Below are 273912 nucleotides of genomic sequence, written 5' to 3'. Positions count from 1 at the left end.
GGGCGATTTGGACACAGGGACACACACGGAGAACAGCACGTGAAGATGCAGGCAGAGATCAGTGTGAAGCTTCTACAAGCGAAGGAAGGCCAAAGTTGGCCCGAAATCCACCAGAAGCCAGGAGACAGCCTGGGGCGGTCTCCCTGGGAGCCCCCGAAGGAAGCGACCTTCCCGACACCCTGACCTTGGACGTCTGCCTACTAGAACTATGAGGCCATATATTCTGTGGTGTGGCCACCTACCTTATAATACTCTGTTGTGGCCGACCTGGGAAACTAACACAGCGGGTAGTTACTGTCAGACCAAAGGTTCCAACTTATGAACAGAATGAAACATTTCGTAAGTTGAGTTTAAAGAAAATGGATTATTTAAGATGCACATGGGCCCCCCGCCTCACATTAAAAAAACAAAAAACAAATACAAGGCAGAGGTTGCAGTGAGCCGAAATCGCGCCACTGCGCTCCAGCCTGGGCGACAAGAGCGAGACTCCGTCTCAAAAACAAAAACAAGAAAACAAGCCCGAATGGTATTCTGTACCACTTAATTCTGAAAGTATGTAGATTCGTGTTTTTGTCACTCAAAGAATGAAAATTAGAGTTTGTCTAAGAAGAGCTCTAAGGCGGGGTGAGAAGTGGAGGGAGAGGTCCAGAGGAGGAAAGAAAACTGCTCGCCCGCGCCCGCCCTGCAGCTGCACGTGGGTCGCCCTAAGCCCGCGTTCGGAGCTGACTGCGCAGGTCTCGGGTACCCTCTAGCGGCCGAAGTCAGTCACGGCGCCCCCGCCCGGGCGCGCCCCATCCACTCCGCCCAGTCGGGAGGCGTGGCTTGAAGTCCCGGGAATGCCACGGCTGCACCCACAAGGGTCGGTCAACTCGGCTTCCTTCAGGAGACCTTGACTGACCACCTGCTGTGTGCCAAGCACTGTTTAGGTGCTGGTAAAATAGAGCCCACTGCCCCTGGAGTTCGCTCTAGCGGTGGGAGGCCGACGGTTAGCAGCGGCAGTAAGCGACGGAGGGGGGTCGGACCGGGAACTGCAGGGATCCTGGGTGCGGGTTGCGATTGCAAATGGGGGCATCGGGGAAACCTCGCTGAGTAAGTGACATTTAAGCAGCGACCACGACGAGGAGGAGGAGCTTTGACATTGTCTGCAGGAAGAGTGGTCCAGGAAGAGGAACGGAAGCGCAAAAGCCCCAGCACAGGAGCAAGGGCCAGGGAGGAGGCGGAGGGGCTGCCGCGGAGGGAGCCGGGCGGGGGTGCAGGAGGGCAAGAGGGCAAAGGCGCAGGTCCGGTGGTGTCTTTCAACGGGATGTTACCCTGGGCGTAGGGTTGTCAGATACAGCACAGGTATTCTTTTAGTATAAGTATGTCCCAAATATGGCGTGGGACATACTTACACTAAAAAAAAGCTTCATTGTCCTTTTGCAATTCAATTTTAACCCGGCATCTTGATCTATATTTGCTAAATTTGGCAGGCCTGTTAGGGCTGCGACAAAAGGAGAGAGTGTGAACAGAGAAATGACTTGATCTGACTGTTTTAAACCCATGTGACTCTTACCTATTGCTATGCCAGAGAGCGTGTAGGTTCTGGGCATTCATTCAGCTGTAAGCAAAATGGACAGGATGCTTGCACGCCCACCAGTGCTCTGTGAGAGGGCTTTAGCCCTTTGGCCTGCTCATCCATCCTTGTCCTTTGGACACAGTAAAGTGTTCCAGACTTCAGGACGCTTGCCCAACCTCCCAGCACACCACCTAATCTTCTCCGTTCCCTGTAATATCCGCCTTCCTTGCTATGCGGTGAGCTCCATCAGGATAGGGATTAGGTTTCTTTGACTCACAGCTGATTGGGGGCCAGGGCACTGCCGGGCTGAATGAGTATGTCTTCACTGAGAGTCCGTTTTTCTAAACCTGGTCCTTTAGCCTTGCTCGTGGAGGGTGACCTACCTAACATCCTTTACATAAAATCTGTTCGAATCAGCTAGACTGGGTTTCTGCTGCTTGTGACATAGAACCCCGACGATACATCAGTCCAAGCAGTTTAGTGGAGTAATCAGAGCAGAATGTATAGTGTTAAAAAGCTGGCCGGACGCGGTGGCTCACGCCTGTAATCCTAGCACTCTGGGAGGCCAAGGCAGGCGGATCACTTGAGGTCAGGAGTTCGAGACCAGCCTGGCCAACATGGTGAAACCCCATCTCTACTAAAAATTCACACACACACACACACACACACACACACACACACACACACACACAGTAACCGGACATGGCACGAGCCTGTAGTCCCAGCTACTTGGGAGGCGGAGGCAGGAGAATCGCTTGAACCCAGGAGGCAGAGATTGCAGTGAGCTGAGATTGCACCACTGGACTCCAGCCTAGGCGACAGAGCAAGACTCTGTCACAAAAAAAAAAAAAAAAAAAAAACAAAAAAAAAGCTGGTGCTCCTGGAGTGGGAGGGCCACGCAGCACACCATAGTCAGGCCCTGTAGAAGAACAGCAGGCCTCTGGGACATGCAGGCTGGGTGGTGGACACGGTGGTGGTTTGTCTTCCCAGCCTTTTCTTTCTCTCTCTCTTTTTTTGCATACAGATCCTATGCTTTTAGGGGTGGGTACCATCGTTGCCCACCCAGTGGCTGTTTCAACCCTTCTACCTGTACCATGTGATTTATTTATGTGCTCAGTTAACGAGAGAGAGTAAAATGAAAACATTTTTTCCGACACTAAAAAAAAAAAGACAGGGAGAAAGCCACTCAATGAAACACTGAGGAATCATTTAAAATGACATTTGCAATTGTTTAGGGATATGCTTATTCTAGAATATTAAAAGCAAAAAGAAAGATAAAAAACAGACTGCTTCATTGAGCCGAAATCGCGCCACTGCACTCCAGCCTGGGCGACAGAGGGAGGTTCCGTTTCAAAAAAAAGAAAAAATGACTGCTTCATACAAGGCTTTGGATTCCGTATGTGTGTGTGTGTGTGTGTGTGTGTGTGTAAATACACGTGTACTGTAGGAAAAAAACCGGCAGGAAGGAAGCCAAGACCCCAGCGGCCCTTGTTTATTGGGCGACAGGGAATTCGGTGGTTCTTTTGTCCGGTTTTCTGTATTTTCCAAGCTTGATTTAACCATGCTAAAGGCCTCTGTTACACGAAGTTTCCACTCTGCAGGATTCTCGGAGATAAAAACAACATTGAGTTGGCATGTTTGAAAACCTTCTCACTGCGGAGCTAAGCCTCACATGTGCAATTTGCATTTTCCCTGTGAAAAAAAAGCCGCCTTCGCTGTAGGGAGCCGCCTCCCTTCTCCTTGAAGTCCTCTAGGTCTTAGTTTCTGCATCGGGCCAGTGGGGATGACTGTGAAGAGGTCGAAAGTCGCGGCCGTGGCGAAGCCGAATGCAGCCAGCGGCGCGGGCTCGGCAGGGAGTCGCTAGGGGGCGGGCGCGGGCTTGGAGCCCTCTTAGGCACTCCCGTGGGGGGCGAGCGTCAGGAGGCCGGTTAGCTCAGTTGGTTAGAGCGTGGTGCTAATAACGCCAAGGTCGCGGGTTCGATCCCCGTACGGGCCAGCCTGGTTTTTTTTCTTTTCTGTTTCCCCCCATGAACTCCTTTTGCAACTGTTTTTAAAAATGTTCCTTTCTGATACTGTAACCGGCGTGCAGGCAGGAGAGAATTGCGGAATCTTTTGGACTGGGCCCAGAGGTTGTCCAAGGCTACCTGCTGGGGAGAGCGGGAGGAACTCAGCGCGCGCTGGGGCGGTGGCTCCTCACCCCGAGTCCCCGCGCCACCACCTGAAGGGTCTGTTTTAGAATGCCATTGGTTAGGCCTTTTACCTTTGTCGTTTTAAAGGACACTCTGGACATCCAAACCGATGCACATCCCCCGCCTCCACCCCCCACGTTTCCTGAGGCTGCGTCTGGCCTGGAGGAACCGTCCAGTGAAGACAGGTGCTCCCAGATATCACCGCCTAGTGTTCCCTGGGCCCCCTTGCGGGGAAGTCTTGCAGTTGAAAATCCAGGTCTGGAATGAATGCATTCCACAGATGCATATGGAGAGCTACTACATGCCCAGCACGGTTCTAGGCTGGGAGCAAAACGGTGAGACACAAAGCCCAACCTGCTGGAGACAGTGACCAGCCACTAGATGACTGCCATGTTTTTAGTGAGGCGTTCAGGTTGTGGAAGCCTCTGGAAACCTTCTCTTGCTTTTTTTCCTCCCTCTTTTCTTTTCAGAGACATCTCAGGCTTCACATTTCTTCCTCTTGGTTCTACATTTTGCAGCCAGAGCAAGTGGATGAATTTCTCACTCGGTTCAAGTTTCTAGGGTGGTCAGTGTGCTCAGTTGAACAAAAGCCGGTTGTATAGGGTTGATGCCATTTTATGTCAGGATCTGGCAAGGGTTCCACCTGTTTTTGAAAATTCTACAGTGGAAACAGCTACTAGCTCTGACCTAAATAAGAAGCAGCTCAAAATCTACAGACCGTGGTATGTGCCCAGGGTGTAGTAAAAGTTTTCAATAAATGACAGCCGATGGCGCTGCTGCTATTATAAGCAAAGTTAGGAGAGCCTGGGGCAGCTGACACTGAAAATAGACACCTGTACACATGATGGATGTCACATCTTTTAATAGTCGTGCCAGGCACGTTGTTAGATGCAGGGACACAGCATGGAGGAATCGGTGGAGGTTGCTGCCCTTAAGTTTCCTGAGCTTGAAGGGGTTTAGAATATGCCACGGTGGCATGAAAATTATTTTGAGCAGCAGGCATGTGAATTCCTGAAATCTGGTCGGGTGTGGTGGCTCACACCTGTAATCCCAGCACTTGGGGAGGCTGAGGCGGGCGGGTCACCTGAGGTCAGGATTTCAAGACCAGCCTGACGAACATGATGAAACCCCGTCTCTACTAAAAACACAAAACTTAGCCAGGCATGGTGGCGGACGCCTGTAATCCCAGCTACTCCAGAGGCTGAGGCAGGAGAACCTCATGAACCCAGGCGGTGGAGGTTGCAGTGAGCCAAGATCGTGCCACTGCACTCCAGCCTGGGTGACAGAGTGAGATCTTGTCTCAAAAAAAAAAAAAAAAAAATTGTGGTAAGATACCCATAATAGGCCGGGCGCGGTAGCTCACGCTTGTAATCCCAGCACTTTGGGAGGCCGAGGGGGGCAGATCACGAGGTCAGGAAATCGAGACCATCCTGGCTAACACGGTGAAACCCTGTCTCTACTAAAAATACAAAAAATTATCCGGGCGTAGTGGCGGCCGCCTGTAGTCCCAGCTACTCGGGAGGCTGAGGCAGGAGAATGGCGTGAACCCGGGAGGCGGAGCTTGCAGTGAGCAGAGATCGCGCCACTACACTCCAGCATGGGCGACAGAGCGAGACTCCGTCTCAAAAAAAAAAAAAAAAAGGCCGGGCGCAGTGGCTTATGCCTGTAATCCCAAGCACTTTGGGCGGCCGAGGCGGGCGGATCACGAGGTCAGGAGATCGACACCATCCTGGCTAACACGGTGAAACCCCGTCTCTACTAAAAATACAAAAAATTAGCCGGGCGAGGTGGCGGGCGCCTGTAGTCCCAGCTACTCGGGAGGCTGAGGCAGGAGAATGGCGTGAACCCCGGGGGGCGGAGCCTGCAGTGAGCCGAGATCGCGCCATTGCACTGCAGCCTGGGCGACAGCGAGACTCTGTCTCAAAAAAAAACAAAACAAAACAAAACAAAAAAAAGATACCCATAATATAAAATTCACCATTAAAAAATAACACGGAAGGGATCATCGTGAATGCAATGTGAGTATTGATGAAGATGATGGTGATCTTCAGGACCTTCTCTGACACCACCCACGCCGCCAGCTTTACTTTACCGGCTTCAGCGCTCATCATACTGTGCTGCAAATGCCAGTTTCCTCCTTCTCGGCACCTAGACTGTATACCCCCGGGGCGGAAACAGGGATTCACCCACCAGGTGCTTAATAAGGGTTTGTTGACCAGTGGACCTCCTGCTCTCCCTGGGGAAAGGAGCTGAGACGTGTGTACACACCTTCAGCTACAAGATTCGGAGGGCGCACAGAGCCTCAACCGTAAGAAGGAGAGGCGATCAGGCTGAGGAAGATGGGGCAGTGGAGCTGATGGATAGAGAGAGGGTGGGTTCATTCATTCGTTCACTCATTCGTTTATTCATATTCATCCATCCATCATTCATGCCCTGAGCGTGCGTTGTGTTCTGGGCAGGGCCTGTGCTGGGCACCGATTGTGTAATATATCGTCTCTCCCTTCAAGGTGCACCCAATCTCGGTGGGTGGGTAGAGAGAAGCTAGGGTGACAAGGCAAAAATTTGTGGGTTGGGAAACACTCTCGTTAACAATTCAAACTGTGGTCCCCTCTCAGATGTATAAATCCAAACGTTTAGGGGTGGGCGCAGGACTCTGCATCTCCAGACAGCACCCTCCGCTGATTCGGATGCATGATGACGTCAGAACACTTGGATAGTGTGGTAACTTTTGGGCCAGGGGCTCTGGAACCCTGAAGACCTCCCCCTGGGAGATCCGGGACAGCTCCCGGAGAAGGTGAGTCTTAAACACATCCGTGACAGGCAATAAGGAAAACAACGGGGGTCCGCTCTGCTGATCAGCCCTAGGAGCCGCGGCGGCGGTCGGCTGGGGCGGGGCACTCCACGACTTTCCCGGCCAGACGCGGTCGCCTTTCGAGGTGTCTTGGCCTGCGAGGCACTCGTAGCCCGCCCCTCTCCTAGGTGACGCACATTGGAGACGCCGTCGCTCAGCAACCCGGGTTCGAGTCCCCGCCTCGGCCGCCATGGCGGATGCGGAGCCGGAGGCTGGGGGCGGCAGCGAGGATGGTGGCGACGGCGGCGGCCCGGCTCCTCCGGGCCAGAGCGGCAGCGTCGCACGTGTGGCCCCGCTGGGCCCCGAGCAGCTGCGGCGGGTCCTGGAGCAGGTGACGAAGGCGCAGCCGCCGCCGCCCCCCTTCGTGCTGCAGGACGCGGCGCGGCGGCTGCGGGACGCGGCCCAACAGGCCGCCCTGCAGCGGGGCCGGGGCACCGAGCCCCCGCGCCCGCCGCGCCTGCTCCCGCCCCAGGTGAGGCGTCGGGAGGGACGTGGGGAAACTGAGGCCCGAAGGGGGCCGACGCCCCGCGGCAGGGCTAGCTGCTCGTCCGGGGAGGCCAGTATCCGCCTGGGTTAAGACTCAGGGCGTCCCCAAGCTGAGCTTCTTAGGGACGGCGTTCGGCCCCCACCTGTCACCACCCTGGCATTTTCACCCCAGGAGCCTCACTCTAGGAGCGGTTGCTCACGCTAGGCCCTGTGCCTGGAACGCCCTCGTGCCTTCTCTGCCTTCACAGCCCTGCTGTTGGCTTTTGCGTTCTCCCTAGCTCTTCTTACAGGCCTTTGACCGCTCGTTCAGCCTTTGTGGAGCACTTAGAGACCGTGTTCCCAGCACTCCCCGCTATGTGCAGGAGGTGAAGCCTTGAACACACTTGAAGAACAAACATAAGGCAGGTTCTGGGATTGATGGGGGCCGCTTTAGAGTGGGTGGTCCCGTAGGCCAGACACTGGAGCTGAAACATGAATGAATTAAAAGGAACCAACTTAGCTTTTCAGGTGTAAGGTGCCAAGGCCCAGGCTTGGAACAAAGTTAAGCACAATACACTAGTTCGCTGCAGGACTTAACATCCTGGGTGATAGTGACTGATTTGTAACCGCAGGACCCAGCACAGTGCCTGATACACAATGTTTGGAATATGTGAAAGCACTCTGTATACTACAAAACATCCTTTCCCAGTGGGTTTATTTCCTGGGCCACACACCTTTTGGTTGCTGGGGGAGTGATAACTAGAAGACGGTCGCCCGACTCCGGAGGGTGTAGCATAGCGCCTGAAGCCAGAGGGCCTACACGGCAGCTGTAAAATTCCATCCCATTTCAGCGCTGGGGTTGTAAACAAAATTAGTCTCACCCCAAAACTGCCAAAAGAAGACAGCTTTTTCCACTAGAAGAAATGAGTTAGGGAATAGAATCAGGAACCTTCACTCGTGAGTTTTTTTGACTGATGTTAGCGGCTTAGGGTTGTATCCAGTTAATCATCAAGACTGGAGAGTTGTCTTGCTGAGGTTTAGGAAGACGAGTGTGATTCTGTCCACATGCCACACTATCACTATCTAGAGGTGTGACCTTGGGTAACTCAACCTTTTTGGACTTTGATCTGGGTCAGAAGGCTGCAAGATGCCATCCGGGGGCAGCCACCTGCAAAGCCTCTGCTCTGGGCCGGGCACTGTGCTGGGCCGCTTAGTTTTCAGCAGTGTTTTTGTACCGGCATTTGCAGGTGGGAAACAAGCTCAGGGAGGTTGCGTGGCTTTGCCCAAGGTCCCTCAGGTATGGCTGCTCTCCCGAGCCCCTGTACTCCTCACCATACCCTGCTGAATATGGCCACAGCTTTTTGGGTTTGGAATCCAAAAATGACATATTTTTCGTAAAGCAAAAGCAAACTTAATCGAGCTTAGGCAGCATGATGGGATTGTATTTCGTAGCTAATCTAATGGAGACGATATAAATTCTACCTGCAATAATGTAGCTTTGCAGCACATTCTGCTGATTCTCTTTCAGCCCCAGCTGTGTCATGGAGGCCACAAAGGCAAACCGGGTGCGTACTTTGCCCCTCAGTAGTTTATGAACTAACAGGAGATAAAACAAGACCCAGATAACTTCCAATCAAGGCCAGAAAGCTAAAGATAGTGGAAAAAGAACTGAATGTATTTAGAGAAAGGGGGATTGTTCCTGGCTGAGGAGATCAGAAGCAGCTTTGTTGAAGAGGTGGTATCTGAACTAGATTTGAAAGGGTGCATCTGAATTGGAAGTGCAGAAGAGGAGAGGCAGGTTCTGGGGCGGTTGGGGGTGCATTTCAACAACCACAGCAGAAGGCCCAGTGTTCACCGTGGGGGATGGTGTGGATCAGAAGCACAGACCAATGGACACACTTGGGTCAGATCTAGGCTGCTGTCTCTCCCCATCCTCCCTCTTCTCCACCCCACAGAAATTTCCAGTTCCATCCAACATGCTGTGCCCCTTTTCATGCATCCGTGCATTTACACATGTATGTGTGCCCCTTTTTACCGGGCAAAAATTCCCAGCCTTCAAAATGCCCCTCAGAGATCACTGCTTCTGGGCAGTCCACCACCTCTGGGCTGCTCCCGCCTGTTGATTGCACCTGTTGTACCATGATGACATTTTTCCTGTCTGCCTCACCTGTCTGCATTCCTTGGGGAAGCTTGTCTGCCTTCAGAATCATCAGTGGAGCTTTTGAAAGGGCAGATCTTGGGACCTCACCCCAGGAGATCCGATTCAGCAGGTCTGCGGGGACTGAGGCATGGCAGGGGAAACCGCCCCCATCTCAAGGGTGAGGCTAGGACTTGGCTCGTGTGTATGTATTCCACCCAGACATACTTAGTTAATGTTAGCTGAATTAACTAAACATAACAGTATCAAGCATGATACCCACAGGGTAAGCCAGTCAGGATAGAGGATAAATACATTATTAGTTTGGCTTTGCTGCTGTGGTTATCCTCAAACAGTAGGGTTTAGTGTATGTATGTATATGTATTCTGTTTTTGTTTTGGGGTTTTGTTGAGACAGGGTCTTTCTTTCTCACCCAGGCTGGACTGATCTCGGCTCACTACAGCCTCGAACTCCCAGGCTCAAATGATCCTCCCACCTCAGCCTCCTGAGTAGCTGGGGCTACATGCGTGCATCATCATGTCTGGCTAATTTTAAAATGTTTTGTAGAGACAGGGTCCCACTATGTTGCCCAGGCTGGCCCTGAACTCCTGGCCTCAAGCAATCCTCCTGCCTCAGCATCCCAAAGCACTGGGATTACAGGTGTGACTGGCAGTAAAATGAAAGAGATGGGGTTCTTGAAGGATATGCAAAGTCAATCTCGTCATTTGGTTAACAAGTAGCCCAGGAGTTGGGGACTCCCAGGGCTGTGGTGCCAGCTCTCTACAATTCTTCATACAAAGTGTTGGCTGACCTCTGCTATGGTACTAGTATAGCAAGAAACAGATGAGAGACACACTTCAGCTTGATCTCAGTGAGGATCTTTATTCTGTCCTGTGTGACATTTTTGTTGATGCTCCACTGTTTGAGGATCACACCAGAAGGTTGAGTCCAAAGCGGGCCAGCTGGTGGTCCCAAATAAGTGATTCTCAACCGAGGGCAGTTTTGCCCCCATAAGGGGCACTTGGCAATGTCTTCATTATCAGGACTCGGGATCACTACTGGCATCTAGTGGGTAGAGGGAGAGATGCTGCTGGGCATCCTCCAGCCACCCATGTCAAAGGATCATGTTCTGAAATGTTGGCTGGGAAATTGTGCTCCGGGTGATGAGGTTTGCCTCTTTTTCTCCCTGGAGGAAAATGCTCATTATTTCTGCTCTGTGAGGGCGGGAGCCTTGTTTCTTTTGCTTCCCCGTCCTTCTCCCCTAAGCTGTATGACAGCTGTTTCCCTGACACCTGTAACAGTGTTTCTGGCACGCGGTCAGTGCTCAATAAATATTTGTGGGATGTTATTGAAGGTAGTTCTCCCTTTTGGTAGGTGTTTTGCTATTATAGACAGTGCTGCTTTGAACTTCGTAGAACAGAACATCTTTGTGGCCACCTGCGTGTTTTTTTTTATAGAATCCAGGAAATGGAATTACTGGGTCAAAAAGCACATGTATTTGAAATTTCGTTAGATATATTTATAAAAAGTTGTTGAAGATACTTAGCCCTATGCCTAGGTACGTGCCCCCGGAGAAACTCACACGTACACACGTACATGGTGAAGATTCAGAGCAGAACTTAGGAACAGAAGGTTGGAGGTGTACTCATACTGCAGAGAAAACGAACCCCCAAGACCTACCCACGTTAATGTGGATAAAATTCCCGAAGCAAAATGAAGTAAAGAAACCCGAAAAAAGCCCTTTCAAGTTGCAGGAGATGATATCATTTATATAAAGTTTAAAAACATTTCAGAACTGAACTATATATTTTTAGAAATATCTGCATATGCCATATAAATTTTTAAAAAGCATGAGAATGCTAAACAGCACGTTCAGGACAGAGTGAAGAAACAGGCATGCAGGTTGGGCAGTAGGAAGCTGGGTAACATTGTTCTTTATGGTTTTTTGTGGCTTCCAGAATTTCATTAAAAACTTTTTAAAAAACATGGGCCCACATTATGAATTACGTCTGCTTTTAGAGTACTAAAAACTCCAAGCAAAAACACATGTGTAATGCCGGGCACGGTGGCTCATGCCTGTAATCTCCGCACTTTGGGAGGCTGAGGCAGGCGGATCATGAGGTCAGGAGTTTGAGACCACCCTGACCAACATGGTGAAACCCCTTCTGTACTAAAAATACAAAAATTAGCTGGGCGTGGTGGCAGGTGCTTGTAATCTCAGCTACTCAGGAGGCTGAGGCAGGAGAATCGCTTGAACCTGGGAGGCAGAGGTTGCACTGAGCCGAGGTAGTGCCACTGCATTCCAGCCTGGACGACAGAGTGAGACTCCATCTTAAAAAAAAAAAATTACCTGGTCGTGGTGGCAAACACCTGTGATCCCAGCAATTCAGTAGGCTGAGGCAGGAGAATCATTTGAACCTGGGAGGTGGAGGTTGCAGTGGCACTCAAGCCTGGGCAACAGAATGAGACTCCATCTCAAAAACAGACAAACAAAAAAACTGGCCAGGTGTGGTGGCTCACGCCTGTAATCCCAGCACTTTGGGAGGCTGAGGTGGGTGGATCGCCAGAGGTCAGGAGTTCGAGACCAGCCTGAACGGTGAAACCCCATCTCTACTAAAAATACAAAAATTAGCCGGGGCGTGGTGGTACGTGCATGTAATCCCAGATACTTGAGAGGCTGAGGCAGGAGAATCGCTTGAACTCAGGAGGCAGAGGTTGCAGTGAGCCGAGATTGTGCCGCTCCACTCCAGCCTGGGCGACAGAGCAAGAGTCCGTCTCAAAAGAAAAAAAAAACCTCACATGGGTAAAACTGTTAAGAAGGCTCTTATCTCTTAACTGGTCATGAAACCAACTTAGTAGATTATGACTAGTATTTTTTAAAAAGTGATGTAGAATAGAACTGGGCGTGGTGTCTCACGCCAGAAATCCCAGCACTTTGGGAGGCCAAGGCAGATGGATCAATCACTTGACATCAGGAGTTTGAGACCAGCCTGGCCAACATGGTGAAACCTGTCTCTACCAAAAAATACAAAAATTAGCTGGGTGTGGTGGCAGCTACTCACGAGGCTGAGATGGGAGAATCGCTCAAACCCGGAGGCAGAGGTTACAGTGAGCCAAGATCGCGCCACTGCACTCTAGCCTGGGTGACAGAGTGAGACCCTAATCTCGGGGAAAAAAAAAAAAAAGTGATGTAGAATAGATACAATTAGCGGACATTTATATAGGAATGGTAAGTAGTTCCATCAACTTTTTATTTTATTTATGTATGCAGATATTTATATACACGTGTACTAGGTCATAATGTAAAACGTATCACTGTGGTCTCTGTTTTTGTTTTTGTTTTTGTTTTTTTGAGATGGAGTCCCACTCTGTTGCCCAGGCTAGAGTGCAGTGGTGCAATCTCAGCTCACTGCAACCTCCTCCCAGCTTCAAGCGATTCTCATGCCTCAGCCTCCCGAGTAGCTGGGACTACAGGAGTGCATCACCACGCCCAGCTCATTTTTGTATTTTTAGTAGAGATGGGGTTTCCCCGTGTTGGCCAGGTTGGTCTCAAACTCCTAACCTCAAATAATCGGCCTGCCTCGGCCTCCCAAAGTGCTGGGATTACAGGTGTGAGCCACCAAGCCCAGCTTATATCACTGTGGTCTCTGGTCAGAAAGGTCTGGAAAACACCACCTTAGGACAAACACATTACATCAGTTTTTATATGTAAGATGTAATTTAGAAAAAGTGTCAATAATGGGTTTATGACAAGAGTGAAATTGCAGACATGTTGATAAGCACAGTGCTTTTCTTTCTCGTCTTTCTGTACGTAAGCAACTAGAAGCCATTTGTGTCAAGGTAACGTCTGGAGAAACGAACGGTCAGGAAAGGCCAAAGCCCCTACCGGCCACAATCCAGCCCCAAACTGCAAGAAAGAGCCAGCCGCCCCGGGGGAACTCCTGCCTGGTGGGGCTCCACATCACCAGCCCTCAGCTGCTCAGGGTACAGCCGCTTGTGAGAACCGAGCCACAGTCATGCTTCCTAAGTGACTTACGCCAACCTCCTGCTCAGAGGTTTGTACAGAGACCACTGCCAGCCCTCCAGGTGGTCCCTGCAAAGACAGTCCCAGCCCCCAAGGCTCCAAATGAACAGGGCTCCATGTTGACCCCTTTGTCTACCTCCGAACCGCTGGCAGTAACATCTCTTTCATCCAGTTCAGCACATCCGTTTATTTCCAACTTGCATACAAAACATACTGAGAAACTAAAAAAATCGTTAAAAGTACAGACACGTTCTGGACGGGTATCTCGACCTCCCAAGTATAAAGCTAAAGATTATAAGTTCATAAAAACAGAGGATTTGGCAGATGGTCATCCGTCAGATTCTGATGATTATTCAGAACTCTGTGTGGAAGAAGATGAAGATCAGAGGGAGAGGCATGCACTCTTTGACTTATCAAGCTGCCCCCTGAGGCCCAAAAGCTTTAAGTGTCAGACTTGTGAAAAGTCATATATAGGGAAGGGGGGACTGGCCCGACATTTTAAACTTAACCCAGGCCATGGCCAGCTGGACCCCGAGATGGTGCTGTCTGAGAAAGCCAGTGGAAGCACCCTCCGAGGGTGCATAGAGGAAAGGACACTCAGCCTGACCTCCCCGGGGCTGTCCACGCCAGCGGCTCCATGTGAGGGAGGGGCCCGCTCCTGCTTGGTGACAGAGTCAGCACGCGGTAGCCTGCAGGTAATGTTTCTGTCTGGGTATGTGTCTTTTTATTTGGCTGTTCTCTGATTGCTATAAAGAAATACCTGAAACCAGGTATTTTATAAAGAAAAGAGGTTTAGCTGGCTCATGGTTCCGCAGGCTGTGTAGGAAGCCTGGTGCTGGCATCTGCTCAGCTTCCGGGGAGGCCTCGGGAAACAGAGTCACGGTGAAGGCAGACGGGGAGCAGGCACCTCGTATGGCCACAGCAGGAACAAGGCGCAGGGGGTGGTGTCACACACTCATTTATTTTTTTGAGATGGATCCTTGCTCTGTCATCGAGTCTGGAGCACAGTGGCCTGATCTTGGCTCACTGCAACCCCCGCCTCCTGGGTTCAAGTGATTCTCCTGCCTCAGCCTCCCAAGTAGCTGGGATTACAGGCGCCCGCCACCACGCCTGGCTAACTTTTGTATTTTTGGTAGAGACGGGGTTTCACCATGTTGGCCAGGCTGGTCTTGAACTCCTGACCTCAGGTGATCCGCCTGCCTCAGCCTCCCAAAATGCTGAGAGTACAGGTGTGAGCCACCACACCCGGCCACCACACACTTTTAAACAACCAGATATCATGAGAACTCACTCACTGTCGTGCTAAACCAGCCATGAGGGTTCTGCCCCCATGATCCAGCAGTCACCTCCCACCAGGTCCCACCTCTAACTTTGGAGATTACACTTCAACATGAGATTTGGTGGGGACACAGATTCAAACCAAATCAGTCCCAATTCCTGCCCCTGCCTGCTCATCATCCTTACATTGACCTTTATGGTGTCTGGTGGGGATTCAGGCGAAGGCTCAAGCGGGAGCAGAATCATTCTAGTGGAGGATCTGAGACCCCCACGTTGTCTGCACTGCTTCCAAACAGGCCAGGAGATGTGTGTCTTCTGTGTGCTGGCATGATTTAGTGAGCACATCTGATGGGAATGCATCTGTCAGCTCTTTAGGTTTGGTCAGTAAAACCAATGGCAGTGCGCTCTTCGCTGATGCTGCCATTACAGAGGGTGTTGTTGAGAAAAGGAGTCGCTGGGGGTGCTCTGGAGTGTCAACAGCCCCTGGCTGCTTAGCGTGTCCTCTCCCCCTTCTGCTGCTTCTGAAACTTCCGATAAAGTAGGTGTGAGTCGCTATGAATTTGCATTATCACATCAAAAAATTTTTTTCTAAAATATTTTATTGAACCGGGTGCAGTGGCTCACACCTGTAATCCCAGCACTTTGGGAGGCCGAGGCAGGCGGATCACCTGAGGTGACGAGTTCGAGACCAGCCTGGCCAACATGGTAAAACCCAGTCTCTATTAAAAATACAAAATAAGCTGGGTATGGTAGCACATGCCTGTAATCCCAACTACTTGAGAGGCTGAGGCAGGAGATTCGCTTGAACTTGTGAGGCAGAGGTTGCCATGAGCCAAGATCATGCCATTGCACTCCAGCCTGGGCAACAAGAGTGGAACTCCATCTCAAAAAAATATATATATATATACACACACACATAGTAGTAAAATGCACATAGCATGACATTTACCATCTTAACCGTATTTAAGTGTGTGGTTCAGGGGTATTAAATACATTCACAGTGTTGTGCAACCATCACTCCCACACATCTCCAGAACTCTTGTTTCATCTTCTAAAACTAAAACTCTGAGCTTCAGGTTGGGCTAAGTGAAAAAGAAACAAAAAACTAAAACTCTGTCCCTGTAAACACCAACTCTCCATTCCCCTTTCCCCCAACCCTGGCAGCCACTATTCTACTTTCTGTCTTCTATGATTTTGACTTCCTCTAATTTCCTTATAGAAGTGGAGTCACAGGATATTTGTCTTTCTGTGGCTGGCTTATTTCACTTTGCACCATATCCGAGGTTCATGTTGTAGCAAGTGTCAGAATGTCCTCCCTCTGTAAGACTGAGTAATATCTCCCCGTGTGTACATACCACATGTTGCTTACTCATCTGTCGATGGACACTTGGGTTGCTTTCACCTTCTGGCTATTGTGAATGAAGCTGCTATGAACACGGATGTTCAATTACATCTTTGAGACCCTGCTTTCTATTGTTTTTTTTTTTTTTTTTTGAGATGGAGTCTCGCTCTGTCGTCAGGCTGGAGTGCAATGGCACGATCTCAGTTCACTGCAATCTCTGCCTCCTGGGTTCAAGTCGTTCTCCTGCCTCAGCCTCCCGAGTAGCTGGGACTACAGGCGTGAGCCACCATGCCAAGTTTTTGTATTTTTAGTAGAGACGGGCTTTCACCATATTAGCCAGGATGGTCTCGATCTCTTGACCTTGTGATCCACCCGCCTTGGCCGCCCAAAGTGCTGGGATTACAGGCGTGAGCCACCACGCCCGGCCCAATTTCTTTGGGTATATATCCAGAAGTGGAATTGCTAGATTTTAAGTGGAATTATTTTCTTTATTTCCTTTTCAAATTGTTCATTGTTAGTATTTAGAAATGCAGCTGATTTTGTGTATTTACCTTTTATTTTTTTAAGTTTGACTCTGTTGCCCAGGCTGGAGTGCAGTGGTGTGATCTCAGCTCACTGCAACCTCTGCCCCCTTGTTTCAAGCAATTCTCCTGCCTCAGCCTTTTTAGTAGCCGGAATTACAGGCGTGTGCTACCATGCTTGGCTAATTTTTGTACTTTTAGTAGAGACGGGGTTTCGCCATGTTGGCCAGGCTGGTGACCAATTTCTGGCCTCAAGTGATCTGCCCACCTCAGCCTCCCAAAATGCTGGGATTATAGGCATGAGCCACTGCACCCGGCCTCATTTATTCTAATATTGTGTGTGTGTGTGTGTGTGTGTAATCTTTAGGCATTTCTACATATAAGATCATATCTGCAAATAGAGATAATTTTACTTCTTTACATTTTTTTTTTTTGAGACGAAGTTTTGCTGTCACCCAGGCTGGAGTGCAGTGGCACAATATATCAGTTCACTGCAACCTCCACCTCCTGGGTTCAAGTGATTCTCCTGCCTCAGCCTCCTGAGTAGCTGGGATTACAGGTGCCCACCACCATGTCCAGCTAATTTTTTGTATTTTTAGTAGAGATGGCGTTTTACCATGTTGGCCAGGCTGGTCTTGAACTCCTGACCTCAGGTGATCCGCCTGCCTCGGCCTCCCAAAGTGCTGGGATTACAGGCGTGAGCCACCGCGCCCGGCACTTTCCAATTTTGATGCCTTTTATTTCTTTTTTTTGCATAAGTGTGCTGGCTAGAACTTCCAGCACTGTGTTGAACAGAAGTAATGAATGCAGGCATCCTTACCTTGTTCCTGATTTAGAGAAAAAGCTTTCAGTTTTTCACCACTGAGCGTGATGTGGGTTTTTCATATATGGCTTTTATTATGTTGAGGTAGTTTCTTCTATTCTTGGTTTATTGAGTGTTTTTATCAGGAAAGGGTGTTGAATTTTGTCAGTGCTTTTTCTGCATCAACTGAGATGATCATATTTTTTTTCCTTCATTTTGTTAATATGGTATATTACACTGATCAGTTTTCATATATTGAACCATCTTTGCTTTCTAGGGGTAAATCCCACTTGGTCACAGCATACAATCCTGTTAATAAGCTGCTGATTTTGGTTTGCTAGTATTTGTTTTTTTGCATCAGTGCTCATGAGGGATATTGGCCTATAGTTTCCTTTCTTATGGCTTCGTCTGGCTTTGGTTTCAGAGAAATGCTGGCCTCATAGAATGAGTGAGGGAGTGTTCTCTCCTCTTTAATTTTTTGGAAATGTTTAAAAAGGATTGGTGTTCATTCTTTAAATGTTTGATAGAATTCGCCAGTGAAGCCATCAGGTCCAGGAATTTTCTTTGTTGGGAGATTTTTGATTCAATCTCATGACTACTTTTATGTCTATTCAGATTTTCTTTTTTTCTTTTTTTTTTTTTTTTTTTTTGAGATGGAGTCTCGCTCTGTCACCCAGGCTGGAGTGCGGTGGCACGATCTCAGCTCACTGCAGCCTCCACCTCCTGGGTTCAAGCGATTCTCCTGCCTCAGCCTCCTGAGTAGCAGGGATTACAGGCACGCACCACCATGCCCAGCTAATTTTTTTTTTTCTTGGTAGAGACGAGGTTTCACCATGATGGCCAAGCTGGTTTTGAACTCCTGACCTCAAGTCATCTGCCCACCTCGGCCTCCCAAAGTGCTAGGATTATAGGTGTGAGCCACCGCGCCCGGCCTCAGATTTTCTACTTCTTTGTGATTTAGTTTTGGCAGGTTTTGTGTATGTAGGGATTTGTCCATTTCATTTAGGTTATTCATGTTGTTCAGTAGTTTGTAGTACTTAGTATTCTATTATAATTCTCTGTCTTTTTTTTATTTTTATTTTTATTTTTTTGAGACAGAGGTTTGCTCTTGTTGCCCAGCCTGGAGTGCAATGGCATGATCTTGGCTCACTGCAACTTCTGCCTCCTGGGTTCAAGGGATTCTCCTGCCTCAGCCTCCCTAGTAGCTGAGATTACAGGCACCTGCCACCATGCCCAACTAATTTTTTGTATTTTTAGTAGAGACGGGGTTTTACTATGTTGGCCAGGCTAGTCTCGAGCTCCTGACCTTAGGCAATCCACCTGCCTCAGTCCCCGAAAGTGCTGACATTACAGGCATGAGCCACTGCTCCCCGCTCTTTTTTTTTTTTTTTTTTTTTTTGGAGATAGGGTCTCCCTCTGTTGCCCTGGCTGGAGTGCAGTGGTGCGATTTCAGCTCACTGCAACCTCCAACTCCTCAGTTCCAGCGATTCTTCTGCCTCAGCCTTCAGGCATGCACCACCACACCTGGCCAATTTTTGTAATTTTAGTAGAGACAGTGTTTCACCATGTTGTCCAGGCTAGTCTCAAACTCCTGACCTCAGGTGATCCACCCGTCTCGGCCTCCCAAAGTGCTGGGATTACAGGCATGAGCCACTGGGCACACCTGGCCTTTATTTTATTTTTCTACGTTATTATTCCTATTTTCAGAGGAGGGAATTGTCAGGGAATGAGGAAATAGGACATAAGGACAAGGCGAGATCTAGGGTTCTCTTCAAAAGCCATGCAGATGCATGGAGACAGAAAGTAGACTGGTGGCTACCAGGGCCTGTCGGGAGGGAGGAAGGAGGAGTGACTGCTAATGGGTACAGTTTCTTTCTGAGCCGATGAAACTGTGCGGGAATTAGATAGCGGTGATGGTTACACAATTTTGCGAATATATTATATCCACTGAATTATATACTTTCAAAGGATGAATTTTATGGTATTTTAAATCTATCCAGTAAAATAATTTAAAAGTTTAAAAAGTCATGGGTAAGTAATGAATAAGGAACAAAATTCAGGTCAGGTTTTAAGATGACAGTCACATCAGAGAAGTCTTTTTTTTCTTTTTTTTTTTTTTTTTTGAGACAGAGTTTCCCTCTTGTTGCCCAGGCTGGAGTGCAGTGGCGTGATCTCAGCTCACTGCAGTCTCCACCTCCTGGGTTCAAGTGATTCTCCTGCCTTAGCCTCCCAAGTAGCTGGAATTACAGGCTCTCGCCACCACGCCCAGCTATTTTTTTTGTATTTTTTACTAGATTTGGGGTTTCACCATGTTGTCCAGGCTGGTCTTGAACTCCTGACCGCAGGTGATCCACCTGTCTCGGCCTCCCAAAGTGCTGGGATTACAGGCATGGGCCACCGCGTCCAGCTCCAGAGAAGTCTTTTGTTTCATTTTGGTCAACATCCCAGGGTTACAGTTTGCTACCCCAGACTTACAGGCTAACTAATATATATATAGATATTTGAGACAGGGTCTTACTCTGTCACAGTGGTGCAACCATGGTTCACTGCTGCTTCAATCTCCAGGGCTCAATGATCCTCCCAGCCTCTCAAGCACCACCATGCCTGGCTAATTTGTGTGTGTGTGTGTGGGGGGGGGGGGTCACTTGCTCTGTTGCCCAGGCTGGAGTGCAGTGGTACAATCATGGCTCACTGCAGCGTCAACCTCCTGGGCTCAAGGAGTCCTCCCACTTCAGCCTCCCAAGTAGCTGGGATTACAGAACACACCACTAGGCCTGGCTAGTTTTTGTATGTTTGTAGAGATAGGGTTTTACCATGTTGTAGAGGCTGGTCTCAAACTTCTGGGCTCAAGCAGTCCTCTTGCCTCCACCTCCCAAAGTGCTGGGATTACAGGGAGTGAGCCACTGCTCCCAGCCTGCCTAGCTAATATTGATCATGTGTCCAAAAGGGATATTTTGTTGGGAACATTTAAGATGCATTGATTGTAGTTAATATGTCTTGATTATGTGAAGAAGAAATAATTTAGCAAGTTCATTGCTTTTGACTTGACATTTTTCTACTTTAAGGCTTTCATGGCAGGAAAGGAGGGAGGGCAGCAAGAGTTGAAAAACTGCCTATTGGGTACTGTGTTCACTACTTGTACCTCAGCATGATACAGTATATCCATGTAACAAATCTGCACATGTACCTCCAAATCCAAGATTTAAACAAACAGGTTTTTTTTTTCTGTTTTTTTTTTTTTTTTTTTTTTTTTTTTTGAGACAGAGTTTCACTGTATCACCCAGGCTGGAGTGCAGTGGCGCCATCTTGGCTTGCTGCAACCTCTGCCTCCCAGGTTCAAGTGATTCTCCTGCTTCAGCCTCCCGAGTAGCCAGGACTACAGGTGCATGCCACCACGCCTGGCTAATTTTTTTGTATTTTTAGTAGAGATGGGGTTTCACCATGCTGGCCAGGTTGGTCTCAAACTCCTAACCTCAAATGATCCACCTGCCTTGGGCTCTCAAAGTGCTGGGATTTCAGGCATGAGCCACGGCACCCGACCACTAAAAGGTTTTTATGGGGTATATAAAGCATGCTTGTTTTATTTTACTTTTGGGTGTGCAACACTGTCTAGAATGGTCAGTCTGTAGACGTTGAAGGGACATTGCCATCTGAACCAGAAAATGGAGCTCTTTTGGGATCAGAGAGATACCATGGACCTAGAAGACGCGCATGCTCAGAGACCCCTGCAGAGTCCCGCGCAGCTGTCCTCCAGCAGAGAAGAGCCGCTCAGCTACCTGGTGGCCCTGCTGCGGCAGGGGAGCAGAGGGCGTCGCCAAGCAAAGCCAGGCTCAAGGAGGTATCTCACTCTTAAACCCTGTGCTTGAAACCCGTGTCTTTAGCATGGATATAGCAATTCACTAACAGTTTCTGAATCACCTAAACAGTTCACCTGAAATGTTGCATTAAGTGTATGATGATGCCAAGGGCAGTAATATCTGAACTAATTCATACTCTTACCTGTTTAAAGTGACTATACGGCCTTTGGTGTAGCTCCCAAAGTTGCTTGACTTGGTAAGTTTAGGAATAATTATAACCTGTGTTTATATGGAAGCAGTTTAGAGAACAACGGAAGTGGTTTTCAGAACCATTCTTTTTTTTAGACGGAGTCTCACACTGTCACCCAGGCTGGAGTGCAGTGGTGCCATCCCGGCTCACTGTGCTCCTCCACCTCCCGGGTTCAAGCGATTCTCCTTCCTTAGCCTCCTGGGTAGCTTGGATTACAGGCGCCTGCCAACCACACCCAGCTAATTTTTGTATTTTTAGTAGAAATAGGGTTTCACCTTGTTGGTCAGGCTGGTCTCAAACTCCTGACCTCGTGATCTGCCCGCTTCAGCCTCCCAAAGTGCTGGGATTACAGGCATGAGCCACCATGCCCGGCCTTCAGAACCATTCTTGACTTACAGATGATAATTTCTCCAGAAATGGATATTAATTTATACATTTACTGGGTGTCCATCAAGTATCAGTCCCTGTTCTAGGGATGGAGGGGACAGTGTGCACAAGATAGACAGGGCTCTGCTCTTAGGGGGGAAACAGGAGAGTCAAACCAGTCACCTGACAAAACTGTCAGTTGAGGCCGGGCGTGGTGGCTCACGCCTGTAATCCCAGCACTTTGGGAGGCTGAGGCGGGTGGATCACCTGAAGTCAGGAGTTTGAGACCAGCCTGACCAACATAGTGAAACCCCGTCTCTACTAAAAATACAAAATTAGCTGGCGTGGTGGCAGGTGCCTGTAATCCCAGCCACTCGGGAGGCTGAGGGAGGAGAATCGCTTGAACCCGGGAGGCGGAGGTTGCAGTGAGCCAAGATCGTGCCATTGCACTCCAGCCTGGGGGACAAGAACGAGACTTCGTCTCAAAAAAAAAACAAAAACAAAACTGTCAGTTGAACCTGAGTGTTAAGCAGAAAATTGTGGAGTTTCCCTGTCTGCTATTACTAAGCTCATTCAGAATTTAGGTCAGGCCATGGCAAGGTAATATCCCATATTCCCACCTTCTCCTGCTTCCTGTGGAGTTGAAAGTCAGCTGGTCACTTCTGTCAAAGGGTTTTTGAAAGTCTTAATTAAACATTTTTGTCTTACAATGAAAAGATTTTTCTGTAGCTTTTCTGCTTGTTTTGCGAGCATCTGTGGCCCTCCTCTGAAGCCCTTCCAGCCCCTTGCAGCTCCTACTCAATCTCTTGCTCTCTCCCTAAATATCAATCTTTTTTTTTTTTTTTTGAGAGAGGGTCTCATTCTGTCACCCAGGAGTGCAGTGGCTCAATCATGGCTCACTGCAGCCTCCACCTCCCAGGCTCAATTGATCTTCCTGCATCAGCCTCCTGAGTAGCTGGGCCCACAGGCGCACACCACCACACCCAGCTAATTTTTAATTTTTTTTAGAGACAGGGTCTCATAATGTTGTCCAAGCTGGTCTCGAACTCCTAGCCTGAAGCAATCCTCCTGGCTTGGCCTCCCAAATTGCAGGGATTACAGGCATGAGCCACTGTGTCTGGCCTTCTGAGCCCTGATCTTGTGATCTCCCTGGACCTCAGAAGACTTCCTGTTTCTAGGACTTCCTCAGCTTCCCCCTCACTTTATCGCTTCCCTGGGGATCCCACCATCGACCTGGTTTCCCAGGCCTTCTTCCCTCCACAGATTCCACGCTGCCTGTTCAGACCTCTCTCTGGTGCCTCAGATCTCTTCATTGAAACATCTCTACCTGGCTGTCCTGTGAACCCCTCGGCCTTTCATGTCTGAGCAGAGCCCACAACCTGGCTTTCTGTCCACCCCTGCATTGTCAGGGGCCGCTTCGCCTACCCCAGGCTCAAGCTGGGAACCCACAGCCTTTCTTGACTTTCTCCTTCACTCACCCCTCCCCATGTCCTGTGGTCGCTAAGCCTGGAGGGCTGTGCCCTCCCCTCATCTCCCTCCCCTGCCACCCACATGCCTCTCCTTACCTGAGTCCTCATCTTTTCCTGCCTGTACTTTGGGGGTAGTCTTGACTGCCTGCCAGGCTTCCAGCCCTGCCCCGTCCTCTGCACCACCACCCGAGGCACCTTCCTAAAACCTCCCTCCACAGCTGCCTGGAGAAGGGAATCCAAACCCTTTGGCCCCTCTCAGCCTGGGCCTGGGTTGCCTTTCAGCCCTTCTGGCCTGCCCGTCTCCAGGCGCCGCCTCCAGCTGTGCCACCCCCTCACCTGAGCATGCGGCACAGCCTGAGTGAGTCCTAGAGGGCAGGAAACACATCTCCTTATCACCGTGTCCTTATTCCAGGGCCTGTGCCCGGAACAGTGCCCAGAGCTTGTCATGGGGGACCCAGAATGGATCATAGTACTTCATTAAGGACAAACAAGTGAAATAGTTAATAAAGCAGAATGTTTAGAGTTACTTGGTCACTGAAATTTTTGGAGAACTTTCTGTCTTTTATGTTGTATATTGCACCAACTTGTTGGCTATTGGGAAATTCTTGCGGGACATTCAAAGGCATGAAACGCTTTCTCTTGGTAGTTCCTCCAGCAGTGCGACCGGGAGGATCTGGTGGAATTGGCTCTACCTCAGCTGGCTCAGGTTGTGACCGTGTATGAGTTTCTTCTGATGAAGGTGAGTACTCTTAGTGTTTCTAAATGATAGCGGGATGATTAGAAGTTATTTAGAAATAATATTATTATTTATTAATTATTTTTCGATAGCCTGCATAGTTGTTAATTTTATTTTTGAGACACGGTCTTGCTCTGTCGCCCAGCTAGAGTGCAGTGGCGCCATCATAGCTCACTGCAGCCTCAAACTGCTGGGCTCAAGCAATCCTTCCACCTCAGCCTTCCAAGTAGCTGGGACTACAGGCATGCACCATCATACCCGGCTAATTTTTAATTTATTTAAAAAAATGTTTTTTGTAGAGATGGGATCTAGCTTTGTGGCCCAGGCTGGTCTCAAACTCCTGGCCTCAAGTAATCCTCCTGCCTCAGCCTCCCAAGGTGATGGGATTATAGGTGTGAGCCACCCTGCCCAGCTCATAGTTATTTTGGAAAGAGCCAGGCCACTTAGAATTGTTTTCCTTTTCCAGGACAGCTGAAGTGAGCCTGCTGGTCACACACCGTGCCTGGTGTGGGGTCCACTGCCTGGGTAGCTGGGTGTCTCGGGCAGGTGCCCGTCCACTCCCTTGACTTTTAACTTGGTACGGGAGGAATGGAAGTGGCAGCCACAAATAATGGCCATCCTGGGCTCTTCTGGAGCCCACTCGCCCCAGCTGGCCTCTTCTGCCCGGGGCTCTGCTCCCTCTGAGCCCACTCTGAGGCTGCAGCCCAGGCTGCCTGTGCCCCACATTCCCTCTGGAGCTGACAGCCCAGCTGGGGCTCAGGGCCTTTCTGCCTTCCCTGCCTGCCCTGTCCGGGAGCTCACCCGTGCCCTACATGGCCCCCACCCAAGGCTTGTTTGTTTCTTGACCTGCTCCTCCCATGCCCATCCTGGCTTCCCTGCGCCATGCAGGGCACACAGTAGGTGCTCACTGGGGACTGGAGGAAACGCACACCACTAAGTGGCTTTTGAGGGGTTAAGGAACCGAAACTTTGTTTAGATTTTCTTCTGTATTTTCCATATCAGTGCCTCAAGTTTAAACTTTTTTTTGGTCTTTATCTTCACGAAGGTTGAAAAAGATCATCTAGCAAAGCCTTTTTTCCCAGCTATATATAAGGAATTTGAAGAGTTGCATAAAATGGTTAAGAAAATGTGCCAAGATTACCTCAGTAGTTCTGGTCTGTGTTCCCAGGAGACCCTGGAAATAAACAATGATAAGGTAACAATCTCCCATGGCAGAAAGAGTTTGCTCGTAGAGTTAGCCAAAAGAAAGAAGGGCCAGGTGCAGTGGCTTATGCTTGTAGTCCCAGCACTTTGGGAGACTGAGGCAGGTAGATCACTTGAGGTCAGGAGTTTGAGACCAGCCTGGCCAACATGACAAAACTGTCTCTGCTAAAAATACAAAAATTAGCTGGGCGTGGTGGCACATGCCTCTAATTCCAGTTATTCGGGAAGCTGAGGCACAAGAATGATTTGAGCCTAGGAGGCGCAGGTTGCAGTGAGCTGAGATTGCATCATTGCACTCTAGCCTGGGTGACAGAGACTCTGTCTCAAAAAACAAACAAACAAACAAAAAAAACCTCCATGTATGAAGGAGAATGTTTTTAGTAATGACATTTTCCTATTCGACCTCATTTTAGCTTTTTCCCATCACGTGAAATTTTTTTTTTCTTTTTGTTTTGGGAGATAGAGTCTTGCTCTGTCGCCCAGGCTAGAGTGCAGTGGTGCGATCTCAGCTCACTGTAACCTCCGCCTCCCAGGTACAAGCAATTCTCCTGCCTCTGCCTCCCGAGTAGCTGGGATTAGAGGCGCACGCCGCCACGCCAGCTGATTTTTTGTATTTTAGTAGAGACAGGGTTTCACCGTGTTGCCCAGGCTGGTCTCGAACTCCTGAGCTCAGGCAGTCTGCCTGCCTCAGCCTCCCAAAGTGCTAGGATTACAGGTGTGAGCCACCACACCCGGTCCCCAGTTTTTTTTTCTTAAAGCAATAAATGCTCTTCCAGAAAACTCAAAAATGAAGATAAGCTAAAATAAAATGGAAAACACCATAATCTTCCCACTCACTGATGATCAGAGTTAAAACCTCAGGTATCATTTTGTTTTTTTTTTTGTTTTGAAACAGGGTTTCCCCCTGTCTCCCAGACTGGAGTGCAGTGGCACAATCACAGCTCACCGAAGCCTCAACCTCCCAGTCCCAAACAATCCTCCCACATAAGCCTCCTGAGTAGCTGGGACTACAGCTGTGTGTCACCATGCCCAGCTGATTTTCAAATTTTTCGTAGAGAAGGGGTCTCGCTATGTTGTCCACTCTGGTCTTGAACTCCAGGGCTCAAGTGATCCTCCCTTCTTGGCCTCCCAAAGTGCTGGGATTATAGGCATGAACCACCACACCCGGCCCTGTTTTCTTCCTTATGTGGGTTTTTGGGGATGGATTATATAGGGGCCATTCATTTTTGTTTGTGGTGGTTCTGACACAATTCTCATTTCAGTGTCATTGTTATTATCAAATTGCCTTTAGCTACATTGGATTTTTTTGGGTGTTTTTTGTTTTTTTGAGACAGAGTCTTGCTGTCACCCAGGCTTGAGTACAATGGTGCCATCTTGGCTCACTGCAACCTCCACCTCCTGGGTTCAAGCAATTCTCCCACCTCAGCCTCCCAAGTAGCTGGGACTACAGGTGTGCACCACCATGCCCAGCTAATTTTTGTATTTTTAGTAGAGACAAGGTTTCACCGTATTGGCCAGGCTGGTCTCGAACTCCTGACCTCAAGTGATCCACCCACCTCAGCCTTCCAAAGTGCTGGGATTACAGGCATAAGCCATCATGCCCCGCCTTATTTTCTTAAATTATATATCAGAAAATGTAACAGGTTTTTGCTAAGCCTCATGTAGATGCCCTGCAACAGCAGTCACCTGTGTGTTTTTTAAACTCTTGAGTTTAGCAAGTGTGGGTATCAGCCTGCTGTGAAGCAGAACTCGGCACACACACACACTGTGCATGCCCTGCAGAATCTGGCTTTTTAAGCAGCTCAGACTCTGCCATTGCCCCTTGGGAGCATGACAGTGGCTCAGTTTATGAGGGGACACTGTCCAGGTTGGTCTGCGCAGAATCCACGTGGCCTGTTTTCTCCTTTAACCTTGTTCTGCCACCCTTCCTGCTGTGCCCACCCCCATCTCATGCTCTGTGGGGTTCTCTTTATAATGTCCACGTATAAATGATAACAGCTGTCTCTTAACACTTTCACATCTGGTGTTTTACATAGGCATTGCATATGGAGTCAAATCTCATCTTCACAAAAGCCTTTCCAGGTAGCTGTAATCTCTTGTCTGGATAAGTCAGGGAGATGGACAAGAGAGACTCAGGAGATGGTGGCTCACCAAGATCACCCAGGCCATGGGCAGAGAAGCTGGGATCCAGCTCAGGCCCCCAAACCCAGGCCTTTTTACCAGCTGGAAAGGGAGATCTGGGTGTGGGATAGGCAGGATCGTTTTTCTGAAGAGACCAGTGAGAAGTCAGTAAAGGAGGGATAGTGGGAAAGAAAGTTACCATGGTATCAGCTAACATTATTAAGCTTGTGATAGCATTAAAGAGAGTGTTTTAAATGTTTTGTAAAGACTGTTCTGGGCTGAGCACGGTAGCTCATGCCTGTAATCCCAACACTTTGGGAGGCTGAGGCAGGTGGATCACTTGAGGCCAGGAGTTCAAGACCAGCCTGGCTAACATGGTGAAACCCCGTCTCTACTAAAAATACAAAAATTAGCCAGGCGTGGTGGTGCATGCCTGTGATCCCAGCTACTCAGGAGGCTGAAGCAGGAGAATCACTTGAATCCGGGAGGCGGAGGTTGCGGTGAGCCAAGATCATGCCACTGCACTCCAGCCTGAGCGACAGAGCAAGACTCTGTCTCAGAAAAAAAAAAAGATTGGTCTCCTCTAAATTGTGCTCACATAGAACCTTCTAGTTTTGAGAATCCATTTTTATCATCAGCTAGTCCATCTAACATTATGTTGATCTTCATCTTTCTCATTGTTGAGATGGCACCTCACAGTAGGTGAGGAACTTTGTAGATTTAATTCTATGAAGTCTAATTCTTGCATGTGAATGTGCTTCTGAAGGTGTGTGCTGTTTGGGTGAAGTTTATTCTCTTGGCCCGTTTCTTTTCAGGTTGCCGAGTCATTAGGAATCACAGAATTCCTAAGGAAGAAAGAAATACGCCCAGACAACCTTGGACTCGAGCACCCCAGCCAAGACATGGATGGGGAGCAGCCAGAGGGAGCTGGCAGCGAGAAGAGGGAACATGAGGTGGGCATGGCTGAAGTGGGTGCCCGGTGACTCTGTGCACGGTGAATTAGCGTGGTTTGGCTTCTTCCGTTCACACCAGGAAGAGGAGGTACAGGTTTGCCTGTTTCTTCCTATTCTAGCTGATTGGGTCTTCTCTTCATAGGCTGCGGAGGAAGGACTGGCCTCGGTGAAAAGGCCCAGAAGAGAAGCCCTGTCCAACGATACCACTGAATCTCTTGCTGCCAACAGCAGAGGCTGGGAGAAGCCCAGGCCCTTGCATGCTTTGGCCGCTGGTGAGGGTAAAATGCTGTTTGTGGGGTGTATCCATGGCCTGGCAGCCCTGCTGGCATGCACAGATGTGCCCAGGAATGCCACTTTTCAGGTTGGGTGACCTGTGCTGGATTTAAGGGGACCCTATGGTTTCTCAAGTTTCATTCCAGCCTCCCAGTGTTCTATCATTCCAGATTCGTTGCCTGTGAGTCTTGAGGTCTTCAGGGTTTTCTAGAGTGCCTTGTTAAAATGGAGAGCCACAGGCCAGGTGCAGTGGCTCACGCCTATAATCCCAGCACTTTGGGAGGCCGAGGCAGGTGGATCACCTGACGCCGGGAGTTCGAGACCAGCCTGGCCAACATGGCAAAACCCTGTCTCTACTAACAATACAAAAAAACTAGCTGGGCGTGGTGGCGTGTGCCTGTAATCCCAGCTACTCTGGAGGCTGAGGCATGAGAATCGCTTGAACCTGGGAGGCAGGAGCTTGCAGTGAGCTGAGATTGCACCACTGCACTCCAGCCTGGGTAACAGAGTGAGACTCCATCTCAAAAAAAAAAAAAAAAAAAAAATGGAGAGCCACCAAGTGGTGGTAAGCAGGCTATACCAGGAGGGTCCTGAGAGGTTAGGCCGAGATGGCTCCCAAGGACACATCCACCTGTGGCTTGGCTTTCATGAGACTTCGCTGGACATGCCAGCTGAGATTTAACATTTAAAAACAAGACAGGTTCTGGCTTTTATTCTGGCTCTAGCCGGAACCTAACAACTAGGCACTTAAAAAATTATATATATAAATTTTTTTTTCCGAGATGGGCGTCTCACTTTGTCGCCCAGGCTGGAGTGCAGTGGCACAATCTCGGCTCACTGCAACCTCTGCCTCCTGGGTTCAAGCAATTCTTCCGACTCAGCCTCCCCAGTAGCTGGGATTACAGGCACCCGCCATCACGCCCGGCTAATTTTTTTTTGTATTTTTGTAGAGATGGGGTTTTACCGTCTTGGTCAGGCTGGTCCAAAACTCCTGACTGCAGGTGATCTGCCCACCTTGGCCTCCCAAAGTGCTGGGATTACAGGCGTGAGCCACTATGCCAGCCTTTTTTTTTTTTTTTTTTTTTTTTTGTGACGGAGTCTCGCTCTGTCACCCAGGCGGGAGTGCAATGGCGCGATCTCTGCTCACTGCAACCTCCGCCTCCCAGGCTCAAGCAATTCTCCTGCCTCAGCCTCCTGAGTAGCTGGGATTACAGGCGCCCACCACCACATCTGGCTAATTTTTGTATTCTTAGTAGAGACAGGGTTTCCCCATGTTGGCCAGGCTGGTCTTGAACTCCTGACCTCAAATGATCTGCCCACCTCAGCCTCCCAAAGTGCGAGGATTACAGGCGTGAGCAGCCACTGTGCCCAGCCTGATGGTGATTCTTAATTGGGGCATGTGTTGGAATCACCTGGGGAGGTTATTGTGAACTATAGGGGCCTGGACCTCTGGGAGTTCCAGGTCTGTGGGTGGGGTTGTTGGGAGAGTGTGGATGTGAGTATTTGGAAAGGCCTCTTTGGGCAATTTTCCAGCCCACTCTGATGAAGAACCACCAATCATTCATTCAATGTTGGCATAAAATCACTGTTGCTGGGTGTGGTGGCTCATGCCTGTAATCCCAGCACTTTGGGAGGCTGAGTCAGGTGGATCACAAGGTGAGGAGTTTGAGGCTAGCCTGACCTACATGGTGAAACCCCGTCTCTGCTAAAAATACAAAAATTAGCTGGCATGGGTGGCATCCCAGCTATCAGGAGGCTGAGGCAGGAGAATTGCTTGAACCCAGGAGGCGGAGGCTGCAGTGAGCTGAAATCGTGCCACTGCACTCCAGCCTGGGTGACAGAGTGAGACTCCATCTCAAAAAAAACCAAAAAACAAAAAACAAACAGCACACTGTCGAATGGCTCTTAGAGCATATTTTTAATACAAAATCTGTCTTTGTGAATAGAGAATAGGGATGTATTTTTTAAAATTGCTACCAATCCCAAGGAGCAAGGAGCATCGATGCTTTGAATTTTCTGCAGGGCAGGTGACTTGGCCTAGCTGGTTTTGGGTGGTGAGTGCAGTGAGTGGGCCATGACACAGTACACGCCATGTTCACCTGTTTCCCAAAATGTTTAGGTTTTGCCGCTCCAGTAAATGTGACTGTCTGTCCCCGTTCTGAAGAAAGCCATTCGACGACGGTTTCTGGTGGCGATGGGAGCGTGTTCCAGGCGGGCTCGCAGCTTCAGGCGCTGGCTAACTTAGAAGCCAGGAGTGGGTCTACAGGTGCTGCTTTCTCATCCCGGGATGTCAGTGGGCTGCCTCTTTATGCTCAGTCAGGAGAGCCTAGGAGGCTGACCCAGGCACAGGTGGCAGCATTTCCTGGAGAGAATGCTTTGGAACACTCTTCAGACCAGGACACCCTGAGGAGCCCGGGTTTCTGCAGCACTTTGTCATCTGGTGGTGGAGCAGAGTCCCTGTCGCCTGGGGGGCCTGGACATGCAGAGGCAGGACACCTCGGCAAGGTTTGTGACTTTCACCTGAACCGCCAGCAGCCCAGCCCCAGCAGCGTCCTGCCTATGGAGGTTGCAGCCCCTCCGCTTGAGAAAATTTTGTCTGTGGATAGCGTGGCAGTAGACTGTGCCTACAGGACTGTGCCCAAGCCAGGGCCTCCGCCTGGCCCACATGGATCACTATTGACTGAAGGGCGTCTCAGAAGCCTTTCGGGGGACTTGAACCGGTTCCCCTGTGGGATGGAGGTGCACTCTGGCCAGAGAGAACTGGAGAGCGTGGTTGCTGTCGGCGAAGCCATGGCTTTTGAAATTTCCAACGGGAGCCATGAGTTATCGTCTCAGGGACAGAAGCAGATTTTTATTCAGACTTCCGATGGGCTTATCTTGTCCCCTCCAGGTACAATAGTGTCTCAGGAGGAGGACATTTTCATAGTGACTGATGCAGAGGGGCGTGCCCTGCGGATGGGCCCACCAGAAGGAGTTCCTCTAGAAGCTGTGGAGTTGTTTGTCACCGTGGAGCCAGAGCCCTCACAGTGGAGTGGAGTCAGATCCTAGATTTGTCTGATTTTATCCAGCGAAAGTCTATGGCAAGCAATGTATATTTTTCTAATGTGAGTATTGCACAGATGAACCTATTTATAAAGAATAATGTCTTTCTACCCTGCTGTCTACATTTTTGTATGGAGCTTGTCATCATAATAGCAGATGTTACCTGATCAGGAATCTCTGTGGCGCATCTGACGCTCATGAGTTTTTCATGATGTGATGAGTAGCACTGCACTGTCACCTGATGATTGGCCCTGCTCCGTTTCCCTTCTCTCCTGGGAGATACGCTGCTTTTCCACCAGACTTGCTCCATACTAGAAGCTTCTTTTGGGTTCAATTAAAAAGAAAATAAGCTAGTCATTCTGGGCAGCATTTTATTGATAGAAGGGTAAAAAAGTCATTTCTACTTGCATGATTTTTAAAATTAAATTAAATTTAATTAATTTAATTATTTTCGAGACCAAGTCTCACTCTGTAGCTCAAGCTCGAGTACAGTGGCACGATCTCGGCTCAGCAACTTCTGCTGCCTGGGCTCAAGCGATTCTCGTGCCTCAGCCTCCTGAGTAGCTGGGACTACAGGAGCACGCCACCATGCCCAGCTAATTTTTTTTTTTGTATTTTAGTAGATATGGGGTTTCACCATGTTGCCCAGGGTGGTCTCGAACTCTTGAGCTCAGGCAATCCGCCCACCTCAGCCTCCCAGAGTGCTGGGATTACAGTACAGGCAAGAGCCACTGCACCTGGCCAATGATTTTTTTTTTTGAGATGGAGTTTCGGTCTCGTTGCCCAGGCTGGAGTGCAATGGCTCGATCTTGGCTCACCGCAACCTCCACCACTGGGTTCAAGCGATTCTCCTGCCTCAGCCTCCCAAGTAGCTGGGATTACAGGCATGTGCCATCACACCTGGATCATTTTGTATTTTTAGTAGAGACGGGGTTTCTCCATGTTGGTCAGGCTGGTCTCGAACTCCTGACCTCAGGTGATCCACCCGCCTCAGCAGCCCAAAGTGCTGGGATTATAGGTGTGACCCACTGCACTGGGCCTGATTTTTTTTTTTGAGATGGAGTCTTGCCAGGCTGAAGTGCAGTGGTGCAGTCTCGGCTCACTGCAACCTCCGCCTCCTGGGTTCAAGTGATTCTCCTGCCTCAGCCTCGCAAGTAGCTGGGACTACAGGTGCCCGCCACCACGCCTGGCTAATTTTTGTATTTTTAGTAGAGACGGGGTTTCACCATGTTGGCCAGGATGTTCTCGATCTCTTGACCTCGTGATCCACCTGCCTCGGCCTCCCAAAGTGCTGGGATTACAGGCGTGAGCCACTGCACCCGGCCCCGGCTGATTTTTTTTTTAGAAATGAGTTTTCACTCTGTTGCCCAGGCTGGAGTGCAGTGGTGCAATCATAGCTCATTGCAGCCTTTAAGTCCCAGGCTTAAGCGATCCTCCTGCCTCAGCCTCCTGAGTAGCTGGGACTACAGGCGTGCGCCACGGTGCCTGGCTCTCCTCACATTTTACAGATGAGGAAGGTGAGGCATAAATGATGGGGTGACTTATTTGAGGTCCACAGCAAGATGCTGCTCAGGGTAGAAGCCCAGTTCTTTGATGTCCCACTTGGAAAGTCACTTAGTGGCATGTCTCTTCAATATTTCCGTGGACTGTGTTACGGGGAAGGAAGGGAAGGGCCATTTGTCCACACGTGGAAGAAAGCATTCAAAGGGAGCAGCAGGTCTCTCCCTGCGCCTTGCAGAGACGGTCAGGAGAGACCCCAAGCAGAGAGCACGCTGCTCAGGGACAGAGCTGGGCTTGCGACCACGTGTCGCCCGGCGCTGTGCTCCTTCCAGGTCCTGCCCTGGAGGGCAGCTGTATTCTCAGAGAGCCAACCTTTCCTACAGCCCTTTTAGTGATCAGGGGCATTTCCTACCCTCACTTGATCTCAAAGCTGGGGTCGATAGGAACAGAAAGGCAGGTTTTTTAGCAGGCTGGAAATGGCCAGCAGGGGAGCAAGCCGCGGCTGCCTGGGAGCATCGGGTGGTCAGGTCAGGCTGTAGCTGTGTGCCGTAGACTCAAGCCCACTTCTCAGGAGTCCAGAGTCCCATGAAACCACCATGAGTACCCTCCTGGGATCCTGGAGATGTAGACAGCCCTCTTGAGGATCATTCATAACCACTGTCAGGTAACTGACACAACATGCTGACTCGAGTATGACCATGGTCTGGATGAGGCCCTAGTAAATATACATTTATTTTCTATCTATAGGACACTCATGAATATCCCAACACATCTTAATTTCACCACTGTGTATGTGCTACTATGAATGGATGGTCAATGTAACTGATGTAAAAAAAAAACACAACAAATAAACCTTTGTTCCACTGGACAGAACTGAAGACACAGGAGGCTCTGAGAGCGGTCTCCTCATGAATCGGCCACGTGCCTGTTGAGTGCTGCTGTGTGCCAGGCACAGGACCGACGGCAGTGAGGGGGACTCATGGGCCCAACTCTTTGGGAGCCCTGTGCCTTATCCTCTTCCAGCTTGGCCTTTGCAGAGTTCCCCAATACAGCATAGAGACAGATGTGTGCACAGCTTGCACATTGCAACCCCCTTCTAATAGATGTAATCTAGGAGGCTGAGGCAGGAGGATCACTTGAGCCCAGGTGTTCAAGACCAGCCTGGGCAACTCAGTGGGACCCCATCTCTACTAAAAATTAAAAAAAAAAAAAATTAGCCCAGTGTGGTAGTGCACACCTGTAGAGAAAAAGAAAGAAAAAAAGAAATAGACATAACCTTATTTATGAAAGAATGATACATGGAAATTTCCTTTTCTCATAAAGAACTTTGTTTTGTATACATGGTACTTTTAATTTCAAATACTCAGAATAAGAGCAGGCGTGAAGAAACATTAGAGTACAGATCAGGGGACAAGGACACCCAAATGACTCCCAGGGGTGGCTGGCTGGGGCTTCAATGAGGACACGTGGTTTCAGCATTTGTCGTGATCCCTGGCACCTGGTCCATGTTCAGTTATTATTACTTATTACTAAAGGCAAAGAAAATTCCCTTGTGTTCCCTGGAAACCATGATGGGCCCTGTGGCTGCAACCCTGGTTGGGTACCCCTGGTCAGGCACCCATGGCACTGCAGCCCTGGCATCTCCCAAATGGTCATAGGAGTGGGGAGAGCTGAACCAGCAGGAGAGAAAGGAGCCAGGGCAGAGTGGATCTTTAATGCCCTCTGAGGCATTTTTTTTTTTTTTGCAACAGGGTTTTGCTGTGTCGCCCAGGCTGCAGTGAAGTGGTGCAGTCGTGGCTCACTGCAGCCTCAATGTCCCAGGCTCAGGTGATGCTTCCACCTCAGCCTCCTGAGTAGTTGGGACCACAGGCATGCACCATGACACCTGGTTAGTTTTTTGTATTTTTTGTAGATGCTGCCCAGGCTGGTCTCAACCTCCAGGTAGGCTCAAGCAGTCTGCTTGCCTCGGCCACCAAAGTGCTGGAATTAGAGGTGTGAGCCCGTAATGACTCATGCCTAGCCAGGTCATATTATTATCATTATTATTATTTTTTTTTTTTTGAGACAGAGTCTCGCTGTCACCAGGCTGGAGTGCAGTGGCACGATCCTGGCTCACTGCAACCTCTGCCTTCTGGGTTCAAGGGATTCTCCTGCCTCAGGCTCCTGAGTAGTGGGATTACAGGTGTGCACCACCACGCCCGGCTAATTTTTGTATTTTTAGTAGAGATGGGGTTTCACCATGTTGGCCAGGCTGGTCTTGAACTCCTGACCTCAGGTGATCCACCCACCTCAGCCTCCCAAAGTGCTGGGATTACAGGCATGAGCCAGTGCACCCAGTCTAATTTTTATAATTTTAGTAGAGATGAGATTTCACCATGTTGGCCAGGCTGGTCTCGAACTCTTGACCTCAGGTGATCCACCCACCTCAGCCTCCCAAAGTGGTGGGATTACAGGTGTGAGTCACCACACCCAGCCAAGGTCATATTATTATTGATTACATGCAAATGCTATTCACATCTATGTGTGATACAGTGATTACTTTTTAGCTTTTGTATCTCCTGAAGTTATAATTTTTTTTTTTTTTTTGAGACAGCATCTTGCCCTGTTGCCCAGGCTGGAGTGCAGTTGTGCGATCTTGGTGCACTGCAACCTCTACCTCCCAGGTTCATGTGATTCTCCCACCTTGGCCTCCCTAGTAGCTGGGACTACAGGCATGCGCCACCACACCCAAATAATTTTTGTATTTTTAGTAGAGCAGGGTTTCTTTCGCCAGGTTGGCCAGGCTGGTCTTGAATTCCTGACCTCAGGTGATCCACCTGCTTTTACCACCCAAAGTGTGGAATTACAGGCGTGAGCCACCACGCCTGGCCTGAAGTCATAAATTTTAAAGGTTTTTTAGGCCATATGGGGTGGCTCACACCTGTAATTCCAGCACTTTGGGAAGCCGAGTGCTGGTGAAACCCCATCTCTACAAAAATACAAAAATTAGCCGGGCGTGGTGGCGGGTGCCTATAATCCCAGATACTCAGGAGGCTGAGGTGGAAGAATTGCTTGAATCCGGGAGGCGGAGGTTGCAGTGAGCCGAGATTGTGCCATTGTACTCCAGCCTGGGCGACAGAGCCAGACTCTGTCAAAAAAAATTGTTAAAGGTTTTTAAAAAATGTACTTGTCATGAATTCCTCCCCCAATCCTGTTCTCTTTGATTTTGTGGCTTTTTGGCTTTTCATATTCAAATTGGCAGGATTTCTGGAGGTGGAGGGCATAACTGTATATGATTCATCCAGTAGGTTCAGCTAGATGTCTCAAATCAATCTACTTCATTGTTCCTTTCAGCTAGAAGTTGCTTGGCAGATTCATTGTTTTTGTTCATCACTTAGGTCTTTTACTTCTGATTGTCCTTAGTAGTCCTGATCCTTTCCATTAGTCTTCCTGAGCAACTTGCTGCAGGGTGTCCGGGAAGTGCACCATCAGGGACGTGTGAGCTGTCCTAGAAATCCTGTGCAGGTACAAAATGCTTCAACATCTCCTCTGAAGAGCGTTTATTCTTTAAGTAGCCCCCAACATAAAAGTGACTGCCCGTGGACTTGATGCCAAGGCCTCTCCCAGGCAGGTCTGGGTGAGTGACGCCTCTGGGGTCCTGCCTCTCCCAGCCCATCTGCCTCTGCAGCTCACTGCAGTAGCCGCTTCCTCAGCATGCAGGGGAGGCCGTAGTGGACAACACCATTCCTGTCAAAGGCTGACCATGTGGTCTCCAGACTGCAAGATGCCCGAGTGCCTACTTTGATGATAGTCAGTTCTTTTTTTTTTTTTTTTTTTTTTTTTTTGAGAAGGAGTCTCGCTCTTTCACCCAGGCTGGAGTGCAGTGGCGCGATCTGGCTCACTGCAGGCTCCGCCCCCGGGGTTCACGCCATTCTCCTGCCTCAGCCTCCCATGTAGCTGGGACTACAGGTGCCCGCCACCTCACCCGGCTAATTTTGTGTATTTTTACTAGAGACGGGGTTTCACTGTGTTAGCCAGGATGGTCTCGATCTCCTGACCTCGTGATCCGCCCAAGTTCTTTTTTTTTTTTTGAGACGGAGTCTCGCTCTGTTACCAGGCTGGAGTGCAGTGGCGCAATCTTGGCTCACTACAACCTCTGCCTCCTGGGTTCAAGCGATTCTCCTGCCTCAGCCTTCCGAGTAGCTGCGACTACAAGCTCCCACCACCACGCCCGGCTAATTTTTGTATTTTTAGTAGAGACGGGGTTTCACCATGTTGGCCAGGATGGTCTCAATCTCTTGACCTCGAGATCCGCCAGCCTCGGCCTCCCAAAGTGCTGGGATTACAGGTGTGAGCCACCGCATCCAGCCGCCAGTCAGATCTTAATAAATATAGCAAAGGCAGAGGAAAGAGAAATCCTAAGAAATGTTGCCTTTAAATGCTTTTGGCCAGGCACGGTGGCTCACACCTGTAATCCCAGCACTTGGGGAAGCCAAGGCGGGCAGGTCACCTGAGGTCAGTAGTTCAAGACCAGCCTGACCAACGTGGTGAAACCCCATCTCACTGAAAATACAGAGCTGAGTGTGGTGGCGCATGCCTGTAAAAATCAGCCAGGCATGGTGGCAGGTGCCTGTAATCCCAGCTACTTGGGAGTAGGGAGTGGGGAGAATCGCTTGAACCCAGGAGGCGGAGGCTGCGGTAAGCCGAGATCGCACCACTGCACTCCAGCCTGGGCAACAAGAGCGAGACTCTGTCTCAAAAAATAAATAAAGTGACAATAGTCTTAATAAACTTAGATAAATAGTATTTATAGTTAAATACTAAAATGACACAATTAAATACTATACTTGGCCAGGTGCAGTGGCTCACACCTATAATCCCAGCACTTTGGGAAGCCGAGGCAGGAGGATCACTTGACGCCAGGAGTTCAAGGCAAGCCAGGGCAACATAGCAAGACCCCCATCTCTAAAAAGTAAACATAAAAAATTTAGCCAGACGTGGTTATGCATGCCTACAGTCCCAGCTACTCTGGAGGCTGAGGCAGGAGGATCACCTGAGCACAGGAGTTTGAGGTTGAGATTATAGTGAGCTACAATCACGCCACTGCATTCTAGCCTGGACAACAGAGCAAGACCCTGTATCTAAAAACAACAACAACAACATTATTGCTGGGCTGGGCAGGGCATGACTGTAGTCTCTGAGGAGACCGAGAAGGGAGGATCCCTTGACCTCAGGAGTTTGACACTACTTGGGCCACATGGTAAGAGCCTATCTCTTATAAAAAAAACCAAAAAACTAAAACTGCTATTTATTAAGTATCACTATATACACAGTCCCACAGAATATAAACAGTTTGGGATCAGAGAACTCACAAAAAGGCAAACACAGATATAGAAACCATGTAACAAGTAATGCCACAAAAAAAGAAGAGTTTAAAGTAGGTTTTTGCAGGCCGGGCGCAGTGGCTCACGCCTGTAATCCCAGCACTTTGGGAGGGCGAGGCGGGTGGATCACGAGGTCAGGAGATGGAGACCATCTTGGCCAACGTGGTGAAACTCCGTCTCTACTAAAAATACAAAAATTAGCTGGGTGTGGCAGCGCGTGCCTGTAATCCCAACTACTCTGGAGGCTGAGGCATGAGAATCGCTTGAACCCAGGAGGCGGAGGTTGCAGTGAGCTGAGATCGTGCCACTGCACACCAGCCTGGTGACAGAGCGAGACTCCATTAAAAAAAAACAACAAAGTAGGCTTTTGCATACCTTCACATTCTCCCCACACCCTAGCTTTTGACCAGTCTCTTCAGTCTGTTTCAAAACTGTCACCTTTCCCTCATTCTAACCTAGTATGTTAACTCTGGAAATGGCTGCAAACATTGTGAAACTCGAGGATTTGTGTCAGAAGAATGCCAGGGAAGACAGTTTACACCGCTTGTCACGTCCCCAGTATGCAAACAGCAGCAACTTTTTTGTAGGTTATTTTCATTTTCATGATGTCAAACTTCATTTTAACTCCATGGGATCTTATTATTTAAGACGAAGTCCCAGTCTGTCGCCCAGGCTGGAGTGCAGTGGCTCACAGCAGCCTCTGCCTCCCGGTTCAAGCGATTCTCCTGCCTCAGCCTCTCGATTAGCTGGGATTGCAGGCACGTACCACCACACCAGTTGATTTTTGTATTTTTAGTAGAGACAGGGTTTCATCACGTTGGCCAGGCTGGACTTGAACTCTGAACCTCAAGTGATCCGCCCACCTAGGCCTCCCAAAGTGCTGGGATTACAGGCGTGAGCCACCGCACCTGGCCCAAAAACTAATACAGTCTCATAAAAACTTCAACAATCAGGCATAAAGTGAAAATATTAAACCAGGGATTTTCTACACAAACGTAATGTGTAAAGCATGCATAATTTATAGAAACTAGATCACTCACTCATTCTGCTCAGAAACTCATTGATTTTACTCTGAAGCACCCATGAGTGACGGATTCCCAGGAGGGGCAGAGAAGGCTGAGTGGCACCACGTGGGGCTGGCCGCGGGTTGTGGGCATGAGCATGCCTGGAGAGGCCACGGTGCTGGCGACAAGCTCTGGCCAGAAGACCCCAAGAAGGTCTGATCCTGGGGTCTGATCCAGGCCTGCGGCACTGGGTCCTAGGCAGACTGTCTGCCTGGTGAGACGTGGAAGGAGCCAGTGTCCGCAGCCGTCTCGGGACGTCACAGAGCTCGGTGGCCTGTCTCCAGCAGCATGCTCTCCAGATGCAGCCTGCTGTCGCTCTCCACGTAGGGCTGGTGCAGCCACATGGACAAGTAGCTCAGGGTGAGGTCGGGATCCCCGGCGTGTGCAAGCTCCTTGGCCACTGTGCACTTCAGGAGCAGCTCCTTCCTGTACATCTCCAAGAGCTTATGCGAAACCTCATCTGAAAGAAACGTGAGTCTCCCTTAATGGCAGTGATTCAAGAACATAGTCTCGACTCGGGAAGAACCACATTTTTAACAGCTCTTGATTAAAAACCAGAATCAGCAACAGCACTGAGGGGAAGAAGGGCCCGATGGAGGTTACCACTCTAGCTGGTGCAGATTAGTACAATTTGGTAACATGGTCAGCAGAGTGAAATAAAAAGTGTATATAGGCCAGGTGTGGTGGCCCACACCTGTAATCCCAGCACTTTGGGAGGCCCAAGTGGGTGGATCACCTGAGTTCAGGAGTTTGAGACCAGCCTGGCCAACATGGTGAAACCCTGTCTCTACTAAAACATACAAAAACTAGCCAGGTGTGGTGGCACGTGCCTGTAATCTCAGCTACTTGGGAGGCTGAGGCACGAGAATTGCTTGTGCCTGGGAGGCGGAGGCTGTAGTGAGCCAAGATTGCACCACTACACTCCAGCATGCGTGACAGAGCGAGACTCTGTCTCAAAAAAAGTATATATAACCTTTTCTACTTGACTCTTAGGTGACCTACAGTGATTATCAGTAGGAGATTCTCCTTAAAACTGACAATATTTCACTAAACACATTCCACTAGGTGATTTTACCCTTTCCTGCCTTATTTAAAAAGTCTCAGATCAACATCAAATAGCTTACCCTTGTCTTGAACTAATAAAGCTAAAAGAAACCCTTTAAGAAGTGCCTTGTAGAGTTTACTGAAGCCATGGGTTTCATTTTTCCCAGTCATGTTCCATGAGGTTGGCTGCAGTGACCTCAATTTGTTTTTTAATTAAAACAAAAAACAAAAGAAAAACCTCAACAAACCAAAAAAACTCCTTTCTTCCCTTTCCCCCCTCAAAATGAGAGATTTCTGCTGCCACAGAGGAGGTGGAATTCACTCTGCCCATTGGTTTTAGGGGCCTAATAACAGCAGCTTGCTTCACGGGTCTCTATGTTTAATATACTCTGCTGATAACCAGGTAACTAAAGCCAAGAAGAAATGTTTAAGATGCCTCTGTCTCCGTTCCTCCCGATACTTATGCACTGAATTTGAAAGCCTTGGCAGCTTCTTAAAGTACCAGATGTAAATGATACTAAATGCCCTTAATAACCTTTACCCTCCTGAAAATCAACTGAGAAGGAACTACTTACAGAAATGGGTTGTAGGCCACGTGTGGAACAGAGGGGGTCGTTTACTCTCCTCCCCATAATGGTAGTTTTCTAGTTCACAAATTCCCTTGGTAGTTGAAGACAGCTTTTCCATTTTCACCTGTATTTTGGTCTGAAAGATATTCATTTGGAATATGTAATATTATTTGAAATCTCCAGTCTCAGATTCAGTAACTATAAGATTTCAAAGCTAAGAAGTGTAAGTCTATTATGATAAAAATTCCAATAACTAAACACTGCTAACTTTACATACAGCAAATTCCCAGGGGGACAAAGGTGGACAGTTGCTATGATTTCATTAATTTGAATTACTTTGGTAATAAACCCCAGATTTCCAGTCCTAGAGCAAGAAAGGTTTCCGAGTGCCATTTCACTAGGATTTCCAAACAGCACTAATGTCTTAGACCCAAAGACCTGGAGGAATCCCAAGGCAGGCTCTTGCTGCCTTTTTCTTTTTTGCGACAGGGTCTCATTCTTTGTGGCATGATCATGCCTTATGCAGCCTCAACCGCCGGTACCTCAGCCTCCCAAGTAGCTGGGATCACAGGTGTGCACCACCACGCCCAGCTAATTTTTTTTAATTTGTAGAGACAGGGTCTCGTTATGTTGCCCAGGCTGGTCTCTAACTCCTGGGCTCCAGCAATCCTCCCGCCTCAGCCTCCCAAAGTGTTGGGATTATACAGGCATGTGCCACCATGCCTGGCTGGCTCTTGCTGCTTTTAAGAAGTGAGAGATAGGCCAGGCGCGGTGGCTCACGCCTGTAATCCCAGCACTTTGGGAGGCCGAGGTGGGCGGATCACGAGGTCAGGAGATCGAGACCATCCTGGCTAACATGGTGAAACCCCGTCTCTACTAAAAATACAAAAAATTAGCCAGGCGTAGTGGCGGGCGCCTGTAGTCCCAGCTACTCGGGAGGCTGAGGCAGGAGAATGGTGTGAACCGGGGAGGCGGAGCTTGCAGTGAGCTGAGATTGCGCCACTGCACTCCAGCCTGGGCGACAGAGCGAGACTCTGTCTCAAAAAAAAAAAGAAGAAAAAAAAAAAAGAAGTGAGAGAGAAAGGAGGCATCAAATGAGCTCATTTCTGATGATCTCTCTCTCTTTTATCAAATGAGCTCGTTTCTGATGCTCTTTTTTTTTTTTTTTTTTTTTTTGAGATGGAGTCTTGCTCTGTTGCCAAGCTGGGATGCAGTGCCAGGCTGGAGTGCAGTGACAAGATCTTGGTTCACTGCAACCTCTGACTCCCTGGTTCAAGCGATTCTCCTGCCTCGGCCTCCCAAGTAGCTGGGATTACAGGCATGTGCCACCACGCCCAGCTAATTTGTGTGTTTTTAGTAGAGATGGGGTTTCACCATGTTGGCCAGGCTGGTCTCGATCTCCTGAACTCATGATCCGCCTGCCTCGGCCGCCCAAAGTGCTGGGATTCTAGGCATGAGACACCGCACCAGGCCTGACTCTCTCTTATTAACTGCTTTTATTTATGGAAACCTCCTTGACTTCCTTGTTTATAAAATGGCAACTCGGAAAGGGAGCCCTACACACTTCACGCAGGAAGGAAGGAAATGTGGCAAGCTGCCATTGACGGTCCCTCAGCGTGAGCCAAGCTCTGTCCTAAGCCGTGCATGATGTGCACAGCCACTTGTGGGAGACACTAAACCATCCCCGGTGCACACACCAGGCAGCACAGAATAGGGGCAATGGCGGGCTTACTTTCACAGCATGGTGAAGAGGATTAAGTGAGTTAGTATTTGTGAAGCACCTACTTGGAGATATATAAGGGTTTGATAAAGAAAATTAATGGGTGAAGTAACTAGAATTTCAGATTTAAGTAGCGTAGGTCTATAAAGACCAAATTTTGAACTCATAAGTGTAGTTGACTTTACATACATGGGGGAAATAAGAAAAGATATATAAATTGTCAAAAACCTTAATTCCTTTACTTGGTCCTTCCAACCACCCTCCAATTACATTGGAAGTGGCAAGCACTAAATTCAGCTAACGTTAATTTTTAAAGGACTTAAGTAGTTTTCCAAATCTTTTAAGGTTTGATATTTTATTTGGCCCAACCCCAAGAGGCAGGACTCGTCATTTCCATTTCACAGCTGGGAAACTGCTCAAGGTTGAGCTGAGGAGGGATGAGGCCAGAACTCGATACCATGCCTTCTGACACCAAGTTTTTTGTTTTTTTTTTTTTTGAGACGGAATCTCGCTTTGTTGCCCAGGCTGGAGTGCAGTGGCGCGATCTCCGCTCACTGCAAGCTCTGCCTCCCGGGTTCACGCCATTCTCCTGCCTCAGCCTCTCCGAGTAGCTGGGAGTACAGGCGCCCGCCACCGCGCCCGGCTAATTTTTTGGTATTTTTAGCAGAGATGGGGTTTCACTGTGTTAGCCAGGATGGTCTCGATCTCCTGACCTCGTGATCCGCCCACCTCAGCCTCCCAAAGTGCTGGGATTACACGCGTGAGCCACCGCGCCCGGCCGACACCAAGTTTTAACACCCAATCCTCTGCTCTTTCCTGAGTCCTGCAGCAGCTCCCTGGTGCCACCTGATTCTAAGAAAAGCTGATTACAGGAGACTAAGGAAAATTCTGGAGGCTTGACCCCAGGCGAGAAGTCGTGCTCAATCCTGTAGCTCAGCCATCAATAAAGAATTCAAGTAACATAGGCACGTGCAGCCCTGAATGAACAGTGCATAAACAGCAGACCCTTACATTTCAACATCGGTGGCTTCTTCCCACAGCAAACACAGACCACAGTGAAATGTTAGCCCAGCTCAGGGAGAACGGTGCATGAAACCCCCAGAAGGTCAAAGTTATGAAAGACACAGACCAGGTCTGGAAACCAATCTCTTTAACGGATAGAGGAAAATAGGAAAAATAATAATACCCTATAAAATCAACTTTTGGGCTGGGCGTGGTGGCTCACGCGTGTAATCCCAGCACTTTGGGAGGCCGAGGCGGGCGGATCACGAGGTCAGGAGATCGAGACCACAGTGAAACCCCGTCTCTACTAAAAATACAAAAAATTAGTCGGGTGTGGTGGTGGGCGCCTGTAGTCCCAGCTACTCGGAGAGGCTGAGGCAGGAGAATGGCGTGAACCCGGGAGGCGGAGCTTGCAGTGAGCCGAGATTGCGCCACTGCACTCCAGCCTGGGCAACAGAGTGAGACTCTGTCTCGGAAAAAAAAAAAAAAATCAACTTTTGGCTTTGAACATAGAATGAGAACTTATTCCCAAACCACTTTTCTTTTTCTTTTGTTTTTTTTGGACAGAGTCTCACTCTGTCGCCCAGGCTGGAGTGCAGTGGCGCGATCTCAGCTCACTACAACCTCTGCCTCCTGGGTTCAAGCAATTCTCTGCCTCAGCCTCCAGAGTAGCTGAAATTGCAGGCACCCGCCATCATGCCCAACTAATTTTTGTATTTTTAGTAGAGATAGGCTTTCACCATCTTGGCCAGGCTGGTCTTGGACTCCTGACCTTGTGATCCACCCGCCTGAGCCTCCCAAAGTGCTGGGATTACAGGCATGAGCCACCGCGCCCGGACTTTTTTTTTTTTTTTTTTTGAGACAGAATCTCGCTCTGTCGCCCAGACTGGAGTGCAGTGGCTTGATCTCGGCTAACTGCAACCTCCGAAAGTGATTCTTCTGCCTCAGCCTCCCAAGTAGCTGGGATTGCAGGTGCCCGCCACCACCCCAGCTAATTTTTTGTATTTTTAGTAGAGATGGGGTTTCACTATGTTGGTTGGCCATGCTGGTCTCAAACTCCTGACCTCAGGTGATCCACCTGCCTTGGCCTCCTAGAGTGCTGGGATTACAGGCATGAGCCACTGCGCCTGGCCAAAACAAAAATTTTAAAAAAACAAATAAAAATACAACAATTAGCTGGGTGAGGTGGCAGGCACCTGTAATCCCAGCTACTTGGGAAGCCGAGACAGGAGAATCACTTGAACCCAGGAGGCAGAGGTTGTGGTGGGCCGAGATCGCCCCACTGCACTCCAGCTTGGGTGACAAGAGTGAAACTCCGTCTCAAAAAAAAAAAAAAAAAAATTAACAAATGGGAGGGAGGGAACAAATCTCCCATGCAGAATAATTGCAAATAATTTATGTAGATACTGCACCCTCAAGGAGGTGGTGAATACATCCCTACCCCCTAGGTGTGGGCTACTCATAGTGACTTCCTGCCAAAGAGCACAGCATGGGAGGAGGAGAAAGAGCAACGTCACAGCAGAGGAACCTGGAAACACTGCGCAGCCAGGTGATCAACGTCAACTTCAACAGTGGAAAGTCCAGGCTGCGCACAGTGGCTCACGCCTGGAATCCCAGCACTTTGGGAGGCTGAGGTGGGAGCATTGCTTGAGCCCAGGAGTTTGAGACCAGCCCAGGCAATAGGTGACCCAAAGAAAAGTCCTGATGACAGTATGTCCAGTACGTGCCCTCGATATGACGTGATGGAAATGGCACTTTACTTCTGTGGTCCTCCTCTGAAAAAAACCCGTAACCTCAGTCTAATTAGGAGAAAAACATCAGAGAAACCTCAACTGAGGGACATTCTACAAAATATCTGACCAGCATCCCTCAACATTGTCAAAGTCATCAAAAACTGGGAAGTCCGAGAAACTGTCATGGCCAAAAGGAGCCTAAGGAAACACGGGGACTCAATGTCATACGGGATCCTGAAGCCGAAAGAAGACATGATGGAAAAGCTAAGGCAGGATGCCAGGGCTCACGCCTGTGATCCCAGCCCTTTGGGAGGCCAAGGTGGGAAGATCACTTCATGTCAGGAGTTTGAGACCAGCCTGGCCAACATGAGAACCCCGTCTCTACAAACAAATTTTAAAAATTAGCCGGGCATGATGGTTCATGCTTGTAGTCCCAGCTACTCGGGAGGCTGAGGCAAGAAGATCACTTAAGCCCAGGAAGTAAAGGCTGCAGTGAGCTGTGATCATGCTACTGCATTTCACAGCGAGACCTTGTCTCCAAACAAACAAACAAAAAGATGAAAATATAAAGATCTTAAATGTTTATGGGTAAGCTTCAGTTATCCAAGTTCAAATATGTGTAAAACCTAATTTCCTGTGCCTAGCAAAGAAATAAGGTGGTGTTATCTTCACATCTGGTGGCCAGTATGGTAGGTATTGAAATTTAGTTATTAGTTCATTAAACAAACACTTTAGTCTCTTACGTGCTGTATCAGGGATGGGCAAACCATCCCTGGAACACAGGTCAATTCTGGCCCATAGCCTGTTTCTGCATGGCCCACAAGCTAAGATGGTTTTTACATTTTTAAATGGTTGAAAATAACCAAAAGGACAATAGTGATTGTGACTCATAAAAATTATACAAAATTCTAATTTCAGTGTCCAAAGATAAAGTTTTCCTGGACGAACATAATGGCTCATGCCTGTAATCCCAGCACTCCGGGAGGCTGAGGTGGGCGGATCACTTGAGGTCAGGAGTTCAAGACCAGCCTAGCCAACGTGGCGAAGACCCGTCTCTATTAAAAATACAAAAATTAGACGGGCATGGTGACATGCACCTGTAATCCCAGTTACTCAGGACGCTGAGATGGGAGAATTGCTTGAAACTGGGAGATGGAGATTGCAGTGAGCCAGGATCACGTTACTGTACTCTAGCCTGGGCGACAGAGCAAGACTCTGTCTCAAAAAAAAAAAAAAAAAAAAAAAAAAAAGAAAGTTTTCCTGTATGGGTGCAGTGGCTCATGCCTGTAATCCCAACACTTTGGGAGGCTGAGGTGGGTGGATCACTTGAGGCCAGGACTTCGAGACCAGCCTGGCCAATATGGTGAAACCCTATCTCTACTAAAAATACAACAATTAGCTGGGCATGGTGGCGCACACCTGCGATCCCAGCTATGCGGAAGGTTGAGGCACAAGAATTGCTTGAACCCGGGAGGCGGAGGTTGCAGTGAGCCAAGATCTCGCCACTGCACTCTAGCCTCAGTGGCAGAGTGAGACCCTGTCTCAAAAACAAAAACAAAAACAAAAAAGGCCAGGTGCAGTGGCTCATGCTTGTAATCCCAGCAGTTTGGGAGGCTGAGGCAGGCGGATCACTTGAGGTCAGGAGTTCGAGACCAGCCTGGTCAACATGGTGAAATGCTATCTCTACTAAAAATACAAAAATTAGCTCGTGGTGGCACAAGCCTGTAATCCCAGCTACCTGGGAGGCTAAAGCAGGAGAATCACTTGTACCTGGGAGGCGGAGTTTGCAGTGAGCCGAGATTGTGCTACTGCACTCCACCCTGGGTGACAGAGTGAGACTCCATCTCAAAAAAAAAAAAAAAAAAAAAAATCCAAAAAACAAAGATAAAAGTTTTCATGGAACATAGCCACATCCATTTATGCATATATTGTCTATGGCTGTTTAGTCCTATGTGGCAGAGATGAGTAGCTGAGACAGAGACTGGTTGGCCCTAGAAGCCTAAAATATTTACTCTGTGGCTGGGCGTGGTGGCTCATGCCTATAATCCCAGCCCTTTGGGAGGCCAGCAGGTGGATCACCTGAGGTCAGGAGTTTGAGACCAGCCTGACCAATATGGTGAAACCCTGTCTCAACTAAAAATACAAAAACTAGCCAGGCGTGGTGGCGGATGCCTGTAGTCCCAGCTACTCTGGAGGCTGAGACAGGAGAATCGCTTGAGCCCACGGGGCGGAGGTTGTGGTGAGCCAAGATCACGCCACTGCTCTCCAGCCTGGGCGACAAAGCAAAACTCCATCTCACAGAAAAAAAAAAAAAAAAAAAAAAAATTTACTATGTGATGAGCCCTAAAAGTGGGTGAAATGTCCCCGGATGATGCACAGGAGGAGGGTCTAAGACAGCATCTTGGGGAACATTGAGATTTACGCGGCAGGCAGAGGAAGAGAACATCAGAGGGACTGAGAAGGAGGAAGGGATGGCCAATGGTCAAGCGAACCCCAAATAGGTCCATTGGATTCAGCGACAGTGACCACAAGTGGCCTGCATCTTTATGTCTTACCAACCCATCCACGGTGGCCTGCAGTTCCTCACACAGCTTCTCCAGTTCCTCGTTATATTCCAGACACACCTTTTCTTCATTTTCCTTCGAGGCTGGGCTGCTGCTGTCTAGTTCTATCTTGTTTTTATTCCTAAACAAAATAGAAAATAATGTGTACAAAATATACTCTTTAAGCTTGCCTTATTTCCTTATAATAAATTCTACAAACCTCTATATCCACATCGTTATGTGGGACATTTTGCATAAGCATTGTTCTTTCATATCATTATGATACAAATTTAGTTATTATTTATATGTGCAATGAATATGTCCATTGGTCACTCAATTTTGCACCAAAATAAGTCAGTTAAATTCAGTCACGTGACAGCTGGTTTTGGTGGCTCATGCCTGTAATCCCAACACTTTGGGGGGTGGACACGGGAGGACTGCTTGAGTCCAGGAGTTTGAGTCTAGCCTGGGCAACATAGTGAGACCTCATCTCCACAAAAATTAAAAGTAAAAATTAGCTGGGCACGGTGGGACACACATGTGGTCCCAGCTACTTAGGAGGCTGAGGTGGGAGGATCACTTAAGCCCAGGAAGTCAAGGCTGCAGCGAGCCGTTATAGCACCACTGCACTTAGCCTGTGCGAAAGAGCAAGACTGTCTCAAAAAAAAAAAAAAAAATTCAGCTGTGTGGTATCCTTGGCATAGGGCATGGTGCTGGATGTACAAAGATGAATAAGACATGGATCATTTCCTCAAAGAGTTCACAATCCAGGAATACAGGCACGCCTCATTTTATTGTGCTTCACCTTACTGAGTTTCACAGATAATGCATTTTTTACAAATTGAAGGTTTGTGGCAACCCTCTGTATGTACAGTAAGTCAATCAGCGCCATTTTGCCAATAGCATGTGCTTACTTCATGTCTCTGTATCATATTTTGGTAATTCTTAACAATATTTCAAACTTTTTCATTATATCTATGATCTGTGATTGGTAATCGTTGATATTACTAGTTTGTTTTGAGGTGTCATGAACCATGTTCATATATAACAGCGAGCTTAATGAATGAATGTTGTGTGTTCTGACTGCTCCATTGACCGGCTGCTCCCATTTCTCCCCATCTCCTTGGGCCTCCCTTTCCCTGAAATAGGAGGATATTGAAATCAAGCCAATTAATAGCCCTACATTGGCCTCTAAGTGTACAAGTGAAAGGAAGAGTTGCATATCTCTCATTTTAAATCAAAAGCTATACTTTGGCCAATTAAAGAAACAAAAAAATTAAAAGCTAGAAATGATTAAGCTTAGTGAGGAAGGCATGTCAAAAGCTGAGATAAGGGGCCAGGTGCGGTGGCTCACGCCTGTAATCCTAGCACTTGGGGAGGCCAAGGCGGGCAGATTGCCTGAGCTCAGGGATTCAAGACCAGCCTGGGCAACCCGTGAAACTCTGTCTCTACTAAAATACAAAAGAAATTAGCTGGGTGTGGCGGTGTGTGCCTGTAGTCCCAGCCCATTGGGAGGCAGAGGCAGGAGAATTGCTTGAACCCGAGAGGCAGAGGTTGCAGTGAGCCAAGATGGCACCATTGCACTCCAGCCTGAGCAACAGAGTGAGACTCCGTCTCTACAAAAAAAAAAAAAAAAAAAAAAGCTAAGATAAGCTGAAAACCAGGCCTCTTGTGCCAAACAGTTGGCCAAGTTGTGAAGGCAAAGGAAGAGTTATTGAAGAAAATTAAAGGTGCTACTCCAGTGAACATGTGAAAGATGAGTGAAACACCTTAGTGCGGATATGGAGAAAGTTTGAGTGGTCTGGATGGAAGATCAAACCAGACACAGCATTCCCTTAAGTCAAAGCCTAATACACAGCAGGACCCTAACTCTCTTCAATTCTGTGAAGGCTGAGAGACATGAGGAAGTTACAGAAGAACAGTTTGAGACTAGCAGGATTTGGTTCATGAGGTTTAAGGACAAAAGCCATCCCCATAACATAAAAGTGCAAGGTGAAGCTGCAAGTGCTCATGTAGAAGCTGGAGCAAGTTATCCAGAAGAAGGTGGCTACACGATACAACAGATTTCCGTGTAGGTTAAACAGCCTTCTATTAGAAGAACATGCCATCCAAGACATTCATAACTACAGAGAAGTCAATGACAGGCTTCAAAGCTTCCAGAGACAGGCTGACCCTCTTATTAGGGGATATTGCAATTAGTGACTTTAAGTTGAATCCAATGCTCATTTACCATTCTTAAATTCCTAGGGTCCTTAAGAATGATGTTAAATCTACTCTGCCAGTGGAAAAAGCAAGAGAACCAGAACTGGAAGTGGGGTCTGAAGATGGAACTGAATTGCTGCAATCTCATGAGAAAACTTGAACAGATGAGGAATTGTTTCTTATGGATGCGCAAAGAAGGTGGTTTCTTGAGATGGAATCTATTCCTGGGAAAGATGCTGTGCACACTGTTGAAATGACAACAAAAGATTGAGAATATTATATAACTTAGTTGATAAGCCAGTGTGAGAGGTCTAATGTAGATAAACACTATTAAACAGCAATGAGAAAGAATAGAACCAGAATAGTGGCTCTACATTACACGGATGGCTTCCATGTTGAAAGACAGTGAGACATGTCTGGGTGTGGTGGCTCACACCTGTAATCCCAGCATTTAGGGAGGCCGAGGTGGGCGGATCACTTGAGGTCAGGAGTTCAAGACCGGCCTGGCCAACATGGCGAAACTCCATCTCTACTAAAAATACAAAAATTAGCCGGGCATGGTGGCAGGCACCTGTAATTCCAGCTACTCAGGAGGCTGAGGCAGGAGAATTACTTGAACCTGGCAGGCAGAGGTTAGAGTGAGCCAAGAGCACGCCATTGCACTCCAGCCTGGGGGATAGAGTGAGACTCGTCTCCAAAAATAAAAAATAAAAAACAGAAAAAGAAAGTGAGATATAAAGGAAACAATAATATATGTTTTTTGTTTATGTAAAATCCAAAAATGGACGAAAAGAATTTGTGGTAGTTTTTTCCATATCAGCTAGGTAATGTGCCAAAATCATAGCAAAGTTTGAGGAAGGCACAGGTCATACATGAGCATGAAAACCCAATCATTATGCCTATGAACTACAAAAGAATCGAAGAATCTGTGGTTTTAAAAATCAGAATAGCCAGGCACGGTGGCTCACACTTGTAATCCCAGCACTTTGGGAGGCTGAGGCGGGTGGATCATGTGAGGTCAGGAGTTCGAGACCAGACTAACATGGTGAAACCCTGTCTCTACTAAAAATACAAAAATTACCCAGGTGCGGTGACAGGCGCCTGTAATACCAGCTACTCCAGAGGCTGAGGCAGGAGAATCGCTTGAACCCGGGCAGTGGAGGTTGCAGTGAGCTGAGATTGCGCCATTGCACTCCAGCCTGGGCAACAGAGTGAGATTTTGTCTCCAAAAAAAAAAAAATATCTATCTATCTATCTATATATATATATGGAATATAATTTTGTATTTAAAATGTACAATACAATTTATACTTACATGTGTCATCTTACCCCTTGCTTTTTTTGCTTAATATTTTATTTTAAAATTTATTCATGTTGATATTTCCCCAGTTATTAAGGGTGAAAAACTTAGAGCATGAAAAACCAGTATGTACTTACAATAAACTGATTTTCAAGTTGGCAATATTATTTGCAGTGGTAAAACCTGCATCATTGAGGGTTTCCCACTTCAGGATTAAATTGTGCCAATCAGCCGCATTGTCCTTAATTTTTCTTGCACTGACAGATAAGACAGGTTTTCTGGGTGTTACAATTCCAAGAGTCTTTGCTGATAGGGTATAAAAGAAACAAAATTATTATCATGGAATATACAATCATAGTTGGAGGGCAAATGTCCTCATAATTTTCAACAGTAAAACTATCTGAAATGCTGTATCAACTGGACAAATAAATGTGGAAACTACAAAGTCTGAATGAATGTGAAAGTTCCTGGAAGAAGACAACATAGAATACTTTTAACATTTTAAGATTCACCAGATATAGCTGAATCCTTTTCCAGCTTAATGGCTCCACAAAGTTTTTACCTTAAGCCCTTTGTTTTCCAAAGATTGGAAATAAGGTAAAGTTGTGACTTTCTGCTAAAACTCTTCAATGGCTCACGTTACCTTCCCTACAGGATAATCGAGCCCTGACTCCTAAGTACTTCCACTATCTAGTCTCAGGCACTCTGATACTCTAAATTTGTTCAGAGTGGCATATGGCTCATGAGTGTTAATCATTTCAAGACACTGAGACAACAGAGATGCAGAGTTAATCACGATGCTGCCACAGCCCCGCTTGGAAATCAGGAGGAAGTCCAAAATCCTTCCAGACCTAGCTACCCGTCCACATCAACACGTACATCAACCCACACCTTATCAATCTCCAGCGAAAATGAACTACTGGCAGCTCTTGAAAAGCTGAGGTGCCTTTGGGCCAGGCGCGGTGGCTCACGCTTGTAATCCCAGCACTTAGGGAGGCCGAGGCGGTTGGATCACGAGGTCAGGAGATCGAGACCACGGTGAAACCCCGTCTCTACTAAAAATACAAAAAAATTAGCCGGGCGTGGTGGCGGGCGCCTGTAGTCCCAGCTACTCGGAGAGGCTGAGGCAGGAGAATGGCGTGAACCCGGGAGGCGGAGCTTGCAGTGAGCCGAGATTGCGCCACTGCACTCCAGCCTGGGCGACAGAGAGAGACTCCGTCTCAAAAAAAAAAAAAAAAAAAAAAAGAAAAGCTGAGGTGCCTGCAGGCCTTTGCACATGTTCTCTCTGCAGGAAAGCTCCTTCCTTCCTCAGGCTCACGACGCCCATCCTCCAAGATGCACCCGGATCCCACTGCCTGTAGGAAGCAACCCCCTGACCACCAAGAGCCAACTCAGGTTGCTTGTTCTCCCCCAACCCTCCTGTACCCTCTGGCCCTCTCTACTTGGAACCCTGCAAAGGCTTCTCACGGCCCACAGAATAAAGTCCCCTTGAGGAATCCAGGACACACAACAGCTGGATGGTTTGATGCCTCAAGTCAGAAGACCACACTGCTTGCGTCTGAACCCCAGCTCTGCCACCTGTGAGATCTTGGGCAAGTTAATATATATACCTTTCAGAGAGCCTCAACATTTTCATCTGCAAAATGGGAATAAAAATGGTATCTACTTCATAGGATTGCTGAGATTAGATAATATATGTGAAGCTGTGAGGCCTGGCACATGGCAAAAACCTAGTATCTCACCTGTTAGCTCAGGGGCCTCTACTATCCAAGCTCTGCCCGCCACTTCAGCTTCACCCTTTCCCACTTGCCCTCTGTGCCTCAGAGCTGGCTCTGTACAAGTTCTGACTTTGACATGGAATGTTTTTCCTATCCGTGTGTGTCCCCACTCCCCTGCCTCATACTTAGTATCCTCACTTTTAAATATCATCTTGATTTATCATTCGTTCTTTACTTAAACAACAAATATTTGCTTACTGCCTACAATATGCCAGGCATGGGGGAATGAAATGATTGAATGAGACAGATCAGGACCGTTTTCATGGAACTTACTTTCCAAAGGGGAGGCAGATAATAAACAATTAAATGACCACGATCAGTTCAGATCACGATAAGTGTGTGTGGAAAATAAAATAGGGTCTTGTGTTAGTGTGACCCCCTGAGAAGGTGTCATGTAGGCTGAGATTTGAACGATGAAAAGCCAGAAATAGGGTAGGTCAGTAGTATGTGCCCTAATTATAAGAATGAGGTTGGTGAGTTCAAAAAACAGAAAACAAAACAAAACAAAATAAAACAAACAAGCAAACAAAAAAACCAGTGTGCTGGAATGAAATGGACAGAAAAGGACTAGTGGGTGAGGAGGTGATCACATAACTAGAACCTAATAGGCCAAGATAAGAAGTTTGGGCCCAGTGCAGTGGCTCATGCCTGTAATCCCAGCACTTTGGGAGGCCAAGGGGGGCGGATCACGAGGTCAGGAGATAGAGACCATCCTGGCTAACACAGTGAAACTGCATCTCTACTATAAAAATACAAAAAATCAGCTGGGCGTGGTGGCGGGCGCCTGTAGTCCCAGCTACTCGGGAGGCTGAGGCAGGAGACTGGCGTGAACCCGGGAGGCGGAGCTTGCAGTGAGCCCAGATCGCGCCACTGCACTCCAGCCTGGGCGACAGAGCGAGACTCCGTCTCAAAAACAAAACAAAAAAAACAAAACAACAACCAAAAAAAAGCAAAAAAAAAAAAAAAAAAAAAAGAAGTTTAGACTTCTTCTAAGTATTAGCTTCGTGCAAAAGTAACAGGTTTTGCCATTACTTTTAATGGCCAAAACTGCCATTACTTTTGCAGCAACCTAATACAATGGGGAGTGAGCAATGAGCTCTGCGTAGGGCAGTGAAATTATCTGATTTAGGTTTTTAGAAAGTCATTTCCACAAAGTATTCCTGGATCCCCCAGGTTGGGTTACGACTCACCACTAGATATGTGGTACATCCTATAATTCTGCTATCATGATATTCACCAGTGGAGTGTATTTTCTTGTTTAATGTCTATATTCCCTGCTAAACTGGAAATTCGACTAGGGTAGGACCTATGTCTTGTTCTCTTTCAAATCTTCCACACATAGGAGGCTTTGCATAAAATGAGGTAAATGGAGGAATAGCTCTTACCACCTGTTCTATAATTGTCTAAGGGTTTTCCCCCCAACAGGAGATTCTGAGGGCAGGATCACATCTGATTCATGGTCAGCCTGACTCATACGGGGCACATATTTAGGAACCAAAAACATAACTGACTTCAAGAAACTCAAGAGCTAGTAAAGACAGACCAGTCATCAGCGTCACAGGACAGGGTAGGGTGAGGGCACAGTGGCTACGTTACTTATCCCCTCTGAGCCTCGACTCCCCATCTGCAAAATGGGGTTGACATTACTTCATGGGACCACTGTGAGGTTCAAATGAGATGATCCACTTAAAGTTCTTGGAACAGTACTCAGCAGACTGAGCACTAGGCGAAAGCCAGCTTTCATCACAAGCAGAATGTTCTGACTGAGGGCAGTTCAAAGAGGAGTTTCTGGAGGAGAGGAGCATGCAAGACTTGGCACCCAGTGAACTCTGTTAGTGCTAATTTATAGTGACAATAATTACAATTTGGGTGTCTGATCTGCTGACACTCATTTGCGTATATCGTCCCGTTCATCTGTTACTCCACATGTGAAAAAACGGAGGCTCGGCAAAACTGTGTCCCGAGCAGCCTGCAGAGGCTGCGCGGGGCCTGCGGGCTAGGCTGGGGCAAGACAGCGGACCTCCATTTAACCTCATTTAATCCGGGGAGCTCCTGAGCTTCGGGTCCAACCTGCGGCCCAAGCAGCAACATTCACAGCCACCCCACCCCGGGAAAGGAACCGATCTCACGCACCTTCCATACGGTCCGCAGATATCCCTAGATGGAGACGCGAAGCCCCGCCCACCCCCGCCGGAAACGCATTTGCGTCACGTCCGCCCCGCCCGCTGCCACTTGTGGCTCTGCCGCTCTAGCCCTTGGCGGAGCCAGCTGCCGCTCTTCGGTGCTGGCCCCGGTTCCGGCCCCGTTGCCCAGGGAACAGGCTCCCGGCAGCCCCCGCGGCCCGGAGTCCATCCCCGCCTCCTCCGGCCCGGCGGGGCCGACGAGTCCGGAGGGGCTGCCGCGGGAGGTGAGTCCGGCGACGCCGCAGGCGGCCCCGACGCCCCCGACGCCTGGCCCCGCGCCCCTCTTTGGCCTCCCCCGGGCCACTCTTCCCTTGCCTCAGCCCCGCAGGGTCCCCATGCCCGTCCACCCCGTCTCCCTCGCCCGCGGTCTCGCCCGCGCGGAGTGGCGGACACTAAATGCCACAACACACGGAGCGTCTAGCTCGCCGCCCGCAGAAGCCGGCGGTCCGCAGCGGGGAGCAGGGGCCACCCGCCCCTCCTCAGGCCTCCGCTGCACGCCCCGCGCCCTCGGCCCCAGGCCCCACCCTGCATCCCGGCTGCCGGTCTGGCCGCTGTCTCTGCTCCTTCGCCTTAAGATTGACGTCGCGTTCTGTCCCCCACTCGCAGCCCGCGTCCCTTACATCCGCCCACCGGCGCCTGGCCCCAGGCCTTGACACCCATCCAGTTGGTGTTCAGTGTTCGATGAATGGATAAGCGAATGACTCCTTTCCCAATCCTATTTGAAGGCCTGGGAGGCAGAATAGGTAGTGTTAAAGGATGAGGTGTCCTGGAGTCAGAGCTGGGCAGGTCACAGCGGCCCCTTTCTAGCTCTGTGCTGGGGCAAATGCCCTACCTCACTCCGCTCCAGTTTCATCACTAGTGGAATGGAGATGAGAATAGTTTCTACCTCTGGCTTGGTAAGAGGATTAAATGGGTCAGTGCATGTAAAGTTAAGCACGGTGCCTGCCGCTGTACATTTCAGTAAAGGTGAGCCCCTGCTGTCATCTGTGCTAGCCTGCCTTCTCGCCCTCTAGTCCCTTCTGATATGTCTCTGACTTCTCATGACTTTAGTTTCTCCTTCTCTACTTCTATTTCTCTTCCCTGCACTTTTTTCTCCCTCTCTTTCTTATTGGGATTCAGGAATTTTATTCTGTTCTGTGACTTATGTTCTATTTGTTGGCAGAATGTGGGATACCAGCCTGGGTGCATCATTTTCTCATCTACTGGAGTGATCAGTTGCACTTGTTGACTGCCTCCTTGCAGCCAAGGTCTCGTAAACAGAGTTCTGGGAAATCTCCAAACCCAAATGCCAGGCATAGGTAGAATCAGGGAATGAAGCCACTGTAGCTTCTTGTGATCACCAGTGATTCCTGGTCTTTTAAACTGCAGGACTTTGTGTTGTCTCACACCCAGCTATAATGTACCTTGATAAACCTCTGACCTTGTTTTTGTTGTTCTTGTTGTTAACCTGACTTACGTCCCGTGTTGGTGGTTATTTGGCCATCGTGTGCCAGCACTGTGCCAGGCTGGCTCTAGGGATGCTATGGTGAATCAGACAGACCCGGTCACTGCCTCAGGGAGATCATGGTCTGGCCCTTGAACTTTAAAAGGGAGAACTAAGTGCAGATGTAGGGGACACACAAATTGAATTTTCAGGACTGCCTTGGAAAACCAGTGGTGGGGAAGATGGAATGAGGATAACCCTCTTCTGAAGGAGTGACTAGGAAGTAGCTTTTGTTAGGCATCAGCCGTATTACACCCACATGTCTTTTTCAATAGAAGACTGGCATCTACTGGATTTTTTTTTCCATTTTTTTCTTAAAGAAGTTACACTTAAGTTTGGGGAGAATCTCATTTCGTATTAGCCTCTGTATGAGTTGAAAAAAATGGCTACTGGAACTTAGTGGGAAGAAAAGGAAGGAAAAAGGCATCAGGCAGAGGCAGTTGATTGAACTTGGGAAGATGAGGAATAGATCAGGAAAGGGTTATAATGAAAAGCTTTGGTGTCAAGCATGAAGAGATTTCTAGATTCAGTAATGCACAGAGCTCAGTAAAATTAGAAGGGAGTAGTTGATGGCTTTGTGAATTGCTAAGGTAGAAGGGAGCTGTTAATCAAGATGTGTGTTCAATTTAAAATGAATGTATTCTTTGGACCTGGACATAAGAGTTCCACTGAATTTTTGCCACTATTTTATATTTAGGGCTATCATACTTGGGTGAATCTAGCGCAGTGCTTTGAGAGAGATTCATTCAACAAACATGTATTGAGCATTGATTGTACCATACTCTTTATTGGTCTTTTGAAGCACCGCAAAGTATATAGACTAGAAGAACATAGGTAAAGATGAGAAAGAGTCCATTGAAGGGGAGAGAAAACAGATGATGGTGCTGTGTGATAACTGCCATCATGGAGTTCTATGAAAGCAGAGAAAGACCAACCAAGTATCTGAGGGAATTTATGAAGGCTTCCTGGTGGAGGAGGACTAGTTCTTACAGGGTACATATGGGGGAATAGGGAAGAGTGGAAAGGGACTTTGTTCTGCAGAGACATACAGGTTATGGTGTGTGCAGGGACTGTGATGGAAAGCTGATGGGTGGACAAACAAAATGTGGCCTGTCTACACAATGGAAGCCTGTTCAGCAATAAAAAGGAACGAAGTACTGATTTGTGCTACAACATGGAGGAACCTTGAGAACATTATGCTAAGTGAAAGCAACCAAACACAAAACACCACATATTATATGATTCCATTTAATGAAATGTCCAGAATAGGCGAGCTGTAGACAGAGAGGAGATCAGTGGTTGCCCAGGGCTGGGAGAAGAAGCGGGTAGAGGGGTGATTGCTAAAGGGTAGGGAGTGCACAGTGTGTGGATGGAAGAGTGGCCTGAGATGAAGTTAGATATAGACTGTTTTGTCATAATGTCTACTTTCCATGCTTGTGTTAGGCTTTAGGTTGTGACCATTGGGTAGCCAATGGGGATGGGAGCAAGGAAGTGACAAAATTTTGTCTGGAAGATAAATGACAGCCTCAGTCTCATTACGTTCCTCATTAAGAATTTAATACTTAAATAATTAATAGATGTCGTAGCCAGATTTCGAACATAGATTCTACAATAGGGATACGAATTGTTGCTTCCTAGGGATTTTGGAGAGAATCCTTAAACCGTTAGTGTAGTCAGAGCACTCTGATAACATGGTTATTGTACAGCTAAGTGGATGACTTAGTTTCTATATTAGTCCTAACTCCAGTTTTGAGAAATCGTCCATCCGGGTGGCAGCTGGGTGTTAGCAGTCAGCAGTGAAGGCTAGCTGCCACCTTCCAGGGTTATGAGATTGACGGGGCTAGTGGGGAAAGGAAGCATCGTAACTTGAAGGATGCCATAGAGTGGTGTTTTGTATTTTTTTAACTGAAATATTCATGACTAAGGAAGCATTATTCATTATGTTTTTATTTATTTATTTATTTTTGAGATGGAATATCATTCTGTCACCCAGGCTGGAGTGCAGTGGCACGATCTTGGTTCACTGCAGCCTCCACCTCCAAGGTTCAAGTGATTCTCCTGCCTCAGCCTCCCAAGTAGCTAGGATTACAGGTGTGTGCCACCATACCCGGCTAATTTTTGTATTTTTTAGTAGAGATGGGTTTTGCCATGTTGGCCAGACTGGTCTCGAATTCCTGGCCTCAAGCGATCCTCCCACCTCGGCTTCCCAAAGTGCTGGGATTACAGGCATGAGCCACCGTGCCCAGCCCAATTTTAAAGATTGGATTGAGGCTATTGTTTTGCAGTAAGACCTGAAGTTAACAAATCTTTACTGAGCATCTACTCTGTGCCAAAGATACTATTAGATACTAGGATTTGCCTTGGTAAGCAAGAGAAAATTCACGTTGCTTACACTCTCATAGGAGAGATGATTTTTAAATGGTTTAGCAAATAAAGCAATTAGAGGTTGTAATGAGGATTATGAAGCACATATGATAGAGGAAAGAAGGGACAGTTGGGTACTCTTAAGTGATCTGGTCAGAGAAGGCCTTTCTGTGGTGGTGATATTTAAGCTGAGACCCCACGGTTGAGAAGAAGCCAGATAAATGGAGTGAGAAGATCATTCATTCTGCATAGAGGAAATAATTATGAAACCTGAGCGGGACAGAGTGGGTCAGTGGAGCTAGAACTTGGAGGACACGTGGAGACAGGTAGAGAGGTGACAGGGGAGCTGCAAAGGGCTCAGACCACACGGGGCATTTGGTGTTTATTGTTAGAGCACTGGGGAACCAGTGAGGAATTTTGAGTAGAATGGGTAGTATGGTCTGATTTCTCTTTGAAGGAACTGATTTTTTCCCTTGTTTTTTGGGGGGTAACAGCTTTATTGAGATATAATTTACATGCCACACAGTTCACCCATTTATATACAATTCAATGGTTTTACTGTATTCACAGCTATGCAACCATCACTACGTCAATTTTAGAACTTTCTCATCACCCTAAAAGGAAACTCCGTACCCTTCAGCAATACACCCTAACCCCTTCTCCCAGCCCTGGGCAACCACTGACCTACTCTGCCTATAGCTCTCTATTCTAGACATTTCGTATACATGGAATCATACAATATGTGGTGTTTTGTGCCTGGTTGCTTTCACTTCGCATAGTGTTCTCAGGATTCCTCCATGTTGTAGCATGAATCAGTACTTCACTCCTTTTTATTGCTGAACAGGCTGCCATTGTGTGGATAGACCACATTTTGTTTGTCCATTCATCAGTTGATGGACAGTTAGGTTGTTTTGACATTTTGGCTATTATGAGTGGTGATATTATGAACATTTATCTACAAATTCTTTGTGGATATGTTATCATTTCCATCATTTCTATTGGGCATAAACCTAGGAATAGAATTTCTGGGTCATATGGTAACTCTGTAACCTTTTGAAGAACTGCCGACTGGTGGCTGCACCATTTTATTTTTCACCAGCAATGTATACAGTTTTCTCCACATCCTTGCTAACACTTGTTCATACCCTAGTGGGTATGAAGTGGTATCTCCTGGTGGTTTCGATTTGCATTTCCCTGATGATTAATGATGTTGAGCATCTTTTTCTGTGCTTATTGGCCTTTTTTTTTTTTTTTTTTGAAATAAAGTCTCACTCTGTTGCCCAGGCTGGAGTGCAGTGGCGCGATCTTGGCTCACTACAGCCTCCACCTCTTGGGTTCAAGTGATTCTTGTTCCTTCGGCCTCCTGAGTAGCTGGGATTACAGATGTGCGCCACTATGCCCGCGTAATTTTTGTATTTTTAGTAGAGACAGGGTTTCACCATGTTGGCCAGGCTGGTCTCAAACTCCCAGCCTCAGGTGATCCACCTGCCTCGGCCTCCCAAAGTGCTGGGATTATAGATGTGAGCCACTGTGCCCAGCCTTACTGGGCATTTGTGTGTCTTCTTTGGAGAAATGTTTCTTAGACTTTGCCCATTGTAAAATTGTCTTTTGTTGTTGTTTTGAGATGAAGTCTTGCTGTGTTGATCAGGCTGGTCTCAAATTCCTGGGTTCAAGTGATCTTCCCACCCCAGCCTCCCAAGTAGCCGAGACTATAGCCATGTGCCACTGCACCCAGCTTTTAAAATTGTCTTTTTATTATTGAGTTATAAGAGCTCTTTATATATTCTGGGTAAAATCTCTTTATCAGATATATAACCACCAGATATTTTCTTCCATTTTGTGGGTTGTCATTTTTTTTTAATTTTTGTTGGTGGTGTGGATTAGATGTATTTTTACTTTCTTGATGGTGCCCTTTGGAGCACAAGTGTATTTCATTTCAGTGAAGTCAGAGAGCTAATTTTGACGGCTGAATGAGCCTGGCTTCTGGGGGCAGGCGTGGAAGACCATGGCAGCAATGTAGGCGAGGGATATGATAGCTTCTACTGTGGCATGGCCACAGAGTTGGTGAGGAGGCCAGGCTTGAGGGAGGCTTGGAGATAGGGCTGATGGACTGAGTTGAGAGGTTGTTGTACGGGTGAGGGAAACAGAGGAATTGAGGGTGAATACTAGGATTTCAGCTTGAACAACACTTTTGATTCAAAATGTGATTATGCTGTTACCTGCTGGACAATTGTGACAGTTTCTAATACCTGCTGGAGCCTAGCAAGGGCAGCCCTGCGCTCCCTCCCTGGGTTCTGAAGTTGCTTTTGGTAGGATTATCACTGAGTGTGCCGAGGAGATGGTCAGGGATTCTGACCTTTTGTAATACCCACTAAGACTTTCTAAGCCACCACAAATAAACATATTATCTGAGTAGAATAGTGCACTTGCTCTGCAAATGCACTTTTGAGGCAAATCCCTTGACTCCCTTCTAGCTAGACTGCAGTCTCAAAGCCCTTCCTGTGTAGAGCCTGCAAGCTGTCAGTGGATAGCATCAAATCAAGAGGATGGATTCTTGAAAGCTAAATGTCATCATTTGACAGGGCTGCTATAAGGAAAAATATTTTTATTTTTAAAAAATGTTTATTGATCGATTGATTTGAGATGGGGTCTTGCTCTGTTGCCTAGGCTGGAGTGCAGTGGCTCGATCATGGCTCATTGCAGCCTCGAACTCCCAGGCTCAGTGGATCCTCCAGATTCAGTCGATCCTCTGGGCTCAATCGATTCTCATGCCTCAGCCTCCTGAGTAGATGGGACTACAGGCACGCACCACCACACCTGGCTAATTTTTTGTATTTTTGTAGAGACAGAGTTTCGTCATGTTGCCCAGGCTGATGTCAAACCCCTGGGCTCAACCGAGCGCGGTGGCTCACGCCTGTAATCCCAGCACTTTGGGAGGCCGAGGCGGGTGGATCACAAGGTCAGGAGATCGAGACCGTCCTAGCTAACACAGTGAAACCCCGTCTCTACTAAAAAAAAAAAAAAAAAAAATTAGCCGGGCGTGGTGGCGGGCGCCTGTAGTCCCAGATACTCGGGAGGCTGAGGCAGGAGAATGGCATGAACCCGGGAGGTGGAGCTTGCAGTGAGCCGAGATCATACCACCGCACTCCAGCCTGGGTGACAGAGCAAGACTCCATCTCAAAAATAAATAAATAAACAAACAAATCCGTGGGCTCAAGTGATCTGCCCACCTCAGCCTCCCAAAGTACTGGGATTACAGATGTGAGCCACCGTGCCTGGCTGAGGAATAACTTTTTTTTCGAGACGGAGTTTCACTCTTGTTGCCCAGGTTGGAGTGCAATGGTGCTATCTCAGTTCACTGGAACCTCTGCCTCCTGGGTTCAAGCGATTCTCCTGCCTCAGCCTCCTGAGTAGCTGGGATTACGGGCACCTCCCACCATGCCCAGCTAATTTTTGTGTTTTAGTGGAGATGGGGTTTCACCAAGTTGGTCATGCTGGTCTCAAACTCCTGACCTCAGGTGATCCACCCACCTCGGTCTCCCAAAGTGCTGGGATTACACACGTGAACCACCACGCTAGGCTTGTAATAAGATTTTTAAAGGAGGAAATAACGTTAGGCAATACTTATTGGTGAAGAGCTCAGTACTTCCGCTTGTTTGCTAGGAGATCTCATCAGCTAAAGCAGATACGAAAGTGCCTTCCAGAGATAGGTAGTAGAAGGTGTGAAGGCCAGGAGGTGAGAGGCCAGGCCTGTTGTAACTGGAAGCAATTCAGTGTGGCTGGAGGACAAGTGAAAGATCCTGGGGTGGCAGAGGCCAGATCACCAAGGTTCTTGTAAGCCAGCAACACTTGGGCTTTAGCAGGAGGAGGATGGGGACCACTGCAGAATGTTAACCAAGGGAGTGATGACATCAGCTTTGCACATCAGGAAAATCCCTCTGTTTGCCACGTGGATGACGGAGAGGGAGAGGCGGGCAGATGAGCTGGGCACCAGAGAGAGCTGCAGGTGAGAGGTAGTGGTGGCCTGAGCTAGGGGTGACACACTGGGGTGTGTGGGAGATGTACTGAATGGAGAATCAGTGACATGGAGAGGAGAGGAGGAGGGATCAGGGATGATGCTCCTTTTCTGGCTTGGTCAGCATGGCCCAAGCAGCTGGTAGAAGATACAAGATAGGTAAGTGTTTTTGACATTGTTCATTTACACTGTGTTTATAGCTAGGATGTAAGTTTTACTAATCCCATTTCAGATGGTAAATGGAGATCTAGAGGGGTTCAGCAATTTTTCCAGGGTGCCTCAGGTAGTTTTAGGAGCATTGGGATTTGAACTCAGGTCTTTTTCACTTCAGTATCATTAGCCACTCATTGTACAGTTCTTCCTCGGTGGAAAGAGAGTCAGTTCTGTGGCTGTGGGTCTGAGACCTGGGAGCTGGGTGAGGTGGAACATGGAGTTGGGTGAAAATTGGGTAAAGAGGAGGAGCAGAAAGTCTTAGCAGAAATGTTTGTTGAGTCTGCATTGTTTTTCCCAAACCTAGTGCAGGACAGTGAGACAGTGGCTCTATGCCTCCTCCTCAGCCCGTCCTAGACACTCTTTCTGCCAGGAGGACAGTTTTGCTGGGAGTTGGCCTCAACCTGCTCCTCCTGTCTGAATGGTGGGTGAAGGACAGGCAAGCCTGATGCTAAGCTCATCCAGAGTGCCCCAGATGGGGAAATAGCATGGATTTTCTTGTGCCCGCTGGGGACTTCCTGGGCACCTGGCCGCCAGGCATGGCTGTCCTGACTCATCTGGGTGCTGTGGCTTACGGGCCTCTAGATGTCCTTTGGAAAAACATGCGTGAGGCATAAATTGATATGAACATTCTTCAGGGCAGTTTGGCAATACATTTTTTTTTAATTCAACATCTTCACCTCTTGAAGTGTACTCCAAGAATATGCTTGGATATATTTCTGTTGTTTATGATGGCGAAATTAAAATCTTTTGGTTGAGAAAATTTTGGTTTATCCATACAGTGTGTTCTCTGCAGTTTTTCTGTATAGTCACTAAAAATCACATTCTAGGGGAATATTTAATGACATGGAAAATACTCATGATTTATTAAGTGAAAAAGTCTGTGTGTGTGCATATATGTTTATATACATATATCTGTAGCTATCTGTGTATATGGCATATCTCAGTATGATGAGACTGTGACTTTTCTTTACTTCTTTGTCCTTTTATTTTGAGACAGGGTCTCACTCTGTCACCCAGGCTGGAGTACAGTGGTATAATCAGCTCACTGCAACCTTGATCTCCTGGGCTCAAGCGATTCTCTGTGCACCACCACACCTGCCTAATTTTTGTATTTTTTGTAGAGTCAGGATCTTGCTATGTTTCCTAGGCTGGTCTCAAATTTCTGGCCTCAAGTGATCTACCCGCCTTGGCCTCCCAAAGTGCTAGGATTACAGGTGTGAGCTACCACACCCAGCCGCCTTTGTACTTTTCTTTTCTTTTTTTTTTTTTTTTTTTACATTGAGTTTCACTCTCGTTGCCCAGGCTGGACTGCAATGGCACGATCTTGGCTCACCACAACCTCCGCCTTCTGGGTTCAAGCAATTCTCCTGCCTCAGCCTCCTAAGTGGCTGGGATTACAGGCATGCACCACCACACCCGGCTAATTTTGTATTTTTAGTAGAGACGGGGTTTCTCCATGTTGGTCAGGCTGGTCTTGAACTCCCAACCTCAGGTGATCCGCCCCCCCCAGTCTCCCAAAGTGCTGAGGTTTACAGGTGTGAGCCACCGCGCCCGGCCTTCTTTGTATTTTTCTATATTAACAAATTTTTGAAGCCGGGCATGGTGGTTCACACCTGTAATCCCAGCAAGTCTGGGCGTGGTTGCTCAAGCCTGTAATCCCAGCAGTTTGGGAGGCCAAGGTGGGTGGATCACCTGAGGTCAGGAGTTCAAGACCAGCGTGATCAACATGGTGAAACCCCATCTCTACTAAAAATACAAAAATTAGCCAGGCCTGGTGGCAGGCACCTGTAATCCCAGCTACTCGGGAGGCTGAGGCACAAGAATCACTTGAACCCGGGAGGCGGAGGTTGCAGTGAGCCAAGATCGTGCTACTGCACTCCAGCCTGGGCGACAGAGCAAGTCTCAAAAAAAAAGCAAATTTTTGATAGTGAGCATTTGTAACTGTTATAAAAAGAAACCTTTATTTTTAAAAAGTTAAATAAATTATGGCACATCAATGTATGTATGAGTATGTATGTATGCACTCTTTAAGGAAACAAAGCCTTTCACTATTTCTGTGCCTTGGAAAGAAGAATGAGAAGTTTCTGCATCCATGAAGTGGAGGTAACATTCATGTCTAATGTTTAGGGATTGCAAGAAAAAAAAAACTGGAAGTAACTATGATGCCTACTTCATGTTTTTTTTTTTCTTCCCTCTTTTTGGTGGGGATTTAATGGGTTCGTGTGCTAAGAACAGTTTGTATTAAGTACAGACGGTTTTCAACTTACAAGGTTTCAACTTACGATTTTTTGACTTTAAGATTGAGCGAAAAGGATACCATTCAGTAGAAACTGTATTTCCAGTAACCATACAACCATTCTGTTTTTCACTTTCAATATGGCATTAAATAAATTACATGAGATATTCAACACTTTGTGATAAAATAGGCTTTGGTTAGATGATTTTGCCCAGTTGTAGGCTAACGTTAAGTATTCTAAGCACATTTAAGTTAGGCTAGGCTAAGCTAAGATGTTCGGCAGGTTAGGTGTATTAAATGTGTTGTGACTTATATTTTCAGCTTATGATGGTTTTATTGGGACGTAACCCCATTGTAAGTTGAGGAGCATCTGTAAAAACATTAGCTATGCCCATTATTATTACTGCAAAAGAGGGTGGATTGGGTTCTTAAGTATCACAGAGGAATGCAATTATTATTATTATTATTATTTACTTACCTTTAAGAAAGTTCTCATACATTGATATATTCTGCCTGTGTTGGCTATTGTGACTATCAGATGAAATGGGAATCTAAGGCTGGGCGCGATGGCTCACACCTGTAATCCCAGCACTTTGGGAGGCTCAGGTGGGCAGATCATGAGGTCAGGAGTTCGAGACTAGCCTGGCCAATATGGTGAAACCCCCGTCTCTACTAAAAAATATAAAAATTATCCGGGTTTGGTGGCACACGCCTGTAGTCCCAGCTACTCGGGAGGCTGAGGCAGAAGAACCCAGGAGGCGAGTGTTGCAGTGAGCTGAGATCACACTACTGCACTCCAGCTTGAGGAACAGAGCGAGATTCCATCTCAAAAAAAAAAAAAAATAGAATCTAAAAATGCTTGGAAAACTGGATATGCTATACAGATTTAGAGAATTATTATTCCAGCGTTGAATTGGGGTCATATTGAAGAAAAAATGATATTTTGCTGCTCTTGCATTCAATTTTTTAGAATTTTATATTTAATATTTTTTCTTTTGCTCTATACAATCAGAGAAACTTCTCTAGTAATGAACTATAGAAATGATCCCAGAAAGCACAGCCTTTGTTCTTCCGTTCTTGTCACTCATTCCTTCCTTGCATATTTTCCTTTTATTTATTTATTCATTTAAGAGACAGTGTCTCACTCTGTCACTTAGGCTAGAGTGCAGTGACACAGTCATAGCTCACTGCAGCCTCAAATTCCTAGGCTCAAGTGATCTTCCTGGCGGGGCGCAGTGGCTCATACCTGTAATCCCAGCACTCGGGGAAGCCGAGGAGGAAGGATCACTTGAGCCCAGGAGTTGGAGACCAGCCTAGGCAACATAGTGAAACAGTCTCTATTTTATAAAATGAAATATTTGTTTTAAAAATGTGATCTTCCCACCTCAGCCTCATGAATAGCTAGGACTACAGGCATGCAACACCATGCCTGACTAATTTTTAAAAATATTTTTTGTTGAGGCGAGAGTCTTGCTATGTTGCCCAGGCTGGTTGTGAACTCCTGGTCGCAAGCAGTTCTCCCACCTTGGCCTCCCAAAGCACTAGGATTACAGGCATAAGCCACTGTTCCTGGGCCAAATTTTCTATTTCATCATTCATTCATTTATGCAACAAACACTTGCTGAATGCCTCTGATGTGCCTAGCCCTTTTCTCCCTGTGGGGAGAAGAGGGGTGAGTGAGGCAGATATGGGCTCTGCTGTTATGGGCCTTACAGACTAGTGTGTGTGTGTCGGGGTGGCAGACAGGCAGATAGCCAGTCAGAGAAAAGAAAGGAGATGTGTGGATAGGCCGGGCATGGTGGCTCACACCTGTAATCCAAGCACTTTGGGAGGCTGAGATGGGAGGATCTCTTGAGCCCAGGAGCTTGAGGCTGTAGTAGGCCATGATTGAGACCAGCCTGGGCAACATAGCGAGACCTCATCTCTACAAAATAATTTAAAAATTAGCCAGGCATGGTGGCATATTCCTGTAGTCCCAGCTACATGGGAGGTGGAGGCAGGAGGTTCACTTGAGCCCAGGAGTTTGAGGCTTCAGTGAGCCATGATCTTGCTACTGCTCTCCAGCCTGGGTCACAGAGTGAGACTGTATCTCAGAAAGAAGAAGAAGAAGAAGGAGGAGGAGGAGGAAGAGGAGGAGGAGGAGGAGGTGGAGGAGGAGGAGGTGGAGGAGGAGGAGGGGGAGGAGGGGGGGGAGGGGGAGGCTATGTAGAGGAAGTAAAACGGGGAGGTGACAGAGAGAACTCAGTAGGGGGAGGAGAAGTCAAGTACAGCCTCATGAAAGAGGGCACAATTGAGAAGGAGGAAGAGCTCAGTAGAGAAAGAACATTCCAAGTGGACGGAACAGCCAATGCAAGGGCCCCGGGGTGAGAATGAGCTGGATTAATTTGATCAGAAGAGGGATTGGAAGTTGGTCAGTCCACTATGTAGAAATAGAAAACCTACAGTTCAAAGAGACCATAAATCCATGATGCAAGAAGTTTCTATGAGAGGAGCTTGGAAGTCTCCATAGAACCTGAAGAGCTAGAATATCCCTCCAGGTATAATCAGGTACAGAGCATCTACCTGGACTGTTACAACCTGCCTGTCAGAGCTGTGACTGTGGTGTTGGCAAGAGCCTAGGACTTGGAGGGAAAAGACCTAGAGTCAAGTCTCGGCTGTTTGATCTTGAGTGAGTCTCATGACCCTCTGGCCCTCAGTCCCTTCTAAAAGTTAGGGATGATGCTACCTGCCTTATAAGGTAGGGTCAGGATTAAATGAGTGAGTGAGCACTTTGTGAAAGATGGCGTGCATGGAAGGGTTGCATATCTTTAGTAAGGGAAGCTTTGAAGCCAAAGTGTCAAGTGGGTGGGTCTCCATGTGGAACAGAGTGAGGTGCTGTGTGGCTGGACTCTGAGCTCTGCGGAGGCTGTGGGCATCCAACCAGGCCAGGGCGCCTGTTCTTCACCATCTCATTAACACAGCCAGCATATCTGCGTCTGAGATTGGCCCACTATTCTCCTACTAGAGTGTCTTTCCTCTCTCTTTTCCATATCCTGTCCAACCTGGTGGACTTAATAGTTCAGGATGTGTTCAGTGAAGCCATGTCTACACTCCCTCTAATCCCCACTGATCTCTCTCTCTTCTCATGAAAACCCACAAATTATCACCTCATTACTTGTGGATTTGTGTCTTTTCACTGTTTCATCTGCCTGCCTGTCTAGATCATAAGCCACTTGGGAGTAAGAACTGTTTTGTTTTTTGTATTCTTTCCACTCCTCCATGGCATTCACTGCAACATAAATCATAGAGGTCAGAACATACTGAAGTGCATTTTGAGTTAAAATGCTCAAAAGTGATCTTAGTGACACATGTTTACTTTCTCTGTTTATTTAAGCTCCAGCTATAATGTTTACCTGCCTAAAAGTTCCATGTTGCCATTATTAAAGATACTTCTTTTTGCCATGACTAGGCATTGAAAGGATTGTAATGCTTTGTTCTGTAGCCCCCAGGTTTCCCTAGATGACAAATAAACATTCCTTTTCCTGCGTGAAGATCGTCTGTGGAAACCTTGGCCATGGCATCGGTATCAGAGCCTGTTACATTCAGAGAGTTCTGCCCGTTGTACTATCTCCTCAATGCCATTCCGACAAAGATCCAGAAGGGTTTCCGCTCTATCGTGGTCTATCTCACGGCCCTCGACACCAACGGGGACTACATCGCGGTGGGCAGCAGCATCGGCATGCTCTATCTGTACTGCCGGCACCTCAACCAGATGAGGAAGTACAACTTTGAGGTGAGCCTTGCTTTGCTTTTCACCTGAGGGGGCACGAGCCATAGCTGACGCTTAACATGCTTGTGTTCTAGGATGAGATCATTTACTTCTGATTTGCCAGAATATGGCCTTAATACCTCACCCAAACAATACTTTAAAACCATCTTCAGCTGAAGTGGAATATAACTAAAAACATTGGTGTTTTTAACTTTTTCCTGCCTCCAAAAATCTAACATCACTTTATTTATTTATTTGAGACAGAGTCTCGCTCTGTCGTCCAGCCTAGAGTGCAGTGGGACAATCGTAGCTCATTGTAGCCTCAAACTCCTGGGCTCAAGTGATCCTTTTGCTTCAACTTCCTGAGTAGCTAGGACCACCGGGATGACTGCCACAGCCAGCTAATTTTTGTTTTGTTTTGTCTGTAGAGACATGGTTTCACTATGTTGCCCAGGCTGGTCTTGAACTCCTCGGCTCAAGCAGTCCTCCTGCCTTGGCCTCCCAAAGTGCTTGGATTACAGTCATGAGCCACCACACCTGGCCTAACATCACTTTAAAAGAGAACATCACCTGAGGTCAGGAGTTCTAGACCAGCCTTGACTAATACGGTGAAACTCTGTCTCTACTAAAAATACAAAAATTAGCTGGGTGTGGTGGCATGCACCTGTACTCCCAGCTACTCAGGAGGCTGAGACAGGAGAATTGCTTGAATCTGGGAGATGGAGGTTGCAGTGAGCCAAGATCACACCACTGCACTCCAGCCTGGGTGACAGAGTGAGACTCCATCTTAAAAAAAAGGAAGAAAGAAAAAAAGAGAATATTTTAGTATTTAAAACTTACTACAACACTTTGAAAGCAGACATTTTTTTTCCTAAGTGTTTACAGGAGCAGGCACATGCCTGTTTTTCAAAGTTTTGAATAATCTCTAGTTCTTCTCTTGAAATTATGATGAAAAAAGGATTTATATGAATATTGGCTCATTGCCAGAATATGCACCTCTTAGCGGAGCTGAGGTCTCTTCTATAGCATTGGGATCCTGACCAATCTGTTTCTGCAGTGCTGTGGACTCAGGCATTTCTGTGTATTGTAGATATCGGTGGAGATGTTATTTGACCGTGTTGTGGCTGGCACCAACTATTGGTGAACTGTAATGTAATTCACCCACTTAGTCAATATCTGTAGTTTATTGAGTACATCACTTTTGTGAGAGACTCAAAGTTGACTGAGTTGTGGCTTCCACCACATGGGACTCTATTCTGTCCGTGATTAGGGGGCTTTTATGGACCAAGATACAGGTTTTGTATCTAAGAGAAATGTTTACAAATACTTGTGTTTTAATCAATATTCAATATATTAAAGTTTTAATTTAAAACATGACTAACTTAAGCCTCTGTGCTCATTTTAAAATAATAAAAATGGTTAGTACACATACAGCCCTTTCTATGTGCCAGACATTATTCTTTAAAAATATATATTTTAAATTTTTTAAAACATTATTTTTTCCTTCTCACTATGCTTCTTGGACAGACATATGTTAACTCATTTTATCCTCACAAAAACTCTTTGAGGCAGATGTTATTATGATCTTCCTCATTTACTAAGGAGACAGCTGGTGAAGAGAGGGTAGGTGACTTGCCTGAGGTTGGCTGGTAGTAAATGGCAGCACCGTCATGTGAACTTGGGCAGACTGTCTCTAGGGTCTGTATTAATTTTTTTTTTTTTTTTGAGACGGGGTTTCACTCTATTGCCCAGGCTGGAGTGCAATGACATGATCTCGGCTCACTGCAACCTCCACCTCCCAGGTTCAAGCAATTTTCCTGCCTCAGCCTCCAGAGCAGCTGGGATTACAGGCACCCGCTATCACACCCAGCTAATTTTTGTATTTTTAGTAGAGACGGTATTTCACCATGTTGGCCAGGCTGGTCTCGAACTCCTGACGTCAGGTGATCCATCTGCCTCAGCCTCCCAAAGTGCTGTGATTACAGGCGTGAGCCACCACATCTGCCCGTGTATTAATATTTTTTGTATAGAAAATAGAACTACTGCTATTTCCCTTTGAGTAATAGCTCATGGATTTGACTGATCAAATTCCCCAAACATTTACAACCATTACATAATCTTTCAAACTGTAGTTAGGAGTTTAATAGTCTGAAATCTCTCAAATGCTTCAAACACTTATAAGGAAGACTCGTGAATCCAACGATGAACCCCAACAAGATCAAAGAAATCCATGCACAGAGGCATCCTAGTCACACTGCTAAAGATCACAATCTTAAAAATAGCCAGAGAACAATGACATATTACCTGTAGAGGAACAATGATTGAAATGACTGTGGATTTCTCATCAGAAACTGTATTAGCCCGTTCTCACGCTGCTATGAAGAAATACCCAAGCCTGTCTAATTTATAAAGGGAAGAGGTTTTATTGACTCACAGTTCCGCATGGCTGGGGAGGCCTCAGGAAACTTGCAGTCATGATGGAAGGCACCTCTTCACAGGGCTCACTGTCACGAGAACAGGAGGGGGAAACCATGCCCATGACTCAATTATCTCTACCTGGTCCCTCCTACGACATATGGGGATTATGGGAACTACAATTCAAGATGAAATTTGGGTGAGGACACAGCCAAACCATATCAGAAACAATGGAAGCTGGAAGACAGTAGCATTTTTTTGGTTTTTTGTTTTTGTTTTGTTTTGAGACGGAGTCTCGCTCTGTCTCCCAGGCTAGAGTGCAGTGGTGCAATCTTGGCTCACTGCAACCTCCGCCTCCTGGGTTCAAGCGATTCTCATGCCTCAGCCTCCAGAGTAGCTGGGACTACAGGTGCCCGCTACCACGCCCGGCTAATTTTTTTGTATTTTTAGTAGAGACGGGGTTTCACCATGTTCGCTAGGATGATTTCGATCTCCTGACCTCGTGATCCGCCCGCCTCGGCCTCCTAAAGTGCTGGGATTACAGGCTTGAACCACCACACCCAGCTTGTTTTTTTTTGTTTTTTCCGGCAGAGTTTCGCTCTTGTTGCCCAGGCTGGAGCACAGTGATGCGATCTCGGCTCACTGCAACCTCTGCCTCCCGGGTTCAACAATTCTCCTGCCTCAGCCTCCCTTGTAGCTGGGATTACAGGCACACGCCACCACGCTCAGCTAATTTTTCTATTTTTAGTAGAGACGGGGTTTCACCGTGTTGTCCAGGCTGGTCTCAAACTCCTGATGTCAGGTGATCCACTTGCCTTGGCCTCCCAAAATGCTGGGATTACAGCTGTGAGCCACTGCGCCTGGCCGATAGTAGCACATTTTTAAAGTGGCTGAGATCCCAGGCATGGTGGCTCACACCTGTAATTCCAGAACTTTGGGAGGCTGAGGCAGGTGGATCACTTGAGGTCGGGAGTTCAAGACCAGCCTGGCCAACATGGCGAGAGCCCCATCTCTACTAAAATTATAAAAATTAGCCGGGAGTGGTGGCTCATACCTGTAATCCCAGCTACTCAGAAGGCTGAGGCATGAGAATCGCTTGAATCCGGGAGGCAGAGGCTGCAGTGAGCTAAGATCGTGCCAGTGCACTCCAGCCTGGGCGACAGAGTGAGACTCCATCTGAAAAATAAAATAAAGTTCTGAAATAATTGTCAGCCCAGAATTCTTTACTCAGTGAAAATACCTATCAAGAAAGAAGGTGAAATGAAAGTATTATCAGATGAAGTAAAACTTAAGAGGGTTTGTTGCCAGCCGACCTGCTCTAAAGTCATTGTTAAATGAAGTTCTTTAGACAGAAGGGAACTTTGTACATCAAGAATGAAGAATAGTAAATACCTGGGTAATAAATACAATAGATGATTTTTCCCCTATTGAGTTCTTTAAAATATATTTGACAGTTGGAAACAAAAATTATAACTGATCAAGTTTTAACGGATGTAGATGTAGTAATATCTAAGACAAGTACAACAAAAGTAAGGGAGAGTAAGGTATCCTATACATTTGTACATTCTTGAAGAGGTACAATATTGATTCTAAGTAGATTTTGAAAAATTATGTTTAGGCCGGGCACGGTGGCTCATGCCTATAATCCCAGCACTTTGGGAGGCTGAAGCGGGTGGATCACAAGGTCAGGAGATCGAGACCATCCTGGCTAACATGGTGAAACCCTGTTTCTATTAAAAATACAAAAAATTAGCTGGGCGTGGTGGTGGGCGCCTGTAGTCCCAGCTACTCGGGAGGCTGAGGCAGGAGAATGGTGTGAACCTGGGAGGTGGAGATTGCAGTGAGCCAAGACTGCGCCACTGCACTCCAGCCTGGGCGACAGAGCGAGATTCTGTCTCAAAAAAAAAAAAAAAAGAAAAAAGAAAAATTACGTATATATGTATTGTAATCCCTAGAGCAACGATGAGGTAGATGTATCAAAATGAAATTTCAAAAAATGTTGAAACAACTCACAGGAGAGCAGGAAAGAGGAAACAGGAAGGTAAAACAGAAAGAACAGACAGAAAACAAATAAAATGATAGACCTAAATCCAAATATACCAATAGTTACGTTAAATGCAAATGATCTAAATAGGTCTGTTAAAAGACAGAAATTGTCAGGATGGGTATAAAATGATGAATCAACTGTATGTTGTCTGTAAGAAATTCAATTCAAATATAATGATATAGGTAGGCTGAAAGTAAAAAGATGGAAGAAGATACCTCATGTAAACACTAATCAATGGAAAGTTGGAGTGGCAGCCTGGTATGGTGGCTCATGCCTGTAATACCAGCACTTTGGGAGGCTGAGGCGGGTGGATCATATGACGTCAAGAGTTCGAGACCAGCCTGGCCAACATGGTGAAATGCCATCTCTACTAAAAATAAAAAAATTAGCCAGGCATGGTGGTGGGCTCCTGTAATCCCAGCTACTTAGGAGACTGAGGCAGGAGAATTGCTTGAACCCGAGAGGCAGAGGTTGCAGTGAGCCAAGATTGCGCCATTGCACTCCAGCCTGGGCAATAAGAGTGAAACTCTGTTTAAAAAAAAAAAAGAAAGTTGGAGTGACTGTATTAATATCAAGGTTTTCTTCTGTGTGAGGAAATAACCAGGGATAAAAAAGGCCTTACATAATAACAGATTAGTTCACAAAGAAGACACAGCCATCCTACATGTATATGTCCCTTAACAACAGAGCTTCACACAATACATGAAGCAGAAATGGACAAATCTGCAATTACATGTGGAGACTTCAATATTCCTCTCTCAATAATAGAAGTAGTAGACAGAAAACCCAGGATATAGAAGAACTGAACAACACCATCAGCCAACTTGGTCTAATTCACATTTATAGAACACTCTGCCCAACAGCAGCTGAACAAGTGCACATGGAACATTCATCAATATAGACCATGTCCTGAGTTAGAAAACATACCTCAACACATTTAGACTAGACTAGGCTTTCCAGGCTCTTGTGTTTTACTTTGTTTTTTCACTTTTCTTTAAAATATAATTTACACAAAGTTTGCAAATCTTTTTTTTTTTTTTTTGAGACGGAGTTTTGCTCTTGTTGCCCAGGCTGGAGTGCAATGGCACGATCTCGGCTCACTGCAACATCTGTCCCCTGGGTTCAAGTGATTCTTGCCTCAGCCTCCCAAGTAGCTGGGATTACAGGCGCCTGCCACCACTCCCAGCTAATTTTTTGTATTTTTAGTAGAGATGGGGTTTCACCATGTTGGCCAGGCTGGTCTCGAACACCAGAACTCAGGTGATCCACCCACCTCAGCCTCCCAAAGTGCTGGGATGACAGGCGTGAGCCACTGTGCCCGGCCTGCAAATCTTAATTGTACAATGTGATGAATTTATATGTGTATGCCTGTTTAATCACCCAGTTCAAGATACAGAACATTTCCAGCACCCCAGAAGATTCTCTTGTGCTATCTCCTAATCATTACCCCTCCCCAAGGTAACTATTCTGACTTGTAACACAGAGTAGTTTTGACTTCTACAGAGTAGTTTTGCTAGCTCCTTGGGTTTTAATTCACTATTAAGTAACCTCTGGCAGTAAGGTTTATATGCTTTAGTGGAATTTGGACTCCTTACTCAGGTTGCAGTTACAACCCAGTTTTCTTTTATAAAGCACATGTGTCTCATTGATCACCATTGTATTGTCTTTTTTTTTTTTTTTTTTTTTTTTTTTTTTTTTTTTTTTTTTTTTTGAGGCAGAGTCTCACTCTGTCACCCAGGCTGGAGTGCAGTGGAGCGATTCCGGCTCACTGCAATCTCCACCTCCTGGGTTCAAGTGATCCTCCTGCTTGTGCCTCCTGAGTAGCTGGAATTACAGGCACCCACCACCATGCCTGGCTAATTTTTGTATTTTTAGTAGAGACAGGGTTTTACCATGTTGGCCAGGCTGGATTCAAACTCCTGATCTCGAGTGATCCACTCGCCTCGGTGTCCTAAAGTACTGGGATTACAAGCGTGAGCCACTGTGCCTGGCCCCGTATTGTCTTTTAGAAAAACTATATAACTATTTAAATATTTTCAGTCACCAAACTAAAAAACAAATACTAAAGTTGAAGTTTATTGCTCCCCAGAATGAAACTACAAATTACATCTGATGGCCATTTTTACAGTTTAACCAATAATTAGTTCTCTGTTTATCATATTATCTTTGTTTTGTTTTCCTTTAACAGAATACCTAAGACTGGTAGTTGTTCTTTTCTTTTTTTTTGAGATGGAGTTTCGCTCTTGTTGCCTAGCCTGGAGTGCAATGGCGCAACCTCAGCTCACTGCGACCTCTGCCTCCCGGATTCAAGTGATTCTTCTGCCTCAGTCTCCCGAGTAGCTGGGATTACAGGCATGTGCCACCACGCCCGGCTAATTTTTGTATTTTTAGTAGAGACAGGGTTTCTCCATGTTGGCCAGGCTGGTCTAGAACTCCCGACCCCAGATGATCCACCTGCCCCAGCCTCCCAAAGTGCTGGGATTACAGGTGTGAGCCACTGCATCCGGCTGGAAGTTGTTTTTATTTTTTTATTATTTTTTATTTTTTTAAAGAGGTTTATTTGGCCCACAGTTCTGTAGCTGGAAAGTCCAAGATTGGGCGGCTGCATCTGGTGGGGACCTCATGCTGCTTCCACTCATGGTGGGAACTGGAAGGGGACCAGGTGTGTATCAAGAGATCACACGGTAGGCCGGGCATGGTGGCTCAGGCCTGTAATCCCAGCACTTTGGGAGGCCGAGGCAGGCAGATCACGAGGTCAGGAGTTTGAAATCAGCCTGGACAACATGGTGAAACCCCATCTCTACTAAAAATAGAAAAATTAGCCAGGCATGGTGGCCCACGCCTGTAATCCCAGCTACTCAGGAGGCTGAGGCAGGAGAATCGCTTGAACCCAGGAGGCGGAGATTGCAGTGAGCCAAGATTGCACCACTGCACTCCAGCCTGGGTGATGGAGCAAGACTCTGCCTCAAAAAAAAAAAAAAAAAAAAAAAAAAATATATATATATATATATTTATATATATCTCACATGGCAAGAGAGGGAAGCAAGACAGGAACCAAGGATGCCAGACTCGTTTTCTTTTCCTTTCCTTTTTTTTTTTTTTTTTTTGAGACAGAGTTTCACTCTTGTTGCCCTGGCTGGAGTGCAATGGTGCAGTCTCGGCTCACTGCAACCTCTGCCTCCTAGGTTCCAGCAATTCTCCTGCCTCAGCCTTCCAAGTAGCCAGGACTACAGGTGTGTGCCACCACATCTGGCTAATTTTTGTATTTTTAGTAGAGACAGGGTTTCACCATGTTGGCCAGGCTGGTCTCAAACTCCTGACCTCACGTGATGCGCCTGCCTCAGCCTCCCAAAGTGCTGGGATTACAGGCATGAGCCACAGCACCCAGCTCTTTTTCTTTTAGTATGGAGTGCTTCACAAATTTGTGTGCCGTCCTTGTGCAAGGAAGCCAGACTCTTTAACAACCTGCTGTCTTGGAAACTAATCCAGTCCTTGGAGAGAGAGCACTCATTCACCCACGAGGAGGGCATTAATCTATTCATGAGGGATCTACCCCCATGGCCCAAACACCTCCCACTAGGCCCCACCTCCCAGCACTGCCACTTTGGGGATCAAACTTCAACATAAATTTTGGCAAAGACAAACCACATCTAAACCATAGCAGATGCGATAAGTCGCGTGAGCTTTGAAGGAAGGTGACATGGTAGAACATCATCCACAGGCTCTATCAGAGTTTGATGGAACAGCATCCACAGGCTCTACCAGAGATTGATGGAAGCTGGTACAAATTAAGATTGATGGAAGCTGGTACAAATTACTGGATCCAGCAACATAGAAGGGGACTCTGGGAGAATCCCATGTAAAGATTTTAGCTAGTCTGGGCATGGTGGCACACACCTGTAATCCCAGCACTTTGGGAGGCCGAGGCGGACAGATAGCTTGAGCTCAGGAGTTCGAGACTAGCCTTGGCAATACAGCAAGACCCCCATCTCTACAAAAGAATACAAAAATTATTCAGGTGTGATGGCGTGTACCTGTGGTCCCGGGCTACTCAGGAGGCTCAGGTGGGAGGATCATTTGAGCCCAGGAGGTCGAGGTTGTAGTGAGCCGAGATCGAGCCACTGCACCCTAACCTGGGCAACAAAGTGAGACCCTGCCTCAAAAAAAAAAAAAAATTTAGCTAGTTATCCTTTAAATGTATTTCACCCATACATGCATATGCCTACTGTGTACCTACAAAAACTTTTTAAATCTAAAATATTAACATTTGGAAAAAAATGTATTTTGCTGGGGCCAAAATCCATACTTGGTAGCCCTGAGTATCAACGGCATTTTTTGAGCGCCCATTGTATATAGGATATCAAACTTATAATTGTGGAGAATCACAAGGGAGGTATAAAATAAAATTTCTTGTCCAGGCACGGTGGCTCATGCCTATAATCCCAGCACTTTGGTAGGCCAAGGCAGGCAGATCATTTTGAGCTCAGGAGTTTGAGACCAGCCTGAGCAACATGGCAAAACCCCATCTCTAGTAAAAATATAAAAATTGCCTGGGCGTGGTGGCGGGCACCTGTAATCCCAGCGACTCAGGAGGCTGAGGCTGGAAAGTCGCTTGAACCCAGGAGGCGGAGGTTGCAGTGAGTAGAGATTGCGCCACTGCACTCCAGCCTGCGCGACAGAGCAAGACTCTGTCTCAAAAATAAAATAAAAAAATTTTTTTGGCAAGAATGTAGAATTTAGAGTTAGAAGATTTAGAGCTTGGAAACAAAGCTGTATACCTATATGTAAACACATAGGAAAAGGTCTGAAGGAATTTTCACAATGATTACTTAACTCTAGGTAGGGATTAAGAATGGGATGGGCTGAGGGAGGAAGAGTGAAAGGGAATTATGTATTTTTTTAACTTTACTGAGGAATTACTGGAAATTTTTGGTACATATTACACACATAAACACAACAACACAAAGATTTGTTTTGAGCTTTGGCTGCCAGTTATTAGTGGTTTAACCCCAGAGATGAATTAAATATTTATGTTGTTGTTGTTGCTGTCATTTTCATCATGAGAGCTGGCTGGGTCTTAGAATCATTTGGTACAATCCCCACTTTTTATAGATAAAGAAATTCTAAGATTCCTGCTTCAAGGCACATATCTCTGATTGCCTAACCATTGTGCTTACTTCCTGTGAGTGGAGGCAGGCCCTCCGTGCAGTCTGTGGATTTCAAGGATATGGAATACAGATGCATGGTCTCTTTGGAACGTCCAAGTCGAAAGTTAAAGATGCATTAAATAGTTTAGGGAAAATCTAAGATTTTATGGAAGATAAATTAAAAGTTTATGCTCGAATAAATCCATGTATGGCATGATTGAAAGATTATGTTTTTAAATGAAGTTATGTTTCCTAAAGAGGAAAGCAGACCTTTTCTGTGGTAAATATAGCCTGGCATGTGTTTTCCAGAATAGTGCTTTGGAAACCATTTTTTTCTACAGAAGTTAGTGGGAGAGGGCAGATGGAAACACAGATTCTTCCTACCTAGTGCCAAAAGCACTGAGAAAATGTTGCAAGGAGCTAATAACAAAAATGTTAGAAATGTGTTCAATATATAGGTCTGACATGTGTAAGCATAGACCAAAAAGACTACTTGACCTGAGTTTCTAATGTTCTGTTTTGAAGTTAAACATATGATCCCTTTTCCTTAGCATTCAACAAGCTAATGAGATTTCATGGATTTGCCTTCAGAGCTGTCTTTTTTTTTTTTTTGAGACGGAGTCTCGCTCTGTCGCCCAGGCTGGAGTGCAGCGGTGCTATCTCGGCTCACTGCAAGCTCCGCCTCCCGGGTTCACGCCATTCTCCTGCCTCAGACTCCCGAGTAGCTGGGACCACAGGCGCCCGCCACCACGCCTGGCTAATTTTTTGTATTTTTAGTAGAGACAGGGTTTCACCGTGTTAGCCAGGATGGTCTCGATCTCCTGACCTCGTGATCCGCTCGCCTCAGCCTCCCAAAGTGCTGGGATTACAGGCGTGAGCCACCACACCCAGCTGGGTGGTTGCAGTTTTAAATAGCATTCCAGGGAAGGTCTGACTGAGAAGGTGACAGTTGAACAGAGGCGTAAAGAGCATGACCAACACACCATGCTGACATGTCTGTATTCCAAGAAGACGGAAGGGAAAGGCCCTGAGCCTGAAACATGTCTTGGATATTTCGCATTCAGAAAAGTCATCCTTCAGAATGTTACAAGTGTTTCATTGGCTTATACTGTATAGACATATTTTAAAGAGGTGCAGAAAGGAGAGTTTTTGTCTCACCATAGCAGCCAAGGTGCATTTGCCCAGTGCCTTCCATTGTCTTTCCCTATGGGAGTAACTTTTAGGTCCAGTGATGAGGAGCCTGTGATGTCTGTGTTCTGGTTTGTTGATAACATTACCATACAGGGCTTCACTGGTGTCCTTCTTAGCATGGATTGCTTCTATTCATCGGTTGCTGGAAAATTTGCATTCAAATGTTTTTAACAGTGACTCTTAGGGAAAAAAAATACATTTTATTAGATGTCCATTCTCCCTAAATTTACCTAAGTTCAACTGAATTCCAATAGGTTTTTTTTAATGTTAATTTAAAAAAACAAGCTGGCCAGGTGTGATGGCTCACGCCTGTAATCCCAGCACTTTGGGAGGCCAAGGTGGGCGGATCACAAAGTCTGGAGATCAAGGCCATGGGGCTAACATGGTGAAACCCCATCTGTACTAAAAATACAAAAAATTAGCCGGATGAGATGGCAGGCGCTTGTAGTCCCAGCTACTCGGGAGGCTGAGGCAGGAGAATGGCGTGAATCCAGGAGGCGGAGCTTGCAGTGAGCCAAGATTGTGCCACTGCACTCCAGCCTGGGCAACAGAGCAAGACTCCATCTCAAAAAAAAAAAAAAAAAAAATTAGCCAGGCGTGGTGGCATGTGCCTGTAGTCCCAGCTACTCAGGAGGCTGAGGCAGGAGAATTGCTTGAACCTGGGAGGTGGAGGTTGCAGTGAGCCAAGATTGTGCCACTGCACTCCAGCCTGGGCAACAAGAGTGAAATTCCATCTCAAAAATAAATAAATAAATAATAAAAATACAAAAATTAGCCAGGTGTGGTGGCACACACCTGTAATCCCAGCTACTTGGGAGGCTGAGGCAGGAGAATCATTTGAACCTGGGAGGCAGAGGTTGCAGTGAGCCGAGATTATGGCACTACACTCCAGCCTGGGTGACAGAGCAAGTCTCCGTCTTAATAAATAAATAAATAAAAATGATAAGCTGATTAAAAAATGCATATGAAATTGTAGGGGTGGAATAGTCATACTAGTGGAAAAGAGGAAGCAAATGGGAGAAGTTGCTATTAGGTAACAAGACTTATAAAGCTTTAGTAATTAAGGGAGTGTGGTATTAGCACAAGAAAATATACATAGATCACTGGAATAGATTAGAGAAGTCAGAAGAGCAACATGTATATGGATACTTGAGTAATTGCAAAGGTGATACGACAAAGTCTATTTCAGTAAATGGTTCAGGACAGTTGGATATGAATGGGAAGAAAAATGAAACTGGATCCCTACCTCACTTCATATGGTGGTTATTTTGAGCACTTTAAAGTGTTAATGCCACTGCCTCTTGACTGCTGAGACTCTGCTGGCAGTGTAATTGTTTCCTTTACCAGGAATTTGCCTTGTCTCTTTCTCCTTAAGATCTTCTCTAATGATAGAGTCCCTGGCTTTAGGCTTCTTCCTTCAACTTCAGTGGATATTCCCTACTTGTTTTGTCCTATGGAGTTAAGAAAATTATTCCAGAAAAGCAGATACCTTTGTTTAACTTCCGGATCATTAAAAAGTTGTATTAGTATTCAAACATTAAACAATTGTTCTTTGTTAGTAAAAGGAGGAAAATGGTGAAACCATTCTTAATAATTGCATGAATTCGTTTTTGGTCTTAAATATTTCAAAATATTTCAGATCAATTGTTTGGTATGCTAGTGGTTTCTACTGAAGGTTAAGCTTTGACCTACTAAAAGCAGCTCATAAAGAAAGCTTTGTCAGACATCAGTTCCCATGAACCTGCTCACAAAGAACACTTTTTCCCAATGTAGTTTTGTCTTCTGTATGAAAGGAAAACTGCCTGCCAAGGAGGCTAAGAAGGTTAGCTGAATGCTGTTGTAATGGTGAGATGTTTGTCCAGAAAACCGTTCCTGACACCTTTCAAATCAAAAGCCTTTTTTTTTTTCCTTAAACTTTTTGATTGCTGGATTTCTGTTTGAGGAAGTTATGTTGCTACAATGAGGGTAGCAATAAATGCCTCCTGGGAAGTTGGAAATGAAGGAAAAGGAGAGTTAAACACAATAGATGAGATCAGAAATGGGCAAAGTTGTCTTAAAGAGACAGAATGGCTCCCTAGAATAAGACTGAATTGTCCCCAGATCAAAACAAGAAGAGAATGTGTGTGGCAGAAGGAAGAAAGTGGACTCTACGCTGTGTTAGTTAGGAAAACCAGAAATTGGGCCAAATTGCCTGTTTAGTGGGAGAGATAGCTTTTGAGAGCTGTGATCCCGCTGGTGTGGCTGGCTCTGGGCAGATATTTGTATCTGAAATGACTCATGCTGTGGGACCCTTCCTGAGATCTAACACTTACAGTGGTTTGATCAGAAATTGCACCATGCTTGCCAAGCAACTTTTGGACTAAAAGTTGCTGCCCACGTATATCAGGGGAAGAATATATATATATAGTACCTATCTTAGCATCTGATTTGTATGACCATTACTTCAATGTAAAATAGTAAATTGGCTTTCCAGCTTAAACTTCAATTTCTTATATATTATATGATCATGAGACAACCTCCCTGGGCTGATCAACAGCAGGATGCTAAAAAGATTGAGTATCTGAGTCAGGAAGGTAGAGGGCCAGACCCTACATGTAGCTAATTCACCATGGTGAATCTGCATGCTAGGTAAAACTATAGGTTTGTTTTTTGTTTTTTGAGATAGATTCTCGCCCTGTTGCCCAGGCTGGAGTGCAGTGGCATGATCTCAGCTCACTGCAACCTTTGCCTCAGGGTTCAAGAGATTCTCCTGCCTCAGCCTCCCAAATAGCTGGGATTACAGGTGTGCACCACCACGCCCAGCCAAATTTTTGTATTTTTAATAGAGACGGGAGTTTCACCATGTTGGCTAGGCTGGTCTCGAACTCCTGACCTCAAGTGATCCGCCCACCTCGGCCTCCCAAAGTGCTGGGATTACAGGCATGAGCCACTGCACCCAGAATTTTCTATTTCTTCTTTTTTTTCATTTCCTACTGAAACCCCTTTTTTTGTTTGTTTTTTGTTTTGTTTTGTTTTAGACAGAGTTTTGCTCTTGTTGCCCAGGCTGGAGTGCAATGGTGTGATCTTGGCTCACTGCAACCTCCGCCTCCCGTGTTCAAGTGATTCTCCTGCCTCAGCCTCCCAAGTAGCAGGGATTACAGGTGCTTGCCACCACACCCAGCTAATTTTTTTGTATTTTTAGTAGAGACGGGGTTTCACTATGTTGGCCAGGCTGGTCACGAACTCCTGACCTCAGGTGATTCACCCACCTCAGCCTCCCAAAGTGCTGGGATTACAGGCATGAACCACCGCGCCCAGCTGAGAACCCAATTATGTGTAGCTTGGACCTTTATGTTCTCTCTTCTATGTCTCTAAACTTCTCTTTCATGTTTTTAATCTTTTCATCTCTTTGTTGCATGGTAGGTAATTTCCTTAGATCTGTCATCTAGTTCAATACTGTTTTTTCCAGCTGTGACTAATTTGCTATTTATTCCACCCAGTGACATTTTAAATTCTCTTGGATTTTTTCATTTCTGTTTCCAATAGTAGTTGTTCTTGGCTTACATTTCAGTTTCCTGTTTTATTTTTAAAACATTTTAATCATTTTTCTTTTATGTTCTGTGTTCTTCAATCTAAATGAAATACTTGGGGTTGTTCAGTGCTGTTATGGCTTGTTGTACTTGACTCATTCATGGGCCTACTTCCCTATGGTAATTTCTAGTTATGAGCAATGTGGCTGATCCTAATGTATGAGAACCCTGGGGGACCTGGATCGGGACTGCTCCACAGATGGGGTTTATGTTTACCAATGCCAGGCACCTTGGAGTGCCACCAACATAGAAGCACTTCAGATTAACCGTCTGCGTAGAGCTTTGCTTGGAAAGAGAGAATAAATTCAAACTCCGATGCTGAATGGGGCATGCTTATGATGACGGATTCTTAGGAAAGATTCTTTTGTATTCATTCCAATCGATGCTTGAGATAAGACAGATCTCCTTGCCAGCTGCATTTGCCAGCAAATGGATTTTTCCCTAGCTTACTCCTTCACTGAGGGTTAGGTCCTTGGGATTCTGGCTTGGCAGAGAATATCAGCTCCAGCTCCCTACTATCTACTCAGCTCTGAAAACCAAGGCTCCAGAGGTGTGCCAGATGGTTACAGGGTAGCCTGTAGCTTCAGGGCTGGCTTCTGTTTTAGTTTGGGAGCATTCTTTTTGGTGTTTGGGTCCTGTGGATTTTCCATACTTTCTTGAAAATTCAGCTATGCATTTGAAAGGCTGCGTTACATATTTCACTCAGCGTTGCCAGGTGTTCAGAGAGGGGTGTTTTGGGACAGCTAGGCTATTGTATTGTGCAAAATTGAAGCCTCGTATTCTTTTTTTTTTTTTTTTTTTTTTTTTTTTTTTTTTTTTTTTTGAGACGGAGTCTCGCTCTGTCCCCCGGGCTGGAGTGCAGTGGCGCAATCTCAGCTCACTGCAAGCTCCGCCTCCCGGGTTCACGCCATTCTCCTGCCTCAGCCTCTCCGAGTAGCTGGGACTACAGGCGCTCGCCACCATGCCCAGCTAATTTTTTGTATTTTTTAGTAGAGACGGAGTTTCACCGTGGTCTAGATCTCCTGACCTCGTGATCCGCCTGCCTCGGCCTCCCAAAGTGCTGGGATTACAAGCGTGAGCCACCACGCCTGGCCTCTATTTCTATATGAACTGTAGTGAAGTGTTAATAATCTGACGTCTGGGATGTTTTGCTTCTTACATCAACAACTATGACATTTATTAATTATCAACAATTATCATCAATATTAACATTAACTCAAGCTCATTGGTTACATTACAAAGAACATTGATACATTACAAAGCACACATACAAGCACTGCACACCAATATTGAGGCTTCCAGCCCCCTCTACATGATCATTTATTTATTTTTGAGACAGAGTCTCAGTCTGTTGCCTAAACTGGAGTGCAGTGGCATGATCTTGGCTCACTGCAACCTCCGCCTCCCAGGCTCAAGCGATTCTCCTGCCTCAGCCTCCCAAGTAGCTGAGATTACAGGTGTGCACCACTACCACCTGGCTAATTTTTGTATTTTTAGTAGAGATGGGGCTTCACCATGTTGGCCAGGCTGGTCTCGAACTCCTGACTTCAAATGATCCACCTGCCTTGGCCTCCCAAAGTGCTGGGATTATAGGCGTGAGCCACCACACCTGGCCATGATCATCTTTATTTTGGAACTATTCATTCAGAAAAATTTCACAGCTATTTTGAACTTGTGCTGTGACATGGCAAAATCTCTAGTAAATCATTTTAATTCCTGATATGTTCATTTTACAATAATAAATTTCTAAGGAAAATGTTTTCAACTTCTTGCCACCATGTCAAGACTCTGCATTTTAAAACATATTACATCGCATTTTCCCTTCAAAACAATGTCAGTGAATTCTGTTAAAGGTATCATCCATCTCATGTTATCCAGCTCCAGATCATAAAGTTTCCCTCATTCTCCTTCCTTTCCACAAACCTACCAAATCCTCTCTCACCAAGTCCTTTGGGTTAATTCACGGAGAAAGTATTGAGCACAGAGGCAGAGCAGGGACTCTGGAGAGTGTCACATTTGTGTGTGAATCCTGACTCTTGATTTTCGCTATCTTTGTAACCTTAGACAAATTACTACCAGGCACGGTGGCTCACACCTGTAATCTCAGCACTTTAGGAGGCTAAGGCAAGATCACCAGAGTCCAGGAGTTTGAGACAAGCCTGGGCAACACAGCAAGACCCTGTCTCTACAAAAAATAAAAAATTAGCTGGGTGTGGTGGCACACACTTGTATTCCCAGCTGCTCGTGGGGGCTGAGGTAGGAGGATCACTTGAGCCTGAGAGGTCAAGGCTGCAGTGAGCCATGATTGGGCCACTGCACTCAGCCTGGGTGACAGAGCAAGACCCTGTCCCAAAACAAACAAACCAAAAAACAAATTACTTAACCTGTCTGGAGCTCAGTCCCGTATTTGTAAAATGTGGATAACTACAGCACCTTCCCTTATAGAAAGTTGTTTGAGGACCCAGTTATACATTTAAAGTGCTTAACACATTACCTGCCACAGGAAAACAAAGACAAGCTGCTGTCCTGTTTTCTTTGTTGCTGTCATCCTTCTCACAAGGTCTCGATGGAGTCTGTCTTCATCAAGGTTTCACTGCTCTCATGCCTGTTCTGTTTACCCCTTTTCTAGACTGGGCCCTTACTTGCCTTAGCCTGAGCTATTGTGAAACACTCCCAGCGGCTTCCTGACTTGCCCCACTCCCTCCTTCCTCCGTCCTGCTCCTAATCGTGTTTGTCAGAAATGCCTCTGACTGATACACTGGCAAAATCAGAAATCTTCAAGGGATCCCCCTTTTTCTTACTGTAGCTTAAGATCTAAATCTCTTAACCCAGATCACGATCTGACACTAGATATATTTATAGTCCATGAAAATACCCTGAAAGCTTTAAAGTACCAGATGAAAGTGAGCTCCTTCATTACCACCTCCACTCACTGTAGGCGGCTTTTCATGTGCCTGTCTCGGTGCAACAGCTAAGCTTTAAGAGGGCTGGGACTGTGACCTACTTTATTTTGTATTGTTATAGCATTTCACTTGGTACTCAGAGCAAGGAGGTATATTTGTTTCTTGCATATTTGGCAGATTGATTACTATATAAATTAGTATATTGAAGATTAAAATGGTTTACTGAAGATCTCGCCATATATCTTAGTAAGATCAAAACAGTTGTGTAATTTTTCTGAATGAATACTTTCAAAATAAAAAAGACCACTCGGATAGACTAGAAGCCTGGACATCTGTGAGCAATGCTTATACATGCGCTTTTTAATAAACCAACATGTTGGGCTGGGCACGGTGGCTCACGCCTGTAATTCCAACACTTTGGAAGGTTGAGGCGGGCGGATCACAAGGTCAGGAGTTTGAGACCAGCCTGACCAACATGGTGAAACCCCGTCTCTACTAAAAATACAAAAATTAGCTAGGCATGATGGCGTTTGCCTGTAATCCCAGCTACTCAGGAGGCTGAGGCAGGAGAATTGCTTGAACCCGGGAGGCAGAGGTTGCAGTGAGCTGAGATTGTGCCATTGCACTCCGGCCTGGGCGACAGAGTGAGACTCTGTCTCAAAAAAGTAAAATAAAATAAACCAACATATTAAACTTTAATAGGATTATTGATCTGAAAACCAAAACATGGTAGGAATTCGTTTATAAGTCATATTTAGATGCATCATCTTATAATCCTCTCAGCAAAACCTGTGGGGCAGGCAGATTATGGATAACAAGTGTTCACTTCGTGAATTGTCCCTGTTAGGTAAAGTAGAACTTGGATCTGGGGCAGCTCTTGTGACTCCAGATTACTGGTATTTGAGCAGGTGTTGGGGGAAATACCTCTCTTGTTGAAGTTCTTTAGTACTCTTTTTTCTTTTTCTTTCTTTTTTTTTTTGAGATGGAGTCTTGCTCTGTTGCGCAGGCTGGAGTGCAGTGGCGCAATCTCAGCTCATTGCAACCTCTGCCTCCTGGGTTCAAGCTACTCTCCTGCCTCAGCCTCCTGAACAGCTGGGATTACAGGCACACGCCACCATGCCAGGCTAATTTTTGTATTTTGAGTTTCGCCATGTTGGCCAGGCTGGTCTTGAACTCCTGACCTCAGGTGATCTGCCCACCTTGGCCTCCCAAAATGCTGGGATTACAGGCATGAGCCACTGCACCCAGCCCATGTTGTAATAAGAGCTCAGTATATTCATCCTTGATTGATCAGCATTTTCTTCATTAGAAATGAGGTGGGGGTTTTTTGTTCTTGTTTTTGTGTTTTCATTTCAAAGATTAAAAACCTAGAAAGGAAGGAGAGTATTTGGGGAAAATGGTGGAAGAGGAAGCACCAGTAATCTGTCTCCACACCTAGACATCAATTGTACTGGCAGGATCTGTCTGATGTAACTATTTTGGAACTCTGAAGTCTATTGAGGCTTACAAATTCTTGCTTGGATGGCAAATTGTGGTTAATTTTGGTCAGTTTCAACTCCTAGCTCAGTAGCAGCTATGCACTCCCCAACCCCAATTCTGTGGAAAGCAGCTATGCGGATGTTCCTAGAGCTTGCACACAGCTTGTGGGAGCCAGAATAGACAAAAAGCATCTTGTCCTCTAAATATTTGGGGTCTGTGCTCTGACTGCTGATTGCTACTTCTAATCATAGAGGTACAGACAAAGAGATGGGTGGCAATTGTCATTACACCTCTCTCATTATTGCAAGTTCTTCCCCCTCCAATTAACAAGACTTCCAGGGGATTTAAAGAGCTAATGGTCCTGCTCCCTTGCTTCACTTTTATTTTTTCCCATTTGGGAGCCAGATATTAGAGAATATGACATTGAAAAGCAACTGCATATAAGGGGAGAATTAAGAAGTGACTGTGCATCCCTAGGAAAAGGTATAGGCACAGAAAAGACCTGAGAAGACCCTAAGTTTATACCCGAGACTGATCTTTGGCACAGACGGCCTACAGTAATCAAAAAGAATCACACACACATCCATACACAGAATAACAAAACCCAGTAAACTTGGAAACAGGAGGATCTGATTTTCTGAATTACCACAGTATTAGATTCAAATGTTCAGTTTTCAACAAAACAAATCACGAGGCACACAAAGAAACAGGAAAGTATGCTCCTCCAAGGAGAAAAAGAAACCAACTGAAACTGTGAGACCACATGGTAGACCTACTAGAAAAAGATTTTAAAACCACTCTCTTAAAGATACTCAAACAACTAAAGAAGATGTGGGGCTGGGCACGGTAGCTCATGCCTGTAAACCCAGCACTTTGGGAGGCCAAGGCAGGTGGGTCACTTGAGGTCAGGAGTTTGAGACCAGCCTGGCGAAGATGGTGAAACCCTGTCTCTACTAAAAATACAAAACTAGCTGGATGTGGTGTTGTGCACTGGTAATCTCAGCTACTTGAGAGGCTGAGGCAGGAGAATCACTTGAACCTGGGAGGCAGAGGTTGCAGTGAGCCGAGATTGTGCCATTGCACTCCAGCCTGGGCAACAGAGTGAGGCTCCTTCTCTAAATAAATAAATAAATAATAAGATGTGGAGAAAGGTAAAACAGTGTATGAAGGCTGGGTGTGGTGGCGTACACCTGTAATCCCAGCATTTTGGGAGGCAGATCAGTTGAGGCCAGGAGTTCAAGACCAGCCTGGCCAACATGTTGAAACCCGGGTCATCTCTAGTAAAAAAGACAAAAATTAGCTGGGTGTGGTGGCACAAGCCTGTAGTCCCAGCTACTCAGGAGGCTGAGGCAGGAGAATCACTTGTACCCGGGAGATGGAGGTTGCACTGAGCTAAGATCATGCCGCTGCACTCCAGCCTGGGCAACAGAGAGAGATTCTGTCTCAGAAAAAAAAAAAAGAAAAGAAAAGAAAGAGGAAAACAGTGTACGAATAAAACGTAAATATAAATAAAGAGATAGAAACCCTAAAAAGAAACTGAAAATAATTCTGGAACTGAAAAATACAATAACTGAAATGAAAAATTCACTGGAGGGATTCAAAGGCAGATTTAAGCAGGCAGATGAAAGAATCAGTGAATTTGAAGATAAGATATTAAATTTATCAAGTCTGAGAAACAGTAAAACGTTTGAAGAAACATGAACAGAGCCTAAGGGACCTGTGCGTCATCATCAAACAGACTAACATGTTTTCTGGGAGTTATAGAAAGAAATGAAAGTGAGAGAGAGATTATTTGAAGAAATAGTATCTGGAGGCTTCCCAGATTTGACGAGAGACGTGGATATAAACATCTAGGAAGTTAAATGAACTCCAAGTAAGATGAACTCAAGGACATCCACACCAAGACACATTACAATCAAACTCCCAAAAGCGAAAATCAAAGAACCTTTGGGCTGGGTTCAGTGGCTCACACCTGTAATCCCAGCACTTTGGGAGGACAAGGCAGGAGGATCACTTGAGTTAGAGCTCAGCCTGGGCAATATAGTAAGACCTCATCTACTAAAAATCAAAAAAATTAGCTGGGCGAGGTGGCATTTGCCTGTAGTCTCAGGTCATCGGGAGGCTAAGGTGGGAAAATTGCTTGAGCCTGGAAGATCGAGTCTGCAGTGAGCTACGATTGAGGCACCGCACTGCAGCCTGGCCTATAGAATGAGACCCTGTCTCAAAAAAGGATTCAGCCTGAGGAAGCTGACTAAAACAAACTTCAGAGAAGAGAGAAATGCCTCATCATATACAAGAGACCCCCCAATAAGATTATAAGCAGATTTCTTATCAAAAACTTTGGAGGGGCCAGGTGCAGTGGCTCACATCCATAATCCCAGCACTTTGGGAGGCCGAGGCAGGTAGATCTCCTGAGGCCAGGAGTTTGAGACCAGCCTGGCCAATGTGGCAAAACTCCGTCTCTAAAAATACAAAAATTAGCCAGGCATGGTGGCGTACGTGCCTGTAATCCCAGCCATCTGGATGCCTGAGGCACAAGAATCGCTTGAACCTGGGAGGCAGAGGTTGCAGTGAGCTGAGATCAGGCCACTGCACTCCAGCCTGGGTGACAGAGCGAGAATCTGTCTCAAAAAACAAAACAAAACAAAACAAAAGTATGGAGGCAAGAAGTTTGGAGGCAAGAATACAGTGGGCTGATATATTCAGTGTTAAAAAAAAAAACAAACCCTGTCAACTAAGCATCTAATATCCAGCAAAACTGTCCTTCAGAAGTGAGAAAGAAATTAAGATATTCCCAGGTGAACAAAAATGGAGGGAGTTCATTAGCCACAAGACCTGCCCTGCAAGAAATACTCAAGTGAGTCCTGCAAGGGGAAATTAAAGGATATTAAACAGTTACTCAAAGCCATATAAAGAAATGAAGATCTTGGCTGGGCACGGTGGCTCATGCCTGTAATCCCATCACTTTGGGAGGCCGAGGCGGGTGGATCATGAGGTAAAGAGATCAAGACCATCTTAGCCAACATGGTGAAACCCCATCTCTACTAAAAATACAAAAATTACCTAAGTGTGATGGCTTGTGCCTGTAGTCCCAGCTACTCAAGGAGGCTGAGGCAGGAGAATCACTTGAACCCAGGAGGTGGAGGTTGCAGTGAACTGAGATCCGGCCACTGCGCTCCAGCCTGGCGACAGAGCAAGACTCCGTCTCAAAAAAAAAAAAAACAAACAAAGAAAAAGAAATGAAGATCTCAAAAGTGAAGGATATGTGCAATTATAAAAGCTAATATTACTGTAATAATGGTTTATAATTGCATTTTTGTTTTCTACATGATTTAAGAGACTTTTTTAAAAAAATTAGTCTAAAAGCTAGTATTATTGTAATCTTGGTTTGTAAATCCACATTTTCTTTTTTTTTTTTATTTTTTGAGATGGAGTCTTGATCTGTCACCCAGGCTGGAGTACAATGGTGCGATATGGGCTCACTGCAACGTCTGCCTCGCAGGTTCAAGTGATTCTTGTGCCTCAGCCTCTCAAGTAGCTGGGATTACAGGTGTGTGCCACGACACCCAGCTAATTTTTGTATTTTTAGTAGAGACGGGATTTCTCCATGTTGGCTGGGCTGGTGTTGAACTCCCGACCTCAGTTGATCCGCCCACCTTGGCCTCCCAAAGTGCTGGGATTATAGGCGTGAGCTACTGTGCCCAGCCCACATTTTGTTTTCTATATAATTTAAAATAAATTTTTTGGTAAAAGAATTTCTAAAGCGTTTAAAATAATTATTTACTTTATGGTTTGGGGCACACAATTTGTAAAGGTATAATTTTGTGGTATCAGTAAGCAAAAAGGTTGACCAAGCTGTAATGGAGCGGAGTTTTTCTGTGTTATTGAAATTAAGCTGATAGAAATTTAAATTAGTGTTATAACTTTAGGATGTTAAATGTAATCCCCATGGTAATGACAGAGAAAATCACTGTAGAATATATACAAAAGGACATGAGAAAGGAATTTAAATATTTTAATGTACCCCCAAAAATCAACTAAACACAGGAGTAGACGGTATTGCAGGAAACTAGGGACAAAAACCTTCAGGCATATACAAAACAACAAAATGACAGGCCAGGCGCGGTGGCTCACCCCTATAAAACCCCAGCACTTTGGGAGGCCGAGGCGGATGGATCATGAGGTCCGGAGTTCAAGACCAGCTTGGCCAAGATGGTGTAACCCCATCTCTACTAAAAAACAGAAAAATTAGCCAGGCGTGGTAGCAGGCACCTGTAATCCCAGCCACCCAGGAGGCTGAAGCAGAGAATTGGTTGAACCCAGGAGACAGAGGTTGCAGTGAGCCAAGGTCACACCATTGCACTCCAGCCTGGGTGACAGAGTGAGACTCGTCTCAAAAAAAAAAGGAACAGAATGATAGAAATAAGTCCCTCTTTATTGGTTAATTACCTTAAATGTAAATGGATTAAACTCTCCAATCAAAAGACAAAGATTGTCAAAATGGATTTTAAAACCAATCCGGGCTGGGCGCGGTGGCTCACACCTGTAATCCCAGCACTTTGGGAGGCCAAGGCAGGTGGATCACCTGAGGTCAGGAGTTCGAGACCAGCCTGGGTAACATGGTGAAACCCCGACTCTACTAAAAATACAAACATTAGCTGGGTGTGATGCTGCATGCCTGTAATCCCAGCTACCCAGGAGGCTGAGGCAGGAGAATTGCTTGAACCTGGGAGACAGAGGTTGTAGTGAGCTGAGATTGCACTATTGCACTCCAGCCTGGGCTACAAGAGCAAAATTCCATTTCAAAAAAAACAAAACAAAAAACAATCCTACTATATGCTATATATAAGAGACTCACGGCCAGGTGCAGTGGCTCACGCCTGTAATCCCAGCAGTTTAGGAGGCCGAGGCCAGCGGATCACAAGGTCAGGAGATCGAGACCATCATGGTTAACACGGTGGAACCCTGTCTCTATTAAAAAATACCAAAAAATTAGCCACACTTGGTGGCGGGTGCCTGTAGTCCCAGCTACTCAGGAGGCTGAGGCAGGAGAATGGTGTGAACCCAGGAGGCGGAGCTTGCAGTGAGCTGAGATCGCACCACTGTACTCCAGCCTGGGCAACAGAGCGAGACTCTGTCTCAAAAAAAAAAAAAAAAAAGAGAGACTCACTTTAGATCCAAATGTTGCTGGTGAAAGGATAGAAAAAGATATTCCATGCAAATAGTAATGAAAAGAGATCGGGGTGGCTATTCTACTATCAGACAAAAAGAGTCACAGAATTGCAGGAAGAAATAAACAGTTCTACAATAAAAGTTGGAAACTTTTAATATCCCACTATCAATAATGGATAGAAAAATAAACTTTACATGATAAACCAACTAGATTTAACAGACATTTATAGAACATTCTACCCAATAACAATAGCATACATTTTCTCAAAGGTACATGGGATGTTTTCCAGGATAGACCGTATGTTAAGCCACAAATTAGTGTCAATAGATTTTAAAAGATATACAAAGTATCTTCTTATTGCAACCACAACAGGATAGAGTTAGAAATCAGTAACAGAAGGAAAATTGGAGAATCCACAAATTTGTGCAAATAAACTGTATACTCTTAGTTAACCAGTGGGTAAATAAAGAAATTACAAGAGAAATTTAAAAATACTTAAAGATGAATGACAATGAAAACAGACATACCAAAATTTATGGGACAGTGAAAACAGTGCTGAAGGGGAAATTTATAGCTTTAAATATATACGTTAAAAAATAAGAAAAATCTCAAATCAACAACCTAAACTTTACCATTTAAGGAACTAGAAAAAGAAGAAAAACTAAACTCAAAACTAGCAGAAGGAAGGAAATAATAAGATTAGAACAGAAGCAAAGGAAATAGAGACTAGAAAACAATAGAGAAAATCAGTGAAACCAAAAGTTGAATTTTTGTAAAAATCAACAAAATTGACAAACCTTTAGCCAGATGGATCAAGAAGAAATGAGAGAAGACACAAATGATTAAAACCAGAAACAAAGTAGACCCTTACTATTGATTCAACAGAAACAAAAAGGATTACGACAGGATGGTGATCTGTTGAATACCAACAAATTGGATAACCTAGATGAAATGGACAAACCCCTAGAAACACAAAACCTACTGAGACTAAACCATGAAAAAATAGAATACCTGAGTAGATCTATAACTAGTAAGAGGATAGAATCAATAATCAAATATCTCCTTGTAAAGAAAAGCGCTAGACACGAAGCCTTCACCAGTGAATTTAACCAACCATTTAAAGAAGAACTAACACTATTTCTTCTCAAATTTTTCCAAACAGTTGAAGAGGAGGGAATACTTCTGAATTCACTCTGTGAGGCTAGAATTATGCTGATACCAAAACTAGAAAAGATACCACAAGAAAAGTACACATCAGTATCCCTCATGAACACTGATGCAAAAATCTTCAAGAAAATACTAGCAAATCAGATTCGCAGCATATTAAAACGATTATACACCATGACCAAAGTGGGATATATTTCTGGAATGCAAGGATGGTTCAACATATGAAAGTCAGTTACCTAATATGCTGTTTTAACAAAATGAGGGACAAAACCACATGGTCAACTCCACTGGTGCATAAAAAGCATTTGACAAAATTCAACACACTTTTACGGTAAAAACACTCAACAAACTGGGAATAGAAACTACCCCAACATAATAAAAGCCATATATGAAAAACAGTGAACAATTATACTTAATGGTAAAAAACGGAAAGCTTTTCCTCTAAAGCTTTTGTCACTTCAGTTCAACACAGTGCTGGAAATTTTAGCCAGAGTCATTACCCAAGAAAAAGAAATTAAGAGGCATCAAAATTGGGAAGGAAGAAGTAAAAGTATCTCTGTTTGCAGATGACACGATCTTGTATGTAGAAACCCTAAAGATTCCACAAAAAATTGTTTGAACTAATACATGAAACTGGCATAGTAGCAGCATACAAAGTCAATGCACAAAAATCAGTTGCATTTCTAAACACCAACAATGAATAATATGAAAAAGAAATTAAGAGGAAAATTCCACTTAAAATGGCATTAAAAAGAATAAGGAGGTGAAAGACTCATACAATGAAACATGAAATATTGCTGAAAGAAATTAAAGACATAGGTAAACAGAAACACATTATATGTTGAGAGATTGGAAGACTTAATATTGTGTGTTTGTTTTTTTGGAGACAGGGTCTTGCTCTGTCACCTAGGCTGGAGTGCAGTGGCACAATCACAGCTCACTGCAGCCTCAATCTCCTAGGCTCAAGTGATCCTCCCACCTCAGACTCCCAAGTAGCTAGGACTACAGGCATGCACAACTATGGCTGGCTTTTTTTTTTTTTTTTTTAATTTTTTGTAGAGATGGGGTCTCACTATGTTGCTCAGGCTGGTGTTGAACTCCTGGGCTCAAGTGATCCTCCTGCCTTGGCCTCCCAAAATTGTGGGATTACAAGCATGAGCCACCCCGTCTAGCCTGACTTAATATTGTTAAGCTGTTCATACCACCCAAAGTAATTTATAAGTTAATTCAATACAATTTCTTTTTTTTTTTTTTTTTGAGATGGAGTCTCGCTCTGTAGCCCGGGCTGGAGTGCAGTGGCGCGATCTCGGCTCACTGCAAGCTCCGCCTCCCAGGTTCACGCCACTCTCCTGCCTCAGCCTCTCCGAGTAGCTGGGACTACAGGCACCCGCCACCATGCCCGGCTAATTTTTTTGTATTTTTAGTAGAGACGGGGTTTCACCGTGGTCTCAATCTCCTGACCTCGTGATCCACCCGCCTCGGCCTCCCAAAGTGCTGGGATTACAAGCGTGAGCCACCGCGCCCGGCCAGTTCAATACAATTTCTGTCAAACTCCCAAGGCTGTTTTTTGGCTTGGGAGTTTCAGAATATAAAAATTTATTCTAAAATTCATACAGGATCTCAGGAGACCCTGAAAAGCCCCAACAAACCTGAAAAAGAACAAAGCCAGAGATCTCATACTTCCTGAACTTAAAACTTAACTGCAAAAATGCAGTCATTAAAACAGTGTATTGGACTTGGCTGTGGTATGAAGAAATAAGAAGAAAAAGAAGAAGAAAACAGCGTGATACATAAAAATAGACATAGAGACCAATGAAATCAATAGCCCAGAAATAAACCCTCTTATATAGTCAAGTGAATTTTTTTTTTTTTTTTTGAGATGGACTCTCACTCTCTTGCCGAGGCTGCAGTGCAATGGCGCAATCTCTGCTCACTGCAACCTCCACCTCCTAGGTTCAAGTAATTCTCCTGCCTCAGCCTCCCGAGTAGCTGGGACTACAGGCATGTGGCACCACACCTGGCTAATTTGTGTATTTTTAGTAGAGACAGAATTTCGTGTTAGCCAGGCTGGTCTTGAACTCCTGACCTCAAGTGATTCGCCTGCATCAGCCTCCCAAAGTGCTGGGATTACAGGTGTGAGCCACCGTACCTGGCCCAGTCAAGTGATTTTTGATAAGGACATGAAGATTGTTCCACAGGGAAAGGACAGTCTTTTCAACAAATGGTATAGGGGAAACTGGATAGTCACATGCAAAAGAATGAAGTTGGACCCTTATCTAATATTACATTCAAAAATTAACTCAAAATGGCCAGGGCCTGGTGGCTCACACCTGTAATCCCAGCACTTGGGAGGAGTTTGAGACCAGCCTGGCCAACATGGGGAAACTCTGTCTCTACTAAAAATATAAAAAATTAGCCAGGTGTGGTGATGCACGCCTGTAGTACCAGCTACTCCGGAGGCTGAGGCATGAGAATCACTTGAACCCGGGAAGTGGAGGTTGCAGTGAGCCAACATTGTGTCACTGTACTCCAGCCTGGGCAAGAGGGGGGACCCCGTCTTAAAAAAAAGAAAAAAAAACTCAAAATGGATTAAAGACCTAAATGTAAGAACTAAAACTATGAAACTTTTAGAAGAAAACATAGGACAAAAGCTTCACAACATTGGATTTGACAATGATTTGTTGGATATAACATCAAACGCATAAGCAACATGGAAAAATAGACAAATTGTACTTCGTGAAAATTTAAACATTTTTGTACATCAAAAACACTATCAACAAAGTAAAAAGGCAGCCCACTGAATAGGAGAAAATATCTGGAAATCATATATCTGTTAAGGGATTAATATTCAGGGTATATAGAGAACTCTTAAAACTCAACAATGAGGCCAGGCATGGTGGCTCACGCCTGTAATCCCAGCACTTTGGGAGGCCAAGTTGGGCAGATCGCTTGAGGTCAGGAGTTCAAGACCAGCCTGGGCAACATGGTGAAACCCCGTCTCTACTAAAAATACAAAAATTAGCCAGGCATGGTGGTGCGTGCCTGTAATCCCAGCTACTTGGGAGGCTGAGGCACGAGAATCGCTTGAACCTGGGAGGTGGAGGTTGCAGTGAGCCAAGGTTGTGCCATTGCACTCCAGCCTGGGTAACAGAGCGAGGCTCCGTCTCAAAAACAAACAAACGGACAAAAAACTCAACAATGAAAAACCCAATTAAAAAATGGGCAAAGGACTTGAGTAGATGTTTCCCCAGAGAGGGTAAACAAATGGCCAATAAGTACATGAAAAATGACCATCACTAATTATTAGGGCATGCATGTCAAAACTATACCCCACACCCATTAGGATGGCTACTGTCAAAAAATAAAAGGAAATAACAAGGGTTGCTAAGGATGTGAGGAATCGGAACCCTGGTGCATTGTTCGTAGGAATATAAAATGATGCAGCCACTACTAGAAAACAGTATGTGCTGGGCGCAGTGGCTCACGTCTGTAATCCCAGCACTTTGGGAGGCCGAGGCGGGTGGATCATGAGGTCAGGAGATCGAGACCATCCTGGCTGACACGGTGAAACCCCGTCTCTACTAAAAATACAAAAAATTAGCCGGGCATGGTGGCGGGCGCCTGTAGTCCCAGCTACTCGGGAGGCTGAGGCAGGAGAATGGCGTGAACCTGGGAGGAAGAGCTTGCAATGAGCTGAGATTGTGTGTGCCACTGCACTCTCAGCCTGGGCAACAGAGCGAGACTCCCTCTCAAAAAAAAAAAAAAAAAAAGAAAACAGTATGGTGGTTGCTCAAAAAATTAAAAATAGAATTACCATATGATACCAAAATTCAGTCCTGAGTAGGGTATGTACCCAAGATAATTGAAAGCAGTATCTCAACGAGATGTGTGTACACTCATATTCATAGGCACCTTATTCACAGTAGTTAAAATGGGGAAGCAACCCATGTGTGTCCATCAATGGATGAATGGATAAACAAAATGTATTATGTACATACAAGAGAATATGACTACGTCTTAAAAAGGAAGGAGTTCTGATATGTGCTATAACACGGATGAACCTTGAAGATACTGTGTTAAAGAGATAAGCCAGCAGAAAAAAGACAAATACTGTATGGTTCCATTTGTATGAGGTATTTACAGTATTCAGAATCACGGTAAAAAGAATTTGAGGAGATTAAAAAAAAAAAGAGTAGTCAAAATCATAAAGACAGAAAGTAGAATGGTAGTTGCCAGGGGCTGGGGGGAGGGATGAATGGGGAATTATTCTTTAATAGGGTCGGTTTCAGTTTTACAAGATTAAATAGTCCTGGAGATGGATAATGGTGATGATTGCAGAGCATTATGAATGTATTGAATACCACTGAAATGTATACTTTAAAAAGGGATACTGGTAATTTTATGTTATGCGTATTTTAACATTAAGAAATTGGGAGATGAGGGCTGGGCATGGTGGCCCACACCTGTAATCCCAGCATAAGGGATTTGGGAGACCAAGGTGGGCAGATCACGAGGTCAGGAGATCGAGACCATCCTGGCTAACACGGTGAAACCCCATCTCTACTAAAAATACAAAAAAAGCGGGGCATGGTGGCGGGTGCCTGTGGTCCCAGCTACTCGGTAGGCTGAGGCAGGAGAATCGCTTGAACCCAGGAGGGGGAGGTTGCAGTGACCCAAGATCGCGCCACTGCACTCCAGCCTGGTGACAGAGTGAGATTACGTCTCAAAAAAAAATTAAAATTGGGGGATGAGGGCAGGGTGCAGTGGCTCATGTCTATAATCCCAGCACTTTGGGAGGCCAAGGCTGGAAGATCCCTTGTGCCCAGGAGATCGAGACCAGCCTGGGCAATATAGTGAGACCTTGTCTCTACAAAAAAATTTTTAAATTAGCTGGATGTGGGGCACATGTCTGTAGTCCCAGCTACTTGGGAGGCTGAGGTGGGAGGATTGCTTGAGCCTGGGAGGTTGAGGCTGCAGTGAACTGTGATTGCACCACTGCCCTCCTGCCTAGGTATATTTGTTTTTTGTTTTTTGTTGTTGTTGTTGTTTCTTGTTTTTTGAGACAGAGTCTTGCTCTGTCGCCCAGGCTGAATGTAATGGCACGATCTCGGCTCACTGCAACCTCCGCCTCCTGAGTTCAGGTGATTCTCCCTGCCTCAGCCTCCCGAATAGCTGGGATTATAGGTACCTGCCACCACGCCCAGCTAATTTTTGTGTTTTTAGTAGAGACGGGGTTTCGCCATGTTGGCCAGGCTGGTCTCGAACTCCTGACCTCAGGTGATCTGCCCGCCTTGGCCTCCCAAAGTGCTGGGATTACAGGCGTGATCCACCATGCCCAGCCCTGTTTTGGTTTTTGTTTTTTCAACAGATGTAATTTCTGACTTGTATACCTTTTCAATGAAGAATATGTATGGACTGCAGCCTGATGAAGTTTTTCACTCCTTTGGTAATGTCCTCCTTGTTTTACATTTTCAAAGCCTGCATAGTTACAGATTCATTTGTTTTCAACGTTTCCCCAGGGGAAGACGGAATCTATCACTGTGGTGAAGCTGCTGAGCTGCTTTGATGACCTGGTGGCAGCAGGCACAGCCTCTGGAAGGGTTGCAGTTTTTCAACTTGTATCTTCATTGCCAGGGAGAAATAAACAGGTGAGTACTCATGATCTTAACACGTGTTAACTTCTTGGCAAATTCCTCATGGATTTTTAAAATGAGAAATCCTCATCTGCTTAGAAAGTTTGTGCTCAGAGAAAGCCGGGCACGACTTTCTCTGCCCGGGCTTATGCCTGTAAACCCAGTACCTTGGAAGGCCAAGGCAGGCTGATCATGAGGTCAAGATATCAAGACCATCCTGGCCAACATGGGGAAACCCCATCTCTACTAAAAATACAAAATTTGGCCGGGTGCGGTGGCTCACACCTGTAATCCCAGCACTTTGGGAGGCTGAGGCAGGTGGATCACGAGGTCAGGAGATCGAGACCATCCTGGCTAACATGGTGAAACTCCGTCTTTACTAAAAAATACAAAAAATTAACCGGGTGTGGTGGCAGGTACCTGTAGTCCCAGCTACTCGGGAGGCTGAGGCAGGAGAATGGCATGAACCCGGGAGACAGAGCTTACAGTGAGCAGAGATCACTCCACTGCACTCCAGCCTGGGCAACAGAGTGAGACTCCATCTCAAAAAAAAAAAAAAAAAGAAAAAAAAATACAAAAATTAGCTGGGCGTGGTGGCAGGTGCCTGTAGTCCCAGCTACTCGGGAGGCTGAGGCAGGAGAATCACTTGAACCCAGGAGGCAGAGGTCACAGTGAGCCGAGATTGCGCTATGCTACTGCACTCCAGCCTGATGGACCGAGACTCTGTCTCAAAAAAATAAAAATAATGCTCAGAGAAGCTTAACACTGTGCTGTTTATAATTGGAGAACATTTTTGTGCTGGGTTGGACACTTGGCATAAAGTACATGTGGGTCATTTCATTTTTGCTTAATATTCTCAAGGTATGCTCTCTGTGGGTTTTGAAGGTGACTAGGCAGATGGAACCTTGTGCAGGGTTCTGCTTGGAAAACGAGATTGGGAAAACCAGCTCTTCCCTAACTAGGCGCGATTGTATACCTTTTCCATGTAGCCCCAGCTCACAGCATTTATCCTTTTCTTTTTTTTGTGTATATTTTTATCCCTTGTTCATAGCTTCGGAGATTTGATGTCACTGGTATTCACAAAAATAGCATTACAGCTCTGGCTTGGAGCCCCAATGGAATGAAATTGTTCTCTGGAGATGACAAAGGCAAAATTGTTTATTCTTCTCTGGATCTAGACCAGGTAAAATTATTTTCAGAAATACTGTTGGCTCTTGCCTTCTTACATTTGGAAAAACTATATTTATAATTGTATTTTTAGTCAGCTTGTATTCTTGATCATCATCCCTTTATAATCTCAATTGTTATTTGTAACATTTACTTTTGTAGACTTATGTTTTATAAGCTTCCACTTCTATGACTAAGGAGTTGGCCTACTGGAACATTCACTTTTTTCATTCCACTGTTGTGTATTACTTCTACTTGGAAAAGAAGCTATTATTATTCCTACTTCCTTGAAAGGTTAGTAGGAGTGATGCCAAGCACTTCTGAATCCTAACTGTGGACAAGTCAGTGATTTCAATGGATGGAGGACTCTCTGCCAGCCACCTGGCCTGTGTGAGATGACCTCAAGTGATACGAAGTGGCAGAGGAGAAGGTTAGGTGGCAGTACGGTGAAGATGAAGAAACTGGAGCTCCAAGAGATCCAGGAACTGCTCCAGGGGTGCAGGCTTGCCACCTCACAGAGCTTGCTTTCAAACCGTGCTTCTGCTTCAACGCCCGTGCCTTTTCCACTGCACGTGTGGCTTGATGATCTGCTGGGTTTTATTTGTTTTGTCATGTGTCTGCAACCAAACTGAACTCCTTGGTGGCACAGTCCTTTCTTTTTCTCATTTGTAGCCTTCATTCCTAGAGCACTGTAGGAATTCAGCAATTTTTTTTTTTTTTTGAGACAGAGTCTCGCTCTTGTCGCCCAGGCTGGAGTGCAGTGGCGCGATCTCAGCTGGTTACAACCTGCACCTCCCAGGTTCAAGCGATTCTGCTGCCTCAGCCTCCCAAGTAGCTGGGATTACAGGGACCTGCCATCATGCCTGACTAATTTTTGTATTTTTATAGAGACGGGGTTTCACCATGTTGGTCAGGCTGGTCTTGAACTCCTGACCTCAGGTGATCTGCCCACCTTGGCCTCCCAAAGTGCTGGGATTACAGGTGTGAACCACCACGCCCGGCCAAGAATTCAGCAATTATTAGCTGCATGACTTTCAGTCCGTCTGATCCAAGACTGACCTATTACAAATATTCTCTAGTAGCAGTTCTCAGGATTTGTAGTCACAGAATCCCTTTACACTCTTAGAAAGAGGACCCCAAAGCATTTTTGTTTATATGGGTTATCTCTACCGAGTACACCGTGTTAGAAGTTAAAACTGAGAAATTTAAAAATATATATATATTTTTGAGATGGAGTCTCGCTCTGTTGCCCAGGCTGGAGTACAGTGGCGCGATCTTGGCTCACTGCAACCTCTGCCTCCCGGGTTCAAGGGATTATCATGCCTCAGCCTCCTGAGTAGCTGGGACTACAGGCACCCGCCACCATGCCCGACTACTTGTTTGTATTTTTTGTAGAGATGGTGTTATACTGTGTTAGCCAGGATGGTCTCGATCTCCTGACCTCGTGATCCTCCCACCTCAGCCTCCCAAAGTGCTGGGATTACAGGCTTGAGCCACTGTGCCTGGCCGAAATTTAAAAATATTTTACTTTGAAATAATAAATCCATAATATCTGAACATAAGTGACATATTTTGTGAAAATATCTCTATATCTCTATTTTCAAAACAGGTGAGAAGAGTGAGTGGCATTGGTTTATATTTTTACAAATCTCTTTATTATCTGGCTTAATAGAAGATGACTGGATTCTGCATTCAATCTGTTGCCACACATTGTTTTGATTGAAGTATATAAAGAAAAACTGGCCTTACACAGACATGTAGTTGGAAATGGGAGGAGTATTTTGTTAGCCTTTTCAGATAATTGTGGACATTCTTTAATAATATCCTCATATTGACAAACGGTAGTTGCTTTAAAGGTTACAGTGACAAATGACAAATGGTAGTTTCTTTAAAGGTTAGTAAAAATGTGGAATCTGAAACCACATGGATGAATTTTTCCTACTCTGTTACATTAAGATCTACTTTGCCCATGTTGGATTTTGTAACATTATGTATTGGTCACTTATAAAATACTATTCACAGAGTGATGCAGATCTTCCAAATGTTGACACTTTTTTTTTTTTTTGAGACGGAGTCTTGCTCTGTCGCCCAGGCTGGAGTGCAGTGGCGCGATACTGGCTCACTGCAAGCTCTGCCTCCTGGGTTCACGCCATTCTCCTGCCTCAGCCTCCCAAGTAGCTGGGACTACAGGCACCCGCCACCACACCTGGCTAACTTTTTGTATTTTCAGTAGAGATGGGGTTTCACCGTGTTAGCCAGGATGGTCTCGATTGCCTGACCTCGTGATCCGCCTGCCTCGGCCTCCCGAAGTGCTGGGATTACAGGCGTGAAGCACCGCGCCCGGCCAACACTTTTTTTTTTTTTGAGACATGGTCTTACTCCTCTCACCCAGGCTGGTGTACAGTAGTGCAATCATGGCTCACTGCAGCTTTGAGTTCCCAGGTTCAGGTGATTCGTCCACCTCGGCCTCCCAAATAGCTGGGACTACAGGTACACGCCACCATGCCCAGCTGATTTTTTGTATTTTTCTAGAGACAGGGCTTCGCCATGTTGCACAGGCTGGTCTTGAACATCTGGGCTCAAGCAATCTGCTCACCACAGTCTTCCAAAGTTCTGGGATTACAGGTGTGAGCCACTGTGCCAGCTGATAAATTTGCTAATACGATATCAAAAAAATACTTTCGTTAACATCAACATCATTGTAATCGGGAAAGTCTAGCTATAAGGAATCATGTCAAGTTCACAGGGACAGATAACAAGTTTTCAGATTGCTAATCTTTGTGTGAGAGCAACAAATACCATTACTTGTTTTCCTTGAAGTGAGAGGCTTTTGGGTTTTTTTTTGTTTGTTTGTTTGTTTGTTTTTAAGAAAATGTCTGCTAAATACCCACATTTGAATAATTACGGCATTTCAAATAAAAATGGTGTTTTGTGAAAAAAGCAGCTGGCTCAGCTCATAGCTGCAACAGTTGCACAAGTGCTTTTCCTTGAGAGAACCACTGAGTGTATTTCAGTGTGCAGCAGAAGGGAGAATACAAAAGTACCTGTTCTCTGGCCAGGTGTGGTGGCTCACACCTGTAATCCCAGCACTTTGGGAGGCCAAGGCAGGATGATCACTTGAGCCCAGGAGTTTGAGACCAGTCTGGACAACATGGCAAAACCCCGTTTCTACCAAAAAACATATAAAAATTAGCCAGGTATGGTGGTGCACACCTGTAATCCCAGCTACTCTGGAGGCTGAGGTTGGAGGATCACTTGAGCCTTGGAGGTGGAGATTGCAGTGAGCTGAGATTGCACCACTGCACTCCAGCCTAGGCCAAGAGCCAGAACCTGTCTAAAAAAAAAGTTTGCAACATTTTCATGTAATGGAAATTTCTTTATCTTGATTTTGGTGTTGGTTACATGACTATAAATTTGTCAAAATTCATAGCATTGTATACCTAAAAAAGGACAAAATTTACTTTTAAGTTTTACCAACAAATCTGATCACTGCCCGCTGCTTCCCTCACAAAATGCCAGTGATGTTACAGCAATATTTCTGAAATAATTGATGAAACTTTTCGTATATATATTGGATTTCATATATATGAAATATATGTATATTTCATATATTTTATATATATAATATATATATATTTTTTTTCAGACAGAGTCTCGCTCTGTTGCCCAGGCTGGAGTGCAGTAGCGTGACCTTGGCTCACTGCAACCCTTGCCCCTGGGTTCAAGTGATTCTCCTGCCTCAGCCTCCCAAGTAGCTGGAATTATAGGCATGCGCCACCTCACCCAGCTAAATTTTGTATTTTTAGTAGAGATGAGGTTTCACCATGTTGGCCAGGCCGGTCTTGATCTCCTGACCTCAAATGATCCACCCACCTCGGCCTCCCAAAATATAGGGATTACAAGTGTGAGCCACTGCACTTGGCCTGATGACACTTTTCCATAAGAGTAACTTATAGAATCGGATTTTTTATACAATGAAATATGCTTTGTGTTAGCAGTCATATGCCTTCTAGAATTTTATTTTGTGTTTATATATAAAATATATATATATATATTTTTTAAAGACAGAGTCTCACTCTGTTACCTGGGCTAGAGTGCAGTGATGTGATCACAACTCACTATAACCTGAACTCCTGGGCTCAAATGATCCTTCTGTCTCAGCCTCCCAAGTAGCAGGGACCACAGGCACATGCCAACATGCCTGGCTAATAAAAAAAAAAAATTTTTATAGAGACAGGCTCTCACAATGTTGCCCAGGCTGGTCTTGTAAAATATCATTTTATGTTAATAGCATTTTATATACTAAATATCATTTAATTTCTTCTAACCTCCTGTTTTCTATTACCCTTTCAGTTGGCAAGGGTATAATGTCCTCAAAGCTGCCTTGAACCCTTTGTGAGGGAAACTATAATATGAACTTACAGAGCTGATTATTGTCGCAATAATTGTATAGAAGGTTCCATTCCATTGTTTTATAATAGAATAAGCAGTACACACAGTGCAACAGATTTCCGTTTAGATCTTTATGGATTCTTCTTTGAATTCTCTGCATGTTTACTGCATCATCCCTGAGCCTGCTATGGTGCACAGTAAAGAATGTATCTACTGAGGACATGTTTTTAAAAATTATGCAGATTTTAAAATGTTTCCTGTCAAACTGGATGCAGCGTGAGGGAGATGTTAGTATGGACTCTTTTCCCATCCGTCAGATAATCTCGCTGTGGTGGGTTGAGAGTGAATCTGCAGAGAGTGAAAGCATGCGTTAGGTAAGGTGCAAGCTGACCTAAGCACAGCTAGCAGGAAGAACACTGACTTGTCCTAAGGGAGGTCCATTCTTTAGCCTGGCGCTGATGTGAGGTGTAACCGGACTTTCTCTGCCAGGGGCTTTGTAACTCCCAGCTGGTGTTGGAGGAGCCGTCTTCCATTGTACAGCTGGATTATAGCCAGAAAGTGCTGCTGGTCTCTACTCTGCAAAGAAGTCTACTCTTTTATACTGAAGAAAAGTCTGTAAGGCAAATTGGAACACAACCAAGGAAAAGGTGAGTTTCACAAGTTTGCCAGTTTGGCCTAAATGCTGGGCCTTGTTGTAGAAGGTGCTTTAGGGTTTCCTAGGTCTCCTGTTTGCTGGACGCAAACCCACAGCGGCCCTAAGCCTGGGGTTCCTGGTGGGACCCTGTGCCTGCCTAGGATTTCTCCTCCCACAGGCAGACAAAAAGAGTGGGTTCTTCTTGTCTCAGAGCTGTAGGAACCTGCACGCACAGCCACTCTGCCTCTCAGGGTGTCATGGTCAGCCCGGAGAAGCCTCAGGGGTGGCCTGGTCTATCCATTCCTTGTGTAGGCACCTCCTCCACACAGCCCTGGTGAGGGGTCAGGGTTGTGGGGCTCACTCGTTATTCAGCACGTGTTTACCATGCACCCCTGTGCACTGTGGCAGGCTCAGCAGTGACATGGTAAACATGGCAAATCTGAGCCCTTCGTTGTGGAAATGGAAACACAGAACACTTGTTGACCATTGTGTCAGCTGCTATGGACCAAAATACACAGGATGCTGTGTGAGTTTAGACACACTTTTGTCCAGCTGAAGGGTCAGGGAAGACATCCTGAAGGCGTGGGTTCCAGGTTGAGAGATCGTTCCTCCTTTGACCAGTGATGTGGAGGAAGGGCAGTGAGAAGTTCACCAGCCATACCAGCCGTGTGGGAAAAGGCAACTGGAATACCTGGGGAACCTATAATTCATCATCCCACCCTAGCCTGTAAAACACTCTTGTAGGACTCTGCAGCGAGTTTGTGTGGGGATGGGGTGAGGAGGGGTAGGTAGAGTGGTGGAGCTGACCCCTCCTATGCCAAGGAGGAGGCAGACTGGGGCCGATGTGGGGGTGGGGAGCAGAGGGCGGCATTAGCACAGATCATGGGTTGATGAGTCTACAGTCACGGATTGTCAATTGGCCGATGGGAGCTGGAAGAGTTCCCATCTTGTGTCTCCCAGGAAGGGGCACTGTTTGCCTGCATAGAATCAGGAGCAGGGCAGCTGATGGTCACGGCCTGTGGGGAGGGCTTGAGGCTGGCCCTGTGGAGAGTGACAGCAGGGACTGGGAAACATGGTGAGATTGGCAGGTGTTGATGAGGCCCTGAGGCTGGTGGTGCCATTGGTGACAGGCCGTCCTGGAGAGTCGGATGAGGCAGATAGGTGGAGCCAGCCTCTGTGGTCGTAGTCACTGTCCGTTATTCTGTGTTCTGGGCTTTGCAGCAACACACAAGTTTATTCTCTTTTCTGCATGGCAGCCCTCCAGCTGTTAAAAGACACTCTCAGACCTCCCCTTTGACTTCTATTTTCCATGCTGAACACCTTTGTTTTTCTTTTTCTTTTTTGTTTGAGACAGAGTTTTTCTCTTCTTGCCCAGGCTGGAGTGCAATGGCGTGATCTCAGCTCACTGCAACATCTGCCTCCTGGGTTCAAGCGATTCTCCTGCCTCAGCCTCCTGAGTAGCTGGGATTACAGGCATGCACCACCATGCCCGGCTAATTTTGTATTTTTGGTAGAGACAGGGTTTCACCATGTTGGTCAGGCTGGTCTCAAACTCCCGACCTCAGGTGATCCGCCTGCCTCGGCCTCCCAAAGTGCTGGGATTACAGATGTGAGCCACCACACCCGACCTGCTGAACACCTTCTTAATCCCATCGACAATCTGGCCTTTTTATACCTGCAGTCTCCCTTTCGGTCCCTGGAGAACTCAGTGAAATTTATGGTCCCGCGGATCTTAGTTCTGCTGCTCTCTCTGCCGGTACCCTACTCATCGGGCATTTTATCGTGGTTCGTCTGTCAATGTCTTACTGCACTATGTCTTGGAAGGAAGGCGGGGGGTAAAGAGAGGCATTGAAAACCAATTACCTTACATGTGGGTCCTATTCCCAACAATCTCTCTTCAAACCTGGCCCTTGGCAGGACGCGGTGGCTCACGCCTGTAATCCCAACACTTTGGGAGGCCAAGGTGGGCGGGTCACTTGAAGTCAGGAGTTCAAGAACAGCCTGGCCAACCTGGTGAAACCTCCTCTCTACTAAAAACACAAATGTTAGCCTGGCAGGGTAGCAGGTGCCTGTAATCCCAGCTACTCAGGAGGCTGAGGCAGGAGAATCTCTTGAACCGGGGAGACGAAGGTTGCAGTGAGCCGAGACCGCACCACCACACTCCATCCTGGGTGACAGAGTGAGTCTCCATCTCAAAAAAATCAAAAACAAAAAAACAAAAAACAAACCTGGCCTTTTATCCTCTTGTGTGGAGACCCAAGCAGTTTCTGTAAACCTCTCCTAGCGCGTCTGTGCAGTCAAGTCTTTAGGGAACATTGATTGAAAGCGTGCTCTGCACCAGGAACTGTTTTAGGATGCAGAAACAAAGAAATGTGTCCCCTTCTCAGAAGGAGAGAGATTTTATTGAGGCTTGGGGAAATGAGGGCTAACAGAATAAAAGGAAATGTTTTTAACATCTGTGTCTTAAAGACTTGCTTTCTGCTGTAGACTATTGTGTGTGTCTATCCCTGGAAGCAGTGCTTCCCTCACAACTGTTTAGTGAGCGGAGCTAGGCGTGTACACGTGGAGGTGTGGCAGCAAGTAAGGAGGCATCCAAGGAGGCAAGGCCTCTGCCCTCAAACACAATGGGAGAGACTGTCGGTCAGCAGGAGGAGAGTAGAGGCTGTCAATGCTGTAAAGGAGTGAGCTGGGTGAAGCATTAGGGAGTGCTAGGCATGGGGCAGGATGTTGCATTTGGATAGGATGGTCAGGAAAGGCCTCTACAAGGGCAGTGATCTTTGAGCTGAAGCCTGGGAAGAGCTGCTGGAAAAGCATTCCAGGCTCAGGGAACAGCATATGCCAAGACCTCAATTGGGCAAGACCTTAGATGTTCAAGAAGCCAGAAGTGACTAGGGCACTGGCTATGGCAGGAGTCCAGGGGAGCCATGGGGAGGCTGATACGCGAGTCCAGGGAGCTGCGGGGAGGCTGACACAGGAGTCCAGGAGAGCTGCAGGGAAGCTAGCACAGGAGTCCAGGGGAGCCGCAGGGAGGCTGACACAGGAGTCCAGGGGAGCCGCGGGGAAGCTAGCACGGGAGTCCAGGGGAGCCGCGGGGAGGCTGGCTTGGGAGTTCAGGGGAGCCACGGGGAGGCTGGCACGGGAGTCCAGGGGAGCCTGGCATGGGAGTCCAGGGGAGCCACGGGGAGGCTGGCACAGGAGTCCAGGGGAGCCGCGGGGAGGCTGCCATGGGAGTCCAGGGGAGCCGTGGGGAGGCTGGCACGGGAGCCCAGGGGAGCCACGGGGAGGCTGCTGCAGGAGTCCAGGGGAGCTGCGGGGAGGCTGCCATGGGAGTCCAGGGAAACCATTGACTGAGATGGAGACTGGAGACTGGGGAAGGCTGGGCTGGAGGTCAGGACATCAGGACCTCTGCTGTGGACATAGGGGGATTGACGGGCCTGTCAGGTGGCCACGTGGAAGTCGCAGAAGAGAGTTCTGTGGACCGGTCTGGAGCCCAGGGAAGAAGTCTTGGCCAGAGGGGAAAATGAGGTCAGCAGATACGGGTGACATTGACACCCTGACATTGGATGAATCCATGCAGGGAATGTCTGTTCATTCAGCGCTGGAGCTTTGCACCAAGCCTCTGCCCTGCTCCAGGTAGTCCTCTTCAGGGGATATCCGTGAACAAGGCAGAACAGACCTCTAATCTCAGGGAGCTTTGTGCAGAGTAGTGAACAGATAAACATGTCAGAGGGTGCAGAGCCAGAGAGGGAGGAGCAGGGGACACAGATCTCTCTTTAATAGGATGACAGGGAAGGCTCCTCTGAGGAGGTACCCTGGGCTGATTCCTGAAGCAAGGAGGCAACTAGTGCGAGAAGACCTTGGAGAGAGGCTCTGGAGGCAGAGGGCCCTGCGCACCGAGGATCTGAGCAGCCAGGCCGGCTGTGTGGAGCAGGGTGTGGGGAGCCCCCTCCCGTCAGCTTTGTGGGCCCTGCCCATGGGGCTCTTTCAGTCCAGTGCTGTGGCCAGTCACAGAGGGCTGTGGCCAAGCCAGGGAGGTCACTCTGGCTGCTGCTTGGAATATACTGGAGGGGGCAGGTATGGCAGCTCAGCGGGGCCAGCGAGGGTTCTGGGTGTTCCAGGTGGGAGAAGACAGGATGGGGCGGGGTAGGTGGTGGGACTGCTTCTAAGGCAGAGCTTGCAGATTTGCTGCCACGTTGGTTCTGAGGTGTGAGAGGGATGAGTTGGAGATGATTCCTAGGTCTGTGGTCTATGCAGCTGGGTGAGTGGACATGCCGTGGATTGACGCAGAGAATCCTGGAGGCATGGGGAGAAGGAGGAGATGAAAGAGCCTGCTGTGGCCCCGCCATGTCCTCTCCCTGCAGTGGAGAGCTGGCGTGGGAGGCAGGTGGCGGGTGTGCCTCTCAGGGAGCTGTGCGCCGGCAGCCACTGGCATGCAGACAGGAGCTCGCCTAGGGAAATTTGGGAAGGCCTTGTGTTATGAAGAGGAAGCGGCATCAGGAGAGAACAGGAGCTGGGGGGTCAGAGGATTCGGAGGCCATATGGAGGGACATAGCAGCTGCTGCGAGACCAGGGGCTGAGGCAGCTTCAATGGGCCTGAGTCTGTAGCACGGAGGCTGTGCACAGCCCTCCTCATCAGCAGGGCCAAGGGATTGGAAGGGCTGAAAGAGGAGTTGACAGCAAGTATGGAGAGCTTTGGGGAGGAGTGTTTTTATAGAAGAGAACAAAGAAAGAGAAATAGGTGGTACCCAGGGGGACCATGTGGCCCCTGGTGGAGTTTTGGGAGAGGGGCCATGTGGTAGCACATTGGTGTGTGACGCAGGTGCCTGTGTAGGGAACACAGTGCTGGTGGGGACAGAGTGCAGGCGGTGGCCTCAGTTGGACCCTCTCATGGGCAGCAGTGTAGGGTTGACCAGAAACCGGGCCAGAGATGCTCTTCCAGAGGAAGGGCAGGGCACTGGGCACACGGCAGGTTCAGGCAGGTCAGGGGGCTCAGAGGTAGAAGACAAGGGGTCCTCTTCCCATCGAGTCTGTGAACCTCTTCAGACCGGACGACGTGTGTTACATCCAGAAAACCTCAGAGACCCTAGCCATCCGCAACCATGGGTTTGCTGTCCTGTGTATTTATGTTGCATTGTTTCATGTGTCAGAGCCCTCTGCTGATCTCTTTTACTGTGTCCCCTGTGAGTCTAGTGCTCAGGGAAGCCCTCCCTGACAGTAGCACTTTGCCCTGGGGAGGGAGAAGGAGATGCAGCAATATGTAGGTGTGGCGCCCACATGTGGGTAAGAGCCAGCAGCCGGTTCTGGAACCCTGCCACCAGCACATCTGTTTGGATGGCCGGTGGGTGTTAGCTGTTGAGATCTCTAGCAGGGCTTCTGTGGATCCTTCTTCTCGCCCAGCTTAGACTTTCAGGCTCCCATTTTGGGTGCTGTCAGCTTTCAGCATATCAGGTCTGTGGCACCATACATTATGCACAAAATCAAAAAACACTATTTTATAGCTAGAATTTGTTAGCCAGAAAACATTCCTTACATATCAACGTGGTCTATAAAGGGAATTAAAATGTTTTTAGGTAATCAATTAGTTTTTTGGAAATCATCTCTACCGAAATTAAGAAATTATGTTAATTTGTTTATGATTTTAGAATTCTGCAATACTTAGACCTTAAAAGTTGGAGTTTTAGTGTCAAATTCAGAAAGCACCATCAAGTGCTGCAGAATCGCAAGTGGATGGTGGCTGAGTCGGGGGCTTAGGACAATTTGTACCTGGCTCTAGCTGGTTCTTCACAACTTCACTGCCTTTGACCAACCCACTCATCAGACATTTCTGTTCTTTTTATTTTTTAGAGACATGGTCTTGCTCTGTCACCAAGGCTGGGGTGCAGTGGTGTGATCACAGTTCACTGCAGCCTTGAACAGCTGGGTTCAGGCGATCCTCCTCCCTCAGCCTCCCAAGTAACTAGGACTAGAGGCACGCACCACCATGCCTGGCTAAATTTTTTAATTTGTAGAGATGGAGTCTCTCTAGGTTACCCAGGCTGTTGTCAAACTTCTGGGCTCAAGCAGTCCTCCCTCCTTGGCCTCCAAAAGTGCTGGGATTATAGGCGTGAGCCACCATGCCCAGCTATTGAGCAGTTTTAGAGGCAGCCACTCCTAGGACCTCGCTCAGCAGGGCTCCTTTCCCTTCCTCCAGGGGAAGAGTCCACCCGGTGTTCAGGACCTCGCCTTCTCATGCCCACTCAGATGCACCACCTTGATCTGAGCTCTTTGAGCCTCAGATGTGGCGCTTGCAGATGCTGATGTGATTGTTCACACAGGTCAGCACGGTGTTATGAGACAGGCTGAGGACCTCATCTTATTTATTTTTTATTTTACCCAGAGCATCAAACACCATGTCTTACAGAATGTAGAAATCACTAAATGTTTGTTAACATGAGTGCTTTAGTTACATAAGATGAACCAGTCAAAATGGAAATGACGAGATTTTTCAGGGGTCCTACAAATAGAAGGAAAACATTTAAAAATTGGATTGCCAAAAGAAATTGATTGACAGGGAAGGCAGGAGGAAGAGGTTATGGGCTCCCTTGCTGGAATTCCTCTGGGTCTCTCTATTTAGAAGACCTCTCCAGAACAAACCCACCAAAGGCAGTAATCAGATACGATGCTGTTTATAGAATTGTTCATAAAAGATCCACGATGTCAAAACACCCTTGGTTCGTCCTAACAATCATTGTTTCAAAGCTGAATTTGATATATAATATCCTCCTTGGACCCTATCCAAAGGGATTTAGTTACTTAGGTGCCAGAGGGACCTAGTGAGATTCTAGTGTGCAAAGAAACCCCGCAAATAACTATCTGTTTGCCTATGTGGGTGGGCCCTGGGGGCGGCCTCTGGAGTTGGGTGTGCTGCTGTGTGCAGGGAGCGTGGGGACGGGCACAGCACAAGTTGGCCGAGGTCTGGTGGGGAAGCAGTGGCACGGAGGCGGCTCTCAACTGTGAGCTGCCTGTAGCCTCGTTCAGGACAGTTGAGCACTTATGGGGACTTAGTGTCACAAGCATTGCTTTTGTGCTGCACGTAGGTTATCTCATTAATTCCTCACTTCAGCCTTTGAGATGGGAGTTACTCTGCCTGGTTTACAGAATGGGAAACGGGTCCAGAAAAGTTCAATAATTGCACATACCACGTACCCACTAAGTGTCAGGGCTGGTCATCGAGCCCAGGGCTAGCTCTAAAACCAGTGCTGTTTCTGCTTTTCACAATCTGAGAAGTATTTGAGAGAAGGAATCAGCCAGGCATAGGGCTGAACTGAAATGTTTACATGTGAACTCTGGTAGCATCCTGAAAAATAACAAGAACTCAGATGGCCAGTGGGAGTGTAGATTTGTATAATCACGTTTGAAAAGCTTGAAGTTGTCTTCTAAACTTGAATATGCTCTCAGCAACCCAGAGATTACCCCACAGCCCACCCACTGCATCCTGAGTGTCTGTGACAGACTCTGACACCTGTGGGCTAAGGGGTATGCACAGAAATGCTCATAGCACAATTGCTCAAAATAGCTTTAAAAAATAATAATTGAAATATCCATCAACAAGAAAGTGAATAAATAAATTGTGGAATAGATTAAGTCCTCGTTTAATGTCATTGGTAGTTTCTTGGAAACTGCGACTTTAGCAAAACAACATATAACAAAACCAGTGTTTTTCCCTCACCAGTGTTGTTGAAGGAAATGATGTTACCTGAGGACCTGCTCTATGTCATTTCGCTTGCAGTCGTAGTTTCCAAGAACCTGTGGACGCTGAGTAGGACGTACTGTACCATTCAGCAGTAGAAACAAATTAGTGCGACAGCTTCTTCTTATCAACAAGGAAAAATCTGAGAAACATAGTGTTAAGTGAAAAAAAGCAAAAGAGTACAATTAGCATCATACATTTTAATAAAAATGAAAGATAAACAATACTAAATTATATTGTCTTTAGAGATACATAGATATGTGATTAAACCAACAAAAAAGTGAGGAAATGATACAGGCAAAATGCAGTCCAGTGGTTCTTTCTGGGGCACAAGGGGGCAGGAAGTGTTAGGAGCACAAGAGAACATTGGTTGGGTGACTGACGATTTCTTTCCTAAGTTTGGGGATGGGTTCCCAGGTGTACCTTTCCTTGCTAGGCTTCATAACTGCATGGATATATGTACATATACACAGGTGTGCACTGCATAACAACATTTCAGTCTTTGACGGACTGCATGTATGACAGTGGTCACAGAAGATTATAATAGAGCTGAAAAATACCTATCAGCTGGTGTCTTAGCGCCACACATTATATTTTCTGTGTTTAGATAGACAAACAGTCATCATTATGTTACAGGTGCCTACGGTGTAAAGTACAGTCATATGGAGTACAGGTTTGCAGTCCAGGGGCAATAGGCTAGACTAAGCTTGTCCAACCCACAGCCCAACACAAATTTGTAAACTTTCTTAAAATGAGATTTTTTGGCCAGGCGCGGTGGCTCATGCCTGTAATCCCAGCACTTTGGGAAGCCAAGGCAGGTGGATCACTTAAGGTCAGGAGTTCGAGACCAGCCTGGCCAACATGGCAAAACCCCATCTCTACTAAAAATACACAGTTAGCTGGGCATGGTGGTGCACACCTATAATCCCAGCTACTTGGGAGGCTGAGGCAGGAGAATCACTTGAACCCGAGAGGCAGAGGTTCCATTGCATTGAGCCCAGATTGCGCCATTGCACTCCAGCCTGGACAACAAGAGCAAAACTCTGTCTCAAAAAAAAAAAGAGGTTTTTTTGTGATTATTATTATTATTATTATTATTTTAGCTCATCAGCTATCGTTAGTGTATTTTATGTGTGGCCCAAGACAATTCTTCTTCTTCCAATGTGGCCCAGGGAAGCCAAAAGATTGCACACCCCTGGGCTAGACTATGTGGGTGTGTCATCTAGGTTTGTGTAAGTACACTCTATGATGTTCACACGACGAAGACACCGCCTAATGACATGTTTCTCAAACATCCCCGTCACTAAGTGACCTGTGACTCTATATATAGCATATTCTTTTGTTTGTGTCAGATATTTCATAATTTCAGAAAGAAAAAATATCAAGCTTGGGGGCAGGAAGGGACATTGGTGCCACTGATGGGTTTAGAGAAATTCTGAAAAGGCAACGATATAGATGGGTTGCTGTGAAGCTCATTCATTCAGGGTATGGAGTAAGCACAGCAATCAGACATCAGAAGCAACAGAATCAGGGCAGGGAAAGGATGAGCAGACCTGGATTCTTCACCTTCTGCCTCAGTTTCCTCTCCTCCAAAACGGGAGTTGTAATACAGTCACGTGTCACCTAACAACAGGGATATATTCTGAGAAATGCATTGTTAGGTGACATCTTTGTTGTATGAACAGCATTGGGTGTACTGACAAGCGTAGGTGGTAGGTACAGCGTACTTCACACCTGGGCTAAATGGTACAGCATATTGCTCCTGGGCTACAGACCTGCACCACATGTGACTGTACTGAATACTTTAGGCAGCTGTAGCACAACGGTAAGTATTTGTATGTCTAAACATAGAAAAGGTACCATAAAAATATGGTATTATAATCTTGTGGGACCACTGTTGTATTTGCGGTCCATCGTTGACTAAAATGGTTTGTTGTTGTTGTTTTTGAAGCAGAGTCTTGCTCTGTCACCCAGGTTGGAGTACAGTAGTGGCACTATCTCAGCTCACTGCAAACTCTGCCTCCCAGGTTCAAGCGATTCTCCTGCCTTAGCCTCCCGAGTAGCTGGGACTACAGGCATGCGCCACCATGCCTGGCTAATTTTTGTATTTTTAGTAGAGGCATGGTGTCACCATGTTGGCCAGGCCGGTCTCAAACTCCTGACCTCAGATGATCCGCCGCCTTGGCCTCCCAAAGTGCTGAGATTGCAGGCATGAGCCATTGCACCCAGCCTGAATAAAGTGTTATGTGGTGCGTGACTGTATCTGCCACACATGGTTGTTGTAAGGATTAGACACGAGAGTGGGATCAAGTGCCAGGCACAGTGCAAGCTGTGTGAGTACTCAGTGAATGGTTCCCTGTGTGCTAATGGGGCACACACCTGTGAGGGTGTGGTAGGGCCTCTGTCAGTACAGGGATGACAGTGTGGTTTAACTGACAAAAAACAAACAGTAGAAAGGGTGAAAAATCAATTATCATCTTAGCCAAAAAATTCTTGTTGTACTTAATATTAAGGGTTGACAACTGCATTACTTTAAATCGGTCCATGTCTGTTTTTTGTTCTTTCTTTCTTTCTTCTAATTGTAGTACTGGGAAATTTGGTGCTTGTTTTATACCAGGACTCTGTAAGCAAAGTGATCTAACCTTGTATGCATCACGGCCCGGGCTCCGGCTGTGGAAGGCTGATGTCCACGGGACCGTTCAAGCCACGTTTATCTTAAAAGATGCTTTTGCCGGGGGAGTCAAGCCTTTTGAACTGCACCCGCGTCTGGAATCCTCCAACAGTGGAAGTTGCAGCTTACCTGAGAGGCACCTGGGGCTTGTTTCGTGTTTCTTTCAAGAAGGCTGGGTGCTGAGTTGGAATGAATATAGTATCTATCTCCTAGACACAGTCAACCAGGTAAGTGAAGGGACGCTGCCATATCTTCTGTGTCTATAGGCAAGAGAATGTATCTCTACAAACTGTTCTGCTCAGGGCCCTCAGAATGCTACCAGGAGCAGTATTGATTTACACTTTACTTTTTCCTTTGGACCAGTCAAGGAAATCAAATGAAGGTTTGGTAATTTTTATAGATTTGAAAAAAAAAATTTGGTTTTGACATTTAGGTCCAATTCTCTGCTGAGAAATTATGTATGTTTTTTGTATGTAAACACAAAATTATACTTGTTCTTTTTTGTTGTTGTTGTTATTGTTGTTGAGAAAGACTCTCGCTCTGTCACCCAGGCTAGAGTGCAGTGGCATGATCTCGGCTCACTGCAACCTCCATCTCCCAGGTTCAAGCGATTCTCCTGCCTCAGCCTCCTGAGTAGCTGGGATTACAGACGCATGCCACCACGCCCGGCTAATTTTTGTATTTTTAGTAGAGACAGGGTTTCACAATGTTGGTCAAGCTGGTCTTGAACTCCTGACCTCGTGATCTGCCCACCTTGGCCTCCCAAAGTGCTGGGATTACAGGCGTGAGCCACCATGCCTGGCCTTTTTTTTTTTTTTTTTTTTGAGACAGAGTCCTAATATGTCACCCAGGCTGGAGTGCAGTGTGCAGTGGTGCGATCTGGGCTCACTGCAACCTCCACCTCCCAGGTTCAAGCGATTCTCCTGCCTCAGCCTCCCAAGTAGCTGGGATTACAGGTGCGCACCACCACGCCTGGCTAATTTTTTTGTGTTTTTAGTAGAGACAGGGTTTCACCATGTTGGCCAGGCTGGTCTCGAACTCCTGACTCAGGTGATCCGCCTGCCTTGGCCTGCCAAAGTGCTGGGATTACAGGCGTGAATCGCCGCGCCCAGCGTTGTTCTTTATAATCTCTTTGGGTCATGTTTTTTCTGACTACCAAATTACTATGAGCACATACAGTGACAACTCAAATACAACAGAAACAGTAGCAGAGGCTAGGCGTGGTGGCTCACGCCTGTAATCCCAACACTTTTGGGAGGCCAAAGTGGGCAGATCACCTGAGGTCAGGAGTTCGAGACCAGCCTGGACAACGTGGTGAAACCCCGCCTCTACTAAAAATAAAAAAATTAGCCAGGCGTGGTGGTGCACGCCTGTAATCCCAGCTACTTGGGAGGCTGAGGCAGAAGAATTGCTTGAATTCGGGAGGCAGAGGTTCTAGTGAGCCCAGATTTCACCACTGCACTCCAGCCTGAGCTACAGAGCGAAACTCCATCAAAAAAAAAAAAAGAAACAGTAGCAGAGAACTTTAGTTCCTGAGGAGGGGCCCTTCCCTCAGCGTGCTTTCTCTCCTGTTATTTTGCCCTTGTCTTCTTACTCAAATGGAGCCACATCATTTTGCCACTTGGTTTTTTGTTTTGTTTTGTTTTTGATTTTGATTTTGATTTTGTTTTTGAGACCGAGTCTGGCTCCGTCACCCAAGCTGGAGTGCAGTGGCGCGATCTCGGCTAACTGCAAACTCCACCTTCCAGGTTCACACCATTCTTCTGCCTCAGCCTCCCGAGTAGCTGGGACTACAGGCACCCGCCACCACACCTGGCTAATTTTTTGTATTTTTAGTAGAGACAGTGTTTCGCTGTGTTAGCCAGGATGGTCTCAATCTCCTGACCTCGTGATCCGCCGGCCTCGGCCTCCCAAAGTGCTGGAATTACAGGCATGAGCCACCGCGCCTGGCCGCCACTTGGTTTTTTTGTTTTTTGTTTTTTATTTTCAGTTTTCTTTACTTAGCAACATATATCGGGCAAATTTCCAACATCATTAAAATCATGGTAGGAAACAATCTCTGCTTAAACCAAGATGATAACAGATTATCATTAGAGACAGATTTAGAAACTTTAAGCAAAGCTGTTTAGTTTCAGTTTCTCCTTGTCTTAAGAGCAGAGCTTTTGCTCTTTTTAAAATAATCTCCCTGCCTCACCCTCCCAACTCCTCACCCCCAGACTCTAGACCAGGCCCTGTCCTGTTCACGTTCTTCCATTCTAAGCTCAGCAGGCCTCTGACAGGCACCCCTTTCTCTTATAAGCAGAGCCTCACTATAGAAAATAAACGGTTTTCGGCCAGGTGCAGTGGCTCACGCCTGTAATCCCAGCACTTTGGGAGGCTGAGGTAGGTGGATCACCTGAGGTCAGGAGTTCAAGACCAGCCTGGCCAATATGGTGAAACTCCGTCTCTACTAAAAATACAAAAATTAGCCGAGCATGGTGGTGAGCGTCTGTAGTCCTGGCTACTCGGGAGGCTGAGGCAGGAGAATTGCTTGAACCTGGGAGGCGGAAGTTGCAGTGAGCCAAGATCACACCACTGCACTCCAGCCTGGGTGACAGAGCAAGACTTCATTTGAAAAAAAAAAAAAAAGAAAGGGTTTTCTTCTTTGGTGTGTGTCAGCAGAACATGAATTCATCTTCTCCTCATTGAAGTCTTCTGAATTATTATCAGCCGTGCCTGGTAACACTGGTTTGGCAGAAAGAAAACTGGCCCGGGGTGGGTGGCAGAACTAGACTCGACTCTTCTAGCCTGGTTCTGCCTTTAACAAGAGTCTCTTATCGGCCTGAGCCTGGTTTCTTTTCCTGTAAAATGGGGTGGGGGTGGAAAAAGCATCAACTTAAGGGAATCACCAAGGTGCCTTGAGTTCGTTCATTTTATAAGGGATATTCTGAAAGGTATTTTTGCACCCTTTCCTCAGTTACGAGAACTTCTTTCCCTGGATACCTTTTGAACTTATGTGCGCTTATTAATTAGTAGCATCAAGATGCTTTGTAACTGCACATTGGTTCTTTCCTCTGAGCACTTACCCGATGCTTTACCCAGTAGGTATAATTAACTTCATTTTATAGGCAGAGAAATGGAGACAGGGGACCATCTGGGACAGATGTCACAGTCACCCTCAGAGACTGGACCACCGAGTGGCAGCATGACTGGCAGCTTTCGGAAACAAATGTTATGTTTGCAGCTGTCCATTGGTTATTTAAAATTAGCCAAAAACATAGACTCTCCTTCTGCAACAGACTAGTCTCTTATTTGCACTGTCGACAGCAAAGCAAGGACTTGCTTTAAGTCAGTGTGGGCTCGGGATGTCCTGTGTTTTGTTGCCACCCGCTTTCAGATAATGCTGAAGGAACCTCCCCTCCCTTCATGTATTCATTCAAAACGCATGAGTTGCAGTGCACACTGGCCTCTCCTGCATGAATGCACACAGTAGGGGGACTAGATGCGTCTGCACGTTATTTCAGCCCAGGAGTGGGGCGCTAAGCGGAGGTCTGGATGAGGTGCTGCGAGCCCTGAGAGCCCTGGGCGTTGCAGCGGAGGGCAAGCTTGTCAGAGGCTGCTTCTCACAGAGGTGGCGTCTGGAGAGAACTGGAACTCCCCCAGCAAACATGGATAGGAAAGGAATTCGAGCAGAAAGAGAAGCACATGCATGCACCATGGAGGAACAGGGCTGGGACTGGGCTGACAGGGCCGGTGCACCTGCAGCAGGGACGAGGGCAGGGCACGTGGGTCGGAGATGACTGAGGCCTCACCCTGCCAGGGGACCCCTCAGATCCTGCTTACCAATCTGTCAGATGTTACCTAACTTTGGATTGAATTGGAATTTTCAGAAAGTTGCCATAGTAAAGTGCAGTTATCATTTGACTGATTTGGACTCTCACACATGCATTTTTATGCTTTGAGCTGTTACCATTGTTTAGTTTTGTGATTTTTTTTTTTTTTTTTTTTGACAGGCCACAATTGCTGGTTTGGAAGGATCCGGTGATATTGTGTCTGTTTCATGCACAGGAAATGAAATATTTTTCTTGAAAGGAGATAGGAACATTATAAGAATTTCAAGCAGGCCTGAAGGATTAACATCAATAGGTTTGTATTTATTATAAAATGTACCATGTATATGATGGGAAGTACTATATTGTTTTGTTTGTAATTGCAGTTAATAATTGATCAAACTTACCATTGGGCCAGGCACAGTGGCTCATGCCTGTAATCCCAGCACTTTGGGAGGCCGAGGGGGGTGGATCACTTAAGCTCAGGAGTTTAAGACCAGCCTGGGCAACATGGTAAAACCCTATCTCTACCAAAAATACAAAAAACTAGCCAGGCGTGGTGGTGTGTGCCTGTGGTCTCAAGTACTCAGGAGGCTGAGGTGGGAGGATCACTTGAGCCTGGGAGGCGGAGGTTGCTGTAAACTAAGATTGCACCACTGCACTCCAGCCTGGGTGGCAGAGTGAGACCCCATCTTAAAAACAAAACCAAAAACTTACCATTATTTTGCTAAACTATTGCAACTTTATTTGAACATGGAAAATTTGGAGGGTTTCCTCTAATTCTTTTTTTTTTTTTTTTTTGAGATGGAGTTTCACTCTTGTTGCCCAGGTTGGAGTGCAATGGTGCGATCTCAGCTCACCACAACCTCTGCCTCCCAGGTTCAAGCTATTCTCCTGCCTCAGCCTCCCGAGTAGCTGGGATTACAGGCATGCGCCACTACACCAGGCTAATTTTGTATTTTTAGTAGAGACAGGGTTTCTCCATGTTGGTCAGGCAGGTCTCGAACTCCCAACCTCAGGCGATCCGCCTGCTTCCACCTCCCAAAGTACTGGGATTAAAGGCATGAGCCACTGTGCCCCACCACTCCTCTGATTGTTAAAATAGTGCTTACAGTACATTTCTTGAAAGTCACCTACTTTAAGGCTTACATCAGATAGTCTCACATTTAGTGGAGTTGCTTTCATGGTTGTGGAAGATGGGGAGATTGAGAAAGGAGGAAGGAGAAATCATAAACCACTTTACTGATCCCTGCTCTCCGTCTGAGACAGTATGTGGGATTAATGCTCCAAAAGACATATATTTGCATAAAGTTTTAGAATATTTAAATCTGTCATCTGGGACATATCGTTTACCCTTAACTCAGTTCTTCCTTGTAGGATTTATTTTTCTCTGTGCTTTTGACATTTTTGGTAATTCATACACACCCAAATTTTAATGAGCAAAGAATCCTAATATGTGTCCTCTTGCGGACATCCACATACTTTATTTATTTGGGTTCCTCAGGGAACTTGTTCCTAATGGCGGCAACAACAGCCATGTGGGCCCCATCACCCTCCTCCTCACTGCCATTACCTCTGATATCAGAGAGGGCAAATTGGGATGAATATTCCAAAACATAATTTGTATAAGAAGTGAATAAGCTCTGACTCTTGAGTTTATGAGTTGGAGGCCCTTCAGACAGTGTCATCAAAGAGGCAGCATGGCTTTCAGGAAGGGTGGTGACTTGGAGCCACCAGGCTAAGCTCTGGACCTCTGCTGCCCATAGAGCTTTCTACAGTGATGAAGATGCTCTCATCTGCCCTGTCTGGTAAGCAGTCCCCGTCCATGTGTGGCTGCTGAGTACTTGCAATGTGGCAAGTGCAGCTGAGGGATGAATTTTACATTTTGTTTAATTTTTTTTTTTTTTTGAGACAGAGTCTTGCTCTGTATCCCAGGCTAGAGTGCAGTGGTGCAATCTCTGCTCACTGCAACCTCCACCTCCTGGGTTCAAACGATTCTCCTGCCTCAGCCTCCCGAGTAGCTGGGATTACAGGTACGCACCACCACACCAGGCTAATTTTTTGTATTTTAGTAGAAATGGGGTTTCCCCATGCACCATGTTGCCCAGGCTGATCTCGAACTCCTGAGCTCAGGCAGTCCTCCCACCTTAGCCTCCCAAAGTGATGGGATTACAGACATGAGCCACCGCGCCCAGCCTAAATTTTGTTCAATTTTGATCAATTTGAATTTCAATAGTTACAAGTAGCTGGTGGCTGCCTATTGGACAGGGCAGCTCTAGGCAAGATCCGCCATTAACTTATGTAATCTTTAGCAAGTCGCTTCAGAGCAGAGTCCTCCCCTCCAGTCTCCAGTGTACACTTCATTGCCTACAGTCTGCCCCTAACACATGCCCTCAATAGAATGTGGGTGCTTCAAGGGCAGGAATTCCTGTGTCTTATGGACTGCCGTGTCCCAGCAGCTAGCCCTGTGTGTGGCACACGGAGGATCCCCGATAAAGAGAGGATGGCGAATGGATCAAAGTGGGCTATGGTCTTGTGTTGAGGGTACTGTAGCTGGAACTGCTCTGGCCTGGTGCCCTGTGGTGTCGTGTTGCAGGAAAGATGAGTCCACTGCAGTGGGAAGCTCACTGGCCCTTGGTCTTGGGGACAGGAGATAGGGACTCATGTGCCTGCTGTCACTCTGCAGTCTACTGGCCTTGATGCTGTGTGGTAATGGACTTCTCTGTCTTGAGTTTGTTCTAATGGAAAATTACCTTTCCCTCTTCCAGGAAATTTAATACAGGTACACATGTATTTTTCAAATGCCCTTTGAATAATCTTAAAGTATATTCAAGGCAGAGTCTTAAGTATGAAGTATAACTAAGCTGTTTTGTTATACACAGGCATCTCTCATTTATAAATAATTTGTAAATTGAAGCGAGAAATGCTGTATTCTTAGTATTTTTTTACCCTTTTTTTTTTTTTTTTTTTTTTTTTTTTGTGACAGGTTTCACTCTGTCACCCAGGCTGGAGTGCAGTGGCGAGATCTCGGCTTACTGCAACCTCCACCTCCCAGGCTCAAATGATTCTCCCACCTCAGCCTCCCAAGTAGCTGGGACTATGGGCATGCACCACCACACCCTGCTAAATTTTGTATTGTGGTAGAGATGGGTTTTCGCCATGTTGCCCAGGCTGGTCTTGAACTCCTGAGCTCAAGTGATCTCCCCACCTCAGCCCCCCAAAGTGCTGAGATTATAGGTGTGAACCACCGCACCCAACCTTTCCTTACTATTGAGTTGCTTTAAAAAGACAGCTATATGGCCGGGTGCAGTGGCTCGCGCCTGTAATCCCAGCACTTTGGGAGGCTGAGGCCAGCGGATCATGAGGTCAGGTGATAGAGACCATCCTGGCAAACACGGTGAAACCCCATCTCTACTAAAAATATAAGAAATTAGCCGGGCGTAGTGGCGGGCGCCTGTAGTCCTAGCTACTCGGGAGGCTGAGGCAGGAGAACGGCGTGAACCCGGGAGGTGGAGCTTGTAGTGAGCCGAGATTGCGCCACCGCACTCCAGCCTGGGTGACAGAGCAAGACTCCGTCTCATAAATAAATAAATAAATAAATAAATAAATAAATAAATAAATAAAAATAAAGACAGCTATGGCAAATTATTTTACTGATTTTAATATATATATGAGCTTCTTGAAAAGTAAAAACTATTTCTTAGACTCTTTTGTGTGATTCTTTTAGTTTTGCTGGATTTTTTTTTTTTTTTTTTTTTTTTGAGACGGAATCTTGCTCTGTTGCCCAGGCTGGAGTGCAGTGGCGCATTCTCGGCTCACTGCAAGCTTTGCCCCCCAGGTTCACGCCATTCTCCTGCCTCAGTCTCCCAAGTAGCTGGGACCACAGGCGCCTGCCACCATGCCCGGCTAATTTTTTGCATTTTTAGTAGAGACGGGGTTTCATCATGTTAGCCAGGATGGTCTCGATCTGCTGACCTTGTGATCCGCCCGCCTCAGCCTCCCAAAGTGCTGGGATTACAGATGTGAGCCACTGGTTTCTATGAATTTAGAATCATTCAGTTCTTTAGCTGGCTGGCGCCTCTGTGACAACTGGTATTTAGGGCTAGCAAACCTGGATAAGTGCACATCAGCTCTCCCTTGGATCACCAGTGGTAAAACCAGACTCTTCTTTCTTAGTGAGAAATGGTCTGGAGATGTCTGGATGCTCAGAGCGTGTCCACATGCAGCAAGCAGAGAAACTGCCAGGGGCCACAGTTTGTGAAACAAGGCTCAGAGTCTCTTCCGTGGCCAGCTCCGTGGCCAGTGAGCCAAGGAGCAGGAGCAGCTCGCTCAACTCCACCGACAGCGGCTCCGGGCTCCTGCCACCTGGGCTCCAGGCCACCGCTGAGCTGGGCAAGGGCAGCCAGCCCCCCTCACAGAGATTCAACGCCATCAGCTCAGAGGATTTTGACCAGGAGCTTGTCGTGAAGCCTATCAAAGTGAAAAGGAAGAAGAAGAAGAAGAAGACAGGTATCCTCTGTAGCTGGCACACACCCAACTGGGATTACAGTCTTTCCAGATTCTCTGGGAATGCTACTGCTCACTGAGTGAACAATGGTCCATTCATCCAAAAGCAGAGAACACATACGTTTCTTCCCCAAAGGAGTTTTACTGCAAAATACTTCACATTAACGGAAAATACACACACACACTCATACACACACACACTGTAAGGTCTAAATTATGACAGAACACCTGTGTACTCACCACCCTGCTTAAAGGGTCTCAGTTTTGTACTTTTCAATATTTATTTATTTATGTATTTTTATTATTTATTTATTTTTTTGCGACAGAGTTTCGCTCGTCGCCTAGGCTGGAGTGCAATGGCGCGATCTTGGCTCACTGCAGCCTCGCCTCCTGAGTTCAAGCGATTCTCCTGCCTCAGCCTCCCGAGTAGCTGGGATTATAGGCGTGCACCACCATGCCCAGCGAATTTTGTATTTTTTTTTTTTTTTTTGAGACGGAGTCTCGCTCTGTCACCCAGGCTGGAGTGCAGTGGCGCGATCTCGGCTCACTGCAAGCTCCGCCTCCTGGGCTTACGCCATTCTCCTGCCTCAGCCTCTCCGAGTAGCTGGGACTACAGGCGCCCGCCACCACGCCCAGCTAATTTTTTGTATTTTTAGTAGAGACGGGGTTTCACCGTGGTCTCGATCTCCTGACCTTGTGATCCGCCCGCCTCGGCCTCCCAAAGTGCGGGGATTACAAGCATGAGCCACCGCGCCTGGCCTACGAATTTTGTATTTTTCGTAGATACGGGGTTTCTCCATGTTGGTCAGGATGGTCTCGAACTCCCTACTTTAAAAAGACAGCTATACGGCTGGGCGCGGTGGCTCATGCCTGTAATCCCAACACTTTGGGAGGCCGAGGCAGGCGGATCACGAGGTCAAGAGATTGAGACCATCCTGGCCAACATGGTGAAACCCCGTCTCTACTAAAAACACATAAATTAGCTGGGCTTGGTGGCATGTGCCTATAATCTCAGCCACTCGGGAGGCTGAGGCAGGAGAATCACTTGAACCCTTGAACCCGGGAGGCAGAGGATGCAGTGAGCTGAGATCGCGCCACTGCACTCCAGCCTCGCAACAGAGCGAGACTCCGTCTCAAAAAAAAAAAAAAAAAAAAAAAATGTTGGTTTATCCGTGTATACCATTGATTAAACCAGAGATTCTGTGAGCCTGGGTGGAAAGTCGTGGAAACCGGAAGATCTATGCTGGTAAATACTTGGGACATTTTGTGTTTTGTGTTGAATATGCTACCAAATATGGGATTTAACATTGAATTTTTTTCTTTGTTTTTTCCAACTTTTATTTTAAATACAGGGGGTCCATGCGCAGGTTTGTTACATGGGTATATAACACCCAGGTAGTGAGCACAGGATGCAGTAGGTGGTTTTTGACCCGTGCCGCCGCCTCTCCTGCTCTGGTGGTCCACAGTGTCTGTCCTTCCCATGTTTATGTCCATGCGTGCTCAATGTTTGGCTCCCACTTACAAGTCAGAACATGCTGTTGATTTTCTGTTCCTGCTGCATTAATTTGCTTAGGATTATGGCCAGCGGTTCCATCCATGTTGCTGTAAAGGACAAGATTTCATTCTTTATTTTTATTTATTTATTTATTTATTTATTTATTTATTTATTTATTTATTGGAGACTGAGTTTCACTGTTCTCATGCAGGCTAGAGTGCAATGGTGCGATCTTCGCTCACTGCAACCTCCGCCTCCCAAGTTCAAGCAGTTCTCCTGCCTCAACCTCCTGAGTAGCTGGGATTACAGGTGCCCGCTACCACGCCCAGCTAATTTTTTGTATTTTTAGTAGAGGCGGGGGTTTACCATGTTGGACAGGCTGGAGGACTCAGGTGGCCCACCCACCTCGGCCTCCCAAAGTGCTAGGATGGCTCACAAGTGTGAACCACTGTGCACGGCCTGGATTTCACTCTTTGTTAGGGCTGTGTAACACTGAATTTTTTAAACCTTTTACTCCTTAGTTCCTGTTAATCCTCTCTAGCTAAGATGACTGCAACATTGAAGGAAATGTTATTAGATTTCTAAGTATTTTAATAATTATAAGGAATTGGTTTGTGACCCAGGTGAACATCTCAGTTTGTCCCCTGTTTTTTCTTAGCTGGCATTTCTTGAATGAGGCCTCAAACCCATGGGGTTTGTTCAGTACTTGCATGCGTAGACAGCATCTCTTTGTTGGGATTATTTGTACTTATAAGGTTTATTCTTCATTCACCAAATATATCATTTATTTAAAATATTTTTTCTTGAGCCAAAAATCTGTGTGCGAGTTAGTCTGTTACTAATCATGTAGAACCGTGCCTTAGTTTGAATGTTCTTATTCTGAATTAGAAGGTGGAAGCAGGAGTACCTGTCACAGCTCCCTGGAATCGACACCCTGCTCCGAATTTCCTGGGGACAGTCCCCAGTCCTTGAACACAGACTTGCTGTCGATGACCTCAAGTGTCCTGGGCAGTAGTGTGGATCAGTTAAGTGCAGAGTCTCCAGACCAGGAAAGCGGCTTCAGTGGTGAAGTGAACGGTGTCCCGCAGGAAAATACTGACCCCGAAACGTTTAATGTCCTGGAGGTGCCAGGATCTGTGCCTGATTCCGTGGCTGAGGAAGATGACATTAGAACTGAAATGCCACACTGTCACCATGCACATGGGCAGGAGCTGCTCAATGGAGTGAGGGAAGATGTGGGAGGCAGTGATGTCACAGGACTCGAAGATGAGCCATGTCCTGCAGACGACGGACCAAATAGCACACAGTTACCCTTCCAAGAACAGGACAGCTCTCCTGGGGTGCATGATGGGGAAGACGTCCAACCCATTGGCCCCCAAAGCACTTTTTGTGAAGCCCCCCTCCTGAACTCACTCACTGTGCCTTCCAGCCTCAGCTGGGCTCCATGTGCTGAGCAGTGGCTGCCTGGGACCAGAGCTGATGAGGGCAGCCCTGTGGAGCCCAGCCAAGAGCAGGACATCCTGACCAGCATGGAGGCCTCTGGCCACCTCAGCACAAATCTCTGGCATGCTGTCACTGATGATGACACAGGTCAGAAAGAAACACCCATTTCTGAACGTGTCTTGGGGAGTGTGGGAGGACAGCTGACTCCGGTCTCTGCCTTGGCGGCCAGCACTCACAAGCCCTGGCTTGAGCAGCCTCCACGGGATCAGGCATTGACGTCCAGCGATGAGGAGGACATCTATGCCCACGGGCTTCCGTCTTCATCCTCAGAGACGAGTGTGACAGAGCTCGGCCCTAGTCGCTCCCAGCAGGACCTGAGCCGGCTGGGTGCAGAGGACGCCGGGCTGCTCAAGCCAGATCAGGTATGTGGGCTCGGGTGGTGGGAAAAGTAGCTAAGGCTTCTTTCTTAAGGGGAATAATTGTCAAGACTGATTATTTTCCTTCTCATGGAAAGAAATTCTATTCCTACTACAAAATCCATTGGCCAATTCTGTTTTCAAGTCTGGGTTTCAGGGGATTTCCAGCACAGGGACTATGAGTGGCTTGAACTACTTCTGACCTGTTCTACCCTGCTCAGTAACCTGCCTCCCCGACCAAGGTAGCATCTTGCTGTTTCCTCTGACCCCACAACTGCAGGCTGGTGTAGGCACTTACTGTTAGCCATCATAGGGCAGGGCTGAATTGGCCTGGGGCCATCTCCGAAAACCAGTGGGCAGAGGACTGTCCACCCGTGGAGCAGAGAAAGGTCTGAGCAGTTTGGAGGCAGGGAATCTCCTGTCCTCCTCCGCAGACCCCTCCAAGGAACCATCTGCAAGAGCACGGGGCCATTTCCAGAACTGCTGTCTCCTCAACCTCCAAACAGTGGCTCCAAGGCTCCCCTGCAAGCTATACAGGAACCAGTTTGGAGTAACCAGTCTTTGTAGGTCCACCCAGCACATGTAACTAGGAGATGACTTTTAACTGTCCTTGAGCATTTTATATTAAAAGTGATTTTTTAAAAAGTGCCTACTTCTCTTAGCAAGTAATTATTACTAGATATGTTTGTTTCAAAACTGTGTATTGCCGTGTCTCCTACTAACTGTCGATGTGAGGTATGAATCATGGCTGCGCACTCACAGCCACGTGTGCTTTCCACAGTGTACACTGGCCTCTCTCAGTGCTAGCAGTGTGACGCTTGGTCAGTGCTCACCATGTGCAGGTATCCCACGAAGCACTTTACAGGATTAACTCTTTTACTTCCCTAAACACGAACTATAAAATAGGCACTCTCCTTGTCCCCATTTTACAGAGGAGAAAATGGAAGCACAGAACAGCTAGACAGCTTGCACAAGGTCACATAGCAAGTGAAGGGCGGGCCCCAGGACTCCCTTGCTCACCCTCTGTGCTGTCATGCCTCAGAAGTGAAACATGCTGCTTACTTGTTTTGAGACAAAATGCCATAAGGCTGCCTTTTTTTTTCTTTTTTCTTTTTTCTTTTTTTTGAGACAGGGTCTCACTCTGTCACCCAAGATGGAGCGCAGTGGCGCAATCATGGCTTATTGCTGCCTCGACCTCCTCAGACTCAAGTGATCCACCTGCCTCAGCTTCCTGAGTCGCTGGGACTACAGGCACGTGCCACCACGCCCAGCTATTTTTTGTAGAGAAGGGGTTTTGCCATATTGCCCAAGCTGGTCTCGAACTCCTGAGTTCAAGGAATCTGCCTGCCTCGGCCTCCCAAAGTGCTGGGATTACAGGTGTGAGCTGCTGTGCCCGGCCAAGGGTGGCCTTTTATTCAGTCATCCGGCATTTATCTTTTCAACCCAGTGGTTCTTGAGTGGCCTTGACTGTCAGCCTCGGTGATTGTGCTGGGGACCACAGTGCAAATGGCTAGTTGTGGATTCCATCTTCCTGAGCCTCAGAGTCTTAAGGGGGAGCCAGGTATATGTTCACATCCTCGCAGTTGAGTGGGACTCAGGTGAGGGTGCTGAGCAAAGTGCAGGGCTGCGGGAAGCGCAAGCAGCATGGCACCCTAATGTCTGGGCGTTAGCCAGGCAGACTGTCGGTGGGGTGGGGTGGGGTATGGGAATTCTAGGCCAGAAATTTAGGAAAGCCCTTACTTAGGTGACAGGGATCCTGGCCCTTTGAGTCCTCAACCCTCTAACTTCCTCCTTTCCTCATCCCACTCCAGGTAGCTGGGAAGCCAAGAAATTTTATGGTGTTTTTATTTGGAGGTTGGGTGTGGAAGTAAGGCTTGCCATGCTGAGCAGGGCTGGATGGAGAAGAGTTGGGCACCATTTTCTTTGTTTGAAGTAGTTAACGTCTATGTGGGTATCTGTACAAATACATTTATTTTCTTTGCATTTATTGAAAAGTGTTAAAGTACAAAGACTTTATTTAGCTTTGATTTTTAAAATAATTCTAGCAAGGTCGGGCGCAGTGGCTCATGCCTGTAATCCCAGCACTTTGGGAGGCCAAGGTGGGCGAATCACCTGAGGTCAGGAGTTCGAGACCAGCCTGGCCAACATGGCGAAGCCCCATCTCTACTAAAAATACAAAAATTAGCCGGGTGTGATGGCAGACGCCTGTAATCCCAAGTACTCAGGAGCCTGAGGTAGGAGAATTGCGAATTGCTTGAACCCAGGAGGCGGAGGTTGCAGTGAGCCGAGATTGCGCCCCTGGGTGACAGAGCGAGTCTCTGTCTCAAAAAGGAAAAAAAAAAGAAAGAAAGAAAATATGGTGGAAAAAAAAAAAAAAGACAGTGGTAGTGCCATATATCCAGTGCATCTGTAATGATTAGACTACAAAAAATTGACTTGCATCCAAATGTTGAAGAACCTGGCTCTTTGTGTAAGGTGAGGTATGCCTGCAGAATAATAGCAGCTCCTTCGTAATGTGATGTGATGCTCTAAGCGTTACATTTGCAAAGGTGTTAGAACAGGAGAAAATGTCATCCAGGGACTCCAGGGAGGCTTTGTAGGGAGACAGCAGCACGCATCTCAGAACGTTTATAGTAGAGGGGTGTCCACAGATAGCAGGGGTTGGGAAAAGGGTTGACTTGGCTTCTTGCTGACCCCTTTTACTGTCTTTTGTTAATGATATCCTCTCGCCTTTCTTAGTGACAACAGCAAGCCAAATGTGGCTGTGTCCTCTGCCACAGAACTCACTGGCTCTGCCTTGTTAGTTTGCAGAAAGCTGGATGGGCTACTCGGGTCCCGGCTATGGCATCCTCAGCTTGGTGGTCTCTGAGAAATATATCTGGTGCCTGGACTACAAAGGCGGCCTGTTCTGCAGCGCGTTGCCGGGCGCCGGGCTGCGCTGGCAGAAGTTTGAAGATGCTGTCCAGCAGGTGGCAGTCTCGCCCTCAGGTTCGCCTCCCCGCTCCCTGCTCCCGCTCCCCGCCCCCGGGGTGCAGACATCTTAGTACAGGGCTCCCCTGCAGCAGCTCTGGGCTCACGCTGCTGTGCGTTCACCATGTTTGCCTCTTCCGGAACGTTTGAGGGGTTGTCTCCAAAGAACGTGAATTGCTTCATTGGATGTCAATTCATAGTGTAAATGGGTGTTCAGTTTGAGTTTTTGTTTTCTTTATTAATTGCAATGGTAAGCTCTGATCATATTTTGGTAAGCTAGACAAAAAGTTTGAAAATTGAGGGACTTTTTTAGGGATATTAATATACTAGCTCTTTATAAAAATAATATGTGTTTCTCTTTCTCATTGTTGCTTTAAAGCAACCGAACTAACGAAGACGAGCCGATGGGTATGTTGGATATATTCCAATTATTTGGCTTCCTCTTTAGGAATTGTGTGGTTTTTTTTTGTTTTTTTGTTTTTTTGTTTTGGAAACGGGGTCTCGCTGTCGCCCAGGCTGGAGTGCAGTGGTGCGATCTCAACTCACTGCAGGCTCCGCCCCCCGGGGTTCACACCATTCTCCTGCCTCAGCCTCCCGAGTAGCTAGGACTACAGGCGCCCGCCACCACGCCCGGCTAATTTTTTGTATTTTTAGTAGAGACGGGGTTTCACTGTGTTAACCAGGATGGTCTCGATCTCCTGACCTCGTGATCCGCCCACCTCGGCCTCCCAAAGTGCTGGGATTACAGGCGTGAGCCACCATGCCGGGCCAGGAATTGTGTTTTAATGAGCTCTCTGCTGTGGGTGAACAGTCTACTCCCTGACTCTAAAAGGAAAGTGCATTCATTCTTTCATGCTGCTGTTAGGCCATTGTTAGTGAACTGGAGCTGGTGTTTCCTGAACGACGTTCTCCTGGGCTGGAAGACCTCCCTTATCTGCATGGAATCATTTGCTTGTTTTTTCTTTTTCTGTTTTTTTGTTTGTTTGTTTGTTTTTTTGAGACAGAGTCTTGCTCTGTTGCCCAGGGTGGAGTGCAGTGGTGCGATCTTGGCTCACTGCAAGCTCCGCCTCCCAGGTTCACGCCATTCTCCTGCCTCAGCCTCTCCAGTAGCTGGGACTACAGGCACCCGCCACCACGCCCGGCTAATTTTTTTGTATTTTTTTAGTGGAGACGGGGTTTTACTGTGTTAGCCAGGATGGTCTTGATCTCCTGACCTTGTGATCCACCCGCCTCGGCCTCCCAAAGTGCTGGGATTACAGGCGTGAGCCACCGCGCCTGGCTTTGCTTGTTTTTTCTTAAGGTTGTGTTGGCCACGTCGGCACCTACGCCAGTGGGGACGCTTTTGCCTTGAAGCAGCCTGGTTTACTGTCAGGACGTTGGAATAGAAGTCAGATGAAGCCAAAGCCGAGTCTGTAGCTTGGGACCTGTCTGTCCTCTGTGACTTCACTGTGTTTCAGGATGAATTTCCCTTAATTCTCCCTGGTCTCTGTCACTGTTTAAAATATTAGTTTGTTCAGCATTGTTTTTCTTGCTTGCTTTCACTGTTTGTTTGAAAAATATTTCTCTTTAGAGACTGGCTAACAACCCACTCCACAAGCTGTCATTACACAGTTGTGCGTTTTAATTCATTTCTCGTTGCTGTCATTTACCTTCAGGTTTGTCTCCTTAGCCTTTTAGAACTTTGGTTCTATTCCTGATTACATTAGTTACTTGTATTCTCAGGCCCCTTGGTCCCTCACTGTGCTAGCGGGAACTCTGCATCTCCATGAGATTCACCTGCTCAGTTGAAGTGTCCTTCAGGGCCCAGGCCCATGTCCTTGGTGGGCAGCAGAGCCCTTGTGCCGGGGGTACCACAGGCAGAGATGCCCGACAGGCCTTCTAGTCCAGCCCAGCTGACACTCAGTGATCACTGGTGGCCCCTCGCCTTGCCTGCGTCGGACTGCTCCAGGCCTCCAGCTGCAGCGCTATCCTGCCTTCCCTCTCCTCTCTCTTCCTCCGTCTCTTCATCAGAGTCCCCTTCACAGTGAAAACGGGCCAACTCAGTACAAGTGTGTTCCTTCTGTGCATCTTTTCCATTCAGCTCATCCAGAACTGATCCTTCTCTTTGAATCCCTAAAGGACTTTTTCAGCCTCTCCTAGGGCACTAGTTGTGCTCAGGATGTTTATTTGGAGACTTATCAAACCTAATAATGTCATCAGTGTTTCTCCTCCTGTGTGAGGAGCGCCTGTCATGTGCCCAGCTCTGTGGCCATGTGGTTGATCTGCTCCCGCCTGCAGTCTTTAGAGCAGCCCTGTAAGGTGGAGATGATCCCCACCTCCCAGGAGGAAAGTGAAGCTTGGAGATGGGCGGTGACATGGAGCCTAAAGCCGCATAGCCGCTGGGTGGTGGCCAAGGGCCCAAACCTGGGTCTGGTGGCCTCTTTCCCCACTTGGGGGGACAGAACAGCATGTGTTTTAGAAATCTTTCTCCCCTCAATGCCCAGCGTGAAGACTTTTATGTAGAAATATATTCTAGTATTTATTGGACAGTAAATAGAATTTTTATTTCCATAGGAGCGCTTCTCTGGAAGATAGAACAGAAATCTAACCGGGCTTTTGCTTGTGGGAAAGTCACCATCAAGGGGAAGCGGCACTGGTACGAAGCCCTGCCCCAGGCAGTGTTTGTGGCCCTGAGCGATGACACGGCCTGGATCATCAGGACCAGCGGGGACCTATACTTGCAGACAGGTAACCGCGGGTTGCGCTCAGGGGCCTGCCAGCTCTGCCATCACTGCCTCTGCTGCACCCTGCTTTGCTAGTAACATGCTTACAACAATCACTGTGATTAAGAGGCTAAATCCTTTCGAATTAAGACACTTCTGGGAAGAGAGTATTTGCCATTTGGCATGTATTAGCCGTTTCCTACATTGACACAAACTCAACCTGGGACAAATTTAGGGCAAAAATGAATAGGATTATTTGGTGAGATACAGAAACAGAATCTTATTCTCCTATGGCCAACCACCGCATATCACGTATCCTATAATGTCAGATCTTAAGAGGAAGGAATACGGAGGAAGGACATAAAATTCATTTCCCCCTTTAAGCTAAAGTTTAAGTGGCTGCATTTTTTTTTTTCAGCCATATCAAAGCCCGGCTCCTATATACTTACTTATCTGTGGGCCAGGAAAAACAAGAAGATATAATTTGCTCTTTTTTATTTTGAGCTGGAGTCTCGCTCTCTTGCCCAGGCTGGAGTGCAGTGGTGCCATCTTGACTCACTGCAACCTCTGCTGCCTGGGTTCAAGTGATCCTCCTGCCTCAGCTTCCTGATGACAGACTGGGATTACAGGTGCCCACCACCATGCCCAGCTAATTTTTTTGTATTTTTAGTAGAGATGGAGTTTCACCACATCGGCCAGGCTGGTCTTGAACTTCTGACCTCAAGTAATCTGCCCGCCTCAGCCTCCCAAAGTGCTGGGATTACAGGCGTGAGCCACCACACCAGGCCATAATTTGCCCTAAATAGCAGTTCAGGCTGGGTGTGGTGGCTCATGCCTGTAATCCCAACACTTTGGGAGGCCTAGACGAGCAGATCACCTGAGGTCAGGAGTTCAAGACCAGCCTGGCCAACATGGTGAAACTCTGTCTCTACCAAAAAAAAAAAAAAAAAAATACAAAAAATTAGCTGGGTGTGGTGGCACATGCCTGTAATCCCAGCTACTTGGGAGATGGAGGCACAAGAATCACTTCAACCTGGGAGGCAGAGCTTGCAGTGAGCTGAGATCGCACCACTGCACTCCAGCCTGGTGACAGAGCGAGACTCCATCTCAAAACAAAACAAAAATAGCAGTTCAGCAAGTCACAGGAAGCTGCCCTCAAGGAAGTTTTTAGCTGATAGAAGGGCACAGTGGGACTTGCTTATTAAAAATAAGCTATAATGACAGTCAGTGTTTACTGTCAGCAGAATGGGGAAGGATCTTCCACCAGCAATGTGATTTATCAGTATCTGGAAGGACTGTGGGGCAGGAGTTATCGTTGGTTGTCCAGAGGCCACGTTGGATTTATGTAAAGATCAGTCTTCCAGGAGTTCAATATTGTTGATTCCAGGAGAATGTTGTTGCTGTTGTTGTTGTTTTGAGATGGAGTCTTGCTCTATCGCTCAGGCTGGAGTGTAGTGGCACCATCTCGGCTCACTGCAACCTCCACCTCCTGGGTTCAAGCGATTCTCCTACCTCAGCCTCCCGAGTAGCTGGGACTACAGGCACGTGCCACCATGTCCAGCTCATTTTTGTATTTTTAGTAGAGGCGGGGTTTCACTATGTTGGCCAGTCTGGTCTCAAACTCCTGACCTCATGATCCGCCTGCCTCAGCCTCCCAAAGTGCTGGCATTACAGGCGTGAGCCACCAGCCTCAGGAGCATGTTTTAATCTCTGCTGTGAGTCATCAGCTGGGGATGAATCTTCAGGTTGAAGCACTTGCACAGCTGGCTCTCTCCTAGCTGTGTAAGAACCTCTAGCCTGGGTGCACAGCCATGCTGGCTTCATAGGCCATATGCTGGCCCAGGTCTCTCCAGCCTAATTCCTGTGTCTTTCTTTAAATGAAAGTAGCTCTGGCAAGGTACATGCACATCTAAGCTGCCAGGACATCTGAGCTTTGGTCATGGGGGAGACAGGAGGTGCTTCTGGCCTGGAGGTGAGGACCGAGTGACCTCTAAACCAGTAGTGCCAGAGGAATCACCAGGACAGTGGTTTCACATGAGCTGGCCCCACCCATACCTGTTGGATTAGGTCCAATCCCTCTGGAGACTGCTCAGGAGTGTGTCGTGTAAGAAGTCCTGCAGGTGATTCCCACCTAGTTTAGTGGAAGGAAGTATCACCTGAGGACTGCAATACCATAGGTGCGTCTGTGATTAGTCACGGAGCATATTTGAGTACTGAGACCTAATTGCAGGCCTAAGGTCGAGGAATACAGGGTTGTAGGCGACAGTTGGTCTGTCTGCTGCCCTGGGAATAGCCTTTGAGCTCATTTAGACATACTTTATTGACAGGCCACAAAGAGGCAAGGGAAGAGCCCTGGACAGGGAGCCAGGGACCCTGAGCTTTGGCCTGCCACTGCCTTGCAGTTTGACAGACCTCAGATTTCATCTGGGAAATTTGGGGTTTCATTTTATTAGTGGAACCTCACACCCAGTCAGAGCAGAGAGGAGCCGCCGTGCTGGAGCTCTCTGCAGGGATGACTGCAGGCCTCAGGTCCCTGCCAACTCCAGCAGCGCTGTAGCCCTCTGCCTGGAAGAGCTGCTCTGCCCTACAGCCTCTGGGCCTGCATCTGGCCACTCTCCTGCTCTTGGCTTTTGTGTTCTTCTCTTAGAACTTCTTAAGCTACATTGGGACACCAGATAATTCTGAATTGTTCAGTTTTCAAAGAGTGTCTAAAACTGCTTTCAGATAGATGTTACATTTAGGCAGAATTTAACCACTTTATGTTGACTAAACTTGACAACAAAAAAGCGCCCGGACAGGGCAGCTCCTGTCTGTAATCCCAGCACTTTGGGAGGCTGAGGTGGGAGGATCTCTTGAGCCCAGGAGTTTGAGATCAGCCTGGGCAACGTAGAAAGGCCCCATCTATATTTTTAATTAATTAATTAAAGTTTTTTTTTAAAGCATTCATCATGAAAGAACATAGCAAAATACCAAAAAAGGAAAACTAAGCCAATAACCAAGTCAAAATGAGGTGTGGAGTTCTGACTGTGTGTCTTTGGGGCTTCTTCCCATCTTCCTGGCAGGTCTGAGCGTGGATCGCCCTTGTGCCAGAGCTGTAAAGGTGGACTGTCCCTACCCGCTGTCCCAGATCACAGCCCGGAACAATGTGGTGTGGGCGCTGACAGAGCAGAGGGCCCTCCTGTACCGGGAGGGCGTGAGCAGCTTCTGTCCGGAAGGCGAGCAGTGGAAGTGTGACATCGTCAGGTACTGGCGGGCCGGAGACTCCTTTCACATCCTGCTTGTCCTACCCTTCATTCTTGTCCACTTGACACCACAAGGCAGCATGAGGCCGTTCCTGGGAGGCAGGACCCGCAGCCTCCATGGCTATAGGCTAAGCTTGAATCTCTGCCTAATTCTGACCAGCAAACTGGACGTTGAGTCAGAGCTCAATTTTTAAAAATGCTGCCGCCCTCTGTGCAGCCCTGAGCATCATAGCGTCATGAGGCTGTCATGACGGTCTCTACTCAGAATTGCCCACCATGAGGTAGTTCCGGTTTAGTGTCTGTGACGGCTTAGGTCCAAATATTTTTCTTTATTTTCATGCTAATCAATTGAAGTTGATCTCTGAATTGTAGCTTTTTTTTTTCTTTTTTTTTGATACAGGTTCTCACTCTGTCGCCCAGGCTGGGGTGCAGTGCCACGATCACGGCTCACTGCAGCCATGACCTCTGGGCTCAGGTGATCCTCCTGCCTCAGCCTCCTGAGTAGCTGGGACTACAGGTGCATGCCACTATGCCCAGCTAATTTTTGTATTTTTTGTAGCAATGGGTTTTGGGTTTTCATCATGTTGCCCAGACTCATCTTGAACTCTTGGGCTCAAGCAATTCTCCTGCCTTGGCCTTCCAAAGTGCTGGGATTACAGACATGAGCTACTAAGCCTGGCCCGATCTCTGAACTGTAATTTATTAAGCTATTTTTTTTTTACCATTCAAGATGTTAGTTATAGAATTGCCATCAGATCATTTTACTAATATGGAAGTATTAATAGTCCTTTGAAAAACTAGATTAGGATATTCTTGGTTTGAATTTAGCAAGCCAATAAACTTTCAGTGAATACCTATTAAGAGCCAGAATGGTCCAGGTGCGGCAGCTCACGCCTGTAATCCCAACACTTTGGAAGGCCGAGACAGGCGGATCACAAGGTCAGGAGTTCGAGACCAGACTGACCAACATAGTGAAATCCCATCTTTATTAAAAATACAAAAATTGACTGGGCATGGTGGCTCACGCCTGTAATCCCAGCACTTTGGGAGGCTGAGACGGGTGGATCACGACCTCATCTCTACTAAAAATACAAAAAAATAGCCAGGTGTGGTGGCGGGCGCCTGTAGTCCCAGCTACTCGGGAGGCTGAGGCAGGAGAATGACGTGAACCCGGGAGGCGGAGCTTGCAGTGAGCCAAGATCGCACCACTGCACTCCAGCCTGGGTGACAGAGCGAGACTCTGTCTCAAAAAAAAAAAAAAAAAAAATACAAAAATTAGCCGGGCGTCTCAGGAGGCTGAGGCAGGAGAATCACTTGAACCTGGGAGGCGGAGGTTGCAGAGAGCCAAGACTGCACCATTGCATTCCAGCCTGGGTGACAGAGCAAGACTCAATCTCAAAAAACAAACAGACAAAAAAAAGCGACAACAACAAAAAGCCAGAATGGTGCTAGGAGCTGGGTGCGCCAAGAGGGCTGAGACTGGCCCTGCTCTCATGGGGGGCCCCGTGCATGGATGGACACCCATTAGCACAGATGGCCCTAAACAGGAGTGTGGAGTGTGCAGCACTGAGGGAACCATGGACTCCATGCAGAGATCAGGAAGGCAGCATGCAGAGTGGACCAACAGCTAAGCCTTGAAGCTGACGAGGACTTCCCCATATGGAAGGAGGGGGAGGGCGTCTCCAGCAAAGAGGGCAGTGTCTGCCTAGGTCCAGCTGCACAGAATAGCCTGGCACATCGGGGGAGTTTACAGTCACTCCCTTGGTGAGGTGGGGAGTTTATAGTCACTCCCTTGGTGAGGGAGGGAGTAGAGAAATGGAGGCGCTCAGGGGCCTTGGATTCCTTTTGTGCCTACTCGCTTTTTTCTTAGGTTATTTTCTCTTAAGAGTGTTCCCGGCCATTCTGGGTCATCAATGTGTCTTTCAAAAGCTGCCACCCACTTGAACCATTTATCTTGCACAGTAATTTAACTCGGACTCAAACTTCCTTCCCTGGCACTTGACAATCCGCTCCAGGGTCACGTCTCTTCTCCCAGCCACGCCTGCCGGGAGACCCTGGATGTCCGCAGTCCAGACACGCTGGGCACTCTGCCTGTGGGTGCTGACCCCCCTGTTCTCCTCCTTATTTTCAGCGAAAGGCAAGCTTTAGAACCTGTCTGCATAACGCTCGGGGATCAGCAGACTCTCTGGGCCCTGGACATCCATGGAAACCTGTGGTTCAGAACCGGCATTATTTCCAAGAAGCCCCAAGGAGATGATGACCATTGGTGGCAAGTAGGTGTTCAGCTCTGGGCCACGTGCTGAGGTCTCCCTGACCTTTTCTGCTTCCCCTTTTCTTACTTCTCTCTTTTCCTTAAAGATACTGGATTAAATTTAAAATATTCACTTTTTTATTGTTTGTTTGTTTGATTTGAAAGAAGATCTCCTTCTGTCATCCAGGCGGAAGAGCAGTGGCGCAGTCACGGCTCACTGCAGTCTTGACTTCCTGGGCCCAGGTGATTCTCCCACCTCAGCCTCCCAAGTAGCTGGGACTACAGGCATGTGCCACCACGCCTGGCTAGTTTTTTGTATTTGTTTGTAGAGACAGGGTTTTGGCATGTTGCGCAGGCTGGTCTCAAACTCCTGAGCTCAAGAGATCCACCCAGACTGGGCAGAGTGGCTCACGCCTGTAATCCCAGCAATTTGAGAGGCAAAGGCAGGCAGATCACTCGAGTCCAGGAGTTCAAAGCCAGCCTGGGCAACATGGTGAAACCCTGGCTCTACCGAAAATACAAAAATTAGTTGGGCATGGTGGCACACGCCGTTGGTCCCAACTACTCAGAAGGCTGAGGTGTGAGAATAGTTTGAGCCCAGGAGACAAAGGTTTCAGCCAAGATCACACCACCACACTCCAACCTGGGCAACAGAGCTAGACCCTGTCTCAAAAAAAATAAAAAAGAGAGAGAGAGAGAGAGAAATCCACCCGCTCCGCCTCCCAAAGTCCTGGGATTACAGGTGGAGCCACCACTACCAGCCAATAGTATTCCTTTTTTTCTTTTTGATAGATTAGACTTTGCTGTGTTTGAGTACATTAGAAACATCAAGGACTTTTCATCATAGGAAATAATTTGCAAAACTCTTTGTGTAAATAATGCACTTAATTTATTTATTTTGATATTGTTTATACATTTATTATTATAGGCTAAATAAACCGAGTGACATCCATTTGAAGACCTAGGTAATAATGATGTTTAATTATGAACAAATGTGCTAAGAAAAGAGCCCAGATAATACGTTTGAAAGCCCAACCCAGAAATAAAATTGAGCTGTCTCTGCTTATTCAGAAGGCCTCTAGGTAAATGGTATTTCAGCAAAGACAGGAGACTTTTCCCACGTGCTTCCAGAAAAGGAAACACTTTTAAGAAACAGGATGAGGGTATAATCAGGCTCACTGTGTGTGATCTGGTCCCAGCAAGAGCGCCTAGAATGAATTTCTCTTTTCTTTTCTTCTGGTGCAGGGTCTCACTCTTTTGCCCACACTGGAGTGTGGTGGCAGGATCACGACCCACCTCAGCCTCCCAAGTAGCTGGGACCACAGGCACATGCCACCATGCCCAGCTAATTATTTTGGTAGAAACAAGGTCTTGCTGTTATCCAGGCTGGTCTGGAACTCCTTGGCTCAAGCAATCCTCCCACCTTGACCTCCCAAAGCACTGGGATTACAGGCGTGAACCACCACTCTCGGCCCTAGAATGGATTTTCAAAGGAGTGTCTACTTTCCCCTTCTTTGGTATAGTTTAGTGTTAGCGTTGCTGCCACAGTCTCCCACTGTGGTAGGTAAGATTGCACTGATAGTCGATGGTCATAAAATATTTGATGTTTCTTTTTTTTGAGACGGAGTCTTGCTCTGTCACCCAGTCTGGAGTGCAATGGCGCAATCTCAGCTCACTGCAACCTCCGCCTCCTGGGTTCAAGCGATTCTCCTGCCTCAGCCTCCTGAGTAGCTGGGACTACAGGCGTGGGCCACCAGGCCCAGCTAATTTGTGTATTTTTGGTAGAGACAGGGTTTCACCATGTTGGCCAGGTTGGTCTCAATGTCTTGACCTTGTGATCCGCCTGCCTCAGCCTCCCAAAGTGCTGGGATTATAGGCGTGAACCACCATGCCCGGCCAGTATTTGATGTTTCTGAAGTATCTTGTCCCATTGGTTTATATTTTATTGTCACCTCAGACTTGCTTTGTTGAAGGCTTGTCTTGCATTGACTGCTCTGAGGTCTTTCAGATGAAATGTAGAAAAATGAGTTGTGTTTGCTCTTTGATAAAATATGTATTGTATATAATATGTACATTGTATACAGATGTATCTAATTTTATATACTAGGTAATATTTGATAGTTATGCAAATGATTTTAAAATACCTTTTGTGTACTTGTAATCATATATATACATACACATGTAAAAATATACATATATGTATTTTTGTAGAGACAGGGTTTCACCATGTTGGCAGGCTGGTCTGGAACTCCTGACCTCAAGTAATCTGCCTGCCTCAGCCTCCCAAAGTGCTGGGATTACAGGCGTGAGCCACTGTGCCCGAGCAGGAGTAGGGCATTTATGCCAGTGATGTTCTGTGTAATCAAACCCTGCAGGGCAGAAATGTGAGTGAACATCACGGAGAATCAGATTTTCACTCATAAAGAACTTGCCTTACATCAAGCTGCCCAAGAAGAGAGGAGTTTCCTGCAGGGAGGGGTGGTTGGAGAAATGTCTGAGGTATATGAATGCTTTTCAGGAATGTTATAGAAGCAAGCTACCCTTCTGAGCTAGGGTTAGAGTCTAGATACCCAGGATGGTCCTAGTTGATGCTCTTGCCCTGGAGTAATTATTAGTAGTCCCAATTCAGATCATAAATTAGTTCATCACAGCCTTGCACGGTGGCTCACACCTGTAATCCCAGCACTTGGGGAGGCCGAGGCGGGCGGATCACCTGAGGTCAGGAGTTTGAGACCAGCCTGGCCAACATGGCGAAACTCCATCTTTACTAAAAATATAAAAAATTATCCGGGTGTTGTGGCGTGCGCCTATAGTCCCAGCTACTCGGGAGGCTGAGGCACGAGAATCTCTTGAACTCAGGAGGCGGAAGTTGCGGTAAGCCAGAATTGCACCACTGCACTCCAGCCTGGGTGGCAGAGCAAGACTATGTCTCAAAAAAAAAAAAAAAAAAAAAAAAAAGTTCATCACTCTACTTGTGATACCTTTTTAAATGCATATAATGTTTGTAAGTACCATATACTGTTGTCCATTGGAAATACCTGATTTAAAAGCAAAATTAAAGCTGGGCATAGTGGTTCATGCCAGTAATCCCAACACTTTGGGAGGCCAAGGCAGGGAGATCACTTGAGCCCAGAAGTTCAAGACCAGCCTGGGCAACATAGGGAGACCTGTCTCTACAAAAAATTTAAAAATTGGCTGCATGTGGTAGCATTCGCCTGTATTTGGGAGGCTGAGGTCGGAGGATTGCTTGATCCTGGAGGTCAAGGCTGAGTATGATTGTGCCACTGCACTCCAGCCTGGATGCCAGAGCAAGACTGTCTCAGAAAAGATGGCAAAATTATTCTTTCTCACTCTGATTAGAATGAAAGTCTTCTTAGAAGGGGTGTGAGGGGGTGATACTTAATCACAAAAGTAATGCATGCTTGTAACAGATCCATGTTGTATAAAAGTGTGTAAAATATGAATATATTCTTCCATACCTTTAAATCCAACCCTACAAAGGAGCTGGAGTTAGCATTAGCAGTTTGATGGCATCCCGCCACATTTTTTTTGGTCCTTTCACAAGCGCACATGTGCACATTTGTGTTTGGATGGTCATCTTGTTACTAGAAATGCAGAGGTGTGGACTGGGCTAGAACCTTCCCTCAAGGCAGAGAGTCCGCACTTGTAACTGCTCTGACAGCAGGGCTTTTGTCTGTCTTCTCCTTCCAGGTGAGCATCACAGACTATGTGGTGTTTGACCAGTGCAGCTTATTTCAGACGATAATCCATGCCACTCACTCGGTGGCCACAGCGGCCCAAGCCCCTGTAGAAAAGGTGGCAGATAAGCTGCGCATGGCGTTTTGGTCCCAGCAGCTTCAGTGCCAGCCAAGCCTTCTCGGGGTCAATAACAGCGGTGTCTGGATCTCCTCGGGCAAGAATGAATTCCACGTCGCTAAGGGGAGTCTCATAGGTGGGTGAATTGCTGTAATTTTCACACCGGCTTTATAGGCAGCCTCACTTTAAAGCCAACATTTAAAGAAAAGCTTTAAGATCTCAACTTGAAAAGATAATTTAGTGCCAGCGGTATGAAGTGTCTAGGGGAGGCACTCTATGCTTTGTGATCAGTTTCTCTCCTTTTTAAAAAACCTATCATTCCTGGCCGGGCGCGGTGGCTCATGCCTGTAATCCCAACACTTTGGGAGGCCGAGGCGGGCGGATCACGAGGTCAGGAGATCGAGACCATCCTGGCTAACACGGTGAAACCCCGTCTCTACTAAAAATACAAAAAATTAGCCGGGCGTGGTAGCGGGCGCCTGTAGTCCCAGCTACTCGGGAGGCTGAGGCAGGAGAATGGCGTGAACCCAGGAGGTGGAGCTTGCAGTGAGCCGAGATTGCGCCACTGCACTCCAGCCTGGGTGACAGAGCGAGGCTCCGTCTCAAAAAAAAAAAAAAAAAATCTATCATTCCTAAAACTCGGATCCCTGTGTCTGGATAGTGTTTCCCCTGGAAACCTTTTATGACATAAGAAAAGCAAATGGAGGTCATTTTTATGTTAACAATTTCACATTTTAAATGAAAAAATCCACCCAAACCTAGTGAGAGAGAATGGTCCATTTCCTGGAGGGAAGGTGATCGCCACTGTTGGAAATGCAAGGCTCTGGCCAGGTCTGTGAATGTAGATGCCAGTCCACACATCCTGGGGTTCATTTCTGTAAGTGAACCCCTTGCTTTTCTCCAGCCCTCTCCCTGCTGCATGGCCTCCACGACCCTGGGCTGGGTGTGGCTCTGCCTGGCAGTATTCAGAGGGAGATGAATGGCAGGCTGTGATTGCTCATGTCGCTTTATTTAGGGACACTCTAGAATTATCTGGAGAAAGGGTTTGAAGGCCAGCTGTCGTCCAGAACTAAGATCTGAAGTGGTTTTGTCTGTGTTTTCTTTCCTTAACACATTCTTCCTATTTACTCTTTCCAGGCACCTACTGGAATCATGTTGTTCCCCGTGGGACAGCTTCTGCTACAAAATGGGCCTTTGTGTTGGCTTCTGCGGCTCCCACGAAGGAAGGTGGGTCAGTCTTAGCCTCGCTGAAGAATCTAGAGCACAGCTTGGCCATTGGAAAGGTTCAAACCACAGTCTGACTGTGGCCTCGTTGGTGATGGGGCATGCCTCGGAGACCAACCACGCAAGGGTGTCAGAGGCCAGTAGCCCTTGTTAGCTGAGCTGAGGGCCCTGAATCGGGATAGGCCTGACCAGGAGAGCCTCTGAGAGGGACCAAGCATGGTGAAGATGAGGGAAAGTGTCCTTCTGAAGGAGGGGCTCACACAGTGCAGCCACCGGGGCTGGCAGCTGGTGACTCCCAGTGGCACATGGCAAGGGCCACAGCTTCTTTGGGCACCTTCCCATCTCCCCTTGAGAATCCTTCTGTCACCTCCCAGCAACTTCCTTCCGTCTTGTTCACAGCCTCCGGATAACCTAAGTCCCAAATTTGCACCCTATTAGGCAGACCTGCCCTGCAGGGGGTGCTCCTGTCAACCACATTCTGGGCAGAACTCAGTGTCCCTACGGAGTACAGGGTTTGTGAGGGAGCCAGAGCACCGGAGGGTGAGGGAGCTGGCATCTGCAGCCAGGAGAGGCAGTACCCCCCCCCCACCAGTTAGCTGGGAGCCCAGGCAGTCAGGTGACCTCTCTGGGAAGTAGCTGTACCTCCTCCCGGGATTGCATGAGGATGAAACGCGAAGATGCCGTGAAATCTGTCGTGAAGAGGGAATCGTTTGCTTAGTTGAAACCATTAGTCCCACTAGGATGCGGGTGACTGGGTCAGTACAATAACTTCTTACTCACCAGATTGTTCAGACCACAGTTCTGGAACCCAGAAATCTCTGAAAACAGTAAGTTATTTCTTGAGTTTGGCATACATTAATTTGGCAGCAAAACCTGACCGGATCTCACATAGCTGCCTCCAGCCTTGGTTGATCTGTTGGCTGTGACCACATCCATGTTGCAGGGATGTTACCGCACTTCACTGGGGAGCGCCTGGCCCCTCCGTGGTTGTTTTATAAACCTCTGGCATACCCATTAGTTTAGGTTTTCAAAAATCCAGAAAAAGTTTGAATTCCAAAACATGTGGCCACAAGTTGTAGATAATACTTCAGATGATGTACTGTGACCAAGGTTTTAACTGCCCTAAGGATTATTTGCATTTTAAACAGAATTTGTTAAACCTAAAGGACTTTTTTAAAAGCTGTAGGGAATGAAAGGACATGATTTTGAGGCAAGGATGGAAAGAGAAGCACTTCCAGCTTCCTAAGCTTTCTCCAGCAGCTGCCCCACCTGCTGGCCCCATCCCCAGAAGGCCCGGGAGAGCACCATGGCACCATCCTTCCTAGGAACGGCCAACTCTCTCTCCCTCCAGAGCACTGAGTTGATAGTCTTCTCCTCTTGGTAAAATTAACTTTCTATATTAAAAATGCTTCGATGCCTTTGTTCAAGTGAAAAACTTCCCAGCCCATGACAAATGGGAGGTCAAAGCCACTAAGCCAACATTATGGCCTTCATAAAATCTCCTAAGCCTTGCCTTATTGGCATTTATTTCCAACATCTCAGGCGTGTTTCTTGTTAGTCGCAGTGTTTCCCTCTGCTGTCTACCTTAAAGTGCCACACCGCTCCTGCCGCGTGGGAATGGGCGGGTGAGCGAGCCGGCATCCGCGGCCGGGTGTCTGGCGTCTGCCAAAAGGCAAAGGCTGCCTTGTGCGTTTAGAGCAGGCGGCTCGGTGCAGACAAAATCTCGATGACAAACATGACCCCCTTCTGCAGGAAGCTTCCTGTGGCTATGCCAGAGCAGCAAGGACCTGTGCAGCGTCAGCGCCCAGAGCGCACAGTCGCGGCCCTCCACGGTACAGCTGCCTCCCGACGCCGAGATGCGCGCCTATGCCGCCTGCCAGGATGCGCTGTGGGCGCTGGACAGCCTCGGCCAGGTGTTCATCAGGACGCTCTCCAATAGCTGCCCCACGGGCATGCACTGGACCAGGCTGGACCTCTCCCAGCTAGGTACGGCCACCTCGTGAGTACACCTGCCGGTGCCCTGACTGCCCTAAAACCGCATCACAGTGTGACGTCGGACAAAACTGCCCGGCCTGTGTTCAACCCGTGAGAGTTCTGAGAGGATGTTTATAAGTTGCTGAATTTCAGGAGCTCAACTGGCCACTCTTTCAGACTAGACAGGCTCTGGGTTTTGTCCCTTTCCCTGCCCCTTAGAGTTTGCAGGGCTGTCAGAACCTGAGGAGGGTGCCCGTCCTCAGGTCAAGGGGCCACGCACTGCGAGCGGCTTGAAGGATACTGGTGATGCAGCTGCCCCGTCAGTCTGTCTGAATATGGAACATAGCTTTATGACCTGAAAAGCTGAAAAGATGGGTGCTCCCTACGACAGGATCAGTGCCACGTTTGTCCATCTCCTCAGGACGGTACCTGGCAGAGGAGAGTGGCTCAGCACACAGGTGCCAGCTCTCCTTCAGCTCAGCCAGGTCCAGGAGGACCTGCACCCACTAGCTCCTGGTTTTCTCTGAATCTTCTATCAAAAGCCGTGGAGTAGGCTAAGAAATGTAGTGCTATTTGTAGGCCGGGCGCAGTGGCTCACACTTGTCATCCCAGCACTTTGGGAGGCTGAGGTGGGTGGGTCATCTGAGATCAAGAGTTCGAGACCAGCCTGGCCAACATAGTGACACCCTGTCTCTACTATAAATACAAAAAAAAAATTAGGTGGGTGTGGCAGCGCATGCCTGTAGTCTCAGCTACTCAGGAGGCTAAGGCAGGAGAATTGCTTGAACCTGGGAGGCGGGGGTTGCAGTGAGCCAAGATCATGCCATTGCACTCCAGCCCAGGCAACAGAGCGAGATTCTGTTTAAAAAAAAAAAAAAAGAAAGAAATGTAGTGCTGCTATTTGTAAATAATTCATTCATGTTCCAAGAAATAATAACATAAGCCCACAGCATTAGATTTCTCTCTGAGTAGATTCTTGGTGGATCAGGCAGCATAGGTGTGGTTTGCCTGAAGGTGGAGTTGTGCAGATGGCCCCCAGTGCCCGGATGAGCCCTGCGCTTGCAGCAGGACTGACTTAGGAACTTCCTGGCTGCAAGGCTTCCCAGTTTTTTTAACTCAGAACCAGCATTTGGTTATGTGGTAGACTTGAATTGTATAAGCATTTAATGTTTGAGAACTCAACCACATGCACTCACCAAAAAAAAAAAAAAAAAAAAAAAAAAGGGCGGGGAGAAAGAAAGCAAGAAGAGGGCTGGGCACAGTGGCTAATGCCTATAATCCCAGCACTTTGGGAGGCCCCGCGGAGGGCGGATCACCTGAGGTCAGGAGTTCAAGCCCAGCCTGGCCAACATGGTGAAACCCTGTCTTTACTAAAAATACAAAAATTACCTGTGTGTGATGGCACACGCCTGTAATCCCAGCTACTTGGTTGGGAGGCTGAGGCACGAGAATCACTTGAACTTGGTAGGCAGAGGTTGCAGTGAACTGAGATCCATGCCATTGCACTCCAGCCTGGGTGACAGAGCAGGACTCTGTCTCAAAAGAAAAAAAAAAAAGCAAGAAGAGAAGGGCTTGTCCCCCTTCTCCCCAAGCCCCTGGCTGCATTGCAGTCTGTATGCTACCAGCTGACGAGGAGAGCCTCTTGCCATTCTGTAAAGCAAGCATCATACTAGGCAGCCTGGTGGTGGTTGACGTGCTCAGCCCCAGGGGCTCCTACAGGGTACTGAGTAGACATCACCCATTCTTTTGCCTGAAAAGGCCCCTGAACACTAACTCAACTGAAGAAGCAAGTTCTGTTCCAAGGCTTGGGGACTGAAGGTTTGTCCAGGGCAATTTTTGTTCTTTATGCTTTGGGCCTCCCCACCTGCCTTTTGGACCCACCAGTCACTGTCTAGCTTTTTGAGAACACCCACCTCTCCACATCACTGACAGTGACTGATAGACAAGGCTGAGGCTGAGAGTGGCCTGAACATTGGTGCTGCTGACCTGCCGCCTGCTCTGGAAAGCCTTTCATTTGTTCAGAGACCCTACTGGTCCTGAGCCTTTCTCCAGCAGCTCCTACCCAGACTAACTAGAAAATGCCGCTAGTTCCCTCTGGGGTAAAAAGTCCAGGGCATGATATGTATTCTCCCTGCTCCTCAATCTTGAGCACTGTGGGAGGCCGTGTTCACCTGCACCATTTGGGTGAGAAGCAGAACTGTTTCCCTTGCACGTCCCCTTCCCAGCCCCTCCAGGAAGGCTGCTGCACCATGGTGGGGTTCAGAGTGAATGGGCATCATGCCAGGTTCTGCACTGCTGGAGCCAGCCCTGCCTGGGCCTCCTGCCTCCAGCACAGCTCATGCCTCCTTCCTGGCTCTGTCCAGTCCTCCCAGCACCAGCTAGCTGGCCAAAGTGGTGCAGGTCTCTAAGATGTGTATTTGGGCTTCACTGGGAGGTTTCTCTAGGGGAGAAACCTGGCTTGAGTGGGATTGAGTCTCAAGAGTGTGAGGAAACAGGAACAAGTCCATCCTGAGTCCAAGATGGCCTTGGGCCCTCTGGTGTTCAGCAGATATTCATTGAGGGGTTGGGTGTGTGAACAGAGGGATGGCCTGGGGGTCCTGGTCACTGTGGATGGGCAGGTTTTCACTGAGCCCCTGTGTTCTGCCTGCAAAATCATTAGCAAATCAATGTCAGTATCCAGCTGACCCTGAAATGGATCAGACAGGCAGTGGGTGCAAGGAGGTCACAGGCAGAGGTGTGGGGACTCATGGCAGAGGCAGGACAGAGCTGGGCCCCAGGCAGGCTCTGGACTCTGGGCAAGCTGCTGTCACCTTGAACTGCAATTTCCTCTCCTTTCTTTTTTTTTTTTTTTTTTTTTATCCCAGGTGGGGTCTCACTCTGTCACCCAGGCTAGAGTGCAGTGGCACGATCTTGGCTCACTGCAACCTCTGCCTTCACAGGCTTAAGCAATCCTCGCACCTCAGCCTCCCAAGTAGCTGGGACCACAGGCATGTGCCACCATGCCCAGCTAATTTTTTTGTTTTTTGAGACAGAGTTTCGCTCTGTTGCCCAAACTGGAGTGCAGTGGCATGATCTCGGCTCACTGCAGCCTCTGCCTCCCAGGTTCAAGCAATTCTCCCTGTCTCAGCCTCCCGAGTAGCTGAGTTACAGGCACCCACTACTACACCTGGCTAATTTTTTGTATTTTTAGTAGAGACAGCGTTTCGCCATGTTGGCCAGTCTGGTCCTGAACTCCTGACCTCAGGTGGTCCGCCTGCCTCCACCTCCCAAAGTGCTGGGATTACAGGCATGAGCCACCACGTACGGTCCCTGCTAACTTTTGTATTTTGGGTAGAGATGGGGTTTCATCATGTTGGCCAGGCTAGTCTTGAACTCCTGACCTCAAGTGATCCACCTGCCTTGTCCTCCCAACGTGCTGGGATTACAAGTGTGAGCCACCATGCCCGGCCTTGGTTTCCTCTCCTTTCTAATGGGAGCAGCAACCCCCAAGCCCAACCCCCCGGAGGATGCACGGGGCATCCCATCTAAATGTCAGCCATCTCTGGGTGGTGTGGTCGTCCGAAGGCTGTGACACATCTTGCTTGGGGGTGCTCTCTAGTCTTTGTTAGCTGCTGGTGGTGGGGCTTTTGCTTGTGTTGCCCCAGTTTGTGCCACAGGGAGGGCAAATCCAGCATCTCTTGTTAAAGCACCACCTCGCTTAGTCCTTATCCTGCCCTGAACTTTAGATTTTGTTTATTTGAGTTACCTGGTTGATCTTGAAATGTCAGATTAAGACTCCTTTCCTGTTTCCTACACATCCTGAGAGAATGCAGCAAGTCCAGGGTTGGCAGCTTTGTGTTGGGGCAAGGGAGGTGAACAGGCGACCAGGATCCCTAGGCCATTCCTCTGCTCACATACCCATCCCTTCAATGAGTATCTGCTGAACACTGGAGGGCCCAAGGCCATCTTGGACTCAGGGTGGACTTGTTCCTGTTTCCCTCTCGCTCTTTTTTTTTTTTTTTTTTTGAGACGGAATCTTGCTCTGTTGCCCAGGCTGGAGTGCAGTGGCACAATCTCGGCTCACTGCAAGCTCTGCCTCCTGGGTTCACGCCATTCTCCTGCCTCAGCCTCCCGAGTAGCTGGGACTACAGGCTCCCACCACCACGCCCGGCTAATTTTTTGTGTTTTTAGTAGAGACGGGGTTTCACCGTGTTAGCCAGGATGGTCTCGGTCTCCTGACCTCGTGATCCGCTCGCCTCGGCCTCCCAAAGTGCTGGGATTACAGGCGTGAGCTACTGCGCCCGGCCTCCCTCTCACTCTTGAGACTCAATCTCACTGAAGCTGAGTTTCTCCCCTAGAAAGAACGGCCACCTCCCCAGCCTTCACTATGCCAGGGTAGGGGCAGTGAGCATCAGGCCAGGGGCACCAAGTGTTCAGTTATTGGGCTCTCTCCAGATATGGTCTGTGTCCTACAGGAAAAGCAGGTAGGTCAAGAGACTTCTTTTTCTATTTGTTTGTTTGAGATAGAGTCTTGCTCTGTTGCCCAGGCTGGAGTGCAGTGACACAGTCTTGGTTGACTGCGACCTCCGCCTCCTGGGTTCAAGTGATTCTCCTGCCTCAGCCTCCCGAGTAGCTGGGATGACAGGCATGCACAGCCATGCCCAGCTAATGTTGGTATTTTTAGTAGAGATGGGGTTTCACCATGTTGGCCAAGCTGGTCTCGAGCTCCTGACCTCAACTGATGCACCTGCCTTGGCCTCCCAAAGTGCTGGGATTACAGGTGTGAGCCACTGCGCCCGACCCAAGAGACCTTTTAATAATTACATATTTAAGTGAAAATTTTGAATTCAGGCGTGCCGTCTGCCCAGGAGCCCGTGTATGACTGTGCATGGCGGCTGTCATCAGGTGGCTTGCATTGAATGGGGATTATTGACTGCAAAGGAGAGTCATCAAGCCAACATGGCTGCTGCCTGTGTTACTTATCTGGAATTAATTGGGGTGCTTCATTTATTTTTTACAAGTCAGCAGTGGGCCGGGTGCAGTGGCTTACACCTGTAATCTTAGCACTTTGGGAGGATTGCTTGAGGCCAGGAGTTTAAGACCAACCTGGCCAACATAGCAAGACCGCATCTCTAAAAATATTTGTTAAAGTCAACAGTGGGGGTGCACGCATCAATGAATGGAAACACAGTGACTGCATTTGAGGATTTTGTTCAATATCAAATTTAGCCTCCCCCAATTGTGCTCTTTTTCCTAACTTCACTCCTCTGCTCCCACTAAATTCCTTCTTTTTTTTTTTTTTTTTGAGACAGTGTCTCACCATGTTGCCTAGGCTGGAGTGCAATGGTCTGATTTTTGGCTCACTGCAACCTCCGTCTCCCAGGTTCAAGCGATTCTCCTGCCTCAATCTCCCAAGTAGCTGGGATTACAGGCCCGTGCCACCCCACCCAGCTAATTTTTGTATATTTAGTAGAGACAGTGTTTCACTGTGTTGGCCAGGCTGGTCTCGAACTCCTGACCTCAGGTGATCCACCCGCCTCAGCCTCCCAAAGTGCTGGGATTACAGGTGTGAGCCACTGAGCCCTGCTGCTCCCGGTAAATTCTGCTGCAAAGACTGGAGTGCTCTTTTGGCCAGTCGCTCAGCAGTGTCCTGGCCATGTATCCGAGGATCTCCCTGCTTCTGGACCTCTGCTTCCCTCCCACCACTGCCAGGGTGGAGCCCCTCGTCACCAAGTTGCTGTACTGCAGTAGCTGCCTCTTGGCACCAGGTGTGCCCACCTCCCACCACGGCTACCAGAGCTGTCTTCCTCAAACCCAGCTCAGACGGTGTTGCCCTCCATGTTACATGGCTCCACATTGCCACTAGAATAAAGCTCCAGTCTTTGGTGTGGTGCCCAGGGTCTCGCAGCCAGGCCCGGCCTGCTGTTCTGAGGCCTCATGTGTCAGGGGCTCCAGCCACTCCTGGCCTTTGTGTTGGGGCCCTGGCTAACTTTCGTATTTTGGGTAGAGATGGGGTTTCACCATGTTGGCCAGGCTAGTCTTGAACTCCTGCCCTTCCCTAATGTGCCATGCACGTTCATGCCGCCCATTTGCTTCTCTTCCTGCGGCCTAGCATTCCTTCCGTGGGCTGCTTTCCTTTCTTCAACTCTTCTTCCTTCAGGACTCAGTTGAGATTGCATCTCCCCCCCAAACATTCTTCAGTGACTGTCCCCATCATAGCACTGTGCTTCTACCTGTCATTTCAGAGCCAGGCACAGTGGCACACACCTGTTGTCCTAGCTACTTGGGAGGCTGAGGCAGGAGGATTGCTTGAGCCCCGGAAACTGAGCCTGATCTAGGCAACAGAGCAAGCTCCTATTTCTTAAAAAAAAAAAAAAAAAAAAAAAAAAAATTATTTTAGTTTGACTCACATTATTTTTGTTGGAAGTTTACACACGGAGTGTGTAGGGACTTTACAGGCAGGGACCAATTGCTTAGTGACAGTATGTAGCCAACAGGATTTTTGTTTTAATTTGGGATAGGGTCTCACTATGTTGCCTAGGCTGGTCTCAAACTCCTGGGCTCCAGTGATGCTCCCACATCAGCCTCCCAAAGTGCTGGGATTATAATTTTTTTATTTTATTTTATTTTATTTTATTTTATTTTATTTGAAATGGAATCTCGTTCTGTCACCCAGGCTGGAGTGCAGTGGAGCGATCTAGGCTCACTGCAAGCTCCGCCTCCCGGGTTCATGCCATTCTCCTGCCTCAGCCTCTCCGAGTAGCTGGGACTACAGGCGCCCGCCACCAGGCCCAGCCAATTTTTTTTTTTTGTATTTTTAGTAGAGACGGAGTTTCACCGTGGTCTCGATCTCCTGACCTCGTGATCCGCCCACCTCGGCCTCCCAAAGTGCTGGGATTACAAACGTGAGCCACCGCGCCTGGCCAAAGTGCTGGGATTATAACTGCTTGCAGCTGCACCAGCAGGATTTAAAATGTCAGGGAAAGTCAGTACTATTTGCAGCTCCATTTCTGAGTAACTCTGGGATGTGAGTTTTGATCCTATATTTGGCCGCGTTACTGGTAGTCAAAGATAAAACTGCCTTCCATTCAGGTACAGGATGTCATCACACACAGTCGCCTGGTGGATGATGTGACTCCCACCCTCCCAGGAAAATTCTCAACTCTTGCTCTAAGTCACCATCAGCCTTCCCAGGGCATGAGGCAGAAGATGTTAGGTTATAAAAACCTTGTCGGCCAGGCGTGGTGGCTCACACCTGTAATCCCAGCACTTTGGGAGGCCAAGGTGGGTGGATCACGTGATCAAGAGATCAAGACTATCCTGGCCAACATGGTGAAACCCCATCTCTACTAAAAATACAAAAATTAGCTGGGCGTGGTGGCGGATGCCTGTAGTCCCAGTTACTCGGGAGGCTGAGGCACGAGAATCGCTTGAACCCAAGAGGCGGAGGCTCCAGTGAGAGCCAAGATTATGCCCCTGCTGAGCCAAGATGGTGGCTGCACTCCAGCCCGGGAGACAGAATGAGACTCTGCCTCAAAAACTACTACTACTAATAATAAATTAATTAAGAAACAAGGCCAGGTACAATGGCTCATGCCTGTAATCTCAGCACATTGGGAGGCCAAGGCAGGCGGATCACCTGAGGTCGGGAGTTCGAGACTAGCCTGGCCAACATGGCGAAACCCTGTCTCTACTAACAATACAAAAATTAGCCAGGTGTGGTGGCACACATCTGTAGTCCCAGCTACTTGGGAGCCTGAGGCACAAGAATCCCTTGAACCTGGGAGGCAGAGGTTGTAGTGAGCTGAGATCGCACCACTACACTCCAGCCTGGGTGACAGAGCGAGACTGTCTCAAAAAAAAAAAAAAAAATTAAATTTTAATTTCAAGGATGAGGATGACTTTAGTGAAGTATCAAATAATGAATATGATTTCTACCTTTAATTTTTTTTTTTTTTTTTTTTGAGATGGAGTCTCGTTCTGTCGCCCAGGCTGGAGTGCAGTGGCACAATCTCCACTCACTGCAAGCTCCACCTCCCAGCTTCACGCCATCCTCCTGCCTCAGCCTCCTGAGTAGCTGGGACTACAGGCGCCTGCCGCCATGCCCAGCTAATTTTTTTGTATTTTTAGTAGAGACGAGGCTTCACCATGTTAGCCGGGGTGGTCTCGATCTCCTGATCTCGTGATCCACCCGCCTCAGCCTCCCAAAATGCTGGGATTACAGGCGTGAGCCACCGCGCCCAGCCTCAATTTTTTTTTTAAGATACAGCTTCCCTCTTCTTTCTGCCCCTATACAAATTACCAGAGCAATTACTGCTATAGGATTAAATTAAAGGGATTCTTAAATGGTTGGCTGCTGAACCAAGTTGTAGCGGTCAAATATGGAATTTTGTAGTGATTTATTATAATCCTAGTTTTTGGAAGAAAATTTGCATCACTTAGCAGATATGTAAGAGGCTTGTAACATTTCATTTCCCAGTACACATAAATATGCATTATGTCAGGCATTGGAATGTTTAGCAAACTAATGAAATTTGTAATTTAATTTATCAGGTCACAGCATTTAATGAAGAACTATTCAGTGTCAGTTTATGCCGTTAGGTAACAAACAGGATTGTATCATGCAGTAATTTATACAGAAAAGTATTTTATAAATAAAACATCAAATAAATGGCACTTTTTGTTTTAAAATAATACGTTTAAGAAATAATCCTAAAGGGAAAATTCTGCTTTGTCGAATAAAGTAATTAAAGCATTTTTTAAAAACAAGAGAAAAAAATAAGGACAAAACAGGGACAGGCAGGAAAATGTCAGTGTGTTTGCATCAGCCAGGCTGGGCTGTGCTTCTGTAGCAAGCCCCAGATATCAGCGACTTCACACAGTGAACCGTGGCCCCCGCTCCACGAAGCTAGCCCTGCATCTGTCCTCTTCTAGGGCAGTGGTCCTCCAGGTGGTGGATTCCTGATCCCGCCTGCCTTGCTCTGGGCTCCACCATCTCGGTTCCTTCTGCTCAGAGCCTGTTGCCAGAACTGGTCGTGGGTCCTGCCTAACTCTAAGGGAACGTGAGGGAGCCATGGAGTGTTTGGGGAGGCCTGTGGTCTCTGCCACCACATTCACCACATCCTGACCACCTCTTCCGTGGGACGGGCTCACAAACCGCATTCATCCAGGCGGCCTGGGTGACACTCTGGGGTAAAAATCTGCAGGAAAGCCCTCAGTTCAACTTTGTCGTCTTTCACCTGTCTCTTCAATTCGGAATAAGCTGGTTTATACACTGGAAGTGCATCGTCTAGCAGTCTTTTATATGTGTTCTGAAAGGATGTTCACTGTGTAATGTGAACTCCATGTTCTGTGAGCGGTGTTGTTGCTGCCAACTCTGAGATGCTGGCCTGGTGTGTTTTTGTCACCATGTGACTCTGTTAGCATGATCACTGCTGCCTGTAGTTTCTCTTAGAGGCAGATTGAAGATTCTAATGTAAAATTATTTTTTAATTAGCATTTGTTTCTCAGCTATTTCTAGAGTTACTGCTGAAGGTACTTTATTTTGACTGGTACAGATCTTTGCATATGTAATATTAGAGTTCCAGGGAGTTCTGTTTAAACTCCCTGGTAAAACATTCTGTACAAGATCAAGGGAGGAGAAAATACAGTTAATTTTTGGAATAGAGAAATTGTCATCTTTAGGAAATGCACAGAGGAATAATGATAATTTTTTTGTGTAGCAGTGAATGAATAGCTTTAAGTTGATGTCGTAACTGAAGACACATGACGAGGTTTTCACATAGCAGAGTCGTGCCTCTGTGTTTTGCTATGCTCCGTGGGCTGTCATCTGATACCAGTGACAACTGTGCAAGGGCAGCACCTCCTGATTCTGCACCCAGTGTGGGGCGTCCTCCACCTGTCCCTCCTCCGGCAGCACCACCAGCTAATGGAGCTGCACACCTTTTATTCCCCAGTTGAAAGTCAAAATAACCCATCACAATTAAAAACTTCTCATCCAAAAACACTATTAAGAAAATGAGGCCGGGCGCGGTGGCTTAAGCCTGTAATCCCAGCACTTTGGGAGGCCGAGACGGGCGGATCACGAGGTCAGGACATCGAGACCAACCTGGCTAACACAGTGAAACCCCGTCTCTACTAAAAATACAAAAAAATTAGCTGGGCGTGGTGGCAAGTGCCTGTAGTCCCAGCTACTCAGGAGGCTGAGGTGGGAGAATGGCGTGAACCTGGGAGGCAGAGCTTGCAGTGAGCCGAGATTGCACCACTGCACTCCAACCTGGGCGACAAAGTGAGACTCCATCTCAAAAAAAAAAAAAAAAAAAAAAAGAAAATGAAAAAGCAAACCACAGACTAGATTTACAATGCACGCATCTGACAAAGACTAGTACCTACAATGTGCAGAGAACTCCTGTAACTCAGCAGTCAGGAGACAGTTCATTTTAAAATGAGCAAAAGACTTGAACAGGCACTTCACAAAAGAAGATATACAGACCGGGCGCGGTGGCTCACGCTTGTAATCCCAGCACTTTGGGAGGCCGAGGCAGGCGGATCACGAGGTCAGGAGATCGAGACCACGGTGAAACCCTGTCTCTACTAAAAATACAAAAAATTAGCCGGGTGTGGTGGCGGGCGCCTGTAGTCCCAGCTACTCAGAGAGGCTGAGGCAGGAGAATGGCGTGAGCCCGGGAGGCGGAGCTTGCAGTGAGCCCAGATTGCGCCACTGCACTCCAGCCTGGGCAACAGAGCAAGACTCTGTCTCAAAAAAAAAAAAAAAAAAAAAAAAAAGAAGAAGATATGCAGATGCCCATAAGCATATTAAAAGATTCCCAGCGTCATTCCTTAGCAGGAAATACAAATTAAAGCCACGACATGATACAACTTCACCTCTCCTAGAACGGCTGCCATGGAAAAGGTTCAGGGGTGTGGGCAGCCAGAACCCACAGACACGGCTGTGGGTGTGGAGCACAGGATCTCCATTAGGGAAACTGGCGGTTTCTTTAAAAATGAAACAGGCTGGGCACGGTGGCTCACACCTGTAATCCCAGCACTTTGGGAGGCTGAGACGGCCGGATCACCTGAGGTCAGGAGTTTAAGACCAGCTTGGCCAACATGGCAAAACCCCGTCCCTACTAAAAATACAAAAATTAGCTGGACGTGGTGGCAGATGCCTGTAATCCCAGCTACTTGGAAGGCTGAAGCAGGAGAATCACTTGAAGCTGGGAAGTGGAGGTTGCAGTGAACCGAGATTGCACCATTGCACTCCAGCCTGGGTGACAGAGCTAGACTCTGTCTAAAAAAAAAAAAAAAAAGAAGGCAGAGGTTGCAGTGAGCCAAGATCACGCCACTGCACTCCAGCCTGGGCAACAGAACCAGACTCTGTCTCAAAAAAAATAAAAAAGAAGTCAGTTCAGCAGTTACCTCAGGGTAGAGGGCATTGGCCAGAAGGGAGTTGAGGGAACTTTTTGGGGTGACTAAGTTGTTTAAAACTGATTGGGACAGGTGCGGTGGCTCACACCTGTAATCCCAGCACTTTGGGAGGCTGAGGTGGGCGGATCACTTGAGGTCAGGAGTTCGAGACCAGCCTGGCCAACATGATTAAACTCCAAATGATGGAGTTTAATCTAACAAAAATTAGCTGGGCATGGTGGCACACACCTGTAATCCCAGCTACTCAGGTGGCTGAGGCACGAGAATCACTTGAACCCAGGAAGTGGAGATTGCAGTGGCCCAAGATCACACACCTGCACACCAGCCAGGATGACAGAGCGAGACTCCATCTCAAAAACAGAACAAAAAACAAAAACAAAAAACCAATTCAACTTAGCCCTGAAGATCTGTGCATTGTGCTGTAGGTAAAGTCTCAGAGGTCAGAGGTTGCTGATGCAGAGGACCCAGGCCAACCCAGGTCCAAACCTTAGATCCTCCTTTGCCTCCTGGCCTGGCCACCTCCTGCCATGTGGCCCTCAGCAGATCTCTTTCTGGCTGAGTCCCGATGGTCTCATGCGTGAAGTGGGACGATACTAATCGTGTGTCATTGTTGTAGGTTTGAGATGAGTATATGAAGACCTGGCTGACCAGCCTGTCCACAGCAGCTGCTCAGAAACTGTTGACTGCTGTTCTTTTAGCCAGACTATTATCAAATGTAATTTCCATTTTTAAAAAACTCTTCCCATTTCCTTTCCTCTTGCAATCAGTCTCAATAGCAGTGAGAAATAAATAAAAACGAAGATTCTTTGGGAGACTTAGTTTTGTTTTGTTTGTTTTTTTGAGATGGGGCCTTGCTCTGTCACCCAGGCTGGAGTGCAGTGGCACCATCACGGCTCACTGCAACCTCGACTTCCTGGGCCCAAGCAATCTCAGCCTCCCGAGTAGCTGGGACTACAGGTGTGTGCCACCACACCCAACTAATTTCTGTGTATTTTGTAGAGACAAGGTCTCACTGTGCTGCCCAAGCTGGTCTTGAACTTCGGGGTTCAACCGATCCACCTGCCATGGCCTCTGAAAGTGCTAAGATTACAGGTGTGTGCCACTGTGCCCAGTCAGTTTAATTCTAATTAAGATCAAGATTATCTGTAAATATGAGTTCCCTCTCTCCAAATCTAGAATTTGCTGGCATTAGTCACATGTCTGAGGAAGCTGACGATGGGACCCACATTGAGATACCAATCCCAGGGCTTGGTGGTTCAGGGCACCGTGCTGACAGCATCTTGACTGCTTTGCCTGTTGCCTGGAAGGGGTGCCGTGTGGCGCCTGGCAGGTAGCAGAGTGGCCAGAGGCCATCATTACTCTCTTGAGTTACGATGTTCTCAAGCTCAGCTGAGTCCACACAGCCGATGTGGATGGACTAGGACAGATCTGATGACTCAGCGTCCAAGTTCAGTTGCAAATGCAGCCTCATTTCTTTCTTTGAAGTAGAAAATCAAACTTCATAGATTAGTTGAAAGATGAGTCATTGTACAAAAGTAATTATAGTGTGTGTACTTTTCTTTGTCTACAGGAGCTGTAAAATTGACAAGCTTGGCATGTGGAAATCAGCACATCTGGGCCTGTGATTCCAGGGGTGGAGTTTACTTCCGTGTAGGGACTCAGCCTCTCAATCCCAGTCTCATGCTTCCAGCCTGGATAATGATTGAGCCACCTGTCCAGGTAAGCAGAAGTTAGCTGGTGGAACTCACTCCTCAGTAACTGTGGAGTTACTCACTCCTCAGAAACTGTGAGGATGCTGGTACTGGGAAAAAGGATCCCCACAGCCTTTAGAGGCCTCCCAGCAAATGCGGGGAGCCATGCCCCCAGGGTCTACACACTCTCGTTCATCAACATCACAATTGGAATTCGGGATTTGTGAAGTTTAGAGCTGAACAGATTGTTACAGATAATGAGTCAACACATATATTTTCTCTTTCAAAATAATAATATTTTGTTTCTGACTTTTTACTAAGTGAATATTTTTTAAATCTGCCTATGTATTGGAACCTCTATTTTATAATAATAATGATAATAAATCAGTACCCAGAAGTATAAAGAAGTAAAAGTTACCTTGAATCTTGTCATGGAGAAAATGCTGAGTGCCTCTCTTGGTTTGTTGAAGAAATTCCGTTTCCTGTCCAGCCCACCGCTGGCCAGCTCCTGCCATGTTTCAGCTGACCATGCATTTCAACACAGAGTCCGTATTCTCCTGACCTCCAGCACTCAGCTCACAAGCAGAAGTCTGATTTGAATGTACTATCTAGTTACCCTTAAAGATCCCACAGGCTTGGTTCCTGTGCTGGATAGATTTCTGTTGAAGTTTATAACTGGGGGCTGTGGTTTTTTGAGACTTACTTGCCCAGACTCCTGCTAGCCACCATTTGGTAACTCTGTTGGGAAACAGGTGAAGTTGCCAATTGTGGAGGCAGCAGTGGGGCAGGGGGGATGGTTCATTGTTGGGCAGAGAAACCTTCAGTGGAGTCAGGAAAGAGGTAAAGAGTAGGGTAAATGCCTCTGTGCATAACTGTCTACATTTTGGTCATGGTGAGGCCTCAGGGATGAGGACACCAGTCCCGTCCACCAGCCCTGGGGAGTGTGGTTGGTGGGAGAACCTTTACGGAAATCAGTATTCGGCCCCAGAGCTCTGTGGAGGCCACCACTAGCGGTCATGGCCACAGGGAGGCTTCTCGTCCTCATTGGTGGGTCGTCCTCCTCCAGAGGGTGACGGGGATGATATTGTCTATGACAGCACTTTGTGAATGATACAGCACTGTCAAACTTGAGGTTGTGCATAATGAATTATAACACATGCTCTGTTTTCCCTCTGTACACGGTAACGTACTCATAGTGGCACAGAGGGAGCAGTCCACCCTGCAGAGAGGAGCCTTTATCACTGCCATGTTTAGCACTGCTGGGGTACAGTGATTATGAAAAGCAAGCCGCTTGTCGTTAGTTTAATTATTGTCCTTAAATTCTCTGGTTGCCTGCACCCAGGTGGACTCCTTTGACACACCACTGTCAATACGTTCCTTTTTTTCCTTCTAACAACTTTATATTCTTCCTTTTAAGTTACAACCCGCATAGCATAAAATTTCAGCCTTCTACAGTATGCAGCTCAGTGGTTTTTAGCATATTCACAGAGTGTGCAACAGTTAGCACTATCCAATTCCAGAATGTTTTCATCACTCCAAAAAAAAGAAAACACCCTTACCCATTAGCAGTCACTTCCTGTTCTCACAGAACCAGCCCCTGCGCCCATGGCGGCCACTCATCTGCTTTCTATTTCTATGGCTTTGCCTATTCTGGACATTTTATATAAATTGGATCATATAATATGTGGCCTTTTTTATCTGACATCTTTCACTTTGTATCGTGTTTCAGAGTTCATCCACGTTGTAGATGTATCAGTTCTTAATTCCTTTTTACGACTATATAACAGCTCTGTTGCATGGATAGGCCACATCGGTTTATCATTTCACCAGTGGATGGACATTTGGATTGTTTCTGCTTCTTGGCTACTGTGAATAATGCTGCTGTCAACATTTGTGTGCAAGTCTTTAGGGAGGATGTATGTTCCCGGTTCTACTGGGTGTCTGTCTGTAAGTGGAATTGCAGGTCATATGGCGATTCTGTGTTGAACTTTTTAAGGATGTCAAAGTGTTTTTCACAGTGGCTGTGCCATTTTGTGTTCCACCAGCAAGATATGAAGGTTCTCGTTTTTCGCATCCTCACCAATTTTTTTTTTTTTTTTTTTTTTTTGAGACAGAGTTTCACTCTTATTGCCTAGTCTGGAGTGCAATGGCGCAATCTTGGCTCACTACAGCCTCCGCCTACTGGGTTCAAGCAATTCTCCTGCCTCAGCCTCCTGAGTAGCTGAAATTACAGGCATGCACCACCATGCCCAGCTGATTTTTGTATTTTTAGTAGAGACGAGGTTTCACCATATTGGTCAGGCTGGTCTCGAACTCCTGACCTCAGGTAATCCACCCTCCCCCGGCCTCCCAAAGTGCTGGGACTACAGGTGTGAGCCACCGCACCTGGCCTTTCCAATTTTTTGTTGTTATTTTATTTTTCTGGTCTCAGAAACTGCCTCATATGTCTAATTTTTTAATACTAGTCATCATAGTAGTTGGAAAGTGGTATCTCATTGTGGTTTTGATTTGCATTGACCTAACAACGAATGATATTGAACATCCCTCTTTTCATGTGTTTGTTGGTTATTTGTGTATCTTCTTTCAAGAACTGAGTGTTCCATTTTTTTTTTTTTTAAGATGGAGTCTCACTCTGTTGCCCAGGCTGGAGTGCAGTGGCACAATCTCTGCTCACTGCAATCTCTGCCTCCTGGGTTCAAGCAATTCTCTTGCCTCAGCCTCCTGAGTAGCTGGGATTACAGACATGTGCCTCCACGCCTGGCTATTTTTTTTTTCCATATTTTTTTAGTAGAGGCAGGGTTTCACCATGTTGGCCAGGCTGGTCTCAAACTCCTGGCCTCAGGTGATCCGCCCACCTCAGCCTCCCAAAGTGCTTGGATTACAGGCGTGTGCCACCACGCCCAGCCTCAAATCTTTTGCTCATTTTTAAATTGTGTTATCTTTTACTGAGTTTGTTTGTTTTGAAATGGAGTCTTGCTCTGTCACCCAGGCTGGAGTGCAGTGGCATGATCTCAGCTCACTGCAACTTCTGCCTGCTGGGTTCAAGTGATTCTACTGCCTCAGTCTCCTGAGTAGCTAGGATTACAGGCGTGCGCCACCATGCCTGGCTAATTTTTGTATTTTTAGTAGAGACGGGGTTTCACCATGTTGGCCAGGATGGTCTCGAACTCCTGACCTTGTGATCCACCTACCTGAGTCTCCCAAAGTGCTGAGATTACAGATGTGAGCCACTGTGCCCAGCCTGTTGAGTTTTATATAAGAGTTCTTTATGTATTCTGGGTACTAGACCTTTATCAGACACATGATTTACAAGTATTTTCTTCCATTCTGTGTGCATTGTCTTTTACTTTCTTTATGATGTTCCTTGATGCACAAATATTTTTATTTTGATGAAGTCGTTTATTTATTTTTTCTTCATTTGCTTCTGCTTTTAGTTGCCTAATCCAAGGTCACAAAGATTTACCTCTATGTTTTCTTCTAGGAGTTTTATAGTTTTAGCTCTTACATTAAGTGCTTCATCCATTTTGAGTTGATTTTTGAATATGGTATGAGATAGGTGTCCAAATGCATTCTTTTACATGTGGGTATCCAATTGTACCAGCACCATTTATTGAAAAAACTATTCTGTCCACATTAAATTATTTATTTTTATTTTTATTTTTTTTTGAGACAGAGTCTTGCTCTGTCGCCCAGGCTGGAGTGCAATGGCACAATCTCGGCTCACTGCAAGCTCCGCCTCCTGGGTTCACGCCATTCTCCTGCCTCAGCCTCTCCGAGTAGCTGGGACTACAGGCGCCCGCCACCACGCCCGGCTAATTTTTTTTTTTTTTGTATTTTTAGTAGAGACAGGGTTTCACCATGGTCTCGATCTCCTGACCTCGTGATCCGCCCGCCTCGGCCTCCCAAAGTGCTGGGATTACAAGCGTGAGCCACCGCGCCCGGCCCTCATTAAATTATTTTAACACCCTTGTCAAAATCAATTGATTGTAAATATAAAGGGTTACTACTGGACTCTTAGTTATATCCCAGTGATCTGTGTATCTATCCTTATACTACACTGTCCTGATTACTTAGCTTTGTCATAAATTTTGAAATCAGGAAGTATGAATCCTCTTAACTTTTTCTTTTTCAAGATTTTTTTAGCTACATGGAGCCCCTCCTACATCCATGTGAATTTTAGGATAAGTATGTCAATTTCTGCAAAAAAAAAAAAAAATACTAACTGGAATTTTGAAAGGAATTGTGTTGAATCAGTAGATAAATTTGGAAAATCTTCTAGTCTGTGAACATGGAATGTCTTCCCATTTATTTAGATCTTTACTTTCCTTCACCAATGTTTTGTAGTTTTCAGAGTATATGTTTTATACTGCTTTTGTTAAGTTTATTTCTAAGTTCTGTATTCCCTTTGATACTATTGTAAATGGAATTGTTTTCTTGATTTTCAGATTGCCCATTGCTAGTATAGATTTTTGTATATTGATCTTGTGTCTGGCAACCTTGCTAAACTTGTTTATTGGGTCTAACAGGTTTTCATAGATTCTTTTGCATTTTCTATAGATGAGATCATGGCTTCCGACATGGTCTGCCAATAGAGATAATTTTACTTCTTCCTTTCTCTCTGTATGTCTTTTATTTTACTATCTTGCCTGATTGCCCTGGCTGGAACTTCTAGTACAATGTTGAGTAGAAGTGGCGAGAATGGGCATCCTTGTCTTGTTTCTGATCTTAAGGGGAAGGCATTCAGTCTTTTACCATTAAATATGATGTGAGCTTTGTGTTTTCTTAGGCTCCCTTTATTAGGTTGAAGTTCCCTTCTATTCCTAGAAGGAATTCTAGGAGTTCTTTCCATTCCTAGTTTGTTCAGTGTTTGTTATGAAAAAAGGGTGTTGGGTTTTGTCAAATGCTTTTTCTATGCCTATTGAGATGGTCCTGTGGTTTTTTTCCTTTATTAATATGATACATTATACTGATGGAGTTTTATATGTTGAAACACAGTTTCATTCCTGGGATAAATCCCAGTTGGTCATGATGTGTAATCCTTTGTATGTATATGCTGCTGGATTTGGTTTGCTAAAGTTTTGTTGAGGATTTTTGTGTCTATATTCATGAGAGATATTGATCTTTGGTTTTCTTGTCATGTGTTTGTCTGGTTTTGGTATCAAGGTAATGCTGGCCTCATAGAATGCATTGGGAAGTGTTTTCTTCTTTTCTACTTTTTGGAAGAGTTTTTGAAAGATTGGTTTTATTTTTTACACCGCATTTGTTAGAATTCATCATCCCATCCATGAATTCATGTAGCCATGTAGGCCTGAGCTTTTTTTGTGGGAAGTTTTTTTGACTACTTGTTCAATCTCTTTATTCATTATAGGTCTATTCAGAATTTTTTTTTTTTTTCTGACATGGAGTCTTGCTCTGTCACCCAGGCAAGAGGACATTGGCGCAATCTCGGCCCACTGCAACCTCTGTCTCCTGGGTTCTTGCAATTCTCCTGCCTCAGCCTTCCTAATAGCTGGGACTACAGGCATGCACCACCACACGCAGCTAATTTTTCTATTTTTAGTAGAGACGAGGTTTCACCCTGTTGGCCAAGCTTGTCTTGAACTCCTGACCTCAAATTATCCACCCTCCACAGCCTCCCAAAGTGCTAGGATTATAGGCATGAGCCACTGCACCCAGCCTATTCAGAATTTTCTATTTCTTCTTCTTCTTCTTCTTTTTTTTTTTTTGAGACAGAGTTTTGCTCTTGTTGCCCAGACTGGAGGGCAGTGGCACAATCTCGGCTCACTGAAACCTCCACCTCTCAGGTTCAAGCAATTCTCCTGCCTCAGCCTCCCAAGTAGCTGAGGTTACAGGTGTGCACCACCATGCCCAGCTAATTTTGTTTTTTGTGGGTTTTTTTTTGAGACAGAGTCTTGCTCTGTTGCCCAGGCTGGAATGCAGCGGCACAATCTCAGCTCACTGCAGCCTCCGCCTCCTGGGTTCAAGCAGTTCTCCTGCCTCAGCCTCACGAGTAGTTGGGACTACAGGCGTGTGCCTCCACGTCCAGCTAATTTTTTGTATTTTTAGTAGAGATGAGGTTTCACTATGTTGCATAGGATGGTCTTGATCTCCTGACCTCGTGATCCACCTGCCTCAGCCTCCCAAAGTGCTGGGATTACAGACGTGAGTCACTGTGCTCTGCCTAATTTTGTATTTTTAGTAGAGACGGGGTTTCACTATGTTGGCCAGGCTGGTCTCAAACTCCTGACCTCAAGTGATCTGCCCACCTCGGCCTCCCAGAGTGCTGGGATTACAGATATGAGCCACTGCACCCTGCCTCTGTTTCTTCTTGATTCAATCTAAGTAGTTTATTCTTTCTAGGAATTTGTTCATTTCATCTATTTTATCTAATTTGTTGGCATCCAATTGTTCATAGTATTCTTTTTTTTTTTTTTTTTTTTTTTTGAGACAGAGTCTCACTGTCGCCCAGGCTGGAGTGCAGTGGCGCAATCTCGGCTCACTGCAGGCTCCGCCCCCCGGGGTTCACGCCGTTCTCCTGCCTCAGCCTCCCGAGTAGCTGGGACTACAGGCACCTGCCATCTCGCCTGGCTAATTTTTTGTATTTTTAGTAGAGACGGGGTTTCACCGTGTTAGCCAGGATGGTCTCGATCTCCTGACCTCGTGATCCGCCCGCGTTGGCCTCCCAAAGTGCTGGGATTACAGGCGTGAGCCACCGCGCCTGGCCCACAGTATTCTTCTGTAATACTTTTTATTTCTGTGAAGTCGGTAGTAATGTCTCCTCTTTCTGATTTTATAATTTGAATTGGCTGGGCACAGTAGCTCATGTCTGTAATCCCACTTTGGAAGGTTGAGGCAGGAAGACCACTTGAGCCTAGGAGTTCAAGACCAGCCTGGGCAGCATAGCAAGACATCATCTCTACCAAAAAAAAAAAAAAATTACCTGGACCTGGTAGTGCACCTGTAGTCCCAGCTGCTCGGAAGGCTCAGGTAGGAGAATTGCTTGAGCCCAGAAGTTCAAGGCTGCAGTGAGCTATGATTGCCAATTTTATTGCCAATTGCCACTATACTCCAGCCTGGGCAACAGAGCATGACTCTAATAATAATAATAATAAATTGAATCTTCTCTCATTTTTTCTTAGTCTAGCTAAAGGTTTGTCAATTTTGTTGCTCTTTTCAAAACACCTCCTTTTGGTTTTCTTGCTTTTTCTCTGTTGTTTTTCTATCCTCTGTTTCTTCTATTTCCACTCTGTTACCTCCTCCACACATTCTTGTGCACAGTGCTTTGCTTGATAGTGATATTCCTCTGGTATCTCCGAGGAATATTTGTCACAATTATCACGTACATGTGGAAGACCTGTGGTAACATTGGACTGTAAAGTTTGTAGGCTCCCAGTGCAGAGGCAGGCCAGTGTTAGTAAAGGGCTGCTGAGTGCAAGAGCGAGGTTTGCAGGATGTGTTGTGGAAAGAACATCCTTGAGTGAGTTGAGCGCCCATGTGCCTTGCCTCCTCCTTTTCCCAGCAAGCCAGAGGCCAGGATGCTGGAGAGTAGGGCAAGCAGGAAGCTGCCGGGCTCAGTCCTCAGTGGGGCTGGAGCCACCCTTGCCTCTGCTGTGTGCACCTCTCTGCAGCCATGGGGCCACACAGGTACCTGGCAAAAGGGTTACATGGAGAACTGTGTGCAACCAGAAATTCCTGTTCCTGTCTCCATGTAGACTCTAGAATCACCTCTAGGAAGCAAAGCTAAAATGGGGAAGAGAGCTTTGCTTAAAGTGCTCTATTGACTGTGGTGATCAACAGCTTTGCCAGGAAAATGGCCAAAATAGAACAAATTCACATGAAAGGACCTCAAAGCTCCACTCTGAATAAAGTAGTGATTGCTAAATGGGATGTTAAGCATGAACTATTTCAAGTAGTTCTGCTGAATAGAGCCACATTTTCTCATTGAGTTAGCTTTTAGCATGCTATGGAAGACATTCAGTTTGCCATGGATTCTGTAGATACAAAATGCTTTTCAAGTTGGTTTCTGTGGGAAAGAAATCAGGCTTCACATGTACACAGGCCTTTCTACTGCACTTTGCCAAGCACTGCCTTATCCTTAACCCTTTTATTGCCCCAGGAAATAGAAAAGTCAGTAGTTCTCCCTATTTTACGAGGAAATCTGTTACCCAGAACAGTTGAGCAATTTGCCTAGGATCCCAACTCTGGTGTGTGCCAAGCTCAGGCGGGGACCCAGGCCCCCAGCTCCCAGGTGCTGCCCCTGCCGAGGCTCCCCTGGGCTGAGGAAGGCGCTTCTCGCAGGCTGCTGGCACTGACGATTGTTTGCTGAGATCAGAAGTGAAGACAAGCTCTGCTGCCAGGCGCTCACCTTGTGCCAGGCTAATGCCTGAAGCACATCTTTCCCTCAGGCCTCACAACAACCTGGGAAGTGGCTGCGTCTTTCCCCATTTGACAGAGGAGAAAACTCTAGCTCAGAGGTTCAGAAAGTTGCCTGAGGCCTCATAGCGGGCAGGCAGCAGGGCTAGGACGTAGACCCAGGTGTGTGACACTCGCCTCTGCCCCTCCTGTGGCTCTGAGGTCCAAGGCCTGGGCCAGGACCAACTGCAGGATGGCAGCAAGCACCAGGTTGTGGCGACATGTCATAGTCTTAGTGGCCTCACACGTGGTATTTTAGGACAAAGCCTACACATGCGAATCTTTAAATCGCAGAGGGTCCTGCAAATGAACCCAGGAGTGAGGGGAGACCGGGGTTCACTCTGAGGACTGGAACATCAGAAGGGTTGGCTGAATCTGAGGATTGGAGAACAAGCGGGGTTTATGTATTTTGATTATGTTCTACATCTTTCCACTTTGTTTTATTTGTTCTTCGAGTTGAGCTTCTTCATCTGCATAGAGGATGTGTTTGCAGTGGAGATGGAAATGGAGGCAGGGGATAGATGCTCAAGGGCACATGAAGTGAAGCCACAGAAATCTTTTAAAATTAGCATCAGCTTCTCTATTTAGTTCCGTTGTCCTATTCTCTTCTCTGGGAAGATACCCCTCCTGTAGTAGTTTTGCGGTAAAGTTTTAACAAAGTACTCAAAGCAAATGACTCAGTTTTCAGACTTGCTAACACTTGGAAGAGTTTGGAGAAAATATTTATAGTTGTGTTTAGCATCTTCATAGTCTGGAGTTTGCTGTTTGAGTTAGAGAATTTTCTGTCTGTGTGTTAGAGGTACCTCTAACGCAAGCATAGTTGGTGTGAAGTTTCACATTCTGTGTGCCCCATGTGCTTGAGTAGAAGAGGTGTTTGTTCTTACTGTGCTTACAGTGGACTCTGAAATGGTGTCTATGGTGTGGTTCCAGTTTTGTAAAACAAAACTATAAAATCCCACTAGGCTGGGTGCAGTGGCTCATGCCTATCATCCCAGCACTTTGGGAGGCCAAAGTGGGAGGATCACTTGAATCCAGGAGTTCAAAATCAGCCTAGGCAGCATAATGAGACCCTGTCTGTACAGGTAATTTTTAAAATTAGCCAGGTGTGATGGCGTGCTCCTGTGGTCCCAGCTACTCAGGAGGCTGAGGTGGGAGGATCACTTGAGCCCAGGAGGTCAAGCCTGCAGTGAGCCATGTTTGTACCACTGCACTCCAGCCTGGGCAACAGAGCAAGACCCTGTCTTAATCAATTAATAAAAATAAAAAATAATTTCCCAGTGAAAACCTAGAAGAAACTACAGCAAAGGTGACTATTATGGGGCCGGGCACGGTGCCTCATGCCTGTAATCCCAGCACTTTGGGAGGCCCATGTGGGCAAATCACCTGAGGTTGGGAGTTCGAGACCAGCCTGACCAATATGGAGAAACCCCGTCTCTACTAAAAATACAAAATTAGCTGGGTGTGGTGGTGCATGCCTGTAATCCCAGCTACTCAGGAGGCTGAGGCAGGAGAATTGCTTAAACCCGGGAGGCGGAGGTTTTGATGAGCCGAGATCACGCCATTGCACTCTAGCCTGGACAACAAGAGTGAAACTCCATCTCAAAAAAAAAAAAAAAAAGACTATTTTGATCCAGGGATTATAAGTGATTAAAATTTACCATGTTTTCCCATAACGGGCAGGAAACATTTTTTCATGATCAGGGAGAAAAATATGTATATGTTACAAGGGACCCATCTTTTGTGGGTCAGTGAGCAACCTTTCTTCTCCGAGGCACGTCTCTGACCTACCCAGTCCATATAAGTCTGAACCCCAGTAGGTTGTCCCCCCTTCCCCCTGCCCCACACAAAGATTTTAGAGCCAGAAGGAGACTGGAAAACGCGTAACCTTGCCACTTCCTTCTGCAGATGAGGAAAGCAAGGCCTGGCAAAAGCAAGGTTCCTGGTCTCGGGGTGGTCAGGGGTTGTGCCAGGCCTCCTCAGCCCCTCATCCTCAAGGCCCACAGTATATGGAACAGCAGCAAGAACAGTCCCATCCAGGGACACTCACAGGCTACTGTAGAGACACACGCAAACCACTGGCACCTGTGCTTCCAGAGCTGTGGGCAGAGTGCCATGGAGCCAGCTGGAGAGGGAAGTGCTGTCAGGGCCTTGGAGTGGTCGGAGGATCTCACAAGAGGTGGCATTGGTACAAGAAAGGCAAGTAGGAGTGTGGCAGGCAGGCAGGACAGCGGGTGTTCCAAGCAGAGGGGACATGAAATATAGGCACTGAGCAGAAGGCACCCTTGCCCAGGGTGCAGAAAGGGGCTGTGTTGGGCACAGGCCAGGGCAGGGAGGCCTGGGTTAAGGCATCGGCATCGTTCTTGAAGAGTTTGAAGCCAGGCAGGTGGCCTGGTTAGACCATGTTTGAGGAAGGAGCCTGTGACACAATTCCCTGTGACCAGCCAGGGGGTCTTCTGCTGGACAGATCACATGCACCCATAAGTAGGTCATATGCCCAGGAGTGTTTTGCCTCAGATATGGAGCAGAATTAGCCTGACACTAAATGCAGCTCTGGTCCTACCTACCGGAGCTTAAAGGAAGACTCCGAAGAATCAGACTGTTTCAGAGTAACTTACCAGCATCTCAGAACAAACCTCAAGAATATTTACAGATTGCAAAAATATCCAACATCAGCACGATAAAATTCACATGGGCAACCAATTAACATGTACCCAACAAGCAGAGAAGCAGGAAGATATGACCTGCAATGAAGGGGGAAGAAATCCATCAATAGGAGCTGACCCAGAAATTATACAGATGGTAAAATTCATAGACAGGACATTACAATATTTGTTACACCTTTATGTGTTCAAGAAGCTAGTAGAGAGATCCAGCCTGTTAAGCAGAAAATGAGAGATATAAAAACTCCAGGCTAGGCCAGGCACGCAGTGGCTCACACCTGTAATCCCGGCACACTGGGAGGCTGAGGTGGGCAGACCATCTGAGGTCAGGAGTTGCCTGGCCAACATGGAAAAACTTCACCTCTACTAAAAATACAAAAATTAGCCAAGCGTGGTGGTGCACACCTGTAATCATAGCTACTGAGGAGGCTGAGGCAGGAGAATCACTTGAACCTGGGAAGTGGAGGTTGCAGTGAGCAAAGATTGCACCACTGCACTCCAGCCTGGGCAACAGAGTGAGACTCTGTCTCAAAAAAAAAAAGAAACCAATAACAAAAAACCCCTGGCTGGGTGTGGTGGCTCGTGCCTGCAATCCCAGCAGTTTGGGATGCTGAGCTGGGAGAATTGCTTAAGCTCAGGAGTTCAAGATGAGCCTGGGCAAGATGACAAGACCCTGCCTCTAAAAAAAAAAAAAAAAAAACTCAAATCAAATTTGTAGGGATTAAAATTGCTATGTCTGAGCTGAAAAATACACTGGATGAGATTAATGGCAGCATAGAAATTGCAGAAGAAAAGACTAGTGAGCCTGAAGACACAGCAGTGAAAAGCCATCCACATTGAAGCCCAGAGGGAAAACAGGCTGGAAAATGTTCAGAGAATCAGTGAGCACAGATCCCTTCAAGTGGCCTCACATAAATGAAATCCAAGTCTTAAAAGAAGAGGGAAGAAGGGTGACAGGAAAAAAAGATGTGAGGAAGAAATACAGCTGAAAGTTGTCCAAATTTGATGAAATAATTATGCTGAGTTAAGAAGCCAAAGAATACATACTGTTATCATTTCATTTATATAAAATTTGGCCAGTTACAGTGGCTCATGCCTGTAATCCCAACACTTTGGGAGGCTGAGGCGAGCAGATTGCCTGAGTCCAGGAGTTCAAGACCAGCCTAAGCAACATGCCAAAACCCCATCTGTACAAAAAATACAAAAATTAGCTGGGTGTGGTGGTGCACACCTGAAGTCTCAGCTACTCGGGAGGCTGAGGTGGGAGGATCCCTTGAGCCCAGGAGGCAGAGACTGCAGTGAGCCATGATGGCTGCCACCTCACGCCAGCCTGGGTGATAGAGCATGACCCTGTCTCAAAAACAAACTTATTTATATAAAATACTAGAAAATGCTAACACAGGCCGGGTGCTGTGGCTTATGCCTGTAATCCCAGCACTTTGGGAGGCCAAGGCGGGTGGATGACCTGAGGTCAGGAGTTTGAGACCAGCCTGGCCAACATGGTGAAACCCCATCTCTATTAAAACTACAAAAGTCAGCTGAGTGTGGTGGTACACACCTGTAATCCCAGCTACTTGGGAAGCTGAGGCAGGAGAATCGCTTGAACCTGAGAGGCAGAGGTTGTGGTGAACCGTGATCACACCATTGCACTCCAGCTTGGGCAACACAGCGAGACTCGGTCTCAAAAAAAAAAAAAAGAAAGAAAGAAAATGCTAACACAGATCACTGCTTACTCAAGGCCTGGTAGAAATTTCAAAGGGGAGGTGTGGCAGTGGCTTCAAGAGTGTATGCATATGTCAAAGCTTACCCAATTATGTACTTTAAATGCATGCATTTCATTGTATGTCAACATACCTCTGTAGAGCTGGTTTGTTGTTTTTTTTTTTTTTTTTTGAGACAGAGTCTTGCTCTGTCGCCCAGGCTAGGGTACAGTGGTGCGATCTTGGCTCACTGCAAGCTCTGTCTCCTGGGTTCACACCATTCTCCTGCCTCAGCCTCCCGAGTAGCTGGGACTACAGGTGCCCGCCACCACGCCCAGCTAATTTTCTTTTGTGTGTGTGTTTTTGTAGAGACAGGGTTTTACCATGTTAGCCAGGACATACAAAAAATTAGCCGGGCGTGGTGGCAGGCACCTGTAGTCCCAGCTACTCAGGAGGCTGAGGCAGGAGAGTGGTGTGAACCCGGGAGGCGGAACTTGCAGCAAGCCGAGATCGCACCACTGCACTCCAGCCTGGGTGACAGAGCAAGGCTCCGTCTCAAAAAAAAAAAAAAAAAGCCAGGACGGTCTAGATCTCCTGACCTCGTGATCCGCCCTCCTCCCAAAGTGCTGGGATTACAGGCGTGAGCCACCGCGCACGGCCTGTTTTTGTTTTTTAGAGACAGAGTCTCACTCCATTGCCCAGGCTGGAGTGCAGTGGAGTGATCATGGCTCACTGTAACCTCAAACTCCTGGGTCAAGCCATCCTCCCACCTCAGCCTCCCAACTAGCTAGGACACTACAGGCATGCACCACCACACCTAGCTAATTAAAAAAAAAAAATGGGTAGAGACGTAGGCTTGCTATGTTGCCCAGGCTGGTCTTGGACTCCTGGCCTCAAGCAAGCCTCCCACCTTAGCCTCCCAAAGTACTGGGATTACAGATGTGAGCCACCATGCCTGGCCTCTGTAGAGTTGTTTTACATATTAAAGTGTAAAAAAAAATTTAAATGGGCTGGGTGTGGTGGCTCATGCCCATAATCCCAGCACTTCGGGAGGTCGAGGCAGGTAGATTGCTTGAGCTCAGGAGTTCAAGACCAGCCTGGGTATTATTGTGAAATCCTATCTCTATGAAAAATACAAAAGTTAGCCAGATGTGGTGGCATGTGCCTGTAGTTCCAGCTACTAGGGAGGTTGAGGCTGCAGTGAGCTGTGATCTGGGTGACAGAATGAGACCCTGTCTCAAAAAAAAAAAAAAAAAAAAAGTTTTAAATGAACATTGTAGGGTACCCTACATTGTGTTCAGTTTGCAGAGGGAACAGAAATGAGTGAAGCTGCCTGAGCATGGTGGCTCACACCTGTAATCCCGGTACTTTGGGAGGCCGAGGCAGGTGGATCACCTGAGCTCAGGAGTTTGAGACCAGCCTGAGAAACATGGTAAAACCCCATCTCTACCAAAAATACAAAAAATTAATCGGGCATGGTGGCACATACCTGTAATTTCAGCCACTTGGGAGGCTGAGATGGGAGGATTTCTTGAGCCTGGGAGGCGGAGGTTGCAGTGAGCTGAGATCATGCCACTGCACTCCAGCCTGGGTGACAGAGTAAGACCCTGTCTCAAAAAAAAAAGGAAAAAAAAAGGAAATGAGTGAAGCTGTTTTTGGAGTTAACTGACCGAAAGTTAAATGACTAAAAGAAGAGCGAGGCAGGAGGTTATAGAAGCAATCATGAAAAAAATACAGATCCCCAGGGTCCCAAACCTGGTTTCCGAGGATGGGTTAGTGTTTGAACTGGGACTTGAGCCTCAATGGGCATTTTCAGTGGCCAGCAGGTAAAAAGGCTTGGCCTAGTGTTTCTGAGTAGGGAAGAGTGCTCCTCCCTGCTGCCTTGGGAGGACTGTCTGCTGCTGGACCACCCTGAGGACTGTGAGACACTAGCTCCGGGGGCTTCTAGGCTCCTGGCAGTGAACCTCTGGGAGTGAAGGATGCACAAAGGATGTTGTGGGAAAGAGAAGATCTGAGATGTCCTTTGGGTCATCTTTGGAGGATCTTGACTCTCAGGCTGGAGGGTTTGTGGCTAATTCCATGGGCAGTGAGGGCTGTGGAGGCTCTTGAGCAGGGCCGGGCAGGACCCAAATGGGGAAGGTCTGCAGTAAGCTGTGGAAATTCTTTGGCCTGATTCGCTGGATTCGTGGCACACATCTGTGAGATGTGAGATGGGGATGGAGTGGACATGGGGACTCTGACATGGATTGTTTTGGGGCAGAGGAAGCCAATCCATGCTGGCGTCCCAGCCTGGGTCTGTAATCTCATTAATCTCCTTTTGGTGACTGGACCAGTTGCCTGTACAAGGGCCTCCTGGTCACCTTGATCCAACCTCACTGAGCCAGCATCGCTTGTATCCACGATACTGCAAGACTTCCTTCCCAGCTGGCCTGCATGCAGGTGCCTTGGAGAGGCAATGGGAAGATGGCACGTGGCCATTTCCAGCAGTGGGGCGCAGTGCTCAGGGAGACTGCAGTGTCCTGGAGCCCTGCCAGCCAGGAAGGACTGTTCCCATTGCGGGCAGAATCGGTTACTTGCAATCCGAAGAACTTCAACTAATACTTGTTTTTTGCCTGTGGATTCAACTGACCTTGGGAATGTTGCTTAAACTCACTGGCCTTTCACTTTCATTTTCCTATCAGTAAAGTGAAGGGTCAGATCCACATTAGAGCCATCAGAGGAGCTTATTAAAAATGTCCAGGCCTCGGCCCATCCCTGGAGATATGAATTCAGCAGGTCTGGAGTGAGGCCCAGGCATCTTGGTTGATTTTTTTTTATTTTTTATTGGTTTATTTATTTTGAGACGGAGTCTCGCTCTATCGCCCAGGCTGGAGTGCAGTGGCGTGATCTCAGCTCACTGCAAGCTCCACCTCCCAGGTTCATGCCATTCTCCTGCCTCAGCCTCCGGAGTAGCTGGGACTACAGGCGCCCGCCACCACGCCTGGCTAATCTTTTGTGTTTTTAGTAGAGATGGGGTTTCACTGTGTTAGTCAGGATGGTCTCGATCGCCTGACCTTGTGATCCACCCGCCTCGGCCTCCCAAAGTGCTGGGATTGCGTGCATGAGCCACTGTGCCCAGCCACGCCCAGCTAATTTTTGTATTTTTAGTAGAGATGGGGTTTCACTGTGTTGGCCAGGCTGGTCTGGAACTCCTGACCTCAAGTGATCCACCTGTCTTGGCCTCCCAAAGTGTTGGGATTACAGATAGGAGCCACCACACCGAGCCTGGTTTTTATTTTTCATGAAAGTCATACATGAAATGCCAAGTGTGGTGGTATGTGCCTCTAGTCCACCTACTCAGGAGGCTGGGTGGGAGGATCACTGGAGACCAGGCTCATCCACCGCACTCCAGCCTGGGCAACAGAGTGAGACTCCATCTGTAAAAGAAAGAAAACAAAGTCACATGTGAAAATCAGTAGGTTGACACGTCAGTGGGTTCTATAAGATGTGCTACAAGAAACAAGTCTCTCCTGCCAATTTTGCCCTCTCTGGAGAGCTCCTTTCAGTTCTTTTTGCTGCCTGTCTCTGAATGCTGCTTCGGGAGCTGTGTTTGGTCCCCTGACTTCAGGTGTTTCTGGTTGACTCTCTTCAGGAAGAGAAGCATGCAGAGCTCTTGTATCCCCCATCCCCCATTCCCCCAGCCACCCACCTCCCTTCCTGCTTCCACCCTGCCAGAGCTGCAGTGCTTCCTGGGCACGGGCCTTGCTGTGAGGACAGAGGAGCTCTTCACAGCAGAGGCAAGGGATGAATCACACCTGCAATTCCTTGTCTGTGTGACTCTTTGTTTTCCTGGACTTGATAATCATCTTGTTTGCTCATCTAGTTTTTTTTCTTTTTTGGGGGGACAGAGCCTTGCTCTGTTGTCAAGGCTGATGTGCAATGGTGCGATCAATCTCTGCTCACTGCAACCTCCAACTCCTGGGTCCAAGTGATTCTTCTGCCTCAGCCTCCCGAGTAGCTGGGATTAACAGGCATGTGCCACCACGCCCAGCTAATTTTTTGTATTTTTAATAGAGACAGGGTTTTGCCATATTGGCCAGGCTGGTCTCAAACTCCTGAACTCAGGTGAGCCACCTGCCTTGGCCTCCCAAAGTGCTGGGATTACAGGCGTGAGCCACCACACCCAGCCTGCTCATCTAGTTTTCTAAGTGCAGTTTCACACATTCAATCCCAAACTCTCTGCCAGTTGTCTCACACATTAGGAATGTGTCCTCTCCATTCTTCCCCCTGCAGCGATCTCTCCCGCACCCTCTTGGCCAGCTCCAGTCTGGCCTCGTTCCTCTCTCTACGCGGGACCCAGCTATTGTCCTAGCGTCACCTTTGACCTCCCCTCATGTTAGAGCCCCTTTCTCCTGGATCCCGGGTCTTCCTCTCTCTGTGTCTGTGTTTGTTTGGGTGGAGTTTATCCTCCAGTCAGTTCTCAAGGAAAGGTTCATGGTTGGTGACTTTTTGGAGATATTGCATGTCTGAAAAATCTTTCATCTGTGTTCACCCTTGACCTTGCTGGATATAGCAGTCTAGGTTGGAAACCATTTTCCTTTAGGATATTGAGGGTCTTCCTCCATTGTCTCTCGGCTTCCAGGATTGCTGTTGAGAAGCCAGAAGCCGTTTTTTTTTTGTTTGTTTGTTTTTTTGAGACAGAGTCTCGCTCTGTCACCCAGGCTGGAGTGCAGTGGCACGATCTCGGCTCACTGCAAGCTCCGCCTCCCAGGTTCACGCCATTCTCCTGCCTCAGCCTCCTGAGTAGCTGGGATTACAGGTGCCTGCCACCACGCCCAGCTAATTTTTTTTTTTTGTATTTTTAGTAGAGATGGGGTTTCACCATGTTAGCCAGGATGGTCTCGATCTCCTGACCTTGTGATCTGCCTGCCTCGGCCTCTCAAAGTGCTGGGATTACAGGCGTGAGCCACCGCGCCTGGCCCAGAAGCCATTCTAACACCTGATCCTTGATACTTGACCTGCTTTTCTTTCTGAAAATTTGTAAGGTCTCTTTGTTCCTAGTGTTGTAAGAACAGATACATAGTGGTATGCCTTGGTGAGGGCTGTGTTCATCCTTGCAGCCAGGCGGTTGCCGCCTATGTGCTGGTGGGTGTCTGGGTCCTCTGCTGGGGTCCTCTTCTGCCCCTGCCTCTCTTGTTTTCCTTTTTTTGTTGTTGTGTTTTGTTGTTGTTGTTGTAGGGTTTTTTGTTGTTGTGGGGTTTTTTTTGTTTTGTTTTGTTTTGTTTTTGAAACAGGGTCTCTCACTCTGTCACCCAGGCTGGAGTGCAATGTCACAATCACAGCTCATTGTAGCTTTAAACTTCTGGGCTCAAGCAATCCTCCCACCTCAGCCTCCCAAGTAGCTGGGACCACAGGCATATGCACCATGTTCAGCTAATTTTTTTATTATTTTTTGTAGAGATGGAGTCTCACTATATTGCCCAGGCTGCTTTTGAACTCCTGGGCTCCAGCAATCCTCCCACCTCGGCCTCCCAAAGTGCTGGATTCCAGGCATGAGCCACTGCACCTGGCGCCCCTCCTGTTTTCTGTTTGCTCTGACTGGAGGCCTCCTTTTTCTTTTTTTTTTTTTTGAGTTGGTGTTTTTGCCCTTGTTGCCCAGGCTAGAGTGCAGTGGCGCAATCTGGGCTCACCACGGCCTCTGCCCCCTGGGTTCAAGCGATTCTCCTGCCTCAGCCTCCCAAGTAGCTGGGATTACAGGCACCCACCACCACACCCAGTTAATTTTGTATTTTTGGTAGAAATGGGGTTTTCACCATGTTGGTCGGGCTGGTCTCGAACTCCTGACCTCAGGTGATCCACCTGCCTTGGCCTCCCAAAGTGCTGGGATTATAGGCATTAGCTACTGCGCCCAGCCTGGAGGCTTCCTTTTGTATAGTGGACTTTCTAAGCTGGCCTCCACTTCACTTTTCTCTACTGTTTCTATCTTTTTATGCTTTTATCCTATTTTCTAGAATACATTCTCAACCTTATTTCTCCAACCCTCTGTCAGATTATTTCTATGATCACATGTTTAATTTCTGAAAGTTCCTGTTGTTGTTTGATGGCTGTAGAGTCTTCTCTCATCTCCCTAAGGATGTTTTGGAAGTTTCTTCTCCCTGGCTGCTCTTTGTCCCAAGTTGTGTGTTTTCTGTCTAGTTCGCCTTTTACATGGCAGAGGCTTTCTTCAGATGTTGGCAATCCACTGATTGGAAGAGCGAGGCCCAGCCAGGCTCACAGGAAGCCCTGAGCACATGCGTGGAGCCTGTGGGCCACGCAGGTCTCTGACGGCAATCTGGCTGGGCTGCTGGGCAGGGAGTCATTGCTTTTAGCCTTCCAGGGCCCGCTGAGTCCTTGCCATGCATCCCCCACTTTCCAGCTTCCAAAATTGTATGGCTGCTTCCTCCCCTCATTTTCTCTGTCCTTAGGAAATTTGAACCTTTCTTCTTTGAGATGGAGTCTTGCTTTGTCACCCAGGCTGGAGTGCAGTGGCCCAATCTCAGCTCACTGCACCCTCCCCCTCCTGTGTTCAGGCAATTCTCTGCCTCAGCCTCCCGAGTAGCTGGGATTAGAGGCGCATGCCACCATGCCTGGCTAATTTTTGTATTTTTGGTAGAGACAGGGTTTCGCCATGTTAGTCAGGCTGGTCTCGAACTCCTGGCCTCAGGTGATCCGGTCTGCCTCGGCCTCCCAAAGTGCTGGGATTACAGGCGCGAGCCACCACGCCCGCCCCCTTTTTCTTTGTTTAAGCCATTCCCTCTCATGGTAGTGGTGCTTGAGAAGGGAGTGAAAGAGTGATTGTGTGCTCATTATTATCACTGCCCAGAAGCTTCTGGCTTCTTTAGAGCCCTGCAGGTGACTCTTGCACATACCCAGTGCTGAGCACCATGGTGCAGCTCATCCCCTTCACCTCCACAGTTCTGGTGTCACAGTCTTCAGAGTATAGCCACTATTTTCCTCTAACCCTCTGAACATCTTTGAGTGGTATTTAGGTGCTGGTGGGGCTGCCTGTTACACCGTAAGTTGTTCCATCAACACAACTATGCTGCCTGCAAATGAAGGTATGAAACTTCCCCAAACTGCTGTCTAATGGTGTGGGATGGAACCAGCTTCCTTTGAGGGAAACTAAATTGTTTTCTGCCACTTCCTTTAATTTTTTCCATGTTGCCTTTTTTTCCTATACCTCCATTTAAACATCTATTATTTTTGAGCTCTCTTCTTCAAAACTTGCTTCTAGGAACTATTACCCCTCTTCACCATACTGAACTCTAAGTCTTTTCTCTCATTCTAGAAGGCCATGATACCTAGAAGTAGACCACAGGGTTCTAACGGGGTGCCCTGGGTCCTGCAGCAGTCCCCTCATCGTGCTTTAACAACTTATGACTCAGTAGTTTAAACAACGACCCAGGGAAGCTTGTCCCAGCCTGTCCTGCATGTGCCCCCAGTAAAACCATGAGCGGCAGGAAGGGGAGCCCCTCGTGATGCTTGCCATGACCCTAGAGGAGCAGAGCCCAGAGATCATCATCTCCCTCTGGGCTGCACTCATCCAGAAGGTGCTTCCCAGAGCCTGTCTGTAGAGCTAGCCACAGAGCAGGCGATGAGCTATCAGAGACCAGGGTGTGTGCCACTGGGTCCAGCTTCTGCTCTTCTTGTCTCACAGCAATGTTTGAGTCCTGGTGCTAGCCATGGCGCAGTCATTGGGCTGGTCAGTGACAAGGTCTGGGGGGTAGACAGGAAGAGTGGCCAGTTGGCTCCACCAGCCCCTGCTCAGGAAGGAGAGAATGTGACAGCCACCCAGGAAACCTGCTTCTGAGCGTTTTCTTTAGCACACCCCCTACAATTAGCAGATGCAGCTTCTTGCTGGATTCTGAGGTCACACCTCAGACCAGATGCAGACGCCCAGCAGTAACTGGAGCCAGTGCAGAAGGACCCACCAGGGAGAGGGAGAGGCCTCTGACAGGCCAGAAGAGAGCAGCAGTGGAGCCTTTTTCTGTCCAGAGCCCAGTGTCTGGAGCCCTGCTCTGCTGGGCCAGAAGTTTCCAAATGTTTTGTAGCAGTGGGACCCATTCTTCAAATTAAAAAAAATTTTTTTGAGTTAGGCTCTTGTTCTGTCACCCAGGCTGGAGTGCAGTGACACAATCTCAGCTCACTGTAACCTCGACCTCCTGGGCTCAAGTGATCCTCTTAGCTCATCCTCCTGAGTACCTGGGACTACAGGTGTGTGTACAAAATACAAAAACACTCCCAGCTGTCCAGCCTTAAATAAAATCTTGTACATAAGCCAGATGTGTTCAACAAGTAACAGCAAAACTGGTCCCATGAAACTGCCCCTTCCACAGGGGCCCTGAGGCACCTCTGCAAGGCCGGGGCCCCACAGGCGCTGCTGGAAAACTGCTGGTCTTCGGGCCAGCGAGGACAGAGAGAGAGCTCAGCACAGCAGGCCCCAGGCAGCCACACCCACCTCGTACCAGGGTCAAAGTCTGGAGGAGCCTCAGAGATCATGGCCCCCGGCTCCTCCAGCTAAGGACACAGACCACGAAGGGGAGGTCCTCCCAGCGTGTCAGCCCTGGCCCTGAGAATTTACCTTTAATTTAATTCTAGACCTATTAACATGGGTATCGAGTTTTTAAGCCCATCTGAAATTGGAAAGAATAGACCAGAAGCAGGAAGAGGGTCTGCTACAGGGAAAAAAGAACTAGAAAGACCAAACAGAAGTCAGAAATTACAGCTACCACAGGGCCATGTGACAAATGGCCCAACCAACCCACATGCCCCAGCGGCCCCTGAGGCTGCACGGATGGACAGATGGACACACAGCAGCACCATGAATCCTTAAGGGAAAATAAAGCTCAGCATGTGTCAGCGTTTACAGGGATTCAAGGTTAAAACAGGGAGGGAGAGAGACTTGGAGGGAAAAGAAAAGGCAGCGTGGAAAGCACAAATGGCCGCTTGGATAACAGTGGCTTGTTTGGGTTAGGATTATTTCCAGAGGCGTCTTTCCTGGGGGATTTCTGCTGCCGCTTCAAAGACCCTCGGTCCACCCTGGTATTCCTGAAACATTCCTGCTGAATTTCTTCCAAGTTCTGATAAGTCCATTCCAAAATGGTCTTTCTAGATACATGTTTCCTTTGGCTGTGAAATCTTCAGCATGTTTTTGTTTTTCAGCCTGAGTTTACTCACATTCTGACTGAGGAACATGTGTGAGTGTGTGTGTGCGTGCACACACGTGTGTTGATAAAAGCTATGATAAAAGCTCAGCTACAAGAAGTTTGAAGAACTCTGGTCTGAGCCCCAGACACTTGTGTTTTCTTTTTCTTTCTCTTTTATTTTATTTTATTTTATTTTTTGAGACGGAGTCTCGCTCTGTCCCCCAGGCTGGAGTGCGGTGGCGCAATCTCGGCTCACTGCAAGCTCCGCCTCCTGGGTTCATGCCATTCTCCTGCCTCAGCCTCTCCGAGTAGCTGGGACTACAGGCGCCCGCCACCATGCCTGGCTAATTTTTTTTTGTATTTTTAGTAGAGACGGGGTTTCACCATGGTCTCAATCTCCTGACCTCGTGATCCGCCCACCTCAGCCTCCCAGAGTGCTGGGATTACAAGCATGAGCCACCGCACTTGGCCTAATTTTTTGTATTTTTAGTAGAGACGGAGTTTCACTGTGTTAGCCAGGATGGTCTCGATCTCCTGACCTCGTGATCCGCCCGCCTCAGCCTCCCGAGGTGCTGGGACTACAGGCGTGAGCCACCGCGCCTGGCCTCTTTTTATTTTTTTTGAGACGGAGCCTTGCTCTGTCACCTAGGCTGGAGTGCAATGGTGCGCTCTCAGCTCACTACAACCTCCGCCTCCTGGGTTCAAGCAATTCTCCTGCTTCAGCCTCCTAAGTAGCTGGGACTACAGGCGCCCACCACCGTGCCTGGCTAATTTTTGTATTTTTAGTAGAGATGGGGTTTCATCATGTTGGCCAAGCTGGTCTCGAACTCCTGACCTCAGGTGACCCACCCGCCTCGGCCTCCCAAAGTGTTGGGATTACAGGCGTCAGCCACCAGGCCCAGCCATTTACATTTCGTGAGCGGTGACTTTGAAAACCCACAGCACGGCCGGGCACGGTGACTCATGCCTGTAATCCCAGCACTTTGGGAGGCTGAGGCGGGCGGATCACGAGGTCAGGAGATCGAGACCATCCTGGCTAACACGGTGAAACCCCGTCTCTACTAAAAATACAAAAAATTAGCCGGGCGAGGTGGCAGGCGCCTGTAGTCCCAGCTACTCAGGAGGCTGAGGCAGGAGAATGGTGTAAACCCCGGGGGGCAGAGCCTGCAGTGAGCCGAGATCCTGCCACTGCACTCCAGCCTGGGCGACAGCGAGACTCCATCTCAAAAAAAAAAAAAAAAAAAAAAAAAAACCCACAGCCCTTGGCGCTCCAAGGGTGGTGAGAATGGAAAGCACCGTGTTTTCCTTCTGAGCCCACCCAGCCTAGAAAGAGGGGATGTGGAGGTGCAGTGCCTGGTGCAGATGATTCTGGCAGCCCCACATAGAGGGGTTAGGCATGGGGCTAGATCCCTGGAGCAGCCTAGCCCCTGAATGAATAGATATAAAAGACCTACTGTGCGCCAGGCTCCAGGTGTGGCACTGGATGAGGCAAGCACAGTTCTGCCCTCATGGAACTTGCAGTCTGGTAAAAACAGAAAGTGGACCGGAGTGAAAATCACTGGGTGAGTGGGGCTGAGACGACTTCTGGGTTGTACACGGTTCCTCTAGCAAAGGTGCCGGTGTGTGTCCTGAGCGCGAGGCAGCGGAGGTGCTGGCTGCAGTCTTCCCAGTGTCTGCAGGTAACCAACTCGCTTCTCCTAGGAGTGCGGAGGCTTATGCTAATCTCGGGGTGGTGGTCACATGGAGTTCTTCTTGGGTAGTAGACGGGATGAGCACATTGGAGTCAGAATTCACAAGTACTGAATAGTGACTCAAAAACAAGGTTGCCTTGATCCCAGGAAACAACGTGTCATGTGTGTAGGTCACGTTGACTCAATGAGGCAGTGCTCTCAAGTGCGCCTGACCACTGAAAGGAATCCCTGCACCTGAGAACAGCTACTCGGGGCCCTAAGCAGGGGGCCCCCACAGCATCAGCACCCTGTATTGAAGTCGTCCATGAAAACTTTGCTTCTTAACTTGAATTTTGTGTCTAGTCAGGTCTCAATACATTCTGTCAAGAGAGTCTCTCGACAGTAGAAAGGAGTAATGGTTTATCCTGTAATGTTGGCAGCTTGGAGTAAAGAAAACACAGCCTGGGCCAGGTGCGGTGGCTCACGCCTGTAATCCCAGCACTTTAGGGAGCCGAAGTGGGCGGATCACGAGGTCAAGAGTTCATGACCAGCCTGGCCCACATGGTGAAACCCCATCTCTACTAAGAATACAAAAATTAGCCGGGCATGGTGGCATGTGTCTTTAATCTCAGCTACTCAGGAGGCTGAGGCAGGAGAATGGCATGAACCCGGGAGGCAGAGGTTACAGTGAGCCGAGATCACGTCACTGCACTCCAGCCTGGGTGACAGAGCAAGACTCCATCTCAGGGGTTAAAAAAAAAAAAAGAAAAGCTGGGCGCGGTGGCTCACGCCGGTAATCCCAGCACTTTGGGAGGCCAAGGCAGGTGGATCATGAGGTCAGAAGATAGAGACCATCCTGGCTAACACGGTGAAACCCCGTCTCTACTAAAAATACAAAAAATTAGCTGGGCGCGGTGGCGGGTGCCTGTAATCCCAGCTACTCGGGAGGCTGAGGCAGGAGAATGGTGTGAACCCAGGAGGCGGAGCTTGCAGTGAGCCGAGATTGCGCCACTGCACTCCAGCCTAGGCGACAGAGCGAAACTCCGTCTCAAAAAAAAAAAGAAAAGAAAGAAAACACAGCCTTAGGTGTTCATAATAATCAGGAATGATCCTGGAGCTGCTGCCTTTTGAGAACATAGGATAGCAGCTTGTTTTTTCCTGCATGAGGTATTGTTTAAGGGAAACTTGACAGCCCTGAGCAGCCCCTTTGACCAGTAAGTATTCAAGAGTTATAATTAAATAATTTGGGCACTCCCAGAAAGGAAGCGTGGCTCCCTCCCCATCACCACCCTGCAAACCATCTTTAAAGGACATTTAGGCCAAGTGTGGTGGCTCCCACCTGTAATTCCAGCATTTTGGGAGGCTGAGGCGGGAGCATCACTTAAGCCCAGGAGTTTGAGACCAGCCTGGGCAACATAGTGAGACCCCATCTCTAAAAAAAAAAAAAAAGTTTAATTAGCCAGGTGTGGTAGCATGCACCTATAGTCCCAGCTATTCAGGAAGATAAGGCGGGAGGATCGCTTGAGCCCCAAGAGGTCGAGGCTGCAGTGACCTGTGATCGCACCGCTGTGATCTAGCTTGGGCAACACAGCAAGACCCTGTCCCGAAAACAAAAAGCAAACCTTCTTGCAGGAGCTGGATTTTGAACTTAAAAACAAAAAAACAAGCACACATCGTTTGCCTGCTGTGCACACACACACATACTTCCTCCCTCCCTCCCTATCTCCTCTCTTTCAGCTCACCAAACTTTGTGTATTTTTTTTAGCATTTCCAAAGCATTTTAACTCTCAAATTTCTTATTTATTCCATCTTACAAGTTGCATCCTTCATTTCTTTCTTTCTTTTTTTTTTTTTTTTTTTTTTTGAGACAGAGTTTCGCTCTGTCACCCAGGCTGGAGTGCAGTGGTGCAATCTCCACTCACTGCAAGCTCTGCCTCCCAGGTTCACGCCATTCTCCTGCCTCAGCCTCCCGAGTAGCTGGGACTAAAGGCGTGTGCCACCATGCCCGGCTAATTTTTCTATTTTTTTAGTAAAGACGGGGTTTCACCATATTGGCCAGGCTGGTCTTGAACTTCTAACCTCGTGATCTGCCCGCCTTGGGCCTCCCAAAGTTCTGGGATTACAGGTGTGAGCCACCACGCCCAGCATCTTTTGCATTTTTATGAAGTTTTGAATATGAACAAGCCAAAATTTTAGACCACCTACTACTTTTTTTTGTTTTTTTAGTAGAGATTAGGTCTCGAGCTCCTGGGCTTAGGCAATTCTCCTGCCTCAGCCTCCTATAGTGCTGGGATTACAGGTGTAAGCCACTGTGCCCGGCCTACTTTTTTTTTTAAATTTTTTGTTTGTTTGTTTGTTTGTTTTTTGTTTTGTGGTTTTTTTTTTGAGATGGAGTCTCACTCTGTCCCCCAGGCTGGAGTGCAGTGGCGCGATCTGGGCTCACTGCAAGCTCCGCCTCCCAGGTTCACACCATTCTCCTGCCTCAGCCTTCCGAGTAGCTGGGACTATAGGCACCCACCACAGCGCCCGGCTAATTTTTTGTATTTTTAGTAGAGACGGGGTTTCACCGTGTTAGCCAGGATGGTCTCAATCTCCTGACCTCGTGATCCGCCCGCCTCAGCCTCCCAAAGTGCTGGGATTGCAGGCGTGTGAGCCACTGCGCCCGGCCTGTTTTTTTTTTTGATACGGAGTTTCACTCGTTGCCCAGGCTGGAGTGCAATGGTGCGATCTCAGCTCACCACAACCTCTGCCTCCCGGGTTCAAGTGATTCTCCTGCCTCAGCCTCTTGAGTAGCTGGGATTACAGGCATGAGCCACCATGCCTGGCTAATTTTGTATTTTTTTTAGTAGAGACGAGGTTTCTCCATATTGGTCAGGCTCGTCTTGAACTCCCGATCTCAGGTGATATGCCTGCCTCAGCCTCCCAAAGGGCTGGGATTACAGGCGTGAGTCACCACGCCCAGCCTCTTTTGCATTTTTATGAAGTTTTTAATATGAATAAGCCAAAATTTTAGATCACTTACTACTTTTTTTTGGTTTTTTTAGTAGAGATTAGGTCTCAAGCTCCTGGGCTCAGGCAATTCTTCTGCCTCAGCCTCTCACAGAGCTGGGATTATCGGTGTAAGCCACTGTGCCCGGCCTACTTTTTTTTTTTTTTAAATTGAATTTTTTTTGTTTTTTTTGATACAGAGTTTCACTCTTGTTGCCCAGGCTGGAGTGCAATGGCACAATCTCAACTCACCGCAACCTCTGCCTCCTGGGTTCAAGCGATTCTTCTGCCTCAGCCTCCTGAGTAGCTGGGATTACAGGCGCCCGCCACTGCGTCTGGCTAATTTTGTACTTTTTTTAGTAGAGACGGGGTTTCTCCATATTGGTCAGGCTGGTCTCGAACTCCCGACCTCAGGTGGTCTGCCTGCCTCAGCCTCCCGAAGTGCTAGCATTACAGGCATGAGCCACCGCACCCGGCCTAATTGAAATTTTTATTAAGATAACAGTCACTGCACTTGTATTTATAAGAAATCCTGAGTGCCCTTTACCCAGTTCACCGCAATGGTAACTGCAAAACTATAGTACACTGTCACAACCAAGCCTTGTCTACTTTTTCTTTTTTTCTAAATTGTGATAAAATACACATGAGATTTACCGTTAGTGGCAGTACATTTGCAGTGTTGTGCAACCATTGTCACTATATAGTTCCAGAACATTCTTTTTTTTTTTTTCTTTTTTGAGATGGAGTTTTGCCCTTGTTGCCCAGGCTGGAGTGCAGTGGCACAATCTGGGCTCACTGCAACCTCCGCCTCCCAGATTCAAGTGATTCTCCTGCCTCAGCCTCCCAAGACGCTAGGACTACAGGCATGCGCCAGCATGCCCGGCTAATTTTGTATTTTTAGTAGAGATGGAGTTTCACCATGTTGGCCAGGCTGGTCTCAAACTCCTAACCTCAAGTGATCCACCCGCCTAGGCCTCCCAAAGTGCTGGGATTACAGGCATGAGCCACCGTGCCAGCCTAGTTCCAGAACATCCTTATCCCTCAAGAAAGCCCCTACCAATGCGAAGCCACTCCCCATTCCTCCTCCCTCCTCCTGTCTCCCAGCCTCTGGCAGCTGCTCACCTGATTTCTACCTGGGATTTTCCTCTTCTGGATGTTTCATAGAAATGGAATCCTGGCTGGGCGCGGTGGCTCACACCTGTAATCCCAGTACTTTGGGAGGCCAAGACAGGTGGATCACAAGGTCAGGAGTTCAAAACCAGCCTGGCCAAGATGGTGAAACCCTGTCTCTATCCCAGTACTTTGGGAGGCCGAGGTGGGTGGATCACAAGGTCAGGAGTTCAAGACCAGCCTGGCCAAGATGGTGAACCCTGTCTCTACTAAAAATACAAAAATTAGCTGGGCATGGTGGCAGGCGCCTATAATCCCAGCTACTCGGGAGGCTGAGGCAGGAGAACCACTTGAACCTGAGAGGCAGAGGTTGCAGTGAGCCAACATCGCGCCATTGCACTCCAGCCTGGGCGACAAGAGCAAAACTCTGTGTCAAAAAGAATAAAAAGGAATCCTACAGTGTGTGGCCCTGAGTGATACGTGCTCTCTCTGACAGCCCCTGAGTGTGTCTGGGTTTTGTCTGTTTAAATGAGGGTTTATTCGGCCCCAGACTTCTGGTACAAACCAGAGGACAGCTAGCCGCTCTCGCACTCAGCACAGCTAACAAACCAGCAGTGCCAGGCTCAGCCGGGAGTTCTTTTGCCTCCAAAGAAAGGCTCAAGAAGAATCTACACTAACTTTAGTGGAGGCACTTACATCCACTAAAAATAAAGCAAAAACAAGCAAATCCAGGTGACAGTTACAAAAAAAAAAATACAGTGAGTTTATAAAATAAATACAGCGAAGGTGTGTTGAGGCCGCCAGTGAATCAGGTCACTGTGATGAAAGCCACGCAGCAGGTCTGTGTGTTAACCCCACACGGCACCATCCTTGCTCACTGTGAGCAAACAGTGGAATTCCCTGCTCCCAAGATCCTGTGCTGCTTCCCACTGGCACCACTCTGAGACCGTAAGAAATCGGTTTTCTCCAGAGGAAGATGATGAAGTCATTTGCTTCGAGGTCCAGCGATTATCATTGTTTCTGACCTAATAGAAAATCATCCCTCACTGATGCCCAGCCCTGCTGGTCTCGAAGCCCCTCGCAGGCATCATGTCATGACACCCAGGGTGTGCCCAGAGCCCCGGCAGGCAGGACTGCCAGGCAGGGCTAGGACCAAGCCTCTCTGTTACCAACCCAGAGAGCAGTCAGCAAAGCAACCCCCGAGTTTGCCAACTTTTCAAGCATTGGTTTTTTTGTCTATTGAAACCTCGGTGTGTTTTAGCAGAGCATTCCCGAGTCACCCGACATCTGTGGCTCGGGATCATGATTGCCGTGACCACCCGGGGTGCTACGCGCCGCCCCGGCCTGGTGTCTGCCCTGAAAAGGTCCAGACTCAAGCAGAGCAGACACCCCAGGGCCACTTTGCCAGTCCTTCAACAGGCGCCATGGGCTCCGCCTCCAAAGCCTGTACCACCAGCCCCTGGCTTATTGCACCAGCGTCCGGAACGGGGTTCTTGTTCTACCTGCCCTTCCCTGCAGCTTGTCCTCACTGCAGCCAGAACGGTCCTCTGATGACATGTGCTAGTTCACATCTCTCCTCTTTTTTTTTTTTGAGACAGAGTCTCACTCTTATTGCCCAGGCTGGAGTGCAATGGCACGATCTCAGCTCTCTGCAACCTCTGCCTCCCGGGTTCAAGCGATTCTCCTGTCTCAGGCTCCCGAGTTACTGGAATTACAGGCACATGCCACCACACCCGATTGATTTTGTATTTTTAGTAGAGATGGGGTTTCATCATATTGGTCAGGCTAGTCTCGAACTCCTGACCTCAGGTGATCCACCCGCCTGGGCCTCCCAAAGTGCTGGGATTACAGGTGTGAGCCACCGTGCTCGGCCCACATCTCTCCTCTTTTTTTACTTTTATTTTGTTTATTATTACAGAGGGTCTTGCTCTGTTTCCCAAGCCAGAGTGCAATGGCACGAATATGGCTTACTGCAGCCTCAAAATCCTGGGCTCAAGTAATCCTCCTGCCTCAGATTCCTAAGTAGCTAGGACTATAGGCACATGCCACCATGCCCAGATAATTTTTTAAATTTTGGTAGAGACAAGGTCTTGCTGTTGCCCAGGCTCGTCTCAAACTCCTTGGCTCAAGCAGTCCTCCCTCCTTGGTCTTCCAAAGTGCTGGCATTACAGGTGTGAGACACCGTGCCCAGCCCTTTCCTCTTTTCACAACCTTCTGGCAGCTTCCCACGTCACTCAGAATGAAATCACACTTCTTCCCTCAGCCTGAAGCCTGCCATCAGCCCTGGCAGCCACTCTGGCCTCACCACTGGGCTGCAGCCTCCCAGCCTCCTTGCTGCAACCCTGAGCTACCCTCAGTTCTACACTTGCTGGGGCTGCTGGGTACCTTCCCTAGGTGTTGGCAAGATCACTGCCCCTCCACTCCGGGCAGAGTCAGGGTGTCCCTCTGGCCCTTCTCTCTGTTACGCAGTATGGCATTGGTTTGTCCGGGTTGTGCCCCACCCTCCCAGTAGGATGGCAGCTCTGGGTGGGCAGAAACAAGTGTTTTGTTTGCAGTTGAGGTTTCCCCAAAACCCAGCATGTGTGGGTGCTCATTCGTCGAACAAATGATCACATGCCTCCAATTAGAGGTGTCCAGGAGACAGCTGGTGCGAGGCCTTGGGCCACATGAACCCTGCCAGTGGTAGGGGTGGTATGGCATACCATGGAACCCAGTCTGGGAAATACTGGGTAAAGGCATGAGGCAAGATGATAAACCTGGAAAGATGTGTCCAGAATGACTTGCTCTTCCTCTTTTAAAGAGCATTTACTGGTGTCCCCATGTGCTTTTCATCAGACTGTGCTCTCCCACCCTCTGAGACCTGGCCTCCATCCCTACCCCTTCCTGAAGCCCTCCTGGGCTGTCTGCAGGCCGGCCTCCCACCTAGAGTGAGGGCCCTGCCAGGGAGTGCCAGTCCTCCTTTCAGAGAGAAGCCACTATGCCATGAGCTTCCGTCGTGTAAAGTCAGACCCAGACAGCCCGGGCCCTGGTGTCAGGAGTGTGGCAGCAGCCGGGGCCGGGGCTCACCTTCTGCTTCTTGGGCCGGCCACTGGTCACACAGGTGCGCTCAAATTGGGAAGCTCTGTCATGCTGTGCACTTAGGATTTGTGTAGTTTTCAAGTGTATGTTTTCCTCCAGTAATACAAAATAGAGTTTCTTTTTATTGGATGAAAGCAGGTGAGGGGCTGCGGACGCAGGATGTTTCCGAGGGAAGCAGGCGGCCAGGGTCCGTCCTCCATGCACCTCCTCGGCGTCAGGCTGGGCTGGAGCTGGGCAGACGTGGCCTCCTCCTGCAGGGAGCTCCCAGGCAGCACAGCGGCCCTTCCCAGAGGCCTGGCAGGCAGCGTGAGTGGGGTTGTGAAGGGTGGGCAGCAGCCTGCCAGGTGAGCAATGTGTGAGGGGGCGTGTGTGTCCAGAAGGGATGACTGGCAAGGCCAGGGTGAGGCTGGGTGCCGCCTGCTCTTCCGACCATATTCTGTTCTAGCGGCTTCTAGTAAAGGCTCTTAATGGGTGGAGGCTCACGTCAGGAGGCAGAGCCCGGAGGCGAGAGAGCCAAGGGAGACAGGGAAGTTTTATGTTCCAGAGACGTTGCGAGGCGATGGAGAGAAGAGGAAAGGGGTGCGGGGTAGCCATCCTCTGCCTGCTCACGAGCACTTCTCCGCCTGCCACCGTGCTGCCTCCAGCACCCATCTTTCTCTATCTGGAGACCCCTCAGAGACTCCACTTTGGTCCTTGCTGTTCTTGCCCTTCCCCTGAAGCAGTCGTCTCCTCCTCTCTCCATCATTCCTGTTGTCCTTCACTTACTATTCAAAAGCTAGCGGCTTCAAACCACAGCGCGTCTCAGCTCTGGGCCAGGACTACGGGCAGTGTGTGGGGGAGTCCTGGCTCTGCTTCACCACAGCGGGGCCCTGGCCAGTGGGCTGAATGGCAAGGCCTGGGCCACTTTTCTGTCTCCTCCACGCGGCCTTCTGAGTGGGGAAGGCAGGTGCCTGGCGGGAGCCTCTCCTCCACACAGCCTGGTGGCCTCAGCTGGCAGGCTTCTTCCCCAGCCTCCTGGCCTCCCCACCCAGCCCTGCTTTGCAGAGTGATCACAGGCCTCTCCCCTCCCTTCCCTGGAGCCCCTGCATCCCCTGGAATGGGGGCTTAGCCTAGAGCAGCGCTTCCCCAAATCTGCACCTCTGAACCCCAGGTCCATGGAATGAAAATGGATGTGATGTATAGAAAGGGGGTTCCATAGCCAAACAAGTTAAGCTAGGCTCCGAGGGAAGGTGGTGAATATAAATCCCAAACATCTGATCCTAGCACAGCCAGTGGTGGGGACCTGCCTGAGTGCGCTCCAGGTGGTCCCTGGGGACTCGGCCCTGGCACCCCTGCCCTCCTGGACTGCATCCCACAGCCTCGCTGGCCACCCCACCCCAGCCTCCCTGCTGTGACGGGGCAGGGGCTGCGGTGACCCCGCAGCACAGGCGCGGCTCCCTCGGATTCCTTGGATCTCACCGGTGCATCTGGGGTTCTGCGTGGAAAGTGGCTCGGGCTTCCAGTGCCGCTCTGCTTTAAGCTGGGACCGCTGTCCAGGGTGGTGCCCAGCCTTCTGGCCTCTGCCATCCAACCCTTCCCTCTCTCCCCTCAGTGGCCCTGTGTCCTCCGGGCGTCAACTCTAATGCCACCTCCTCGCCTGACCACCCTCTGCCAGTTGCTCATTTTATTTCCTGGTGGTGCCTCCCATATCTGAACCTAGCCTGGTGTTTACGTCCAACTGCCGGCTCTGGTGCTACCTGAGAGCCCCATCCAGCCCACTCACGACGGCTTCCAGAGCCTGTGCCTGTAACCTGGGCGAATGTGTGGAGTGAGAGACCAAAGGGCTGAGGGAGCAGTGAAGGGAGCCCCTCGCCAGGACTCTAGGACTCTGTTCTCTCTGTGTCTCTTAAAATAGCTCACTCGCGGCTGGGCGCGGTGGCTCACGCCTGTAATCCCAGCACCTTGGGAGGCCGAGCCGGGCAGATCACTTGAGGTCAGGAGTTCTAGATCAGCCTGGCCAACATGGTGAAACCCCGTCTCTACTAAAAATACAAAAATTAGCTGGGCTCGGAGGTGGGCACCCGTAATCCCAGCTACTTGGGAGGCTGAGGCAGGAGAATCCCTTGAAACCAGGAGGCAGAGGTTGCAGTGAGCCAAGATCACGCCACTGCACTCCAGACAGAGTGAGACTCAAAAAAAAAACTAGCTCGGCCGGGTGAACCAATAATCCCAGCACTTTGGGAGGCCCAGGTGGGTGGATCACCTGAGGTCAGGAGTTCAAGAGCAGCCTCAACATGGAGAAACCCCGTCTCTACTAAAAATACAAAATTAGCCTGGCATGGTGGTGCATGCCTGTAATCTCAGCTACTCGGGAGGCTGAGGCAGGAGAATTGCTTGAACCTGGGAGGCGGAGGTTGCGGTGAGCCGAGATCGCACCATTGCACTCCAGCCTGGGCAACAAGAGCGAAACTCCGTCTCAAAAAAAAAAGAAAAAAAAAAAAGCTAGCTCATTCACCCCACTGGCAGGCTGAGACCTGCAGTCACTCCAACTGCACCCTGAGTGAGCTCACACAAGAGAGAACTTTGGCCAGGCACGGTGGCTCACGCCTGTAATCTCAGCACTTTGGGAGGCCAAGGTGAATGGCTCACTTGAACCCAGGAGTTCAAGACCAGCCTGGGCAACTTGGCGAAACCCAGTGGCTACAACAAAACCCAGTGGCGGGGGATCCCGGGCTGGCGTTTTTGTTTCTCACAGTGCCCACCACGGTCCTTCACAGCCAGGTCCGCCGCACCTCTCCTCTCATTCCTCCACTCTCTGCTCACCTGGGCCATCCCTGCCCTTCTTGGTCTCCTGCTGGAGTCCATGCTGGCATCTGCTGGGCTGTCCCTCAGTCTGGCCCACCTGACATTCTGGAGACAAGTGACCATCTCCCCTGTGAGACTGGCACCAGGAGCAGGACGTGGCCTCTCCGCCTCCTGTGGGGCCCACACTGGCTGCTGCATGCTGCCACTAATATGTCCCCAGTTTCGGAAGTCTCCTGTCCTTCCTTTTGTCACCCAACTCCTGCCTTCCCTGAAAGTCCCTTCCCACTTCCAGCCCGCCGGGGTCAGCTTGGTCAGCGTCCATTCCAGCCCCAACGACCAGATGCTGTGGGTGCTTGACAGCAGGTGGAACGTGCACGTGCGGACCGGGATCACCGAGGAGATGCCTGTGGGGACCGCCTGGGAGCACGTGCCAGGTAGGAGCCCGCAGACAGAGCCTGTGGTGCCGGCCAGCCGGGGCTACCATCACTGGGGGCTGCTGGGCGCTCCCTCCAGGCTGCTGTCTGTGAGGCAGCCTGGTCCCCACCACACCGTAGCCTTTGTGCTGGGGCTGTGCTGTTGCCGCTGCTTCCTGGGCCAGGGGACAAGCCTCCCGTCATGTTCCTTGTTAGGGGAACCCAGGCCGTCCTGCTGGTGCTTTTATGGGAGGGCAGTTTGCACACTGCCCAGGCCCTTCTGTCCTTTGACTTCTGGCTTTCGGTGGCTTTGCTGGCCCTGCCAACTGGGCATCCTTTCCCTCAGCTCCTGCCCCAAGCCCAGCCCATCATGGGCACTCCGTCCCCGCAGGGACCCTGGTGGAGGTGTGCAGCGTCACAAGAATGGGCTCGGGAAGCAACGGCCCATCCCGTCCATGGCAGGGGCTCAGGAGGGACCCTGTCTGCCCACAGGGTTGCAGGCCTGCCAGCTGGCGCTGAGCACCAGGACCGTGTGGGCCCGCTGTCCAAACGGAGATCTCGCCCGGCGGTACGGCGTCACAGACAAGAACCCCGCCGGAGACTACTGGAAGAAAATTCCCGGCAGTGTGTCATGTTTCACAGGCAAGTGCCAGGGGCCAGTGGGCTCAAGGCCCCTTGGGGTTCCCAGGGCTCCTGTGGACCATGCTGGGGGGCTCTCAAGCCGACCCCGCTGGGCTCCACTCTCGCAAAGCAAGAACTGAGGGCAAAGCAAGAGTGTGTCCCAGGGAGGGAAGGGGCTGGACACCTGGGCTCTGCCAGAGTCTCCTGGGCAAGGACAAGGTGCTGTTGACATCCACTTACAGCTGAGGGTACGAGGTTCACATGGAGATGGTGGCTTGTCCAGTGTCCCCCACCTAGAATGTGGCAAGCCCAGACCTGCACCCAAGCTCCCAGCTCCATCTGTGCCCACCCTGCAGGCTGTGTGATTGACAGGTATGTGATTGGCTCTTGTCCCTGCAGTGACTGCGTCAGATGAGCTGTGGGCTGTGGGCCCGCCTGGCTACCTCCTCCAACGGCTGACAAAGACGTTCAGCCACTCACACGGCACCCAGAAGAGCAGCCAGGCCGCCATGCCCCACCCCGAGGACCTGGAGGACGAGTGGGAGGTCATCTGAAGGAGCCCTGGCAGAGTCACGCGGAGGGGCCCAGCGTCTGTGGTGGGCACAGTGGCTTCGGAGTCACTCCCTGGTGGACGTGCTGCCTCAACACTTGTCCAGACACCTCTGGCCAGGTTGGACTCACACACTTACTTTCATCTATGTTGGTTTCTGTCTCGTTCCAGAACCCACAGCCTCCACCCGTGGCTGGCGTGATTGCTGCAGCAGTGGCGCCTCCGAGCTCAGGACAGTGGTGACTGCCCGGCTGCATGCACTCCGATTACCCGCGTGCTGCCATCTGGTCTCATCCACAGATAGCTCCAGCTTTTGCTGGTGGGAGTGGTCTCCGGACGCCTCCCAGAACCTAGGGTAGCCGGGCAGCTGGTTTGGCCCAGGGGCTCTTTCCACATTAGTAGCCCCAGGGCCAGATGGAGCTAAAGGTCAGCTCTCTGCAGCGCAGGATGTGCTCGGTGATGGCTTTGTCCCATCACAGGGGGGTGTCCCCCCAGAGACAAAGCTGCAGAGCACATTCCACGCCAGACGCTCTGGCCAGGAAGCCGAGGCCGGGCTTGAGAGGAGAGCGCTGGCCATGCCAGGAGAGAACCATGCACATGCACAACACACCACACCTCACCACACCACACCTCACCACACAACACACCACACCACACCACACAACACGCCACACTGCACTGCACCATACCTCACCACACAACACACCACACACACCGCACCACACCACACCTCACCACACCACACCACACCACACACACACCACACCACACACACACCACACACCACACCACACCACACAACACGCCACACCGCACCACACAACACGCCACACCGCACCACACAACACGCCACACCACACCACACAACACGCCACACTGCACTGCACCATACCTCACCACACCACAGCACACACCTCACCACACAACACACCACACACCACACCGCACCACACCACACCTCACCACACCACACCACACCACACACCACACCACACCACACACCACACCACACACCACACCACACCTCACCACACCACACCATACCTCACACCACAGCACACACCTCACCACACAACACACCACACACCACACCACACCTCACACCTCACCACACACCACACCACACCTGACCACACACCACACCTCACCACACCGCACTGCACCTCACCACACCACACCACACACCACACCTCACCTCACCACACCTCACCACACACCACACCACACCTCACCACACCTCACCACACCTCACCACACCACACACCACACCACACCACACCACACACCACACCACACCACACCACACACCACACACCACACCTCACCACACCACACCACACCACACACCACACCACACCACACCTCACCACACCACACCACACACCACACCTCACCACACCACACCACACACACCACACCACACCTCACCACACCACACCACACCACACACCACACCACACACCACACCACACACCACACCACACCACACACCACACCACACCACACACCACACCTCACCACACCACACCACACCACACCACACACCACACCACAGCACACACCACACCACACCCCACACCTCACCACACCACACCACACACCACACCACACACCACACCTTACCACACCACACCTCACCACACACCACACCACACCACACCTCACCACACCACACCACACCACACACCACACCACACCACACACCACACCACACCACACACCACACCTCACCACACCACACCACACCACACACCACACACCACACCTCACCACACCACACCACACCACACACCACACCACACCACACACCACACCTCACCACACCACACCACACACCACACACCACACCTCACCACACCACACCACACACCACACCACACCACACCTCACCACACCACACCACACCACACCACACACCACACCACACCTCACCACACCACACCACACACCACACCTCACCACACCACACCACACACCACACCTCACCACACCACACACCACACCTTACCACACCACACCTCACCACACCACACCTCACTGCACCGCACGTCACCGCACCGCACCTCACCACACCACACCACACCTCACCTCGCTGCCCACACACGGCGCAGGCTGCCCACCTCCTGGAGAGCACACTTCAGCTGAAACAGTAAAGCCTGATGGGTGCAAATGGAACCTGGATGTGTGCACGTGTGTCCCAGGCAGGGACAGCACAGGAGGGTGCATGGGGCGTGGGGGAGGTGAGCAAGGGCCGCTCGCTTAGAAATGTCTTTGGAATGGTATGTAACTAATGCTGCTGGCGGACATCCTAAAACCAGATGCATCCTCAGAGGATGAGTCTACTAATTATTGCCTTTTTTGTTGTATTAAAAACCTGCATAAAATACCTCATTTCAAATCAAATCTTACAAATTTAGAAGAGATGTATTTTCCGAAAACAGTGGAAGGCCTTTGTTCCTTCCCAGGTTTGTCCTGAGCCTGCATTGTCCTTGCCTGCAGCCTCAGAGGGGCAGGCAACCCCGCACAGACTTGACTGGCAGGGCGGTCACTGGACCTGCGGGCTGGCTCCGAGTGGCAGCCCATGCCTTCTGCAGGGTATGAGTTGACACTCGACAGGTTGAAACCAGTGCCTCTATGGACGGCTGCCGTAGCCCCTTCAGACAATGGGCAGTGCCCACCCCGCCCACTGGCATCTGTGCGTGAGGGCTAGGCCGCCCTGCCACACATCCCGCCCCCTCCTGGAGGCAGCTTCAGGACAGGACACCAGGCTGGCTGCTTTTTTTAGCCTGCCTCTGGCCCAGGCCCAGTCCTCGGTGTCAGGGAGCCCCCAGGCCACAGGTGGAGGGTGATAAAATATGTTCTCTGACAGGACCCAGCCAGCCACATAGGTGGAGGTTTTCCATGTCCAAATGAGGTCAAGATGCCGAAATCCCAGATCTGACTTCACACTTCCCTTTTCTAGAACCTTTTGTAAAAGTTGGTGGCAGCAGAGGCAGCCCCAGGCCGGGCTGCACCTCTCTGTGTCTGTTGTGCCTTGCCCGGCGCCTCACGGATGGCAAAGCTCTCCTCACCCACGGGACTGTAGTGCAATTAAACCCGCGTCTAGGTGATGCTTTTAAACTTGTAGCTTCGTGCTTTGTACAGTTTTCTTTCTGGTTTTAACTTTTAGTTGTGCTTTGAGTCAGTGCAATAAACTAGACTTTTTCCAAACCTGGCCGAGTGTGGTGCCTGAGCTGTGAGAAGTGCCCTCAGCCGACACTCACGAGGGCAGTGCAAGGGAGAGCCTGCCAGCCCAGCCCCACCGCAGGGAGAGTGCGTCAGCAGACCTGTCCCGGCCTGGCTGGTGTTGAAATACACACCGGTTTGCCCAAGTGGCTGTTACGGGGGAATGGCCACTCCAGAGCTGGCTGCACCCCATGGTAGCCTCTGAGGAGGAGGCTGCGGGGTGAGGTCCAGGGCTGCCTCCTCATGGAGCTGTGAGCAGGCGTTGGAGGGGTTCGAGCCGCTGGTTCTACATCTCCAGCCAGCAAACGAAACCATATCGCAGAAGTGCCCTGCTGGAAACTAGCACATGCAAAAGATGACGCCCAGAACAGCAGCAGGACACACCATGTACCAGAAAATGACCTCAGCAAGAAATCTCAGGCCGTGTGAAGAGTGGCAAAGCTTTCCAGAAGGCATAAAAGGAAACCTGAATAAAGGAAGATATGTTCCACATTCCTGGATGGAGGACTACACACATTACGGAAAGACCTCACTCTTTCCAAAGGAATTTATAGGTGTAGCTTGATTTCAGTTCAAATCCCCACTGGGATTGTTTTGTTGGGGCAGGCAGGGAGGAATAATGTTAGTGCCCACAAATGCCCATGACTGTGCCCAATGTGCTTCTCACCAGAGCCCTGCAAGGTGAAGTCTCATTAGCCCCTTGAGACTCAGAGAGGTTAGGTAACTTGCTCAAGGTCACACAGCACTGGGACTGGAAGCCAGCTCTGTAGAACTGCAGACCTGTGCTGTTTGATGCCTCCTCACTGTCCCCTGTCACTCCTGGGAAGAGGAAACGGGTGAGAACTGCTAAGTGATGACAGTTAGAGCCCCAGCATGGGCCACTCTATCGAATGGCATGGCGCAGACCCTCAGAGGGCCAGGCAGCAGCCTAGCGAGGCCCACAGGGAGGGAGCAGAATGGAGAGGGCATCTCAGATGCGTTTAAGGAGCGGCAGGGGTGGGGCAGGGGGGTGTCACAACTAATGTGGCCACTGCTTCATTCTCTGGGCAAAATAATATTAAATGGATTAAAGAATCTAAAACCAGTGGGAAAACTGTCTGATTTCTGGATGGCAAAGGCTTTCTAAACTCAAAAGTGATGGGACAAGCCACAGAGGAAAATAAGTACATAGATTTGATTTCTCCAATATATAGAAATGCTGCTGGGCACAGTGATGTGCAGTTGTAGTCCCAGCTACTTGGGAGGCCAAGGCAGGAGGATTACTTGAGCCCAGGAGTTTGAGGCTGCAATGAACTATGATCACACCACTGCACTCCAGCCTCGGCGACCGAGCAAGACCTTGTTTCTCAAAAATAAATAAATAGAAGGAAATAAATGTAAAAATGCTGCAAATTAAAAACCTCAAAGAAGGGAAATAATTGCAACAAATGGGAATTGATGTTGAATAGTTACCTTAAAAACTTATACAACAATAAGAGGAGTGCGCCCTTCGGCAGCACATATACAAAAATTGTAACGATACAGAGATTAGCATGGCCCCTGCGCAAGGATGACTCGCAAATTCATGAAGCTTTCCATAAATATATTTATTAAAAACCAATAGGAGGAGCACTTCGAGTCGAGTGTAAGGGCCCTTCACAAAAGCAGAAGGAACACTGGTCCGAACCCCCAGCACCCCAGAAGCAGCGGTGAGATGGGAGCAGCTTGGGAGCCCCCCATTGGCGCCGCCCTACTGGGGAAGCCGGCCCGTACGTAGGCTTTGCATCTCGCCACCTCCACTTCTGTCCTCAAGAACAAGTCCTAAGTCAAGGAAAACAGCACAGCCTGTTTATAATTAGGAAACACTTAAAACAGCCTGGCATTGGGAACAGCCATGTTAACGTGAGCAAATTCCTCTCATGAAATAGCCTGCAGCTGTTAAGAAGCACGTGTGTGCAGGAAGCAGACGCGCAGGACCTCACCGTGCCAGCGTGAAGTTCCCGGGCATGGTCATGAAAACGTGGTTCTGTAGGAAATCAGAGGGAGAAAGGGAGAGAAGGGGGAGGGAGACAACCCAAACGCTGGAGGGTATTTGTTGTAAACTTCAAACGTTTGGCAGGTTTGAAATTTTTCGTAACTCCAGGGAGGAGCAAGAGGGGCGAAAAGAAACAAGTTCTCTACTTGTGATGAGCAGCTGGTCACAGTGGTTGCCTGGAGTATATACCTTTTTATATCCTTTGAATTTCCAGCCATGTAAATGTATTATTTATTCCAAAAATAAATCAGATTTACATTTTAAAAATTCAGTTGTCTCTGACTATTTTTTGTTATCAAGGCCGGTTGAGTCAAATATCACAAAGTAGACACCAATGACTTCTTAAAAATCATATTTACAAAGTACAATGAGGGAAATGCTTATACTACAGTAAGGTTAAAAAAATACTAAATTGTGTAACTGATCTGGTTTCATATATATATAAATATGCACAGAAAAAATGTAATATATATCTGCATAGAAAAAACCTGGAAGAAACATATGCCAGAATGCTAGCAGTGCTTGTATGCGTGCAGATGACGCAGTCAGTCGGCGCCTTTACTTGTACGTGAGCGCTTAGGGGCCCTGCCTCCAGGGACCACGTGGGGCAGTGGGGCGCTTGAGACAGTGTTTCCCTGGCAGGGCCCTGCCACATCGTGGCCGGACCTCTTTACTCAATCCCCAGTGTTCTACAGTGAGCGTGAATTTTATAAGCAGAAAGAAATTACTTTTAAGAGCCAGGCGCAGTGGCTCACGCTTGTAACCCCAGCACTCTGGGAGGCTGAGGCGGGCGGATCACAAGGTCCGAAGTTTGAGACCTGCCTGGCCAACATGCTGAAACCCAGTCTCTACTAAAAATACAAAAATTAGCTGGGCGTGGTGGTGAGCGCCTGTAATCCCAGCTACTCGGGAGACTGAGGCAGGAGAGTCGCTTGAACCTGGGAGGCGGAAGTTGCAGTGAGCTGAGACCACACCATTGCACTCCAGTCTGGACGACAGAGCGAGACATCTCAAAAAAATAAATAAATTACTTTTAAGAATCACCAGTAGAAATCTGTCTTTCCATCTTTTTTTTTTTTTTTTTTTGAGACGGAGTCTTGCTCTGTCGCCCAGGCTGGAGTGCAATGGCACAATCTTGGCTCACTGCAACCTCCGCCTCCTGGGTTCAAGCAATTCTGCCTCAACCTCCTGAGTAGTTGGGAGTACAGGTGCCTGCCACCACACCTGGCTAATTTTTGTATTTTTAGTAGAGACAGGGTTTCATCATGTTGGTCAGGCTGGTCTCGAACTCCTGACCTCGTGATCCCCCCGCCTTGGCCTCCCAAAGTGCTGGGATTACAGATGTGAGCCACTGCACCCAGCCTTTCCCTCCATCTTGATTGCAGTGGTAATTACACACATGTAGACATTCATCAGAACTCATCAAAGTATACACTTAAGTCTGTGCATTTTATTACATGTAAGTAACCCTCAATCTGAAAAGTATCAGGGCAAAACCACACACTGTAGAGGGGCAGGGCTCCTCCACCAGTTACTCACTTCCCTTGAAACAGAAGCTCAAACGTGGAGTAGTCTTCTGTGACTAAACTTGTTTTCCGCCCTCCCAACTTCCAGGAAGATCCTTCTTCTGAATAGGATTTGAGGTAACTTAGGAAACTGCTCTCAATACGGAATTTTAAAGTTGGTGAAGAAGTCGACAGAAGAGGAAGTCACGGTAGGAAAACCAAGGTACTATCGGGATGAAGTCAGCACGCAGAGCAAGCCCAGCGAGGCCCAGGCGCCAGAAGGCCTTGGTCCCTGCCCACCTCGCCCAAGCCAGCCAGACAGCACGGACTGCCCTACAAGGTCACCTCAGGGAGATGGGGGTGGTCTCTCACTGCTGGCTTTTGACGAGCCCAGGAGGGCTCAGCCTTCACTATCCTCCCTAACAGGCATTTGGGGTGCGGAGATGCTGACGCCTGAATAGGGTTGGGATTCGGGGCCCTTGGGAACACTGGGCACCTGGTGGGTGGGTGGAGGGGCAGGACTGGCTGCAGCCGTGTTTCCCTTAGAAACAGACTGGTGGAATTAACGAACTAAACAAATGAACCAAGGTGCTTTGCCCCCCAAAAAGTGAGTTTTGTTCTGTGTGGAGCGATTGCCTTTGGGAAGCCACCAAGGCCACCTGCCAACAGGCAAACGCTGTGCTGCCATCTCCCTGGCTGACTCTGGCCCTCCCAGTCCTGCAAGCTCATGGCCAGGACGATAACGATGACAGGGGCAACACCATGGTCCTCGCTGCCCTTCCTGGGACAGGAGGGCCCAGAAGACTGATAAGCCAAACCCAGGGCCACCCTCGGCTGCTTATCTGCCCAGCACCTTTCCTCTAGGTCCTCTCCTCCCACCAGTGCAGGGGTCTGGGAGGGGATTGCAGGGGAAGGTTCCTGAACCACAGATCCCTGGAGACTCAGTGGGAGCAGCTGTACCAGGAATTGGGCACCACTCTGCTGCCATAAGACTGCGTGAGAGCGTGAGAGCGACGGGCCAACTTCCTCTGACTTCCCTGTCCCCTCACCCAAATCGATGACATCAGGAGCTAATGGCCCAGGCTGCCCTCCTGCTGCGGTGCCCATAATTCCTCCGGCAGGCCCCGCCCTGCACTCCACGACCAGCCTGGGTGCCTCATCCTGGTCACCTGACAATGGGTTTCGTGGGGCCCACTCTCAGTGCCCGCCAGCCTGTGTCCTGCCTGGGCCAGGCAGTGAGTACTGGGGGCAGGCAGCTGCCTCACCCCTGCATGACCCCCCAGCCCAGGGGACTCAATGGCGCTGTCATCAAAGGGGCAGCTGTAGATCTAAGGGGGACATGGAAGGGGCTAGCCCTGGGCCTGTGGCATTGTGGGGGCTGACCTATAGAGAACAGAGCTGGAGCTGGGGAGACATGAAGTCTGCACATCTAGACCCCCAGCGAGGAGCCCAGGCTTTCTAGGCAGAAGCTGTTGGGGCATCAGGGCCCCATGGGCTCCCCAGACCCAGCCCCTAAGAACCACGACAGCTGTGCCAGGCCACTCCCGTCTCCACTTCCATACCCTCCAAAGGAGAGGTACCTCCCCCCTCCCATGGCATCTCCGATCTGAGGACCTGCCACCTCCCAAAGGACCGGAGGCCCTGATGCCCCCAAGAATTGGGCTTGGAAAGATGTTAATATCCATTGCCCCAAGTGCCAAGGTTCAGAGGCTGGACACACAGCAGCGGGGAAGTAGAGCCCTCACTCCAGCCTGCAGTCTGGGCTCTGTCACTGTGCTCTCTCTCCATCCTTCCCTCCCCACAACCAGGGCTGTGTGCCCACTTAACACACCACACACTTCCCAGAAACAGGAGTCACATCCTTTTCAGGGCTGGTAGGGTAGCTGAAGATGGCCCAAAACCTCCTGAATGGAAAAACCTTGATGGGGAGACTGAGGGCCAAGGCAGAAGTTTGTCCAAGGTCATCCCCAGAGTGGCGGATCCAGGACCCCGGGCAAGATCTTCCTACTGTCCAGGCCTCTCCCCCCGCTCTCTTGTGTGGCCCAGCACCCTGGACTCCTCCACGCCCAGGTGTGCTCCGCCCAGGCACGCTGGGGGCAGGGTGGGCAGCAGGTGCCCCCCCGCCAGCATAGTGGCTCTTCCTCCGGCAGATCTTCAGCCCTCTGCTCCTGGCAAGACACTGTGGCCCTCCTGCCCACGTTGGTGCGGGTTGAATTTCACGGCCCGGCAGAATTCCCAGGCAGGGCAGCCTGGCCATCCTCCCTGGTCTCTCGGCTCTGAGGGCATAGACCCAGCCTCTCAGCCTGGAGTCGTGGTGAATTCACGAACAAGTCTCCATCTCCAGAAACTTCCTGAAGAAAACAGCTCTCCAGGCTGGGGTAAGAAGCCTGTCCCTCTAGTGATACAACTACCCCTCAATAACCCCGGGCACCACCTGGCACCCACTGGGGGCCACCCAGGGAGCCCACCCAGCCCACTTCGGGCTTGGACAGAGGAGGCCTGGAGGAAGGCACATCTAACCCCACTGACCGGCATGCAGCTGGGCCAGGGGCCTGCTGCCACCGCAGAGGTGAGAAGCAAGAGCAGCAAGACCTGGTGCCCATTAGTCATGGGGGAAGAGCAAAAGGGGGCGACAGGGACAAATCCAGGCCTGGGTGGGCTGTCAGGGGGAGTGATATCCAAGGAGGAGCTGGTGATCAGAGAGGGGTGGAGGATACAAGGTACAACTTGTTCATGTCTCAACACCAGCCACCACGGGCCTGCCAGTTCTGCGTGCCCTCCCTGGCCCAGAGTCCACAGGGTGCAAAAGGCTGACCGCACAGGACCTCCTGTGAGAACCCTACGCTGCAGAGCTCGTTCTCTTGGCTTCCAGCCCTTTTTATACGCTGTCCTGCTGCTTGGACATGCCAGTCCCCACCCCTGCACCTACCCAGCTCCTGCTGCACTCAGCTGTCACCCACTCTGGGACACACACCTGTCCGAGGCTCTAGATCAAGGTGGGAGGTTGGTCCTCACTCCTTTCCGGGGCTGGACAGCGAGCTGAAGGTCCGAGCCCAGCTGCACCCACAAAACCTGCCACCTGGAACTCACCTGACCAAGCCCAGCCCCCAGTACACGCAACAGATGAGGCAGAAATTGTGCTGTACAGAGATCGATATATATAAAGTGCCGGTACAACGCTCTGAAAAATAGTTTTGTCCCAAAATCCAGCGCCTAGGGTGCTCCGGGCCTAGCCTTTGCCAGTGAGGTCCAACGGCTGCAGGAATGGGGGCAGCGGCAGCTCGTCCAGGGCCTCAGGGAAGCGGCCTGGAGAGATGGCGGTGACCAGCACCTGCATGGCGCGCGCGAAGAGCGAGGGCGGCGCCAGGCCCGCCAGCCACTGGAACTTGTCCTCACCCAACAGCCGCTGCCAGCGCGGCCGGTCGCCCAGCAGCTCCTGGCGGGCCGAGCCAGCGGCACCCACGGGGGTGTACAGCGCCAGGAGGTCCAGCAGCAGCAGGCGGCGCTGGCGCGGCTCTCCTGGAGCTGAGGCGGGGGCTCCGGCGGCGGAGGGAGTGGCCCCGGCGTCGCGGCCCAGCTGGCGCAGCAGCAGCTCGAGAGGCGTGAGGCCGCCGCCGTCGCGCAAACCGGGCGAGGCGCCGTGGCCCAGCAGCAGGAAGAGGCACTCGGGGCGCGCCAGCTCACAGGCCACGTGCAGCGACGTGCCACCGCCCTCCACGCGGCTGCAGCCACGCCGGTCCAGCACGCGCGCCCGCTCCTCGGCCGGGAAGTCGCGCAAGGTGCGCAGGATGCGGCGCAGAATGCCCACGCGGTTGTAGCGCACTGCCAGCGCCACGTGCGGCCCGGGAGCCGCGCAGCAGCGGAAGCCGGCGCTCGGCGGTGCGAGCGCACGCCGCGGGAACGTGGCCAGCAGGTAATGCGCGTACGCTTGGTGGTCGTGCACGAGCGCGTAGAGCAGCGCCTCAGAGGGCGAGTAGGCGGCGGCGCGCCCGCGCTCGTCCCAGTGGAAGGCCTCGCTGGCGCGCATATCCTCCAGCAGCCACACGGGTAGCAGGTCGCGCACTGCCTGGTAGAAGGCGAACGACGACTTGCGGCACTGCTTCTGCGCTCGCGAGCGCGCCGCGCCCGAACCCTCGGGCCCGCCGTCCGCGCCACCCCCAGGCCGCCGCGCGTCCCACGGCATGCTGGCGGCGGGGCGCTCCCCGGCCTCAAGGCATGGATCCCGCGAAGGCACGCCTGCGGGGAAAGGAAGGGGCCACGGTGAGGCGCGGGGAAACTGGGTAGGCCCAGGGACTCCCCTCTGCCCCTCACACAGCCCCTCCGGTCCTGGCCCACCAGGCCTTCGTACCTACCTCCAGCCTCCGCCAGGCCCTTCCAGTCACCCTACAGCTCCATCTCTCCCACGCCCAGAACCACCGCCTCCATCCTTGATCTAGCTGTACCTGTTCTCCCTCCTTGAAACTGACTTGCTCTCTGGCACCTCTGCTGGAAATGCCCTTGCTGCCCAGGCCCTCAAATCTCCCCTCCCCTCTCCAACCCAGGGACCCACTGGAAGAGCTTCTGTTCCCACCTAAGCCAGGTTCATACGACCCCAAATAAAGAAAAGGCCAGGGAGGAGATGAGAAAGCTTGAGCCCACATCTCAAGCTGAGGCAAATCCACTCTCCAGCCCAAGCGCAACCCTGACCCTGACCTCCGACCCCAGACCACTTGGAGGCCCCTGGAGCCTCTTCCTGGGCTGTTCAGAGGCATGATCTAGACTCAGACCTACCTGGTTCCTGCACCGCGATCACCTAGTTCCGGGGATGTGGGTATATCACTGTCCCTGGCCGAGCCTCAGCTTCATCTGTAAGAAAGGGGAGGGGTGGACGACGGCTGTGCGGGCGGGGTGAGCCTGGGGCGTGGCACCAGCCCTCTATCCAAACATGTTTGCTTACACGTTAGCACCCCTAGCTCCTGGGAGGAGACAGGAGGGTGAAAACAACCTGGAGACCGGTGTGCACCGCACTGCACAGTCTGCCATCCTCTTCAGGTCCCATACCTCTCTTCATCTCTCTGACTACTAGATGAAGCGGGTACTGCCATCCCACTTTCCAGCAGGGCACAAGCTTCTCCAATTCTCCAAGGTCAGCAAGCCACGGCAGAGCCAGGCCTAGAACTCAGGTCCCCTGCGTCTCAGTTTGGGCTCATTCCAGAATTAGTGGGGACCCCCAACCCACAGAGAATCGAGCTTGAGCCCTGACCCTGCCCTCTGAGTCCCCAGCCGCGACCTGAGCCTAGGCGTCTGACCTCTGGCTCCGTCCCAAGCTCCCTTCTACCTTCTTTCAAGGGTAAGCCCTTGGTCACAAGGGGCCTGGGACAGAAGGCAGGCCGCGTCCACACACACTGACTGGGTCACTATCACTGGCAGTAACTGAGTTAAAGAGAGCGGCACGGTGCGGGTAGGCTGTGGCCCGTGGGCAACACCGTGACCGGAGCCCCTTCCCCAAGCCTGGGCCTCTGGGCCCCAGATATGCCCTGTGCCGGCACGCGTGGGGCGCCGGGCGGGTTACGTAAAGTTCGGCCTCCCCACGTCACGGGGCAGAGTCACGGCCGCGGCTCGTGAATAGGGAGGTTGGGCCATCGAAGGCAGCGCCGCGCCCGAGGCCACCCGCCACCTCCTACCCGTCCCCTCCCGGCCTGCACGGCCAGACGTCGGGCGGCGGAGGGTCGCGGGGTCGAGCGGGGCGTCCGCGCGCAGGTGGCCGGCGCAGCGAGGGCTGCACCTGCGTGCGCGTGTGCCGGGGGAGGAGGGGGCGGCGGCCGCGGGCGCGGCGCGGCGGACGGGGACTCACCATGGGGGGCGCGGGGCCACAGGCCGGGCGTCCCCGCCCCTGCCGCGGGCCGGAGCGCGCGCTGTCCCCCGCGGGCGAGCGGGCGAAGGTCCCACGACGGACGCACGGGAGGGAGCCGCCGCCGCCCGCGCCCGCCGCAGCCGCGCTCTGAGCCGCCGCGGCCGGATCGCAGGGCGGCGGTGCCGTCGCCGGCGGCGGGCTGGCGGGCGGGCGGCGGGCGGCGGGCGGCGCAGTGCGGCCCCGGCCAGGCAGGACAGCGGGACCGTCCGCCGCCGCCATTGGCCTGCGCCGCCGGCCCCCGCCACCGCCCATTGGCCGCCGCGCTGCACCATTGTTACGTCACGGCCGGCGGGCGGGGCGCACCGCTGGACCCGCGGAAAACTTCGGAGAAACTTGAGGGAGCGCCGGCGGGGGGAACGGAGAGGAGGGGCGGGGCCGTGGCGAAAGGGGCGGGGCGTTGATGGGCGGAGGCAGGGCTCCCGGAACCTGAGCTGCGGGCGAAGAAAGGCTCCCAGCTCCGAGCTGCCCCAGCCGGAGAGGGCGCCGCTGCTCTGCGAACCCGGGCGCGCGCGTAGATGGCCCGCCCTCCGCCGTGCGTGACTTTCCTCGTCGCGTCCAGCTCCCCTTTTCTCTGACCTTCCGTGACCTTGGGAAAAACCTCCGGGCTGTTACCCCATATGCACATGGGAGGGCCGGGGGTAGGAGCCGCGACCCCTAAGGGCTCCACCGCCTTCTGCCCGGCCAGGGTCGTGCCTGGCGCGCCCCCGCTCCAGCTGACCCGCGCAAGGGAGGGAGGGGCGGACGGATGGGGACAGCTGTTTAGGAGCGCGCACTGCGCCCATCTCCGTCTCAACACTCTTGTTTCCACTTCGTTTCACGACCGCCAGCCACAGTGGACACGATGATCCCCAGTTCACCTGCCAGCAAATCAGGGCTCAAGAGGTGGCCTCAAAGAGAGGAGCGGCCAGGAGGGAAGCCGGGGATTTGCCCTGCGGTTCTTCCCACATTTGGGCGGGATAGATTCGATTGGGCCTCGGCCACCCCCACCGTCTCCGTCGGGGGTTCCAAGGTTTGGGGTCATGACCTAGGGGGCTTAGGAGCCTGGGTCCATCTCTACTAATTTATGGCCTCACTCGCCCCCAGCGGCTGGGAATTCTAGGCCCATTTTACAGATGTGGACGCAGATCTGGAGAGGGGCAATGACTGCTCAGCCCCCCACCCACCCTCCCAGACACGACCTTCCACCTGGAATCCCCCCACACACGTTCTCAGAGGCCAGGCAGCTGGGGTCTCATGGTGAAATCCCCACATTCCATGCGGGGGTCTTTCTGGTTCCTTCCCTAGAATGCTGTCCCTGCCCTTCCAGTATTCTCACCAGGGAGACCCTCCCACTCCCCCACTCCGCTCCAACCAAGCAAGGCCTCTGCCTCGCCCCGGTGGGAGGGGCCTGGTCTAGAGGGCACGCCCCTGCACACACACTCAGCCCTGTCCTGGCTTCTCTGTGTGCCCCAGCCAGTCAGTCTGGGTGGAAGTCTTACCTGGGCCCTCTCAACAGACCTAGGCAGGCCCCTGTCCCCAGCCCAACGAGCTCAATCCCTTAGGCACACACTCCACAGAGCAGTCCTGAGAGGCCAAGTGGACAGTACCACGAGGCAGGCAAGGCTGTGAGGCCCAGAGAGGGTCAGGCCACCCCAGCGCAGGTAGGCACTCACGTGCATCTCGCCCAGGCTGCCATGCATGGACCCACCAGAGGGATGACCAGACCCCACCAGCCCTGCCCCACCTCAGCAGGGGGGACCTTCCAGGCCACGCCATCTCTCCCAGGGAGTCCATGGCAACTGCCAAGCTTACAGCAACCAGGTTGTCAGCAGGAGTAGGGGTACAGAGGGCACTAGACCTGGCATCCGCACCCGCCTTTGCCTCAGCTCCACACGTCTCCTCCTGTATCTAGGCCTGTCTCCCTAGGGCTTCTCCCATCTGCCGGTTTTGGATGCCTCTGAGTATGATGGCGGGGAGAGCAAAGTGAGTGGAGGTCCTAGAGTCAACAATCGGCCTTTGGGAGCCCCAGACCCTGGGGGACATCTTGGGGAGATGGTGCCCAGGTGGGCTATCTGTGGCTCAAGGCTCCCCTGCTCTCTTGCCCTCTTCGAGGGCTGGAGTTGAGATACAGCTGTCTCCATAGCTACTGGTGGAACAAAGGTGAAAGGGCACCTGTGGATGACAGGCTGTGCACTGGGCCTCAGGGCGGGTCTCTCTCCACCCCTTGATGTCTTCCCTGCCCCCATGCCCTGACCTGCCCTCCTCACTGGGGATCCCAGAGGCCTTTTTTTTTCCCCAAGACAAAGTCTCATTCTGTCACCCAGACTGGAGTGCAGTGGCGCAATCTCAGCTCACTGCAACCTCCACTTCCCAGGTTCGAGCAATTGTCATGCCACAGCCTCCCAAGCAGCTGCGATTACAGGCATGCACCATCACGCACAGCTAGTTTTTGTATTTTTAGTAGAGACGGGGTTTTGCCATGTTGGCCAGGCTGGTCTCGAACGGTCTCGAACTCTTGGCCTCAAGTGATCTGCCTGCCCCAGAGACCTTTTTCTAAAAGCCAAGTCTGACCCTGTTTCTCTGCTGCCTAGAAGCTTCCTGTGGACATGGACATAGCCACAAAGTCCAGATGGGCAGAAAGAGGCATTTCTGGCAGAGGGCAAAGCAGGGGCAAAGTTCTGGAGTGTGACACAAAGGCTGCAGAGGCCACCTGACTGGCCAGGTCCCATGGGGCCTGGAATGCCCAGCAAGGATCCTGGATTTTCCCCTGAGGCCCAAGTGGAGGGGTTGGGAAGTGGTTTCACTAGTGAATTTTTTTTTTTGAGACGACGTCTCGCTCTGTCGCCCTGGCTGGAGTGCAGTGGCGCAATCTCGGCTCACTGCAAGCTCCGCCTCCCAGGTTCGCGCCATTCTCCTGCCTCAGCCTCTCTGAGTAGCTGGGACTACAGGTGCCCGCCACCACGCCCGGCTAATTTCTTTTCTATTTTTAGTAGAGACAGGGTTTCACCATGTTAGCCAGGATGGTCTCAATCTCCTGACCTCGTGATCCGCCCGCCTCGGCCTCCCAAAGTGCTGGGATTACAAGCGTGAGCCACCGCGCCCAGCCACTAGTGAATTATTTTAGACACACATACAAAGAGCATTATGATGCCTGGGAGCCCAGGACCCAGTTGAAGGAGCAACACACGGCAGATCAGAAGCCCTGCGTGCCTGTCCCCTCCCTCCCCAGCCAGCCTCAGTGGGAGTCCGCGTGTGTCTTTCCCACTATAAGTGCAAGTGGCAGCAGACATTGTAACACTCCCTGCCATGGGGCCCCACAGCACTGCCTCACCTCAGCCTCTTGTCTTTTTCTCCTGAGGTCACTTTTAGATCCAGCCCCAGGGGAACACCCTGCTTTGGGTTGCAGCCGCCATCTCTGCTGCAGTGTCTTCTGATGAAAGCTGTCCCCTGTAGGCACGAGTGTGGACATGCTGCACCTCCTAAGGCAGCAGTGCTGAGGTTGATGGTGCCCTCCACGGTGGTTTCATGGCATCGCTGCTGCACTAGAGGCTGCCCAGGGATGTGTGACCAGCTGTGAAGGGGCAGGTTCCTTAGCGAGGGAGGATGAGCTGCGGGGAGGGTGGCTGGGGCAGGGGAACGGGCAGAGCATGACGTCCAAACGCCTAGGAAGCCCCAGGTGGAGGGTTGGGGGGGGGTCTTACCATCTTGGGATGGGAGTTGACCTTTGACCCCATTATGCTCCTGCTGGGACCTGACCCAGGCACACTCCTCTTCCTCTGGGAGGGCTTGTCCCACCAGGGCAGGGGTCTGTGTGTGCCCAGGCAGGGAGCAACAGGCAGTGGGGGGAGGCTGGGGCTGCAAGCACAGAGACCCCGGAAAGCATGTGAGGATGCTGGGGAGTGGAAAGGGCCCTGGGAGGGGTGGTATGGCCGGCTTAGGTTTTCTCAGCAACTCTAGTTGAGAATGCACTGCAGGGAGACGGAGAGGCCGCAGCCACTGAAGCCAACTGTGCTGGAACAGGCGGAGGGCAGCGGGGGTCCCTGGAGAGAAGTGCCACCTCCTGCTGGGCCCCTGACCGGGTGAGGCGTGTGAGGGTGTGAGCAGAGGAGGAGAATCTAGGAGGCCTCCCAGGTGTTAGGGGAAAACTGAGCACCTGGAAGATGGCAGAGCCAAGAGGTGTCCATGGCCCTGGAGATGGGGGGCATGAGTATAAAGAGGGTGCTTGGAGTGTGAGGCAGCAGGGATGGGAGGCCCCAGCCGGGGCTTCCAGGAAAGGAGGTGGGTGAGGGTCTTGGGGCCAAGAAGGCACAGGGCTCCCCGAAGCCAAGGTGTCCCAAAAATAAGGGAGCGGTCGGCTGGAACAGATTCGGATGTGGCAACACATAGGTCACAGTGCCCTTTACAGAATGTCATGGGGTTAGGGGAGAAGCCTGTTCGGAGAGAGTTCAGGAGCAAGCGGGGAGCGGGATAGAGCTGTGAGGACGGGAGAGGAAGGGGCAGGCTTAAGGAATGAAACGGTGGAGATAACACACGTGCACATGCATGTATGTGCACTCAGACACGTGGGCAGGCCCACACATGCGTCTGTGCATCATGGGCGGCACGCTGTGTGTGTCCATTATGTGTGCAGTGCGCTGATGGGCAAAAACGCTGACGATGCAGGCCAGCTGATAACCTGGAGGAGGCCGGCTGGGGTGGGGCCTGCCACATGTGAGGGGTACCGTGGGCTGGCGGCATGGGCAGTTCTTCTTGGGGGGGCAGCATGTTGGGCACAGACACAGAGGAGGCCACAGGTAAAGGTGCTCGGAGACATCTGCTCTGGTGTCTTCTATTTTCAAGGCCATCTGCTGAGAATAGGAAGGGGTGGCGGGTGGGGAGGGGGCTGGAGGAGAGGGCTTCATTTGCTGACTGCACTGAGATCCTCTCTGACCTGAGCCCCTGCCGCCCAGCCAGGCCTGCGGAGCCTGCCATCTGGGCAGGTGGGATGGGACAGATGGCCGTGGCCAGGAAGGCCCACAGGTGCAGGCAGGAGGGCAGGCAGCTTCCTCAGGGAGGGGCTGGCACCAGACACGCTGGATCCCCCCTAATCAGCCACTCACCAGCGGTGGGACAGGGCTGAGCACCAGTCACTTATCTGTGACATAGGTCAGGTGGATTTTGGGTGTCAGAAGGAAGGTGTTTCATGCGGCAAGACTGGCAAGGCCAGCATGCGGAGTGGCTAGGACCAGGTGAGAGCCGGGGGGTGTCCCACCACTTGCCCCACCTCATGCAGGTTCTGTCCTTCCACTGCCTGGCCAGACCAGACCAAAGCTCACCTAGCCTTTAAGACTGGGACCTGCACCAGGAGCCACTACTGCTCCCTCCTACAGTGGCAAGCTGGGCTCTGCCCCACCGCATCTGCAGCCCCATCAGCCAGTCTCTCAAGGCTCAGCTTTGGGATGCCAGGACAGACCAAAGACAGCAAAAAACCAGTGAACACAAGGGACATCCTGGGAGCCAGAGGGTCCAGCATGTACAGCCAAGGAGTGGCGTCTCGAGTGTGCAGGGAGCCCTCAACGTAGCTGGAAGATCGGCCCGGGGGAAGATGGGCGAGGGCACCATAGGTTATCCACATGCTGGCCAACAGACATGTGGAGATAGACATTCAGCTTCGCCAGGAATCAGCACGTGTACAGGCTCCTGGAGAAAACTGAGTAGCCTGGGAACAGCCTGTGCTGGCCGGGTTAGGACTCAGGCACTTGCCCCACCAGCAGGAAAAACTCGCATGCTTGTGGGCCCGGCAGATCCTTTTGTAGGCATCTTATCACAGGTAAATACCTGCCTGTGTACCAAGTTACATGTACAATACAATGCTCACTGCTGTGGATTTTGTTCTCTTGCTTTTTTTTTTTTTTTGAGACAGGGTCTTGCTCTGTTGCCCAGGCTGGAGTGCAGTGGTGCAATCATAGCTCATTGCAGCCTCAATCTCCTGGGCTCAAGTGATCCTCTCACCTCAGCCTCCCGGGTAGGTGGGACTATAGGCACATGCCACCACACACACAAAAATAATTTTTTTAATTTTTATTTTCGTAGACATGACACCAGGTCTTGCTATGTTGCTCAGGCTGGTCTTGAACTCCTGAGCTCAGTTGATCCTCCTGCCTCAACCTCCCAAAGTGCTGGAATTACAGGCGTGAGCCACCTCGACTGACCTAATTCTTCAATGTTTCATAAAATAATTTAGCAGCCGGGGGCAGTGGCTCACACCTGGAATCCCAGCACTTGGGTAGGTCAAGACAGGCAGGTCACCTGAGGTCACAAGTTCGAGACCAGCCTGGCCAACATGGTGAGACCCCGTCTTTACTAAAAATACAAAAAAAAAATTAGCCAGACATGGTGGTGGGCGCCTGTAATCCCAGCTACTCGGGAGGCTGAAGCAGGAGAATCACTTGCACCCGGAAGGCAGAGGTTGCAGTGAGCCGAGATGGCGCCACGGCACTCCAGCCTGGGTGACAGAACGAGACTCCGTCTCAAAAAAAAAAAAAAAATTTAGCTGAATCGTATATTTCATTTCTAACTATTTCATTATTAAAGCTTTGAAGAGAATACAAGTGCATACCAAGTACTAGGGAGGTAGAGTCACTGCTGCATCTTTAATAAGGAAAAGCTGGAAGCTACCTAGGTGACCGTCAGAAGGGGTATGGCTGACATGGTCATGGAGAAGCCTGCTGTGACTTTGCTGCAGCTTGCAGAACAGTGAGTCAGAAGGGGCAACGGAGACCGGAGGGCCTGGCCCGGCCCAGGTCGCACAGGGCAGGGCAGTCCCAAGGGTGACAGCGGCCCGTGCGCCAGCGCGCCCTCTACCCACATGCCCCGCCCCTCCGGGTCCCTGCGTCCGCAAGATCACTTTCCGGGCCCGAGGCGGGGAAGGGGCCAGGACATGGGTGGGGGACGGAGCGCCGCTGAACTGCCCCATGGTCGGAGAGAGTTTGCAGGGGCGGGGGTGTTCCCTGGTCGGACCCTGCCGAACGCCTTCGGGGAGAGGCGAGGCCCTGGCCCGTGACGGCGGGGTCCGGGCCTCAGTATCCCCATCCGCTCCGGGGAAAGCGGGCGGCAGCCGGGAGCCCGACCCCAGCGCCGCCCGACACCGCCCCCTGGCGGCCGCGGACGTCACTGCGACCCGCAGCCTCCGCTGGAGCCGGGCGAGGGACCCCCGACTCGGGCGCACCAGGCTGCGGGGGCGGGGACGTCCGAGCGCCCTGGCCCCGGGGGCGGGGTTCACGGGCTGAGTGCCCACCCCGCTCTCCCCTCGCCCCGCGGCCTCGGCGGGCCCCCGCCCACCAGGGTCTCCACCTTCCCCCGGGTGAAATGGCCACAGCTCCACCATACGCGCCGCGGCCGCTGCGCCTGCCCCCAGCTGGGCCGATCGGAGGTCCCGGCGGGGCGGGCGGGGCAGGGGGTCCGGCGGGCCCCTTCCGGGTTCCCCTCCCCCAGCCGGAGTCCGCGGACCGCGCTGGGCGCAGGGAGGGGGCTGTGCGCGCCTCCGCTTCCCGGCCTTCCCAGCGGGGACGAGCGCCGACCCCCCGCCCAGTCGTGAGACGCCCTCAAAGTCCCAGGCTCTGCCTCTGCCCGCCCGCGGCCCGCAGACTGCAGGTGACAGGGTCCCCCGGTCCGAGCCCCATCTCCCTTAGAGAACGGACCCCCGCGCTCCTGTACCCTCCACCTGGTGGCCGTCCACGCAGCCCGGCCTGCTTGCGCGTCCCAACTGCCATTTCCCTTGCCTTCCCCAGCCGCACGTCTACCGGGCTCCTGTGTGTCTGCCTGGCTGGGCCTTCCACATACTCCAGGCCCACTTCGCAGGTGCAGATGCTGAGGCCAGAGCGGCTGAGGAGCTGGATGCAGGGGAGAGCGTGCGGGCAGTGTGCGGAGGGACTCGGCCTAGCCTTCCATTGCAGCTCCCATCCCTCCTGCGCCACCCCCTCGGCCTGTCATCTGTCCCCATCCAGGAACCCCCAGGGTACGGTCAGCAGAGCCCACTGAGGGTCCAGTGCTGTCCAGGTGGTGGCATCAGGATTCCCAGGAGCCACCCCTCACTCTGCCACCCTATGTCCGTACGTCCAGCAAGGAGCTGAGGGCCTGGAGGGGTGCGGAGGCCCTGCCAGGAGATGCTTTCCTCGATGCCCATTGTGAAGGGAGCAGAGGGCTGAACTGGAAGGGGCTTCCTGGCCCCAAGAGGGCAGTGATTGGCTAAACTGCCCACCCTTGAAAAGTGAAGGACAGGAAGGGGAAAGGTGGAGGGTGGAGGAGCTGCAGGTTATGCCGGTGACCCCTGAGAGACAAGGAGATTTCCACAGTGTATCATTTCTCTTCTGCTGTGCAACAAACAACCCTGCCAGGGTGGCTTTAAACAGCAATGATGTAGCATTGTTCGCGGTTCTCTGGATTGACTGGATGGCTCTTTTGCTTCATGTGGTGTCCGCTGGGATCACTCTACAGCTGTAGGTATCTGGAGGCCCAACTGGAGTGGAATGTCCGAGTGATTCATCCACATGGCTGCAGTCGGTGCTGGCTGCCAGTGGGAGCTCGGCTGCCTCCAGCATGGGCTGCTCCCCTGCTTCGGTGCTCCTTTGCTCGGCTTCTCCACGTGGCTAACTTGGTCTTGCTCACAGCATGGCAGGACAAGCCCCAATGTGCAAGAGCTCATTGAACCTCTGCTTCCATCGTGCTTTCTAATACCTCATTCTCCTAGACAAGCCCAGAGTCCACGTGGCATGAGACTCACAAAGGCATGAATCCCGGGAAGCCTGGTTTATTATTATGGGCATCACAGCTTAGCACAATGATGGGGAAGCAGTGGGGACAGATCGTAGACAGCAGACCTCCCCGGGCCAGAACAAGCAGGGAAGGCTCCTGGAGGAGGATGGGACTGGCTAAGGAGGGGCTGGGAACTCTCTTCCTTCTCCCTGAAGCTCCAAACCCTCAGAGCCCTGGGGAGGTTGGAGGAGCACCAACCACTAACTCAAGATACAAACGCTCAAGGCTCAAACTCCTGAACTCAAAGCGGATCATCTGAGTTCAGGTGTTTGAGACCAGCCTGGGAAATATAGTGAGACCTCATCTCTACAAAAAATAAAAATAAAAAAGTTAGCCGGGCATGGCCGGGCACGGTGGCTCACGCCTGTAATCCCAGCACTTTGGAAGCCCAAGACAGGCAGATCGCCTGAGGTTAGGAGTTTGAGACCAGCCTGGCCAATGTGGTGAAACCCCATCTCTGCAAAAAATACAAAAAAAAAAATTAGCTGGGCTTGATAGCAGGTGCCTGTAATCTCAGCTACTTGGGAGGCTAGGGCAGGAGAATTGCTTGAACCTGGGAGGCAGAGGTTGCAGTGAGCCAAGATCGTGCCATTGCACTCCAGCCTGGGTGACAGAGTGAAACTCCATCTCAAAAATAAAATAAAATAAAATGAAATGAAATAAAATAAAATAGAATAGAATAAATAAAATAAATTAGCTGGGCATGATGGCGCAGGCCTCTGGTCCCAGATACTCAGAAGGCTGAGGTGGATGGATCACCTGAGCCTGGGAGGTCAAGGTTGCAGTGAGTGGTGATCATGCCACTGCACTCCAGCCTGAGTGACAGAGCAAGACCCTGTCTCACAAAAAAAAGAAAAGAAAAAATCCAAACATACCGACTGTTGACAAGAACATGGAGCAACTGGAACTCTCATACACTTCCCCAGTAGGAATGCAAAATGATGTAACAACTTGGAAAAGCTTGGCCGTTTCCTAAACTCATCACAGGAATCAGCAATTCCACTCCTAGGTACCTGCCCAAGAAATGAAAACAATATTCTTTTTTTTCTTTTCTATTCTTAGAGATAGGATCTCCCTCTGTCACCCAGGCTAGAGTGCAGTGGCATGATCACAGCTCACTGCAGCCTCAACCTCCCAGGCTCAAGTGATCCTTCCACCTCAGCCTCTCAAGTAGCTGGGACTACAGGGAGCCACACAACACTTGGCTGATTTTTTTATTTTTTTTTTGTAGAAACAGGGTCTCACTATGTTGCCCAGGCTGGCTCGAACTGGGTTCAAGCAATCCTCCCGCCTCAGTCTCCCAAAATGCTGGGATTACAAGCATGAGCCACCATGCCTGGCCTGAAAACATCTCTAACACAAAGATCTGTATGTGAACATTCTGTGAGATAAAGTAGCACAGTGAGGAAGCCACACATGCTCATTTCTGTTTGCAGCACAGTTTCACAAAGCCCTACCTCTGTGACCACCTGCAGCTCTCCAGAAAGTTGCTTTGAAGACAAAACGCGACAGAGCACACAGTCCCCATACCCACACCTTTGGCTTGAGTTGCTACATTCTCTAAAAGATCCATGACCCTAGCCTTGCCTTTTTCCCCTTCATAACATCTGGTTAGGGCCGGGCGCGGTGGCTCACACCTGTAATCCCAGCACTTTGGGAGGCCAAGGCAGGCGGATCACGAGGTCAGGAGATCGAGACCATCCTGGCTAACACGGTGAAACCCCGTCTCTACTAAAAATACAAAAAAATTAGCCGGACGTGGTGGCGGGCGCCTGTAGTCCCAGCTACTCAAGAGGCTGAGGCAGGAGAATGGCGTGAACCTGGGAGGCGGAGCTTGCAGTGAGCCGAGATCGCGCCACTGCACTCCAGCCTGGTCAACAGTGCGACTCCGTCTCAAAAAAAAAAAAAAAATCTGGTTAGTGATGATGCTTCTGTGATCTATAACCAGATGTATTCTTACCCAAACCTTGATGTGACTCTGCCTCAGTGTAACTTCTGAGCAAGTCTGATGTGATTTTGCACGTATTGAACTCCCACAACTCATGTATAACTGTGAGCTGAAACTATTTTGGAGCAATCTAAGAAAACCTCTCCAAGGAGATGTTCTGGGCCATCAGCCTCTGTGTAATGTCCTCAGGAGGCTCCTGAATCAAACTCACTCTTTTTTGTTTTTTGAGACGGAGTTTCACTCTTGCTGCCCAGGCTGGAGTACAGTGGCACGATCTCGACTCACTACAACCTCCGCCTCCCGGGTTCAAGCGATTCTCCTGCCTCAGCCTCTTGAGTAGTTGTCATTACAGGCATGCGAAACCACGCCCGGCTGATTTTTGTATTTTTAGTAGAGATGGGGTTTCTCCATGTTGGTCAGGCTGGTCTTGAACTCCCAACCGCAGGTGATCCGCCCACCTCGGCCTCCCAAAGTGCTGGGATTACAGGCGTGAGCCACCATGCCCAGCTGCATTTTATTTCTTTAGTCAACAGTCCATAGCAGCATTATTCATGATACCCCCAAAATGGAAAGGCATATCCATTAACTGGTGAATAGATGTATAAAGTGTGAGATTTCCATACAATGGAAATTATTCAGCAATAATTATTCTCACCATCTGCCCAGGCTGGTCTCAAGTGATCCACCTGCCTCAGCCTCCCAAACTGCTGGGATTACAGGTGTGAGCCACCACTCCTGGGCTACATCAATAAAACTCTTCAAGAAGGCCAGGTGTGGGTGGCTCACACCTGCAATCCCAGCACTTTGGGAGGTTAAGACAAGAGGATCACTTGAGCCCAAGAGTTCCAGGCCAGCCTGAGAAACATGGCAAAACCTCTTCTCTACAAAAATTTTAAAAATTAGCCAGGCATAGTGGCATGTGCCTGTGGCCCCACCTACTCGGAAGGCTGAGGTGGGAGGATTGCTTGAGCCCAGGAGTTTGAGGCTGCAGTGAGCTGTGATCACTGCACTCCAGCCTGGGTGACAGAGGGAGACTGTATCTCAAAAACAGAAAAAAAGGGCCAGGCGTTGTGACTCACGCCTGTAATCCTAGCACTTTGGGAGGCCGAGGCTGGTGGATCACTTGAGGTCAGGAGTTCGAGACCAGCCTGGCCAACGTGGTGAAACCCCATCTCTATTAAAAAATACAAAAAAATTAGCTGGGTGTGGTGGTGGGTGCCTGTAATCCCAACTACTCGAGAGGCTGAGGCAGAATTGCCTGAGCCCAGGAGGCAGTGAGCCATTCCCTCCAGCCTTGGTGAAAGAGTGACACTCTGTCAAAAAAAAAAAAAAAAAAGAAAGAAAAGAAAAGAAAGAAAGGGTTCGCAGAGGTTGCAGTGAGTCACTTCACTCCAGCCTGGGTGAAAGAGTGAAACTGTCAAAAAGAAAGGAAAAGGGAGGGGAAGGGAGAAGGAAGAAGGAAGGAAGGAAGGAAGGAAGGAAGGAAGGAAGGAAGGAAGGAAGGAAGGAAAGAAGGAAGGAAGGATGGAAGGAAGGAAGGAAGGATGGAAGGAAGGAAGGAAGGAAGGATGGAAGGAAGGAAGGAAGGAAGGAAAGAAGGAAGGAAGGATGGAAGGAAGGAAGGAAGGAAAGAAGGAAGGAAGGATGGAAGGAAGGAAGGAAGGAAGGAAGGAAGGAAGAAAAAAAAAAAGAGCCAGAGCTTGCGCTAAGCCTTCAGATGGGCTGTGGCTCAGCTGAGACCCGGTCAATGCTGGAGGCAGCCCTGAACCTTCCCGGTTTCAGCCCCCAAACCCTTGGGGCCTGTGTGTGGTCCCAGGGCCCTGGGGTGCCGCCTCGTGTTTCCGAGGTTGGAAACCCCACACTGATACGCGAGCCTGGATGTGTGGCGCCGAGTTGTTTACAGAAAACTCTCCGTGAGGGAACGAGGCCTATTTTCAATGATAAATGCCCCAAATCACAGGTAGTTCAACCCCCAAGTCTGAACTCTCCCAAACTGGGGAAATCGGCTTATTTCCAATAACAAGCTCCAGGCTCAGGGGAGGCCAGCCCAGCTGCGCAGGTGAAGCTGCAATTAGTGCAGGGCAATTAGGGACGCTCCCCGTTCGGGTGGGGCCTGGCCCACGGCAGCGCTTCCGGAGGGAAAGGCAGAGAGGGTGTGCGCCAGCCCCAGCCGCCCACGAACCGCTGGGAGCAGACTCCTCTCTCTGGCCTGGCGGGGACACGGTGCCACTGACTTGAGCCTGGGGACCAAAGGGCGGGGTACCCACGCACCCCTGTGCTGAGAGATTCGCTGAGAGCCGCGCAGAGGGCCCCAGGGTCCAAACAGGATACCCAGGATTGAGGCGAGGTTAGGAAACCCACAGTACCTGAGGTCCTCACTTTCAGGGCTCCCTGAGTGATGAAAGGGGGGCTGGGAGAGGGCAGAGGCTGCCCGGGAGAGAAGAGCAGCTTTGGGGGGTTCTAATCCCGCACTAACCAACTTCCCCAGCCCCAGATAAAAGGGGAGCTGGGCAGGTTCTGGGGGGTCAGCCCCAGGCAGGACCGCTCCCCAACACCCTTCCCTTGGTTACCCTCAGGTATGGAGTCCAGAGTGGAGTCAGCCATCCTCAGACCTTGACCCCCCCTTTTTTTTAATTTAATTTTTAATAGAGATAGGGGTCTCACTATGGTGCCCAGGCTAGTCTCAAACTCCCAATCTCAAGCGGTCCTCCCACTTTGGCTTCCAAAATGCTGAGATTACGGATCTGAGCCTCCGCGCCTGCCCTGAACCTCGCCCTGCGGCTGCCTGGGCTCCTCCCCGTCTCCGCCCCGGACCACCAGGGGCCGCTGTGAAGCCTGCGACTGGCCGGGCTTCACCTTGGACCCGCCAGGAGTCCCTGCAGGAGTTGGGAGCCCCGCCAGCCACAGCTCCTTCCCCGACCCTCCGGGCTGCCCACCGCTGATTGGACCAGGCATGGGCATCTGATTGAGGGGAGCCTATCCATAGGCTGGCCAGTGATCTATCAGGGCTGGCCTAGTGAGAACGCAGCCAGTCAGATGCTTTCCTGGGACCCGGGGCTAAAGCTGCCCCAGGAGGTGTGCTAGCCGCAGACAGAAGGGCCAGCCCGGAGACAGGAGGGGATCCCGGAGAGGGAGACGCGGGGCGAGAGGCCTGGGCTCTTCCTTGGCTTGACCCAGCTTAGACTTTCTCAAACCGAATTCATTCCCGCTGGCTCCTGGCGACTCTCACCCTGTCCGCTGTCACCCTTTCGTGATTGACCTGAAATCACTTCGTCACTGCAGCCGCACCCTAAGCATTCATCTCATATCTGTGATGTTTGCTGTGCTCCTTATGTTTGCTCTAATATGGGTTAAACCAAATTCAACACCATCCAAATAATGTTCCTCCATTTGCACACCCACTTTCACAGTAGCAGCATTCGCAACAGCCAAAAGGTGGGAGCAGCCCACGGGTCCACGGACGGGTGAAGGGGTGAGCAAATAGTCTACGGACAGTGGAGAGCTCTTTAACCGCAGAAAGAGGGAAATTCTGCATATGCTGCAACAGGATGAAAAGTGAACCCTGACATTATGCGGAGTGCAATAAGCTAGTCACAAAAAGACAAATACTGTAGGATTCCACTTGTATTCTGTGTCCAGAGTAGTCAAATTCAGAGAGACAGGAAGTAGAATGGTGGTTGCCAGGGGCTGGGAGGAGCCGGGAATGGGGAGGTATTGTTTAATGGGTATGGAGTTTCGGCTTGGAAAGATTGAACTATACACTTTTTTTTCCTTCCTTCCTTCCTTCCTCCCTCCCTCCCTCCCTCCTTCTTTCTTCTTTCCTTCCTTCTTTCTTTTCCTTCCTTCTTTCTTTTCCTTCCTTCCTTCTTTTTCTCTTTCTCTTTCTTTCCCTCCTTTTTCTCTTTCTCCTTCCTTTCTCTTTCTTTCTTTTCTTTCTTTTTTTTTTTTTTTTTTTTTTTTTTTTAGACAGAGTCTGGCTCCGTCACCCAGGCTGGAGTGCAGTGGCGCGATCTCGGCTCACTGCAAGCTCTGCCTCCTGGGTTCATGCCATTCTCCTGCCTCAGCCTCCCGAGTAGCTGGGACTACAGGTGCCCGCCACCACGCCTGGCTAATTTTTTGTATTTTTAGTAGAGACGGGCTTTCACCATGTTAGCCAGGGTGGTCTCGATCTCCTGACCTCGTGATCCACCCGCCTCGGCCTCCCAAAGTGCTGGGATTACAGGCGTGAGCCACCGCACCCGGCCGTTTTCTTTCTTTTTCTTTCTCTTTCTTTTTCTTTCTCTTTCATTCATTTGTTCGTTGCCTCCCTCCCTCCCTTCTTTCTTTCTTTCTCTTTTCTTTCTTTCCATTCCTCCCTTCCTCCTTCTTTCCCCTGACCATAGCAAGGACATGAACTGTACACTTAAACATGGTTCAAATGGTAAATGTTATCTGATGTGCATTTTACCACCATGTTTGAAAAAAGTTCTTCTGTGCACCCCAGAACCCATCCTGCATGAGGATCCACAGAGCGCCCGGCCCAGCCTCTGCATGGCATGACCAGGAGTATTTGCTCACCGGGGGGCTCACCGTGGCCTGAGCTAGGGCAAAAGTACCAAGCCAGGATGGCCCTACCCAGCCAGAGCCAGAGAGTGAGGGGTCAAATTGGGGTACTTTCTTCATCTGCAAGGAGAACTCATAGCGGTCCTCTTTAAGGTTCTTTTTTTTTTTTTGAGACCATGTCTCACTCTGTCACCCAGCCTGGAGTGTAGTAGCGCCATCTCAGCTCACTGCAACCTCTGCCTCCCGGGTTCAAGCGATTCTCCTGCCTCTGCCTCTGCCTCAGCCTCTTGAGTAGCTGGGACTACAGGCATGCGCCACCATGCCCAGCTAATCTTAGTATTTTTGGTAGAAACTGGGATTCACCAGTTTGGTCTCGAACTCCTGACCTCAGGTGATCTGCCCGCCTTGGCTTCCCAAAGTGCTGGGATTACAGGCATGAGCCAACGCGACTGGCCCCTCTTTAAGGCTCTGGAGGGCCCTGTCTGCCAAGGAAGAAAGTGCCATCCCAACCCCCAGCGCGACCCCCACTTCCATACACACTTTGGCCTCAGTGGGGACTAAAAGCAGAGAGGAAATGGAGGCTTAGAGAGGTCAAGTGACATGCCCAAGGTCACACAGCCACAACCGGAAGCCAGCAATTCCAATGGCAAAATCCATACTCTCTCTAAAACTTTGCTTCTCAACTAGAAGAATGAGAGCCTGGCGAGTGCAGGCTAGGTTGAGGAGAGGCCACCGGACAGACACAGAACAGCTTCCGGAGCACCAGCCTTCCGTGGCCATTTGGAGTGGGAGGTGCAAAATTGAGCAAATGCATAAAACCTAACTTTTGCATCACACAAGCATTCCCATAGTGCAGGGGTAGAGCATAACACTCACAGGGAGTTTTTTGGTTTGGGTTTTTTTGTTTTTTGTTTTGCTCTTTTGAGACAGTTTTGCTCTTTTTTTTTTTGAGACGGAGTTTCGCTCTTGTTGCTCAGGCTGGAGGATCTTGGCTCACTACAACCTCCGCCTCCCAAGTTCAAGTGATTCTCCTGCCTCAGCCTCCCAAGTAGCTGGGATTACAGGCCTGCGCCACCAGACCCAGCTAATTTTGTATTTTTAGTAGAGACGGGGTTTCACCATGTTGGCCAGGCTTGTCTTGAACTCCTGACCTAAAGTGATCTGCCTGCTTTGGCCTCCCAAATTGCTGGGATTACAGGCGTGAGCCACCGCTCCCAGCCTCACGTGGATTTTTGATGAAGCAAGTTTCTTCTGTAATAGCAGCAGGACTTCATTATCCTGGTCAATTGGCCTGCACAATTAGGGAAACAATGGTGGAAAACTTCGAGAAGCTTGTGTTCCACCTGCCACCAATGGAGAAAGCACCACTCCACTGTGACATGCTTCATGATGACTCGCTGAACAGAAGGATGCACCCTCAGCCACCAAGGGTGTAGTTTGTGGGTGCCTCCTGGGTCCATCAGGTTGGCAACACAAATGCCAGCCCCTCACCTCAGCCCCTCACCCTAGAGTGATTTCAGAGTGTCTCATCTCTTAACTCTGAGTCACAGAGCGGTGGGGAGGAAGAGGTGGGACAGGGCAGGGCCGGGCGTGGCGTGGCCGCTCATGGCGCAGAGTGAAGGGTGGAGAGGTGCACTCTGAGTTTGTTGCCTTCATTTGCTTTGTTGGTGAAGGAGGAGCCTGAGGGGCCTGGCAGCGGCGCTGAGGCTCTGGGCCTTCCTGCTGCCCTGGGTTTGACCTGGATGCCAGCTACCCAGGCATTGCCAGGCAGTATCCTGGGGAAAGGTGGGACCTGCTGCTTCCCACGCGTGCCCTGTGGGATGGGGAGGGCTTGGGGAAGGTGCTGCTATGTCCTGAATCCCCGGAGCCAAAGACTCCCGAGGGTGACAGAGCAGCCCTGCCCGACCCCAGGCCCAGGGGTGATGGCTGTTGGTGGCTCCCAGGCTGAGTCACTGTAGCCTTCCCGTCACTCTCTCTTTCTGACACCCAGAGACTGGGTCCTGCCACCCAGGGGTAAGGCAGGGGGCAGGAAGGTGCTTTCCAGAATGTAGCCCTGGCCAGGCACAGTGGCTCACGCCTGTAATCCCAGCACTTTGGGAGGCAGAGGTGGGCAGATCACCTGAGGTCAGTAGTTTGAGACCAACCTGGCCAACATGGCGAAACCACTAAAACTACAACAAATACTAAATTACTAAATAAAAAAATACTAAATACAAAAAGTACTAAAAATACAAAAATTAGCTGAGCGTGGTGGTGCACACTTATAATCCCAGCTGCTTCAGAGGCTGAGGCAGGAGAATCGCTTGAACCTGGGAGGTGGAGGATGCAGTGAGCTGAAATCGTGCCACTGTACTCCAGTCTGGGAGACACAGCGAGACTCTGTCTCATAAATAAATAAATACATAGCTGTGCCAGAGGCTTGGGGAACTGGGAGAGTCTTAGGGAACTGGGGACCTACGAGGGGAAGCCACTTGGGTAGGGCTCCCACCCCACTCACTTCAACTGGACATTCTCAGTTCAGGAAGTGATTTTGTTGTTGTTGTTGAGCTTCTGAGTAAAATTTCCTGTGGAAAGGGGTTTAGCAGCCGGGCACAGTGGCTCAAGCCTGTAATCCTACCACTTTGAGAGGCCAAGGCAGGAGGATCGCTTGAACCCAGGAGTTGAAGATCAGTCTGGGCAACATGGTGAAACCTTCTCTACAAAAAAAAAATTAGCTGGGGGTGGTGGCATGCACCTGTAGTCTCAGCTACTCGGGAGGCTGAGGTGGGAGGATCACTTGAGCCCACAAGGTCGAGGCTGCAGTGGATGGAGATCACACCATTGGACTACAACCTGGGTAAGGGAGCGAGACCCTGTCTCAAAAAAACAAAAATAAAAAAAAGAAAGAAAAAGGAGTTAACTACTAAAAATCATTTTTGGGCCAGGTGCAATGGCAGAGTCCCAGCTACTCCGGAGGCTGAGGTGGGAGGATCATTTGAGTTCTAGAGGTGAAGTCTGCAGTGAGCTGTGATCAGGCCACTGCACTCCAGCCTGGACAATGGAGCAACACCCTGTCTGAAAAAAATATAATAAATTAAAAATAAAGGCTGGGTGCAGTGGCTCATGCCTGTAATCCTGGCACTTTGGGAGGCCTAGGTGGTCGGATCACCTGAGGTCGGGAGTTCGAGACCAGCCTGACCAACATGCAGAAACCCCTTCTCTACTAAAAATACAAAATTAGCCAGGTGTGGGGGCACATGCCTGTAATCCCAGCTACTCAGGAAGCTGAGGCAGGAGAATCTCTTGAAGCTGGGAGGCAGAGGCTGTGGTGAGCCGAGATCACGCCATTGCACTCCAGCCTGGGCAACAAAAGCGAAACTCCATCTCAAAATAAAAAAATAGCCGGGGGCCGGGCACAGTGACTCACACTTGTAATCCCAGCACTTTGAGAGGCCGAGGCGGGCGGATCACGAGGTCAGGAGATCGAGACCATGGTGAAACCCCGTCTCTACTAAAAATACAAAAAATTAGCCGGGCGTGGTGGCGGGTGCCTGTAGTCCCAGCTACTCGGAGAGGCTGAGGCAGGAGAATGGCGTGAACCCGGGAGGCGGAGCTTGCAGTGAGCCGAGATTGCGCCACTGCACTCCAGCCTGGGCGACAGAGTGAGACTCCGTCTCAAAAAAAAAAAAAAAAAAAAAAAAAAAAATAGCTCAGCGCTGTGGCTCATGCCTATAATCCCAGCACTTTGGGAGGCCAAGGCAGGTGGATCACAAGGTCAGGAGTTTGAGACCAACCTGACCAACATGGTGAAACCTTGTCTCTACTAAAAATACGAAAATTAGCCGGGCGTGATTGCACGCCCCTATAGTCCCAGCTACTCAGGAGACTGAGGCAGGAGAATTGCTTGAACCCAGGAGGCGGAGATTGCAGTGAGTCAAGATGGCGCCACTACACTCCAGGCTGGGTGACAGAGCGCAACTCATCCCAAAAAATAAATAAATAAAATAATAAAATAAAGATAGAAATCAATTTGGGGTCCCTGCACCCTACATAAAATGTCAAATCATAAACCCCAGGTCCTACTCTGAACCAAGACCTCTGTTCCTCACTGTACCTCCTCAGAGAAGAAACTCTGGAAGAGCAAGAAAAGTGTTAGACTCAGAGTCAAGCAGACCCAGTAGAAAACCTCAGAAAAGGACAGCTCAGACTCAATGGAAGCTTATTTTTCTCTCATTGTGAAGATGTCGGTGGGGCGCGGTGGCTCACACCTGTAATCTCAGTACTTTGGGAGGCCAAGGGGAGCGAATCGTTTGAGGTCAGGAGTTGGAGACCAGCCTAGCCAACATGGTGAAACCCTGTCTCTACTTAAAATACAAAAAAAAATTAGCTGGGCGTGGTGGCAGGCGCCTGTAATCCCAGCTACTCAGGAGGCTGAGGCAGGAGAATCGCTTGAACCGGGGAGGTGGAGGTTGCAGTGAGCTGAATGGCGCCACTGCACTCCAGCCTGGGCAACAAAGCAAGATGCCGTCTCAAAAACAAAAACAAAACTAAAATCTGTTTAGAGAGGCCCACGGCTTGTATGGCAAGGAGTGTCACAGTGTCAGGAACCCGGGCTGCCTTTACTCCTTTCATCCTGTGGCTCTGCCGTACCTAGTTTTATTTTTTTCTTTTTGTTTATTGTTGTTTTTTGAGATGGAGTTTTGCTCTGTCGCCCAGGCTGGAGTGCAGTGGCGAAATCTTGGCTCACTGCAACCTCCGCCTCCTGGATTCAAGTGATTTTCCTGCCTCAGCCTCCAGAGTAGCTGGGACTATAGGTGCACGCCACCACGCCTGGCTAATTTTTTGTATTTTTAGTAGAGACGGGGTTTCACCATGTTGGCCAGGCTGGTCTCCAACTCCTGACCTCACGTGATCCACCCGCCTCAGCCTCCCAAAGTGCTGGAATTACAGGTGTGAGCCACTGTGCCTGGTCTCTTTTTTTCTTTTTTTTTTTTTTTTTTTTTTTTGAGACGGAGTCTCGCTCTGTCGCCCAGGCTGGAGTGCAGTGGCGCAATCTCGGCTCACTGCAAGCTCCGCCTCCTGGGTTCACGCCATTCTCCTGCCTCAGCCTCTCCGAGTAGCTGGGACTACAGGCGCCCGCCACCACGCCCGGCTAATTTTTTTGTATTTTTAGTAGAGACGGGGTTTCACCGTGGTCTCGATCTCCTGACCTCGTGATCCGCCCGCCTCGGCCTCCCAAAGTGCTGGGATTACAAGCGTGAGCCACCGCGCCCGGCTCTTTTTTTCTTTTTTTTTAGAGAGAGAGTCCGGCTCTGTAGCCCAGGCTTGAGTGCAGTGGTGAGATGGGAGAATAAGACCTGGAGGAAGGGAACCTGAGGACTTCCCAGAACTAAATCAAATAGAGAGGAGAGAGGAGGCATTTCAGCTACGACAGGAAATATCCTCTTCATTTGCATAGGGCGTTCACCAAGTAAATAACTTTGTAACTTCATCCTCTTCATTTACATGGGGTGTACACCCAGTAAATAGCTTTGTAACTTCACTTCGGTAACGCACTTTAAGCCTCTTCATTTACATAGGGCGCACACCAAATAACCAATGGAAACCTCTAGAGGGTATTTAAACTCCAGAAAATTCTGTGACAGGCTCTTGAGCCACTGTGCTCCGGCGGCTCCCACTCTGTGCAGTCGATTGTACTTTTGTTTTCAATGAAACTCTGCTTTTGTTTCTTCATTCTTTCCTTTCTTTCTTTATGCGTTTTGTCCAATTCTTCGTTCAAGACACCAAGATCCTGGAAACCCTCCAGCGCTAACAGTGGCACGATCACAACTCACTGTAGCCTCACCTGGGCTCAAGTGATCCTCCCACCTCAGCATCTCAAGTAGCTGGGACTACAGGCCCACACCACCATGCCCGGCTAATTTTCGTGCTTTTTGTAGAGGGGGGTCTCCCTCGGTTTCCCAGGCTGGTCTCAAACTCCTGACCTTGTGATCCGTCCGCCTCAGCCTCCCAAAGTGCTGGGATTACAGGCGTGAACCACTGCGCCCGGCCTGGACCCTCCATTTCTTTTTCTTTTCTTTCTTTCTTTTTTTTTTTAAAGACAGAGTCTCGCTCTGTCGCTCAGGCTGGAGTGCAGTGGCTCAGTCTCGGCTCACTGCAAGCTCAGCCTCCTGGGTTCACGCCATTCTCCAGCCTCAGCCTCCCGAGTAGCTGGGACTACAGGTGCCCGCCATCATGCCTGGCTAATTTTTTTCTATTTTTAATAGAGACTGGATTTCACCATGTTAGCCAGGGTGGTCTCCATCTCCTGACCTCGTGATCCGCCTGCCTCGGCCTCCCAAAGTGCTGGAATTACCGGCGTGAGCCCGGCCTAGTTTTCTTTTTTAAGACGGAGTCTCACTCTGTCGCCCAGGCTTCACTGCAACCTCCATCTCCCAGGTTCAAGGGTTTCTCCTGCCTCAGCCTCCCAAGTAGCTGGGATTATAGGCGCACACCACCATGCCCGACTAATTTTTGTATTTTTAGTAGAGATGGGGTTTTGCCATGTTGGCCAGGCTAGTCTTGAACTCCTGACCTCAGGTGATCCGCCTGCCTCAGCCTCCCAAAGTGCTGGGATTACAGGCATGAGCCACTGCACCTGGCCACATGAATAGTTTTCATTTCTGAGATCACTTCATGTTCGAAATGGTTGCTGAAACTCCTGCCATTTTATCTGCATTCCCAGAAGCGAGAAGGGAGTAGAGTGTGCCTTTCCCTTTAAGAACTCTTTATGAAGTCAAACACACTCCTTACATTGAGGCCAGAAATTAGTCACATGGCCACACCTACATGTAAGGGAGGCTGGGAAATGTCTTAATTCCAGGCAGCAAATGCCCTGATAAAATATCAGCTTCTAATCCCTTGGATCTCTGTGGGAGGTCGAGGTGGGGAGTGGAAGTGGAGGACCATAAGCAATATCTGATGTAATCACTGACAAGCTGTGTGTCCTTGGGCAAATCCCTTCACCTCTCTGAGCTCCTGCCTGTCTTTGAAATGAGGACGTAGAAAGATCATCTCCAAGGACACTCCCTGCCTTGACATTTTGAGACTCTGGAGCAGGGAGCCCAGGGTGGTCAAAGACAAGAACAGAAGCTGCTTGGGTTTAAAAGTTGCCTGGCCGGGTGCGGTGGCTCATGCCTGTAATCCCAGCACTTTGGGAGGCCGAGGCGAGTGAATCTCCAGGTCAGGAGTTCGAGAGCAGCCTGGCCAACACGGTGAAACCCTGTCTCTGCTAAAAATACAAAAAAATTAGCTAGGCATAATGACAGGTGCATCTAATCCCAGCTACTCGGGAGGCTGAGGCAGGAGAATCGCTTGAACCCAGGAGGCAGAGGTGGGTTGCAGTGAGGCAAGATTGCACCACTGCACTCCAGCCCTGGCGACAGAGTGAGACTCCGTCTCAAAAAAATAAATAAATGTTGCCTGTTCTGGGCCAGGCGCGGTGGCTCATGCCTATAATCCCAACAATTTGGGAGGCTGAGGCAGGCAGATCACGAGGTCAGGAGTTCAAGACCAGCCTGGCCAACATGGAGAAATCATGCCTCTACTAAAAATACAAAAAATTAGCCGGGCATGGTGGCAGGCACCTGTAATCCCAGCTACTCGGAAGGCTGAGGCAGGAGAATCTCTTGAACCCAAGAGGCAGAGGTTGCAGTGAGCCCAGACTGTGCCACTGCACTCCAGACTGGGCAACAGAGCAAGACTCCATGTCAAAAAAAAAAAAAGAATGGCTACTCCATAGGCAGAGCAGGTCCGAAGGCAGCTAGTTGCCTTTTTGTTTGTTTGTTTCTGAGACGGAGTCTCCCTCTGTTTCCCGGGCTGGAGTGCAGTGGCATGATCTTGGCTCACTGCAACCTCTGCCTCCCATATTCAAGCGATTCTCCTGCCTCAGCCTCCATAGCAGCTGGGATTACAGGCATGAGCCACCATGCCCGGCTACTTTTTGTATTTTTAGTAGAGACGGGGTTTCCCCATGTTGGCCAGGCTGCTCTAGAACTCCTGACCTCAGATGATCTCCCTGCCTTGGCCTCCCAAAGTGCTGGGATTACAGGCCTGAGCCACCACGCCGGGCCAAGCTTGCCCATTTTTATGGTTATTTCTTGATTATATGCTAAGTAGGGGGTGTATTATTCATGCCTCCCCATTTTAGACCATATAGGGTAACTTCCTGACGTTGGCATGGCATTTGTAAACTTTCATGGTGCTGGTGGGAGTGTAGCAGTGAGGATGCCCTGAGGTCACTCTTAATCGCCATCTTGGTTTTGGGTGGTGTTGGCTGGCTTCTTTACTGCAACCTGTTTCATCAGCAAGGTCTTTGTGACCTGTATCTTGTGCCGACCTCGTATCTCATCCTGTGACTTAGAATGTCTTAATCTCCTGGGATTGCAGCCCAGTAGGTCTCAGCTTCATTTTACTCAGCCCCTGCTCAAGATGGAGTTGCTCTGGTTCACACAACTCTTAACACTTTGGGAGACTGAGGTGGGAGGATCCCTTGAGCACAGGAGTTCAAGACCAGCCTGGGCAACATGGCGATACTCCCTCTCTGCAAAAAATATATGTATATTGCCAGGCGCGGTGGCTTACACCTGTAATCCCAGCACTTTGGGAGGCCGAGGCGGGAGGATCACAAGGTAAGGAGATCGAGACCATCTTGGCTAACACGGTGAAACCCCGTCTCTACCAAAAATACAAAAACTTAGCCCGGCGTGGTGGCGGGCGCCTGTAGTCCCAGCTACTCGGGAGACTGGGGCAGTAGAATGGCGTGAACCCAGGAGGCGGAGCTTGTGGTGAGCTGAGATCGCGCCACTGCACTCCAGCCTGGGCGACATAGCGAGACTCTGTCTCAAAAAAAAAAAAAAAGAAAGATGTATATTTATTTATTTACAAAAACCGGGCCAAGCTGGGCATGGTGGCTCACGCCTGTAATCCCAGCACTTTGGGAGGCCGAGACGGGCGGCAGCAGATCAAGACCATCCTGGCTAACACAGTGAAACCCCGTCTCTACTAACAATACAAAAAAAAAAAAAATTAGCCGGGTGTGGTGGCGGGCACCTGTAGTCCCAGCTACTCGGGAGACTGAGGCAGGAGAATGGCGTGAACCCGGGAGGCAGAGCTTGCAGTGAGCCGAGATCACACCACTGCACTCCAGCCTGGGCGACAGAGTGAGACTCAGTCTCAAAAACAAAAACAAACAAACAAACAAAACTGGGCCAGATGCGGTGGCTCATGCCTGTAATCCCAGCACTTTGTGAGGCTGAGGTGGGACCACCTGAGGTCGGGAGTTCGAGACCAGCCTGCCCAACATGGTGAAACCCCCGTATCTATTAAAAATACAAAAATTAGCTGGGCATGGTGGCAGGTGCCTGTAATCCCAGCTATTATTGAGGCTGAGGCAGGAGAATCACTTGAACCGGGAGGTGGAGGTTGCAGTGAGCCAAGATGGCACCACTGCACTCCATCCTGGGCAACAGAGTGAGACTCTATCTCAAAAGAAAAAAAAAAGGGCAGGGGGCAGGTGTTTTGTCTCATGCCTGTAATCCCAGCACTTTGGGAGCCCGAGGCGGGCAGATCACAAGGTCAGGAGTTTGAGACCAGCCTGGGAGACATGGTGAAATCCCCATGTCTACTAAAAATACAAAAATTATCCAGGCGTGGTGGCGCATGCCTGTAATCCCAGCTACTCGGGAGGCTGAGGCAGGAGAATCACTTGAACCCAGGAGGTGGAGGTTGCAGTGAGCCAAGATTGCACCACTGCACTCCAGCCTGGGTGACAGAACAAGACTCTGTCTCAAAAAAAAAAAAAAAAAAAAAAAAAAGATCTGTCCTCTGGTGACAGGGGAGCCCGGATGCCTTGCTGGAGTGGATAGTCTGTGGCTCTGGGGAGACTCTCTAGGAGCCAGAGCCCCCAGGCTACCCTGTTCCTTCCTGCAAGGCCACTTGCTGCCCTCAACCCTCTGAGGGGCAGGCAGGGAGGGGAGAGGCTCTGGGGAAACTGCAGGGGGATGTGGTTGTGATCCAGGCCTGTGGAGGGAGGGCTAGGGAAGGGGAGACTTCAGCAAGGGCAGATGAAGCATTGTTTTTTTTTTTTTGAGACAGAGTCTCACCCTGTTGCCCAGGCTGGAGTGCCGTGGCACAATCTCAGCTCACTGCAAGCTCTGCCTCCCAGGTTCATGCCATTCTTCTGCCTCAGCCTCCCAAGTAGCTGGGACTACAGGCTCCCACCACCACACCTGGCTAATTTTTTGTATTTTTAGTAGAGACGGGTTTTCATCCTGTTAGCCAGGATTGTCTCGATCTCCTGACCTCATGATCCACCCGCCTCAGCCTCCCAAAGTGCTGGGATTATGGGCGTGAGCCACTGCGCCCGGCCAGATGAAACATTGTGACTCTAGGGCATGTAAATTCCCTGGCAGCCAGGCCCTGGGAGCACCCCTCCCCTCCTGTGCCCTTGACACCTACCTCAGTGAGGCAGCCCCAGCAGCCGGGCAGCAGGCGGCAGAGAAGGGTGTCCTGGGACAGAGGTTTTCTTAGTCTTTCTTCAGAATGGAGGAAGCCCCTGGGGTGCCTGGACTTCCCGTAGGATCCAGGGAGGAAAGACGGCCATTCTCCCTATCGCGTGATGGGGGCTCCAGATGTTTAACACGAGAAGACATATAACTTTCATGGTTAAGAGCAGGGGTTCTGGGCCTGATGGCTTGGGTTCGAATCCCGACTCCTATGCATGCCAGCTGTGTTACCCTGGACAAATTACATAACTTGTCTGTGCCTCACTTTCCTCCACTGCAAAACGAGGAGTCCTGAGCAGGTGAGATCCCCTGACAGCCCTCGGGACAGCTGGAGTGCTCAGTGAAAGCTCTTCGTGCGATCACTGCAGAGGGTGACCAGGGACCCATAGGACGCTGGAGGGATTACCCTGTGTCCCCCCACCCGCCCGACTACGACAGCCTTGCAGATAAGCCGCGAGCCTGCCTGCTCCTCGTGAGGTGGAGACAGGAGAGGGAGCAGAGGTCAGGGGCTTGTTTCTTTCTTTCTTTTTTTTTTTTTTTGAGATGAAGTTTCGATTCTGTCAAGGGGGTGTTCCTGTTCCACAGACAGAAGACTGAGGCCCGGGGATGGGACTGGGTCCTGTGAAACGTCAGGCCACGCCTGGCCCCGCAGTCCTGCGTAGCTGCCCGGCCGGCCCAGGGCTCAGATCCCCTCCTCCAGGCCTGGCCCCAGCTGCTATGTGGGGCCTACTGAGGCCTATTGGATCCTAACTGGATGCAATTAGGACATCACCTGATGCCCCCGTCAGGATGGCTCCTCCCAACCGCTAGAGGACTCAGGCCAAAGGCATTTGGAGTGCAGCCCCCACCCTGGCCCTGGTGGGCCAGGGTCATGCTCCTCTATGTGCCCCCCGGCTGTCCAAGCAGGGGTGTACAGAGACTCTGGGGTGGGGTGAGGGTGAGAGCCTGAGAAGGCTGTTGCAGAGGACACGCCAGAAACTGTCACCAGGCCCTGTGCTCAGCAGACCCAGGCCAGGGCCAGGAGGGCCTCCTGGGGGCCGCCATCTTTCTGTTCTGGGAAGGCCAGGTTGGGGGTGAGCTCCGTGGGGTTCCTGTGTCCTCATCCATTGGTGGGATGCGGCTCCCTCCCGGGGACCTCTCAGGGCACTGATAAGAGCCACCAGGACGAGGTTCAGCCCACAGCGGGTGGGACGCACCCGCCCCTCGGCGGGCCCGGGGTGGAGACTGGGAGTTTCTGGAGAAGGCCTTTCAGATTCTGAGGGCAGGCACTCCATGCCCCATCCCTGGAGCACGAATGACAAGTGTCTTTGTCACAGAAGGACGGAAAGGCCCCGCATGGCCCTTGAGCAGCTCTGGGGAACGTTCTTGGTCCGGGTTCCTGTCTGGGGGTTCTGGAGTCTAGGATTCCAGGATCCGGGTTTTGAGGTCTTGGGTTGTAGGGTCTGCGGTTTGAAGCCCCTCTTGTAACCCAGGACAGAGGTGAAAGTAGTGGGGTGGACTGGGCGGCCCCCAAAGTTCAATGGACCTAAAGTGCTGGTGCTCAGCCCTGCCCAGGCAGCTGGCAGGTGGTCCAGAAACCCCTCGTTCTATGGAGACTGAGGCCCAGGTCTTTGGAGGTGGTCAGGGGTCTGTCCCAGAGCACCTTTGGGCGAGGGGTAGGCAGACGACCCCCCAAGACAACCCTCCCCAACACCAGCCAGGAGCCCCGCAGCTCCTCTGAGGCCACTGCCCTGTGGGTCCAGCCTCTCTGGGCTGGGTGTGTGGAGGCCGCTCCTATGGAGGCGTGGGCGGTGCAGCTCATTCCCCCGGGGCTCCCAGCCTCCCACCCCCATCCGGCCTCCTCCTCCAGAGCCTGGGGACTGGTGGATGCCTGCCAACAACGCTCACAGCCTGCCAGGATTCGCAGGAAGCACACACATGCCTGATCCCACCCCCATCGTCATAGATCCCTCTTGATTCTGGGCCTGTCTTTCTGGGGGAAACTGAGGCCCAGAGGGATTGAGGGCACCCAAGGTCCCCGAGTCTCCAGGTGTACCTTGCAGGCTGTGCTTTAGTGGGGCCTCCCCCGGTCTTCTTTGCAGTCCTGAGTGTGTGAAGGGGAGGAATCGGGGGCTGCCAGGCCTGGAGCCAAGGCCGGGGGTGGGGAGCAGCTGGCAGGGGTCCCGGCAGGAGGCCCAGCTAGGGGAGACCAGAACTCCTCTGCTCCTCCCTCCCAACGGCTTCCAACCCCACTCTATAGCAGGCCGCTGGCAGGCCCTGAAGGGCTTGGGAGCCAGAGGGTGCTTCCCGGGGCTCCTGAAGGCCTGAGGAGCTCCTGAGGGACTGGAGGCTCCGGGCTGGGGAGGCTGGAAGGCACTGGCCCTGCAGTTCGGTTCCTGGGGCTCTGCGTGTCTGAATCCAAAACAAAGGCCGCTCCCAATGAGAAGGCGGGTGCTGGGGATCTGCCCCCTTCGTGCATGTGCGTCACCACACGGTGTCGAAGCGGACACCTGCCTCTGGGATGAGCGCATTGGGCGAAACTGCACGCTTTGCATTGGGAACATGTTTGTGTGTGTGCGTTGGGGGTGTGTGTGCGTTGGGAGTGTGTGTGCGGTGGGGGGCTGTGGGCTGGGATGTCCCTTGAGGTGATCAGCTATGTTCCGCACACACAAACACACAGTGTGACTGAGACACACATGTGAGTATTGAGATCTCCAGGGCTGACTTCCTGCCCGAAGCATGCCCTGGCCCCGGTCACCTTGTGTGAAATTCCTCCACCTGAGCAGCTTCCCGGTACAGCCACGCATTGCCTGTGATGGAGGGGCCATAACTAACCCAGGCACCGGGCCTGGAGGCTGAGCTGGCTGTGCTGTACAGTGGCAAGGACCCGCCAGACAGCTCTGTGGACAGAGCCTCTGTCGGGGTTTCACCATGTTGGCCAGGCTGGTCTTGAACTCCTGACCTCAGGTGATCTGCCTGCCTCGGCCTCCCAAAGTGCTGGGATTATAGGCGTGAGCCATGGTCTCGCTCTGTCACCCAGGCTGGAGTGTAGTGGCACAATCACAGCTCACTGTAGCCTCAACCACCTCGGCTCAAGCGATCCTCCCACCTCAGCCTCCCAAATAGCTGAGACTACTACAGGTGTGCACCACCACACCTGGCTAATTTTTTAATTTTTTATAGAGATGGGGTTTCGCCATGTTATCCAGGCTGGTCTTTTTTTTTTTTTTTTTTTTTGGGACAGAGTCTAGCACTGTCACCCAGGCTGGAGTGCAGTGGCGTGATCTCAACTTGCTGCAACCTCCGCCTCCTGGGTTCCAGCGATTCTCCTGCCTCAGCCTCCCGAGTAGCTGGGAGTCCAGGCGCCTGCCACCATGCCCAGCTAATTTTTGTATTTTTAGTAGAGATGGGGTTTCACTGTGTTAGCCAGGATGGTCTCGAACTCCTGACCTTGTGATCCGCCCGCCTCGGCCTCCCATTTACAGTAGACTGTTTTCTACTGTAAAAGGCTTTTTCAATCAACTTTGGTATTAGGTGTCTATTTATTACTGCATAGTCAATTACCTCAAAGTTTAGCAACTGAAAACCACACACCATCTCACAACATAGGTGGGTTAGAAAGTCAGAAGTGGCCCAGCCCCTGGCTCTGGCCCAGGGTCTCCAGCAGGCTGCAGAGGGGACAGCAGTGACTTGGAGGGATTTCTTCCGAGCCCACCCACAGGGGGAAGCCTTCAGCTCCTGGCCACCTTCGCCTCTCTGGCCTGGGAGAGCTGACTCTCCCCAGGGCAAGAGAGCAAGAAGGGGGGCCACCACTACCCAAAACAAAAGTTGGTCTTTTTTTGGCCGGGTGCAGTGGCTCATGCCTGTAATCCCAGCGATTCTCCTGCCTCAGCCCCCGGAGTAGCTGGGAGTCCAGGCACCTGCCACCACGCACAGGCTAATTTTTGTATTTTTAGTAGAGACATGGTTTCACCACGTTGGCCAGGCTGGTCTCAATCTCCTGACCTTGTGATCTGCCCATCTCAGCCTCCAAAAGTGCTGGGATTACAGGTGTGAGTCACTGTGCTGGGCCATGTGGGTTGTATTCTATTCCTAAATCACCCAGTCCTACCCACACTCAGGGAGTACACAAGGGAAGAGACAGCAGGAAGCAGGGATCGCTGGGGGCCTTCCTGGAGGCTGAGTATGATGAGCGCCCCGTGAGGAGTCCTATGGAGTTGGTAAGGGGTCCTCTCTTGGAATGGATCGTAGTCATACTTAACACTTAACTCTGTCCAAGCACTGCTCCGAGAACTTTATGTTGAACCCTCACTACCACCTTGGGCTCGGCATGTGAGCCTCACTTTACGGAATAATAAAGAGAAGAGAAGTGGCCAGGCGCAGTGGTTCATGCCTGTAATCCCAGCACTTTGGGAGGCCGAGGTGGGTGGATCATGAGGTCAGGAGTTCGAGACTAGCCTGGCCAACAAGGTGAAACCCCGTCTCTACTAAAAATACAAAAATTAGCGGGGCGAGGTGGCGGGCGCCTATAATCCCGGCTACTCAGGAGGCAGAGGCAGAAAACTGCCTGAATCCAAGAGAAGGAGGTTGCAGTGAGCCAAGATCGTGCCACTGCACTCCAGCCTGGGCGACAGAGCGAGACTCCGTCTCAAAAAAAACAAAACCAAACAAAAAAAAATTAGTCGGCTTTGGTGGCACCTGCCTGTAGTCCCAGCTACTCAGGAGGCTGAGGCAGGAGAATCCCTTGAACCCGGGAGGCGGAGGTTGCAGTGAGCTGAGATCACGCCACTGCACTCCAGCCTGGCTGACAGAGCAAGACTCTATCTCAAAAACAAACAAATAAATAAATAAAATAAATAAAAAAGAGAAAGAGAGGAAAAGTATCTTGTTCCCAAATCCCTCAGCCCATAAGAGCTCTGGAGCTGGCTGGGATTCCAGTCTACGTGGGTTTGTACCCAAGGAGGAAGCTGCGCTGGGCAGGCTATGCCTCAGAGCCTGCAAGATATGGCACTATGTCCCCCATGGGAGCTGATATTGGATCAGTTCAGGAAAAGGTGACATCAGAAGAGGCTCTGTGGGTGCCCTAAGCCAGGGGTGGAGGGTAGAGCGTTGGGGAGAGGAGCTCACCCCCAGGAGAGGGTTTGGAGGTTAGACAGAAGAGGGCTAAGGTCAAGGACGAAGGGCTCTGTGTCTAAAGATGGCCCAGGGAAGAGGGAGTCAGCTAGAATGTGGGGGAGGCCAGGAAGGGAGGCTGCAGTAGTGTGGACTCCTCTGGGGGAGCGGCCTGGCCATGTGATGGCACAGGAGCAGGGCAGTGTGGGGTCAGGGCCCACGGAGGTCAAGCTTTCCGTTCTGGTGGCTGGGTGGGAGCATGGCCACAGATGTGGCCTCCCAGCTCACCAGCCCTGAGGCCACATGTCCCAGGTGCCCCACCCAGGGCAGTGCCCCCATCCATTGCCCCAGCGAGTCCAGCCTATGTGCCCAGCACCCTGCCCTCTAGCCTCTGCCCTCAGCCCCTAGGAGCCATCACTCTTCATGAAGCAACCTGACCCTTAGGCCAGGCTGTCACACTGCCGGGCACCTCCCTCTCCAGGGAGCCCAACAGGCGTCCTAACCTTTCCCAGACCTTTATATTAGAGATGGGGTCTTGCTGTGTTGGCCAGGTTGGTCTTGAACTCCTGGCCTCAAGCCGTCTTCTCACATCGGCCTCCCAAAGTGCTGGGATTACAGGTGTGAGCCACGGCATTTGGCCTCTCATACCTTTGAGAGTGCAGATGAGGAATTTTTGCAGAGGGCCGCAAGAATCCTGCCTACCCCGCCCCCCCGCCCCCCCCCACCCAACAAATGCAGATATTTGGTGTCTCCCCAGAATCAATGTCCAGCACTCACCAGGGGCCACAAGCCCTGGCCAAGGCCTGTCTGCCTGTCCCAGTGTCTGTCTCTGTCCCTCCCGACCAGCCTCGGAATCTCTCCAGCAAACACTGGCCCACTCTGCCCGGCTCCTCCCAGCTGCGTGTATCCACCCAGCCCCCAGATGCCAGCAAAGGTTCCACTGACCACCCCACAGAGGGGCGGGTGTGCCGTCCCCACCACCTAGTCCAGCCTAGCTGGCCACAGGCCTCCACCCGCATTTCCAGCCTTTGTCCGAGTCATTCTCCTGCCTAACCTGCCCCTCTCCCTTCTCCAAACGTCCAGATCTTTCCCATCCTTTAGGGCTCTGCTCAAAGCCGGATAGCTGAGTCTGAGAAAGTGATCCAACCTCTTTGAGCCTCAGTTTCTCCGGCTGTAACAGAAGGCAGAGTTCCCCCCCTTGCCAGGGAACTGGGAGGAGGGAAGAGGGTGCGGCCGTGGGGAGCCTGGCCCACCGCATCCGCCCAGCCCGCGGGGCTCCCCATCCCGGCCAGTGGCTCCCTAAGCCTTGCCAGGCGGTGACGGCGCCTTGGGCGGCCCATCCCCGCCCCGCAAAACCAGCTAAGGGCCCCTGAAACGCTGCCCGGAAGGCCCCGCGGGAGAACATCTGCGCCGGGGGCTGGGGGCCGCGGCGGGCGAAATCCGAGAGGCCCGGGCTCCTCCTGCTGCGCGGCCGGGGAGGGGGGCGCCTGCCGGGTCGGGGCTGGAGGACCCGCGCGCAGCCCCAGGGGGCCCCGCCTCGCCTCCCAGTCTGTGAAATGGGGCGATGGCCTGGGCGTGGCGGCGAGTTCTTGTCCGCTGCCGGCGGGCGCGGTCGTCGAGGACAGAGCTAGGGGAGGCGCAGAAACACCCGGAGGCGGCCCCGCCGTCTCCTCCCCGGGATCGCACACCCCGCAGGTTCAGGAGGAAGGCGCGGCCCGAGGCTTCGGGGGCGGGGTGTCGCCGAGATGGGGACCCGGACCCGACGGCCTCCGTTCCGCCTGCGCCCCTTCAAGGCTCCCGGACGGGCCTCAGTGGCTTCCCCGCCCCTCCCCACCGCGTCCCGACTCCCCGGGCGGGGGTTGGGGGTCGCGTTCGGACGGTTCCCCACCCCGCGCGTGCGCACCTCTCCTCCCCCAGGAGATTAAGTGGGGACTCTGAACCCCGTCTCCAGCCCTGATGGGGAGGAGTAATCCGATTCCTTTCCAAACCCGGCCTAGCCTTGCAAACTTGTCCACCCCCAACCCACCCCCGCAGCCCGGCCGCCGCCTCCTCTGGGCCTGGTCTCCCCTTCAAGCCCCCGGCCTTGCGGGGAAGGGGGAAATCCTTGACGCATTTTACAGACGGTACTTAGGGTCGGGGCAGTGCTTTAACCGGAGACCAAGAGCCTGACTCTTCCAGGGCTCTCAGGGCTCTGTGAGACAGCCTGGTGCCTGGCGGGGGTGACACAGCCCCACTGTCTGCCCCGCGTTTACAGCCAGGAACCACACCTGAGCCAGTTCCAAGGGTGACATGTGCCACAGATCTGTGGGGAAGGGGGTATCCAGAGATTCCCAGTAGGAGACACGGGGAGACCTGCAGAGTGAGTTTGGACGGGACTAGAGAGGGGGCAGGGCTGGGGGAAGAAAGTGCCCCCAGCCGTTGGCCCTGAGAGAGGATTCCAGGGCTCCCTTGAAAGAACAGCGGAGTGGGGGTGGGGAGCAGAAAGGAGGCCTGCGGGCCACATGCAGCCTCTGGATCTCAGCCCAGCAGCCCGAGGAGCCACAGCTGGGTGCAGAGTGGCTCATTCGTATTTTACCAGATCCCTCTGGCCTCTGTGCCTTCCCAGGGCTCTGCGAGCCGGGGAAGAAAAGAATCGTTGCTTCATCCTGCAACTCCCAGACGGTGCTTCCCGACCCTGGTGCGGGTGGTGAGGAGGAGGAGGAGGAGGGAGGTGGGTGTGAGGCCTGCTTTGCAGTTGTTTGTGGAATACAGTAAGATTCTTGCCTGGGATGAGCTGAACAGGACGAAGAACCGAATTCTGCCGGGGCCGCTTAAGGAAGACTGCCTAGGGAGGTGGCCCAGGCTGGAGATGAGCCAGTGGAGGAGGAGGTCTCGAGAGAGGGGACAGCAGTGAGCCCAGCACCCTCTCCATGGGAGTCTAAGTGTAAGGCATCCCGACCTGTCTGCCAGAGTCTCTCTCTGCTGGCGGCTGCTAAGGTGCAGACAGGAAACGGTCGAAGGCCTCTGTGTATGGGTGGAGGAGGCGGATGGTGGGGGGGCAGGCAGGCGACAGGGCAGGGAAGACCCTGTGAAAACTAGGACCTGCTTCACCGGTGGACAGTAGGGGAGTCTGGTTAAACTCTGAGTCTAAACCTCACGCTGGCCGGGCACAGTGGCTCACACCTGTAAATCCCAGCACTTTGGGAGGCCAAGGCAGGCAGATCACAAGGTCAGGAGTTTCAGACCAGCATGGCCAATATGGTGAAACCCCGCCTCTACTAAAAATACAAAAATTAGCCGGGCGTGGTGGCAGGCGCCTGTAGTCCCAGCTACTCGGGAGGCTGAGGCAGGAGAATTGCTTGAACCTGAGAGGCAGAGGTTGCAGTGAGCCGAGATCGTGCCATGGCACTCCAGCCTGGGTGACAGAGTGAGACTCTGTCTCAAAAAAAAAAAAAAAAAAAAAAAAAGAAATTACCAGGGTGGGGCATGGTGGCTCACGCCTGTAATCTCAGCACTTTGGGAGACGGAGGCAGGTGGATTGCTTGAGTCCAGGAGTTCAAGAGCAGCCTGGGCAACGTGGTGAAACCTCATCTTTATTAAAAATACAAAAATTAGCCAGGTGTGGTGGTGGGTGCCTGTAATCCCAGCTACTTGGGAGGCTGAGGCAGGAGAATCGCTGGAACCTGGGGTGCAGAGGTTGCAGTGAGCTAAGATTGCGCTACTGCACTCCAGCCTGGACGACAGAGCAGAGCTCCATCTTGAAAAAAAAAAATCTCTACAAAAAAATACAAAAACTAGTCGGGCATGGTCGTGTGCACCTGTAGTCCCAGCTGGCTCGGGAGGTTGAGGTGGGAGGATTGCTTGAGCCTGGGAGGCAGAGGTGCCAGTGAGCCGAGATCACACCACTGCACTCCAGCCTGGGCAAGACAGCAAGACTGGGAAGAAAGAAAGAGAGAAAGGGCCGGGCGTGGTGGCTCACGCCTGTAATCCCAGCACTTTGGGAGGCCGAGGCGGGCGGATCACGAGGTCAGGAGATCGAGACCACGGTGAAACCTCGTCTCTACTAAAAATACAAAAAATTAGCCGGGCGTGGTGGCGGGTGCCTGTAGTCCCAGCTACTCCAGAGGCTGAGGAAGGAAAATGGCGGGAACCCGGGAGGCGGAGCTTGCAGTGAGCCGAGATCGCGCCACTGCACTCCAGCCTGGGTGACAGAGCAAGACTCCATCTCAAAAAAAAAAGAAAGAAAGAGAGAAAGAAAGAAAGAGAGAGAAAGGAAGGAAGGAATGAAGGGAGGGACAGAGGGAGGGAGGGAAGGAAGGAAGGAAAAAAGAAGGAAGGAAAGAGAAAAAGAAAGGAAGGAAGGGAGGGAGGAAGGAAGGAGAAAAATAACCCAACACATATTTATCTTACAGTTTCTCCGCATCAGGAGTCTGGGCATGATTAAGCTGGTCATTGGCTTAGGGTCTCACAAAGCTGCAGTCAAGGGTCCCACTGAGATTTCAGTTGAATTTGGCTGGGGAAGGATAGGCTTCTGAGCTCACCGAAGTCGCTGGTGGAGTTCAGTTATTTGCTGCTGTAGGACTGAGGGCTTCAGTTTATTTATTTATTTTTTTGCCAACTATTGGATTTAGAGGCTGTTCTTAGATCCTAGAGGCAAGCTGTTATCTCCACATGGCAGTTCCTTGCCATGGGGGCCTCTCAATGTAACAGCATGGCAGCTTCCTTCTTCTTTTTTTTTTTTTTTTTTTGAGACAGAGTCTCACTCTGTCACCCAGGCTGGAGTGCAGTGGAGAGATCTCGGCTCACCCAAACCTCTGCCTTCTGGGTTCAAGTGATTCTCCTGCCTCAGCCTCCCAAGTAGCTGGGATTACAGACACGTGCCACCATGCCTGGCTAGTTTTGTATTCTTAGTAGAGACGGGGTTTCTCCATGATGGTCAGGCTGGTCTCGAACTCTGGACCTCCGGAAACACACCCACCTCGGCCTCCCAAAGTGCTGGGATTACAGGGGTGAGCCACCATGCCTGGCGGCAGCTTCCTTCTTCTAAGCCAGTGAGAGGGGAAGAGACTCGAGCGAGATAGGCACGACAGTCTTATGTGATGTAATCACATATATTCCATCACCTTTGTCCTTTTGGTTCCAGCGAGTCACAGGTCATTCCCACACTCAACAGGAGGGACTACAAAACGGTGCAAACGGCCGGGTGCGGTGGCTCATGCCTGTAGTCCCAGCACTTTGGGAGGCCGAGGCGGGTGGATCACGAGGTCAGGAGATCGAGACCATCCTGGCTAACACGGTGAAACCCCATCTCTACTAAAAATACAAAAAAAAATTAGCCGGGCGCAGTGGCGGGTGCCTGTAGTCCCAGCTACTCGGGAGGCTGAGGCAGGAGAGAATGGCGTGAACCCGGGAGGCGGAGCTTGCAGTGAGCCGAGATAGTGCCACTGCAGTCCTGCTTGGGCGAAAGAGTGAGACTCCGTCTCAAAAAAAAAAAAAAAAAAATTAAACAAAACAAAACAAAACAAAAAAAACGGTGCAAACACCAAGGGCAGGGATCTTTGGGAGCTACTTTTTTTTTTTTTTTGAGACAGAGTCTCGCTCTGTCGCCCAGGCTGGAGTGCAGTGGTGTGATCTTGGCTCACTGCAACCTCTGCCTCCTGGGTTCAAGCGATTCTCCTGCCTCAGTCTCTCGCATAGCTGAGACTATAGGCACATGCTGCCACGCCCAGCTAAATTTTTTTTGTATTTTAATAGAGACAGATTTCACCGTGTTGCCCAGGCTGACCTCGAACTTCTGAGCTTAGGCAATCCTCCCACCTCAGCCTCCCAAAGTGCTAAGATTATAGGCGTAAGCCATTGTCTCCAGCCTGGGAGTTACTTTGGAAGGAGCCTAACTACACTAAGCAACTAAAAAGAAAGGCAATTATTAACTTCATGAAAAACTGAAAGTTAAACCAGAAAAGAAACATAACCACAGTGCATTAGTTGGCTCAGTAGCAAACAATGTTTATATAATCATTATGATGAAACTGAATATTGATTTGATCCGAAATTGCTATATATCGATAATGAGAGGTGACACAGGGAGAGTATGGTGTGGGGGGGTGTTGCACAGAAGAGTGTAAATAATGTGAAACTCATCTTCTGTAAGGGAAAGCCAGTAGATAATGGCTGGGTTGTTAAATCAAGTAACAGCAGCACAAGAATGTTATTTATAAACATGGAGATAAAATCCAGAAAAAGAAGCCAAAAAGTTGAATGTGGCTGTCTCTGGGGCGGATTAAGAGTGGGATAGGTGGGGAGGGGCTGCTGCTTTTCATTATGTCTATTTGCCTTTTAAAATCCTATGCATATCATGTGCCTATACTTTATTGCATTACTTGGATAAAAATATATCGTAATTAATAGAGAAAGGGGTAGGGGAGGAGAAGCATCCTTGAAGAGTGAACAGTGAAGTTCCCTGGGGGACAGGCTCCCATTTAGAGGCAGAGATGGGGGAGGAACAATACACCCTGGGAACCCTCAGGGGCTCATACACCAGAAATTACAGTAACCAGAGCTTGCACCAGGAGAATATAGTAACTGCCTGGGGCCTGAGGGAGGTGGGCGTTCCTGGGGCTGCGAGGATTTGAGAGGATAGTGGTGGGGGTGAGTTTGGATCCTCCTTGGGGTGGAGAAGGAGCCCGGGGCCCAGAGTGGGTTTCCCCCAACCCTAGGAGTCTCCCATCTCCATAGACATTGCTTGGGGAGACTCTGAAGGCTCTGACCAGATTTTGTTTTGTTTTTAGAAAGGGGGTCCTCGCACTGGCCAGACGCAGTGGCTCACGCTTGTAATCCCAGCACTTTGGGAGGCCAAGGCGGGCGGATCACAAGGTCAGGAGATCGAGACCACGGTGAAACCCCGTCTCTACTAAAAATACAAAAAATTAGCCGGGCGTGGTGGCGGGCGCCTGTAGTCCCAGCTACTCGGAGAGGCTGAGGCAGGAGAATGGCGTGAACCCGAGAGGCGGAGCTTGCAGTGAGCCGAGATTGCGCCACTGCACTCCAGCCTGGGTGACGGAGCAAGACGCCGTCTCAAAAAAAAAAAAAAAAAAATTAGCAGGGTTTGATCCCAGCTACTTGGGAGGCTGAGTCAGGAGAATCGCTTGAATCCAGGAGGTGGAGGTTGTGGTGAGCCGAGACCGCGCCATTGCACTCCAGCCTGGGCAACAAGAGTGAAAATCCGTCTCAAAAAAAAAAAAAAAAGGGCAACCAGCAGCCCTCAGGGCTGCTCTGTATGTGACGTAGCCATTCTTTTTTCCTAATCAACTTGCGCAGTTTACTCTATGGACTTGCCTGGAATTCTTTCTTGTGTGAGATCCAAGAATCCTCCCTCTTTTGGGGTCTGGATGGGGACCCCTTTCTGGTAATATGGCCTCTTACCCCTTTTGTATACCTTAAGGTGGCCTTGGGCAACTTACATTACGTCTCTGGGCCTCAGTTTCCTCCTCTAAAAAATGGGGATAACAAAAGCCCCTCTCCTAGGAGAAGAGGCAGGAAACAGGCAGGGCAGAGAGCCTATCTGGGGAGCCCAGGGAGGGGATATGAAGGAAAGGCTTCAGGAATTGAGTGGGACAGGGTATGGGTCGGAATTCTGGCCTTAGCTGCCTGCCCCATGACTCTAGGCCCTCCCGTGGCAGGGCCCAGGCACCTGGCCTCCAAGCCTCAGTTTCCTCGACCCAGCAATGGGCATGGCAGCCCCAACCTTGGAGCGACATATTGTCTAATAACCCTGACTCACTCCCCACCTCCCACGCCCAGGGGCCCCTGCAGTCCTGAGATGGGCCAAGTCAAGCCACACCTCTCTTCCGGCTGGAGCAGCCTGACCAAGTCCCAGTTGCTGTTCTGCCAGGGAGCCTGATTTTGGCACTGGTGGCGCTGGTGTATTTCCACAGCCAAAGTGGGTACCCAGTCTGAGGCCCTAGCGGGTGTCTGGGTCCCTTCCTGGAGCCCCCTTGCCTCCCTCAGTCCTGGCTTTTGGGACTTAGCAGGGGAGGAAGTTTTTTGTTTTGTTTTGAGACGAAGTCTCACTGTCACCAAGGCTGGAGTGCAGTGGCACGATCTCGGCTCACTGCAACCTCCGTCTCCTGGGTTCAAGCGATTCTCCCGCCTCAGCATTGCGAGTAGCTGGGACTACAGGCACATGCCACTACACGGGCTAATTTTTGTATTTTTTAGTAGAGACGAGGTTTCACTATGTTAGCCAGGCTGAACTCCTGACCTCATGATCCGCCAGCCTCGGCCTCCCAAAGTGCTGGGATTGCAGGCATGAGCCACCGTGCCCGGCCTATGGGAGGAAGTTGGGAGGAAGTTCTGACATGGATGTCAGGGCTGGGGAGGGCAGCTGAGGGCTCTGGAGCAGAGGCTGGGGCCCCACTCTGGCTTTCCCTGGCCCTAGAGGAAGGGTGGAGTCTGAGACTGTGGGGGCCTAAGAGCAGGGCAGCACAGACACCCACTCTGAGACCACTTGGTTGTCCCAGCCACCGGGTTTCAGGTGTCTGGGGCCAGGTGGGGTTTTCTCTCTAAGCCCAGAGTGACCTCCCCACTCCCAGCCTTGCCCAGAGCAAGTCTTGCTGAGTTCTAAGGTGAACTCCCACTTGCTCCAGACCAGGGACACAGGGTCCTGCAGACCTTCCGGAGCAAGCACTCTTGAGAGGGCTTCTCCACGTGGCCACAGGACAGACCGTGCTCCCTCCAGCACCGCTCGCTCAAACACACACACCTGAAACAAAGGCTCCACGAACAGGCCTGCCCTTACAACATACCATGCTCTTGTTTAGTCTTCCTTATGTTTTTTGATTTTGTTTTTGTTTTGAGACGGAGTCTTGCTCTATCGCCCAGGCTGGAGTGCAGTGGTGCAATCTTGGCTCACTGCAACCTCTGCCATCCAGGTTCAAGCGATTCTCCTGCCTCAGCCTCCTGAGTAGCTGGGATTACAGGCACACACCACCATGCCCGGCTAGTTTTTCTATTTTTAGTAGAGAAGGGGTTTCACCACGTTGGTCAGGCTGGTCTCGAACTCCTGACCTCGTGATCTGCCTGCCTCGGCCTCCCAAAATGTTGGGATTACAGGCGTGAGCCACCACACCCGGCTGTCTTCCTTATTTTTTTAAATGCCAGCTGTTTTATGCACAATTGTCCCAAACTAGAAACAACCCAATTATCCATCAACTGGTAAAGGAATAAACTAATGTGTTATCTTTGTTTGTTTATTCAATTTTGAGACAGAGTCCCACTCTGTCGCCCAGGCTGGAATACAGTGAAGAGATCACAGGTAACTACAGCCTAAACCTCTTGGGCTCAATTGATCTTCCCACCTTGGGCACACCTGGCTAATTTTTTTTTTTTTAATTGAATGTGGTATATTTATTTAAAACGAATGCTGGCCAGGTGTGGTGGCTCATGCCTGTAATCCCAACACTTTGGGAGGCCAAGGTGGGTGGATCACCTGAGGTCAAGAGTTCAAGATCAGCCTGGCCAACATGGTGAAACCCTGTCTCTACTAAAAATACAAAAGTTAGCCATGCATGGTGGCACACGCCTGTAATCTCAGCTACTCAGGAAGCCGAATCACGAGAATTGCTTGAACCTGGGAGGCAGAGGTTGCAAAGTAAACCGAGATTATGCCGCTGCGTTCCAGCCTGGGCGACAGAGCGAGACTCTGTCTCAAAAAAAAGAAAAAAAATTATAATGGTAAATTTTACTATGTATATTTTTATCAGTGTTTAAAAAAATAAACATAACAAACTCTCCCTTGGCTCTGCCATGCTCCTTGTAGGGCAGGCTACAAAATTTGCAGGGCCCACTGTAAAATGAAACTACAGGGCCAGGCACGGTGGCTCATGCCTGTAATCCCAGCACTTTGGGAGGCCGAGATGGGTGGATCACCTGAGGTGGGAAGTTCGAGACCAGCCTGACCAATATGGAGAAACCCTGTCTCTACTAAAAATACAAATTAGGCGGGTGTGGTGGCGCATGCCTGTAATCCCAGCTACTTGGGAGGCTGAGGCAGGAGAATCTCTTGAACCCAGGAGGCGGAGGTTGCAGTTGAGCCGGGACCATAGCGCGCCATTGCACTCCAGCCTGGGGCACAAGAGTGAAACTCTGTCTCAAGAAAAAAAAAAAAAAAGGAAGAAAGGAAGGAAGGAAAGAAAGAGAGAGAAAGAAACTACAGAGATTCTTGTTCAAAAATTATTAAGAATTTCAGGATGGCAACAGCAGCATATTAAACAAAGTGTGGTCTCTTCTAGGCTCAGGACCCTATGGGATTGCACAGGTGGCAGCCCAAGCACAGGCCTTGCGCGCAGGCCCCAGCCCCTTCCCTCTCTGGGACTTGTCTTCTGGCCCCTAACTCCTGCCATCAGCTTTTCTTTCTGCTGGTGAAGGGCCGCAGACTTCGGACCTCTGGGCGTTTGTCCAGGACGTTCCCTCAGCGCTCAGTGCCCTTCCTGGTGGCCTCCTACATCTTCAGATCCCGGCTGAGCTCTGCTTAAATCCGGGACCGCCTAGTCACTGGGGCAGCCACTTGGCTGGGGCGAGGCCACCTCGCTCTGGGTCTTGTCCCGCCCAGGCCAGCGCCAGCCTGGGCTTGCCATGGACTGGCTCCTGGGCGTTAGATGAATGAATCGACTCAACCCGGGCCGCCACGTTGTGCTCAGAACACCTACAGTCGCTCCCAGGCAACCAGCACCTGCTGTGCCCCTAGTTTCCAGCGACCTCCCCAACCGCATGGACTCGCATCCACGTGCCCGGCGGGGCCGCAGCAGAAAGGCTCGGACCCCCCAGGACGATCGGCCGGTGGGGGCCGGTGGGGCCGCGCGGGGGCCGCAGACTCGGGGGGCGGGGAGCGCCAGGCTTCCGGGTCTGGCCCCCGCCCCGTGGGGAACAGCAGGACAGCGCCGAGGCCGTTTCGCTTTCCTCCGCGCCCATTTGCCGGGAGGGGACCCCGTGCTCCGACCTGAAGGTGACGGCAGAGCCTGCGGGATGCCTAGGCCGGTACCGCCCTACGGGCCCCGGGGGCAACCCTCGCGCTGACGTTGGCGTCCAGGCCGCTGCGCCTGCCTCCGCGCCCACCCACGCCGGACCCTGCCCTCACTCCCCCGGGAAAAGCCCCGCCGGCGGCCGCGAGAGCGCGGAAGCGCAGCCATGGTGACCGCGAGACAAAGACCCGGCGGCGGGGGAAGGCGGCGGAGAGACCCAGCCAGCGCGGAGACCCCAGGGAAGCTTCTCTGGAAGACCTGGTGCTGGTCCGCTCTCCCGGGGCCTCAGTTTCCTTATCTGGACAACGGGGGCGGGGACACAGCAGCCCCTCGGGCTTATAGCCAGGTTGTTCTTTCCTTAAATCTCCTCCCTCTGCCAAAATAAAAAACCCCACAGGGCAGGGCGCGGTGGCTCCCGCCTGTAATCTCAGCACTCTGGGAGGCCGAGGCAGGTGGATCACCTGAGGTCAGGAGTTCGAGACCAGCCTTACCAATTTGGTGAAACCCCCGTCTCTACTAAAAATACAAAAATGAGCTGGACGTGGTGGCAGGCGCCTGTAATCCCAGCTACTTAGTAGGCTGAGATAGGAGAGTAGCTTGGACCCGGGAGGCTAAGGTCAGTGAGCGGACATCGTGCCACTGCACTCCAGCCTGGGCGACAGAACGAGACTCTGTCTCGAAAGAAAGAAAAGAAAGAGAGAGAGAGAGAGAGAGAAAGAAAAGAAAAGAAAAGAAAAGAAAAGAAAAGAAAAGAAAAGAAAGAGAAAAAACCCACAGCGTCCCGGAGGGGACTGAGGAGTTGTGAGGGGCCGCCTCCCCCTCCAGCATCTGGCATCTGGAGGAGGAGGCTGAGGCTGAGGTGAGGGTGAGGGTGGGTGACCCGCACCTGTCCGGGCCCAGGTTGGCTGCTCCCAGCTTGGGCTGGGCAGTGGGGCAGGGCCATGACCCCGCCAATGCTGTGGTTAGCCCTACACCTGGCCTGGCTGAGGACAGCGAACCTGGCAGGTCCAACCTGGGCCCTCCCAGCCTAGGATCTCCAAGGCCTCTTCTAGGTCGCCATCAGCTGCTCTAGGGTGCAGTGGGGCCCAAGGAGGATTGGGCCTGATCTCTGAACCGCAGAGCCCATGGACCCAGGACTGGGCCCACCAGGCCAGTCACAGGCATAGGGTCAGTGGCTTCTCAACAGCTGCTGGCCCTGGCGCCCCTCACCACCCCACCTCCACTGGTCAGAACCACCACACTGCCAGAAACTGGGTTTCCCTGCAGTTCTGACCAGTGGAGATGGGGTGAGGTGGAAAGGACATTGCTTGGCTGGGCACGGTGGCTCACACCTGTAATCCTAGCACTTTGGGAGGCCGAGGCAGGTGGATCACTTGAGGTCAGGGGCTCGAGATCAGCCTGGCCAACATGGTAAAACCCCATCTCTACGAAAAATACAAAAATTAGCCAGGCATGGTGGTTTGCACCTGTAATCCCAGCTACTAGGGAGGCTGAGGCAGGAGAATCGCTCACACCCAGGAGGTGGAGGTTGCAATGAGCCAAGATTATGCCATTGCACTCTAGCCTAGGTGACAGATCGAGACTGTCTCCAAAACAACAACAAGGCAGAGGAGTGGGGAGTCCGGAAGGCTCCGCTGGTCCAGCCCCCACCTCAGGGGACAGACTGGTTGACTTGATGGGTTCACTGAGGGTGCTAGGACTGGCCCCAGGAGTAGTGCCCTCCCTGCGGTGTCCTGAGGTACAGCCTGCCACTCTGAGCCTGCCCTTCTCTTGCTGGGAGACAGGACCTTGTCCGCCGCAGCTGGGACATGGTGTGGATAAAACCTGTCGGATAGTGGGCGTCCTCCTGCCCTGAAGCCTCACCTCTCCCTGGCAGCCCTCAGACCCCCCAGATTCTGGTCTCTCGGCCTGCTGTCTCCTTTTTCCTTGGTACCTTGGCACCTGAACTTGCTTGAAGTGTCTAAGGAGCTGCCTGTGACACCATGGGGACCTCTATTGGTCCCAGCATCCCCTGCCCAGCCCTGGGGGGCATCAGTGTCAGCCCTGCCAAGGATCAGTCAGCCAGTCAACAAACCGCAGGGATCACCCAGCTCACGGGTGTGGGTGCATGGAGGCAGGGAGGGCCACACAATGGGAGATGTGTGTGGTCCTCCATGTTCAGAGATCCTCAGGCCACTCTCCCAGGGATGGGAGTTCCCCTCCCCATCAGGGGTAGCCCTAGGGCCCCCAGCCCCACTTTCACCTAGGGCCAGCCTCTCTGTGAACCGCTGGACTCACATCATGTGTGCGGGGCCCAGCTTTGAAGTGGAAGACCAAACCTTGGCATTGCTTCTGCGGAAGCTCAGGAAATGCCCACGATATGGCCTGACCACCCCATTCACACGGGGATGGAGGGAGCACCCTGGTCACCTGGGGTTTGTGATTGGAGAGTCCCTCCAGCTGAGCCTGCGGCCCCGACCGAGCTAGACTGGAAGGGGTAGAAGGGCATTCAGGCAGGGACACAGCCTGGGCAAAGGGGCCCTGACCGTTGGCAGCTGCGGGAAGATGGGCCCGCCTGAAAGGGAGGCTGCATTGAGTGCAGTCAGGACCCGGGCTGTCGGGCTCAGCCTCTAGACAGCAGGAGCACAGAAGGGCGTGGCGGGGTCTCCTGCCCGGCCATAATAAACAGGCCCAAGACCTGTTCACACAGGTCACAGGAATATGCTGGGTTCCCCTTGTGTATAATTTGTGATTCATACCTCTCAGTCTGCCAGAAAGATGCAGTCTACAGAAAGTCAGAAACAATCAATATGTAAGAATAGACATAGATAATTTTGAACAACCAAGATTAGTGGGGGAGGCTGGGCGCGGTGGCTCACGCTTGTAATCCCAGCACTTTGGGAGGCCGAGGTGGGCGGATCACGAGGTCAGGAGATGGAGACCACGGTGAAACCCCGTCTCTACTAAAAATACAAAAAAATTAGCTGGGCGTGGTGGCGGGCGCCTGTAGTCCCAGCTACTCAGGAGGCTGAGGCAGGAGAATCCCTTGAACTCGGGAGGCGGAGCTTGCAGTGAGCCGAGATTGCGCCACTGCACTCCAGCCTGGGCGACAGAGCGAGACTCCGTCTCAAAAAAAAAAAAAAAAAAAAAAAAAAAAATTAGTGGGGGATATGCATTTACCCAGTTCTAGGACATTAATGATTAGTAATCAGGCATCAAACATAGCTGTGGTCAGCCGTGGTGGCTCACACCTGAAATCCCAGCACTTTGTGAGGCCAAGACAGAAGGCTCACTTGAGCCCAGGAGTTCTAGACCAGCCTGGGCAACAGAGTGAAACCCTGTCTCTACAAAAAATAAAAATAAATAAACAAATTAGCCTGTGGTCCCTGCTACCAGGGAGCCTGAGGTGGAAGGATCACTTAAGCCCGAGGTCGAGGCTGCAGTGAGCCAAGGAGGCACCCCAGACCCAGGCCCACCAGGTCCAGTGTCCCCACCCCACAGCAGGGGCACTGCGGCCAGGGTGGACACCCAGCCTTGCTGCCCACTGGTCATGTGGTCCGGGCAAGTCTCTTCCTCTTCCCTGAGTGAGGTGAGGCAGGATGGGCTAGGATATGTGGTGGCAACAAACAGCTCCAGTCTCTTTTTTTATAATTTCCTACAGACTTTTTGTTGTTGTTGAGACAAGGGTATGGCTCAATTGCTGAGGCTGGAGCGCAGTGGCACTATCTCAGCTCACTGCAACCTCCACCTCCCAGGTTCAAGCTATTCTCTTGCCTCAGCCTCCCGAGCAGCTGGGATTACAGGTGTGCACCACCAAACCTGGCTAATTTTTGTATGTTTAGTAGAGACGGAGTTTCATCATGTTGGCCAGGCTGGTCTCAAACTCCTAACCTCAAGGGATCCCACCGCCTTGGCCTCCCAAAGTGTTGGGATTACAGGCGTGAGCCACCGCGCCTGGCCAACCTGTAGATTTTTTGAGATAAAACAGCTATATTGAGATCTAATTCACATATCACAGAATTCATTTTAAAGTGTGCAGCTCTGTGGTGGATGGTATATTCACAGAGTTGTGCAACCATCACCACAATCAATTTTAGAACATTTTCAAGGCCGGGCGCGGTGGCTCACGCCTGTAATCCCAGCACTTTAAGAGGCCGAGGCGGGAAGATCACCTGAGATCAGGAGTTCGAAATCAGTCTGGGCAACATGGTGAAACCCCCCTCTCTACTAAAAATACAAAAATTAGCCGGGCATGGTGGCAGGTGCCTGTAATCCCAGCTACTCTGGAGGCTGAGGCAGGAGAATTGCTTGAACCTGGGAGGTGGAGGTTGCGTGAGCCAAGATCGCGCCATTGCACTCCAGCCTGGGCAACAGAGCAAGGCTCTGTCTCAAAAAAAAAAAAAAAAAAAAAAAAAGAACATTTTCATCACCCCCGAAACACACCGTGTACCCATTAGTAACCACTCTCTATTTACCTGCTCTGCCCAGCCCCTGGCAACCACTCACACACTTTCCGTCTCTATGGGTTTGTGTGTTCTGGACATTTCATATAAATGAAACCATATGACGTGGCCTTTTGTGACTGACATCTTTCACTTAGCAAAACTTTTTAAAAATAGCTTTTATTGGCCGGGTGCAGTTATTTATGCCTGTAATCCCAGCACTTTGGGAGGCCGAGGCAGGCAGATCACGAGGTCAGGAGATCCAGAACATCCTGGCCAACGTGATGGAACCCCATCTCTACTAAAAGTACAAAAATTATCCGGGCGTGGTGGCGGGCGCCTGTAATCCCAGCTACTCGGGAGGCTGAGGAAGGAGAATCGCTTGAACCAGGGAGTCGGAGGTTGCAGTGAGCCGAGATCCCACCACTGCACTCCAGCCTGGAGACAAAGCAAGACTCCGTCTCAAAAAAAAAAAAAAAAGCTGGCTTGGCGCGGTAGTTCACGCCTGTAATCCCAGCACTTTGGGAGGCCAAGGCGGGTGGATCACGAGGTCAGGAGATCAAGACCTTCCTGGCTAACATGGTGAAACTCTGTCTCTACTAAAAATACAAAAAAAGTAGTTGTGCGTGTTGGCGGGCGCCTGTAGTCCCAGCTACTCGGGAGGCTGAGGCAGGAGAATGGTGTGAACCCGGGAGGTGGAGCTTGTAGTGAGCCGAGATTGCACCAGCCTGGAGACAGAGCGAGACTCCGTCTCAAAAAAAAAAAAAGAAAGCTTTTATTTTTCAGAGCTGCCTGAGGTGCACAGCCAAATTAAGCAGAGGCTACAGAGAGTTCCCATGTACCTCTGCCCCCACATATGCACAGCCTCCCTCACAATCAGCACCCCCTGCCAGAGCCGCGCATTTGTTACAATGGATGAACCTACACGGCCACATCATCACCCGAAGGCCAGGGTTTGCATGAGGGTTCTCTCTTCCTGCCGGATGCTTCACGCATTCGGGCAAATGTATAATGACTTGTCTCCACCATTAGGGTTTTATGTAGAATAGTTTTTGTTTTGTTTTGTTTTGTTTTTGAGACAGTCTTGCTCTGTCGCCCAGGCTGGAGTGCAGTGGCACAATCATGGCTCACTGCAACCTCTGCCTCCTGGGTTCAAGAGATCCTCCTGCCTCAGCCTCCTGAGTAGCTGGGACTACAGGGGTGCGCCCCCACATCTAGCTAATTTTTGTATTTTTTTTTTTTTTTTGAGACGGAGTCTCGCTCTGTCACCCAGGCTGGAGCGCGGTGGCGCGATCTCGGCTCACTGCAAGCTCCGCCTCCCGGGTTCACGCCATTCTCCTGCCTCAGCCTCTCCGAGTGGCTGGGACTACAGGCGCCCGCCACCACGCCCGGCTAATTTTTTGTATTTTTAGTAGAGACGGGGTTTCACCGTGGTCTCGATCTCCTGACCTCGTGATCCGCCCGCCTCGGCCTCCCAAAGTGCTGGGATTACAAGCGTGAGCCACCGCGCCCGGCCTAATTTTTGTATTTTTAGCAGAGACGAGGTTTCGCCATGTTGGCCAGGCTGGTCTCAAACCCCTGAGCTCATGTGATTCACCTGTCTCGGCCTCCCAAAGTGCTGGGATTACAGGCGTGAGCCACGGCACCTGGCCTAGAGTTATTTCTCCATTTGACTACTAAAGGACATCTTGGTTGCTTCCAGGTCTTGGCAGTTATGAATAGACGTGCTTTGGTTGTGTGAACATAAATATTTCACTCCTTTGGGTGAATACCAAGGAGCGCCGTTGCTAGACTACATGGTAAGAGTATGTTTAGTTTTTTGTTTGTTTGTTTGTTTGTGATGGAGTCTTGCTCTGTCACCCTGGCTGGAGTGCAGTGGCGTGATCTTGGCTCACTGCAACCTCCGCCTCCCAGGTTCAAGCAATTCTCCTGCCTCAGCCTCCTGAGTAGCTGGGATTACGGGCGCCCGCCACTAGGCCTGGCTAATTTTTGTATTTTTAGTAGAGATATGGTTTCACCATGTTGGTCAGGCTGATCTCAAACTCCTGACCTCGTGATCTGCCTGCCTTGGCCTCCCAAAGTGCTGGGATTACAGCAGGAGCCACCGCACCCAGCAAGAGTATGTTTAGTTCTGTAAGAAACTGCCAAACTGTCTTCAAGAGTGGCTGGACGGCTGGGCGCGTGAGATCTCAGCTCACTGCAAACCCCGCCTCCCAGGTTCAAGTGATTCTCCTGCCACAGCCTCTTGAGTAGCTGGGATTATAGGCGCCCATCACCACACCCAGCTAATTTTTATATTTTTAATAGAGACGGAGTTTCACCATGTTAGCCAGACTGGTCTCAAATTCCTGGCCTCAAGTGATCCACCCGCCTTGGCCTCCCAAAGTTCTGGGATTACAGGCATGAGCCACCACACCCGGCAGTCTCGAACTCCTGGGCTCGACCTCCCAAAATCCTGGGATTACAGGTGTGAGCCAAGGTGCCCGGCCTACAGAGAGCTTTGATAGCTACATTGCACTCCAGCTTAGGTAACAAAACCAGACCCTGTCTTAGGAAAAAAAAAAAAAAAGGTTGTTCATGAGACCATAGGTGCAAAACTAAATAAATAAATAAATTGAAAAGGAAAACAAAAAATATATTTATTTATTTTCTAATTTTTATTTTATTATTATTTTTTAGACAGAATCTTGCCCTATTGCCCAGGCTGGAGTGCAGTGGCACAATCTCGGCTCACTGCAACTCCGCCTCCTGGGTTCAAGCGATTCTCCTGCCTCAGCCTCCCCAGTAGCTGGGATTACAGGCATCTGCCACCACACCCAGCTAATTTTTGTATTTTTAGTAGAGACGGTGTTTCACCACGTTGGCCAGGATGGTCTCCAACTCCTGACCTTGTGATCCACCTGCCTCAGCCTTCCAAAGTGCTGGGATTACAGGTGTGAGCCACTGTACTCAGCCCTGTTTATTTGTTTTTGAGACTGAGTCTTATTCTGTTGCCCAGGCTGGAGTGCAGTCATGCAATCTTGGCTCACTGCAACCTCCAACCACCACGTTGGCCCGGCTGGTTGGGAGGCTGAGGTGGGCAGATCACTTGAGGTCAGGAGTTCGAGACCAGCCTGGCCAACACACTGAAACCCTGTCTTTACTAAAAATACAAAAATTAGCTTGGCGTGGTGGCACGCAACTGTAGTCACAGCTACCTGGGAGGGTGAGGCAGGAGAATCGCTTGAAACCGGGAGACAGAGGTTGCAGTGAGTCGAGACTGTGCCACTGTATTCCAGCCTGGGTGACAGAGCGAGACTCCATCTCAAAAAAAAAAAAAAAAAAATTAAAATTAGAATTAAACAGGCCAGGCACAGTGGCTCACACCTATAATCCCAGCACTTTGGGAGTCTGAGGCCGGTGGATCACTTGAGGTCAGGAGTTCGAGACCAGCCTGACCAACATGGTGAAACCCCGCCTCCACTAAAAACACAAAAATTAGCCGTGCATGGTGGCGGGCGCTTATATCCCAGTTACTCAGAGGCTGAGGCAGAAGAATCGCTTGAACTTGGGGGGTGGAGGTTGCAGTGAGCCGAGATCTCGAACCACTTCACTCCAGCCTGGGTGACAGAGTGAGACTCCATCTCAAAAAAAAAAATTAAACAAATAACAAATTTTTGTCTAGTAGATCTGCCATCAGCTCTTTGTATGTATTCTTTTCCTTCAAACGTGTCATACTTTACTGTTACTTTGTATGCCTCATGGTTTTTTGCTGAAAATTGGACATTTTAATAACGCGCTAACTCTGGACATTAGATTCTTCCCTTTCTTTTCTTTTCTTTTTTTTTTTTTTTTGAGATGGAGTCTCGCCCCGTCGCCCAGGCTGGGGTGCAGTGGCATGATCTTGGCTCACTGCAACCTCCGCCTCCTGGATTCAAGCAATTCTCCTGCCCCAGCCTCCTGAGTAGCTGGGATTACAGGCCTGCACCACCATGCTCAGCTAATTTTTGTATTTTTAGTAGAGATGGGGTTTCACCATGTTGGTCAGGCTGGTCTCGAACTCCTGACCTCGTGATCTGCCTGCTTCGGCCTCCCAAAGTGCTGGGATTACAGGCATGAGCCACTGCACCCGGCCAATTCTTTTCTTTCTCCATGGTTTTTTTTTTGGTTTTGTTTTTTTGTTTTTTGTTTTTTTGAGATGGAGTTCCACTCTTGTTGCCCAGGCTGGAGTGCAGTGGCGTAATCTCGGTTCACTGCAACCTCCGCCTCCCAGGTTCCAGCAATTCTCCTGCCTCACCCTCTCTAGTAACTGGGATTACAGGCGCCTGCCACCACTCCTGGCTAATTTTTGTATTTTTAGTAGAGATGGGGTTTCACCATGTTGGCCAGGAGGCTGTTGAACTCCTGACCTCAGGTGATCCACCTCCCTTGGCCTCTCAAAGTGCTGGTATTATAGGCATGAGCCATCGTGCCTGGCTGAATGTTCTAATCTTTAATGTCTAGCTCCCAAAAGGGAAAAAAAAAAATAGTGGGGGCAGGGCACTGGCCCTTTAAATCACCTGGTGGTGGCTTGAGTTGGAAGGGGAGGAGCCTACCCCAGTGGGGGAGGAGCACAACCTCCGTGGCTTCTTGCCTCTTCCTCTGCACCTCCAGGATCTGAAGCAGTGTTTCCGGAAGGTCTCTCAAACCCTGTTTGTCCTCTCCTCTCATACCACCACCACAATCATCAACACAGAAGAAAGGTTCTATGGCCAAATTTGTGGAGTTTTCCCCACACACCAAGCAGAAGAACAAGCTGGGTGTCCCCTAGTCCAGTTCTGAGGCTAACTGGAGATAGCATCAGATCCCATGGAGTGAGGGCGCACTCCCCAAGCCTCCCCCGTCACAGCCCTACACACCAGTCCCACGTCGGGGCCCCTGGAACTTGTGACCTACAAGCTTCACGTTGGGGTTCCCACATCCCCCTCTTTGGGTTTTGTTAATTTGCTGGGGCAGCTCACAGAACACGAAGAAACACTTCCTTACATTTACTGGTTAATTGTAATGGATACAGATGAAGACATCTGTGGTGAGATATATATATATATATATATATTTTGGGTTTCATCCTTGGTTCCTGGCCCTTAGTTCCCATAGCCCTTGTTACAGTCTTTGGTTAGAATGTTGGGTGTGGCCAGGCGCAGTGGCTCATGCCTGTAATTCCAACACTTTGGGAAGCCTAGGCTGGTGGATTGCTTGACCTCAGGAGTTCGAGACAGCCTGGGCAACTTGGAGAAACACGGTCTCTACAAAAAACACAAAAACTGGCATGGCGTGGTGGTGCACTCCTCTAATCCCAGCTACTCGGGAGGCTGAGGCTGGAGGATCACTTGAGTCTGGAAGGTGGAGGCTTCAGTGAGCTGAGATTGAGCCACTACACTCCAGCCTGGGCGATACAGCCAGACCCTGTCTCAAAAATAAAAGAATGGGCCAGGCATGGTGGCTCACGCCTGTAATCCCAGCATTTTGGGAGGCCGAGGCAGGCAGATCACCTAAAGTCAGGAGTTCAAGAGCAGCCTGGCCAACATGGTGAAACCCCATCTCTACTAAAAACACAAAATTAGCCAGGCATGGTGGCGTGTGCCTGTAATCCCAGCTACTGGGGAGGCTGAGGCAGAAGAATCACTTGAACCTGTGAGGCAGAGGTTGCAGTGAGCCAAGATCGGGCCATTGGACTCCAGCCTGGGCGGCAGAGTGAGACTGTCTGGAAAAAAAAAAAAAAAAAAAGACTGTTGAGTGTGTTAGGTCTCAGAGTCAAGCCTCATAGATATTACAAAGGAGGATACAGATAAAGAGAGCTATAGCTATAGAACTATAATACAGCTATAGGGAATGCGTATGGTGCTTCCATGCCCTACCCCAGGGATTGAAGTTCTGTGAACCTTGTCCTTAGGGTTTTTTTAATTTTAATTTTTATTTTTTTTGAGATGGAGTCTCGCTCTGTCGCCCAGGCTGGAGTGCAATGGTGTGATCTTGGCTCACTGCAACCTCCGCCTCCCTGGTTCAAGCGATTCTCCTGCCTCAGCCTCCTGAGTAGCTGGCACTATAGGCGCGCACCACTATGCCCAGCTAATTTTTTTTGTATTTTTAGTAGAGACGGGGTTTCACCATGTTGGCCAGGCTGGTCTCGAACTCCTGACCTGGTGATCCGCCCACCTCTGCCTCCCAAAGTGCTGGGATTACAGGCATGAGCCATCGTGCCTGGCCGTTTGTTTTTGAGACAGGGTCTGGCTCTGTCACCCATAGTGGATAACTGGCGCGATCTCGGCTCACTGCAACCTCAGCCTCCCAGGCTCAAGCGATTCTCCTGCCTCAGCCACCTGAGTAGCTGGGATTATAGGTGCGCACCACCACGCCCCTCTTATTTATTTATTATTATTTTTGAGACGGAGTCTCGCTCTGTCACCCAGGCTGGAGCGCAATGGCACGATCTTGGCTCACTGCAACCTCCACTTTCTGGGTTCAAGAGATTCTCCAGCCTCAGCCTCCCGAGTAGCTGGGACTATAGGCGTGCACCACCATGCCCAGCTAATTTTTGTATTTTTAGTAGAGACGGGGTTTCACCATTTTGGCCAGGATGGTTTCGATCTCTTGACCTCGTGATCTGCCCACCTTGGCCTCCCAAAGTGCTGGGATTACAGGCGTGAGCCACCATGCCCCACGTTATTTTTGTATTTTCAGTAGAGACAAGGTTTTGGTGTGTTAACCAGGCTCCTGGCCTCAAGTGATCTGCCCAGCCTGGCCTCCCAAAGTGTTAGCATATGGAAGCTTCATGAGTTCTGCATTCCTTCCCCCAGGGTGTAGGGCGTGACCCTCTCTGGGGAGGGTCCAAAGCCCCACAATCAGAAGGGTGGGGAGGATTAAAGTCCTGCCTTGGGGTAGATGAAAGGAGGGAAGGAGAAGGTCAGAGGACTGTCCTTGTGGCTGAACACTCCCGACATTGTATCAAAAGACTGGACTTTGCAGTGTCTCATGCCTGTAATCCCAGCGCTTCCGGAGGCTGAGGCAGGAGAATCCCTCAGCCCAGCAGTTCGAGGCCAGCCTAGGCAAGATAGGGAGATCTCATTTCAAATTTAAAATAAATAAATAAGTAAAAGGCCGGGCTCAGTACCTCACGGCCTGTAATCCCAACGCTTTGAGACAGCCAGTCTGGCGGATCACTTGAATCCCGGAATCCCGGAGTTCGAGACCAGCCTGGGCAATAAAGTGAGACCCTGTAGCTACAAAAAATACAAACAGTAGCCAGGTGTGGTGGCACGTACCTGTAGTTTCAGCTACTCAGGAGGCTGAGGTGGCAGGATCAATCACTTGAGCCTGGGAGGCAGAGATTGCAGTGACCCATTCTGTGGCTGCACTCCAGCCTTGTTGGACAGAGCCAGACCCTGTCTCAAAAAAATTTGAAAAGAGACTATAACAAGGTCTTTGGGAGTTATCAACCAGGATCTGTGCACAAATATATATCCTAACCCCGCAGGCAGCAGTCAGTTATCACAGCACAGATGGCTGTTATCTGGAGGACAGGCTGCATTTGCCCACTCTGGCTCTTGCAAGCTGTGTGCAGGCCGGTCCAGGACCACCTGCAACTGCTGCCTGCTTTGCAGGCTGGGGTGGGAAATGGGTAGCTGCCAAACTGCTAAGAGCTGAAATTGAGCAAAATTAACTGCACTTTACCATCCAAGCCTTCCCCTGGAAGTTACAAGCCTTCAGTAGACTCCAGAGTTTCAAAATAGTCACATCAGGCAAATTATGCCAGTGTAATTGTTTAGGCAGGAAGACCATTTCCTGATGTTTCCTTCTCTGCCATCTTGATATTATCTTTTGCAGAGCAGTTTTTATTGATGGATTTATTTATTTGTGGGGGTTATTTTTAATGGAGGCCAGCTTAGCAATTATATTTCTTAGCATAATGTTTTCAAGATTTATCCATATTGCCCTTCATTACTTTTCATCGCTGAATAGTGTTCCAATTGTATCCATATACCACATTTTGTTTAATCATTCATCAGCTGATGGATCATAAGTTGTTTCTACTTTTTGGCTGTTATGAATGCAGCTATGAACATTTGTGTATATATTTTTGTGTGAATTGTGGGCATGTGTTTTCTTGTTTTCGTTTTTTTTTTTGAGACGGGGTCTCGCTCTGCCACCCAGACTGGAGTGCAGTGGCATGATCTCAACTCATTGCAACCTCCACCTCCCGGGTTCAAGTGATTCCCCCTCCTCAGCCTCCCAAGTAGCTGGGACTACAGGCACGTGCCACCATGCCCGGCTAATGTTTTTTGTATTTTTTTTTTTTTTTGAGATAGAGTTTCACTTTTGCTCCCAGGTTACAGTGCAGTGGCGCGATCTCGGCTCACTGCAACCTCCGCCTTCCGGTTTCAAGTGATTCTCCTGCCTCAGCCTCCCGAGTACCTGGGATTATAGGCACCCACCACCATGCCCGGATAATTTTTGTATTTTTTAGTAGCGACGGGGTTTCACCACATTGGCCAGGCTGGTCTCGAACTCCTGACCTCGTGATCTGCCCGCCTCAGCCTCCCAAAGTGCTGGGATTACAGGCGTGAGCCACTGTTCTCGGCCTTGTTTTTTGTATTTTTAGTAGAGACGGGGTTTCACCATGTTAGCCAGGATGGTCTCGATCTCCTGACTTCATGATCCGCCCCTCGGTCTCCCAAAGTGCTGGGATTACAGGGGTGAGCCACTGCGCCTGGCCAGTTTTTTTTTTTTGTTTGTTTTTTGACACAAGGTCTCACTGTCACTGAGGCTGGAGTGCAGTGGTGTGATCATGGCAAGCTACAGCCTCAGCTTTCTTGGTTCAGGCAATCCTCCCACCTCAGCCTCCTGCTGGTCTGGGACTCCTGGGCTCAAGTGGTCTCACCTCAACATCCCAAAGTGCTAGGATTACAGGAGAGGAGTGAACCACTGTGCCCAGACTTTTTTTTTTTTTTTTTTTGAGACACAGTCTCACTCTGTCACCCAGGCTGTAGTGCAGTGGCACGATCATGGCTCACTGCAGCCCTGCCTCCCAGGCTCAAGCATTCCTCCCACCTCGGCCATCTGAATAGCTGGACTACAGGCACAGCAACCATGCCCAGGTAATTTTCGTATTTTTTGTAGAGACGGGGGTCTTGCAATGTCACCTAGGCTGGTCTTGAACTCCTGAGCTCAAGATAACCTCCCATCTTGGCCTCCCAAAGTGCTAGGATTACAGGTGTCAGCCACCACAGCTGGCTGGGCATATGTTTTATTATTTATTTATTTATTTATTTATTTATTTGTGAGACAGAGTCTCGCTCTGTCACCCAGGCTGGAGTGCAGTGGCGCGATCTTGGCTCACTGCAAGCCCCGCCTCCCAGGTTCACGCCATTCTCCTGCCTCAGCCTCCAAAGTAGCTGGGACTACAGGTGCCCGCCATCACGCCCGGCTAATTTTTTTGTATTTTTAGTAGAGACAGGGTTTCACCATGTTAGCCAGGATGGTCTCGATCTCCTGACCTCGTGATCCACCTGCCTTGGACTCTCAAAGTGCTGGGATTACAGGCATGAGCCACTGGGCCCGGCTGACCCAATATTTCTTATTGTCTGTCTTTTTGCTAACAGCCATCCTAGTGGGTGCAAAGTGGTATCTCTTTGTGGTTTTATTTGCATTTCTGTGATGACTAATAATGGTGAATATCTTTTGATGTGTTTATTAGCCATTTGTATATCTTCTTTGGAGAAATGTCAATTTGGATCCTCTGCTTTTTTTTTTTTTTTAATAGACTTTATTTTTAGAGCAGTTTTAGGTTCACAGCAAAATTGAGTGGAAGGTACAGAGAGCTCCCGTCCACCCTCCTGTGCTCATTTTGTAATGGTGCAACAGCACAAAACTCTGGTCATGGATTCTAGCTTCATGTCCATCACAGGTGGCAGTGAGTGCTCCTGCTCCAAAGGTCCTCACTCCAGGACACACGCTGATGAAGTTTCTCTTCTATGGCATGGGGAAGAGAAAGAGGAAGTGGCAGGTTCCCCACTGACTCTTTAAGCCTTCAGCCAGAGATAACAGGTCACCTCTACTCACATTTCAGTCGCAAAGCAAGTCATTCAGCAATTCCTAACTTTAAGGGGGTGTGAAATTCTCCCGTGGACCTGGAAGGAGAGGGTCTGAATATATGTGGACACCCCTAAAGACTCACGGGAGTTAAATAAGGTTCTTTTGTGCAGGACTTGTCATTGCCTCTCCTGGGCCACCTGGCAGGCGGCAGGTGGAGTAGCACCGACATACTTGACTGGGGAACCCTTCTCTTTTTTTTCTTTCTTTTTTTTTGAGATGGAGTATCGCTCTGTCACCCAGGCTGGAGTACAGTGGCGCGATCTCGGCTCACTGCAACCTCTGCCTTCTGGGTTCAAGCGATTCTCCTGCCTCAGCCTCCTGAGTAGCTGGGATTACAGGCCCATGCCACCACGCCCGGCTAATTTTTTGTATTTTTAGTAGAGACGGGGGTTTCACCATGTTGGTCAAACCTCATGAGGTCCTGACCTCAGGTGATCCACCTGCCTTGGCCTCCCAAAGTGCTGGGATTACAGGCGTGAGCCACCACACCCAACCTTTTTTTTTTTTTTTTTTTTTGAGACAGAGTCTTGCTCTGTCGCTCAGGCTGGAGTGCAGTGGCGCAATCTCGGCTCACTGCAAGCTCCGCCTCCCGGGCTCACGCCATTCTCCTGCCTCAGCCTCTCCGAGTAGCTGGGACTACAGGCGCCCGCCACCATGCCCGGCTAATTTTTTATATTTTTAATAGAGATGAGGTTTCACCGTGGTCTCGATCTCCTGACCTCGTGATTCGCCCGCCTTGGCCTCCCAAAGTGCTGGGATTACAAGCGTGAGCCACCGCGCCCGGCCTTTTTTTTTCTTTTTTGAGACAGAGTCTTGCTCTGTCGCCAGGCTGGAGTGCAGTGGTGCAATCTCGGCTCACTGCAAACTTTACCTCCCAGGTTCAAGTGATTCTTCTGCCTCAGCCTCCCGAGTAGCTGGAATTACAGGCGCAGGCCACCATGCCCGGCTAATTTTTTGTATTTTTAGTAGAGATGGGGTTTCACCGTGTTAGCCCGGATGGTCTTCATCACCTGATCTCATGATTCACTCGCCTCGGTTTCCCAAAGTGCTGGGATTACAGGCGTGAGCCACCGTGCCCAGCCCGGGGGACCCTTTTCTCCCAGAGCATCTCATGGAACATGTGTTCTCTGGAATCCCATTTGGGAACCACTGTCTTGGCTGGTGGCTACTTCCTTTTTTTTTTTTTTTTTTGAGATGGAGTCTCGCTCTGTCACCCAGGCTGGAGTGCAGTGGCGCGATCTTGGCTCACTGCAAGCTCTGCCTCCCAGGTTCACGCCATTCTTCTGCCTCAGCCTCTCCGAGTACCTGGGACTACAGGCGCCCGCCACCACGCCCGGCTAATTTTTGTATTTTTAGTAGAGACAGGGTTTCACCATGTTGGCCAGGCTGGTCTTGAACTCCTGACCTCAGGTAATCCACCCGTCTCGGCCTCCCAAAGTGCTAGGATTATAGGCGTGAGCCACCGTACCCGGCCTGGTGGCTACTTCCTAAAGGAGGGGTTGGCAAACTTTTTGGAAAGGGCCAGTGAGTAAATATTTTAGGTTTTTCAGACCATATGGACCAATTACTAGATTCTGCTGTTGCAGTGCAAGAGCCGCCGTATGTAATATGCAAATGAATGGGTGTGCCTGTGTTCCAATAACATTTTATTTATAGACACTAAAATTTGAATTTCATACAATTTTTCTGTGTCACAAAATATTATTTTTCTTTTGATTTTTTTCCAACCATTTATAAATGTGAAAAACCATTCTTAGCTCATGGGCTGCACAGAAACAAGTGGTGGGCTAGATTTGTGGATTGCTCACCTTGCCCTAGAGGACAGAGTCCCAGCACCTTTGCCTGGCATTCAAGCCCCGTCACCTTCCCCAGTTCCGTCGTCTACCATGTCTCTGCACAGAGCTCAAGCATGGCCATGGCAGATGTTTTTCTAGGATCAAATCACACTCTTTCACTCTCAGGGCCTTTTCCCAGTCTGTTCCCCCTTCTGGAATGTCCTTCCAGCTCTTCTGTCCCCAGCTTTGCTTGGGAATAGTGGGGCCTCCCTTAATCTGGGAGGAATCCAGAGCTTCTGCCGCTGGTGGCTCCCTCACTTCCTGGCGCTGCAGAGTCGGCACCCCCGCCCCCGTGCAGTGTTCTGGAGCTCTGTAGATGTGTTTGCTTCCCCAGCCACACCATGAGCTTCTGGAGGGTAGGGACTTTGGCCTCCTGAGTTCTGATCCCTCAGGCCTGCTATCGTTGGAATGTTTCCCCAAAAAAGCACAAGTTGGAAACTGAATTTCCAGTGGAACAGTGTTGGGTCGCGGGGCCTGATGAGAGGTGGTTAGGCTGTGAGGGCTCTGCCCTCATGAAAAAAAATTAGCTGGGCGTGGTGGCGGGTGCCTGTAATCCCAGTTACTCTGGAGGCTGAGGCAGGAGAATCGCTTGAAACCGGGAGGCGGAGGTTGCAGTGAGCCAAGATCGCGCACTGCACTCCAGCCTGGGTAACAAAAGCGAAACTCCAGCTCGAAAAAAAATTAAAAAATTAAATAAATTATTTCCGTTCTTTATTAATTACCCGTCTCAGGTATTCTGTTACAGCAACACACCATTGACTCAGACAGAAAATTGGTATGGAGAACTGGGGCTGCTGCTGCCACAAACACCTGAATATTTGGAAGGGCTTTGGAACTGGGTGATGGGTTAAGCCTGGAAGAATTCAGAGAAGCAGGCTAGAAACCACCGACATTGCCATAAAGGGAGCATTCGGAGGATTCTGGTGAGGGCTCAGAAGAGAACAGCTACAGGGAGAGTGGAAAACTTAGAGATTGCTTAAGTGATAATGACCAGAATGCTGGCGGGAATGTGGACAGTGGAGTCTTCTGACAGGTCTCAGATGAAAATGAGAAACAAGGTATTAGATATTAGAGAAGGGGTCATCCTTATTATATAAAGTGGCAACAAACTTGGCCATATTGTTTCTATACCTGATGATTTTATGAAAGGCAGAATTATTTTTCCTTTTTTTTTTTTTTTTTGAGATAGGGTCTCGCTCCATTGCCCAGGCTGGAGTGCAGCGGTGCGATCATGGCTCACTGCAGCCTCGACCTCCCTGGTTCAGGTGATCCTCCCACCTCAGCCTTCCGAGTAGCTGGGACTACAGGTATGTACCACCATGTCCAGCTAACTTTTGTATTGCTTTAGAGATGGGGGTCTCACTATGTTGCCCAGGCTGGTCTCAAACTCCTGGGCTCAAACAATCCTCCCACCTAAGCCTCCCAAAGTGCTGGGATTACAGGCGTGAGCCACTGCGCCCAGCCCGATTTTTTTTTTTTTTTTTAGACAGAGTTTTGCTCTTGTCGCCCACGCTGGAGTACAGTGGTGTGATCTTGGCACACCGCAACCTCTGCCTCTTGGGTTCAAGTGATTCTCCTGCCTCAGCCTCCTGAGTAGCTGGGATTACAGGCATGTGCCACCACGCCAGGCTAATTTTTTGTATTTTTAGTGTAGATGGTGTTTCTCCATGTTGGTCAGGCTGGTCTTGAACTCCTGACCTCAGGTGATCCACCTGCATCGGCCTCCCGAAGTGCTGGGATTACAGGCGTGAGCCACCCTGCCCAGCTGAAAAATGATTTAAAGATGAAATTATAATGAACAGGGAAGCCAAATGGGGAGATCTGGAAAATTTGCAGCCTGGCCATATAAAGCATGAAAGGCATGTTTAGGAGAGGAAATCAAGGCTGTGGCCAAGCCGCCACTTTCGTTTTTTTGTTTTTTATTTTTTGAGATAGAGTCTCACTCTGTCGCCCAGGCTGGAGTACAGTGGCGTATTCTCGGGCCCTGCAACCTCCACCTCTTGGGTTCAAGCAATTCTCCTGCCTCAGCCTCCCGAGTAGCTGGGACTATAGAAGCATGCCACCATGCCTGGCTAACTTTTTGTATTTTTAGTAGAGACGGGGTTTCACTGTGTTGGCCAGGATGGTCTCCATCTCTTGACCTCGTGATCTGGTTGTCTTGGCCTCCCAGGCTGGCCTGGGTACCGCTCGACTCACTGCTCTGGAAAGTACAACCTGTAAACCTTGGCGGTATCCATGTGGTGCTAATTCTGCAGGTGCAGATTGCAAGAGCTGTGGGGCCATGGCTTCCTCCACCTAGATTTCAAAGGATGTTACCTACAGCCTGGGGGCCCAGGCAGAGACTTTTTGTAGAGGTGGAGCCACTGCAGAGAACCCCTACTAGGGCAATGCCTTGTGGAGATGGAGGACAGTGAGGCTGTCCCCAAGACAAGAACTGTAGGCTGGGCCCGGTGGCTCATGCCTGCAATCCCAGCACTTTGGAAGGCCGAGGCAGGCGGATCATGAGGTCAGGAGTTTGAGACCAGCCTGGCCAACATGGTGAAACCCCGTCTCTACTAAAAATACAAAAAATAGCTAGGGGTGGTGGCAGGTGCCTGTAATCCCAGCTACTTGGGAGGCTGAGGCAGGAGAATCGCTTGAACCCGGGAGGCCGAGGTTGCAGTGAGCTGAGATTGTGCCATTGCACTCCAGCCTGGGTGACAGGGCGAGAGACTCCATCTCAAAAAAAAAACAGCTGTCTAGCCTAAAAGCAGCAGCAAAGCCCTCAGGGCGAGGCTGTCTGAGGCCTTGGGGGGCCCAACCTCCACACCAGTGTGCCCAGAAGGCAGCACATGGACTCAAATATTATTCTGGAGTCTTAAGATTTAATGACTCGGCCGGACGCGGTGGCTCACGCCTGTAATCCCAGCACTTTGGGAGGCCGAGGCGGGCAGATCACGAGGTCAGGAGATCAAGACTATCCTGGCTAACAGGGTGAAATCCCGTCTCTACTAAAAATACAAAAAAAAAAATTAGCCAGGCGTGGTGGTGGGCACCTGTGGTCCCAGCGACTCGGGAGGCTGAGGCAGGAGAATGGCATGAAACCAGGAGGCGGAGCTTGCAGTGAGCCAAGATCGCGCCACTGCACTCCAGCCTGGGCAACAGAGCAAGATTCTGCCTCTGAAAAAAAACAAAAAAATTTAATGACTCCTGGCAGAGTGGCTCACCCCTGTAATCCCAACACTTTGGGCAGAAGAGGCGGGCCGATGGTGTGAGCTCACGAGTTTGAGACCAGCCTGGGCAACATGGCAAAACCCAGTCTCCATAAAAAATACAAAAAATTAGCTGGGCATGGTGGCCACCTGTAATCCCAGCTACTCAGGAGGCTGAGGTGGGAGGATTCCTTCAGCCTGGGAGGCAGAGGCTGCAGTGAGCCGTGATCATGCCATTGCACTCCAGCCTGGGCAATGGGAGTGAAACCCTGCCTCAAAAAAAAAAAAAAAAAAAGATTTAATGTTGTCTGCCTACTCGGCTTTGGATTTACTTAGGACCAGTTACCTCTTCTTTCTTTCCCGTTTCTCCCTTTTGGAATGGGAATGTCTAGCCTATGCCTTATTTTGGAAGTATTTAACTTCTTTGATTTCACAGGCTTGTGGTTGGAGAAAATTGACCTCAGGATGAACGGTGCCTGTGTCTCACCCATCTCTGATTTAGGTGAGGCTCTGAAGTCTCAACTTTTGAATTGGTGCTGGAGCAAGGTAGGACTTTGGGGCTATTGGGATGGAATGTATTTTGAATGTGAAAAAGACATGAATTTGGAGCATGAATTCCAGGGATGGAATGCTAGAGTTTGAATACATTCCCCAAAACACATGTGTAGAAACTTGATCCCCAGTGCAGCAGTGTTAGGACGTGGGGACTAATGGGAAGTGTTCGGATCAACAGGCCTTTGCCCTCGGGAATAGTTTAATGCCGTTATTGAGTGGGTTTTTTATTGTGGGAGTGAGTTCATGATATAAGGACGCATTCAGTCCCCTTCTTTCTCTCTTTCTCTTCTTTCCACCTTTCACGAAGTGCAAAGTCTTACCAGACGCAGGCCCCTCTATTTTGGACTTTCAGCCTCCAGAGCAGTGAGAGATAAATTTCTGTTCTTTGTAAGTTACCCATATCAAGTATTCAGTTACATCAGCATATAACACACTAGTTCCCGTGGGGTGTTGCAAAAGTCACTTCTGGCTGGGTGTGGTGGCTCATGCCTGTGATAGCATTTTGGGAGGCCAAGTCTGGGAGGATCACTTGAGTCCAGGAGTTCGAGACCATCTTGGGCAACATAGTGAGACAGGATCTTTACTAAAAATAAAAAAATTAGCTGGGAGTGATGATGTGCACCTGTAGTCTCAGCTACTCGGGAAGCTGAGGAGGGAGGATTGCTTGAGCCCGGAAGGATTGCTTCAGCCTGGGAGGTCGAGGTTGCCAGGAGCCATGATCACGCCACTGCACTCCAGCCTGGATGACAAAATGAGAACCCTTCTCAAAAATAAAAATAAAAAATAAAATGAAAAAGTTACTTCCTCCCTTGGGACCTCAGGCTCCATGTCTTTCAGATGGGAGCAATGTCTCCTGCCCTGGATGCCTCCTGAGATTGTTCTGAGGGTGGAATAAGGCTGGCCCCAAAGGAACCGTGACCAGCAGAGAGCTGACCTTGGAGGATAATGGCTGACACCACTGGAATTTCGTTTTGGGGCACTGATCCTGTGCTAGGCACCATTAGAAGTGACCAGGAGCAGAACGCCCAGGCCCTGCTGAGAGGGGGATGCGGCGTGGTGACACAAAATCCTGTGTGAGCCATCATGGTGACCCCAAAGCTGTGTGAGCCATCATGCCTGGCCATTTAAATCATTTTCAAATGTACAATTCAGGGACATACAGTACATTCACGATGTCGCACAACTTCACGGTCTCCACGGTGAAGTTCCAGCAGGAAACCCATGTCCATGAAGCAGGCACTCCCTTCTCCCCTCCGTGTGCTAGGCCAGTGCGGGGAGAGACATGATATGGGACTGCCAGCAAGGCAGATGCTAGGGGAAGTCGAGGGAGATGGCTGGAGGAGAGGAGGGTCTTCGGCCATCCCCTGCGTCACTCCCAGGAGCCCCAAGATGTGCGCGCAGCAGAGGAGACTCTGAGACACTTTCTCCTCTAGACCAGGCACTGCTGAGCACTGGAGCAGTGCAAGCAGGACAGCGAGACCAAGAGGCCCTGGGCGGGGTGAGGTCTGGTGAGGGAGAGAGATACAAGAACCAAGAGTCCCAGGGCTGCAGCTGAGACAGGGCTGGTAATGAGGCACAGCCCTGGAGGGGGCGGGGGTGGGGACCTGCCATGGATGGGATGGACAGAAGGCTCCTGGAGGAGGTGACATGTAGGTTGGGTAAGGCAGAGGAAGCCTGGGAAGATTCAGGGAAAGGTGTTCCGGCCTAGGAACAGCTGAACGCCAGCAGGCCTCTCCGTGTCACACCCCTGCCTACTAGGGCCATCCGTCTCTCTGTCTGTCTGTTCCAGGGAGAGTTCCCCGGTTTGTCTTTTACTGAAAGATCCTGGAGGAGGGGAGGGCTAGTTGTCACTCTTGTGCAAAGGCCCTGAGGCGGGTGCAGGGTATGAGGGGGAGGGGAGACATGAGGCCAGCAGTCCAGTGGAGGATGGAGGCAGGGTCATGCCTCATGTGCCTGAGGCCAGCTGTGGAGTGCTTGGAATTTCATCCTTGGCCCACAGGAAATCCCAGTAAGGACTGGGGGTGGGGGGAGGGTGGCGGGGGTTGTAAGCCAGGAAGGAAGGGATCCAGCCTTTGTTTCAAAGATGATCTCTGGCTGTCAAGTGGTTAGGGGATGGCAGTTGGAAAGGTGTCGTGGTATCTAAGCTGGTAGAGGAAAGAGTACAGCCCAGTTATCCCACCTCCTAGGGCACCCTCGTGTCACTCTTGACTGGCCCAGTACTTGCAATGTCCTGGGGAAAAGCCCCATGTGTCTGTCATCTGTGAATGAGAGGTGAATGGAGGCCCATCTAGCTGGGCCAGGCCTGACCGTCCACAGGACTGAATGTCAGCAAGCCTTTCCACGTCCCAGCCCTGCCCACTAGGGCCATCCGTCTCTGTCTGTCTGTCCCAGGGAGAGTTCCCCACTTTGTCTTTTACTGAAAGATCCTGGGGGAGGGGAGGGCTAGTTGTCACTCTTGTGGACAAGGGGTAGGTCCTCACCCAGGAAACCTTTTTCTTTTTTTTGAGATGGAGTCTTGCTCTGTCCGCCAGCCTGGAGTACAGTGGCATGATCTAGGCTCATTGCAACCTCCCCCTCGGGTTCAAGCAATTCTCCTGCCTCAGCCTCCTGAGTAGCTGGGAAGACAGGCGCCCACCATCATGCCTGGCTAATTTTTGTATTTTTAGTAGAGATGGGGCTTTACCATGTTGGCCAGGCTGATCCCGAACTCCTGACCTCAAGTGATCCACCCGACTCGGCCTCCCAAAATGCTAGGATTACAGGTGTGAGCCACTGTGCCCAGCCCAGGAAACCACTCTTGGAAGGCAGTTTCTAGACAGAGAAAAGAACACCCTACTCTCTGAGGGTCTAAATGTTGGTGTAGCCGGTATCTGTCTGCTGAGAGGCTGCTGGGAAGCCAGTGCTCTGCTCAGTATCTATGTCCCTGCCAATATATCTACACTCTTACTGGGGTCTGGTTTAAATGTCCCAGCCTGACCCCAAGACAAAGTCAGCAGTAGTGACCGAAGCAGCCCCTGCTGCGTGGCAGGCTCTGTGCTGGGCACGGGATTCCAGACACACAGGATTGAGACCCTATCTTGCAGAGCTTAAAATTCGGGCTGGGGGCAGGGAGGAGGGAAACACAAGTAGCCCTAAGCATGGCTCATGACAACTATGATCAGTGCCAGGAGTGGGGACACCAGGGCCTGGGACAGGGGGCTGAGGCGGTCAGGAGGTTCAGAAGGGCTCCCTGGAGAAGGGGGCCTGCGAGCTAAGCTGTGAAGGCCAAGTGGGCATGATCTGGGTCACGTGGCCTAGTGGGAGCCTCACCTCTGGGCAATCCTGGGAAGGGAGGTCCCAAAAGTGGGGAACTTGAGGCCGGCTTAGGCAGGAGGCCCTCTCCTCTCCTGCACGGAGACCTGGAGACCTGCTTCAGCCTAGGTCTGAGCTCTGCCCGAGCTGGTCTTCCCACAGGCCTGTGGCCCCTTGAGGGAGGCCTCACACTGGTTCCAGGCCTGCTGCTGCTGTCCCCCAGTGCCTCACGGGAAGCTTCTTAGACAGAATGAAAAGCATTCCTGAGACAGTGTAAAGAAAGGGCGGGGCGGCTGGGCAGGAAAGGGCCTGGCCCACACTTCCCCTCCCAAATCTTACTGCGATGACAAGCTCCCTGCCTGGCCTCCATTTGTTCATCTGGACTGGGAGGGTGCCCTGGCTGCAAGGCTGGAGTTAGGATTGACATAACCGTAAAGTGTGGATGTGACCCACCAGGAGCATGGGGATGAGGACTCCTTGGGGTGGCCTTCTTGTGGGAACGGGGTGGGGCACCCATGCTGGCCTTGGCACCCTAGCAAAGGTGTGGGTGTGGAAAGCCAAGCCTGAAGTCTCAAGGCCTGGCAGGGAGGCCATCTCCCCCAACACCCTGGCAAATGAAGGATGCAAAGGAAACGAAATCTATAGAAACGCAGAGACCCTGAATGATGTGTTCTTCTGGGTCTTGTTCCCCCTCATTCTTTCTGTTATTTAATTATCTCTATTTTCCAAACAGCTTCCTTGAGATATAATTCATAGTACATGCCATACAATTCACCCATGGGAAGTGTCCGATACAGCAGAGATATAATTCATAGTACATGCCATACAATTCACCCATGGGAAGTGTCCAATACAGCAGTTTTAGTATATCCAGAGTCATGCAACCATCACCACAATCAATGTTAGAACATCTCACCAGGTGAGGTGGCTCACGCTTGTAATCCCATCACTTTGGGAAGCTGAGGCAGGTGGATCACGAGGTCAGGTCAAGAGATCGAGACCATCCTGGCCAACATGGTGAAACCCTGCCTCTATTAAAAATACAGAAAATTAGGCCGGGCGCGGTGGCTCACGCCTGTAATCCCAGCACTTTGGGAGGCCGAGGCGGGCGGATCACGAGGTCAGGAGATCGAGACCACGGTGAAACCCCGTC

At 49.6% G+C, this 273912-nt stretch overlaps 4 protein-coding genes, 3 non-coding genes and 1 pseudogene across 11 annotated transcripts; 4 read left to right on the top strand and 4 right to left on the bottom strand.

Annotated features, from left to right (window-relative positions):
* Positions 1-3477: 3477 nt before the first annotated feature.
* Positions 3478-3551, top strand: TRNAI-AAU. Its single transcript has one exon. It is a non-coding gene; the product is annotated as a tRNA-Ile (tRNA).
* Positions 3552-6774: 3223 nt separating this feature from the next.
* On the top strand, positions 6775-31819 carry ZNF839 (zinc finger protein 839). Its single transcript, XM_003276171.4, is given in 9 exon segments — positions 6775-7067; positions 13014-13916; positions 20778-21002; positions 23693-23785; positions 24828-24977; positions 27922-28059; positions 28202-28331; positions 30452-31281; positions 31283-31819. Coding segments are annotated over 9 exon segments (2784 nt in total). The 5' UTR covers positions 6775-6785; the 3' UTR covers positions 31316-31819.
* Positions 31820-39280: 7461 nt separating this feature from the next.
* Positions 39281-55409, bottom strand: CINP (cyclin dependent kinase 2 interacting protein). 2 transcript variants are annotated; one of them, XM_003276172.4, is made up of 5 exons: positions 55326-55409; positions 51552-51720; positions 47925-48054; positions 40921-41050; positions 39281-39761 (listed from the first exon to the last, which is right to left on the bottom strand). In XM_003276172.4, exons 1-5 carry the CDS (start codon positions 55330-55332, stop codon positions 39559-39561), a joined length of 639 nt encoding a protein of 212 aa, XP_003276220.1. In that variant the 5' UTR covers positions 55333-55409; the 3' UTR covers positions 39281-39558. The 2 variants fall into 2 exon arrangements, with proteins under 2 accessions (XP_003276220.1, XP_030659997.1); XM_030804137.1 differs by lacking the exon at positions 51552-51720 and having other exon boundaries at positions 55326-55372.
* Positions 50929-51032, bottom strand: LOC115832708. Its single transcript, XR_004028219.1, has one exon. It is a non-coding gene; the product is annotated as a small nucleolar RNA U13 (small nucleolar RNA).
* TECPR2 (tectonin beta-propeller repeat containing 2) lies at positions 55394-195555 on the top strand. Of its 3 annotated transcripts, XM_030804135.1 has the most exons (21): positions 55394-55599; positions 69168-69458; positions 100045-100173; positions 101210-101341; positions 106207-106364; positions 116666-116978; positions 120744-120876; positions 124737-125069; positions 127450-128426; positions 131225-131408; positions 133944-134117; positions 137155-137335; positions 139466-139607; positions 143297-143537; positions 144539-144628; positions 146378-146611; positions 159576-159724; positions 193555-193696; positions 194168-194317; positions 194696-194892; positions 195018-195518. In XM_030804135.1, the coding sequence occupies exons 2-20, from the start codon at positions 69240-69242 to the stop codon at positions 194848-194850; spliced, it is 4236 nt and encodes a 1411-aa protein (XP_030659995.1). In that variant the 5' UTR covers positions 55394-55599; positions 69168-69239; the 3' UTR covers positions 194851-194892; positions 195018-195518. The 3 variants fall into 3 exon arrangements, with proteins under 3 accessions (XP_030659995.1, XP_030659993.1, XP_030659994.1); XM_030804133.1 differs by having other exon boundaries at positions 194696-195555; XM_030804134.1 differs by lacking the exon at positions 55394-55599 and adding an exon at positions 56298-56341 and having other exon boundaries at positions 194696-195555.
* On the bottom strand, positions 66669-66750 carry LOC115832729 (annotated as a pseudogene).
* A 3996-nt stretch (positions 195556-199551) lies between the features above and the next one.
* LOC115832543 lies at positions 199552-199655 on the top strand. Its single transcript, XR_004028075.1, has one exon. It is a non-coding gene; the product is annotated as a U6 spliceosomal RNA (small nuclear RNA).
* On the bottom strand, positions 199643-207698 carry ANKRD9 (ankyrin repeat domain 9). Of its 2 annotated transcripts, none has more exons than XM_030804136.1 (3): positions 207424-207698; positions 206361-206435; positions 199643-205826 (listed from the first exon to the last, which is right to left on the bottom strand). In XM_030804136.1, the coding sequence occupies exon 3, from the start codon at positions 205771-205773 to the stop codon at positions 204820-204822; it is 954 nt and encodes a 317-aa protein (XP_030659996.1). In that variant the 5' UTR covers positions 205774-205826; positions 206361-206435; positions 207424-207698; the 3' UTR covers positions 199643-204819. The 2 variants fall into 2 exon arrangements, with proteins under 2 accessions (XP_030659996.1, XP_012353426.2); XM_012497972.2 differs by lacking the exon at positions 207424-207698 and adding an exon at positions 206527-207389.
* Between the last annotated feature and the right edge of the window lie 66214 nt (positions 207699-273912).

Source organism: Nomascus leucogenys, chromosome 22a (assembly GCF_006542625.1).
Source record: "Nomascus leucogenys isolate Asia chromosome 22a, Asia_NLE_v1, whole genome shotgun sequence".
Classification (NCBI taxonomy): Eukaryota; Metazoa; Chordata; class Mammalia; order Primates; family Hylobatidae; genus Nomascus; species Nomascus leucogenys.
The sequence above is the reverse complement of the archived record's forward strand: the minus strand, read 5'-3'. Positions and strand labels throughout refer to the sequence as shown.

Excerpts from the sequence above, each read along its gene's own strand:
- CINP (XM_003276172.4), bottom strand. Across the intron at positions 41,051-47,924 it reads AGGCCACCGTGGATGGGTTG|ACCAAAATACAGGTGAAAAT; the intron begins GTAAGACATAAA and ends AATATCTTTCAG. Across the intron at positions 39,762-40,920 it reads GTGGCCTACAACCCATTTCT|ATGAGGTTTCGCATAAGCTC; the intron begins GTAAGTAGTTCC and ends CGTTTCTTTCAG.
- TECPR2 (XM_030804133.1), top strand. The coding sequence starts at position 69,240 with ATGGCATCGGTATCAGAGCCTGTTACATTCAGAGAGTTCTGCCCGTTG. Across the intron at positions 106,365-116,665 it reads GGAACACAACCAAGGAAAAG|TACTGGGAAATTTGGTGCTT; the intron begins GTGAGTTTCACA and ends TTCTAATTGTAG. Across the intron at positions 131,409-133,943 it reads GGTGGCAGTCTCGCCCTCAG|GAGCGCTTCTCTGGAAGATA; the intron begins GTTCGCCTCCCC and ends TTATTTCCATAG.
- ANKRD9 (XM_030804136.1), bottom strand. The coding sequence starts at position 205,773 with ATGCCGTGGGACGCGCGGCGGCCTGGGGGTGGCGCGGACGGCGGGCCC.